This window comes from Balaenoptera acutorostrata, chromosome 8, assembly GCF_949987535.1.
Source record: "Balaenoptera acutorostrata chromosome 8, mBalAcu1.1, whole genome shotgun sequence".
In the NCBI taxonomy this organism is placed as follows: Eukaryota; Metazoa; Chordata; class Mammalia; order Artiodactyla; family Balaenopteridae; genus Balaenoptera; species Balaenoptera acutorostrata.
The window spans coordinates 31,540,069-31,828,426 of NC_080071.1; the positions used below are offsets into that span (position 1 = coordinate 31,540,069).

General features: G+C 40.3%; 1 protein-coding gene and 1 non-coding gene across 2 annotated transcripts; both read left to right on the plus strand.

The window, feature by feature from the left end:
• Positions 1-58,985: 58,985 nt before the first annotated feature.
• On the plus strand, positions 58,986-167,792 carry MYO3B (myosin IIIB). Its single transcript, XM_057550943.1, has 23 exons — positions 58,986-59,072; positions 60,050-60,166; positions 63,164-63,247; positions 64,081-64,283; positions 69,133-69,247; positions 76,147-76,273; positions 77,072-77,282; positions 78,089-78,236; positions 79,619-79,736; positions 80,996-81,084; positions 82,831-82,960; positions 112,572-112,651; positions 120,192-120,269; positions 122,410-122,587; positions 124,421-124,595; positions 144,722-144,833; positions 145,764-145,926; positions 147,268-147,348; positions 149,908-150,095; positions 160,182-160,366; positions 161,915-161,967; positions 164,526-164,628; positions 167,651-167,792. Exons 1-23 carry the CDS (start codon positions 58,986-58,988, stop codon positions 167,790-167,792), a joined length of 2,967 nt encoding a protein of 988 aa, XP_057406926.1.
• A 23,736-nt stretch (positions 167,793-191,528) lies between these two features.
• On the plus strand, positions 191,529-191,635 carry LOC114238060 (U6 spliceosomal RNA). The gene has a single exon (XR_003623488.1). It is a non-coding gene; the product is annotated as a U6 spliceosomal RNA (small nuclear RNA).
• Positions 191,636-288,358: the final 96,723 nt, after the last annotated feature.

The following is a 288,358-nucleotide window of genomic DNA, read 5'->3' on the forward strand; positions in this document are numbered from 1 at the left end:
TTGGACCGCCAGTACTTAGTTATATTAGGTGTCTGTCCTCCTTGCTACCCAGGATCTTCTTGGGGTCTGAAACTTGTCTTAGTGGTTTTGCTTTCTCCAGTACCTATTGCAGAGGTTGACATATAGAAAAGAGTTAAAAATGTGACCAGTGAATTTATAAGTATACTTTAATTGCATCACATAATTAATTCAAATGGTAGTATAATGATCTGAAAATCCTGTAAAATTAAAAGTCTATTTCTCTCAAGCCCTAGCACTCGGTTTATAGCTTTCTTATGGCGCTAATAATACTCAGCTCTCAGTTATAGTGGCTGTGTGCTTGCCTCACCCTTCATTACAGTGTCTGCTCCTTGAGGAATGTTGTTGATCTGTGTAACCCTCAGAGGTCCCGCGGAAAGCCGTGGACATGGTTGGCCTTCAGTCAATGGAAATGAGCCACTAAATGAATAGGGGCTGGCACTTTGTAATTTACCACTGGTGAATGACTCTCACCCAGGAAGAAATAAGAGTAGATTTTATCAGAGCTATTTAGAACAATATCAGTAAAGGCAAGTTGATATTTTGCTTTTAACGGAACCCTTTCTTTGTAAGAAAAAAATTGCTTTTATTTTTCAGAAATCCTCCACCTACTTTACTTCATCCGGAAAAATGGTGTGAGGAATTCAACCACTTCATTTCACAGTGAGTATTTCTTCCACTGAAAATTGCTCATCCAGCAAGTCCTTGGACAGTGATTGGAGAAGTCCAAGGTGTGGAATTGACTTGGCGCTAGAAGTTGTTATGCCTTCTAGCGCATTATGACACAAAATTTGTTCCAGTAAATGATAGAAGATGCCCCTGCAGGATTTGAGAAATAAGGAGTTCCATTTGACTCTTGGTTATAATCAGTTCTTCTGATCATATGTGTTACATTTATCTGACTCTGCTCTGTCCTGGGGCAAATATTGCCAGTGGGTCTTGTTTAATAAGGGAGGAGACTCCATCTAAAAATCTGACACCCACACTTGGGCCAGAGAGGAGACAGAAGGTGGCAGCGTTCAGTAGAGGTTTTGCAGCTTGGAAGTTGGGCTTTGCTTTAGGATCTGTGCTTTGGGAGCAGGGCTCCAGTTCCCAAGATGATTGAGGGGCCAGAGTAAGATCTCAGGCCTGAGGCTCCAAGGTGAGGAGCCCCAGCCAGGGCTCAGAGTGTGGAGAACAAGACGAAAACCCAACTGATGGGTGATGTTCCTGCTGGGAGCTCTGTTACCAGGAACTAGGCAGTATTGCATGGGACTAAGACAGGAACAGAACCAACAGCAGCACCAACAGGGTGATGACTGAGTGCTGGGAACATGAGCTTTTGGCCTGTCCCCTGGCAGAGAACCACACTGGTCCTGACTCTGGGGAAGATGCTCAGTATGTTGGAGGGGGCTATAATGACCCCAAGCAAGGGTCCTGGTGAACTGCGGGGGCAGGAATCTAGACAAGGCCGTTACAAGCCATATCCCAGCTAGGAGCTGGGAAGAGGTGCTCTCAGTGTCTGTTGTATCAAACACGGGGTTCAGAGGTCATGGGAGGAGAAAAGAAGTGACCAAAACAGCTGATAAACAGGAAGTAGGGAAGGGTCAACACAAATTTCTCTAAATTATACCTATGTGCATACTTAGCTTCCACCAAGATGCAGAGCAATGAAGCAGACTGGGTCTCTTGATCGCCTTCCTTAAACACAATACAATCCCTTGTTCGCAATTCCAAAATCCAAAGAGCTCTGAAAAATGGAAGTTTTTTTTGTACTTGAGTCATTTAGCTGCAAGCCCTGACCTTATGTGAACTGATTTGGTGGCAACACATGACCTAAACTGAATTGAGGTTATTTATAGCCATTATTTATCCTACTCAGTGTGAATATTCATGTGAATTGCTGCAGATATATTAATGTGTTTGATTACAGTGTGCTGCCCCAGATCCTGCTGAGGATGTTACATAAAATACAGTAAATGCACGGGTTTACTTTTCTAGAATTTGATAAAATTCTGAATTCCAAAACATATTTGGCCCCAAGGGTTTTGTATAAAGAGCTGTGAACCTGTGTTTCATTTTCATTTCAATGCAACATAGTTCAAGGTCCCTGAACTATGGGTCCCTCCCTTTCCCTGTTTGATTGTCCAGTCAATCCCTCCTAGCTTTTTGCCATCTTCCTCAGGAGAGAGGAGGGGTAAAGAACGCCAAGAATTCTACTATGCAAGGCTGTGTCGGAATGTGACCATGAAGTTCAAGGCCAGGGATGGAGGACATTTCCTTGTCCCTTCAGTCCCCACTCTGATGTTTCTGCAGTGACTGCAGAATGCAGAAGCAGCCCCAAATCAATGGTGGTGACAGTGGGCAGTGTTGAGAGGAACAACAGATAACAGCAGGAGGGATGATGCTCCCGTAGGAGCAGAGGAAGAGCCACTTCCTGATATTTGGAAGCCAAAGGAGGAGGTGGAAGGCCCTGGAGAGCTAAAGACATCCTGGTAGCTGGGAACACATTTCAGATCACCCCAGGGAAAGGAATCAGGGACTAGGGTTCCAGTGAGTTTGCTGACAAAGGCTGGAGCCAAAGAGTTTTCCTTTTCATTCCATTGCTGCACACAGATGCCCTTGACTGACCTTCTCTAAGCTGCTGGCCTGGAAAACCACATTACATATTCACAGATACGCTTTCCTATACCAAGCTCTCGTGATGCCTCTAAAATGTGACTTGACCCACTCACCAAAGTTTGGTTTCTGTATACTTCTTCAAGAGTATGTTTGTGTTCTTAAACTGAGCACAGTATTGCTTGGATAGATTTGGGAATAAAGGTACATAATTGACGATAGGGTTGGGACTTTCAGGGTTAAATACAGTATAGAAATCCCTCTCTACTGTTGATTTTTCTTTATGGCAAATCCTGTTATATGCCATTTAAATCTGCTTATGTCTTCCCCAATTCTGAGAATTCCAAATGCGCTCATTCTGAGTTGCTTTAGACTTAGAATAAGTGTTGATACTAGAATGGAGGACTCAGCATAGAAAACAATGCCTTTAGTATGCATACATCAAGGGCAAAGCAAAAGCATCTTGTTGAAACTACAGAGTAGAGTGTCTGAAGAGGTTCTAATGAACCAAGGAAGGTAAATAGAAATTAAGTGATTGTGTGCTTTATTACTAATTTAAGATATGGAAAAATGTCATCAGTCTTCTATTTATTTAATGACTTGTCCTTATTGGTTTTATTAATGAAAATATTATATATTTTAGGTGTTCATAGATTCTTTCCTGACCTCAGCCCCCCAGTTCTGTTTTCCCCATAACATCTGAGATTCTTCAATCATGAGTTTTCCTTTTACAAGATTTTTAGGAATGTAACTATCAAGATTAGGAAATAATTATTATATTTTATATTTTTAGGTAGAAAACTACCCCCTATTCCCAAATAATGTCCTTTGGTTTCATAAAGGAGCCAGACTACCAAATGTAATTTTAATTTTCTATTTCATTCTATTTATTCAAATCTCTAATTAAATGTAAACAAAGACACTCACTGGGTTAGAAATGTCTATTTAAAGAGAGAGCCTTGGTTTACTTTTATACTTACCTTGCTCATATTGGGAGGGAAAGGGAAAAAGGATGAAGGATTAAGACCTCCAGATTATAAAATTTTCATTGTTGCTGGGACTGAGGTGGGAAGATGATTATCTGGTAATTTAGGAAAAGTTTTTTAGCCTGAATTATCCAGAAAATTTCTTCAATTCCCATTGTAAATGGGGCCACAGAGCATTGTATTAGAGTAAACTAAACTGGTTCTTTCTAAAGAACAAACAGGACAAGAAAATTTTTAACATCTTTAAAACCTTTAATACCCTGTCCCCATGTGACTGCTGAACCATAGCAGAGTCAATTCAGTAATTTCAGTCTTTCTTGGTCCATGATGGTCACCACTCACCAGAGGACCTTATGGCTTCTCATTGTTGCTGTGGGGGTCTGAAGGGATTGACCAGGCTGCAGCCCATTGATCACAGCTGTGTAGACAGGGGACAGTGTGTGTGTGTGTGTGTGTGTGTCTGTGTGTGTGTGTCTGTGTGTGTGTGTCTGTGTGTGTGTGTCTGTGTGTGTGTGTGAGAGAGAGAAGAGAAATAAGTACATGGGTGAGAGCAGAGGCAGGATGTAAGTACCAGGCTATGGCTTAGTGTTTTTCAGACGTGTTTCCAGCCTTCTTAATTTAGAGACAGGAGGAGAGATTTTAAGGTCCAAAATCCTATTAGTAAACCTATTTTGAGGGTTAAAAAAAAAAGAAAGGAAACATCAGCCTTTTTGGTTTTGAACCTTTGGTCGTTAGTGATAATTGACTCATTTATATGTGTTAGTTATGCAATTGTCAAAGCATGACTCCTGACAGCCTAGTTATGATAAATTAAACATGATGCTCACATAAATTCTGCACTGCTTTTTATCCACATAGTAGGACGCTGCTTGATGTTTTTTGTCACCTCTGTAATGTGTGGTTGGCTTTGTGGCAATTTCATTATCAGCCCTTTCCCCTTTGGCTAAAGCTATTTGCATAACAAGTTTATCTGGTTCAAGTCCCAGCCAGACTTCTGTATCGTCAGGAGGCTCCATTCAGAAGTAGCCTTTTGATAAGATAACAATTTTCCTTTGGCAGCTTCAGCTTGGTCCTAAAGGATGTCACTTCTTTTTTCAGTTCAAACTAATTTCAGGTCTTTGGACTAAAAAACAAAAATAGTTTCCCAACCTTTGGCCAAAAGGTATCTGTGAACTATGCTTTTTCATTTTGCCTCTAAAACTTTTGGGGTTTTATTAAGAATTAGATTTAGGACTTCATCAATGGCTCTTGAGCTGACTAGTGAGACAATAAAGATGGATTTCTCTTCGTCAAGGGCAAATCCACCAAGAGCACTATGGCTGCTCAGCTTTGGACTCAGTGATGACTTGAGCTATATGGTTGCCCACGTACACACTGCTTTCCAGGGTTGGCTGGCTTGAGCAGCTAAGTGTGCAGGTATGTCTGCTTCCTAGGGTGAGCATCATGGTTGAGCCCTGCCATTTAGTCATGAAATGTTGACGCGACCTTTCCTATCCCTGCAAATGACATTAGAATGGCTATAAGCAGTTGCACTGAATGTTAACAAGGTGAGATCACTCTAGCTACTAAAGTACTAAAACAAATGGGCGTTTGCATAAATTTATTCCTTAAAAATTGAAACTCAGACCTGGAACATCTGCTTTTCTCTAGGCCTGAATGTTTATAAAGGTGATCATTTTGGGGTGGTTGATTCCTTGACATTGAGTGTATTCCCTTCAAGGCAACAATTCTCAGTCCTTTGCCATTCTCCATTTTGTGTTTCAAGGCAGCTTAATTCCACATAGGTTTATAATGTCAATGAACAACACGCTTGGAATGATAAATATTCTAACTCAGAAATTGATAAGATTCCACAGATATTCTTGGCTTTTTAAGTCCTCATAGATTCTCAGATGGCCATGCACAGTGTTAATACTTCCTGAGTGGAAGGATACAGTAACCTTTATTTATATTACTTCACAAATTGGTAATTTTAATTAAAATGAACAGTAGTATCTCCAGTGACAGACTCTCTCCATTTTAGATTTATTTAGCCAATGATTAGCTATTACGGTTTCTTGAATTAATTAGCATCTCTTGAGCTATAGGGAATTGGTGAATTAATAAAAACTCATGGAGAAGCTAAAAAAAAATTCTAATTTAAAACCCAATTCTCCTCTCACCTCTAAACATACATTGATCAATATACTTATAAATGCAACCCAACTTCTTTCTCATTTTGAAAAATTGGGATTTTTTTTTTCTTTATGAGGAGAACAAATAAAGCTGTGTGTTTCAAGGTTATATCTCCCTGAAGAGCATCTACTTTAGATTACCTAATAGATCATCTAAAGACACCGAGGGCCTGATTAGATCTCACTTGTACTCCACTTATAAACTCAGCTGGTAAAATCTGCTTCTCTCATGGTATAAACCAAGAAGTGACTCAGTGTGACTTGAGGTTTGAGTGCAGTATCCACACATACCTGGAATATACTGTTGTCCTGGGAACCGTGGCAATGACAGGTTTAGCCTCATCCAAAATAAGCAAAATGCATAATAAAGTAGGTGCTCCAGACTCTAGCCAGCATATTCTGTTTATTTCCCACCAAATGCTGAGTTTAGATCTTGTAAGAAATCAAGTCTGTAGCATATGTCATAGATTTCATATTAGTCCTTGTGGCACATTATGTTAGGTGACTTTTATTATTTTTTAATAATTTTTATTGGAGTGTAGTTGCTTTACAATGTTGTGTTAGCTTCTGCTATACAGCAAAGTGAATTAGTTATACATATATATATATATATCCCTTCTTTTTTCAGATTCCCTTCCCATTTAGTTCACCACAGAGCACTGAGTAGAGTTCCCTGTGCTATACAGTAGATTCTCATTAGTTATCCATTTTATATAAGGTAGTGTGTATATGTCAATCCCAATCTCCCAGTTCATCCCATTCCCCCCTTCCCCCTTTGGTAACCACAAGTTTATTTTCTACATCTGTGACTCTATTTCTGCTTTGCAAATAAGTTCATCTGTACCATTTTTCTAGATTCCACATATAAGTGATATGATATTTGTCTTTCTCTTTCTGACTTACTTCACTCTGTATGACAATCTCTAGGTCCATCCATGTTGCTGCAAATGGCATTATTTTGTTCCTTTTTATGGCTGAGTAATATTCCATTGTATATTTGTACCACATCTTCTTTATCCATTCCTTTGTTGATGGACATTTAGGTTGCTACCATGTCCTGGCTATTGTAAATAGCACTGCAGTGAACATCGGGGTGCATTCATCCTTTCAAATTATGGTTTTCTCCAGATATATGCCCAGGAGTGGGATTGCTGGGTCATATAGTGGCTCTATTTTTAGTTTTTTAAGGAACCTCCATACTGTTCTCCATAGTGGCTGTACCAATTTACATTCCCCTTGACAGTGTTGGAGGGTTCCCTTTACTCTACACCCTCTCCAGCATTCATTGTTTGTAGATTTTTTGATGTTAGGTGACTTTTAGATAAGGTTAGAATGTACTGTCTGTACCATTTATTCCATAATGGCTTTTCTTTCTTTCTTCTTTAAAAAAAAATCTTACTTGAATTTCATAATGTAAATCAAAAAGAATCTGCAGTTGAAATAAGCGAGTGGTGGTGAGCTCTGCGCTGTCTGTATATCCATGCACCTGGTGTGTGTGGGCTGGGGGTGGGGAGATGGGGGTGTGGCTCACACATCCTTCACAGCCTGTTCCCCCTCAACCCCTCCCCGCGTGCTGCCTGGCTCATCATCAAGAAGAGGCAGCTGTGGAAGAGCAGTGTGTGCGATCCAGCTGTGTCACTTAATAGCTCTGTAACCTGGGGGGAAGTATTTAACCTCTGTGACCTTTGCTTTTTAATTGTTAAATTGGGGCTGAGAATACCTGTCTCAGAGGGTTACTCTAAAGATTAAATTATATAATGTGTATGTAGAACCTGGCAGATAATAATAACTAACATATGTAACTCTTACTCGTGCCAGGCTCTGTTCTCTGCATGTCATACAATTTGCTTAATCCTCACAATCCTATGAGGTAGTTCTAATATTATCCCCACTTTACAGAAATTGAGGTTGAAAGAGTCCAAGAGTCCCAAGAGCACAGCTATTAAGGACTGGAGCTGGGATTTGAACACCAGAAGACTTGCTTCGTATATATTCACGCTCAGCCAACAGTAGCTGTTATTTTTATCATCCTTTGCATTTGGCCATACCACTATTCTGAAACTGCTTTTTTGAAAGTGTCACTGGCTCCCTCCCTTTCCCTGCCATCGTGGGGTATGCGGTTGACTCTGTTCTTCTCACAAGACTTTCAGGATCAAGCAGTTCCTGGCCAAGAAACAAAGGCAGAATTGTCCCATTCCATCCCCTAGTGGATTCACATGGAAAAACTGGTCTTAAAGTCAGGGATAACTCTCAGAGGAGACATTGGAGAGGAACCAAGCTGGCTCTGTAAGGAATCACACGTGAGATGGCACACATGGTGATGCTAAGGCCACTGACGTCTTACCCCATCAAGCTGAAAACATCACCGCTATCTGGACAGTTGGACATTTGTGAGGAGGCTATTATTTTTCTCTTTGTTTCTTTGCCTTTGCACTAGTAGGTTCAGTAATAAAGTGTGAGACCTTTTGTTTGGAAAAAAAAGAAAGTGTCAATGACCTCCTCATCTTTGACACCTCTGGAATATTTCAATCTGCTGTCCAGCTTCTCTTTATTTAGACTTCAGCTCACTGACTTTCACAGCTCAGGACACACACACACACACACACACACTCCTCGGCTCCCTTCTCAAGGGCAACAGCAGAGCCCCTCAAGCTCAGCCTGAGAGACCAGCCCCAGCAGGAGTCAAACAGAAGCACAGACAGCCCTAGCTCTCCCCGCATCCCAGCGCACACCTTGTCTAGGCTGAGGCCTCTATCTCTGCTGTCTGCTGGCCACACCTTTCTTGGTAAGGAGGGAGCAGTGGGGCAGGAAATGGCTGCCAAGACCCTGGGAAGCAGAACCCACAGAGCATGGCAGCTAACTATGGGAGGAGACAGGTGCTACAGAGAGGGAAGAGTTAAACATGACTCCACTGTCTTCAGCATGGGAAAAGGTCTTTTCAGAGAATACATGTTGGGGAGATTAAGAGCACAGGATCTGAAGTCAGATTGTATTCTAGCACTGCCACCGACATTTTTCACCTTGAACAAGTTATTTAACCTCTCTGAGCCTCAGTCTGTAAAATGGAAGTACTAATTCTTAACCACTTGGGATTAAGATCAAGTCTGCTGTGATAGAAAATCCCAAATAACAGTGGCTTAAACAGGGTAGATTTTTATTTCCTCTCACATGAAGTAAGCTGGGAGTCAAACCATGCATGTACTGCTGGTCTGACAGGGTATGTGGCAACCACCCAGACTCCTGCCCTCGTGCTGCCCCGTTAAGTGTTGTTTCCATTCCCAAGGGCACCTCATGGGCCAAGATGGCTGCTGTAGCTCCAACATTTATGGGCAGATGGAAGGAGAGGAAAATGAAAGTTTCCTTTCTCTAAGAAGATTTTCTGGCAGTTTCATACAATATATTGTTAGCTGCAATTTATCACGTGGCCACACCTAGCTACAAAAGAAGCTGAGAAATGCAGTGTTTGGACAGGGCAGCCGCGGGCCCAGGTCGGTACCAGAGCTCTGTCCCTATGGCAAGTGGAGAGTGTGTAGACAGGTAGCAGTCTGGAATCATGCTCCTTTATAGAGTGTTGTAAGAATTCAGTGAGATACAGACTGAGAGCTCAGCAAATGTGAGTGATCATGATGAATATTATAACTTAGAATAGTGGTGACGTCAAGAGATGAGGGAGTCAGGAAGCAGAGCCAGGGGGTTCTATGGGGTGATGAGTCAAAACAGAGGTGGATCTGGAGGAAGGGCAGTCATGATCCCCCACCAAGGCTGACCTGTGGCCTGGGAGAGATGAGGAAATTAAGGACAAGTTGTGAGCATGGAGTGGCCAGGTTCACACACCTCCTGGGACTTCTCCCAAGGGCTGTGATGTTCTTTTGGTTTGATGGTAAGCCCCAGATTCCTGCCTGCTCCTCCATTTCCAGGCCACAGTAGTTTCCACTGTGGAGTTTCCACAGACTCTGGTGAAAAAGCACATCTGGCTCAGAGTCAGTAAGAATTTTAATTAAAAATGGAAATGAAAGCTCATGTCATAGTACTACATTCTTCCAACCCACTGATAATTTCTGGCAGGGTTAAAAATAACAGACATCACCCTTTGGCACTAAGGAGGAAAAGGCTGCTTTTTATTTATTTTTTTTTTTGAATTTTTGAATGTTATTTTTAATGCAGAAGGTTCTTATTAGTTATCTACTTTATACATATTAGTGTATATATATTAATCCCAATCTCCCAATTCATCCCACCACCACCCTCCCACCACTTTCCCCCGCTTGGTGTACATATGTTTGTTCTCTACATCTGTGTCTCTTTTTCTGCTTTGCAAACCCGTTCATCTGTACCGTTTTTCTAGATTCCACATATATGTGTTAATATATGATATTTGTTTTTCTCTTTCTGACTTACTTCACTCTGTATGACAGTCTCTAGATCCATCCACGTCTCAACAAATGACTCAATTTCGTTCCTTTTTATGGCTGAGTAATATTCCATTGTATATATGTACCACGACTTCTTTATCCATTCGTCTGTCGATGGGCATTTAAGTTGCCTCCATGACCTGGCTATTGTAAATAGTGCTGCATTGAACAATGGAGTGCATGTGTCTTTTTGAACTATGGTTTTCTCTAGGTATATGCCCAGTAGTGGGACTGCTGGATCATATGGTAATTCTATTTTTAGTTTTTTAAGGAACCTCCATACTGTTCTCCATAGTGGCTGTATCAATTTATATTCCCACCACAGTGCAAGAGGGTTCCCTTTTCTCCACACCCTCTCCAGCATTTGTTGTTTGTAGATTTTCTGATGATGCCCATTCTAACTGGTGTGAGGTGATACCTCACTGTAGTTTTGATTTGCGTTTCTCTAATAATTAATGATGTTGAGCAGCTTTTCATGTACTTCTTGGCCATCTGTATGCCTTCTTTGGAGAAATGTCTATTTAGGTTTTCTGCCCATTTTTTGATTGGGTTGTTTGTTTTTTTAATATTGAGCTGCATGAGCTGTTTATGTATTTTGGAGATTAGTCTTTGTCCCTTGATTCGTTTGCAAATATTTTCTCCCATTCTGAGGGTTGTCTTTTCATCTTGTTTGTAGTTTCCTTTGCTGTGCAAAAGCTTTGAAGTTTCATTAGGTCCCATTTGTATATTTTTGTTTTTATTTCCATTACTCTAGGAGGTGGGTCAAAAAAGATCTTGCTGTGATTTATGTCAAAGAGTGTTCTTCCTATGTTTTCCTCTAAGAGTTTTATAGTGTTCGGTCTTACATTTAGGTCTCTGATCCATTTTGAATTTATTTTTGTGTATGGTGTTAGGGACTGTTCTAATTTCATTCTTTTACATGTAGCTGTCCAGGTTTCCCAGCACCACTTATTAATGAGACTGTCTTTTCTCCATTGTATGTCCTTGCCTCCTTTGTCATAGATTAGTTACCCATAGGTATATGGGTTTATCTCTGGTCTTTCTATCCTGTTCCATTGATCTATATTTCTGTTTTTCTGCCAGTACCATATTGTCTTGATGACTGTAGCTTTGTAGTATAGTCTGAAGTCAGGGAGTCTGATTCCTCCAGCTCCTTTTTTTTTCCCTCAAGACCACTTTGGCTATTTGGGGTCTTTTGTGTCTCCATAAAAATTTTAAGATTTTTTGTCCTAGTTCTGTAAAAAATGCCACTGGTAGTTTGATAGGGATTGCACTGAATCTGTGGATTGCTTTGGGTAGTATAGTCATTTTCACAATATTGATTCTTCCAATCCAAGAACATGGTATATCTCTCCATCTGTTAGTGTTATCTTTGATTTCTTTCATCAGTGTCTTATAGTTTTCTGAGTACAGTTCTTTTACCTCCTTAGGTAGGTTTATTTCAAGGTATTTTATTCTTTTTGTTACAGTGGTGAATGGGAGTGTTTCCTTAATTTCTCTTTCTGATCTTTCGTTGTTAGTGTATAGGAATGCAAGAGATTTCTGTGCATTAATTTTGTATCCTGCAAATTTACCAAATTCATTGATTAGCTCTAGTAGTTTTCTGGTGGCATCTTTAGGATTCTTTATGTACAGTATCATGTCATCTGCAAACAGTGACAGTTTTACTTCTTCTTTTCCAGTTTGTATTCCTTTAATTTCTTTTTCTTCTCTGATTGCCGTGGCCAGGACTTCCAAAACTATGTTGAATAATAGTGGCAAGAGTGGACATCCTTGTCTTGTTCCTGATCTTAGAGGAAATGCTTTCAGTTTTTCACCATTGAGAATGATGTTGGTTGTGGGCTTGTCATATATGGCCTTTATTATGTTGAGGTAGGTTCCCTCTATGCCCACTTTCTGGAGAGTTTTTATCATAATTGGGTGTTGAATTTTGTCAAAAACTTTTTCTGCATCTATTGAGATGATCATATGGTTTTTATTCTTCAGTTTGTTAATATGGTGTATCACATTGATTGTTTTGCATAGAGTGAAGAATGCTTGCATCCCTGGGATGAATCCCACTTGATCATGGTGTATGATCCTTGTAATGTGTTGTTGGATTCTGTTTGCTAGTATTTTGTTGAGGATTTTTGCATCTATGTTCATCAGTGATACTGGTCTGTAATTTTCTTTTTTTGTAGTATCTCTGTCTAGTTTTGGTATCAGGGTGATGGTGGCCTCGTAGAATGAGTTTGGGAGTGTTCCTTCCTCTGCAATTTTTTGGAAGAGTTTGAGAAGGATGGGTGTTAGTTCTTCTCTAAATGTTTGATAGAATTCACCTGTGACGCCATCTGGTCCTGGACTTTTGTTTGTTGGAAGATTTTTAATAACAGTTTCAATTTCATTACTTGTGATTGGTCTGTTCATATTTTCTATTTTTTCCTGGTTCAGTCTTGGAAGGTTATACCTTTCTAAGAATTTGTCCATTTCTTCCAGGTTGTCCATTTTATTGGCATAGAGTTGCTTGTAGTAGTCTCTTATGATGCTTTGTATTTCTGTAGTGTCCATTGTAAGTTCTCCTTTTTCATTTCTAATTTTATTGATTTGAGTCCTCTCCCTCTTTTTCCTGATGAATCTGGCTAAAGTTTTATCAATTTTGTTTATCTTCTCCAAGAACCAGCTTTTAGTTTTATTGATCTTTGGTATTGTTTTCTTTGTTTCTATTTCATTTATTTTTGCTCTGATCTTTATCATTTCTTTCCTTCTACTAACTTTGGGTTTTGTTTGTTCTTCTTTCTGTAATTTCTTTAGGTGTATGGTTAGATTGTTTATTTGAGATTTTTCTTGTTTCTTGAGGTAAGATTGTATTGCTATAAACTTCCCTCTTAGAACTGCTTTTGCTGCATCCCATAGGTTTTGGATCATCGTGTTTTCATTGTCATTTGTCTCTAGGTATTTTTTGATTTCTTCAGTAATCTGTTGGTTATTTAGTAACATATTGTTTAGCCTCCATGTGTTTGTGTTTTTTTACGTTTTTTTCCCCTGTAATTGATTTCTAATCTCATAGCACTGTGGTCGGAAAAGATACTTGAAATGATTTCAATATTCTTAAATTTACTGAGGCTTTATTTGTGACCCACGATGTGGTCTGTCCTGGAGAATGTTCCGTGTGCACTTGAGAAGAAAGTGTAATCTGCTGTCTTTGGATGGAATGTCCTATAAATATCAATTAAATCTCTCTGGTCTATTGTGTCATTTAAAGCTTGTGTTTCCTTATTAATTTTCTGTCTGATGATCTGTCCATTGGTGTAAGTGAAGTGTTAAAATCCCCCAATATTGTTTTGTTACTGTCGATTTCCTCTTTTATAGCTGTTAGCAGTTGCCTTATGTATTGAGGTGCTCCTATGTTTGGTGCATATATATTTATAATTGTTATATCTTCTTGGATTGATCCCTTGATCATTATGTAGTGTCCTTCCTTGTCTCTCATAGCAGTCTTTGTTTTAAAGTTCATTTTATCTGATGAGTATTGCTATTCCAGCTTTCTTTTGATTTCCATTTGCATGGAATATCTTTTTCCATGCCCTCACTTTCAGTCTGTATGTGTCCCTAGGTCTGAAGTGGGTCTCTTGTAGACAACATATATATGGGTCTTGTTTTTGTATCCTTTCAGTGAGCCTGTGTCTTTTGGTTGGAGCATTTAATTCATTCACGTTTAAGGTAATTATCGATATGTATGTTCCTATTACCATTGTCTTAATTGTTATGGGTTTGTTTTTGTAGGTCCTTTTCTTCTCTTGTGTTTCCCAGTTAGAGAAGTTCCTTTAACATTTGTCATAGAGCTGGTTTGGTGTGCTGAATTCTCTTAGCTTTTGCTTGTCTGTAAATCTTTTGATTTCTCCGTGGAATCTGAATGAGATCCTTGCTGGGTAGAGTAATCTTGGTTGTAGATTCTTCCCTTTAATCACTTTAAATATATTGTGCCACTCCCTTCTGGCCTGTAGAGTTTCTGCTGAGAAATCAGCTGTTAACCTTATGGGAGTTCCCTTGTATGTTTTTTGTCATTTTTCCCTTGTTGCTTTCAATAATTTTTCTTTGTCTTTAATTTTTGTCAATTTGATTACTGTGTGTCTCAGTGTGTTTCTCCTTGGGTTTATCCTGCCTGGGACTCTCTGCGCTTCCTGGGCTTAGGTGGCTATTTCCTTTCCCAGGTTAGGGAAGTTTTTTGACTATAATCTCTTCAAATATTTTCTCTGGTCCTTTCTCTCTCTCTTCTCCTTCTGGGACCCCTATAATGCGAATGTTGGTGCATTTAATATTGTCCCAGAGGTCTCTTAGTCTGTCTTCGTTTCTTTTCATTCTTTTTTCTTTGTTCTGTTCTGCAGCAGTGAATTCCACCATTCTGTCTTTCAGGTCTCTTATCCCTTCTTCTGCCTCAGTTATTCTGCTATTGATTCCTTCTAGTGTATTTTTCATTTCAGTTCTTGTAATGTTCATCTCTGTTTGTTCTTTAATTCTTCTAGGTCTTTGTTAAACATTTCTTACGTCTTCTCGATCTTTGCCTCCATTCTTTTTCTGAGGTCCTGGATCATCGTCACTATCATTATTCTGAATTCTTTTTCTGGAAGGTTTCTCCACTTCATTTAGTTGTTTTTCTGGGGTTTTATCTTGTTCCTTCATCTGATACATAGTCCTCTCCCTTTTCATTTTGTCTGTCTTTCTGTGAATGTGGTTTTCCTTCCACAGGCTGGAGAATTGTAGTTCTTCTTGCTTCTGCTGTCTGCCCCTCTGGTGGATGAGGCTATCTAAGAGGCTTGTGCAAGCCTCCTGATGGGAGGGACTCTTTTTTTTAAGTGGATTCAAAATGTATAACAGTGTTTTCAAATATAATAAATCATTATAGATTCTCTTGGTCTTTCATCTCCTTTCGGGTGTGTGTGTGGCTTCTGGTCACCTCTCAGTATTTTAATCTGGAACCTCCTAAGATCATCAGGTGTATGTTATAGCTATCATACCGGGTTAATGAGTGGGGGAAAAAATCCTGTAAGTGATTTTTGATGTGAAGGACTATTGGATGTTTTTTTGAAAGAAAAATTTTATTTAAAAGGCTATATTTTAGTGAATAGTGAGACTTCTTGCCTTTAAGGGAGACCCAAAACTTAAACCCTTAGGCTCAAGCGGTGCTCCTCACACATGTACAGAAAGTCTGGCCTTGATCACCCCATGATATGGGTTGAATCGTACCCCTAAAACTTCATATGTTGAAGTCCCAAGCCTCAGTATCTCAGAATGTGACCTTATTTGGAAATAGGGCCATTGCACCTATAATTAGTTAAGATGAGATCATGCTGCAGTAGGGTGGACCCCTAATCCAGTATAACTGGTGTCTTTATAAAAAGAGGAAATTTGGATACAGACACACCCAGAGAGAACATCATGTGAAGATTGGAGTTATGCCATCACAAGCCAAGGAACTACTAGAAGGTAGGAAAGAGGCCTGAATAGATCCTTCTCTAGCACCTTCAGAGGGAACATGGCTCTACTCATCTTAAGTCTTGATCTCAGACTTCCAGTCTCCAGAGCTGTGAGAGAATAAATATCAGTTTGTGGTGCTTAGTTACAATAGCCCTATGAAACTAATGTAGCCCATGACTTGGTGGTTACATGACCTTAAGTCATTTGATCTCTCCAGGCCTCTGATTCCTAAGCTGTGGGTTAGCAATGTCTGCCAGTGAGGATAAATGTAAAATCCTTTAATACATACAGTTTCGTCACAACCTCAAGTATTAGTATTACACCATAAAGCCATAGTGTATTTTCATTCTTCCTTTTCTTTCTTTCCTTCCTTCCTTTCTTCCCTTTCCCCTTTTTTCTGTTGTTTCTGTTTTTGTTTTTTTAATATGTCTCAAATGTTAAGGGTTTATGTTAAATTCCTCCTCCCAAGCCTACTGCCCAATAGTAAAAGAGGGATACTTCTGTAATATCAATGATTTGCTGGCCTTTATTGAGGACTTCAAGAACCAAATACACTTTCTGCACTAAGATTTCATGGTCACATGTACTTCTCTGAGAGGAAGCAATTACAATAGAAAGAGGTGGCAGATTGGTGTCATCTTGCATCCCACCACTAATCACCTGATCACCTTCCTAGAATACTGTGTTAGAAGGATTCTGAGGCCACCTCCAGGACAGAGGATTATGATCACTTAGTGATATTTGCTGTGAGCCTGAACTGGGGTAACTGTAGCTTATAGAGTACAGACTACAGACTTAGAGTTCACATTTCTTTTTAATTATGACCATGTTCTCTGCTATGTGAAAATCTCTGTTCTTGGCAAAACTTATTCCACCAAGGAAAGCAAAGAAGGCTTACACTCAACTAAATCAGGTGTATCCTAAAAGGTACTTGAGAGTTAAAATAAAAGTAGTTGAATAAATTTGGGGTTGTATGTGTGAAGAGTACAGACATTAATCTTAAGGATTTATTTAAAGCTTGTCATGTGTCACAGTGAAATGGACTTGACATGTGTTGTTTCAGTGACTCCTCACTGCTGCCATATGAGGCAGGTTACTACTCAAACGGGGAGCTGAGCATCTTAGGAGTTAAGTGACCAGCCTGAGCTCTCACAGCTGGACCTGCTAGAAACTGGCAGAGCTAAGAGTCAAACCCAGGTCAACATCATAGTCCAATATCTGTTCTGAGGCTCATGACGCTGCAGTGCGTGTGTGTGTGTGTGTGTGTGTGTGTGTGTGTGTGTGTGTGTTTAATTGAAGTGAAATTCACATAACATAATATTAACCATTTTAAAGTGAACAATTCAGTGGCATCCACAGCGTTGTGCAACCACCACTTCTATCTAGTTCCAAAACATTTTAATCATTCCAAAGGAAGCTCTATACCCATTAAGCAATTACTCTCTGTTTCCACCTCTCCTCCAGCCCCTGGCAGACACTAATCTGCTTTCTGCCTCTTCTTTCTTTATGGATTTACCTAGTCTGGGTATTTCATATAAATGGAATCATATAATAGATGACCTTTTGTGTTTGTCTCCTTTCACTTAGCGTGTTTTTGAAGTTCATTCCTGTTGTAGCGTATATCAGTATGTCATTGCTTTTTATGGCTGAATGATACTGTATGTATGTTTTTGAGGCAGAATGTCAGCAGCCACCCCACCACCTTCCTCCACTTGGAGATATGAAGAGGACCCATGTCTAGCTGCTCAGATACCTCCTCCAGTTACCCCCCGTCAGTCCGTGCATAATGCCAAGGATGACCAGACTGTTGAAATACCAGGCATTCGCCCTTCTTCTTCCCCTGTACCCATATAAAGTAGGAATGTTTGGACATGGTCTTCTGTCCCCCTGGATGTCCCAAAGAACCCAGAGGCTCTAGAAGTGGGAACATTGACTATAGCCTAGGGTAAGTGGTTTCCCCTATTCGCTCCCAATTTAGGGTCATAGTTTTGCTATCTGGCTTCTTTTGGGTGCCTAGATATTCCATCATACAGGACTCAGCTCTGTGCTGTAACTAGGGCAACAGCTTTTATGTTATTCTCCTTGGTTCTACAACTACAATCATTGCAAACCATCCTACCTAAGATCTTTCTGAAAAGATCATGATCAGCACGATCTTTCTGAAACCTCAAACTGTTCAAGTCATGCCCTCCTCACAATCATGCTGTGGCTCCCCATTGCTCAAAGCATGCCTCAGAACTCTTCAACACACAAGGCCATTCAGGATAGACTCTATATGTCTATGCGATAGCATTCTCTCCTCCATACTCCCTGCACATTCTAGCAAAGTCGAATAAGTGGGGCATCCCCTGACTTCCTAAGTTGAATAAGGTCCCTTTCCCTTATGCTTTCATGTCAGCATGGTGCCTTTTACAGACCTTCAAATAAGGAGGGGAGAGAAGCAGGTCAAGCCATTCTGAAATTACTTGTTTGTGCATCTATCTCCCCACTCAAACTTTGAGTACCTTGGGAGCCGAGAATGTCTTTTCTGCTTTGTATCCCCAATATCTGGCACAATTTCTGGCACATTGCAGGAGCTCAGTAAGCACCAGTTCCTTTTGAAGAGCCAAGGATCCTAGAGAGGAGGTGATATCTTCAAAATTATACACAGCATATGATGCACCTGGTTAGAAGTTGGATGTTATGACTCATGATCTTTGGACAATCTCTTCTAGACACAAACATAATATTAAGGAAGAGTGTGAGGGGTGGAAAGGTGGTCAAATGTACCCCCCCAAAACACATACACTTTCTCAAAGCAAAAATAAAATTGCAACTGTCAGAAACATGATAGGATTGTTAAAAGTGAATGATGACAGCTACATGGTTAGCTGTCGATTCTTTTTTTGGTTGCTTTGGATATATGGAAATGACATCAAAACAAATCCTCTCCCTGGCACTCTTAGTGGTTATTCCTCTCCAATAACCTCTGCCCATTCCTCTCCATTTCTCCCATCTTCTTTCCCCTGACCCCAATCCACTTCTATTATTTCCCCCCATCATATCCTTTATCACCTGGTTCAGAAGTCCAGGGAAAGGTTGAAGAGGAGCCATTTCTGAACACAGGATTAAGAGAAAAAGCTATGTTCTCATAGCCCATGATGTTTCAGGACCACAGTCAGTGACATGACATTCTACAGAGCTGGCAATTTCCACCCCCCCCCCTTTTTTTTAAATTGAAGTATAGTTGATTTACAATATTATATTAGTTTCAGGTGTACAACATAGTGATTCAATTTTTTATAGATTATACTGCATTTAAAGTTATTACAAAATAATGGCTATATTTCCCTGTACTGTACAATATATCCTTGTTGGTTATTTATTTTATACAGAGTAGATTGTATCTCTCAATTCCACACCCCTATTTTGCCAATGCCCCCTTTCCTCTTCCCACTGGTAATCACTAATTTGTTCTCTATATCTGTGAGTCTGTTTCTCTTTTGTTATATACGTTCATTTTATTTATTAGATTCCACACGTAAGTGATAATATAGAGTATTTTTCTTTCTCTGTCTTATTTCACTAAGCATAATACCCTCTAGGTCCATCCACATTGTTGCAAATAGCAGAATTTAATCCTTTGTTTATGGCTTAGTAATATTCCATTGTATATCTATATATACCACATCTTCTTTATCCATAATCAGTTGATGAACATGTAGGTTGCTTCCATATCTTGGCTATTATAAATTATGCTGCTCTGAATTTTGGAATGCATCTATCTTTTTAAATTAGTGTTTTCATTTTCTTCAGATATATACTCAGGAGTGGAATTGCCTGATCATATCAAATGGTGGTCCTATTTTTAGGTTTTTGAGGAATTACCATACTGTTTTCCATGGTGGCTGCACCAAATTACATTCCCACCAATAGTGTACTATGGTTTCCTTTACATCTTCACCATTTGTTGTTTGTAGACTTTTTGATGATAGCCATTTTGACAGGTGTGAGGTGATATCTCATCGTGGTATTGGTTTGCATTTCTCTGATGATTAGCGATGTTGAACATCTTTTTTTGTGCCTGTTGGCCATCTGTGTATCCTCTTTGGAAAACTGTCTATTCAAGTCTTCTGCCCATTTTTTAATTGGGGCCTTTTAAAAAATTGAGTTATATGAGCTGTTTATATATTTTGAATATTAATCCCTTATTTGTCATATCATTTGCAAACATTTTCTACCATTCCATAGGTTGTCTTTTCATTTTGTTGATAATTTCCTTTACTGTGCAAAAGATTTTAACTTTAATTAGGTCCCATTTCTTTATTTTTGCTTTTGTTTCTTTTGCCTTGGGAGGCAGATCCAAAATAATAATGCTACAGTTTATGTCAAAGAGTGTTCTGCCTTTGTTCTCTTCTAGGAGTCTTATGGTTTCTAGTTTTACATTTAGGTCTTGAATCCAATTTGAGTTTATTTTTGTATATGGTGTGAGAAAATGTTCTAATTTCATTCTTTTACTTGTAACTGTCCAGTTTTCCCAGCACCACTTATTGACGAGACTGTCTTCTCCATTGTATATTCTTGCCTCCTTTGAAATAGATTAGTTGACCATATATGTGTGGGTTTATTTCTGGCCTCTCTATTCTGCTCTGTTGATCTATGAGTCTTTTTTTGTGCCAGTACCATGCTGTTTTGATTACTATAACTTTGTAGTATAGTCTGAAGTCAGGGAGGGTGATGCCTCCAGCTTTGTTAGTTTTTCTCAAGATTACTTTGGCAATACAGGGTCTTTGGGGATTCCATATAAATTTTAGGATTATTTGTTCTAGTTCTGTGAAGAATGCCATGGGTATTTTGATAGGGGTTGCATTAAATCTGTAGACTGCTTTGGGTAGTATGGACATTTTAACAATATTAATTCTCCAACCCAAGAACATGGGATGTCTTTCCATTTCTTTGTATCATCTTCAGTTTCCTTTATCAATGTTTTATGGTTTTCAGAGTACAGGTCTTTCACCTCCTTGGTTAATTTTATTAGTGGATGTTTTATTCTTTTTGATGTGATTTTAAATGGGACTGTTTTCTTGCTTTCTCTTTCTAATAATTCATTAGTAGTAGAGGACTAATTTCATTTTTAGGATTTTCTATATGTAGTATCATGTCATCTGCAAATAGTGACAGTTCTACTTCTTACCTTCCAATTTGGATGCCTTTTATTTATTTTATTTTTTCTCTGATTGTTGTGGCTAGGACTTCCAATACTGTGTTAAATAATGGTGGCAAGAATGGGCATCCTTGTCTTGTTCCTGATTTTAGAGGAATGACTTTCAGCTTTTCACCATTGAGTATAATGTTAGCTGTGGGTTTGTTATAAATGGCCTTTATTATGTTGACATATGTTCCTTCTATACCAACTTTGATGAGGGTTTTTATCATGAATGGATGTTGAGGTTTTTTGTTTTTAGTTTTTTTATAAATTTGTTTATTTATTTATTTATTTTTGGCTGCATTGGGTCTTTGTTGCTGCACGCAGGCTTTCTCTAGTTGTGGCGAGCGGGGGCTACCCTTCGTTGTGATTCATGGGCTTCTCATTGCGGTGGCTTCTCTTGTTGTGGAGCACGGGCTCTAGGCATGCAGGCTTCAGTAGTTATGGCTTGTGGGCTCTAGAGCGCAGGCTCAGTAGTTGTGGTGCACGGGCTTAGTTGCTCCACGGCATGTGGGATCTTCCCAGACCAGGGCTCGGACCCGTGTCCCCTGCATTGGCAGGCAGATTCTTAACCATTGCACCACCAGGGAAGTCCTGGATGTTGAGTTTTGTCAAATGCTTTTTCTGTGTCTGTTGAGATGATCATGTGATTTTTATCCGTCCTTCTGTTCATGTGGTGTATCCCATTAATTGATTTGTGAATATTGAACCACCCTTGCATCCCTGGAATAAATCACCTGATCATGGTGCAGGGCTCTTTTTATTTATTGTTGATTTTGATTTGCTAAGATTTTTTTTTCTTTTTTTTTTTTTTTTTTAATTTATTTTTATTTATTTATGGCTGTGTTGGGTCTTCATTTCTGTGCGAGGGCTTTCTCTAGTTGTGGCAAGCGGGGGCCACTCTTCATTGCGGTGCGCGGGCCTCTCACTATCGCGGCCTCTCTTGTTGCGGAGCACAGGCTCCAGACGCGCAGGCTCAGTAGTTGCGGCTCACGGGCCTAGTTGCTCTGCGGCATGTGGGATCTTCCCAGACCAGGGCTCGAACCCGTGTCCCCTGCATTGGCAGGCAGATTCTCAACCACTGCGCCACCAGGGAAGCCCTGATTTGCTAAGATTTTGTCGAGGATTTTTGATCAGAGATATTGGCCTATAATTTTCTTTTTTTGTAGTATCTTTGTCTGGTTTTGGTATCAGGGTAATGGTGGCCTCATAGAATGAATTTGGGGGGTGTTCCATCTCCTTCAGTTTTTTGGAATTGTTTGAGAAGTATAGGTATTAGCTGTTCTTTATATTTTTGGTAGAATTCCCCTTTGAAACTATTTGGTTCTGGACTTTTGTTTGCTGGGATTTTTTAAATTACAAATTCAATTTCACTACTAGTGTTCAGTCTGTTCAGATTGTCTATTTCTTTCTGATTCAGTCTTGGAAAATTTTATGTTTCTAGAAATGTGTCCATTTCTTCTAGGTTGTTCAATGTGTTGGCATATAACTGTTTGTAGTATTCACTTATGATTTTTTTTGTATCTCTGTGATATCAGTTATTTTTCATCTTTCATTTCTTATTTGTTTTTGAGTCCTCTCTTTTTTTTCCTCAGTGAGTCTGGCCAAAGGTTTATCAATTTTGTTTATCTTTTCATAAAACCAACTTTTGGTTTCATTGATCTTTTCTATTGTTTTTGGTATCTATTTTATTTATTTACTCTCTGATCTTTATTATTCTTTCCTTCTGCTGACTTGGGGCTTTGCTTGTTCTTCTTTTTCTTATTTCATTAGATGGTTTTTTAGGATTTTTATTCAAGATTTTTCTTGTTTCTTGAGGTAGGCCTGTATTGCTATAAAATTCCCTCTTCCCACTAGAATTGCTTTTGCTGCATCCCATAGATTTCGGAAATTTCCTTCTAGTGTATACATTGCCTCGCCAAGGCTGCTTAGGGGAATACACATGTGTGATGGATGAAAATGAAAGTGTGGGGGAGTTTGTGGCCTGTGACCTAAACTTTGCTTCCTCCCTATAAAATAAAAGCAGGGGCACGTCTCATAGGTATTCATCCTGGCCACATATGTTAATAGCTTAATACATTTGTCACATCCATAGGTGTTACTAAAAAAATAATTTAGGATAGTGTTAAGAAGAAGAAATTACTCCATAAATTTGATATTTAAGGATTTTTTTAAATTAATTAATTAATTAATTTATGGCTGTGTTGGGTCTTCATTTCTATGCGAGGGCTTTCTCTAGCTGCGGCGAGCGGGGGCCACTCTTCATTGCGGTGCGCGGGCCTCTCACTGTCGCGGCCTCTCTTGTTGCGGAGCATGGGCTGCAGACGCGCAGGCTCAGTAGTTGTGGTGCACGGGCTTAGTTGCTCCGTGGCATGTGGGATCTTCCCGGACCAGGGCTCGAACCCGTGTCCCCTGCATTGGCAGGCAGATTCTTAACCACTGCGCCACCAGGGAAGCCCAAGGATTTTTTGCCTTTAGATGTAAGAGATTTTCTGTCAAGGGGGCTTTTCAAGTTTACACTTTTCCAAAAACACAACGACAGGCCACATGTAAAAAGAAAAGGCCAAAAACATACCACTATGGAGGGAAGGAAGGAATCTAAATATTGTGACAGATCAGAATGGGACAGAACCAGAAGGTGCTCAGCCGGGCTGGAGTCATAGTCTGCTGGGATCAGAAGCAAGCAGTGGTGGCTGGGAGTTTGGCTCCTGTGAATAAAAGGATTAAGAGGACTTTAAGCAGTTCAGTTGGACTCTGGCTTGAAGCAGTGTCTGGGGTGGTTCTCCAGGGCTGATAAAAAGAGGCTGGGAAAAGAATGGGATAGGGGAGGGGTCATATGATCCTGTGTTCTGACTATGGCAGTTTCTTCCATGTTGTTCTCCATCACTTGAGGTAGTGCTGACCGTCACCTGGCACTATGGCTTTTAGCCAGCTCTGACTCAAGGTGGTAGAAGGATATATAAGCAGCTGGGCCTTCTGCTACAGGGATGGGCTCTTCCATATACCTAATAGAACTACGGAGCCAGGTGCACAGAACGCCATTCTAAAACCTGGCTCTGGGCTAGAGACCCAGAGAGCTAAGAAGATACAACCCTAAAATTATTAGACTAGGAGGGTGAACACAGAGGAAGTGAAAAGGAAAACAGAATCCTCCTCCTCACAGTGAGCCTGCCAACTGATATTTCACAACACATGAAGAAATCTAAGGCTAAGCAAAACAACCCACCAAAACAACAAATGAAGCATAAATACATTTGAAATGAAATTAAGTTCATGGAACAATCTGAAGGAGTGAAATAAGTAACTATTAACTATAAGAAGGAAAACTATTTGGGATAAAACATGTAAAAACTAAAGAATCAAAAATGGGGGGGGCAGTGTTTACTGCATGGTTATGGCATGCATAGATTCTTGGGCTCAAAACAAGGATAGAACTACTGAAAAATTTATAATTAAGCAAATATGTTAAACATGTATGGTAATTACCAATAAAGTACAGAAAAATAATGTCTAGTTTCTAAACCAACAGAAGGAAAAAAGGATTTATAGAAAACTTTATTAATCCAACAGAAGACAGGAAATGAGAAAAAAGAATTAGAGGGAAAAGGTGGTAAAAAGAGATTTCTATGCATATGAATTATTGAATTATCAGACAGTCAGTTTTTCCCAGGATCTCTACTCAGTTATGTTTAACAACTGACTGGGTGGGGATGGGGGGCTGATTTGTATTGTTTATTGATTTTACTGATTTCTGTGAGGTAAATACTCCTACCATGGCCAATTTCAAGCTACCAATGTAACATCAATCCATTCACAAAATTCTTGGAAATGTAACAGTAATATGTAGGGAGCTTGTATTTGCTGGCTCCAGCATACTGCTGTTTGTTTGGGATAGACAGGCTTTTCTCCATGGTCTTCATACTATATATAATTTTGACAATAAAATAAAAATTTTAAAACCCCAGATTCTATGCATTTTACTTCTCTAACTGAAACCATATGGAAATTTATTGGGAAACCAGGAGTTGGTGGCATTCTGTTATTAGAGTATTTATCATATGGTTATGGAAGGCTAGTAATTTATGATCCTTGCTAGAAAAGCCAGATCAATACAGAGATAAATGTCCTCAGCAGAATAGAATTTATATCATCCACATGATAATTGACCACTGTGTCATACATTCAATCATTCGTCTCATTATCTGATAAAAAGAGCCAGAAGTCTAATATGTATGTGATTTATTAATGCACACTAGTGTGAAACCCATGACCTATATCTAACCTGTTACCTGTCCTTGGCAACATAGTATACAGTTATCTACCGCCAGTAATAGGATCCTACAAAGAGGATCAACAGCTTTTTAAATGCTAGACATCTTTTGTTGAATTAGATCAGAGAAATGCTTGAGCTATAACTCCCTCTCTTCCTTTCACTTCTCCCTTCCCCCCAGTCGTGGGTTCCTACTCTTTTTACTCTTTTTTTTTTTTTTTTTTTTTTTTAGCACAAGTAGTTTGTCCTAGAGCAGGGTGGATGGGTAAATGGTCCTGAAATAGCCTTTCATGTCACTGATTTGCTTCTATGAGTATATTTAGCGACACAGTCATTCCACATCACCTGTCTATGCATGTCACAATTACAGTGGCTTGAAGCTCAGGACACAGCACAGTACCAAAGCAGGGAAGTGGCATGTTCCCTGGAGAGAGAGAGAATAGGGAAAATGAAAAAGGAAAACAGAAAGCTAACCATTTAGAAATCTATGCACAGAGTTAGTTCACTAACAGTGGGAGTAGGAGCTATCCACTCACCCCCACTTTCTTTCTCAAGCCCCAGGAATATTTGTTCCCTGCAGCGTCTATGCGCCTATGCTTTGCTTTGCAAGGGTTAATCAGAGGGCCCATTATTCATCAAATTAAAGGCTTGGCTGCCTGAGAGTTCCTTTACGAAAGGATTAGGGTCTCTGATGAGGTTTTGATGTAATAGATGGAGCTGTTCTCCTCCTTCATGTTCATGGAGGGGCTTTGAGGACTCCCCAGGCTGTCTTTGGCAGTTGGTCTCCCTTGCCTAAAAAAGAAAAATATTTTGTCTTACAGAAATTTAGTGCTTAAACAAGGCTCCATATTGGTGTCCTTGCTGTGGGCGGGAGGGGGTGAAGCGTTCATTTCTTGGTCTAAAACCACAGAGACTCAGCACTAACTGGCTTCCTTGGGTGGCCACTTCCTCAGGAAGAACTGTCTCTCCACAGAGCAAGAGAAGTAATCAATTTGGCCTTGTGATTCTTCGCCCTTGGAAGGTTTTTTTGTCAGAAGCTGGGCAGAGGGATGGCAGGTGACAGGCGTGGTAGTGGTTTGTGTCCTCAGGAACATGAACCAAGGCAGCCAATAGCTGTGCAAAATCCTGATTTGCATAAGACATTTACAACTACTTATTATCTGACAGTATTTTCTCCAGGTTTTTCAGTGGTGGTTAGGTTGTTAATGAAAACCTGGCTTAGTTTATTTTCCCCAATTTGATCTCACACCATTAATAATATTCATATAATTGGCAATCAGCCAGAGAAGTGTTTAGTCAATTTAAATATTTACCAAAAGAACACAGGTTAAAGGCAGGGTGCTAGGGCTTCCCTGGTGGCGCAGTGGTTGAGAATCTGCCTGCTAATGCAGGAGACACGGGTTCGAGCCCTGGTCTGGGAAAATCCCACATGCCACGGAGCAGCTGGGCCCGTGAGCCACAACTACTGAGCCTGCGCGTCTGGAGCCTGTGCCCCGCAACGGGAGGGGCCGCGATAGTGAAAGGCCCGCGCACCGCGATGAAGAGTGGCCCCCACTTGCCGCAACTAGAGAAAGCCCTCGCACGAACCGAAGACCCAACACAGCCAAAAATAAAAATAAATAAATAAATAAAGGCAGGGTGCTGAATGTGGGCAGACACAATGCCAGCAAGACTATTGAACTAGGCCATTATCTTTCCTCTTTCCTCCACCTTCACTATATACTATGGCCTGAAATTTTATTTGGAACCATTATTGTCATCATTTAAGAGGCAAATGTGACTGTCCTATTGTTTCCCTGCCCACTTACGTGATGCTCCAGTCCTCTTCCCACCCTCTCCCAACCTCCCCTCCCCCTTTTTGAGTTGCTTTTGATTCATGGACTAAACTTTTAAAGCTATCTCCTTTCCATTCTTTGCAATGAACAGCACATGGTAGCTTGGCACCCTGCCTTTCTTTTCCTTGATGGATGCCAGCATCTGGGCACTGCGTTCAGGAATCAAGGGACTTAACTGTACAAAAATTCACCAAGTTGCTGGTAGATATATAGCCCTGGATTAAGATCAGAGAGCTCTGTGTTTCCTTGAATTGGCCACCCAGGGAGAATTTTTTTACTAGATGGTTCTTTGAAAGAAGATCTCAGTCGGGATTAAAGGGTGTTATAAGAAACAACCCTATGAAACCCATGGCCTTGTTAACTAGAGGGAAATAATATTTATTACAGTATATGAAGTCATTTCTGTGAAAACCCAGGAAGGACATGTATCTCTAGTCTCCTTACCAGTCAACAAATACATCATCATCATCATCATCATCATCATCATATTCTTCAAGCAGCTGGTCTATTTTTATATAATGAATTTTAAGAAATAGAGAACAGACTGCATTTTCCCTTTCACACTGGCTGCTTGAGAGCTGAGCCAAATTTGTGGCCACCTCTAACAAAGTAGTTATTTGGTATTCTAATGCCTATTTTTGTTCCCTAATTTCCCCTTTGTTTCACTTTTCTGCTTTTAATTATTTTTATCTTGCCTTATTACACATACCTTTATTTAAGCACATGTTGTTGTGAGATGCCTTAAATTATTTCTAGAACAAGATGAAGTATTAAAAATCAATTGCACCTGATGGTAGGAATTTAAAATGATGCAGACACTTTGAAAAATAGTCTAGTAGTTCCTCAAAAGTTTAAACATAAAGTTATCATATGATCCAGGAATTCCACTCCTAGGTATATACACCCAGAAGAAACATATGTCCACATAAAAACTTGTACACAAATGTTCGTAGAAGCATTATTCATAATAGCCAAAAAGTAGAAACAACCCAAATGATGAATGGATAAACAAGATGTGGTATATCCATACAATGGAGCATTATTTAGCAATAAAAAGGAATGAAGTATTGATATATTCTACAACATGGATGAGCTTTGAAAATATTTTGCTAAGTGAATGAATCCAGTCACAAAAGACCACATATATTATATGAAACGTCCAGATGAGGCAAATCCATAGAAACAGAAAGTAGATTGGTAGTCTCCTGGGTCTGAGGAGGTTGAAGGGAAGTTGGGAGTGATTGCTAAAGGATACAGAGTTCCTTTTGGGGGTGATGAAAATGTTCTAAAAATTGATTATGGTAATGGTTGTAAAACTGTATGAATATGCTAAAACTTTGAATTGCATACTTTAAATGAGTAAACTATATGGTATGTTAATTATATCTCATTAAAGCTGTTATAAAAGTCATTTGCAGCAATCAACTGTAAATTTTCTGAAGTAGTTTTTGTTGCTTTTCTTACACTTTTAATTTTCACTTTTTGCTAGACATGCACACTCTAGTTAAATCCACTTATTTTCTGCAGGATCTGCAGACTTGTTTGGGATTGTGAGTCTCCAAGAGTAGGGATAGCCTTCTCCATAGGATGCAGATTCTCTCTGTATTATTTAGTTTGGGTCATTTGATCCACCAGGCAAAGCTTGTGGTTGTTCAGTGGCAAATTCCAAGCCTGTGGGCATAAAGGCTGTTGTTCTACTTCCACTCTTCCTTGATTTGCAGACCCTGTCTCCTCTATCTTGTCATCTTACTCTAGCTGGTAGTGAAAATAAACGAGCAAGAGTGGTCAGAGAAGTAATAGAATAACTAAAAGATGTAGCATCACTACAGACAAGGAAAGAGAATATTTCTGGGGCAGGTCAACAATGACCGTCAGTGAACACAGAGGTTGAGTAGAATGAGAAGAGACCATTGAATTGGTAACTTAAAGGCCTTTGGTTTCAAACATCAAGAGAGATTGCAGTTGGATACTGAAGGTAAAAAAGTAGATTGTTATGTTCATGGAGATTTAGCTACAGGTCCATCCTTAAATTTAAGTTGGCCCAAGAGTCCACTGGTGGTCCCTTCTTTTTTCTTTATATATTCTTGATCTGTCTTCAAGTTCCACAGCTACAACCATCATTTTCCCCTTCCCATTTTCTTAATTCAGACTGTATGCTTCCAAAATGGATCCCCTCCATGCCTACTTCCCTCCAACTTACTCTCTAATATGGTGCCAGTTGATTTTTTTTAACATCTTTATTGGAGTATAATTGCTTTACAATGGTGTGTTAGTTTCTGCTGTGTAACAAAGTGAATCAGCTACATGTATACATATATCCCCATATCCCCTCCCTCTTGCCCTCCCTCCCACCCTCCCTATCCCACCCCTCTAGGTGGTCACAAAGCACCGAGTTGATCTCCCTGTGCTATGCAGCTGCTTCCCACTAGCTATCTATTTTACATTTGGTAGTGTATATATATATCAGTGCTACTCTCTCCCTTCATCCCAGCTTACCCTTCCCCCTCCCCGTGTCCTCAAGTCCATTCTCTGCGTCTGCATCTTTATTCCTGTCCTACCCCTAGGTTCTTCAGAACCATTTATTTTTTTTAGATTCCATATATATGTGTTAGCATACGATATTTGTTTATGCTCTTTCTGACTTACCTCACTCTGTATGACAGACTCTAGGTTCATCCACCTCACTATAAATAACTCAGTTTTGTTTCTTTTTATGGCTAATATTCCACTGTATATATGTGCCACATCTTCTTTACCCATTCATCTGTTGATGGACACTTAGGTTGTTTCCATGTCCTGGCTATTGTAAATAGTGCTGCAATGAACATTGGGGTGCATGTGTCTTTTTGAATTATGGTTTTCTCAGGGTATATGCCCAGTAGTGGGATTGCTGGGTCATATGGTAGTTCTGTTTTTAGTTTTTTAAGGACCCTTCATACTGTTCTCCATAGTGGCTGTATCAATTTACATTCCCACCAACAGTGCAAGACGGTTCCTTTTTCTCCACACCCTCTCCAGCATTTATTGTTTGTAGATTTTTTGATGATGGCCATCCTGACCGGTGTGAGGTGATACCTCATTGTGATTTTGATTTGTGTTTCTCTAATGGTTAGTGATGTTGAGCATCCTTTCATGTGTTTGTTGGCAATCTGTATATCTTCTTTGGAGAAATGTCTGTTTAGGTCTTTTGCCCATTTTTGGATTTGGTTCTTTGTTTTTTTGATATTGAGCTGCATGAGCTGCTTGTATATTTTGGAGATTAATCCTTTGTCAGTTGCTTCGTTTGCAAATACTTTCTCCCATTCTGAGGGTTGGCTTTTCGTCTTGTTTATGGTTTCCTTTGCTGTGCAAAGGCTTTTAAGTTTCATTAGGTCCCATTTGTTTATTTTTGTTTCTATTTCTATTTCTCTAGGAGGTGGGTCAAAAAGGATCTTGCTGTGATGTATGTTATAGAGTGTTCTGCCTATGTTTTCCTCTAAGAGTTTGATAGTGTCTGGCCTTACATTTAGGTCTTTAATCCATTTTGAGTTTATTTTTGTGTATGGTGTTAGGAAGTGTTCTAATTTCATTCTTTTACATGTGGCTGTCCAGTTTTCCCAGCACCACTTATTGAAGAGGCTGTCTTTTCTCCATTGTATATTCTTGCCTTATTTATCAAAGGTAAGGTGACCATATGTGTATGGGTTTATCTCTAGGCTTTCTATCCTGTTCCATTGATCTATATTTCTGTGTTTGTGGCAGTACCATACTGTCTTGATTACTGTAGCTTTGTAGTATAGTCTGAAGTCAGGGAGCCTGATTCCTCCAGCTCTGTTTTTCTTTCTCAGGATTGCTTTGGGCATTCGGGGTCTTTTGTGTTTCCATACAAATTGTGAAATTTTTTGTTCTAGTTCTGTGAAAAATGCCATTGGTAGTTTGATAGGGATTGCATTGAATCTGTAGATTGCTTTGGGTAGTATAGTCATTTTCACAATGTTGATTCTACCAATCCAAGAACATGGTATATCTCTCCATCTATTTGTATCATCTTTAATTTCCTTCATCAGTGTCTTATAGTTTTCTGCATACAGGTCTTTTGTCTCCTTAGGTAGGTTTATTCCTAGGTATTTTATTCATTTTGTTGCAGTGGTAAATGGGAGTGTTTCCTTAATTTCTCTTTCAGATTTGTCATCATTAGCATATAGGAATGCAAGAGATTTCTGTGCATTAATTTTGTATCCTACTACTTTACCAAATTCATTGATTAGCTCTAGTAGTTTTCTGGTAGCATCTTTAGGATTCTCTATGTAAAGCATCATGTCGTCTGCAAACAGTGACAGTTTTACTTCTTCTTTCCTGATTTGGATTCCTTTTATTTCTTTTTCTTCTCTGATTGCTGTGGCTAAAACTTCCAAAACTATGTTGAATAATATTGGTGAGAGTGGGCAACCTTGTCTTGTTCCTGATCTTAGAGAAAATGGTTTCAGTTTTTCACCATTGAGAATGATGTTGGCTGTGGGTTTGTCATATATGGCCTTTATTATGTTGAGGTAGGTTTCCTGTATGCCTACTTTCTGGAGAGTTTTTATCATAGATGGGTGTAGAATTTTGTTGAAAGCTTTTTCTGCATCTATTGAGATGATCATATGGTTTTTCTCCTTCAGTTTGTTAATATGGTGTATCACATTGATTGATTTGCATATATTGAAGAATCCTTGTATGCCTGGCATAAACACCACTTGATCATGGTGTATGATCCTTTTATTGTGCTGTTGGATTCTGTTTGCTAGTATTTTGTTGAGGATTTTTGCATCTATGTTCATCAGTGATATTGGCCTGTAGTTTTCTTTTTTTGTGACATCTTTGTCTGGTTTTTGTATCAGGGTGATGGTGGCCTTGTAGAATGAGTTTAGGAGTGTTCCTCCCTCTGCTATATTTTGGAAGAGTTTGAGAAGGATAGGTGTTAGTTCTTCTCTAAATGTGTGATAGAATTCGCCTGTGAAGACATCTGGTCCTGGGCTTTTGTTTGTTGGAAGATTTTTAATCACAGTTTCAGTTTCAGTGCTTGTGATGTGATTGGTCTGTATATATTTTCTATTTCTTCCTTGTTCAGTCTTGGAAGGTTATACCTTTCTAAGCATGTGTCCATTTCTTCCAGGTTGTCCATTTTATTGGCATATGGTTGCTTTTAGTAAGCTCTCATGATCTTTTGTATTTTTGCATTGTCAGTTGTTACTTTTCCTTTTTCATTTCTAATTCTGTTGATTTGAGTCTTCTCCCTTTTTTTCTTGATGTGTCTGGCTAATGGTTTATCAATTTTGTTTATCTTCTCAAAGAACCATCTTTTAGTTTTATTGATCTTTGCTATTGTTTCCTTTGTTTCTTTTTCATTTGTTTTTGCTCTGATCTTTATGATTTCTTTCCTTCTACTAACTTTGGGTTTTGTTTGTTCTTCTTTCTCTAGTTTCTTTAGGTTTAAGGCTAGATTGTTTATTTGAGATTTTTCTTGTTTCTTGAGGTAGGATTGTATTGCTATAGACATCCCACTTCAAACTGCTTTTGCTGCATCCCATAGGTTTTGGGTCATTGTGTGTTCATTGTCGTTTGTTTCTAGGTATTTTTCGATTTCCTCTTTGATTTCTTCAGTGATCTCTTGGTTATTAAGTAGTGTATTGTTTAGCCTCCATGTGTTTGTATTTTTTACAGTTTTTTTCCTGTAATTGATATCTAGTCTCATAACGTTGTTGTTGGAAAAGATACTTGATACGATTTCAATTTTCTTAAATTTACCAAGGCTTGATTTGTGACCCAAGATATGATCTATCCTGGAGAATGTTCCATGAGCACTTGAGAAGAAAGTGTTTTTTGTTGTTTTTGGATGGAATGTCCTATAAATATCAATTAAGTCCATCTTGTCTAATGTGTCATTTAAAGCTTGTGTTTCCTTATTTATTTTCATTTTGGATGATCTGTCCATTGGTGAAAGTGGGGTGTTAAAGTCCCCTACTATTATTGTGTTACTGTCAATTTCCCCTTTTATGGCTGTTATTAGCATTTGCCTTATGTGTTGAGGTGCTCTTATGTTGGGTGCATAAATATTTACAGTTGTTATATCTTCTTGTTGGATTGATCCCTTGATCATTATGTAGTGTCCTTCTTTGTCTGTTGTAGTAGTCTTTATTTTAAAGTCTATTTTGTCTGCTATGAGAATTGCTACTCCAGCTTTCTTTTGATTTCCATTTGCATGGAATATCTTTTTCCATCCCCTCACTTTCAGTCTGTATGTGTCCCTAGGTCTGAAGTGGGTCTCTTGTAGACAGCATATATATGGGTCTTGTTTTTGTATCCATTCAGCCAGTCTATGTCTTTTGGTTGGAGCATTTAATCCATTTACATTTAAGGTAGTTATCAATATGTATGTGCCTATTACCATTGTCTTAATTGTTTTGGTTTTGTTATTGTAGGTCTTTTCCTTCTCTTGTGTTTCCTGCCTAGAGAAGTTCCTTTAGCATTTGTTGTAAAGCTGGTTTGGTGGTGCTGAATTCTCTTAGCTTTTGTTTGTCTGTAAAGATTTTTATTTCTCCATCAAATCTGAATGAGATCCTTGCTGGGTAGAGTAATCTTGGTTGCAGTTTTTTCCCTTTCATCACTTTAAATATGTCCTGCCACTCCCTTCTGGCTTGCAGAGTTTCTGCTGAAAGATCAGCTGTTAACCTTATGGGGATTCCCCTGTATGTTATTTGTTGCCTTTCCCTTGCTGCTTTAAATATTTTTTATTTGCATTTATTTTTTTTTAATAAATTTATTTATTTATTTATTTTTGGCTGCGTTGGGTCTTCATTGCTGCGTGCGAGCTTTCTCTAGTTGCAGTGAGCGGGGGCTGCTCTTCATTGCAGTGCGCAGGCTTCTCATTGCGGTGGCTTCTCTTGTTGTGGAGCATGGGCTCTAGGCGCACAGGCTTCAGTAGTTGTGGCACACGGGCTCAGTAGTTGTGGCTCATGGGCTCTAGAGTGCAGGCTCAGTAGTTGTGGCACAGGGGCTTAGTTGCTCCATGGCATGTGGGATCTTCCTGGGCCAGGGCTCAAACCCGTGTCCCCTGCAGCGGCAGGCGGATTCTTAACCACTGTGCCACCAGGGAAGTCCCTCTTTGTATTTAATTTTTGATAGTTTGATTAGTATGTGTCTTGGCATGTTTCTCCTTGGATTTATTCTTTATGGGATTCTCTGTGCTTCCTGGACTTGATTGACTATTTCCTTTCCCATGTTAGGGAAGTTTTCAGCTCTAATCTCTTCATATATTTTCTCAGGCCCTTTCTTTTTCTCTTCTTCTGGAACCCCTATAATTCGAATGTTTGTGTTTTTAATATTGTCCCAGAGGTCTCTGAGACTGTCCTCAATTCTTTTCATTCTTTTTTCTTTATTCTGCTCTGCAGCAGTTATTTCCATTATTTTATCTTCCAGGTCACTTGTCTGTTCTTTTGCCTCAGTTATTCTGCTATTGATTCCTTCTAGAGAATTTTTAATTTCATTTATTGTGTTGTTCATCATTGTTTGTTTGCTCTGTAGTTCTTCTAGGTCCATGTTAAACGTTTCTTGTATTTTCTCCATTCTATTTCCAAGATTTTGGATCATCTTTACTGTCGTTATTCTGATTTCTTTTTCAGGTGGACTGCCTATTTCCTCTTCATTTGTTTGGTCTGGTGGCTTTTTACCTTGCTCCTTCATCTGCTGCATATTTCTCTGTCTTCTCATTTTGTTTAACTTACTGTGTTTGGGATCTCCTTTTTTCAGGCTGCAGGTTTGTAGTTCCTGTTGTTTTTGGTGTCTGTCGCTAGTGGGTGAGGTTAGTTCAGTGGCTTGTGTAGGCTTCCTGGTGGAGGGGACTGGTGCCTGTGTTCTGGTGGGTGGGGTGGATCTTTTCTTTCTGGTTGGCAGGGCCACGTCCAGTGGTGTGTTTTGGGGTGAACTTAGTATGATTTTAGGCAGCCTCTCTGCCAATGGATGGGGTTGTGTTTCTATCTTGCTAGTTGTTTGGCATGCAGCATCCAGCCCTGGGGCTTGCTGGCCATTGGGTGGAGCTTGGTCCACCCAGCAGAGACAGAGATCTCTGGGAGAGCTTTCACCCATTGATATTGCTTGGGTCCGGGAGGTCTCTAGTGGTCCAATATCCTGGACTCGGCTCTCCCACCCCAAAGGCTCAGGCCTGATACCCGGCCGGAGCACCAAGACCCTGTCAGCCACACGGCTTACTCTTGTTTCCAACAGACCCTGCAGGCAGAGATCCAGGAGACTGACTGATCCCAGTTCATTTTCTAGAGTAACGATCTAATTGTTTTATCTCCCTGTTCAAAAACGCCAGTTCACTGTGACTAAGAAAGAAAACCCAAACTCACTGGCATGGCCTTCTAGGTTCTGAATAAGATGTTTGTGGTCAGATTTTCACTGCATCTATTACAATTGCATTATTCTGTTCCACTGTGTTCCCCATATGAGCCATGCATTTTACCAATGGGCTTCCATTCCTACTGTACTCTCTGCTTAGAATGCTCCTCCCCTGTACTTCTGTCAATATCCCTTTCATCCTTAAAGACCCAAGTGTCATCTCTCATGTGAAACACTTGTTCTCCTAACTAGGATTGTTTACTTCATCTGAGCCACTCTAGTGCTTACACTTTTTAGCCTTGAATTATTTTTATTTATGTCTATATCTATTCTACTACTTGTCTGTAAATTCCATGAAAGCTAACATCTCACTCCAGGCATCTTTCCTTCCAAGCACTTGATGCAGTGCCATTCACAGTAAATACCTAGTTAGTGTTTGAATGAATCAGTGCATTGAATCCCACCTGGGTCTATAAATATTTCATATGTGTAAGTTTGGTATTATCCCAGAATTTAAATTTTTTATGGAGGCATATATCTTTTGTTTGTTTTGTACTCTCCTATCCCCCATCCCAGTCCTGGAGTAGTCCTGAGCATGTAATGGTCATGCACTATGGAACTGGTTGTTCATTTCTCATAGGGTACTGGGTACTAGCTGGGTACTGTCCATTGTAGGGAAAAAAATGCATACAAATGAGAATTATGGATTTAATTCTGGACAGCATGGCAAGTAGGATTAAGGGAAAGATTAGAATTCATATATTCCCTGGCACTTATGCCTGGACTAAGAAGCAGACCATAACTGTCTTGTCAAAATAGAAACTGATTTTCGAATCAAAGAAATTAGCCAGACATTCAAAAACAGGAGTGCCCAGAGGCCTGAACTTGAAAATGCCAAAGTTCTTTGCTTTTGCTAAGTTGTCAGACCCTAAAAGTCCCCATTCTCCCTGAACTTTGAAACTTCTGATCAGGACATCTATCAAATAGAAATTTTGTACTGAGTCGTGGGAATCACACTGAGAAAAAGTATCTAATTAATGGGCACACTGTTATTCAAGTCTGGCTCAAGGACCCTTTGCACATTAACATTTCTTTTTATAGCACTCATCCTGCTTGGAATTGGGTATGCTATGGCTGTCTTCCTCCAATGAGCTGACTGTAACCCCACCGTCTAGTACAGTGGTTGGCCCACATAGCTGGCATTTATTGAGTGCTTACTATGTACCAGGTACTGTACGTGGATTATCTCATTTACTGCTGACAATGACATTATTACCATTTTATAGAAGAAGAAACTGTGGCCCAGAGAATTAAATTAACTTGCATATCATCACATACCTATAAGAAGTAGAGTTAGGTTTGACCCTAACCCCTGCCTTTTAACCTTTATATATTACTGCCCCAATGATAGGCACCAAACATTTTTAAAAATGAGTGAGTACGTGCGTCATGCTTGGGCGAATAATAGTGATTAAGTATACTGTTTTAAAATAAGTCAGACTGTTTTCAATATTTGAGATTAATAATAATTTAAATATAATAATATAATATACATTATATATGTTACATGAATCTATATTGTATCAATTAATAATTAACATAAAGATTAATATCTTTAACAACTGGACTTGCCAACATTTAGGTTATTTTGCCCTGACTTACCCACATTTTATATACGCATTTCCTTCTGAGTTCAGCCATCGCTTGCCTCTGCTCCTCATCTTCCTGAGCTGCTTCAAGCAAATATTTCCTTAATTTCCACCTGAAGCCAAGACCTCTAACAGAAGACAGGGCCCACATCTGTTTTCCTGGCTGAGTCTAGGGCTGACCTGTGGCCAACCTCAGCCCCTTGCAGAAGCCTCAAAAGGCAGCAACAGCCAATACCCAGATCCTTGGGAAGCGATAGCACTGCAACCTGAGAGATGGAGCCATCACAGGATTCCCATCTCCCAGGGGCCATGCCTTCCCCAGCTCTTTGAACCAGAGGGTGGGATTTGAACGCAGATTTAATTGTCCAGTAAACTAGTTGCTGGGGCTGTGCAATGAAGTGATGGCTCATTTTTTTTCAGCACCCTGACTGAACTGTGTGGCTAGAGTTGCCTGGAGAAACATGTTTAGTTGCAAAGTATTGATACTTTTCCCAAATAAGGAAGAAAGAAACAACGAAAACAAAGAGGAGTGAGAAGGTGGTGACTTGGGGCCACTGGTTACAGCCCTTTAGACAGCCTTAGTCCTAAGACATGGACATCAGGATCTTCCTTGGCTACAGCATGTCCAGTGGAGGGTGTGCTCATCCCCAGTCTTTGCAACTTGGAAAGCACAGATGAAACTGAAGAGGGAAGTGGCAGTAACAACAATAAGACTGCACCTCTGCCACCATGCCCTCCACTGGCTTCTCCTTGAACAGCTTCTGTGTCCCCTGAGCCCCATCTTGTCTTGTTCCTCAGTTCTGGCCTGGTTCCTCTTGACCTTTCTCCTCACTTTGCCTCCTGGCTTGGCATTTTTACTCCTTTTTCCTTGTTATAGTAAACTCTTCTTCCCTCGGCCCCTCCTGGCCGTGGCCCCCAGGTTGTCCTCAAGACAAGCCGCGCTGGAGGATCTAGAATTTCTGTTACCATATCTCCTTCCCTAAGAATACAATGAGTTAGTCTGGACTTTTCTAATTATTCACTATTGATCACGGGATCAAAGACATAAAGGTAACATGAGGAGGTAGTTGTGTTCACAGGTGTCATGCAGGCCACGACCCCGGGTCATTCTGGGTTACGTGCGGTGGCTCTCTGCCCTAGGACCGCCCTCCAGTCCTGGACCCTCTTTTTGCATTGAGACTCTCTCCAGCTACCATGGTGCACACTCCTTAACTCTGGAGGGAGATTCTGTCCTACCTGTTCTTAGAGTTTATCTTTCGGCTTGAAACCACCCTACTCTTTTCCTCCAGTCATCTTCTTCACCTTCTGAGAGTCTTCTCTGGGTGACAGAAGTTGACTCTTCTCTCTCCCCAGCCTCATGCTTCTGGAAATGCCATGTTCTTCCACTTCTGTTTCCTTCCTGTGTTCCCTTGAGCTCACTCTGGACCTTCAGTGCTGATGGCTTTGTCTAAAGGTAGGGCTGACTTGCTGATCTTTCTAACCCTGTACCTGCCTTCTCCTCACCCTAGTGACCTCAGGCAAGATGCCAGCTGCCCTGTGGTCCTGCTGCCCTGTAGCCTCTCTTCCACTTTGCCACACAGGATCTGCTCCCATTACCCACCTCATAAAAAGAACTGAGCTTCCTGTTCTAAAACCCTCCATCCTACCCTTTGAGGCCTTTTTTCTTTCGGTGAATCCTGACTGTTTTTCTCTGATTGATAACCCTAGATCTGCCTCGCTGAGACGTATGCTCCTGGTTCTCACTTCTCTGTTTCAGGTTAGGACCCCACTTCCCCACGCTACGTGTGAAGTTAGTGTACAGTTTCAATTCTCACCAGTGAGACTTTAAAACGCCACCATGTGCAATATTTGCAAACTTCATGAAAACTGAAATGGAGTTAAGTATTCCACCAAACGGGAAGGTTTGGTTTTGCTGAAATAACATATGCAATGTCAAGTTTCTCAGCCTGCCTTCTTTTGAGGCATTAGTCATCTTGAGAAAATGTTTTTGTCATAGTCCTGTCTTCCAAAATGGAAATTTCCTTCCAAGACAGAGCACCATGGGCTCTGATATTTAACCTGTAATTAGTGTACCCTCTGGAGGATTTCTCCTCTTGATGCAGAGGCCTCTTTGTCACTCAGGCTTCTGTCTGCTGATGATAGGAAGTGCAGATGCAGTGCATCACAGGGCAGGGAAATGCTTGCTCAAATCAGAAACGTTTAGATATTTGGTGCCAGTGGAAACACTTAATAATCTAAGCAGCAAACCCACAAGAAAACAGCAGTAAGTATAAAAGACAGAATGTTAAAAAAGAAATGAGAAGAGACGTAAGTCTCAAATTTTCATCTAGTTTTGCCCCAATGTGTGGAATAAGATTGCTCACCCTCCTGCTTTTCTCACCAAGTTCACCAGTATTTTTAGTTTTTGACTTGATCAGCTTCTCTTTATCAAGTGTAGTTTAGTCATCAGTAAACATCCGTTCGTGACTCTTGATAAATAGCTCCCCCTTGCAGGCGTCTGATTCTTTGGTTATGAAATGACAGTTTACAGTGGCAAGGCAGCCGTGTCTCGACAGCATGATCCTCTGGGAGTGAACGGAAAGAGCACAAGCACTGCCAGCTCCAGAGCCCAACGCAGGAGACCGACCTTGTTTCTTGTTAAGAAATGCCTCCTGGACTTCCCTGGTGGCACAGTGGTTAAGAATCCGCCTGCCAATGCAGGGGACACGGGTTTGATCCCTGGTCCAGGAAGATCCCGCATACCACAGAGCAGCTAAGCCCGTGAGCCACGACTACTGAGCCCATGAGCCCAGAGCCCATGCTTCTCAACAAGAGAAGCCACCACAGTGAGAAGCCCACGCACCGCAACAAAGAGTAGCCCCCGCTCACCACACATAGAGAAAGCCCACGCGCAGCAATGAAGACCCAACGCAGCCAAAAATAAATAAATAAATAAATAAATTAATTAATTAATTAATTTTTTAAAAAAGAAATGCCTCCTTTTTGCCTGTTTCTGGCAGAGGCCAGGCTGGGAGATCCCAGCAAATGGCTGCAACAACCTGTGTTTAATGTGGTGACACTAATGAATTCTGAGAATTAATCTTCAGCCAAGAATGCATGATGGAAGGTACTAGAATTTCAAATTAGGTAATGGATTAAATTTCCTTCAGGGCTGAAATTTGCTTCCTTTTTCTTCTCGTGGACTTTTCTATCATATTCAAACCACCTTCCATGGCCTTGTAAATCCAGGTAATACATCTCATGGTAGTTTTAATTTTTTTATTCTTTTGTTTTGTATCTTAGCACAGAGATAACCACAACTAAATCCAGATTTTAAAAAATGACTTTTTAAAAGTCTGGGGCTGAAAGAATTACTTATAATTTTGGAAAAAAAGCAGCATTCCCTAAATTTAGTCCTTGTTCAGTTTCTTTTTTCCAGAGTAAAAGATTCTGGGAAGAACTGAGCTTGGTGAATGTATTTCCCCAATTTGAGACAGTCTTCTGCAGAAACTGCAGCCTACAGGTGTCTCAAACATGCTGGTGACAATTAGGGGCTCTGAGTGTCTCCCCTCAATCAGCTGAGATAAAGACTCAGCCGCCAATTTCAAGAGCCTAGTACTGATTTCTCACAACAGAGCTTCCAAGGATGTCATTTGCAGGGCCCTGGTTCCGGTGATACAAAAAAGGATCTGTGGCTGAGTAAGTTTGGAAACATGGATTTAAACAAAATTAAGCTGTTTTCTTTACCTCCATACTTCTAAGAACATTTAATATGCTCACACGCACTGTGAAACTCCAGATTTACTTGGTTTAGCGAATCACCAATGTTTCCCAAACCTTTTTGACCAGAAGACTGGTTTCATTTTTCAGTGGAATGTCTCATGTGTCTAGTGTTTCACCCAACTTACCTCACACTGGCTGGCCCCGATTTTCCCATACAGAAGTCAACGTTTTATTTTCTTGTAAAAACGGCTCAGTCCCCTGCTGGGGGAAAATATTCTGCATCTGGAATTTGCAATTCCTGGTTTAAGAAGCAATCTGAAAATGAATAAGCATATTATAACTTCCTTAATTTTCCATGTTTGTTCTCCAAATCAAGTTAGAGGATTTAATCATGCTTATAAAAGGACATGGAGGCTGTCAGGAGTTCTTACCGATCCCGGCTGTCAATTCTATCTTAATCCACTAAATCCCTGCCTGAAAGAAGAATAAGACAGAAATGGCAAGCTGACAAACATAATAGTATGAGTTTGGGGTACAAAACTGCAACATCTTAAGCAATAAAGAATATGCCCTAGTTAAAGTTGGTAAAAGGACTAAAGCATTGTTCTTAGACGTTCAAAGGAGGCAGCTTAGGAGGTGAAGGTCAACGTTCTGGTGACCTCCTGAGTTCCTGGCTACACAGCTTGCCTAGGCTGGCTTCTTTCATTGCTGATCCAGTTTCCCAACCTTGAAATGCCTTCTACATCTTCTCCACATATTGAGTTCAATTTAGTTCCAAAAATTCCCTCCAAACTCAGCTCAGTCCTCACTCTTTCCATTAAGCCTTCTCTGGCTGCCCCGCACCCACTGCTGCCTAGTATTGTTTTGCACGTTGTACCTGTGCCATTTTAACAACACATTGCAGAGTAGGAGGGGTTCTCTCATGGGAGCCAGGGAATTGACCTCATCACTATCAGGACTTGACCTCAACTTCCTCACCTCGTAAAAGAAGGGTTAGAATAGAAAATCTTGGTCCCCTAGCTCCAAAACCTTATGCTTTCGTGTGACTATTTCTTATTCTAAATATAAAAGCAAACACTGGCTTCTGCCGTTTCCTGTGTTTCTCTTGTCCTTCCATCTTTATAATAAGATTGTTGATCTTTGAGGAAAATGGTCATAATTTTTTATGAATTCATCTGTTTTGACTAATTCCAGCTGTGTAATAAATGTTTGCTGAACAAATGAAATGATATGATTCCAATGACCTGGTATCTAGTAACGCTTGACTTTCTCCATATCTGCTCCTAACATAGAACTTTCCTCTATCAGTAAAATAATAAGTCCATTTCATTCTGGCTCTTTGCTCCCCATGAGAAAAAAGTATGCAAGAGTGTTTTAGAATAAGGCTCTACCCTCAAGGTCTTCCTGCCCTTCTCCTTAAGATCCGCCAATGCAGTTGGATATGTCACAGCTCTGCTTAGCATTCTTCCCATATACACTCGGTTTCAGTTTTGCTGATCCGCTGGTATGACATTCAGCCCACTTGGGCTTTACTGAGAGAACTAACAAATAAATCCTCTTGATCATGCCTTCAGAGAGTAGAACACCTACCATCTTTATTTTTTGGATCTCCAGGAGACAACAGATTCACTGTTGTTTCTCCCTTGTCTGATTATCTCACTTCATTATTTGGTCCTCATTTCTCTTACTCCTTCTGTGATCTAGAGAGAGATCCCCTCCAAAATACCAAATGATCTTGCAACCTTGTTTGCAACCTTGCTCTCCCACTGGATGCTAAAATTATGAAACAAGATATAGCACCTTTAATTGCACCCCCAGAATCTAGCAGACACCTATTTTCGTAAGGCTGGAGTATGGGTTTCCTGGCTTCTCTCAAACCCTATCTAAGGAGCTTTAATTACCGGGAGTACTGTTCCAAGGCACCTATCCTGAGGGAGAAGGCAGAGGCAGCGCCTGCTCACTTTCCCATTCACCTGCTCTGAATTTCCTATTAATTGTTACACCTCCCACTTTCAGCCCCCTCGAGTTTACTCATCTGAAGTTTTGACACTAGTCAACAAGCAGTTGAGAGTTGCCCAGAAAGCAAAAAAAAAAAAAAAGGTGGGGAGACCGATTAAGAAATCCATCTCCCTGTGTTTGGGGATATACTTGGGTACAGGAAGTATGTCTATTTGGTGATGAGAGACAGATGTAATGTGACCTGCGCCAGATCCCTGGACAGGCTTCGCTGGGGGTCCCAGCAGTTCCTGGTCTCCCATCCTACCCATGCCCTCTGGGGGGGCGGGGGTATGTGCAAAGCCACCATGTCCATCTTCAGTAGGAATTCTCAGAAGACACAGACTTTATTTGGGGAGTTTTTATACACCATCTCTCAAGCTAGGAGGATGAGGCATACACCTGTATTACTGACCGTATAAACTAAGCAAGAGGTTCCTTTTTTCCAGGTGCTTAGGGAAACGTTAGCATGTATTTTCCTTTGGTAGTCACATAATTATATATGGATTAATATACATGGAATCTAGGGAACATTGCTGATGTAAAAACATGAACGGAGTATTTTTTTTAAGCATGTGCACTGATTTTTTTATTTTTAGTAGGAAATATAATAGATTAATACAAAAGGCCCCTGGACCCATAAAAGTCAAATGATTGATTTCTCCCCATAGCGAGACAGAGGTGGTATTTATAGTCGTGCAGGCAGCAGAATGGAGATAATCTAGGTTCTTTTGGCTTTTCTAGCTGAAAGCTCCAGTTCCAGTAGATAGGAAATCCCTGAATCAATTCTAAAACGGGGTGACTGGGAAATTTACTGTATCTTTCAGGACTAGAAGTCGAGCGATGCGAAAGTGGTTTGAAACGCAAAGATTAAGGCCCTTTTGTAAAACCAACAGTTGAGGATTGTTCTAGGAACTCTGCTTAAATGTTTTGAAAGGATGCTCAGCGTGAGGCTGAACATTTTACCATTTGTCAGTGCGTTTCATCATTTTAAATATGTTGTGTTTTACATGTTGCCGGCACGTCACCATTGGGAAAACTGGAAACATTTATTTCATGGAGTGGGTAGAATGGCATCTAGTATTTATCCTAAGCCTTCCAACGTGAGCTAAATAAAAACTGATAACTTAAAAGGGCGGATGTTGAAATTTCTTCCTCCCGTCAAGGGCAGCTACTCAGAATGGAAATGCAATGGTAATTGGAGGGGTATTCATCAGATTCAATTTCACTAGAGATTTCCTGTGTCAAAATCATCTTTAATAACATACATCACACAGCAAAATGTACTGAATCATTGTTTTCTTTGAAAAGGGCATTGAACCTGAAACAGAAAGTGGTTATACCGGTGCGGTTTTAACCAATTAACCACAGAGGAGTTTAAATGCAACCCAATTTTTACCATTTTGTATGGACTTTTTGTTCCCTGTTTGAATAATTCCATTCCAATTCATCTGAACTATATTGTAGTCACTTCCTGTTCTGAGGTTTTTCTGCTTCTTCAGAAGATACTAGAAATCAAGGGGTTGAATTTTCTCTGTGAAAGTTTCTTTATGATTCGTTTCTATCCTTGCAAACTCCTAAATGCATTTTCCCCACCACCAAATAGTGGACATTTCATATACTTCTAAAATAAAGTATATAGACTAATCAGCTTGGCTGCATTGTAAACATTTTTCTGTAATGAAAATTCAGACAGAAAATTCAGTCTGGCCAGTCTATTTTTCAGTGTTTTGAATATTTCAAATTAAATTGATTGTGTTTTCAATGTATATTTAAAGCAAACTAAAATAGATTTCTGATGTTTTGATCAATTCAACTATAGAGAATGTTTTTTCTGTTCTGGTACCTATGAATAAAGAAAGAGCTGTGTAAGGTTAGTGATCAGGTTTTATAAATGAGCTTTTTCTCCTCCTCTCTCCCGTATTTACAGGGGAGCCAGGTTTCTAACATTGTACTTCACTTGTTTGTTGATTTTTGTAAACAGGTGTCTTATTAAGGATTTTGAAAAGCGGCCTTCCGTCACACATCTCCTCGACCACCCATTTATTAAGGGAGTCCACGGGAAGGTTTTGTTTCTGCAAAAAGAGCTGGCCAAGGTCCTTCAAGACCAGAAGCATCTAAATCCTGTTGTTAAAACCAGGTAGGGTCCTCGGCGTCTTCCTGCTTCCTCTCTCTGGTTATTTATGAAAAAAACGGCATGTCATGTGTTTTGATTTGCCCAGCATTATTACCGGTAATTATCACATCCGTGCATTTTTAAGTTTCATTTACATGACATTAAGTACTCCACGCCCGGTGGATGAGAGCAGGAGAGCTTCAGAAACAAGCTGCCCATTTGTGCTCTTATGGCTAATTTCTCTTAACTGTGGCTGAAATCTCACTCCACCCTCATGTTCTAGTTAAAAACCAATGCATATATATTTATATTTAATATACATGTAGGTTTTAAAAAATTCCACCAATAAAGAAAACTGCATGAAAGCAGCCACGGCTGAGATTGTGTGAGAAATCTTTACTTGGCTATTGCAGGCTAGAGAGTAGAAGTATAAGGTGGTTTTTGAAAGATTATACACTGGAGGCTTTTTCTCTAAAGTGCCTGAGCCCATTTTCTTAGTTAAAAATTCCTTAGAGGCAATTTAGTATTTTTAAATGATTTTTTCCCCCAGATATCATCTATGCTATCTAAAGCAACTGTGATTTTCCCCCTCTCCTATTTTTATAGAGTAGATTAAAAAAAAAATGTTTATTTTCAAGGGCAGTTGCTTAAAACAGTATTCTGTGGTGGTCTCTAAGAAATAGATCTTTGGTTACTGTCCAGAGGGTGGCAGAATTTCTCTTTAAAAAAAAAACTAAATGCAAATAAAGCTGCTTCCGCAGCTCAGCAATTATTTGGTTTTACAAAACTGGCCAGGATGCAGATAAGCTCTAATCCATTATTACTAAAAGAACATTCAAAGGACTGGAGGTGAAGAAACTAAAATATCACAAGTCACAAGTTCTGGAAATATTAGCGTATTCTGCAGAAAACTGTTTACAAATCAAAGAGCATCAGAACTCTAGGAGCTAGAGGCATAGTTTCAAGGTGACTATATCTTGCCGATTCCCACCCCCCCCTCCCCGCCCCCCACAACCCAGGTTCCCTTTTTGATAGCTCAAAACAAATTTTTTCCTACTCTTTTCCCTTTTCCACTGCAACTTCTCTTTCTATGGCTTGCCCGTGGGGTAGAGAAATGCAGAGAAATTCTTGTAACTTGCTGCCTTTTGAAGCAGTAGAATTTGTGTTTAAGCCCCAGGGAACTGAAATCTTTTCTTCCTCTGCTTTTGTTCCTATCCACCAGCCACCACCCCTCTACCACACACACGCACACACACACACACACACACACACACAGAGCACCGCCATCAAAAATGAAGATGAAATAAAGTACAAACCAAGCAAAAAAAACAAACTCAGAATTTAAATGCTCTCCGTTGAATCAGGTATCTTCTTGTTTCTTCTGATTTCCTGCAGAACAATTTCTGAAACTTAGTTGCAAAGTTATTCAGCTTTTCACTTTTGCCTGAATTTGCCTGTCCAGATGTGTGTCCTCTTTTTAAACACTTTTCTCCCTTTACCATAGAAAGCCAGGACTTCAGGCTCTCTCACCCTGTCTCTAATTTCTCTTTATCTTTGTTAACTCCTTTGATGTCAAGGGCCTCATACGTCAAAGACCCTTCTCTCAGGGTCTTTGTAATCTTCAGTTTCACTGAGAAGTTTGTGTTTCTTTGAAAAAGTCACTAAAAAAATACAACCTCACAAATAGGTATCAAAACTTTAACCAGCCACTTCTTTAGGAGAAAGGAAAATTCTAAAGGAAACACGATGCATGAAATTAACACATCTTACCACCTGTCCTACACTATTACTTCCTCTTAGCAAGTGGCAGGGAGTTGGCTACATGGGTGTTTTTTTTAAGCCCATCCGGAAAAATTCTCGAATATCATTTGATGCTGGTAATTCAATATATTTAAAGTTGTGAGTTTCCAAGTTAAGGTGGAATAAACAAAGAATAATTGATGTGAGCGCATAGATGAGTGAGGTGAATACCCAATTTACATTTTTCTGCACAATTATGGTCACACAGCAAGTGGTACAATGCAGTGGTTAAAAAACCCCTGACTCTGCCAGGTTTGAATCCCAGCTCAACCACTTATGGACAAGTTATTAAATTTTTCTGTTCCAAAATTTTTTCATCTATAAGATGGAGATTATTTTGAGGGTTGAGTCAATACATTAAAAAATACTTAATGTTGATAACAGAGTTAAACCTCAGTCAATGGTAGCAGTAGTTGTAGAAGTTGTATACGTTGTGGTCTGTTTAATTCAGTCCTCCGTTTCTTTTGGCCTTAATCTGTGCAAATTCATCTCTATTTACTTACCAAACAACATCATGAAAATAAACAGTACTGAGATACTAAATGTTAAAAATATAAATTTCTGTCTCTTTTTTAAAATCTCATTTATTCATTTATTCATTCCAGAGATATTTATATGTGCGTATGTGTCAAGCCCTCTGCCGAACAGAGGAAATCAGATACAGTTCCTGATAAAGAGCTAATAGTCCAGTGTGTGAAACAGACAAGAATCAGATGAGAAGAGCTCAGAATGAAAAGTACCTGGATAGAGGGTTGCCGGGAGTACCTCCCAGAGTACCTGGGAAGGGTAGACCCTGGAAACTGGTGGGAAGGTGATCCTTGAACTGTCCTGAAGAACGAATAAAAGATAGTTGGGGAAGGGGGGTTATTCCACGTGGAGGAAAGAATGAGCAAAGGGTAAAGGCACAGAGGCTGGAGAGAGCTTAGGGGATTTGGTGAACAATTAGTTGGCATTGCTGGAGCTTGGCATGGGACGTGGGGAGGGAGAAACAAGGCAGGCAGGGGCCAGGGCATGATGGGGTAAGGAGCTTGGATTTGTTCCTTAGACACTTGGGAACCACAGAAGGATTTCAAGCAGAGATGTACTTTAGGAAGATTGTTCTGATTGCAGTGTGAAGAATGAAATGGAGCTGGGCAAGGCTGGAGCTAGGGAGGCTAGTGAGAGCAGATTGTGGCAATTGTAAATAACAGAAGGTATTAAGGTAATGGTATTGTCAAGACTTAGTGGTGAATTGGATGAGAGATATTAGGGAAAGAGAGAAACGTCACAGGGTCTACCTGAATTGGCTGCCTCCCTACCCTGGTTCAGACTGTAATCAAACAGAAATTGCAAGACACTCAGAGACAGAGACCAGTAAAAAGACTTACTTTGCTTCTTCATATCCTATCAAATGCCATGCATAGCCTATGCAATGCCATGTACTTCCAGGTATTACACAAAGCTTCCAGCTTTCTGCCCAAAGAAGTGTTCTTCAATGGTCCAAACAGTCCTGAGACCCCCAACTGCAGAGACTTGTTTAGTTTTGAGAGCTAATGCAGAGAAATGAGAACTACAGCCTACAGGGGGAAATTTTTTTACTGTTTTTTTACTGTTTTACTGTTCCTGCAAAGGCAGGGAATGTTCTGTCCTCTTCAGTACTTTCTCCAGGGGCGAAAGAAGTTGGTATTTTCAGGCGGTTGCAGAGAAGAAGGCAGGTTCTTAAAGGATGGGGAAGAACTTGGATAGGTGAAGGGGAGGATCTTATATAGAGGGAGACATTGAAAATAGAGAGAAGGTAACAGAGGAAGCAAGAGGGAGGGAGATCAAGCACCTAAGAGGAAGATTGAACTTAGAAAGAATCTCTAGGTTGAGAAAGACACAGAAAGGTTAGACGAAGATATCCAGAAAATTTGAGAGGTGGGGAGCAAGAGGCAGAGGAGATACTATGAGGAAACTCATGTTGAATGGCCTTTAGCTTTCCAAAAAAAAGTAAGCAAAGTGGTCTCAAAGTTGGGAGTGAGCTGTGGACTCCAGGGAAGTGTTAAATCCTTGAAATAACTGCTATGAGGAATATGATAAAGGGTTCATTAAAGGTGGACATAACGATTGCTCAATAGCACAGAAAACCCAGGTGGAACTTAACTGAATAGCATTACATTGTAGTGAAGTTAGTCAGTGTTTAAGATAATGCATGTAGAGCATTCAGGAGAGCATTTGGCATTAGAACCTCTGAAAAATTGTACCATCAGCACCATCACCTTTTCCATCTATCATCTCTACCAATTCTTAGCCGCAGGAGTAGGAGTAGAGAAAGCAGATACTGTGGTCTTCTTCAGGCTGGAGACTGGCTTGGATGGACATTGATGGGTGGACACGGGGGCAAGAGAATCTGAGTAGGAGAGTATCCTTGAGGTCTTTTTGGAGATTTGGAAGAAAGTGAAGCCAGAGTGGCTTGTTGACTTTGAATGTGGGTCTGGGTCAGGGCAGTTACAATGGAGTTACATGTAACTGGCAGTTACAATGAAGACAAAAAGCAGATTCAGTGAGAGGATGGTGAGAAAAGAGATTGCAGAACTGAGTCCTCGGGAACTTTTTTTTTTTTTTTTATACTGCAGGTTCTTATTAGTCATCAGTTTTATACACATCAGTGTATACATGTCAATCCCAATCGCCCAATTCATCCCACCACCACCCCCCCGCCACTTTCCCCCGCTTGGTGTCCATACGTTTGTCCTCTACATCTGTTTCTCTTTTTCTGCTTGCAAACCCGTTCATCTGTACCGTTTTTCTAGATTCCACATATATGTGTTAATATACGATATTTGTTTTTCTCTTTCTGACTTACTTCACTCTGTATGACAGTCTCTAGATCCATCCACGTCTCTACAAATGACCCAATTTCATTCCTTTTTATGGCTGAGTAATATTCCATTGTATATATGTACCACGACTTCTTTATCCATTCATCTGTCGATGGGCATTTAGGTTGCTTCCATGACCTGGCTATTGTAAATAGTGCTGCATTGAACAATGGAGTGCACGTGTCTTTTTGAACTATGGTTTTCTCTGGGTATATGCCCAGTAGTGGGACTGCTGGATCATATGGTAATTCTATTTTTAGTTTTTTAAGGAACCTCCATACTGTTCTCCATAGTGGCTGTATCAATTTACATTCCCACTGACAGTGCAAGAGGGTTCCCTTTTCTCCACACCCTCTCCAGCATTTGTTTTTTGTAGATTTTCTGATGATGCCCATTCTAACTGGTGTGAGGTGATACCTCATTGTAGGTTTGATTTGCATTTCTCTAATAATTAGTGATGTTGAGCATCTTTTCATGTGCTTCGTGGCCATCTGTATGTCTTCTTTGGAGAAATGTCTATTTAGGTCTTCTGCCCATTTTTGGATTGGGGTATTTGTTTCTTTAATATTGAGCTGAATGAGCTGTTTATATATTTTGGAGATTAATCCTTTGTCCATTGATTCGTTTGCAAATATTTTCTCCCATTCTGAGGGTTGTCTTTTCGTCTTGTTTATGGTTTCCTTTGCTGTGCAAAAGCTTTGAAGTTTCATTAGGTCCCATTTGTTTATTTTTGTTTTTATTTCCATTACTCTAGGAGGTGGATCAAAAAAGATCTTGCTGTGATTTATGTCAAAGAGTGTTCTTCCTATGTTTTCCTCTAAGAGTTTTATAGTGTCCAGTCTTACATTTAGGTCTCTAATCCATTTTGAGTTTATTTTTGTGTATGATGTTAGGGAGTATTCTAATTTCATTCTTTTACATGTAGCTGTCCAGTTTTCCCAGCACCACTTATTGAAGAGACTGTCTTTTCTCCATTGTATATCCTTGCCTCCTTTGTCATAGATTAGTTGACCATAGGTGCGTGGGTTTATCTCTGAGCTTTCTATACTGTTCCATTGATCTGTGTTTCTGTTTTTGTGCCAGTATACCAAATTGTCTTGATTACTGTAGCTTTGTCGTGTAGTCTGAAATCAGGGAGTCTGATTCCTCCAGCTCCGTTTTTTTCCCTCAAGACTGCTTTGGCTATTCGGGGTCTTTTGTGTCTCCATACAAATTTTAAGATGATGTGTTCTAGCTCAGTAAAAATGCCATTGGTAATTTGATAGGGATTGCATTGAATCTGTAGATTGCTTTGGGTAGTATAGTCATTTTCACAATGTTGATTCTTCCAATCCAAGAACATGGTATATCTCTCCATCTGTTGGTATCATCTTTAATTTCTTTCATCAGTGTCTTATAGTTTTCTGCATACAGGTCTTTTGTCTCCCTAGGTAGGTTTATTCCTAGGTATTTTATTCTTTTTGTTGCAATGGTAAATGGGAGTGTTTCCATAATTTCTCTTTCAGATTTTTCATCACTAGTGTATAGGAATGCAAGAGATTTCTGTGCATTAATTTTGTATCCTGCAACTTTACCATATTCATTAATTAGCTCTAGCAGTTTTCTGGTGGCAGTTTTAGGATTCTCTATGTATAGTATCATATCATCTGCAAACAGTGACAGTTTTACTTCTTCTTTTCCAATTTGTATTCCTTTTATTTCTTTTTCTTCTCTGATTGCCGTGGCTAGGACTTCCAGAACTATGTTGAATAATAGTGGTGAGAGTGGACATCCTTGTCTCGTTCCTGGTCTTAGAGGAAATGCTTTCAGTTTTTCACCGTTGAGAATGATGTTGGCTGTGGGTTTGTCATATATGGCCTTTATTATGTTGAGGTAGGTTCCCTCTATGCCCACTTTCTGGAGAGTTTTTATCATAAATGGGTGTTGAATTTTGTCAAAAGCTTTTTCTGCATCTATTGAGATGATCATATGGTTTTTTTTTTTTTTAAGTTTTACTTGATTTTATTTATTTATTTATTTATTTATTTATTTATTTATTTATTTATTTATTTATTTTTGACTGTGTTGGGTCTTCGGTTCGTTCGAGGGCTTTCTCCAGTTGCGGCAAGCGGGGGCCACTCTTCATCGCGGTGCGGGGACCGCTCTTCATCGCGGTGCGCGGGCCTTTCTCTATCGCGGCCCCTCCCGTCGCGGGGCACAGGCTCCAGACGCGCAGGCTCAGCAATTGTGGCTCACGGGCCCAGCTGCTCCGCGGCATGTGGGATCTTCCCAGACCAGGGCTCGAACCCGTGTCCCCTGCATTAGCAGGCAGATTCTCAACCACTGCGCCACCAGGGAAGCCCAATCATATGGTTTTTATTCTTCAATTTGTTAATATGGTGTATCACATTGATTGATTTGCATATATTGAAGAATCCTTGCATCCCTGGGAGCAAGGGCATTTATCCTGGGATAAATCCCACTTGATCGTGGTGTATGATCCTTTTAATGTGTTGTTGGATTCTGTTTGCTAGTATTTTGTTGAGGATTTTTGCATCTATATTCATCTCCTTGGGAACTTTTGAGAGATTATTGGGAACTAGTCATAGCTGAACTTGTGGACAACTTCAGTGGAGGAGAAATAAAAGTTTTTAAAGAATTGACAAAGAGGAATCTTGAAATTAGAACGTGAGAAGAATTAACAAAGTGATTGGTAGGGTATGGGAAAACCAAAGACTGGAATTAGGGGAAGGAGTAGAGAGAAAGGAAAATGGGGGTCAGGTGCTGGAGAAGATGGTACGAGAGGGTGATATGAACTTTTTAAAAGAGAGAGATTGGTTAGGGAGAACAATGGATGGAAAAAGGCAGAGGGGAGCAAGGAGGGCACTCCTTTCCCCACCCCACCCCCCCACCACGAGTGGATGGAAGGTGGAAGGAGGCAGGAACATTATGAGGAAATGGTCCATTCCAGCTATGATAAGGAAATAGACACGTATTCAGGAATAAGGCTAGGAATCATGGAGAGCTCATTCACAATAGAGCAGAAGCTGTACTGTGTATTGTTGACTGAAAAAAAAATGCACAACCTAAAAGTTGAGAGTTACGTTTTATTTGGTGGACAAAACTGAGGGCTTAAGCCTGGGACACAGCATCTCAGGTAACTCTGGGAGACTGCTCTGAAGATGCAAGGCAGGGAGCCAGGATATGTAGGAGTTTTTTTGCAGCAAAGACCAGGTGGTTGATTGTTACTTAAAGAAAACCAGATATCTCAAGTTAAGGAATTTAGCACTTTTCTGTATATGGGACAATGCAAGAGTCTGGGCTCACTGGAATCATTCCTTCCATATGCACCTCAGCTATCTGGGGCCAGTATCCTGTGCTTTCACATCCTGAGTCTCCTCAAGGTGCACAGTTGCTGGATGGCTGCAGCAGTTGACTGCTAAATGATGGGCATCAGACATCCTGTTTCCATCCTCAGTTCCCTCAGAACTCATCTTTGTAGATGCCGTAATGTGATGGCTTGATGGCTGCACATCCTCTGTTCACTGATAAGGCAGCCAATATTTTTCATTCACAGTATAAAGAAGAGCTTGAGTGGTGAGGCCCCACCGCTCCTCTCCTGGTGTAAGTGTTCTAGCTCTTCTGATTGGTGCAGTTTCTTGGGACAGCCAGACTGTGATCCATTCCCATTGCACATTATGTATATGAGGCACCTATGGAGAAATGACACTGTACTATTTGAGATTTGATACCATTTCCTGATGCTGATTGAATGAGTGAAATCATTGGAATTTAAGTTTTTCCAGTAACTTATAATTTTTCTACAGCATATGTTCGACTCAGGAACAGTAGAGAGGTTATGCATCCAAGGCTGACTCTCAAAGGAAGTCACATAGCCCTAATATTCTGTGAGCAATAGTTTAGGGCTACATTTTTACTTAACCTGTCAGGGATGCTGTTAAACAATTTGGTCATTTCCTTTACATCAGCTCCCATTTCTTTGACTTTCAAAAGGAATTTTTCCCCAAATCACTTTTGCAAATCCCTGAATTCATCAATATTATCTGGTATATCATGTCACTATCAAAGTTAGAGACGTCGACATGAAAACATGCTTTTTAAAAAATCACTTCACAAGGGTTAGTGGGAAAAGAGCAAAACCTCTGTCTGCAATTAGAGTAGAGGCAGGAAAAGCGCTGGTTGGCTGTGCTGTGACTTGACCCACTCCCACCTTCCAACCTCCCATCATGGACTCAACTTCTAGCCTCAGGAAAATTGCAAAACCCAGCACATTGTTTGTTCCCCTGTGGGTGGTTTGGGACTAGCTGAAACCACAAATGTTAAACCCTCAAATGCCAAGGGTCTACTACCAAGTATTACTGGTAGAACAATTAAGTTGCTGACTGTTTCCCTGCTCTGTTTAATGGATTTTGATTCTACCCTTGCAATTTGCCTGAGGCTGGTTAAAACAGTGACCTCAGCTTTTCTGATTTCTTTTCAACCAACAGCAGTGGCCCTTAAAAACAGATTTGTCACTGCTTCACTGCTGAGCTTTCCCTAGTAAGTCTTGCTCACTCGCTTCCTCTTTTACCTGCAAACATGCACCCCCCACCACATATATACACATACATCACATTACATACACTGTTGGGTTCTTGGAATCCTGTGCAAATGAATGACTTTTGAATGATTACTTCATCAAGTGCTGAAGATGCTTGCCACATAGCAGGTTAAGGATTTTCCTGTTTTCCTAACAGACAAGAAATAAATCCATACCCTGATGTAATCTGCTATCTATCTCTGTCTATCTATAACTGAATGAGTGAATTAATATTTAATTTTCTGCTGGTGTCACTGATTCTTGCTGCCTAGAGAAGATAGCTATATCAAATACACTTAATATAATTGATAAGATGCTGATCTATTGAAATTCTGGTCAAAAACAATGCTTGGATGAAAAAACAGGGAGATACTATAGAGATTTCCACCCAAATAATTCTTGTATTTTTTAATCTATGTATTATAATGTTTGTTTGATAGATATAAGCTTAAATTTCAGATCAAGATCGAGCTCATGTAGTTAAAGTTATCTAGGTGGTAACTTTACTCATATTTGGATCTCAGTAGGATGGTGTTACACCTAGTTGCTTTGCCATTATTTTTCTCATGCTAGGTCCATGATTATGTGATTATAGTAAAAAGTTTCTCTTTCATCCACTCTGTTATCAAGAGGTATACTGAAATGGAAATAATGATTTGGAAGAAATATTCAACATCACTACCTTTGTTGGAGTAATAGTACTCTATCCCCAATTTTGAGTAACATTTTCCTTACTATATGAGATCCATTGAATGTGGTGATAAGGGAATGGTTCCTCTAATCTATCCAAATTGTCAACTTGTTCCTGAGCTTTGTACATGGCCTCAGAAGCCTTTGTCTTAGACTCTTGAGGACCACCACCTTTGAGCCTGGACCCTCTCCCTTACTCCTTTTCTTTACTCCTTTTTTCTCCACCCCCAAAAGATTTTACTTACTTATCTGGAATCCGGTGGGAGTGTTAGTCATTTTCCACTCCTTCCGGTTCCACTCTTGGATGGAGGAAAGGGCTCTGATCCTGAGTGTAGAGGAGTGGAGGTAGAGGTGGCCTTCCCAATGGTCCTCCTGCCATAGGACAACCGTCTAAAAGACTATCAGGCATTTTTCAGGGCAGAGTTTCACCTCTCAATAGCACATCCCCTGTCATTTTTAGACTAAAAGATTTTGTTTCAAATATCGTATATTAACACATATATGTGGAACCTAGAAAAATGGTACAGATGAACCGGTTTGCAAGGCAGAAATAGAGACACAGATGTAGATAACAAATGTATGGACACCAAGAGGGGGTGGGGTGGTGGTGTGATGAATTGGGCGATTGGGATTGACATGTATACACTGATGTGTATAAAATGGGCAACTAATAAGAACCAGCTGTTCTTACAAAATAAAGATTTTGTTTCCTTCCTACCCTTGAATTATAATTTAGAGGCCTTCCTTCTATTCTTTGTTCTTCAACATAGTTGGGCACGAAGGGAAGAATGCCTCCTGCCATACCTACGTGAAGCTCCTGCAGCCCGGTGTGGACCTGCCTACATGGATGTTACTCCTTCCACAGGCAAAGTTGACAGACAGGAACAGGCTAAGGGATTAAGGAATCACTTTTGGACAAAATATGTAATATTTTGTCAATATTATTCATAGGGCCAGCAGCTCAAACAAAGAAGTCTGCAGGCCCAGTGATGAGATATCAAAGAGAACTCCCAGAAATGGTTTTAACCATAATGCAGGTATAGAGATTAAATTATAGTGAAGCCAACAGCACTTTAGGACTTTATTCCCCCAGTGTCTGAACTAACCTGGTACGTTCTACAGCTTCTTTCCCCCCTCATGGGCTGGACCTAAGACATTCCAAAAATCCCCCATCCTCTGTCTCATTTGTGCCCACTGTTGTTTTAGGGGAGCTCCCAGTCTCCACCTCTGGCTCTGTCTCACCCACTCCTCAGATCCAGTTCTTATTCTCCGCCCATTGCCTTAGACCTGATGTTTCAGAATTGCCCTCATTCCCACCTTACTTGAACTGGGGACTCAGACACCAGTTTCCCCTTTTCCTGATCCCTGAATCCTTAGGTCAACCCTTCTCACCACTACCTGCCCCACACCACACCAAAACCAAACTCCAAGAACCAGCCTAAGCCAGGGCTTTGAGTCTCATCCTCTCTAAGCTTTAACCCCCAAACTCCATTTGTCTGGGAAGCCAGGCTTGGCAGACAACATACTTAGGGCTTCATGAAAACAAATAGAAAATCTAGCAAAAAGCAGTATAGACTTTGTTGGGATTTGAAAATATCTTCTAAATCATCAAAACTATAATACCTTACCATATACTCTTAATTTAATAGAATGCCTTTTGCTTTATCCAGCCATTTACCTATCTCTCCATTCCTCTAAGCTTTGGAATACTCAATCCAAAGTTTTTAGTTGGAAATCTGTAATTTTCACATTAAACAAGGAATTCTTCAGCAAAAATTGATAATAGATGCTATTCTCAAGTAAGGCAGTAGGTGGAGCATGTGAACTTAAAGGAAATTTAAGTTGATGGTTACTGGTGACAACAAATTATTTAACTCAAGAAAACTAAAAAAATTTAAACCAAATTTCTTTTGATTAATTTTAACTAAAAATAGACAAATATAAAACAATGTAACACTTTTAATAAATATATGTACTCTAGGATAATGTAAATTAAAAAAGATAAAAATTGGAATAAATAATTTTTTTCTCTTCATTCTCTCCAAACACTATAGCCAAAGCAGGAAAATGAAGCAGGTAGCAGTTTCAGAAGAACACTAGTTGGGGAATACTGAGATAGGGCTGGAATATATTTTTTTCCCTGAGTGAGAAAATGAAGTGGTCTGTATCAGAGTGGAAATACCTTGCAAGCTCAGATTTGCGGACAGCATCTGCATGATTCCTGGAGGTTAAATCTGTGAGACAGATATACAGATAAGCTCTTCAGGGTTCAGAAGATGACAGTTTCGATCCTGGTGGTATTGCATTGTACATGTTCACAGTTATAGTCACGACTTTCTACTAGAGTTTATTTATTTGTGATATTGCAAGTGAGGTTTGTCAATGCTTCCATTTTTAGTTGGCTGTAAAAATGTCATCCAGCGTGCAGTTTGACATCCCTATATACAGTTCAGGCTGACTTCAAGTCCAGGTCAGGAGTTACTGGAAGAAAAAAAAAAAAATCTCAGGAAACTCACCATTGACTCAGTGATATTTTGAATTCTGATTCCCCCGGTCAACCTGTTACCATATACTTCTCAGAGTACCATGCATTCTGTCCAAGGTATTTAATTGCATTCAATGTGGAGACAGAATGGAGAGTACTTACTTCATCTTGACCCGAACCAGAGCTGTGGATTTTTTAAAAATTCCTGACTTTCTTTGTCAAAAGATGCTTGAAATAAACTCTAACATAGACTATTTCATACGATTGCAAGATATAAATTTAGGAAGGAGATAAACTAGCCGAATTTAATATGATGAGAATTTAATTTATTAAAAATATGTTGCAATATTTTGTTTTATGGTGAACTTCAAAGGAAAAAAATGCTTGGGTTTTATGTGAAGAGGATTTGGCCAGAAATGTGTACCCTCCTGTTGTTTTATTTGGCAAAGTGGCTAGATAGAAGCAGCTCTGAGTTTTTTAAAAAAGCTGTTTTTCAAACAGATATGATTTTTCTTTGACATCACTAATATGTTAGAATACAGATGAATAAACTGTTCTGTCTAATAATAATTTTAAAGTGCTTAGGTTATAAATTTGACGTTATTAAGTAAAATTAAGTTTCAGCTCTTTGGACTTCTATATGAATTAGCAGCAAAATTGGTTCTAGCACTGGAGATGACTAATACCATGCTTAAAATACTCCTTCTTCAAATCTATCAATAATAGGGATTAGGAAGTAACTTTTAATTTAATAGGCAGGAAGTTTTTTAAATGGTGAGTACACTCCCAAGAGAAAATCTCACATATGTACACAAGGAGATGCACATAAAGATACTGAGTGCTGCTTTGTTTTTGATAGCAAAAAGTTGGAATCAGCCTAAATGTTGATCAAGACTGGGTAAAGAAATTGGTACATATTTATATGATGTAATATTACCCAGTGATTAAAGTGACAGTCACTTGCTCACTCACTCTCATTCTCTCTTTCTCTCCCTCGTTCCCTGTCTTTCTCTCTATGTATGTATGTGTGTGTGTCTACCCCGTCACCTTTTATGCCCAGTATCATCACAGGTCCATATATATATATATATATATATATATATGGAAAGAGAGAGAGAGATGGGAGAAGGGGTGGGTGGGGAATCATGATGTTGAATGGAAAAAAGTAAATTTGCAAAATGAAACCACCAGTATGATATCATTTTTATAATTTAACATACAAAATCTATGTATTATGGGTACAAATATGTGTATGACCAATAATTTTAAATTGGAAGGATACCCACGAAATAGTGGTCACTCAGGAAAGGGGAGTGGGATGGAACATGGGTCCCAAAGGGCTTTAAAATAAACAAGATAAAATGTAAGCATTTATTGATTCGTTGGTATCTGCTATATTATTCTCTGAAGTTTTCTGTAGTTTTAAAAATTTCTCAAGACACGTGGGGTGGTGCTGGTGGACAGCAGGAGGGGACCTCAAGGGAAGTACCCTAGTGAGAATTACATGCCTGACACTGAACAGAAAACAATGCAAGGAAGTGCTGTGGTTGGCACATAAGAAAAGCAGATATAAGTGTTAGATGGGCCCACTTGGCTGTGCTCCTTATGGCAGCGGAAGGCTTGAGCTCTGGAGCTCCCCTTACCCCTGGGAGCCCTGCAGTGATGGGGAGAGAGCTGGGGACCTGGACTGGACTTGCTCGTCCTGTCCCTTCTCTGAAGTCTCTGAACACGTTGTGTGGTAAGACTGTGGCTGCGTTGTTCTTGTGGCCTACTGTTTGCTGTATTTTTTACTGCCTTAGTGCTAATATTCTCTGGATAAACTCTAGGCATGAAAGGATGCATACCAGAAGACCCTATCATGTGGAAGATGCAGAAAAATACTGCCTTGAGGATGATTTGGTCAATCTCGAGGTTCTGGATGAGGTACTAAATATTTAGTAGACAATTTTCACCAATGACATTTGTTTCACATGAGTGGTGTGACCTTTCTGTTGTAGATGATATTCTCCTAAGGTCACTTGAAACTTTAATTGTTTGTATAGCCTTGGGGTGAAGCTCAGGAACGTTTGGTTGCTGTGACTATGATCCGGTGTTGTGTGCATTTATAGTCCCCCAAATGTCCTAAATGATGAAGAGAAAAGGATTTGGATTTTTCCCGTAAAGGCCTTTATATGGTAGGCTTAAATGAGGTACTAGATCAGCTGAAATTATTTTCTGTTTATAGAAAAGTGCACCTTAACCCTTAAATTAAGATAGTTGTTTGTTCTTCATAAAGAGGAGCTTCATTTAGGGAAATAGTGAAGCTAATATAGCTTGAATTCTAAATTTGGAAACTGTGATAATCCCCATTTAAAATATGCATGTTTAATAGAGCTGTTAATTGCACTGGAGCTGCTTCTGCTGATTCTAACTCTGGGGACCCTTAACTGCAAAGCATGAATCACTAAAGTGTGATATAAAAGTGTTCAATTCTGCATTCCCACCACATAAATTTTAAGTGTAATACTTTGAGAAATGAAGTTACGGTTTGTCTGTACTTTATTAATAGGAATGGCCTATTAAATCAAATTCTAAATAGAACATTTTGGTTGGGTGAGACATGTTTTTCATAATAACAAACAAAATCTTTGTTGCATATGTCAGAGTCTTTTAGCAAGTCCTAAGTGGGCGAATTCTTTTAGCATATTCCTAATTTTTTCTTTTTTCAAGGCAAATATCTGCATTTAGGATCATTAGGGTCCTAATGATTAGGATCCTAATCAATAGGGTATGACTTAAATGGACTATTTTAATGTTTTAGAGAAAAATATTCTTGTAAGAATACATTTGTTGTTATTTTTAGGATCTCTCCCTTGACTGGAAATAATGTTTACTCTCAGTACTATTTATCCTCTTCTTAGGATACAATTATTCATCAGTTGCAGAAGCGTTATGTGGACTTACTGATTTACACATATGTTGGAGACATCTTAATTGCCTTAAACCCCTTCCAGAATCTAAACATATACTCTCCACAGGTAAGGGATCCTTTATGAGCATGTGGCTCCTTCATGGGAAATGTGAAATCTCAAGGGAAAATGAAAAGGGAGAAGAAATGAGAACAAAATTATGTCATCCTGGGGGTGTACATACCCCAAACTGAAGATAATAATGCAACACAGATGGAATTGTTACAGTTTGGGGGTAACTTTAAGTTAATATGTAACAAAACAGCTAACCATACACCAGGCATTGGGTTACCTTGTTTATCTCTCACGAACCTGTGTGACAGGTAATATTATTAAGCCTATTTGGCAGATGAGGACATAGTGAAGTTAATGCCCTTCCACAAGCTTAGGAAGCCAGTAAGTGAAGAACTGGGATTTGAAGTCAGCTCTATAGACTCCAGAGCCTCAGCTCTACAGCCTCCCTGATGCCACAATTCCCCTAATAAGTGACGAAGCCTTGGTTTTGTGGGCAAAAGGTACTGGGACATTAGAAGAGTTCTTTAAGTTAATGTTTTTCAGTTTTCCAGACTTTATCATGGAGTGAAACGTGCCTCAAATCCCCCCCACATATTTGCATCAGCAGATGCTGCTTACCAATGCATGGTTACTTTCAACAAAGACCAGGTAAGAACTTACTGCCCTTCCCCACCAAGTCCCACACTAGGATGTGTTCTGTCCTCCTCTGCAGCTCTTAAATCTTCCTAAAAACTTTCCATTCTGGTTGCTGGTGCTGAGTCAAGGAAATAGGCAGTAAAATAGTAGCTCAGTGGAACAGGAACAGTGATAAAGCCAGAGTAGCAGGAAAATGTGAAAACGCTTTTCAAGAAATGTGAAACGTCCTTATCAAGGGCACTCATTTCCCCTGGTAAAATATAATAAGGATAATTCTAATATGAATATAAGAACATAGAGCTAACACAAACCTGATGACATGGCAATGACTGTCATAAAAATGGGATGGAGAGTGATGGACATGAAGTTCTTTCCAATGAAGGTCTCAGAAATTTCATGGTCCAGTCCTTTTTGTATGAAATACTGCACACAGGTTGATAGTGGTTCTGCACCACACTGTTTAGCTGCCTAGAAATTGTGATGAATTGGGTAAAGACTGAACAAATCTTAAACTCAGTGCTAGTTAAACACAAAGCTCACCCATACGTTTTAACTTTCTGGACCTCTGATTCACAGCAGTGGCATATCCAACCTTTGACCCTTCCTTTACTTTCAATATGTGTGTTTTCCCTTCTGTCTTTATTCTGTTTGAAATAGAAACAATCTAATGTGGTGGGAAAATTTTATGAGAGAAGCACAGTGTGTATATTTCCTGAGACCTGTGAAGTCCCAGCTTTGGATTTGCTAAGGAGCTGATTGAAATTATAATACTGCCAGTTACGAAATGGAGTACCTGGATTCACTATGTGTTAGAAACTTGGCTTCTCCACATTCTTACCTTTCCCAGAGACTTGTGAAATGTCCATAGAATTCATAGAAAGGAAGGAAATGAAGAGCGATATATGTGTTTCTCAAGTTAAAAAGTTACCCCACTGTGTTATCTTTTTTCTGATACTAAATGTGTGTCTTACCAACACCAGCCAGTTCTCCAATTCCCTGACACCAACTGGATGTCTAACAATTCAGTTGCATTCAATTCTGATACGAACTATCCGTATTTAGCACAGACCTCACAGGTTCAGGAGTCAGTCCACAAGACTGCCCCTACTTCAGACACCAGCTGCGAATGTGGTACCCAGGCTACCTACACTTCCTCCCGGCTGACTGCAAATTCAGGGATTCCCACAGCCCCCCACAGGTTTGATAATTCACTAGAACGACTCACAGAACTCAGGAAAACACTTTACTTAGGTTTACTGGGTTTTTATAAAGGATACAACTCAGGAGCAGCCAAATGGAAGAGATGCATAGGACAAGATACAGGGAGGAAAGTGGAGTAAAGCTTCCACACATTATCCTCCCAGGCCTGCGACATATTCACACCGGAAGCTCTCTGAATCTTGTTGTTCAAGAGTTTTTATGACTCAGTCAATCTCTGGCCCTTCTCTCCTCCCCAGAAGTTGGGGTGGTGGGAGTGAAATTTCCCACCCTCTAAATCATGTGTTTAGTCTCTTTAGTAACCAGCCCCCATCCTGAAGCTATCTTGGGCTCCACCTTGAACCACTTGTTGAGCAGTTAGGTTTGGTTGAAAGGGACTTGTCTGTGAATAACAAAGGATGCTCTCATCACTCTGTCATTCAGGACATTCCAAGGGTTTTAGGAGCTCAGTGCCAGGAACCAGAGACAAAGACCAAATATATGTTTTTTTATTATACCACACCCACTAATCTCCTTTATATATACATAAAGAGCTCCTAGAAACAAATGATAAAAGACCAATAATATATTTTTAAAAAAAGGCAAAATATGGACTGGTCACAAAAAAAGGAAAATATGAATGACCTTAAACTTACGAAAGGATGCCCAATCTCACTCATAATAAAAGAAGTGCAAATTAAAACTGTACCGAGATATAATGTTTTGCCTATCAGACTGGCAAAAATCCAACATAGCCAGTTGGTGAGGGTGCAGGAGAACAGACACTTTCATATACTGATACAGTCCTTAGGAAAGCAATTTGGTATTATCTATCAAACTTATAAATGTGTTTACCTTTTGGTACAACAACCCTATTTCTGGGAATTTATTCTACAAATGAACCCGCATGTAAATATAATGACCTACGTATCGGGTTATTCATTGCAGTATTGTTTGTAATAACATCGGGAAAAACTCAAGTATCCATCAACATGGGATGGGTTAAATAGACTATGGTACATCTGTATAAGGGAGCGACAAACGACTGAAAAGGTTGAGGAAGCTCTCGGTGTACTGAAATAGAAAGATTCCTAAGATATATTGCTCAGTGAAGATTTAAGGTGTACAGTGGTGGATGTTATATGAAAACCATAGCTGAACACACAGGGCGTTTACTGTGCTTTGAATTCTTCACCAACGCTTCATTTTCTGTGTTAGTGCATTGTCATCAGTGGAGAAAGTGGCTCTGGGAAGACGGAAAGCGCCCACCTGATAGTTCAGCATTTGACTTTCTTGGGAAAGGTATTGACGACCCGCTTTCTGTATCGTGGTTAGAAGACTGCGTATTTTCTAAATGATGGAAATACTGGTTTTTATTAGGGGTTATATAGAAACATTCCATCTTTATTATGTTCACCTCCTGATCGCTAGGCCTCTTAAGATGTCAGCATGTCCTCCACCTTTCACATAGTGAAGAAAATAATGCCAGCACCAATTTACTAGATTATCGGCAATTAATTTTTCATGTTTTCAATGTAATACAAACATTCAGCCATTAAGTAGTAAAAGTGGTTAAACATTAGGAGCAGGAGCAGGGAGAGCCACTAAGGTGATTAAAGGATTGGAAAATGGAACTCTCTGAACACAAGTTGAGGGAAATGGAAATTTTCAGCTTGGTGAAATGGACATCAAACGTATAGCTTTAAAAATACCCTAGCAGTTGCTTATACTCAGAATTAGTGTATTATGAGACTAAGAACAAATTTAAGAGTATTTTTTACAGATGAGGTTTATTGAATATTATAGTGAATAACTGAGAAAAGTGATGGGATCTCTCTATTTAAAATTCTTTCTAAGCTCTTCAGGCATTTTATCTGTCAAGAACTTTAAGAGAAGTGTAGCTGGTTGTAAAAACTAATGGCCTAATCTAGCCTCATCTGATGCTTATACACCTGGGGAAATGCTCATCTGAGAAAACAATGCTGGTGATTGATGCTAATTTCCCCAAATGGAGTTTTTCCCCCAGAGGATAAATGTGAGATCTGCGGGCTGGGTGGTGTGGGTGGACCTTGTGTGGCAGCTCTATTGGAGTAATGTTTCTGGAGGCTCCTCCTGACTGTTCTTGTTTGGCACAGGCAAGTAATCAGACCTTGAGAGAGAAAATTCTGCAAGTCAACTCTCTGGTGGAAGCCTTTGGAAATGCATGCACTGCCATCAATGACAATTCCAGCCGTTTTGGAAAATATCTGGAAATGATGTTTACACCAACTGGAGCTGTGATGGGGGCAAGAATCTCTGAATATCTCCTTGAAAAATCCAGAGTTATAAAACAGGCAGCGTAGGTGCACTATTTTCTCGCTCTGGCTTTGCGCTGCAGTATAGACCGGGCGGCTTTGGGAATTTTCATGGCTCCATTCACCCTTGTTCTTATCATCCCTGCCCCCCAGCCCCACCCCCAGCCTGCCCAAGAGCAAGGAATTATTTAAGCAAAGGATAAGTGGTGACTTCTAACCTAAAAGATGTTTACAAGCAGAGTAGAAAGGGCTGGGTGGGATTACGTTGGGATAGGTATGCCCGTTCCTCCTGAGTTTGTTATACCAGGTAGAATTTAACAATATGCAGTTACTTTTAAAAATCATTAGGTCCCTTAAAGTTGAGCTTGTCTATCGAAAAAAAAGCACTGAGAATATTCCACATGTTCATTTTTTCCCTAGATTGAGAGAGGAAAAAAACTTTTGTTTTAAGAAGAGCAGTATAGCAATAGTCCAATGGCATGGACTGCCCCTGGTTCAAGTGCTGGCTCTGACCTTGACTGTGTGACCTTGGGTATGTCCCCTAACCTCTCTGTGCCTCATCTGTGAAATGGAGATGCTACTAGAGCCTACCTCATGGGTTTGTTGTGAAAATCAGTGAGCTTGTTTATATAAAATGACTTTAAAAAGTATGTGGGTTGGTATATGTGATCAGAGAGTTAGCCACTGTTATTACTGTTGCAGGACACCAGACTTCATCAGGGGCATGGCTCCCTTCATGCATTAATCAGAAATTATCTGTTGAATTCCTGCTGTGTGCCAGTGCTGTGCTCTCCGTTGGAGTTGCAAGAGTGAACAAAATAGACAAGGTCCCAGTGTTCATGGGGCTTGGAGTGGATAGGGGGTGGAAGAGGGGTGGGTGGCCAGGGACAGGGGTGAGGGGGTGGCAGGGGAATCACAGGCATTAAGCACAAAAAACCATAAATGCAGACCAAGTGTGTTAAGTACCAGGAAGCAAAGTAAGGTGCTCTGAATGTAAAACAGGAGAAAGGGCAATGACCTAGTCCAGGAAGAGAGGGCTCCCTGTGTAAGAGATGTTGAATCTGAGGATCACTAGGAGTGAGCCAACGAGATGAGATGGGGACAGGAGTGGGGAGGAGGGAGAGAGGAGCAAAGACAAGACTGAGGCCAGATCATGCAGGGCTTGGGAACCAGGCTGAGGAACCTTATTATAAAGGCAATTCTTCTGAACCTTATTCTAAAGGTAATAGGAAGCCATTTAACATTTTCAAGAAGGGGAGTCTCAAAAACCAACTTGCATTTTGATGTGATGAAATAATGGCTCTGGCTTCAGTGTGGCAAATGGAGTGGAGGAGATGCAAGAAGTACAGTTGTGACATTGAGACCACTAGGAGGCTGGTTTCAAATCCATGTGAGAGGGAATGTTAGCCTGCGCTGAGGTGGTAGCGGTGGAGATGGGGAGGCAGGGGAGCCGATGCATCTGAGAGATACTGTGCAAGTAGAACCCACAGGACTTGTTTTAGGTTCAGAACCCCAGCATCTTCTTTTATCATATACCTGCAGTTTCCTCACAAAATAGGGACTGACATGAAAATTAAACAAATGTACAGAAGGCTAGAGTCAGTCATTTTAGCTTCCCTGTGGTGTCTTGATTAATTTTTATGAGGTCCCTACTTGTTTCTTCCCAAATTAGGTTGATTTTAAAGTTTAGGGAGCTACCTCTGAGAGAATGGAAATTACAGTTTTCTGTGTTCAAATGTAAAGTGGTCTTTTATAAGGAAAATGTGAGGAGGGTTCCAGTCACAGCTGTGTCACTTATTAATATAAGTATCCTTATACCTTACTTTCCTCATATGCAAAAAGGGCATGATAAAGCCAACCTCACAGGGCTGTTATGAGAATTAAATGAGATGATATGTGATTTTTACCAAATATAGAATCTGAAACATAATTGGTACCTAATAAACCATAACTTATTATTAAATTTAGTCAATATGATAGCACTAATGGATAAAATAGACTGAAGACATCGGATGAGGACAAGATGGGACCTGTGCGAGTTCTGTTTGTCTGACCTTTCTGGTTCTGTCCTCCTCCAGCACATAGTAGGATTCTCCTTCTTGGAACCCTGTGGCTGGATATGGTCATAGGACTAGTTCTGGCAAATGAGCGTTTAATGGAAAGACCCTCCAGAGTGCTGGCAAAGTGCAAGATGGTGGCCGCTCCATCAGCCCGGGCCCAGTGACCCTGATGAGCAGCCCCCCCACCCCCTGCACCGTGACCCTCAGTAGACAAGTGCTCTGAGCAAGAAGTAAGACTTTGTTGAGCTAAGCCACTAAGATCTTGGGATGTTTGTTACTGCAACAACAGATGGATGTCGGTAGGCAAAGCTTGGAGGAATTGAGTACTGGAAGTATCTGCAAAAATCTGTAGGAAGGTAGGACCATGATGGGTCAGCCAATGCGCACGCTTTTACCAGAGGCTGAAGAACAAATGGCATCCATGCGGGGCATACCGGTTCATGAAGCCCTGTGAAGGCCTTCCCGTCTCAGTGAATGGTGCCACCGTCACCAGATACTCAAGGTAGAAAACTGGGAGGCAGCCTGCAGGTCCCTTTCCCTCACCACCCTCACTCATTCTATCCGGACAGTCTTTTAGTTGTTTTTCCAAAACGTATCTTTAAGCTTACCCTTGTTCTCCATCATCCCTGCCATTACCCTGTCCAAGTCACTCACTGTCTCACCACATCCTCCTAATCGGTCTCCTTGCATCCATCTTAACTTCTTACAGTCTAGTCACACACTTACCGTTTAAAACACTTCAAAGAATTCTAATTGCATAATCAACAGAATCCTCATTCTGGCCTGACAAGGCCTTGTGTGGGCTGACCCTGCCCGCCTGCCCACCCGCTTCTCACCAGCATTCTTTTGTTCTACATGGGTATCACGCTCAGAGCCTTTTCGTGTACGCTGCACGCTCTCTTCGGAGCGCTTTCCCCCTTCTCTCTGTAGCTCCCTCCAGTCCCTTCTCATGCGTCCAAGTTTGATTTTAGTGTTATTTCCTTCCAGAGTCCTTCCCTTGACTTGACACAAGTGGCCCTCATCCCCCAGCGTTGTTCATCTCAGTCCCTTGTTTGTTTCTTTCAAAGCCCTCATCACCAGTTTCCCCATTGATTCATCTGACTCCATCGCTAGAAGGAAGCTCCAGAGGGCATGAATCCTCTGAGCCCTGTATCCCTGGCACCCAGTGCAGTGCCTGCCATGCTTGGCACTCAATAAGCTTATTAGTTGAGTGAACAAATGGGTGAGAAATGGTAAGTAGAGACATCTAGAACACAGGGCAGAGCTAAGAATGTATCAGAAGAGCTTGGACAGGATAAACAACCAGAGGAAGACTAGGATATCCAGGAGATGCTGAAGAAAAGCGTGGGGCCCTTGTCACAGACAGGGACAAGGAGTAGAGGAAGACAAGATTTCTTCCACAGAGCTACGTTGGCCAAGGTGAGGATTTGAGAACATCCTGGGGCATCAACAGAAGAGAATGACCTCCTCCAAAGGAGAGAAAGGGATGTAGAGCAGGGCTTTTCAAACTTATCTTTGCTGAAAGACTAGCTTTTTCAAAAAATATTGGGTTGGCCCAAAATTTTGTTTGAGTTTTCCTTAAGATGTTACGGAAAAATCCGAACGAACTTTTGGGCCAACCCGATGGTAATTCACAATCTATTGTGAACCAATACTTTTGTAAAATGAAATTGAAATGTATTATCAGAAAAATTATCATACTCTTAGATGTCATAGCAATATCACTTGCTATAAAATGTCTAGACATAGACTATCTAGTTCCTTGTCTTATCATAAGCTGACAGTAATCCACAGACCACGCTGAGAGCAGCACACATCCGAAAGAACCCTGGCCAGGGTGGCCTAAAAGAGGGTGCATAGCAGGAGACCAGGGGACGGATGCATGCCATTTTGAATCATATTTGAAAGAATACAAGTTTGAGAGAGTAGTCACCTCTGTTCTGCAACCAATTCCCCTCCCTAACTTGCTGTACACCTGGCTAGCTGCTTCCTGTCTTGGGCTTCAGTAAAGTAGGGAGTTTGGCTGATCTCTCTAAGCTGGACATCACTGTCTCTGAAGTAACATGGGCTACAATCAGAAGACGAGTGGCACAGACGCGTAGTCATTTGTTCTGGAAAGATCTCTAAACATATGTAACCTGAGCTGTTACCTATAAATGTTCCATTCTCTAAAACCTCCTTCTGCATATAGTAAACATAAGTGTGTTTAATAGTGTGACATTGTGGCAATTACTATACTAATCCTATCACTATTGCTATTCTGTAATTGGGAAGTAGCATATTTAATTGCCTGTAAATGCAAATTTGCTACAGAATAATATTTTGCACAGAAAGGAAACTATATAAATTACTTGGAGTGGGGAAGCCCTGAATATGTTGTTAGTAATGTCCCTTTCCTTTTTTTTTTTTCCAGGGGAGAGAAAAATTTTCACATATTTTACTATATTTATGCTGGCCTTTACCACCAAAAGAAACTTTCTGAGTTCAGACTTCCTGAGGAAAAGCCTCCTAGGTAAGTGTCAGGGGTTTTAGTTGTTAATTTTTAATGAATATACAATTAGCAATGGACAAAACTTGAAAATAGAGCTGTTCTCCTAACTGGACACTCAGTCCCTTTAGCTGAAATGCCCACATGAGATGGCAGGAACTACATCTCCCTTTGCATTTTCTAGAAAGTTCAAAAACTCAATTGCAGCCATTTTACTCAGCATGTGCAGCATTATTTTATCACTGTAAGGAAATGCCCTTGCAAAGAAGGAGCCCAGTGATGCCCTGGTATTTGGGGTGCCATTTCCAAGTCAGTGCTCATTCTGTTTGGTCATACTCTCTGTAGGTACATAGCTGATGAAACCGGAAGGGTGATGCACGACATAACTTCCAAGGAGTCTTACAGAAGACAGTTTGAAGCAATTCAGCATTGCTTCAGGATTATAGGGTTCACTGACAAGGTGAGTGATTGTCAGCAGAGAAAGAATCTCAAGTGTTAATATTCTTGGGTGAATGTGAGTGAAGATGTGAATGTTCTAACTTGGGGCTGGACACTTGCTTTTCAAATGCCATGCTGGTCATGTTATAAGGTCTTGCTACTCGAAAGTGTGATGCGCGGATGAGAAACATTGTCATGACACAAGACTTGTTAGAAACGCAGACTCTCAGATCCAATTAAGAACAGCAGAATCAGAATCTCCATTTTAATAAGATGCGAGGCGAACATTAAAATATAAGTACCCCTGTAAGTGCCACGTGCCTGTGAATTGTTGTCACTGTCATCAGTTCACGCCAGCTGTGATAACAAACCCCTAGACAGTGCTGCCCTTTTCTGAGTTGGGGTTGTTCCAGCCATTAGAGTGAATTGTGTCATAGGAGTATAGGAATATGTAGGTTACCCCCAAGCCACAGGAGTATATTTATGCAAGTAGTTCCTTGCGCCCCCAAACAAATTAATTTAAACCTTTTCAACTTTCTTGCAGTCACTTCCTTCTCCGTAGTTCCTTGTACCCCCAAACAAATTAATTTAAACCTTTTCAACTTTCTTGCAGTCACTTGCTTCTCCGTAGTTCCTTGTACCCCCAAACAAATTAATTTAAACCTTTTCAACTTTCTTGCAGTCACTTGCTTCTCCGTAGTTCCTTGTACCCCCAAACAAATTAATTTAAACCTTTTCAACTTTCTTGCAGTCACTTGCTTCTCCGTGGCACGCAGTTGCACATTATTAGCCATAGCTCTAAGTACTGAACTACCCTTATCATACTAGATACAGGCTGTCTCTATTAAATGTATGCCAGAGGTGACAGAAAATATTTATTACCCTAGGCTCAAATATTACTCTGTGGTACATTTATGTCATAGTGTCTGGGCTTCTTGCCATCAATTTTGTAAAATATACAGATTCTTTTGCTTTTCCAACAAAGGAGGTGAATGATTAGGAGGTAAGTGAGAGTGTTTAAATCTTCAGGGATTAGATTACAAGACACTTGAGTTACCCTGGGACAACCACTCTGGATAAAGGATTGCTTTTGTAATCTATTGAGTTTGGCCAGCCCTTTCCTCCCCAGCATGGTTGATTTTAGTCATAAAAATACTTTTCTTCTTTCTAGCCAGCTGTTAATTTTCTCTGTCAGCCTCCCACAGACTTTAAACTGACAGACAGTGGAAAATCCCAAAAGTCAGATACAAATAGAAATATATTTCCCTTGGCTCCTTAGAGGAGAGCAACTAAACAGGTTCCAGCATTGTTAAAGGACCTTTGTGGTTATTAATTTATAGAGCTGGTTGTTATCAAAGGTGCATCACCAGAAAAGTCAAAGTTCAGTGGAGATGGCAGTAGAGCCATTTAAAGTCACCTGGGTCATGCCAAAGTGTTTAGGGACATACTTTCTTGAAAGGGTACAGGAACAGTAGAGAAGTCAGTCATAGGGTTAATAATATTTTGCATTCCATAAGTACAATGATGGTTGCAGAATACTGTGGAGAGATTGGTACTAGCTCTAAAGGAAAGGCTATAATATCAGCCCTGTCCAGTGATAGAAATGTGCTGCAAATAATAATAAAACAGATGCTGTTTTAAGATAACAAAATTAAAAATGTTAAGTATGTATCCTTGAAGTAAGCCATCCCTAACCCCTATGGGAAAAAAAGTCTAGTAGAAATGAATGAATGGCTGCATAAATAGATATGAAAATAAAGAAACATAAAAGATGGTAAACATTTTTAATTTGTGCCTGGTCTGGACTGTTAAATGAATAACCAGACTGGAATTATATGTATATGTGTAAATATTCACCATGTCCACTGTTAATTCATACTGGAAATAAACACAATTTATGTCAGTTAGCAGCCCTGGAAATGGAAGGAAGAGTCTAGATCTTATCTTTCTTATCCTTAATTCTTTGGTTATATCTCCGTCTGTATCTCTATAGACAAATCATTTTGCTGAATCGACTCAGTTTGCTTTATGTTTGTAAACTCAAAGTAGTTTGACTAAATTCAGAAAGATTCAGTTGACTGTAGTCAGGCAGTAGATGCTAAATAGCTGATGTAACAGAATTTCTCTTAAGTTTTTCTGAGGGACATTTCTAGACAGAGCTTGAATGAGCTGGTCAATTTAATAAAAATTATGGATGGTCCGTATCCTTTCTTATAATGTCACTAATTCGGATGCCCTTCAGTTTTTCCCAAACCCTTAGAGCTCCTGGACTCAGGAGCATGAATTAAATTCTGGAACACCAGCCAAAAGTATCTGAAAGAACCATTGACCCTATGTTTATTGTAAAGAAACTTCACTGGTGGAAGGAATCTTCCAATAACAATGAAGTTCCTCATGGGGGCGGGGGTCATACTTAAAACCCTATGATAAAGATCAGTGCTTTTCTACTCTTAGTTTGTTTGTTTGGGTTTTTGTTTGTTTTTTCCTTAACATCTTTATTGGAGTATAATTGCTTTACAATGTTGTGTTAGTTTCTGCTGTATAACAAAGTGAATCAGCTATACGTATACATATATCCTCATATCCCCTCCCTCTTGCATCTCCCTCCCACCCTCCCTATTCCATCTACTCTTATTTTTGGATTAAACTATACTATTTTTGTTTAATATTATGCTTGTCTTGCTGGTATATGAATGATCATAACATATTAAATAAATTGAGTTTTAGGTATGTTTATGTTTAATACTACATGAAGAGTTTTTGGCAGGTTATCTGTGATGGTCAAGATTGGACATTTACTGCAGATCACTTGATGAAGAGGTTAGGGGGATGGCTTTGCGATTAGGGCAAATTTTTTTCCTTTTCTTCAAAACAGATTATGAATTGGGAGAGTACTGCTGAGGATAGACTGAGGGTTATATGTTAAAATGTTAATTGGGGGTGTTGAGGATTTCAAGTGTCTTAAAGACAATAGGACTTACCATTGACTTTAAAAAAAAAAACCTTTATTGATGTATGATTGACATGCCAAAAAAATTTTTTTAAACCAACTACTGACTTGCAAGTTACAAATGTTGTGAGCCTCTGAAAAGGGAACTGAGTAAAGGCATTGGAATAGAGCCTGTAAGGGAGAAGGCCCTTCAGCTGGGCCTAATGCAGTGCTTTGGGCAAAACTGGTGAAAAACTCAAGACATTACAAAAGAAGCACGGTAAAGAGAGACTGAGAGGGCAAGTAAATTCCTAGGGAGAAACCAGAGACACAACTGCTGTGAGATGCCCATGAACCCAGCCAGAGGTAATTTGCTTAAATCAGCTCCAGGCTAACAGAGAAAACCAGGATTCTTCTCAACTTTCCACTTAGCCTCAACTCTATGGAGAGAATACCTATCTCAGTGAAAGAAGTATCTTCTGAGAAAAAGAGAGAAGAAGCCAAGACCATACATCCTGCGTGGGGCCTTGGTGGAGAAATGCTTCCCCACTTTTGCTGATTGGTGGTGAAACTGAATTCACACTCATCAACAGTGAACTGGGAAACCTAATTGGAGGAGTTGTTAGTCTTCTTAATGAATTTTCCTGTCCTGAGTGAAGTGATTCCATTTTATCATATAGAAAGTTGGAAATTGGTAAGAAATAAAAAGAGAGCAGCTTAGCAAGATTCTACAGGAAAGGCAGGGTTACCAGGAAAGGCTTCATAGCTGGCTATGAGGCAAGAGAAAATGAGCAAGGTAAGGAAGGTGAAAAATCCTTCCCAGGCTGGCTATGTGGGGAAGAGAAGAGACATTGGATTAAGTATTAGGGAGTGAGGAATAATCCCACAGATGGACATACTACTGATTGAACTCTACCCTTATATGAATAATGTTTTGACCTGAACACAGGAGTGGATGTAGGTTCCTACGCCAGAAAGGAAGAACTAATTAGCCCAAGAATGGGACTAAAGAGTCAAGTGGAATAGCCTGGAAATGGAGCAGGGGAGCACGGTAAGGTGAATACCTCCATAATGAGGTGATGAGCGTTGGTCACGCCTTCTGGAGTTCCCTTCTCTGAACCAAGGAAGGAGACCCAATCTGCTGTTAACTTCAGTCTTTTGCACAGTGCTTGAACCCCAAAATTTTTGCTGAAGGCTATAGGTAGTTCTCCTCTTTGAAAGAGGAAATCTGAGCATTATGCTGAAAAGAATACTGTCAAAGACACAAAAGGTGAGGGTGTGGTCTTTGACTGTCATTTCCTTTGGGGATGGTCATCCCAGTGGTGAAATGCCTGGAAGCCTTATTTTGGGAGGTTTCATAGCTTGTATAGTTATACATGGTGTGTGTGTGTGTATGTTTTAATTAGAAGAAATACTTTTTTCCCTAAGTATATTGAGAGTTTTAGATAAGCTCTTTTTTTTAATGCATTCTTTTTTTTTTTATTAATTTATTTATTTTTGGCTGTGTTGGGTGTTCGTTGCTATGTGCGGGCTTTCTCTAGTTCCGGCGAGCGGGGGCTACACTTCGTTGTGGTGCACGGGCTTCTCTTGTTGTGGAGCACGCGCTCTAGGCACGTGGGCTTCAGTAGTTGTGGCTCACAGGCTCTAGAGCGCAGGCTCAGTAGTTGTGGTGCATGGGCTTAGTTGCTCCGCGGCATGTGGGATCTTCCCAGACCAGGGCCCAAACCTGTGTCCCCTTAATTGGCAGACGGATACTTAACCACTGCGCCACCTGGGAAGCCCTAGATAAGCTCTTGAGATAACTGTGTATCGAAATGACAGATATAGAACTCACTGCTGTGGAGTCTCTGTTTTACTGTCTGGGATCTGCTTCTGTGGGGAGTTGCTGGATGCATTCTGTAAGCCTCACACTGTGTTGATCAAGGTAATGAGGTGCTGTCATGTTAAATCCATGCTAGTCCCAGAAAACCTGTTTGGTAGGTGTTCTCCTTAGCCACTTTTAAGTTGTGTGATTAAAACAGTGATTCTTGAAGTCAGGAACATGACATCTTGCCTTTGATTTAGGAGTTTGAAGAACAGTATTTTTCTATAGTGGAAGCCCAGTTTAAAATTCTCATTTGTCTTTGTAGCATTGTCATGTATCCAGCAGATGTCACTGTTACAGTCCGTGTTCAGCTTTTTGGCTTTACTGAGCATTGTTTGCAGGAAGGCTCGATTTGGGGGCAATGCTTTATCAATGGTCTAAGGGCAGTTCCTATTAGTTTGCTGCTATGTATAGTACTAAATCAAGTTCCCTGCCCAAGTATTTTTTGTGGAAGTACTTTTCTCTATCTATAAGCATAATACACAGAAATTTCCTGGCTATATATTTCATTTCTCACCTGCAGGAAATGCAAATATTTAAATAAATAATTGTACTTTCTTTCTTTCTTTCTTTATTTTATCATTAATGATACTTATGTATTCCACTTTCAGTATAAAAGAGGACTTAGAGCAGCTGAACTGTTTTTACCCACATCACTTCTGTTTTTACCAAATGTGTGGAGTTTTCTTCCCCACGGCAACCAATTCTCCTACAATTCAATTCAGTTCTGACACTGTCTAACCTTGAGTTAGCTTCTGATTGCACAAGTTAGGGGCTTTGTCCCACAAGACTGCCCCCACTTCAGGTACCAGTTGCAATTCCCATGTTCTCTTATTTCTGATGGACTGGCTATAAATTGGGAGTTCCCAAGACCTCCCCCTCCTCAGGTTCAATAATTTGATAGAAGGACTCACAGAACTCAGGAAAATGGTTTACTTACTATTACTGGTTTATTATAAAGGATACAACTCAGGAACAGACAAATGGAAGAGATGCATAGGGCAAAGTATTGGGAGAGGGGACACCACCTCCTTTTACCACCTTCCTGTGTTTGCCAACCCGGAAGTGCTCCAAGCCTCATCAATTAGGGATTTTAGTGGAGGCTCCATTACATACGCATGACTGATCAAGCCATTGCCTACTGATGATTAACTCCATCTCCAGCCAGTATCCCCTCCTTGAGGTGCAGGCTTCCACTAAAAGTTCCAACCCTTGAATCACTTCGTTGGTGCCTCTGGCAACCAGCCCTTCCCCCACCTATCCTCCAAGAGTCACCTCATTAGCACAGACTCAAGTGTGGTTGAAAGGGGCTTATCGTGAATAACAAAGAACACCCTTCTCACCCCTATCACTCAGAAAATTCCTGGAGTTTTAGAAACTCTTGTGCCAGAAATGGGTATGAAGACCAAATATATATTGGGCTGGCCGAAAAGTTCATAAACCCGAATGAACTTTTTGGCCAACCCAATATTATTATATTAAAACACCACAGATCGTGTCTAGTGAGTCTTTCAAAAGATTTTCTGACCTCATTCATGACTATATACTCCATAATTTAACTTCGAATGTTCTAGTGAAACATCAGTGAATGCCCTGCCAACTGTTTCATAAAAGCTATATTCAAAAGAGGTTAAGGAAACATATCCACTCTTGTTTTGAAGAAAGAACCATACCTGAATTTGGGAGCTGGTATTAGTTAGGGTGAAAGGCTAAAAGTGGCTGAAAGAACAAAGGAGATCAGTTCTCTCTAATGTAAGCATTCCAAGGCAAGAGTTTCAGGTTGTACAACATCTCTGTTCCATCAGGTCATTGGTCTCAGGCATCCTAATCAGTGGTATGGTTGAGGCTGGGTTGCTGGGAGTTCCATCCAGCAATAACGGCAAAAATGCTTGGAGGAGGCATGCTCCATTCTGTAAGGCGGGCCTGGAAATGGCCCACATTGTTCTGCTTGCTCCTTTCTTAAGAATTTAGTTACATGGCCTAACTGCAAGGGAGGCTTGGAAAATTTTTTGTGTGCCCAGGAGAAGGGGGAGGATGGACATTGGTGGGCAACTAGCAGTTTGCACCACAGCACTAGTGATTTAATTGACTGGCAGTGACCAAACATGGTTCTTGATGTCCTTTTCAGGAGGTGCACTCAGTGTACAGAATTTTGGCTGGGATTTTGAATATTGGAAACATTGAGTTTGCAGCTATTTCCTCTCAACATCAAACTGATAAAAGTGAGGTGCCCAATGCAGAAGCCTTGGAAAATGGTAATTATTTGACGCCTGTGCACTGTGTAGCTGAAGTACACGTTTCTTTTACTTTCGGAGTTTTTCAAGACTGAAATACGGTGTTTTGTTGCTGGTCGTTCAACTGGCTCTGGGCGTTTTCACTAACCAGTATTTCCCAGAGGCTGTCTTGTAGAACATCAGTGTTCTTTTCATAAGTGGCAAATAGATGTTCTTCAGAAAAGAATTCCATGCCAGGTAACTCTGCGCAGTGATTCTCACCAGTGTCTGCTTTTGAAAATCATCTACAAATTTTTGAAAAAAATAGGAGAGGTTGGACCTCACTCTAAATTCACTGAATCAGCATCTGCAGGGGACAAAGCTGGCACCTATTTATTTTTAAAGTTCCACAGGTAATAATAGTGGCACAAGGAATAAGAATCCTGAGTTAGAAAAAAACGGATTTAAATAAACACCTTTTGTGTTAAACTGTAGCACTTTTTGTGGTCTTTAATATACTAATGTGCTTCGTGATTCTCTAAGAGCAGACTATACTCTCCAGCAACTGCTCCAACTTATTTGACCAAAGACCACCTCCTTCCGCATTTTCTTCATCTAACATGTGTGAAGAGCTTTCAGAACAGTTTGGGAGGTATTGCCCCAGTCTGGGTGCTTCTTGGGGTTAAGGAGCCGGCTTGTTTATCCTTGGCCCTGAAGTGCTGAGGATGAGCCTGGCATGTAGCTGGTGCTGAGTAAATACTGGCTAGATGAATGGATGGATGGGTGGATGGATAGATGGATGTCTGCATTCTCCGGCATCATCCTTACCCTCTCTTCTAGCTGCCTCGGTTCTCTGTATCAGCCCTGAAGAGCTCCAGGAGGCCCTCACCTCACACTGCGTGGTCACCCGGGGTGAGACCATCATCCGTGCCAACACCGTCGACAGGGCCTCGGATGTCCGAGATGCCATGTCCAAAGCCCTGTATGGGAGGCTTTTCAGCTGGATCGTAAATCGCATCAATACACTCCTCCAGCCAGACAAAAACTTACGGCAAGTTCCCCCGGAGAGCAGAGGCCTTGGGGAGAGTTGTCATTGACCCCAGTGTCTCTTAGAGATTGCAAGAGGAGGCATTTGGTTCTCTCTTGAGTTTTCTTTAGTGAAGATCTCAGGCCATCTCCTTTAAAAGATGCAGTGTTTATACCCAAGAGGCTCATGATTGACGGAACCATTACAGTGCAGTGTTTAAGAGAACAGTCTTGGCTGGGAGCTGGGAAAACTGGGTTTGCATCCAAGCTTCACAGCTTCATCAGTGCATGTTCTAGGTCGTAGTTTTCTCATCTGTAAAATGAGTATAATATCCTCATCATAGTGTTGCTTTTAGAATCAACTGAGACATTTCGTGAAAAGTGTTTAAAGCACAGTATCTCACAGTATTATTACTACTACAGCTTTTTCTTTGCTAAGCATTAGTGGTTTCTAGATTGTGGAAGAATTGACAACATCAAACTCTAGAGTCTTCTTCCAACTAAGCTTTGTGTGTGAGAAAGTAGAAGAATAAATGAGCAGCAGCTCCAGCCCCTTCAAACAGAGTGGTTCCTCTTTAATCTCTTTATAAATGGAGCTTCTGAGGAAGGTTTGAAAGGATTCTACTGCTTTAAAACAAGAAGTTGGAAGTACTGTTGAAAAACTCAAGGAGCCAATGGTTTAACACACAGACAGTTTCTCCCCCGAAGGTGGCAGGATGCCGATTTCCCTGAGTGGCTGCATGTGTTGACAAAATGCAGGCATGTATATTCTCACTGTCCTGAGATGGCTGTTTCCTCCCCTAAAAGGTTTTATTCTTCTCTCTCACGCAGTACTTCAGACGATGGTATGAACGTGGGGATCTTGGATATTTTTGGATTCGAGAACTTTCAGAGAAATTCATTTGAGCAGCTCTGCATAAACATCGCCAATGAGCAAATCCAGTACTATTTCAATCAGCACGTTTTTGCTCTTGAGGAGGTAACAGTGAACTCTGAAGGCACTAGAGCTGGTGGGAAAGGTGCCTGCAGGCTGCTCAGGGTTTGAAGCAGAAACCCTGTTAGGTTAACAAGCCAAAGACTCCAAAGAAAAACCACTGTTGACTCAGCTTGGTGCTTTGTGACCATCTAGAGGGGTGGGAAGGAGGCGCAAGAGGGAGAGGATATGGGGATATACATGTGCATATAGCTGATTCACTTTGTTATACAGCAGAAACTAAAACAACATTGTAAAGCAATTATACTCCAATAAAGGTGTAAAAAAAAAAAAAAAAAAACCACTGGTGAGGCAGTCCTGTCAAAATAACTCAACAGTCTAAATTTAGTCTGGAAAAAAAGAGGTCTCGATTTCTGTGGAAAGGTACATTTCCTCCCTTGAGTGAAGCTGGTGACAAGCCAATTATTTAAATGTTGCTTCCAAACTGATTCATGTGCATTGCTCAGAATGCTACATTCTCTTCTGCTTCATTTAACTAAAAATATCTATGATCGTGACCAAAATGACACAGGATGATCTTGAACTCAGGACACAGGTTCTTGTTCTTAACTCCCAAACTGGCCATCCCCATCCCCCCTCTTGCACACCAGACCCCACAAGAAGTGGTTGGGTATCTTCAGGGAGGTATAAGAGATGTTCTTGGTTTTCTCAAAATGGAAATCTTTCCCCTGTTTAACGGTAAATAAAATAGGATGTGAAGCTAGTGGCCCCAAAGGCTAGGGGCCGTTCTCCTCCACCACAGCCTGTACTTCAACCCCAAGACTCTCCTGTATGAAGAGAGAGTATGTAGTTGCACAAACTAAACGTTCTGACCAAGCTCCTTGTTTTAATACAGGAGCGAGGACACAGAAACTACTATGATTAGATAAACACAAAGACATGGACTAAAAATACCAGTATTGGTTTTATCACTGGAACTGGATAAATCCGTATCGCACTCTTCTCCCCACTCGCTTGTACAAAACTAGACTTTATTTCAGTCCAGCTTCCTTCCATTTATCTTCCTGGGATATCTGGAGTTTTTCTAGTTTTTTAGTCTGAGATGATTCCTTTGCAGAATCCTTTGCAGAAGATAGAAATCTGCTTTCTTCCTGGTTTAAACCTTACTTGTCACTAAAATAAAAAATTTTCAGCTTCCCTTCCTTTCTACATCAGTTTCTCAATTCTGAGTCCCCAGGTCAGTGTTTGGGAGACAGAGAGCCATCCCTTCTCTTGCCACCTTCACCTGCCTACTGCAGAAGAGCCCTGTCCTACTCACATAATAAAATACACCCTGTTCAGCGTTGCCAGACACAAAAAGTGCAGGCAAACTGGTGGTACCTAGGCCAGTTTTGGGCTGGAGAGATTCACAATCTGTTTCCTTCCAGATGGAGTATCAGAATGAAGGCATTGACATGACACCCGTGGAGTATGAGGACAATCGCCCCCTCTTGGATATGTTCCTCCAGAAACCTCTGGGACTGCTTGCACTTTTGGATGAGGAAAGTAGGTTTCCCCAAGCAACGGACCAGACCCTGGTTGGTAGGTACCTTTTGGAAAAGGCATATACGTGCAGAAGAGAACTTGGCTACTGGGCTCACGTCATCAAATGAATGTGGTTTAAGGAATCTTTCCTGTGTATTTTGGCTACTCAGTGATTGTAAAAATATAGACCCTGCTCTTAATGAATTGAAATGTTCAGAACATGTCCTGGTAGAATTTGTGTGTTAAAGCAAACCCGTCACCATCTTTCAGACCTTGCTCACTTTCCTATTTCTGCAAATGGAAATACCTTTACCCTATGTCAATATCACTTTTTTCCACCTTCTGCTCCCTTATTTCCCATAACCAGTACTTGATTCCCCTCCTTTTTCATGTCCTTCTCTCGTATCTCCACATGGACGCCCAGCCATCTCTAGTCCAAGTTTGTACAGAAGCCCCTCCTGGTCTCCTGGGTTCCAGGCTCATATTCTCCCCCTCTACCCTGGACATCCCAGCTAATTTAGTCTTCCTAAAGCTGCCTTTTCATTAGGTTACCATTATCTATGAAGTGATGGTAAAACACCTCCTTCTGGCATTCAAGGCCCTCTGTGCTTTACCCCTATACCTACTGACCTACTCCTCCTTCTTTGTGAATCTTCAGTGTTGCACATGGTCCTGTCTCTCACTTACATTGTGAAATCCTTGGGCAACAAAGCCCCAACCCTTGCATCCCTTTACTAGTTAGCACAGTTCCTCACACAGAGTAGGTCGTCAGTCACAACAAAAGCAAAACTATTTGTAGAGGGAGGAACACGAAGTTTCAAGCCTTTTTCCCAGATGGAAACTTGATCTGTGGGAGAGATTCACTTCTAGGAGTTGAGATGGTCACCCTCAAGTGACTTCCTTTTATCTATAAAATTGTCACAAGTTGCCAAGAGGAGTATAAACCAGGGTTATTTGCCTTCCATGGAATATCTTCATAGTTCTAAAGCTAATTAGCTGGTCTCCTGGTGGCATCAGTGTTCATTCTAGGAGTTCTCAGAGCAGAGCATGATATCGTAGGGAACAGCCTGACACTAAAGACAACATGAAACAAGTAAATGAGAACTCAGTTGTAAATGCCCATCACATGGGGGAATCTTCCTCCATCACTGAACATACAAGAATAATATCATGCTACTCTGAAATTCCTTATTCTGGGTCATCATGGTTCGAGGAGCACACTTTTGTCTGAAGGACCAAATAGTTCACGTTGTAACTTTTAAACATGAAAATCCACACAGATAAATTTGAAGATAATCTCCGATGCAAATACGTCTGGAGGCCCAAAGGAATGGAGCTGTGCTTTGGCATTCAGCACTATGCTGGAAAGGTGAGACACGTCAGTTATTAAACCTGAACTTGACAAGGGGTAAGTGTCGACTGTACCCTGTTTGTGGCCCTTGCGAAATTGCTTGCAGATTCCTTTCTCCTTTTAATTCTTCGTGAATACCTGATCATAATTCCCAAACTTTCTCAGTGGTGGTGCTCACAGAAAGTAGCCCCTGGCAAAGAAGCACTTTCTCGCTGGGGTGACCCACAGAGCTGCCATCTGCTACTCACCTGAGGTTTGGCTTAGAAGTGACAGCTCTCCAGAGAGAAAACATATTATAGCTTTTGCAGCGTTTAGTGGTGAATGTTCACATTCAAAAGTCATTTAGAGATGTGTAGGTAATGGAGGAGGGTTAATATCACAGTGGGGCTCAATTTTTAGCACTTTGTAGCCCAAGTGTGTGTCTACAGGGCACCAAAAATGTCTAGATGAAAAGGAAAAAAAAAAAAACAACTCACTTCATCATCCAGATGTTAAGCTTTTACAACATTAACTGAAATTTCCATTTTTCACCCATTATGCCTAAGTCTCAATTTCAAGTTCCTGAAGCAAATTAGTGAGTGATTGGGGAAATTCTTTCCCCCTGTAGCCAACAATTCATTGTGCACGTTACTCTCAAAGGAGCGGCGTGAATTATGGCTAATTGGTTCCCGCAGGGTCTGCTGAGGCCCTGGGTCCAGAAAATGGATAGGAGTTCAATAAAAGGTATTTCTGATTATTTTGTTGATTTGAGACTTATTGAAATTATTTTTCACATTCACATCATGGCATGGAAATTAATTTTGCCTGACTGGAGGTTGGTTAAAAGGCAGTCTAATACAAGTGAAGAGGTGGTTTTTCCCTCCACATAATACATCATGGTATCTATTTTGGATCTTTGCTAGAAATTGCAATCCAGTTTTCGCTCTTAAAAACTTAATTTACCTTAGCATTGAAACCTGACTGCGTATGACATCTACCCTGATCCCCGTGTCCCCATTCTTCTCTGCTCTTCTGCCTTCCATTCCTGTCCCTTTTCTCACACCTCTCTTCCCATCTCTCTGTCCTTTGTCACCTATTTCCTACCCACCCCTCTTCTTCCCTCTTTCTCCCTCTTGTCCTTTCTTGACTTTAAAGGAAAAATAGGATCCTTTTCCTTCTGGGCTCTGTGTCTTTTCCTGAATTCATTTGTCACTCAACACTTATTTCATTGGAACATCCCTTAAAATTGCACTGACCTGGATCCCCTCTGTCCTGAGAACTGAGAACTGCTCAGAATCCCTGAGCCATCACTCAGGTGCCACGAGAACCTTGGGAAGAGTGAGGGTGCAGTGGTTGTGAGCGTGGAGCCAAACTGCCCAGGTTGGGATACCTGCCCACTGCTGGTGACACGTGTGACCGTGGGCACATTATTCAGCCTCTCTCTAAGCCTCTGTTTGCCCACAGTAAAACAGAGATAATAACAGTATGAACCTCATAGGATGGATGCTTCCCATATTGTGAGTGCCCGATACAATTATTCTGATGTGATATATCTTTGACAGGACTCTTCTTCAAAGAATAATTGAACAAGAGGTTAAGATAAACTGGCCTCTCAAAAATTACAATTCCCCCCCCCCTTATATGGTGGTCTGGGTTTAAAAGCATGGCTGTGTCAAGATGAATTCTATACAGAGGCTGATTAATTACTGACCTCGGACAATGTGCCCGTGTCGCCAGTGATGGGGATGGTATTGGCTCACTTGTGATTTACTATTCGTGTTGCAGGTATTATATGATGCTTCTGGGGTTCTTGAGAAAAACAGAGACACTCTCCCTGCCGATGTGGTTGTCATACTGAGGACATCGGAAAACCAGCTTCTTCAGCAACTCTTCTCAATCCCTTTGACCAAAACAGGTACTTGGAACCTCCCTGACAGCCCTGGGTCTGATGCTTTTACAAGCCCTGCTGGGGTTTTCCATTTCATGTCTAAATCCTGCCAGGGCTGCACTACTAACATTTTGAACTTTGAGCAGGTGTAAAGGTCTATTCAGCTAAGTTCAAGAAGAGGAAAGTGATTTTCTTTTGCATCTAATTGCACAGCATCAGCGTATATATATATATGTGTGTACACACACACACACACACACACACACACACACACTTTCTATAACATCACCTCTTAGACTTCTCATTTTCCCTGCCTGCTTCCTTCATTCTTCCATTTATAAAAATGTATGTTGGGAATTCCCTGGCAGTCCCGTGGTTAGAACTCCACACTTCCACTGCAGAGGGCACAGGTTCGGTCCCAGGTCAGGGAACTAAGATCCTGCAAGACACACAGTGCGTCCAATACAAAAATAAAATAAAATAAAATAAATAAAGCAGATGTTATTATCAATTTATGCTAAACACTCTAGGATGGTCTCAGTTTACCTAGAATTATTGGGAAGATTATTTCTATTTATGTATGATTTCAAGTAATGGGACTGGGACCAATCAAAGTCATCCAATCATGGGGTCCTCAGAGGTCACCTGGTCCAACTTCCCACCTAGTCATCGACCCCAGCCCACTGCTCTCCTAACCAACTTGGAACAGGTCTGTCACTGGCCTATGTACACAGCCTTTGTCTACTTACAGTCGGCCTCTGTGTAGTTGCTCGGTCGGTCCTCACGCAGGAGCAGGAAGCTGGAGCCAAAAACTGGAGCATCCTGGTCTTTGCTGTGCCACCAAGTAGATTCTAACTGGGTCAAGCTCCTTTGATTTATCTGGGATTCTTCTGCCTTTGGCTGGGCAGCAGACTCTATCTTCCCATAGCTCTCCTCTCAAGGGCTTTATGTTTTTGAGGCTATGCCTGGAAAGAGCTGCAAATATGCTTTTAAGAAAGGAGGCAGAGGAACCTCTTTATCATTGTTCATAATTTCTTTTTCTTTCCACATCCCTCGTGAAATTATTGGCAGTGTGTCTGGCATGGGGCCTCTGCGAGCTAAAAGAGTGTGGTTGCCAGGCCTGAATTTTAGCAGCGTGCAGAGGAATGAAAAGCTTGCTTAAGAAAAAAGTCATAATCTACAACGTTTTTTTCATCTTTACTTTGAAACCATGTTCTTAACTTTTTTCAGACACGCTCCTTTAAATGAAAATAGTAGAGTACCCATCAGAAGGCTGCCCTCCAGCTTCTTCTCCAGACCTCCACTGGGCACAGCCAGGACTTGATTCATTATCAGCTTCTGGGGGAGTGGGCAGCCGTGGGCACAGCCGTGGCTCCCTCACCAGACACTCAGGTGTATCGACTCACCAGCTAACTTGTGCGGAAGCAAAGACGGCCGTTTTTGACAGGAGATGTCCTCTTTGAAATAAAATATATCCAAGTGACTTGTTAGCTAGCATTTATACCCTCCCACAAATATGAGTAATGACTTGTCAAATCTGTTCACAACTTCGGAATTTCTAAATTTTCAACCTTTGGCAAAATAAAAACAACTTCACAGTCTAGGCCACTGGGTGGCGCTGTGCAAGAAGTCGGGCTCTGCAGCCAGCCTGCTGTTGCCCTTGATCACCTAAAAGCCGGGGAGGAAGAAGAACAAAGAGGTAGCCTCCCCTTCTTATTTTTGCTTTTCTCTGAAAGACCTTTCCTCCTGTCTTATAACTCTTTCTGCATCTTGCCTTAAAACTGCACCCCACATGACCTGGAGGAAACAAAAATGAAAACTAAGACTAGAACAAACATGTTTTCCGGACAAGCTTCCTTGTATTCCTGAGTTGTATATTATACATAATAATTTATTTTGAGATCCTTAACTTTCTCTTCTCCACTATACTTTTGAGTATAATTAAGAAGCCACAAATACACATCAAAACTAGTAAGCATGATTCTGTTTTCTTTTTCTGAAATTATTCATGGAAAAATACCTTCAATTAACAAACATTTATAGAAGAGCTGCTAATAATAAAGCACTGTATAGGCAGTAAAGGGGAATATAGACACAAAGATAATGTGGCTTTGCCCTAAAAGCAACTGGAACTTTTTTTTTTTTAAATACTTAATTTAATTTTATTTATTTTTTATACAGCAGGTTCTTATTAGTCATCAATTTTATACACATCAGTGTATACATGTCAATCCCAATCGCCCAATTCAGCACACCACCACCCCCACGCCCCCACGGCTTTCCCCCCTTGGTGTCCATACGTTTGTTCTCTACGTCTGTGTCTCAACTTCTGCCCTGCAAACTGGTTCATCTGTACCATTTTTCTAGGTTCCACATACATGTGTTAATATACGATATTTGGTTTTCTCTTTCTGACTTACTTCACTCTGTATGACACTCTCTAGATCCATCCACCTCTCAACAAATGACCCAATTTCGTTCCTTTTTATGGCTGAGTAACATTCCATTCTATATATGTACCACAACTTCTTTATCCATTCGTCTGTCGATGGGCATTTAGGTTGCTTCCATGACCTGGCTATTGTAAATAGTGCTGCAATGAACATTGGGGTGCATGTGTCTTTTTGAATTATGGTTTTCTCTGGGTATGTGCCCAGTAGTGGGATTGGTGGATCATATGGTAATTCTATTCTTAATTTTTAAGGAACCTCCATACTGTTCTCCATAGTGGCTGTATCAATTTACATTCCCACCAACAGTGCAAGAGAGTTCCCTTTTCTCCACACCCTCTCCAGCATTTGTAGTTTGTAGATTTTCTGATGATGCCCATACTAACTGGTGTGAGGTGATACCTCGCTGTAGTTTTGATTTGCATTTCTCTAATAATTAGTGATGTTGAGCAGCTTTTCATGTGCCTCTTGGCCATCTGTATGTCTTCTTTGGAGAAATGTCTATTTAGGTCTTCTGCCCATTTTTGGATTGGGTTGTTTGTTTTTTTAATATTAAGCTGCATGAGCTGTTTATATATTTTGGAGATTAATCCTTTGTCCGTTGATTCGTTTGCAAATATTTTCTCCCATTCTGAGGGTTGTCTTTTCGTCTTGTTTATGGTTTCCTTTGCTGTGCAAAAGCTTTGAAGTTTCATTAGGTCCCATTTGTTTATTTTGTTTTTATTTCCATTACTCTAGGAGGTGGATCAAAAAAGATCTTGCTGTGATTTATGTCAAAGAGTGTTCTTCCTATGTTTTCCTCTAAGAGTTTCCAGTGTCCAGTCTTACATTTAGGTCTCAAATCCATTTTGAGTTTATTTTTGTGTATGGTGTTAGGGAGTGTTCTAATTTAACTCTTTTACATGTAGCTGTCCAGTTTTCCCAGCACCACTTATTGAAGAGACTGTCTTTTCTCCATTGTATGTCCTTGCCTCCTTTGTCATAGATTAGTTGACCATAGGTGCTTGGGTTTATCTCTGGGCTTTCTATCTTGTTCCATTGCTGTATGTTTCTGTTTTTGTGCCAGTACCATATTGTCTTGATGACTGTAGCTTTGCAGTATAGTCTGAAGTCAGGGAGTCTGATTCCTCCAACTCTGTTTTTTTCCCTCAAGGCTGCTTTGGCTATTCGGGGTCTTTTGTGTCTCCATACAAATTTTAAGATTTTTTGTTCTAGTTCGTAAAAAATGCCATTGGTACTTTGATGGGGATTGCATTGAATCTGTAGATTGCTTTGGGTAGTATAGTCATTTTCACAATGTTGATTCTTCCAATCCAAGAACATGGTCTATCTCTCCATCTGTTGGTATCATCTGTAATTTCTTTCATCAGTGTCTTATAGTTTTCTGCATACAGGTCTTTTGTCTCCCTAGGTATGTTTATTCCTAGGTATTTGATTCATTTTGTTGCAGTGGTAAATGGGAGTGTTTCCTTAATTTCTCTTTCAGATTTTTCATCATTAGTGTATAGGAATGCAAGAGATTTCTGTGCATTAATTTTGTATGCTGCAACTTTACCAAATTCATTGATTAGCTCTAGTAGTTTTCTGGTAGCATCTTTAGGATTCTCTATGTATAGTATCATGTCATCTGCAAACAGTGACAGTTTTACTTCTTCTTTTCGGATTTGTATTCCTTTTATTTCTTTTTCTTCTCTGATTGCCATGGCTAAGACTTCCAAAACTATGTTGAATAATAGTGGTGAGAGTGGACATCCTTGTCTTGTTCCTGATCTTAAAGGAAATGCTTTCAGTTTTTCACCATTGAGAATGATGTTTGCTGTGGGTTTGTCGTATATGGCCTTTATTATGTTGAGGTAGGTTCCCTCTATGCCCACTTTCTGGAGAGTTTTTATCATAAATGGGTGTTGAATTTTGTCAAAAGCTTTTTCTGCATCTATTGAGATGATCATATGGTTTTTATTCTTCAATTTGTTAATATAGTGTATCACATTGATTGATTTGTGTATATTGAAGAATCCTTGCATCCCTGGGATGAATTCCACTTGATCATGGTGTATGATCCTTTTAATGTGTTGTTGGATTCTGTTTGCTACTATTTTGTTGAGGATTTTTGCATCTATATTCATCAGTGATATTGGCCTGTAATTTTCTTTTTTTGTAGTATCTTTGTCTGGTTTTGGTATCAGGGTGATGGTAGCCTCATAGAATGAGTTTGGGAGTGTTCCTTCCTCTGCAGTTTTTTGGAAGAGTTTGAGAAGGATGGGTGTTAGCTCTTCTCTAAATGTTTGATAGAATTCACCTGTGAAGCCATCTGGTCCTGGACTTTTGTTTGTTGGAAAATTTTTAATCACAGTTTCAATTTCAATACTTGTGATTGGTCTGTTCATATTTTCTACTTCTTCCTGGTTCAGTCTTGGAAGGTTATACCTTTCTAAGTATTTGTCCTTTTCTTCCAGGTTGTCCATTTTACTGGCATAGAGTTGCTTGTAGTAGTCTCTTAGGATGCTTTGTATTTCTGCGGTGTCTGTTGTAATTTCTCCTTTTTCATTTCTAATTTTATTGATTTGAGTCCTCTCCCTCTTTTTCTTGATGAGTCTGGCTAATGGTTTATCAATTTTGTTTATCTTCTCAAAGAACCAGCTTTTAGTTTTATTGATCTTTGCTATTGCTTTCTTTGTTTCTATTTCATTTATTTCTTCGCTGACCTTTATGATTTCTTTCCTTCTGCTAACTTTGTGTTTTGTTTGTTCTTCTTTCTCTAGTTCCTTTAGGTGTAAGGTTAGATTGTTTTTCTGAGATTTTTCTTGTTTCTTGAAGTAGGCTTGTATAGCTATAAGCTTCCTTCTTAGAATGGCTTTTGCTGCATCCCATAGGTTTTGGATCGCCGTGTTTTCATTGTCATTTGTCTCAAGGTATTTTTTGATTTCCTCTTTGATTTCTTCAGTGATCTCTTGGTTTTTTAGTAACGTATTGTTTAGCCTCCACGTGTTTGTGTTTTTTACGTTCTTTTCCCTGTAATTCATTTCTAATCTCATAGCGTTGTTGTCAGAAAAGATGCTTGATATGATTTCAGTTTTCTTAAATTTGCCGAGGCTTGATTTTGTGACCCAAGATGTGATTTATCCTGGAGAATGTTCCATGCACACTTGAGAAGAAAGTGTAATCTGCTGTTTTTGGATGGAATGTCCTATAAATATCAATTAAATCTATCTGGTCTATTGTGTCATTTAAAGCTTCTGTTTCCTTATTTATTTTCATTTTGGATGATCTGTCCATTGGTGTAAGTGAGGTGTTAAAGTCCCCCACTATTATTGTGTTACTGTCGATTTCCACTTTTATAGCTGTTAGCAGTTGCCTTATGTATTGAGGTGCTCCTATGTTGGGTGCATATATATTTATAATTGTTATATCTTCTTCTTGGATTGATCCCTTGATCATTATGTAGTGTCCTTCCTTGTCTCTTGTAACATTCTTTATTTTAAAGTCTGTTTTATCTGATATGAGTATTGCTACTCCAGCTTTCTTTTGATTTCCATTTGCATGGAATATCTTTTTCCATGCCCTCACTTTCAGTCTGTATGTGTCCCTAGGTCTGAAGTGGGTCTCTTGTAGACAGAATATATATGGGTTTTGGTTTTGTATCCATTCAGCAATGGATGGATCTGTGTCTTTTGGTTGGAGCATTTAATTCATTCACGTTTAAGGTAATTATCGATATGTATGTTCCTGTGACCATTGTCTTAATTGTTTTGGGTTTGTTTTTGTAGATCCTTTTCTTCCCTTGTGTTTCCCACTTAGAGAAATTCCTTTAGCATTTGTTGTAGAGCTGCTTTGGTGGTGCTGAATTCTCTTAGCTTTTGCTTGTCTGTAAAGCTTTTGATTTCTCCATCAAATCTGAATGAGATCCTTGCTGGGTAGAGTAATATTGGTTGTAGGTTCTTTCCTTTCATCACTTTAAGTATGTCATGCCACTCTGTTCTGGCTTGTAGAGTTTCTGCTGAAACATCAGCTGTTAACCTTATGGGAGTTCCCTTGCATGTTATTTGTCATTTTTCCCTTGCTGCTTTCAATAATTTTTCTTTGTCTTTAATTCTTGCCAATTTGATTACTATGTGTCTCGGTGTGATTCTCCTTGGGTTTATCCTGTATGGGACTCTCTGCACTTCCTGGACTTGGGTGGCTATTTCCTTTCCCATGTTAGGGAAGTTTTCGACTATAATCTCTTCAAATATTTTCTCTGGTCCTTTCTCTCTCTCTCGTCTCCTTCTGGGACCCCTATAATGTGAATGTTGTTGCGTTTAATGTTGTCCCAGAGGTCTCTTAGGCTGTCTTCATTTCTTTTCATTCTGTTTTTCTTTATTCTGTTCTGCAGCAGTGAATTCCACCATTCTGTCTTCCAGGTCACTTATCCGTTCTTCTGCCTCAGTTATTCTGCTATTGATTCCTTCTAGTGTAGTTTTCATTTCAGTTATTGTATTGTTCATCTCTGTTTGTTTGTTCTTTAATTCTTCTAGGTCTTTGTTAAACATTTCTTGCATCTTCTTGATCTTTGTCTCCATTCTTTTTCCAAGGTCCTGGATCATCTTCACTATCATTATTCTGAATTCTTTTTCTGGAAGGTTGCCTATCTCCCCTTCATTTAGTTGTTTTTCTGGGGTTTTATCTTGTTCCTTCATCTGGTACATAGCCCTCTGCCTTTCATCTTGTCTGTCTTTCTGTGAATGTGGTTTTTGTTCCACAGGCTGCAGGATTGTAGTTCTTCTTGCTTCTGCTGTCTGCCCTCTGGTGGATGCGGCTATCTAAGATGCTTGTCCAACTGGAACTTTCTTTTACCATCACTTTCCATTTAGAATTGGGCACTAATTTATCTCCTTATGCCGATATTTGCCTTCAGACTTCAGTTTTAAAAGAGACTGTGTGTCCTATGTTGAAGGTCAGAATATTAATTAAGCTTCTAAAGGTTAAAATTTCCACATTCTATATTTTTTGGTTTTATTATATTATAACCTTTTTAAATTATTATTAATTAATTTATTTATTTTTGACTGCGTTGGGTCTTCATTGTTGTGCATGGGCTTTCTCTAGTTGCGATGAGCAGGGACTACTCTTCATTGCTGTGTGCAGGCTTCTCATTGTGGTGGCTTCTCTTTGTTGCGGAGCACGGGCTCTAGGCGTGCAGGCTTCAGTAGTTGTGGTGCACGGGCTTAGTTGCTCCGTGGCATGTGGGATCGATCTTCCTGGACCAGGGCTCAAACCCGTGACCCTTGCATTGGCAGGCAGATTCTTAACTGCTGCGCCACCAGGGAAGTCCCTGTATTACAGCCTTTGAAAGTGGGAAAGCCTGGACAGAAATAGGTTGTATTGTTTTTGCTAAAAATGCAAATACTTGTTTCCAGCACATACCCTTTAGGAAGGGCAGTGTAGCTGTCCATCTCAGCATTGTGGTTGGAAGCAAGGTCCCACGCATCCTAGCATTTTGGAAAAGAATATGCTAATATTTTCAGCGCATGGGAAACAATTTTCTTGGTTATTTAAATTTTTATTTATCCTGCTTCAAACCCTTAAATACTTAAACAGGGCACTAGTTCAGTGAGCATACATATTATGGACAATTACTTTACAAATTTCTTTTAGGGGATGAACTACAGAGAGGAAGGAGAAAGGTCAAAGTTGGGAAACCTTGGAGGCTATTAACCCCCAACTTTAAAAAGAGGTCCAGTGTTGGGCTCCTCGATTTCGAGAGGAGAGGCCCCTAAGGGATGTTGGCAATGCTCTGGCTCCTGGTCTTGGTGGTGGCTGCATAGATTTTGCTCTGTAATATTCATTGTGCTGTACATTTATATTTTGTACACTTTATACACATGCAATCTATTTCACAATAATACTTCTTTTCCCCGAAGGATAGAGAAGAATCTTAAAACGCAAAGAAGAACTTTAAATTTCTTTATCTAAGGTGTCCTGTCCAGTTAAGTTCAAGTGTCCTGGTAGCCAGACTCCTGCTCTCCTTTGCTTTCAAACACAGGCATCAGGGAGCCTCCGGCTGACATTCCTTGAAAAAAGTCAGCCTCCTCTCGTGGACTGCTGGGTGGGTGACAATCCCTTCCTTGGTGGATATCAAATAGAAGTATTGTCCCTTGGTTTAATCTCTTATCAAGGTTAAGAGGATTAACCTCTGAATATGTTTGTGTAAAACTGTAATATAAAATCAGAGAGAGTAATCCAGTTGGCATTTTCAAGTTTCCTGTTCCCACCTTCCTGTTCACGTTCTACATCCCCAAACACTGAAAAGGGTGAAAAACGTGGAGCATGAGCTCTTGGGTCCAGGGTGGTCAGCTTCTCCCAGGGTGCTGCAGCTCCCTTCCCAGCAGCCGTTTCTGCTGGCGCCCAGCTGTGCCTGGTGGTGGAAACACCTCTCTCTGCCTGAAGGGTGTGTCCTCGTTCTGAGATGCCCAGTGACCATCAGGGAAACGGAGGCAGCTGCAGTCCGGACGGATCCTCTCTGTTCCCCTCTCTGCTTTTGCGACCACTCTTTGACCACTTCAGACACGTCAAAATTTTCTTTGTAATCCTTCCTATTAATAGGAGATTCTCTGAAGACTTTATATGTGAAAATTTGATGTGGCAGCAACACTGCCTTCCAACCCTTCAGCTGGGACTTTTCAAACTGAATGATGGAGGTAGAAAAACATTAAAAGGAAAGATGTTATAACAAGGTTTCATGACCTATTTTCCTGTTGGGGGAATGTTCCACTTGCTACAAGTAAACTAGAGAAGAGTTCAAAAGGATCAGGGGAGGAAAGAGAAGAGGAGGTTTCAAAAGGAGCTTGAAAAATCCATTTCTGTCTTTGAATCGTGAATTCTGACTTCCAAATAGGAGTGTGGGGTTTTAAAGGAGTTAGGAACTTGAGAGAAACTAGAGAAAACAAGAGTACCACGGAGGGGATATTCTCTGATCCTCAAAGTCCAGTTTTGCTTCAGAATCTGGAACTGAATTTTGTCTCTGTTGCCCTCTTCTGTCTGAGGACTCTCAGGTTTCTCCCTTGGAATTTGATTTGCAGTAAAAATCAACAGTAAACTTTCTCTGTCTTGACTTCCGTTGGTTCCCCTTTTTATTTAGATGGGGAGTGGAGGCAAGACGAGTCCCCACCCTGTAACTGCAAAGCTCTGTAACACCTTCACTGCCAAAATCCTTGCTGTGGATGGTCTGGTCCTGATTCTGTAACTCCCCAAATTAACGGCGAGGATGCCTTTTTGTAACCATCTCTAAGAGTTTTCATTTTCCACTGATGGCTGCGCCTGCATCCCGGCAGCTCAGCACACGAGTCTGGCAAGCTGAGCTGACTCTGAGTGATAGAGTTCCAGGTCACAGACACGGGCAGTGCTCCGCTCTTCCTGAGAGGGAGAGGGCGAGTGAGCCAACTCTGTCAGCGAGTCTGCGAGTCAGTGCCTCCTTGTACAGAGGCCTGCCTCTTTCTTCTAATTTGGGAGTGCATCTCAGTCAACAACCAATATGTATTTATCATCTTTCTAGATCTGGTGCCTTCTAGAAGGAATAAAAGAAAATCCCAGCCAGAATAGTCAGTGACAGATAAACAGAGCCAAATCCTAAAATGTTTAAGGGATGCACAACAGGCATGTGAATCAATAAATGGGGGCAATATAAGCACTGTATCTATACAAGTAAAAATATCAGTAGAAGGAAAAGTCATGGAAATATCATGGTTCAATGTGGAGAAAGTTTTTTTAACTAAGAAAGGTTTCTTGGAAGAGTTTTTTTTTTTTTTTTTAATAGGAGACTAGAGAAAAATTGAATGTAAAGCCTGGTGTAATGAGGCATTCTACGCCAGGGTCTACAGCCCTGGAAAGGAGAGGGACGTGGAAGTGGGATGAGTAAGTGAACAGGACAGGGAGGAAAGGACTCAGGGAAGAGGGAGGGAAGCAGGATGGATAAATGATGATGGGCTCCCGATGCTGATCCGAAATGCTAGGGGTGGTCAGCATGGGCTCCTGAAGGGAACAGCCTCAGGGTGAGAAAGAAAAACTTGAACAGGGTGTTAAAGACTAACTAGAGAGAACCAGGTCCTATCTCCAAATATGGTCACCTTCTTAGATACTGGGCATTAGGACTTCAACATATGAATTCGATTGGGGAGGGGGGGGACTACAGTTCAGCCCCTAACAGATCCCTAATTGCTGAGGGAGCTGTTCCATATGAGCCCCCTTACCAGGGGGGCATATGGGGCCACCGCCTTTCCCCATAAAGCCCAGGGACTGTTGTGTCCAGCCAGAGAGGGTTTGCAGCCTCACCCAGTCTGAGAAAGAGAGCTCGGCCCTCGCCTTTTTCCTTCCTCCCCCTCCCACGCCAGAGCAGCTAGCGCAGAGCAGAGGGGTGGGAGAGAAGACTGCTTCAGGCCATGATGGTATCAATCCAGCCTGGAGGGAAAGGAACAGTGGGAAAAAGAGCTTTGACTTGAGATGATATTAAAGGTTAAAAATAAGAAAGAATCTTCAAAACCAAAAGTAATCTTTAATAACAGAAAATATCTGAAAATCTGTGAAATGGGCTGAAACATAGTTAATGGAGCTGCCATCCTCACAGAAAGGTGAGGGGTCAGCAGGGGTGGGGAAGTTACAGGAAAAAGTGGAACTGTTTCTTGTTTATCCCGGGTGAACTGAGATGCCTCATTATGCTGATTTCATGCTCCAGGCACAGCAGAGAACCACAAAGCTTTCTGTAGGTGTGACCCTGGGAGGCTGGCAGATTCCATCACTAGCTGAGGATTCCTCCCTGCACCAGCCCAGAGTGGGTGAGAGTCAGATTCTTGTCTCAGGAACAGAGCAAATGACACCAAGGGTTACTCAGAAATAGTGGAAATAGCAAATGTTAATCACATGGGCTCCTCATCTCCAACAACCTACCATCAGAGCTGTGCAGTTCAGTACTTTGGGCTACCCAGCTGTGCAGTTGTGCCTCATGCAACCATCTTGTCTACTTGGGAAGACTGTAAGCTTCATGAGAACAAAGACCATGTCTTCTATTTCATTTATATACAGAAAATACAGTCACGACTGTTCACAGTACTTCACTGCTCCATGCCATTACACATGTTATTTATTTATTTTTTTTATAGCTACTTTATTTATTTATTTATTTATTTTTGGCTGTGTTGGGTCTTCGGTTCGTGCGAGGGCTTTCTCTAGTTGCGGCAAGCGGGGGCCACTCTTCATCGCGGTGCGGAGACCGCTCTTCATCGCGGTGCGCGGGCCTCTCACTATCACGGCCCCTCCCGTTGCGGGGCACAGGCTCCAGACGCGCAGGCTCAGTAGTTGTGGCTCACGGGCCCAGCCGCTCCGCGGCATGTGGGATCCTCCCAGACCAGGGCTCGAACCCGCGTCCCCTGCATTAGCAGGCAGATTCTCAACCACTGCGCCACCAGGGAAGCCCCATTACACATGTTAATTCTGCTCTGAGATTACTTCTGTCCGCTGCTCCCACCCTCATCACCACACCTTCCATCCCTGCCCCTTCCCTGCCTCCTAATCCTTTTTTCTTCCTCCAAAACTCAGCCCTAGCATCACCTCCTCCAGGAAGTTCTTGGTCTGGGTTGGATGAAATCCCTGGCGCCACTGGGGTGTAAGTTCCATGAGGACAGGATTTTGTCCATTCAGTAGGATCCTCTCTCTAGCTCCTGGAGAGGCGCCTGGCACATACGAGGTGCTCAGGAGAGTCTGTCTTTTCAGGCAGGGAGTGTACTTTGTGAACGGAATTTCCTTGTGGTCTTGAGAGCACTTGAAATGTATTTGGGTCATCCTGATTTATGGTGCTGGCTGGGAGCCCACCAGCATGAGAGATTTATTTCAACAAGTTGTGAAATCCAGAGCTCCACCTAGAACTCCATATTCTGAATCTGGAGAGACACGCGTGAAGCCCTATTAGGACTCAGATGCCAGAGAAGCGCAGATAGAATCGCAGCTACATCTCTAGCATTTGAGATTGATTGCCGGCCCCCTTCCTGGTGGATTGGACAGGGTGCGCTTTCCCAGAAGCAAACAGCACATGCACGTGCTGTAAGTACTTTGCTGGGAAGCACGAGATCCGTGTACTTGCTCAGAAACGTGGGGACCCTGGGGACTCTGGGTGCCCGTGTGGTCACACTCCCTTCTATTACTGCCACAGCCAACTGGGAGGACCAGCCAAGAGACCTCTGCTGCCTCTGTGAGGTTCCATGGGGAGCAGTGTCCCCCTTCTGCCCTTTGACAGGCTGGAGCGGAAGGCAGAGGGTCCTGGCAACTGCTGGACCGTCCGGGGAGAAACTGCACACCTTCCCGCATCTCCCTTTGTTAACGGTTTTCAGCCCTTGTCTAGAAGAATCTTTGATTTTCTTTGCTAGGCTTGTTGAGGACAAAGTGTATGTGTGGTGTGGTTGTGAGGCAAGAGATCATCTCTTGAAATTCTTGCTTTGATTTGTTTTTTCGAATCCCTGAATGCCTGTAGGTTTTGAGTTTGTATTCTCCAGGGGCTGGGTTTTTTTTTTGCTTATTTGTCTTTTGATTCAAATGTAAGAAGCTTAAATGTTTCTTTCCTTTTAAAATGTCTACCTGCAGTTTCTTCCACCCAGTCAACTGTGGCGGAATAAAGAGCCCTGGCCTATAAGTCAGGAGACAGGCTGAGTTTGACCTGGGTTGGTACTTTGCACCCAACGGGTTTAATTCCGTTTTCTGAACTAGCTTCCCATCTGCAAAGTGAGGGCTTTGCGTGAAGAAGAACCTCTCAAGTAGAAGGAAGCTTAAGGTCAAACAGACCAACCTCTAGTAATCCCTAGGCCAGACTTTCAGTCTGGATTTACTGTGGTTTGAAAGCTCTCACTGGCTCTCTGTCATTCATTGGTCTATTGCACCATGCTGTCCAGTGTGATATAAAATGTTCTATTCATCACATTTTCAAAAGTAAAAAGAAGCAGGTTGTCTTAGACCATTGGGCTGCTATAACACAATACCACAGACTGGATGGCAGTAAACAACAGAAATTTATTTCTCACCATTCTGGAGGCTGGGAAGTTCAAGATCAAGGCACCAACAGATTTGATGCCTGGTGAGGGACCATTTCCTGGTCCATAGTTGGCTGTCTTTTCACTGTGTCCTCAGATGGCAGAAGGGTCAAGGGAGCTCTCAGGGGTCTCTTTTATTAGGACACTAATCCCATTGATAAGGGCTCTGCCTTTATGAATCAATTAACTCCCAAAGGCCTTACCTCTGAATACCATCACATTGGGGGTTAGGATTTAGCATATGAATTTGTAGGGGGTGGGGAACACAAACATTTAGTCTACAGCACAGACAACATTAATTTTACTAATATATCTTTACTCAACATATCAAAAATATTATCATTCAACAAGTAATCAACATAAAAATTATTGAGATATCTTACCTTTTTTCTTTTTTTAAACTAAGTCTTTGAAATCTGGTGTGTATTTTTTACTTACAGCACATCTAGTTCGGACTAACCACATTTCATGTGTTCTGCAGCTACCACGTTGAATAACGCAGTGGCTACAGAGAATCGCTGCCCTAGCCACAGATGTGCCTCATTCCTGCTCTCAAAGAGAATTGCAGAAATGCCAAAGAGCCCTTCTTGCTGGTCCTTCCAAAAAAAATAAATTCTTGTTTCTTCATAAAATAATATTTTACTGCATTCAGACTTCAGCCTATTTCCCAGTATGTGAGAAAAGTCAGTGTTCTGGATTTGCAGAGTTCCAGCACAAGCTTGTTGAAAGTTCCCTTGGCTCTCTTTGCAGAGATAGAAAGGTCCCATATCATCAGTATCAAGAGCAATGTTTTCCCAAGTGTGTTTCATGAAGCTCTAGGTTTGTGCGATGTGATGAAGTGTGAGGTAAAGAAGAGATTTCCATGGTCAAAAAGCATGGGGAATACTAGGTATGAAATTCCATAAGCATCTTTACTGCAGAAATCAAGAGATGGCTCTCCTGTACAGGGCTTCTGAAACCAGTAAGATGCTTTTTTGCGAAAAGCATCTTGAGGGTCAAGAGTCAAGTGGGACTTACTGAGGCATTGCTGATCAGAACATTTTCTCCCTGAGTCTTTCTTTTCCAGGGCAGTCTTCCAGTATGGATCTTAAATCCATTTCCAAAAGTTCTTCATGCTTTCCTAGCTCTAGGGACCCTGTTGCTGCTGTGTCCTTGAAAGACAAAAACTAAAATAACCTTCACTAATGAGTTGTAATAATGGCTCTAATTTGGGAAAGTATCTGTTATGAATTAGATCCACTATCTTTCCTCAACACATTTTAATACTTTTTTCATAGCTCCTAAATGTGACAGTGAATGTACATTTTATTTTTAAGCGGCAGTACAGTTGAGGGCCATTTTATTTTATTTCTTTAATGATCTTGTCAAGTACAACAAATATGGCAGCTTTGATTTTTCAAATGGTCAGAAATGCAAGAAAAACAAATTCTGCTTCTCTCGCCAGAATCCTTCTTATTCATAGAGAAGAAATATGTTCCCATTTAAGATGAAAGGTTCTTTGCATTTATTTCATAGCTCATATTGAGGAAAAGTCTCAAGGCCATTTACGGTTTATTAATTCATCCCACTACAAAATCTCTTTATCATGGGGCTTTCAGGTCATCCTCCTCCCCTCCCCACCTTACTAAAAGGTAACTCCAGGCACTTCAAATAAAGTGAATTAGAAACAAAGCCATCATAATTATAATCTCTCTACTTAGAAATGGATCACAACTTAATGCTTTTTTCCCCAGGAATTTGGGTCATGTTAATAAAAACTATTTTTCTCTTTAGAACACAAGACCAGCTTCTAACAGTCTGGTCCATATGTTAGAAGCATATAAAAGTTAATCATTTTGCTCTGGTGCCAGCGTGTTGTGTGCGAAGAGAAGCTGTAAACCACAGCTGTGTGGAGTAACAATTGTGAACTTTACTGGCTCGCACATGTGAGATGTCAGTAAACTAAATAAAATGTCACTTAACTTTACTGGAGAGTTGGAAGTGGGAGAGGAGCGCTAAGATTTTATTAAGGTTTGCATTTAGTAGAGTGGGTCCATTCTTTACGTTTCACAAGGATAGTTCAAGTTACACAAAACCCAGATCAACTGTTTTCCAGATGATTAGGTTTGGCTTAGCCACAAGGATAGTGATTGCTGGGTAATCAATGGGAACTGTGTGCTGTTCACCTGGTTTGGTATGTAAATGACTAAAAAATTCAGACATCATCTAAAATCAGTTGGGTTCAATCAGTTTGATCAGGCAGCAGTCCCCTCAGTTACTCAGTGGTTTCCTTTGAATGTGGCCAGAAACCCTGAAACAACCACAGAATCTTTAATTAGGCCATCCTAGTTGATGGACCCTCTCAACATCACTGCTCAGTGCTCTGCACAGCAGATATCTGACCTTGGGCTGTAGGCTTGTGTACTCTTTGCCGCCATTTCCTTTCTTGGTGAACTGGGGACACGGCTCACAGTGTTGTATTAAATAATTCATTCTATACACAGCATAGTATCTACTACATTGTAAACATTCAATAAATGTTAGTATTTAAGTATTGTTAACTCTTTGCTGATCTGGAGCAGAGGGACAAATACAGGGCAAAATAAGTGGATTTCTACATGTATTTCCTTATCTCTGATGAATTGTTTTAAAAGACAGTAGATAATATTATACAGTACTGTGGGTTCTCCTCCCTCCCTCCTTTCTTCCTTCCTTCCTTCCTTCCTTCCTTCCTTCCTTCCTTCATCTCTTTCTTTTGAGAGTTTGTGATTTCTTTGTTTTAAAAATAGTACCTTAAGAATATAGACAGGAAAGAATAAATTACACCCTCAAACCTTAAATCTTCAGTTTATTTACTTTCTTTTCTAGTCATTCAACCCAACATTTAATGAGTTCTAGGCAATAGAAAATTGGATAGTCTATAAAACTCTGATTAACCGAAACCCCTAATTAATAACATTTTATAAATCTCAAAATACATGCTGAAGAGAAGGTCACTAACCTGAGTCAAGTGATTTAGCTTAAACTAAAACTCCGTGGCCAACTAGGACCTCTAGGGGCTCCACGTGGCTCTAATCAAATCCCCTAGACCAGCAACATCTACATCTCCACTCGCCACTGAAACTCTGTTAACTATAAATTTAACGGGAACACTTTATTCCCAAAACTCAATAAACATTCATCCAGCCTTCTGGATGATGAAACCCAGATACTTAGAAGGCAAGTAACTCATTCAAGCCCTCCTAACAAGTAAGTGACAGAGCTGAGACAAACCCCAGGTGGTTCGACCCTAGAACTCACAATCTTAACCACTTCACCTCTGCAATCCAGGCCTCAAATAGCTTGAGCAAAGATTCTGAAATATGAAGGGAGAGTGGTATGGCCAGAGACCAGCAAAAAGTTTAGGGTACGTGGAGGGAAGTGAGGTGAGCTGGGGCTTGCTCCTAGAAGGGCATTGGATGTCATGTTAAATAAAATTTAATGCCACACAATTTATTCCTTCACTCATTCATTCACGTATATTTATTGAGTGCCTACTATGTGCTAGGTTAATTATGCTAAACACTAGCTATAAAGTGGTAGATAGAATGGACTTAGTGTCTGCCCTAATGGAGCTTAGATTCCAGTGAAGAGTCACAGACACAGTGTTAATTAGCTTCATGGGTAGCTTTCAGTGTCACATCAAGGAACATCTAGGCATTCTCTAGAAATATTTAAATCCTAAATCTATTTCATTCAGGCTTATTACTCATCCATGGTGCTATTGAATACACTAACTCTGTAGAATGGTTCACAGTCAGTTGCTATTTCTTTGGAATAATGAGCAATAGTGTTCTTGGATGACTGAAAGAAGAATCTGTGATACTGAAGTTTTCCAAGAGATGGTAGATATGATCCATCTATAGAAGGCAAGGATCTACTGTATCTAAAATAGATAACTAATAAGGACCTACTGTATAGCACAGGGAATTCTACTCAATATTCTGTAATAACCTATATGGGAAAAGAATCAGAAAAAGAATGGAGATATATATATATATCTCCATTCTATATATATATATAACTGATTCACTTTGCTGTACATCTAAAACTAACACAACATTGTAAGTCAACTATACTCCAATAAAATTTTTTTTAAAAAAGAAGGCAAGGGTAGAAATCATCTTAAATGTTGTTCTGGTACATTGGAGCATCTTCAATAAACTTTTTTTTTTTTCAGCATCTACTATATGTAGGGCACTTCACAAATCTTCTAGCAGGTGCTAAAGAAATATTTTTTGAATTAATGAATGGGAATAGAAATTCTTAGTGCCTGACTTCAGAGACCATGTGACCTATATAAGGAAACAAAGCATTTCTAAAGATAAATACCAATAGAAGGTAAAATATTTGCATTGATTTAAAAGGACTCAAAAGGGCTCAGACACAAGTGCACTAAATAACTGCAGCCTCTAGAATTAGCACAGAATTGTGATGCTTGTAGAGTTCCTTCATCAGAGGAATCTTTTTTGTTGGCCTTTATTCTCAATAGGGTCTATTCTTTAGAAGAAAAATCAGTAATTAATTGCATCCCAAGTCTGCAGGATAAGACTTTAATTTAGGAAGATTTGGAAATCAAGCAGTTATTCTGGATGCTATGCCACAATTCTATAAAGCCAAGTTCTCAAAAAAGCAATGTCTATACTTACGAAATAAAACTTACATTAACTGCATCCTTCAACACCGTGACACATACCAGGTTCAGTAGAAGAATCTTTCTGGTCAATGCCATTTTATGAACTAGTAAAAACAAACAAATCTGAGAGAGAGAGAAAGAAGAGAAGAGAGAAAAGAGAGAAATATGTGGGTGTGTTTGTGTCCAAGAAAACCTGTGGCAGTGTAGCTCAGATGTGAGTCATGCTGGCCAGTTGCTTTGCTTCTTATAGAGTGTTGCATTTCTCAGTATGCCTGTCCTTTTTCTCTGGATCCTTAAGCTGCTACATTTTTCCTCAAAGATATACACCTGAATGTTCAGACTAGGTCCTTTAAAAAGGCGCTAGGTGATATGAAACAGTCATTCCTTGAAAGAAAGCAAAAGAATTGGTAAGTGGGAAAATTATACTTGGATACCTACAGATCAAAAGTTAACCTTGAATGCTTTCAGAGTCTCAATCAAAAAAAAGGTTTATATAAGTGATGATTGCATTCATATTAGCATCCAGCTTTTCAAAATGACTGATATTTGCTAATATGCAAACTGAAAGAATCGTAATTTTTTTACTAAGAGAATACATATTATGAAGATGTTGAAGGTGTTGGTGCATAAAGAATTCAGCAAGAGGCAGAGTGACAGGTAAGGAAGGAGTTTATTAGTATAGGACGCTTGTGAGAGATACGAGCAGGCAGGCAAGGGAGTGCCACCCCAAGAACTTAGTGGGCTACAGTTTTATAATCAAAGGAAAAGTGGGGAGTGGGAAAAGACCACCTTTTTTTTTTCATTCTTGAGTAGACTTCAGGCTTCCATCATCAGCTCTTCCTCCACGTCGGGCAGGGGAGTATTTTGTCCCTACATGGTCAGACTGGGACTGTCATGGCGCTATGGAAATGGCCCAGAAGTCACTAATATATACTGAAATATGGTAAATCATCTCAGGTTTTAGTATAATGTCATCTTTCCCTATAATTTTGTTTTTAGTGCATGCAGAGGAGCATGTCCTAGGAATCACTAACTTACCTCACTGGGCAGGATGTGGGTCTCACTCCTCCATTGTCATATTGTTTGGGGGCATGTCTCATGCTTCTGTTGCATGGTTTTGTTGCTAAGCAAGCCCGCTTGGTTTAGCTGTTTAGCAAGCCTGCTTTCTTGAGTGATCATTAACTTACAGGGGTCTCCTATACTTTTTTCTCTACTTACAATCCGCTAGTGGGATTAACTATTTAATCACCTACTTTGTTCCTTTACTCTGTCCCTATCACCTTGAATTACTTAATCTTAAAAACATTGTTGGTGGGGAGCAAAAAACTATACCTCTGTCCCCTCGCTCATGTGCTAAGGAAGAAGAGTGATATACAAATTAGAGATCTGAATAAGCTTACTTTAGTCACAATAGCAAGGGAAGGAGGAGAAGTAACTAGAAAGAGATGACAGAAACCGAGCCGTTGTTAGCTGCTCATGGCGAGCAGCTGTGAAGAGAACATTGGCAAATTAAGTATCCAGGCCTCCATCAAATCATTACTTAGGCTTCCTCCGTTTATCTAAGCCACATTGTCGTCACCGTCCTCCCCACTTCCGTTGCCTGCCAAAATGTGAAGAAATAACACATCATGCAGATTTTAGTTTTATCCTCTTTATTTTGTTCTTATTTTCTCCACCTCAGCAATCTCTTAAAATGTATTTCACAGCCTTAGATAGACCTTCAGACCTGAATGGAAACCCAACACTATTCAACCTTTTTTACTCCAGTTTGCATCCACAGATATTACTCTTACTCATGTGCTTGTTGGTCAGGTTGATGTTGCTTTTTTATTTAAAAAAAAAAAAAAAAAGACTCTAGGTTTTAGAACAGTTTTAGGTTCTCAGCAAAATTGAGAGGAAAGTACAGAGATTTCCCATATACGCTTTGCCACTACACTTGCACAGCCTCCCCCATTATTACCATCCCCCACCAGAGTGGTACATTTGTTACAGTTGATGAATCTACATTGACACATCATCATCACTCCAAATCCATTATGGTTTACATTATGGTTCACTCTTGGTGTTGTACGTTCTGTGGGATTGGACAAAGGTATAATGACATTCATCATTATAGAGTCATACAGAGTATTTTCACTATCCGTAAAATCTTCTGTGCCTTGCCTATTCATCTCTTCCCTGGATCCATGATCTTTTTATTATCTCCATTGTTTTGCCTTTTCCAGTTGGAATAATACAGTATGTAGCCTTTTCAGATGACTTTTTTCACTTAATAATATACATTTAAGGTTCTTCCATGTCTTTTCATGATTTCATAGCTCATTTTTTTAGCACTAAATAATCCATTGTCTGGATGTAACTCAATTTATTTATCTATTCACCTACTGACATCTTGGTTGCTTCCAATTTTTGGCAACAGGGATTTCTGTGTGGACATGTTTTCAACTCCTTTGGGTAAATACCAAGGAGCGTGATTGCTGGATCATATGTCAGAGTATGTTTATTTTTGTAAGAAACCACCAAACTGTCTTCCAAAGTGGCTGCACCATTTTGCACTCCCATCAGCAATGAATAAGAGTTCCTGTTGCTCCACATCCTTGGCAGCATTTGATGATGTCAGTGTTCTGGATGTTGGCTATTTTAATAGGTGTGTAATGGTATCTTGTTGTTTTAATTTGCATTTCTCTGATGATATAATGTGGAGCATCTTTTCATGTGGTTATTTGCCATCTGTGTATCTTCTTTGGTGAGGTGTCTGTTAAAGTATTTGGCCCATTTTAAAATCAGGTTGTTTGTTTTCTAACTGTTGAATTTCAAGAGTTCTTTGTGTATTTTGGATAATAGTCCATTATCAGATGTGCCTTTTGCAATTTTTTTCCCTGATGTTGCTTTTCATACAATATTGTTTACTACCCTGACCAGCTCTCTAATCTACAGCCTAGGTAAAGTTCTCACATGTCCTGGCCACAGATGCCACACAGTCTTTTTTTGGTACTAGGTCAACATTACACTCTTCCTTGTAGTTCCCTCTCGCAGGAGTCCACCCCTCTTACACTACATTGCCGGACATTGATCTAGATGCAGCTGCATAGCACAGAGGGTTTGTTTCATGGATGCCATGGCAAAATGCACATGAGTGGAGGACCACTAATCTACTCAAACTTCTCATTTGATGTGTAACACAGGTGAGTCATAGAGAGAAGTGATCTGAAGTAATGGCAGGCCTGGGATAAGAATTCAGGTTTCTCAACTTTAAGTCTAGTGTTCTTTTCATTGCTTCTAGGCTAAAGAGGGAGAACTAAAGAAGCACTTATAATTCCAAGCACTCAGTCATCATTCTGCAAAATGTGAAGTTAATAGCCTCTTATTTCTGAAACCCTGTGTGGCTTTCTCAGTCTTAATTGAAAACACAAGGAAACATATAATGTTACGCTTTACACAGGGAAATCTATAACTGACCCACCATGAATAGATAAGGTGTGTTGAGCAGAGCTTTTAGGAAGAGATTTTTTTATCTGTAGTAATCAGTTTATTCTCTCTTGCCTTGGCATTTTATTTAGGATTCTAGTCTTGGACTATGGAATGTGAGTTCCCTGTGTTGCAACAACCTGACCCATATGAGATTTTACTCAAGACTGTGGTCCCATTAACACTTGTAGTAACTAACAGGTATGAGTCCTCTAGCGGCTTGTATCCAAACCATTCACCTTTGGCCACACAGTTGGATGAGTATCTATCTAAAGGCCACTGGAAGAGCAAAATTAGCTACGCTTTTGTGCATGGTCCCACCAGTAGCTTATGATGTCTTAATAAAGCCTTCCTTTTCCATGTTTTTGCCCTCCAAAAATTTTTTACAAAAGGGTAATTTCTACTCAGTTTTCAGAGTTTCTCCTGTGACTGCTGTTTCTTAAAAATAATCAGCCTGAAATAATAATACTATCAAAGAGGTATATTTTGGGATGACAAATTCTGCTCCCCTTCATATGTAAACATTTCACCTGAGTGAAGTAATACATTTATCCATCCATGAAGAAATTAGATCAGGATTAGTTGTCAGAGAAGAATAGTAACCTGAAGGTTTGGAACATAGACAGGGAAAGTCTGCTGGGAAGATTTCCAGGGTAGGGCAAGGAAATAGGGAGAATTAGTTGTTGGGGGTACGGAAGAGACACAGCATTAAAGCCATGTTGCACCTTTGGAAGTGGGAATAGGAATGTGAAAAGCCGTGTGGGGGACCTTGAATATATCCTTTGCCTAAATTATAGTTTTGTCCAGGACTAGCCATGATTGGATTAGAAACTGCTCTGCTGTGTATGGATGTCGCTCTGAGACTGGAATAAGCAATCCTTACCTGTCAGTGATACGTGGGTGCTGGCAGATATGCGTGTGTGGATTTCATTTTTTTCTCAATGGGTTAAGTCTTCGTGGATAGATATCAACAGTCTAAGCTCCAGCACTTTTGTGAACACGTCATGTCACTTGGCAGCTGTGTTATTTCCAAGTAAACTCCAAGCAAAACATGAGGGGAAGGCAGACAATACCCAGGGCTTTTCAAAACTAGCTCTATCTTTATTAAGATAGGCTGAACTGGCAACTTCCACCAATGTGGCAATAAAATGCAGGAAGCAGAGAGCCTCAGCTCCACTATTGACTGGGTTAAGAAGGGGAAGCCTGATTGCCTCCTTGACACATTCTGATGATTTGGTACAGTTGTTTGCTGTATGACATCCTGTTTATGAGTTTTCAAGTTTTAAGAGCAAAAGAGTTATTATTTTTTCTTCAACTCTACAATTTTGAAATCTCTGGGCCACAAATCTTTAAAGATGTAGTTCCAATTTTAAATGAAAAAAAAAACAAATCAGTGAAAACCTTGGTTTGGCTTCCTTCAAACAGATAGTCTAGAGGTGTTCACTGTGCAGAAATTCCTTAAATTTCCAGACAAATATCAATTAAAAGTAGATACAGAAAAGAGGAAGAGGTTTCTTTTGGACATTGAATTTCCCATATACGTGGTAAAGGCTAGGTTGTGCATTCAGAAAAGAGCATTTGCTATATGTGCTTATCTTTCTTCATTAGAACAGCCTGGAGGACAGGCTGATCTCTTATTTCTTCCCTCCACAAAACTACAGCCCCTTCTATATATATAAAATTTATCCGTGTTCTTTTCTTGGGAAATTAAGTGGGCTGGGAGCTCTTCCACCTCCCCCCTGCCCATTTATTGATATTAACACTCAAAGCCATAGATAAATGCCAGGAGAGAAAGTGAAAACTGTAGAACAAAATCTAACATTACACTTTCTTTCTTGGCCTCCTACAGCTGTGTCATATTTTTTGTCACTATTTTAAGTTACCTCAATGTATCAAATCTAAAACAAGTCTTTGTTATATAGATTTAGTATAGATCAGTATCTAAGTGGTTTTTTTAAAACATACAAAATACTATAGTATGTTTTATACAACTACTAAATTTAACCCCTTGCATTTTAATTGGGTACAGTGTTATTAACTGAAATTAGAGCATTTCATTCACTGCAAGTATCACCCCATCATAGGTCTGTCCCAAGGTGACTCCCTAACCATCACTCACACTGCCTGTTGATTAGACAAAGTGGAGTTCATTGCTCACCGCATTAAGGGAGACCACCACCTCTCAAAGCTTTGGTAGTGTCTTGGAGAAGGAAAGGCAGGGTCAGAATTTGTTGAGAGATCAAGTTTGATTTAAGGCGGGTCTTTCTAAGTGAGAGGGCATGATTAGGATTGTGTAAAGATCACACACAATACAACCAGTCCATGATTGGTGGAAACAACAAGGTGAGGCTTTTAAAACAAGGGATTCATAGAATCATAGGGCTTAAACCGTCTTTGGACATTTTCCATTAAAGAGTTAATGGGTCTTGGGTCTTTTGGGCAGTTCTTGTAATGAACAGTCAAACCATGAACAGTCTAGACAGGAGACTCCTGGAAGAAGAAATTCATGCTAATGGAGACTGGAATAACATAAGGTCATTCTCATGTAGACAGGAAGGTGTGATTTTGGTGTTCAGTATCCAAGCTTACTGTAGGGTACAACATTCTAGTTCTCAGGTCTACTCAGATAATCTGGTAACAGAATCTCTGAAGCATTGGATGTTTTCTTTGCAGCTCCTTTTGAGTAGCATTTGACACAAGCCTTTTACTTTTCAGAGTTGCTTTGCAGTCGTTTATTAGCCTGTTTCTTGTGTTACAGAAAATTTCCCAATCAAATGCCCACCAGCAGTTACCACCAGAACCCTGCAACCAATCTTTTAATCCCAGAGGGGGCAGCAGAGGGAAGTCAAGTTCCAAGCATGATTATTTAAAACAGCAACCCATCATCTTGGGCAATTCTTAAGAGGCAACTGAAATCATGGGTGCTGGGTGCTTTCCAAGAGCTGAAAATCCTCTGAAGCAGGCAGGAAATTGCCATCTTTTAAAAGTTTCAGCTCTGTCTTCAGACCACTTGTCTCTTTCCCTTTAAGTTGGAAGCAGGGAAATTATGTGGGATCATTGCAAGCTCCTTTTTAGAGTTTCCTAACCCAGTTCCCACGTAGGATATAAATTCCATCCAAAGCCTCTGACTTCCGTTTTCGCTCCCCAGCACATGTCAGGCGGTCACAGGAGGGTGCTCTGGGGCAATGAGGCATCCTTAGCCAAAGAGTCTGTCTGGGGGGTGAAGCAACGAGGATGCTTAACATTTGAAAGAAGTGCGAACACTGTATTTACATTTAAATTAAAATGGAAACTTCTTATAGGTAATGTTTCTGAAAGGTGTGTGTGGCACATCTGCCGAGGTCTATTGTTTATTCATGCTGTAAATCCTTTGAAATGTGTTAAAATGCTTCCCACTCATTATAAAGCTCCTGCCACCCCTGGATTACGACTTTGATGTCACCAATCCTGCTTCAAAGGGTTCTTTCTGGGCTATTAATCACAGTTTAGCCTCTGAAGATATCGCCAGAGAAAACATTTGGACATCTTTGTGCTAGACTTGCTAAAAACTTTGAAATCTTGAGTGTCTTGCAAATGCACAAATTGCAGCATTTCCTTTCATTGACAACTTTTTATTTTGCTACAGGATCAAATGACATTTTCGGTAAAAATGCAAACAGATCTCTTGGTTTGGGAGGTTAGGGATGAGAGAGGAGATGAAGGGTGGGTGGTGAGGAAGGGAGATGGGAGTCTGAGCAGGCCATTCAGACCCTTCAAAGGCAAAACGTGGTAGGAATTAAAGTGGCCAAGACACGGAGGTTCAAAATGGAGTTGCCTTATCATTTTTTCTCATCTTTATTTTTTGACAAACCAGTGTTCACAGTAGCAAATTAGTGAGATTCTCTGTTCTTCTCTTACCTTCTACTCTCTGAGACCTATGTGAACTGTTCAAGCAAATCATCATCATCATCATCATCGATGCTAGTAACATGAAGTGAGCACTTACCTTGTACCAGCTGTGTGTTGACAGTGCTTTTCGTGAATTATTTCATCCAATGCCCATAAACAGCTCTGAGGATTAGGTAGTAAGTACTGTCTTCATGTTGTAGACAAAGAAACCAAAGCTCTGAGATGTTAATTAACTTGTTCAAGGTCAGCCCCTATGACTCAGAGGCTGTCCCCCGCTGCCTAACTAACTCTCTCTTCATCAGCTGTTTCAATGGGGGTGGTCAGGTTCCTCCCTTCAGGCTGAGGGACCCATACTGACAGATCTGCTCATCAGTCTGTACCTTAAATCCTGGCGGTAGTGTTCTCTATTGCCCACCTTCTCTTTCAGGAAAACTCCCAGCATCTTTTTTTCTTCCTTATTTGTCTCTTTCAGTGACTGGTAAGCCCTAATTGGAGACTTTTTGTGGTAAAAACTTATAACTTGAAATCTACCGTCTTAACAGACTTTTAAGTATACAGTATGATACTGTTTAGTGTGTGCACACTGATGTACAGCAGATCTCGAGGAATTTTTCGTCTTGTATGACTGAAACTCTGTACCCATTGAACAACAGCTCCCCATTTCCCTCTCCCCCCAGCCCCTGGCAACTACCTTCTCCTCCTTGCTTTTATGAGTTTGGCTGCTTTTGGTACCTCATATAAGAAGAATCTAACAGTATTTGTCCTTCTGTGACTGGCTTATTTCACTTTGCATAATGTCCTCCTGGTTCATCCGTGTTGCCCCAAATGGCATGATTTCCTTCTTTTTTTAAGGCTGAATAAATATTCCATTATATGTACATGCCACATTTTCTCTATCCATTCACCCTTTGATGAATATTTAGCTGTTTCCACTGCTTGGCTATTGTGAATAATGCTGCAGTGAACATGGGAATGCAAATATCTCTTCAAGATTCTGTTTTCAGTTCTTTTGGATAAGTACCCAGAGGTGGGGTCACTGGATCATATGGCAGTTCTAGTTTTAATTTTTTGAAGAACCTCCATACTATTTTCCGTAGCAGCTGTACCATTTTATATTCCCACCAACAGTGCACAAGGGTTCCAGTTTCTCCACATCCTCGCCAACACTTGTTATTTTTTGTTGCTGGTGGTGGTGTTTTTTATGTGGGGGAGGGAAAATAATTTTCCCTCTACACTTCTAGGTTCTTAGCTGAGACACCCCTGTAATAAAAAGACAGATTTAATGGGAGAAAAACAAACAGAAATTTAATAACATGTATACCTCCTGTATACATGGGAGATATCCAGGGAAAACTGACTAAACTCCCTGAAATGGCCCAAGCCACCAACTTAAACATTATATCTAGCTAAAGACAAAAGATGTTGGGGAGTGGGGAGGCTGGTTATGGGAGTTGACTAGGAAAAGCACAGTAAACAAGGGTAAGGTTGTTATGCAAATTTAAGTTGGTGCCTTCTCCATTGATAAGAGTTTCTAGAGGTTTAGAGTCATCTCTTTCTGGTACAGAGAGGGAGACACCTTTACATATGGAGATTCCCCTTGTAAATTTTTCTTACAAAAGGGTAATTTCTGCTCAGTTTTCAGAGCTTCACGTGTGTCTGCATTTTTAAAAAAATAACCAGCTTAGAGTAATCAGTATGTCAAAGGGGCGTATTTTGCTCCTCTTCCTTTATAATGGCCACCCTAACAAGTGTGAGGTGATATCTCATTGTGGCTTTGATTTGCATTTCCCTGACTGTTAGTGAAATTGAGCATCTTTTCATATACCTGTGGGCCATTTGTATGTCATCTCTGGAGAAATGTCTATTCAAGTTCTTTGCCCATTTTTTAATCAGCTTATTTTATTTTATTTTTTGCTGTTGAGTTGAGGAGTTCCTTATATATTTTGGAAATTAACCTCTTATCAAATATATGGTTTGCAAATATTTTCTCCCATCTCTGGGTTGTTTTTCCCCCCTGTTGATGGTATCCTTTGCTTTGCAGAAACTTTTAGTTTGATACAGTCCCAATTGTCTGTTTTTGCTTTTGTTGCCTGTGCTTTTGGTGTCCTATCCGAGAAATAATTGTCAAGACCAGTGTTAGGAAGATTTCCCCCTATGTTTTTTTTCTAGGAGTTTTATAGTTTCTGGTCTTACATTTAAGTCTTTAATCCAGTATGAGTTGATTTTCCAGTATGATGTAAGATAGGGTTTCAGTTTCATTCTTTGGAATGTAGATGTCCAGTATTCCCAACACCATTTATTGAAGAGATAATCCTTTCCCCATTGTGTAATCTTGGCACCCATGTCAAAGATTATTTGACCATATGTGCATGGGTCTATTTCTGGGCTCTCCATTCTGTTCCATTGGTCTGTATGTTTATCTTCAGGTCAGTACTGTTTTGCCATATTGTTTTGATTACTATAGCTTTATAATATATTTTGAAATCAGGAAATGTAAGGTCTTCAGCTTTTGCTTTCCTTCTCAAGATTGTCTTGGAGTCCTTTGTGGTTCTATATGAATTTTAGGATTGTTTTTTCTATTTCTCCAGAAATGCCATTGAGATTTTGATGGGGATTGCACTGAATCTGTAGATCTCTTTGGGTAGCATGGACATTCTAACAATATTAAGTCTTCTAATCAATGAACACAGTGAAGGGTAACAGAATATGCCACCCCAAAATATGCCACTTTGGCATTAAAATTATTTTAAGCTGAAGGCAACTGAGAAGAAGCAGATACAAGAAAAGCCTCTCTCCCTTCCCCCTATTTGCCCAAAAGAAGGGCATACATTTGTAAAAATATGCCCCCTCTCCTCTCTACCAGAAAGCACATAAATTAATCACCAGAGACAACTCTAGACGCTTATCAACTCAAAGACAGCACCAGAGGAATCTATATAACGAATTAGCCCTTATCTTCCATTAGCTTCCCAATATATTTACTTTCCCACAATTTCCCACCCCTAGAAACTCAAAGTTCTTTTCCTTTGTGTTGTCACTTCTTTATAAATTATTGTTCTTTTGTTAAGATGTTATGTAAGCCCAAGTTCTAACCACCCCTTTGAGTTACTCATCACTAAATACTTCTGTGTATATGTGTGATACATGCGTTAATAAACTTCTGATTGTTTTTCTCTTGTTACTCTGTCTTCTGTCAGTCTAATTTTTAGGGCCTCAGCCAGTGAACCTAAGATGAGTAAAGGAAAAGGATTTTTTTCCTCCCCCACAATGGAATTGCTTTCCTTTTACTTTTGTCTTCTTTAGTTTCTTTCAGGAATGTTTTATAGTTTTCAGTATACAAGTTTTCGCCTCCTTGGTTAAGTTTACTTCCTAGTATTTTATTCTTTTTGATGCTATTGTAAATGGAATTGTTTTCTTAACTTCCTTTTCAGATTTTCATTGTTAGTATATAGAAATGCAACTGATTCTTTTATCTGTTGATTTTATATCCTACAACTTTGTTGAATTCATTTGTTAGTTCTGTTAGGGGTGTGTGTGTGTGTGTGTGTGTGTGTGTGTGTGTGTGTGTGTGTGTGAGATCTTTAGGGTTTTCTACATATAAGGTAATGTCACCTATGAACAGAGATAATTTTACTTCTTCCTTTACAATTTGGATGCTTTTATTTCTATTTCTCGCCTAACTGATCTAGCTAGGACTGCCAGTACTGTGTTGAATAGAAGTGGTGAGAGTGGACATTCTTGCCTTGTTCCTAATCTTAGAGAAAAACTTTCAGTTTTTCACTGTTGAGTACATGATTTGTGGGCTTTTCATATATGGCCCTTTTATGTTGTAGTAATTTCCTTCTATTCCTAGTTTAAGTGAATTTGAGACCTTTTGTCCTTTCTTATTTGCTTATTAAACTAATATATATTCAAATTATATTACAAATTATTTATAACTTATAATTATTATAATTTACTTCCAATTTATATCATTGAAATTTCAAAATTCAAATTTTTCCAAATTTTTCAAATTCAGAGCAGATCATTTAGAACATTCTGAAAAATACAAGGGCACAAAAAGAAAAATTACTCATCATACTATTGTTTCACTTTTCCTTTGCCTTAACTTCTTTGTCTTTTTTGCTCAGGTAACTTGGCCCAGACAAGAGCCAGGATAACAGCAGCCTCAAGATCTTTGCCTCCGCATTTCAGTGCCGGGAGACCCAAGGTAAGTAGTATGTTTGCACTCAAAATACTGTGGACAGACAAGATGTTCCCACCCTAGGGATTATCCTAGGTGGGCAACATTAGTTTCCTTTATCTAGCCCACTACCTGGGCAGTCTGGAAGAGAGATTGAAGGGATTTAGGAATCAGGGGTTAGGAAATTTGAAACAACACCATGGAATCCTTTGCAATCCTGTGTCAGGGAAAAAAAACTTTTCCTCTACCCTTTTAAGTTCAGTATTTGGGGGAATGTGAATTAAACTGACATATTAGCAAGAGAAAAAAAAATGCTTTAATCATATACATACAGTAGTTCACCAAATAAGTGACTCAAAGGGCCAGTTAGATTTTGGGGATTATATACCATCTTAATAGGAGATGAAGAGAGGAAGAAGGACATTTCCGGGACAACAAATGACTTTTGGGCGAAATAAATGGTCCTTTAGGAGAATAGATGGGAGGTATAACAGTTTTATGACAATGTCTATTTAGGCAATTTCTTATCCCAGTGCTCACTTCTCATCTCTGGTGATAGGAGTCAGTCTTCTCTGATTGCAAAGCTCCCCTCTCAGAGGGGATTTGAGGCAGTTGAATTCTTTTGGGAGGCTTTGCTTTTAGGCAGATAAGGGGAGTTCCAAAAAGCTTCTTCTTGCAACTGTTGATTCTTACATGTCTTCAGTTCAAAATAATCCTTATGGCACTGTGGCATATCTAGACCCCTTCACCTGATTTTCAGAAATATCACTTAAGATACAGAACAATGACACTTGAAAATTGTTGACACTTGAAAATAAAGTCCATCTAGGAAGAGATAAAGCACTTTTCCTTGAAGCCATCACCATCCTACAGAGGAGGATAACAAAAGGAGTCAGCAGGGAGGAAAGAAACCAAACCCTTTCCTATTTCTCTGCTTTGCTCTCTGAAAAATGAGTGGTGCACTTGTCCATGCAAAAGGGGTGTTAGAAGGGTTCCTAAATATCCCGCTGTAAAATATTTTTATCTCTTCCATCCTTCCTGATAATGCTTAGCACAAATCTCAAGGACTGGCTGGTTAATGTTCATTGTATATACTAATACTAACACCAAGAAACAATAATCTTAAAGGTGATGGAGTAATAAACAGGTCACATCTCTGAATTTTCTTACCTTTCTGTTTACATTGCATATTAAATAATTCATTTAATAAAGAATGATCAATACAGCTGCACATAATACCATTGACTATTACCCCCAAATTGATAGAGAAGTACATATCTATACTTACTCCCTCTGGGAATAAAAGACCTGCACATAAAAAGGGATTCAGATCATCTTTGGTAACAATAATTTTACACCCACATTGTTAATACAATCTTGTGGAATATTCTGCTTTTCAACCTTATGAATTTGTGGCAAGATGTTAGGGCTATTTAACATGAGTTATATGGGCCCCTCAATGAGATTTACAGAGAAGTTTCAGTGGTTATGAGAGCCTCTTGATATTACATGTAAAATGTTGTTTGTGTTAAATACAGTTGATTCTCATTATTCACAAGACTTACGTTCTGTAAAGTTACTGTGAACACTGAATCAGCAAATCCTGAGCATTGCTCCCAGAGGAAATACACGGTTAGGTTCCTGCAAGCCTCTGGTTACAACACTTTTGTCAACTGATTAATACATAATCTTGTATTATGTGTGTTTCTATTTAAAGATACTTTATTTAATACAATTGACCCTTGAACAACATGGGGGTCGGGGCACCAACTCTCCACACAGTTGAAAACCCACATATAACTTTATAGAGGGCTGTCTGTATCCACGGTTGAACAGATGCAGATTCAACCAACTATGGATCGTGTAGTAGTGCTGTATTTACCATTGAAAAGTATATGTGTGTAAGTGCATCCATGCGGTTCGAACCTGTTTTGCTCAGGTCAACTAGATACTTCTTATAAATAATTAATTATATGTAGTATTGCTTTGTATAAAACAATATTTCAAGTACAGTATTTGTATCATTGAACTCAAGGCCAACGGCACTATAACTCATGCCTTGAACAAAGCTAATCTAACACACAAATGTTCTCCAACAGGCACATGACAGCCTCCTTACACTTAGGAACACTAGACAGCACTTCAGCACTATGATTAGGGGCTATTTTATTTTTATTTATTTATTTATTTATTATAAATTTATTTTTTATTTTTATTTTTGGCTGCTTTGGGTCTTTGTTGCTGTGCATGGGCTTTCTCTGCTTGTGGTGAGCGGGGGCTACTCTTCGTTGCAGTGCACGGGCTTCTCATTGTGGTGGCTTCTCTTGTTGTGGAGCAGGGGCTCTAGGCACATGGGCTTCAGTAGTTGTGGCACGCAGGCTCAGTAGTTGTGGCACGCGAGCTCTAGAGCGCAGGCTCAGTAGTTGTGGCGCACGGGCTTAGTTGCTCCGCGGCATGTGGGATCTTCCCGGGCCAGGGCTCGAACCCCTGTCCCCTGCGTTGGCAGGCAGATTCTTAACTGCTGCGCCACTGGGGAAGCCCCAGGCGCTATTTTAAACAATAAAATCACCAGCCAAAAGCACAAAAATGCGGCACAAAAATCATGGCACTTAAGTAGACCTTGAAAAAGACACTTGTTTACAGCATGAGAGCTGGAACCAGAAGACAGAGTGTCACCTTGTTCAACCTCAGCTGGAAGCATGCACATCAGGTGTCAAAGTTTCCACTGCTCTGCATGTCTGCAAATGACCGTGAAAGCGTGTGAGCACTGATTGATTTGGAGATTACAAATACATTTCAGCAAGTAGGCAAATTTACAAATACAGCATCCACAAATAATGAGGATCAACTGTATATGTTTTTTTGCAGTCATTGGCTTCCACCAGATTCTAAAAAGGATCGTGACACGTTCCTTTCAAAAAGATGAAAGACTCCTGTGTAATATTCTCTGTCAACTCATATTCCCCTCCTTTCCTCAACTTGATTTTTTGACTGCTGGACTCTGCCAGGACCTGTCCCCCTGCCTTCCACATTCGGTATCAGCACGTTGTTATCTCCCTCCCTGCCCTGCCTACATGAGAAGTGTGCCCTCGAGTGTGTGGAGTATATTTACATCACTATAATAAATATAGGGCTTCCCTGGTGGCGCAGTGGTTGAGAATCTGCCTGCTAATGCAGGGGACACGGGTTCGAGCCCTGGTCTGGGAAGATCCCACATGCCACGGAGCAGCTGGGCCCGTGAGCCACAATTGCTGAGCCTGCGCGTCTGGAGCCTGTGCCCCGCGATGGGAGGGGCCGCGATAGAGAAAGGCCCGCGCACCGCGATGAAGAGCGGTCCCCGCACCGCGATGAAGAGTGGCCCCCGCTTGCCGCAACTGGAGAAAGCCCTCGCACGAACCGAAGACCCAACACAGCCAAAAATAGATAAATAAATAAATAAATAAATAAATAAAAAAGAAAATCCTTTAAAAAAAAAAAAAATAAATATAGGTGAGATGAAAATGACTAGAGATTTATTGTCCCTAGGAAAGAATATGAGCTGAAAGTTCTAATTAAGGCATCAGAAAATATGAAGGGTAACAACAGCAATAAAAAACTCCATCAGTTCCTCTCTGCCTTCCCAAGATGAAATAGCAGAGGTGGCCTTGCAGAAAGCTGACCTCCACCACATTCAGCACCCTCACACTGGGCCGGTGTCAAGGCCAGCCTTGCTTCCTCATTCAGTGCTGTGGAGACTTTTGAGGGGAGTGATGCCGTAGGGACTGTTTCCTTGAGAGAGGGATGGATCACTTGATAGCAGTAAGAGTTCTTGACCAAAGGCCTTGTCAAGAACCTAAATATAAATACTTCTGAGGTTTTGGGATGCAGATAGTAGGTACTTACGGAGACCAAGGGGGAAAAGAAATCCTTCAGTTTTTCATTTATTGCTGAGATCTAGATGGTTTGTGAGACTTTTTGGAGTCTGTGTCTTTATCCTAAAGTAAATTTAGTTGACAGATGAGGCAAATCTTTTTAATAATACCATGCTTTCAGACCGATTCTATAAGTTGTAACAAACCATGTAGAAAGGCAGTATGTAATGTTTAAGGAGTAGGTTTTGGAATCAGAACTGGGTTCAGATCTAGGCATGGCCAGTTACTAGCTGCAGGACTCTGGGAAATTTACCTAAAATCTTTGAGCCTTAACTTCTTTATATGTAGAATAGGAGTGATAATAGTGTTTACCTCATAGGGTCCTTTTGAGAATTCATTGACATAGTGTAGGCAAAGTGTTTAGCATAGTGATTTCACACCGGAAACAGTAAATGTTTTATTACTCACATTTTGATAACCATCTAAAATTCCATGTGTGTAGTCCATATGTATACAGAAGCTTGCTCATTTCCTGTGGGCTTGGGGTCTGTACCACAATTTGTAAAGCTTACTCATGACTACTTTGAAGGCTAACCAGCACCGCTCACAAGGAATGGGGTAGGACATTTGTCACGTGGGCAAACAACAAGCTTGCTTAGCTCCATTTGGCTTACACTGTTGTAGCAATTGGTGGTTTAGAAGAAGGGTATACTGGGTTAGAAAGACAATGTTTTTATCCAAAATATCAGTTCTACTGATCATTTTGAAATTGTTTTCATTGGAAATATTTTCTCTGCCAATAAATAAAAAGATGTCCTTGCTGTGTTGCATGGGAGCTAGTACTCACCTTATTCCATGGAACAAAACCCTGCATCCTTAGTACTGATCACTAAGCTACGACTGAATCAAACACGGTAATGAAGGAAGGGGAACTGACTGGCCTCTTGTGTGTGTGCAAGGCAGTGGTTTTTAAATAACACAGGCTTTGGGAAGTTAACTAACAAGTCCAAGTCCATACAGCTATTAAGCAGAGGAGCCAGAATTTGAAGCAGGTGTGTCCAGTTCCAAACCCTGTGCCCTGTAGCACATACCCCCTGAGCCTAGGAAGCCTTTCCTGTCTCTTTTTCTCCGATCTGAGGTAAAAACTTATACGATGCTATGGAGAGGGCTGGTTTTTTGTTGTGAGATCCCCACCTTTGGAAAGAACTATTTGTTAGATGATGACCTCAATAGAACCTACTTTCTGGATTGTTTCTAAGAGACTTTTTTTTTTTAATTAAATGAGGCTACCATTAACTAAATTAGTTCAGAAAGACAAGCTCTTAGGTTAGACAACAACCTTCTCATCTCTCTTTTTTTTTTTTTTTTTTTTCGAGTTTTTTTGAATTCTGTGGAGTTCATGGCAGGCCCAGTGCAGACAGAGGTCTCCTACTTTGATAGGAAAAGAGAGGCAACTTCTGGTATGTCCCTTGTCCAAAGTGAAATTCCCTCTTTTAGATCTACTCCATGCACAGGAGAGCTTCATGACTATGCAAATATGCAAGAGACCCTTGACCAACCCAAGACCTTTCCAAATTCTTAAATTAGAAGGTACCCCAATAGTATATTATTTATTCTTTAAAATATAGTACTAAATATGTAGGTGATGAACTGTAGACAAACATTAACATTTCCAAGTTATATATAACACAGAATAGGTTTTTACTTACTTTACAAGAGTTACTCTGTATGTGAGTATAAGGACGGAACTAAAGTCGTGCTGGGTGGCTACAGGAGCCCACCAGCCCTATAACTTGGATTGCAAATTGGTGCTTCGTTCTGTATTTTTCCAATTTGCTGCAGGGGATGGGTACTGATCTTGAAAACAATACATATCACACTTTTTAAATTATGTCTTAGCAGAATTAATATACATCAAAGATTTTTCTGATCACTAAGCTGTTAAATTCTCAAATGCCAAGGGTCCACTGTATGTTCTGAGGAAGGGTAACAGGTAAATGCTACTAGTAAGAGAAATATGGATGAGCTTTTCAGCTGCCCTTTCACAGTGAATTAGAGCTTGAGAGGCTGGCACTCGCTGGCTAATTTGAATGAAAAGGGAGGGAAAGGAAGGAGGAAAAGCAGGGTTCAAAGCAAGCTGTGGTTCTTCAGGGAGGATCTCTGAATAAAAGAAATAGTTGGGAGTGCACATGAAGGTCAGGTGGGGAGAAAGAATGTTTAGGAAAACTCTCAGAATTTACAATTTGGCGAAGGCAGACCCTAGCCAAGATCTTTCTTTCTTCAGTCCTAACTAGCTTTCCCCAAACCTCACCAATGCTGAGCTCTGTCCTCCAAGTGGGGGTGAGATGGGGAAGAAACCTTCCATGTGGTCCCTGCAGATAACGCCATAGGACCTCTGCAGGTGGGGTGGTTGTGTTTGTGTTTTTCTCTTTTCTCTATGAGAGCAGCCTTCCTTCTCAACACAGAGCTTTCATTTCCTCCTTTCTCATTAAAAAAATTAAAAAGTCAGACCTACAGGCAGTTGTACCATTGCTTCAGCTGCATCCAGATGAAATGATGGCTTTGGGAACAGATCCAATCTGCAGCCTAGAGAATGCAAGCTGCCCCGCGCACCGCCCCCCGACCCCCGACCCCTGACATCACTTCTCTCAGAGTTACCCTTATATTCCTGCTCACTATTTAGGTTGCTTTTCTAGTTTTTGAAAACTTAGCTCCACATTTATTCCCCTTCTTAAACAGACCTGTTTTCTTTATCCAAGCCAGTTGAAGCCTTTTCTTCCATTTCGCACGCAGTCTCCTAAATGCCCCTCGAGGTAAGCCTCATTATTCAACCACCTCCCCATGGCCCCGTCCCTTCTAGCACCCACTTCTCACTGTTGTTGAACAAGGCTGCAGACATTCTCACCCCGTGGGGAGGTGGCTGCCTGGACAGCAGTCCACTGAGTGGAACACACGTGCTGACAGCAGCATCTTGCAGTTCAAATGTCTGTGCTTCATACCCTTGCCACCTGTTCCGAGCAGATGGGAGGCTGCCACAGAGGAGGCTGGTGCTGAAACGCTGCTCATGTGCTCTGCAAACCAAATAGCTTTGTGTGTGCGGGAGCAGGGATTTTATTGTTGAGATAAAATGATGGAACACAGGGTGCCACAACTGTTTGCTACAGTTGTTTTCATTCTAAATTCCTTCCAGTCGGCCCAGGTAGTTGGGACAGATGATTGGGAACAGGTGTATCCCAAGCTCTGGTCCGCAGTGAGCACGTGGTAACTGTGGGCGGCAGGAGGGGTGTGGCAGGGTTAGTGTCTGATGGCCGGAAGGCGAAAGGGCTCCCCTAGTGCCCTGTGGTGCAACCGGGGCTTTGTAATCGCCCAGCCTCATGGGTTTTGCCCAGTTTTCTTTTAAGAAATAATTTGGTCTCGTGTGACATTATTGGAGAACTTAATAGTGGCCCATTAGAGCATGGAGAAATACAGAAATAACACTGATGGGGGTTTGTACTGAGACCATATAGTATGTCACAGAGTGTGGTCATTGTCAAGAGAGTAGAACAGTGCAAATTCTGTTTTTCTTTTAGATGTCTTTAAACTCCTCCCCCATGGTATGTACAGTTGTGTCCTAAACATCAAGGGCCCTCAGATATTTGACCAAATAACATTTCAGATTTGGGGAAAATACATTGTCTATATCCTCAAACCACTCGCCTCTGCCTCTGTTCCAGGTGGACACTCTGGAGGTGATACGGCATCCGGAAGAAACCACCAACATGAAGGGGCAGACCATGGCTTCTTACTTCCGGGTATGGAGTCTTCTTGATCTCTATTCTGCCTGTTTCCAGAAAGGACTTGCCAACCCTTCCCACAAGAGGCCCAGATCCCACAGAGTCACTGAAATAAGATCAGAGCTCAAGAGTCAGTTAAGAAAGGTGGTGGTGTAGGGAGAGGAAAATTACAACGGGGCGCCCCCTCTGAGTACAGTGTTCTCTGATCTCAGAAAGACCAGATGAGCCCTCACGTGTCTACAGAGGCCCTCTCCGCCGCTGGCACATAGCCCTGTCCGTTGAATGTCCTGATCCTGTTAGCATTTCAGCTGCTTCTTGGCCTTAAAACTACTGGAGTCAGCCACTTTTCCAGCATATTTACTGAGAAGTAAAGTAGTTAATACAATTCCAGAAGGTGGTTTATCAAGTTCATGAGAGGCTATGTCTTAGCTTCGACTTTCTTTTCCTGGATTGAATTGACCCATTGCAAGACCCATTTGCCTGAGCCCAATTATTTCCCATCTCTGTTACCGCAATTCCTCATGTTTCATCTGGTGAAATGACGCCTTTGAGTAAAAACGTCGTCTCTAGAGGGACTCTGTCAAATGCACATTAGATAGGAAAGATAAGGCACTGTCACTTTGTACTAATTTGAACAGATCTGTTTATCTTCAAATTATGAAGCATTGGGGTTGGAAGCCCCTTTTAGATCATTGACTACTGGGAGCTGAGGTCCAGGCAGCTTCACGATGGACATGCTGTTAAGCCAAAGACGGAACTACTGAACTCAGGGACAACGAAATAAGGTTGTAAGGTGGGGTTGGCCCCAGGAAGGGGTTTGGCAGGAGTGGTAAGTCAGTGGATCATGAGCTGGAGTTGCCAGGCAGGCTGAAGGGTAGGGCCTGGGAGCCAGCACCATGCAAAGAAGGTTCCACCGAAAGCTAGCAGGTTCAAGAAAGATGTAAAGCTAAGAAGTCTGACTTATCCAGCTGTGCTTTAGAGGCAGACTAGAATTGGCCTCAGGGGATGGATTGTAAGGGCCTAGAGGACTTTGGGTCTAGCACTCCATCTGTGCAGTGATCCCTTCTCCAGCAGGTGGGTTTTCAGCCCCTGCTTCATCCCTCATGGTTGGACATTTCTAATTGCCACTTATTTCTTATCTGAGACCTACCCTGATCATGTCCCTTTAGTGGCTTGACTATATCCTCCTAGCGTGTGTGTGTGCATGTGTGTGTGTGTGTATCCCATGGGATTTGGAGGCTCTGATTGACTCTGTGAGGTCATCCTCAAGATCCTAGAGTCCCTCTTTCAGAAGAAGAAGCCTCTGGCTTCCAGTTTTCAGAAATATATCCATAACAGCCAGTTGGGTGTCCTCAAAACACTGGTCCCCAAATGCTAAAAAAAGGCATATTGCCAAGCTAGGTAACCATGTATTGGATTAGTAGGAGGTAGGATTATGCAATAATGGGACTGATGTTACGTGTGGCTTGTAATTGCCCCTGAAGGCATGTCCAAAAGAGGAGCAGCGAGCACCACTCAGCCTTTCCAGGTGCGCTCTCTCTGCGAGAGCCCCATGCCAGACACTCGGTGTATGTTAGTTCATCTTCATTATAATCTCTGTTTCCCCTCTGATTTTCTTGTTTTCTTTGCCCTCTTTATTTTTCTTGTTTTTCCTCTGCCTTATTAACAACGACATTGGTAAGAGTTGCTTAGACTTTCTGGTGATTGTTAGGTTGAAGAAGCAACTGACCCCTTCCCTGAAAGCTGGACATTTTATGAGACCAGTGCTCTAACCTCTGAGTTAGGGAGCCAAAGCTGGATATTTTAAATTATGGATACAGTTTATGAACATCACCTTGGCATACCAGAGACAAGCTAGTTCTGGTGATGGAGTTACGAGGTAACCTAAGCAAGTTCTTAGACGGCTGAGTTTCTGCCAAATGGGGTATTGCTTGGCACCAGGTGATGTTTAAAGAATACTTTTGAATCTGTGGGCAGTGATAAGTACTCGTCAGAACTTATGTTGTTATTTCTTTTTGCTGGATTCTTGTGTAGCCTCAAAGGTTCCATGAGTTGTTTACAAGCCAACAAACTGCCCTGGAGGCCCAGCAGGCCTGTGTCGTAATTATCTATTATGTTTGTGGTAACCTCATTTCATGTGTGTTTTTCTCCCTGGTAGTATTCTCTGATGGATCTGCTCTCCAAAATGGTGGTGGGACAGCCCCACTTTGTACGCTGCATCAAGCCCAACGATGACCGAGAGGCACTGAAGTTCACCCGAGACAGAGTGCGGGCCCAGCTCCGCTCCACAGGCATCCTAGAGACGGTCAGCATCCGCCAGCAGGGTTATTCCCACCGTATCCTCTTCGATGAGTTTGTGAAAAGGTCAGTCTGGTATGTTGGGAAATACATTATGTTAAACACAGCTCTGCCAAGGCCATTCTGTCCCCTGGGATCACTCCTCCTGCCCACTTGCCTCCAAACATGTAATTGGCTAGTTACCAGCTAGCATTTACTTGCTTAAATGTTGTGTTTCTCTTGTGCTCCAACTAAATTATACAGTCATCTGGAGGACAGGTTAAGCTCCCTCCTGATCACATTTGAAAAATAAAAATATCCGTAGATATTTATCTGTTATATACCCTTAGGTTTCAAAATCTCCAGGTATTTAATTGCTATGACAAAAGTATCCCTCCATAAATGGGTCAAGATTCTGGCAAATGTAAATGCACCCAGGCATCCACCCCTCTCCCAGCATCTGGCACGATATAATATGATAGCTAACATCTACATAGCACCTAAACTGTCCCAAATATATAATCTCCTTTGATCCATACAACCGCCCTGTAAGCTAGGCTTTATTATTATCCCCATTTTACAGTTGAGGAAATTGAAGCACAGAAGGAAATTAAGTGATTTTACCAAGATCCCATGCTAGTAAATGGTTGAGCCAAAATTTGAACCCAGGCAGTCTGGCTATAGCAGCCACACTTTTAATCTCCTCGGCCTACTGCATTCAATAAATGTTTATTGCAAAAATTGCTGTAGAGCTTTCTAAACCCAGAAACTGCCTTTACCTAAGAGTGAAATGCTGCTCTTTTCTGAACAGCTGCCATAGGTATGCCTTACACATGCATATGATTACAGGTAGAATTTTCACAAAACCTTCCGTGAAGAAATAAGGAACAAGAATAACAAAAAACCATCTCTGAGGAACACTACTGTCTGAGGCTATCCAGAGAGGGAAATTAATATTCATTATAAAATCTGTTTCTTTTTACCACCATTCTGAAACTTATGCCCAAGGTCATTTTTCCATTTTTTCCTCAGAGAAGAATGGATCCTAATATGGCAGGTCGCTTCATCAGGTCTTCCCAATGCCACTAAATTCCATGGAGACAAAAGGGCAAAAAAAAGTTATTTGCAATGAGAGCTTTTAAATTAAAAATAAGAACGAAATGGTTTTTTAAAATGAAGTGTCTTTGAGCCTCTTTTTCCCTCTTAAATTTGGAGGTAGAACAAACAAACAAAAAAAGATTATTTTAGCTCATGAATGTGACTAGTCAAATATTTTTAGCCACTAAGTGTTGAATACGTAAAAATATTTAAGAAAACAGGTCAGATGCTAAACAGATGGGCACTTCTTTGTTCGTAATCAGAAAGCCAGTAGGCAAGTATGAACAAGAGTTTCAAAATGTCAGTAAATCTGAGGGTATCAAAGATTTCTGAGCCAGCAAGTTAATTGGTATTTTGATCCTTTTGAGCAACTTAACAACAAAATGGATGAGTTAGCAGTTTCCCCCCTTGATGTTATTCAACAAATAGGTGCGCCTCTTATCTTCCTGTTCAGGAGTGCTGTTTTGTAAACTCTTAGCAGGAAATATGCAGACAAAACAATCAAAGGCAGGGCTTATCAGGTGGTGGTAAATAAAAGATAAAGACTTGTTTAATGTTACTCTTTACCTTTTTGTATTTTCTGGCACTCAGGACTGAAGCCTGACGTGCACACCTGAAAGGCAGTGTTTTGAGGATTATGTTGTCGGGTTCCCAAATGCAGAAGGACTTCCCCAAGTCACCCAAGTCTGCAGACATGGCCAAACCTAAAACATTTCTTTGCCCCATCATCCTTGAATTTTCTGGCAAAATGACTTAGAAGTGCCCTTCCTATTTTCCATTCATGGAGCCTTCAGAGAAAGGGTTACTTCCAACACCCTCTCATCAGTGGGGCCAGGTGGATTGGAAGCATGAGAAGGGCCACCTGACAGTGCTGGGCAGCTGGCTGAAACCTCCTGGAAGTCATGCTGTTGAGACATCACAGAAAATGACTATGAACACTCATTGGCTTTGTGGTCAATGGGCTCTGAAGTATGGTCCGGCAGAAGGTCTATACTGGCATACACACATATGAGTGCACATATTGGGATGTGTTCTGGCCAATGTCTAAAGGGTAGCACAGCACATTCAGTTCAAAGTCTTATGGTTTGTTTATTAAACTCTTGTAGTAAATAATATAATTTAGTGAGGAGATCGGAGTTCTTGTCTCCTCTTGGATGTAGTATTTGGCAAGTAACCTAATATTTCTGTAAAATGTGTTTCATCATCTGCATGATAAGAAGTCGGGAATACACAGAGCCCACATCCTAAAGATTTTCAGAGATTGCATGCAGATTCCGGGGCCTTAGCCTCTGAGTCTTCCACAAAGGCCCACCTCTCCCAGTTGAGCTCACAGGAGGGAGAACTGCATCTCCCAGGACCCAATTCATAACAGTTGTTAAATCAGTGTCTGTTGAACAAAGTGAAACTCTTAACCTCTTCTCCTTCATCAGCAACTTCCATTTCTTCTTATGATGGCATAAGAGCTATGTGCCCTGGTATCTCCTTCATCTCCTTCTCCCTTCTATTTCTCTACTTCCTCTCCTCCAGAAATCTAGGGTCACCTCTGTCTTCTCACTTTCTTCAAACAATTCATCAGAAGTCCTGCCAACTTTACCTGCTAAAGTTTCTCAAAAGGTTTCCCTTGGGAATTTCCTGATCCCTTCTCCCAAGGCTTTATTAATCCCCCATCCCTTCTCCCAAGGCCTTTTAATAATAACAACAACAATAATAATAGCAACAGCTTGAGATATAATTCATATATGATAAAAATCACCCTTTTAAAGTACACAGTTCTAAGGTTTTAGTATATTCACAAGTTGTGCAACAATAACCACTATCTAATCTGAACAGCTTTTTATGTGCTTATTGGTCATTTGTATTATTTCCTTTGAAGAAAGGTTTATTCAAATCCTTTACCCATTTAATTATTGATTTTTATATATTCTGGATACTAGCCCATTATCAGATATATGATTTGCAAATGTTCTCTCTTATTCTGTGGGTTGTCTTTTCAATTTCATGATGGTATCTTTTCATGAATGAAAGTTTAAAATTTTGATGAAGCCAAATTTTTCTGTGTTTTCTTTTGTTAGTAATGCTTTTGGTGTCATATCTAAGAAACCATGCTTAATCCAAGGTCATGAAGCTTTATTCCTATGTTTTCTTCTAAGACTTTTATAGTTTTAGGTCTTATATTTAGATCAGTGGTCCGTTTTGAATTATCTTTATGTATGGTGTGAAGTACAGGTCCAACTTAATTCATTTGTTCATAGATATCGAGCTTTTCCTAGCACTATTTGCTGAAAAGACTATTCTTTCCCCTGTTGGATTGTCTTGGCATCCTTGTTAAAAATCAGTTGACCATAAATTGGTCATAAGTTATTTCTGACTTCTCAATTCTATCCCATTGATCAATACCTATTCCAAACCTTTTGAGGCTCTTTTGTCCACCCTCTTGACTTAACTTCCTAAATGGACTTCATGCCTGTTCTGTTCTCCAAAGAGCCACAGAGTACAGTTTACCTAAAATTCCTATCCAATCATGTTGCTTCCTTGATTAAAATCCTTAATTGAAATGACCATCCAGACCTCACTGGGTGAGCGTCAACCCCTCTGCCTGATATGGGGAGTCTCCCTGTCTGGATCCTGCCCACCTTTCCAGTCTCTTCTTTCTTGTCTTCCCACCTCTCAGCTCACATTCCAGCAAAAACCAAACTACTTTAAAGATTTCTATGAACACCCCACGTCATTCCATGCTTCCCTGCTTTTGCTCATGTTGGGCTCATGCTTTGGTGCCTGAATCCCCTTCTCCAAGTTTTCAGTCAGCTGACTTAACCTGGCTAACCCCTGCTCATCCCTCAGGACTTTGAACAGGCATTTTCTTCCCTGCAACACCCTCCTTGGCTCTCCCAGGCTGAGTTAGGACCCTCTCTGATGCGCTTTATCAGTAGCACTTACTACATTGAGGTAGAAACTAGCTGCCGCTCTTACCTTGACATTAACCACCTGGGAGGCAGGGATATTTTCCAGCCAACTTTGTATCTGTACTGTCCAGCACTGTCCCTGATACGAATTAGGTGTTTAATAAATATTTATTGAATTGAATCAAACTCTTACTCCTTCCCCTTCATCACTATGTTCTTTTACCATCTCCTGACTGACTCTTTGGTCCTTGCAGTTTTGAAGTGCATGACAAGAATATGGAGCTGGCTTTGTTGAGGTTAAGTTTAATTTGCATTATAAAGTAGGATCTAGATTGTTAGAGCATAAGATTTCAGGTAAGTGATAAGTAGCTCTCTATCAAGAAAAGGTAAGAAACCATAATAAGTTAATAAAAAGTCTCTACCCAGCTTGAAAATGCTATTATTAGAGTTTGATACATTAAAAAGGTGACATTTAAACAAACTTTCCTTCCTTCTCTCTACAATACATGCTGATTTTTTTTTTTCTAGAAGAGACAAACTTCATAGGACAAGGGAGATTGTCTGCTCTGGCTCCTTTCTAGCCTCTTTTCTCATCTTCCCACCTCTTAGCTCACATTCCAGAAAAGAAGGAATCTTTTAGATTAGAGCTCCCTAACATAGCACAACATATGCCCTATTAAGGCAAGAGCCTCTAAAAGCAGGCTGCTTACTTGGTGTATTAGTCAGGAATCTTTTAATAGCAAGTGACTGAAACTGAAGTGAATTGAAGCAAAATTTAAAAGGGGATGATATATTGGCTTACATAACTAGGAAGTTCAAAGATATGTCTGGATACAGGACATCAAGCAATTTTACCAAGCCACTGTCTTCTTTTCAGCAGCTTTGCTTTCCCTCTTTTGAGTTTCTTGTCAGCTAGGCAGTTCTTCCTCACATGTTGGCAAAGATGGTCCCTGGAAGCTCCTGTAGGAAGCATCCTAAAGGCTTAGCAACATCAGCAACAAGCAAGTTCCTGAGAGTTCCCTTACAAGGAACTCTCTGGTTGTCCCAGCTTGGGTCATGTGCCGGTGCTTATACCAGTAACTGTGCCCAGGGGGATGATTGGCAGGGTCTTTGGTCAAGTGCCAGGGCATGGAGTCAGCCCCATGTGAACCATGGTCTGAGGGGCTCTGTTAAAGGAAGGAGAGGAAGAGAGTGGATAGGCTAAGACCATAGGGATTCATTACCCCTTATCTGACGAATACATACCCTGGAATCAACTGTAACAGTGCCAAAAGGTCTACCCCAACCCGGGTAGCTAGAGGAGATCTTTAATTTAGAATTTTCTAAGAAGAATAAAAGTTCTGTTGACAATAACAATGTTAACTCTGGAATGAGAACTATATACAGTTTACTAAGTTAACCTAAGCGTAGTTGGCTTTTTGTTTTTTGGGATCTTTGTCTTTTGAACCACCGCTCTACTATACAGCAGGTTTCTGAAAACAGTTTCCAGCTCTACTTCACCAAGGGATTAGAAAAAACTTATAATCTATTCTGGCCCAATTTGAATTCATCTTCTTGCATTTTTGACACTTTTCTCTTTATCAGTATGGGTCATGATAGCCTTGTCCTATCTAGGACTGTGTTGGATGTCACTTTTCTTTGTCAGGCCTCTATTTGGCCTCTATTTGTACTCTAAGAATAGTCTTCAGTAATTACTTTGCTCAAGAAGGCTGCTTCTTCCCTTTTATACTGCAGAATTCTTGCCATGATTTAATACTCCCTTAGCAAAGCCTTCTTTCTATTTCAATTTATACTCTAAGAGAGAAGACCCATAAAACTCCTCACTGAGGACATCTCCAGAGTTGACCAACTGACTTTCTTGGATTCTAGAGCAATCCTTTGAGATCCACATACTTTTGCCAGTGGATTGTCTGGAGCAACTCTAGACATCCAGACATTTTTGGAGTCGACCTTTGTTTTCAAGTCTTTCATATTTGGACTTTGACCGTTGACTTCTTACTTATTTTTGTATCTCTGGCATCTTGTATGGTATGGTGTCTGGCCCATGGTGTATGTTTAGTATTTCTCAAATGAGGGAATCTATCAATTAGGAATGCATTTAACTGTGAATAACAAACAATAAATATTTTTAGTGGCTTAACCCAGAGTTTCTCAGTCTCAGCACTGCTGACATTTTGGACCAGGTACTTCTTTGTTGTGGAAAGCTATCCCTGTGCCTTGTAGGATGTACAGCAGCATCCCTGGCTTCTACCTTTTAAGATGCGAATAGCAACATCCCCCCCACCTGAAATTGTGACAATAAATATTGTCTCCAGATATTGGCAAATGTCCCCTGGGGAGCAAAATTGCCCAAACTGAGGACCATTGCCAAATAGATTTGTTTGTTTGTTTGTTTCTCACAAAAAGAAATTGAGAGGTAAGCTATTTTTAATGTTATATTAGCTGTTCAATGATGTTATCAGGGGCCTGCGTATCTTCTGACCTCCTTTCATTTCTTTTTACCATCTTTAGTGTGTATGGGTTAGCTTATAGTCTCATGGTTACAAGGTCGCTGCTACCTCTCCAGGCATTATGTCTGCATTCAAGGCAGGAAGAAAGGGAAGGGGCAGGATGAATAGCTAAGTCAGCCACATTTGCCCAGCTTTTATTAGGAAAGAAAAGATTTTCCCAGAAACCATTTCACATAACCTCTCACTGGCCTGGACTGAGTCACATGACCATTCCTAGCTACAAAGAGGGGCTTAGAAAGTGGGGAACAGGTCTGGGGCTGGGTGCATTGTGACCCAAAGAAAAACTGGTGTTCAGTTAGCTAGGAAGAAGTGGGAATGGTAATGGGAGAGGCACTAATTATGCTTGTCACAGAAAAGAAATCTAATGTTTATTAATTGAATGAAGGAGTGACTGAACGACTAAGGGGCTGAATGAACTTGAATAAATACTTTCAGTTCCTCACAACCCACTCATTTCTTACTCCTTGCCAACAGCTTCTTCCTCAGGATTATAGTTTAAGAATTAAAAAGTGCAGAAGTGCCTGAGTGGAAGCAGGCAAGATATTGAGGACCCTTTAATCCCATTGCCGTGGAAAGATGTGTTTGCAGTTTTAAGCATGGAACAAATTCTTTTAGCTCTTGCAAAGTGAACTGAATGTCATCAGTTATCACTGCGAAAACTTTATCTATAAGGACGGGGTCCCTGATATTCTCTTACAGAGCCCCAGGGTTAGTACTGGCTCACAGAACAGGAGGTGAGAGAAAAATCAGCATCACAGAAGAATCCAGACATCTCAAGAAAGACTGAAATCCAAATTTCAATTTTCAAAAAATAAAGCTGCTACTTTCTTCTCTGGGTAGTGAGCAGTGAGTAAGGAAACACAAATCCTCCAGCAGCTAGGATGGTGATGCCATGCCTTATCTCTCCCAGGACATCCCTGGGTTTTTTTTCTTTTCACCTATAACCACACAGGTGAGAGCCTGACATAAAATAGATCTTAATGTGCTATTTAGATAAGTTACTATATCTGCAGCTAAGTGAACAGAGTCCTCAGTTCCCTGCAAATTGATTTACGTGGTTGCGAGAGACATGTAAGAGATAATACTTAGGGAGGTTAATGGACAGCTTCAGCATTGTGAGTAAAATATATTGCATGCTTATGTGAACAGTCTCTGCATTTAGCTTCTAGGGGCAGCAATTGAGTGGTGGCATTCTCTGGGAGGAATGTCTAACAACTGCTGTTCTTGTATACTGTCATTCCTACCCTTTTGTTGTTGTTGTTGTTTTGAGAGAGTGAGCTGCTCACCGCTCCCCAACTGTGTGTGCGTTGATGCCTTTTGTGTAGGTGAGACCTTGGATGACTTCTTTTCTCCCTTAACTCTTATATTACCACTGTTATAACTTTGGTTAGTGCAATAAACAAAAAGCATTCTAAAACTACCTTTTAAGATATCATTGAAAAACTCTAAGAGATGGCCTGGTCCAACTTTCCCATTTCACAGATGAGAAGACTGAGGCCAGAGGGATGATGTAGCTTTGCCAAGGTCCCATCTCTAAGGAGGTGACAGTATCAGTAACTCTCCAGGTTACTATGGACTGAAGAGAATTTCTGTGACCACCTCTCTCCATTCTTAGGGTGCAGTATGGATTCAACTTGGCCTGGCCTGACCTGAAGATCCCTCCCAACTTGCCTATAGATGATTCACAATCCCAAAACTTATTCTTTTAAGACCCTCCCTTTCTCACAGAGCCCACACTGCTGACAGCTGTTTCATATCTATTCAAGTATCAGAAAAATCATTTTTGTAGCTGATAGCTCTGCAGATTGAGACTGAAATCTATAGTGGTGATTTGAAAAGTGGATACAAGAGGTAATATCAATCACAGTACTCTCCAAAGATACTGAGCAGCAGCAGTAATAAGCCCAGGCTGTCTCTCCCAATTTCCTTAATGTCTGCTCTGTGGGCAGCCTCATGAGCTAATTCAGTTATAGGGAGGAATCCATGTAGTAAAGAAACAGGGAACAGTGGCCATGCTATGGAAACAGTATGTGAAGAAATAATAAAGGAAAACACGAAGAAAGATGCTATGAAGATGTTAGACAGTATCAGTGCAGTTGAGAAGACTGCCACCCTGGACTTTTGAATTGGCTGCCTGGCTTATTCTATGAAAATCAGTAGATGAATTAAAACTCTATATCCCTGCTTGGAGATTCCTTAAACAAATTTCAGTGGGACTAGCTTATGTTGGATAATAACAATGAAACAACAGAAAGAAGACAGAATGAAGAAAATAATGGACAAAAAAGAGAAAAGGTGGAAGAGGAGGAGAATGCGAGGAAACCTCCTGGCACAGAGACGGCAAATGGGCTCCACTTTGCTCTCCAGCCCCAGCTGCAGACCTTGCTCCTCAGTCAAGGCACATTTCCTCCAGAGCCCAGATGGGGCTTTGGAATTCCCTCCAATATGGTGCTCTAAGAAACCACTGCCCAGTCCATCAGCTGACCCACAGTTGACCTCTTAGTCATTCCTGTTCTAGCATGTTCCATTCACTTTACAGTACATATCTGCCCAACCCTGAAAACCATGGCTTAGGGATGACTCAGAGGAAAAATCACTAGCTGCTTTTTCATAGACGTTTGGGTTGGGGAAGAGAAAAATAAATTTTTGTCAAAGAAAGGAAGAGAAGAAAGGAGAGAGGAGCATTTATTGACCATCTGCTTAAGGCAGGCTTCTTGTTAGTGCTTTACATATACATCTCACTTACTACTGGTACTAGCCCCCCAAATAGATAAAATTATTCCACTTTTGCAAATGAGGAAACTGGTTAAAGTCACACAGGTAGTCTGTGGTAGAGTCAGGATATGAAATGAGAGTCAATCTGATTTCATAGCCCATCCTCAAAATACATAAATGACACAGTTGAACACATCCAAATATTCATTGCAAAATCAATCTGTAGAATTCAGGCAGAAAAAAATACATTCATAATTTTACTAGTTGTGAAATAGAATGATCAGTTTAAAGCTTAACTTTCTATTACAAATTAATTTGTGAATAAACTCAGCCTCAATCTCTAATTCTGTTTTTCTTCTTTAGAAAGTCTCCCATTTAGAGCATATGAGGAGGCAGCAACAGCATCAGAAACATTTATTAAGCGCCTATTGTGTGCGCCAAGTGCTGTAGTGAGCACTACGGAATTAGAATTTACAATCTCAGGACTTCCACAATCTAATAGCATAGATCAACGTGGCTTTTTATCCCAAGATCCAAATTTGAAGAGTCTTCTTAAGGATATAACGGATATAATGACTTTTTTTTTTTTTTTTGGTAGCAGATGGTGGCCAGCTGTTCTGTCTTTTTTAAAGGCCAAACATGAAGGGGAAAAAAATTAAAATAAAAGGCCCTATGGTAAATATGAGAAAGAACTTAGTAAACTAAATCTGGATTTTTATACACACTGAAGGGAAATGGGCAATTGGTGGTAATTATCAAATTATCCAAGCCAAAATAGCTCAGTTCCCTCCATTATCTACATAAGAGAAAATTATTTATATGGAGTTAATTGTTCAGGTAATTGTCCTGTATTTCGGGTGTCTGAGGAGACAATCTGGGTGGTCACTGATACAGATATAGGGTCCCTCAAGGGATATTTTAAAATAGGGAAAGGATTGCTGCTCTTCACCATATGATTGGGGATATTTCTACTTCGATGCAGGAGATATTAATCAAACTAGTATACAGGATTCTTTGACCAGGATTTGGGCCCGTCGTAATTTAACCATAACAATTTTTACTTAATGTTTGAAATTAATTTTCAAATTGCAAAAATAATGTATGAATACCATTTCCTCTAAAATTTTAAAATATTATATGTTAGGCTAAAGTCTTTCTTTCTGCTTCCCTAATTCCATTTCCCAGCATCCCCATCGTGGCCCCTCTCTAGAGTATCCACTATTATTTTTTGGGTAGTTTTATCCTTTCAGAGTACAGACACACACACACACAGGGAGAGAGAGAGAGAGAGAGAGAGAGAGAGATTGAGAAAGGGAAAAACCCCTAAATTTTCAGCTTGAATCACACATTTTATACCGTTTGGCAACTTGCTTTCCTATTTAACAATATGTATTAGAGATAAATCCATGTTGTTCCATAGCTGTAACAGATTCCTTTTAACTCCCTCATTGAAACCTGTGATATTTATTTAGCCATCCCTCTCCTGGTGGATATTTACATTGTGTCCAATTGTTTGCCAGCAAGGCTCAATCAACAATCCTAAATATTAAACATGTGTGAGAATTTCTTGAGGGTAGATTTTGAACAGTTGCCCTTTCCAAGGGAAAGTGATGTGCTCCAGAAAGTCATTTGGACCTAACAAAGAAAAAGGATGACAGAGAGACATGGGAGCCAGTTTCTTTCCTGAGATAGACTGGATCACTGTAGACAAGTCACTTCACTTCTGTGGGATTCTGTTTGTCTAAGACAGTGGTTTTTCAACTATCTCACACATGAGACTATCCTGGAGGGCTAATCTGTTCAAACACAGATTGCTGAGCCCTACCCTCAGAGTCTCTGATTCAGTAGGGAGGTGTCTGTGCAAGTTTCCAGGTGATGCTGCTGTAGGAGACTTCCAACTTACCCAAATGTAATAACAATCACCCAAGATTTGTGATAGTAACAGTACTGGGTTAATGATAAAAAACATCAGTTCTAAAATCACAGAAGTAATTATTTAGGCCAAGGGACATGTCAACATGGCATCTTTGTTGGAAGGAATCTTAAAGGGTCATCCAATTCAACTACCTAGCTAAAACTAGAATTTCTTTGGCAACATGCTTGACCTTGTCAGTCTGATTCCTACTGAATAGCTCTTAGTCTAAGAATTTACTCTCTGGCTCCTGAGGCAGCTCATTCCATGTTTCAGATGTTTGATCACAGCCAAGTCCTTACTAACCTTGACCAAAACCAACCTTCAGAAACTCCTATACATTCATCCCAGTTCTACCCTCTGGGCTTCAGACAACAAATCAGCTCCCTTCTCCACTTGATGGCAGTCAGCTATTATGTTCCCCTCAGTCAGTGGTTCTCAGACTCTACAGTGCATCAAAATCACCGTAGGAGCTTGTTAAAATATAGATTCTTCAGCCCTGACCACAGAGATTCTGATTCTGTATCTGGAGTGTGACCCAGGAATCCACATCTTTTATGAAATCTCCAGGTGGATCTGATGCAGGTGGTCTGCACATGACAGTTTAAGAGACTAACTATGTTCAGGACACACTACCCCAAAATATGACACCTTGGCATATTGAATATTTCAGACTGAAGGAATTTGAGAAATGACGTGTGTAGGAAGGACTTGCTGACCTTCCATGAAGCAGGCCATAAAACTGTCCTGTGTGAGATTTTTCTCTCACCACAGTTAGTCAGAGTTTGGATTTTTCTCACTCTTTCCCGGATCTATAGTTCTTCCTTGTTACTTTGTAGCAGTTTGAGAGTCTTAAGCATCACCTTCCCCTGGAACCCAAAGGAACTTCAAGCTGTGACTAGACTTCCAATGGACTCATCAGAGTTTAACCCAAACTGAACCCTGGAGTCTCCTCAGATGTCCATCGAAGAAAATTCCCAGGAAGTTCCAGCTGCCTCGCAACCTGTCTCTGAAGTGTTAATAAAGAACCTTCGTAACTTGACTCTCAACCCTAGTACCAAATCCCCTTCCCTTCTACCAGAATATCCACCTCAACAGGGTGGCCAGAGACTTGGTGAAGGCATACCCTATAGGAGGAGAGGAGTGAGGACATTGTTAACTGCTTGGGAAGAAAGGATAGAAAGGATGATTCAAGTTATTAAATACCACTGCGGCAACCAATTTCCTCTGACTCAAAGAGAACCTTGGCAGAAGGAAGTTGAGACTTAGTCAAACATGGAAAGATTTAGATGTAGCTGTCATTATTACCTGTATCATAGAGCTCCTTCTGAGGATACGATCACGGAAAATAATTATGACACAGAGTCGATTGAGCCATAAACTTTATTCTTGTACTGTTTTTTTCTTGCTAATAATTTTAGGATCATTATGAAGCAGCTTGGGAAAGCTACTCTACTCTAGGAGAGACTGTGTACCAATATTTTGATGACCTGTAAGTTCTGTGATGTGTTTTTTTCTTGCATCTCTTTTCTATCTTGATACAGGTAACTTATAAGGAATCTATGTATTGATAGTTTGCATTTGAATAACTTGAGTTCCTGGAATAATTTGAATATACTTGAGTTCCACTTCTTGATTTGACACAAAGAAGCACTAATAGGTCTCAAGTATTGCCTGTTTTAGCAGCCTTAAGTCAGTAAGATGAAACCCAATATCAAGAATTTGAAACAAATTAACTTGTGTGGAAGGAATGTAAAGAAAACATTGGGTAGTTTGGCTAGAGCATAATTAGAGCAAGGTGTATTAACTAAATTCTCTGGTTTTCAAAAATTTGAATTGTAATAAAAATTTTTGATGTGCTGTTTCAATTTTCAGTAGTAAATAAATGTATGTATGGAGGATCTTATTAAAATTTGAGACATATTTGATTACCTGTAAAAAAAAAAAACTGTCTTGTGAATGGTGCCCTCCGTACACCTAGAGGAAAGGAGCATCCTTATCTCTGAAGACAAAGGGACACAGAGAGGACAAACAGGCCTTGTTCAGTTTCCCCTAGTTTACTATACTTAGCTCAAACTCCTTGTTTATCACACATTTCCACAGCTCTCTACCCTTCATCACAACTAGTATAAAAACACTCAAGTTTAATCATTTCTTTGGGTCTTCATTTCCTTATGAAGGCTCCTGTGTCACATAAAACTTATATTGAATAAATTTATGTGCTTTTCTTCTGTAAATCTGTCTGTGAAAGTCTAATTCTCAGACCCAGACAGGGAAGGACCCTAAGAGAGTCAAAGAAAACTTTCCCATCCCGTACAAGACCCTGTTAAGTATTTTTGTCTCTTAAGTTCAATGACCCCAATGTCTTCACCAGTTCTCAGATAATGTGGCTTGAGTTCCCTCACCATCCCAGCTGCTAAAGGCTGCCTGCCAAAATACACCCCCAAATATACTCATTAACCCCCTCTACCCTGATCTGTTATTCTTCATAGCACTTGTCCCTACTCAACATGATGTCCTTTATGTACTTGTTTAACGTTTGTCTCCCCCACTAGAATGTAAGCTTTATGAGGGTGGGGAAATTGTCTGCCTTGCTCACTCATGCCATTCCAGCACTTCCATCAGTATCTGGCACATTAATAGGTCCTAAATGAAGTTTTATTTAATAAACAAATGAGTAGAGTGGGGATGAAAAGTCAATTTAATTTAGAAAGTGATGAATGGGAACAGCATGGTTATATCAGAGCCCTAAAACTGTACAGAATGAATGATCCATCCTAAAGGAAGTTATTTGCTTAAGGTTGTCTTTTTTTTTTTTTTTTAAAGGAAAATAAAAATGTATAATTAACCTTTTTTAAAAGTCTCACTATTGACTTAGGTCTGTGCGCATCTCCATTTAGAGGTATGTATGTTTTGCATGTGTTTGCGAAACTCAAACTGGAAGGATGAATCAAAGCAGAGCTCATTCATTATAGGTTGGGATTTCAAAAACATCTTTAAAGGAGGCAAATCCTTCCCAAACAACATAAAAATGCAGGAGGAGAATAACTATGATAAGAGGCACAAATTTAAAATGTCAGGCATTACAAAAATGTAAGCAATCTCCAATGCTAATACAATTTTTACCTAAAATAGACACCTCTTAGTTCTCTCTTTCTTCTTTTCCTTTCCCCTTCCAGGAGTATGGGTAATCATTAGGAAAAAATAGAGGAATTAAATTCATTGTACTGTATATTGTCCACTGTCAGAGGACGTCATTGTCAGAAGACTTTGCTGAAAACAAAAGGGAAGTTCAGCCACATCTAATTAAGGAAATGCAAATTAAAACCACAATTAAATACCATTTTACACCTATTTTGGCAGTAATCGGTGTGTCTGACAATTCCTAGGGTTGCCATGGATAGAGGGCAGCAGGACTCTCATACTCCACTGGTGAGGCTATAAATTGGTGTGATCACTTTGGAAAACAGCTTGACTTTCTTGGTAAACTCTGACATGAACATATTACACTAACCAATATTTCCACTTCAAAGGTTATAAGTAGAAGAGTGGCAGTATTTCTGAGCACACTAGACTTTTAGACTGCTTGGTAGCACCGGGTCTACCTAAGTGTGAGGACTTCCTGCTTCCACCTGCCCGTGTGTTTGTGCTCCTTTGGGTCAAACCTCCATAGCCTGAATTTTTCAATTTCTTTCTTTCTCTTGTTTAAAGATAATTTTCAGAAGAAGGTAAAATCATGACTTACATACAGATGTAAAGATGAATGTGTTTAAAGAATTTATTTTATTCACATGGTATGAGGGAACCAAGCAGATGTAATAATTGGTTCAAAGGAAAAGTCAAACTACCAGAGGCGTATATGAAGTAAAGGAATGTTGAGATGAATTGTGAATAGAGACAAAACTGATTTTTCCACAGTGGAGAGGAAGTCAATTAAAATCATCACCAGAATGGACAGAATTTATGTATCTATCAGTTACCTGCAATTTAGAAAGAGTTGCAAAATAGCTCAAAGAAGGTGAATGGGGCTAGAATCTCATAACCCTGGAGGATACGCTAAAGACAATGTCTGTTGTTTTCCATTGAAACACCAACACCTTACTGATACACTAGTGTAAGTAGAGTATTGTTTGGATCTCTCACACATGTGTCAAGGAGGGCCTGACAGCTGACGTTCAGATGTAGGAAATCAACACTTCTCCTAAGTCAAAAGCCCAATATTCCAGATCACTGTAGACACTCCAGTTAGCTGGAAATTGCTGGAGGATCAAAGGTACCTGTTAGAGAGTCAAAGATACTACCCAGTATATACAATACATCAGGTGTATACACTAAGAGCTAAGAGTAGACGTAGGTTTGATGCGTGTAAAGAGGCCTGAATTTGGGATTAGAAGACCTAGGGAAGTCTTAGCTCTTCTAACTAAGTTTGTGACCTTGAGCCAGTTGCTCTGGCTCTCTGGCTTTCTCTCAGGCTTTCTCCTCTAAACGAAGTAAGAATTTTTATTGATGACTCTAAATTCCCTTCAGGATCCAAATGTTTATTAGATGAGCCAGCTAATCCCCTGCACAGATGGCCCTGCAACAATGCCCAGGCACAGAGAGTTTTGACACAGGACAGGGAAGATCTGTTTGTGAAAACATGAGGAGGAACAGCTGGATTTGGATGTCCTAGACCCCCAGTGTACAGTACACAAACCCAACATCTGTGGGAAACTTGGGAAGTTCAGTGACAAAGGGAGAAGTGAGAGAGAGGAAAGGAAGTTATTAAAAAACAACCTTCTACCAACTCATGGTTTTGCACAAGACTTGCCTCTACCATTAGTGACATTGTAAGAAGTTTATCACCAGGGTTGGCTCTGTCTTTACTCTGTGCTTAAATAACAGCAAAAGGGAACTGGAACTGTATTAGGGTTCTCCAGAGAAATGGACCAATAGGATGTGTGTGTGTATTTATATATACAGATATAGGTATAGATGTAGATCTCTCTCTCTCTCTCTCTCTCTTTCGCTCTCTCTTGCTCTCAGAGAAATTGATTTATTTTAAGGAATTGGCTCATGTGATCGTGGAGGCTGGCAAGTCAGAAATCTGCAGGGCAGGCTGTGAGACTGGAAATTCCAGCAAGAGTTGATGTTGTAGTCTTGTGTCCAAAGGCAGTGTGGTGATAAAATTCCTTTCTTTTCAGGGACCGTAGACTTTTCTCTTAAGGCTTTCAACTGCTTGGTTGAAGCTCACTGCATTATGGAGGGTAACCTGCTATACTCAAATATTAACGACATTAATTCTTCTGACCCAGAAACGTAGTATCTCTCTCCATCTATTTAGGTCTTCTTTCATTTTTCTTAACCAATGTTTTATAATTTTCAGTGCACAGGTCTTGTGTATTTATTGTCAGATTTATCCCTATGTATTTCACATTTTTAAATGTTATAAATGAAATTGTTTTTTCAATTTCAGTTTTCAATTGTTTGTTGCTAGTATATAGAAATACAATAATTTTTGTATATTGATCTTTAACCTACAATACTACTAAATTCACTTATTCTGGTAGGGGTATTTTTTGTTTTGTAGATTTCATTGGCTTTTCTACGTAGACAATTGTGTCATCTTCAAATTAAGACAGTTCTACTTATTCCATTCTTATATAGATGCTTTTTATTTCTTTCTCTTGTTTGCACTGGCTAGTTCAATGTTGAATAGAAGTGGTGATAGTACGCCTACATGACTTGTTCCTAAGCTTAGGGGGATAGCATTCAGTCTTCCACCATTGAATATAGTGTTAGCTGTAGGTTCGTCATAGATAGTTTATTTTTTTCAGGTTAAGGAAATTCCCTTTTAGTATGAGCCTATTGAAAATTTTTGTTTTTTAAAAAATAGTGTTGGATATTGGATTTTGTCAAATCCTTTTCCTCATTTATTAAGATAATATGCTTTTTCTCTTCTAGCTTGTTAACATGGCATAAAGTTGTTTGTAATATTCCCTTATACTTTTAATATCCATAGAATCTATAGAATATCACTTATCTCATACCTTTGTTTTCTTTTCTTCCCTTCCTTTCCCTTCCCTTCCCTTCCCTTTCCTTTCCTTTCCTTTTCCTGATCTGTATGGCTAGAGGCTTATCAATTTTATTAACCTTCTCAAAGAACAGCTTTTAATTTCATTCATTGTCTCTTTTCTATTTCAATGATTTTTCACTATGATCTTTATTATTTCCTTTCTTCTGCTTACTTTGGGTTTAATTTGCTCTTTTTTTCCTAATTTATGGTGGAGGTTGAGATCATGTATTTGAGACCATTCTTTTTTTCTATTATAGGTGTTTCATGGTATACATTTCTAAGTACTACTTTAGTTAGCAATCTCCCACAAATTTTGACAGGTTGTGTTTTCATTTTCATTCGATTAAATTTAATTTCTCTTTTGATTTCTTCTTTGTTACATTTCTAAGTACTACTTTAGTTAGCAATCTCCCACAAATTTTGACAGGTTGTGTTTTCATTTTCATTCGATTAAATTTAATTTCTCTTTTGATTTCTTCTTTGTTATATGGGTTATTTAGAAGTCTGTTCATAGATATTTGGGAATTTTCCAGATACCTTCTTGTTAATTTCTAATCTAATTCCACTCTGGTCAGAGAACATACCTTGCGTGACTTGAATATTTTTAATTTATTAAGTCATGTTTTATGTCCCAGAATATGGCCTATTGTGGTAAATGTTTTGTATGTAATTGAAAAGAATATGTATTCTATTATTATTGCCTGGAATTTTCTATAAATGTCCATTAGGTTAAGTTGGTTGTTCATACCTTCTATATCCTTGATGATTTTTTTTTTTTTTTTGCCTACTTGTTCTATCAATTATTGGAAGAGGGTATTGAATTCTCTGACTATAATTGTGTATTTGTTTATTTCTCTTTGCAGTATTAACACCTTTAGGTTCATGTATTTTCAAGCTTTGTTTTTAAGTGCAAAAATGCTTCAAATTTTTAGGTTCTTCTGATGAATTGACCTCTTTATCACTATGAAATAAACTTCTTTATCCCTGGTAATATATTTTTGCTCTGAAATCTACTTTGTTTGATTAATATAGCCAGTCCAGTTTTAATTTGACTGGTGTTAGCATGGTATATCTTCTTCTTTTACTTTTAACTTATTTTATCTTTATATTGTGCATTTTTTGGTAAGACTTGATGATCTAGAGAGATTCTTTGTGGTGGTTTAAAGATATGTCCACAAATCACTTGATACTCCTCCCTTTAAGAGGTAGAACTTAAATTCTCTCTCATTATATGCAGTCTGGACTTAGTGACTTGCTTCTAACGAATAGAAGAATATGGAAGAAGTGATGATGTATCACTTCTAAGCCTCGGTCATAAATGGCATTACAAATTCCTTCTTGCTCTCTCTCTGGGATCCCTTGTTCTGGTGGAAGTCATGTTCTATGTTATGAAGATACTCAAACAGTCCTCTGGAGAGGCCCATGTGCCAAGGAACTGAGAGGCATCCTGACAATAGCCAGTAAGGAACTAAGGCTTTCTACCCTTAGCCTTGTGGCTGCACCATCTTGAAAATAGATCCTCCAGCCTTAGTCAAGCCTTTGGATGACTGCACCCTTGGCCGACATCTTGATTGTAATCTCATGAAAGACCCTGAGCCAGAATTGCCAGATAAGCTGCTCCTAAATTCCTGACCCTCACAAACTATGAGATGATAAATGTCTACTTTTTAGGCCATTAAATTTGTTATGTAGCAGTAGAAAACTAGTATATCCTAGGATCGTACAGATCCTTCCAGTTTATGATTCTAGCGTTTGAATGAAGAAGGATGTGTCTCTAGTTGCCCGTTGCTTTTACTAGCACTTTACAAACCACTTTGCCTGTTGTATTTTAAAACTCTTCCTTGAAAAGTCTGCATTCCATACAACAAGACATTTTAGGCAGAAAATTAAATAACATTTTGAATAGAGATATTTTTCAACTGGATATTTACTATTTTAATAGCTTATGTGATTTAATAAGATGAGGCCTTACCCAGTCAATGAATGATTACAAAATGAACACACTACCCACATCTACCACAAGATCAAGAACAGAAATGTGTTTTATTAATAAACAATAATGTGGGAATTCCCTGGCAGTCCAGTGGTTAGGACTGCACGCTTTCACTGCAGTGGGCCTGGGTTCAATCCCTGGTTGGGGAACTAAGATCCCACAAGCCACACAGCATGGCCAAAAAAATAATAGTAATAATAATAATTTTTAAAAAATAATTTTAAAAAAATGATGAGGCCTTGGGAAATTTAACACTTGCCATAGAGTTCTGAAGGAGAGAAGAGCTCTTAGGTCCTTGGAGGGCCAACAGGAGCTATGTGGACCCCTTGGCATTGTATGCAATGTGTTGTGTCAAGAGCATCTTCCTAAGAAAGGATGTGTATAGCTTTTACCAGATTTTCATAGATTCTTGCCCCCCACACCAAAAAAAAGAGTTAAGAACCACTTATTTGGTTCCCATTGCCACCTATGAGAATTCAAGTACAGAGAGGTAAGTGACTTAGCTACGGTTAGAAACAGAGACTTTCTCATTCTTAACTCAGGGCTCAAACTCCCATCTGAGAGATGAATTCTACCCAACAGAGACAGCTCAGAGCGGAACTGGTCTTTACAATGCTCTCAAGTGTCCAGACCCTCAAGACAAATCTTTACATGTATTATTTTGCTGTTGCATATCTCCTGTTTGTTTAACTCATCAAGCTGCTTCAAGAAGTGGGTGGAATGGATCTTCTCCAAAAGATGTCCCCTTGCTGGCAGATCTTTTATCTTGGTGCCGTTCAATTTTGCCCTTATATTGAAGCACACAGAAGCTCAGCCAAATTCCTCCCCACCCCACACCCCCCACCATGGTATCTGCTAGAATACAGAATTACTCTGTGGAGGAAACACTGTGTATTTCTCTGACCTGATTCCTGTAAGCATATCACTTACATGTTTCCTCAATATTTTTTGAAACCTTCACATCTTTGCAATAACTGTTATCCATCTCTTTCTGAACTAAGCCAGATATGAATGTTAGCATCATAATAAATTAAAAGATTTGGGTTGAAGAGTCAAAAATCAAAGTTAATTTCTAGTATTTATGTTAGTTCAAGATACATTCTGCTTATTTAGAAATTAGAAATTGCTAAGAAGCATCCATGGTTGCTCAAAAAACAAGTATAAATCCTTGAATGGAGAGCTAGAACATATCTTGCAATCTTCTTATATCTTGTGCAGTGCTGGTGATTCATTAGATTCTCTCTAAATACTTCATCACCAATAGTGTTGAGCAGTCATCCTGAGCAAGCCTGGCTGATTAAAGCCAAGGGAGCCCATGTTCTAAATGGCCAGGCCTAAAGGAAAGAGAGTAGGACGTCCTGGTGTTACCACTGACTTTTACATCTTAAGCTATCTATACTTCAGCTTTCCCAAGACATTCACCCCTATAGATTTGCCATCTATTCCCACCATCCCCATGCACTCTAGGACACAATCTTTTTGCTTTGGTCAAATCCAAATCCAAGAAGCCATGACTGAAACTACAGTCCTGGAGAAACTAGGCTGAAGAAACTAGGCTGAAGAATTGTGCTGATGCCACGAACTGCCCAGACCTAAGCCTGACTCCTGGCTGTCCCTCCTCCCGCTTAGCTCCAGAAGACAACTGCTGTGAGCAGGTTCCTGGGCTTGGCCAAATGACCTAGCATGGCCCTGGCCACCATTCAGGGGTTCTGAGAGAGCACTGCTCCTCCTCCTCAAAGGTGGAAACAGAGACCCAGAGCCTTGGAATCATTCCCAGCATCTCTGAATGCAAATGTTTTCAGCAAATTCAGCATTCAATCCTAACTTGTAAAACAGTCTTGTAGCACTAAGATAAATTTAAATGGCTCAAGTGTTAATCAGGTGTGTTTATTTTTCCATAAACAGAAAGACGTGGGAATATTTGGCAGGAGGAAAGGACATATTTTATGTTTTGGTGATTTTCTTAAAAAGTAAAAACAACTCTATATTTTAACTGGATATTTTATTCTAAATAGTCTAAAATAATAGAGTCAGTCTATTCTAAAATAACAGATCACCCTTTCTGAGGAATGACAGGAAAATCCTCTGACAAGGAAATTAAGTTTATTTTTAAACTTCCAAGCAGTTGAATTTAATTATAGATGGCAGCAAAGAGCAGAGGAAAGATCCTTAAAAGTTTTTAAAAGGAAAACTAAGGTAAAGTTTTCTAAAGGATACTGTATTCAACATTATATACATATATATGCATATACATAGACATAGACATATATATGGACATATACACACACACACATATATACACACACACACACACACACACATATATATATATATATATATATATATATATATTTATGGAGAAGAAAGAAGAAAGAAAAGGAGAGAAAAACCCTTTTGGTGGTCTTTGAATCTACCCAGAAACTCTTTCATCTGGAAGTATGGAAGTTCATTAAAATGAGTAATTTAGGAAGATAAATGTGGTTTTGGTGATTGTCTCAAGAAAACACACCAACTTTTTACCTTGAGAGAGACATGTAGCTTAACAGACAAAATTAATCATATTAGGCTATGATCATTTTTGCTATCTATATATTGCTTCAGATGGGATTTTCAAAGCAGAGTCAAATTTTATACAATAAGATGACAAATTATTTTTATAATAGTAATACTAACATTTAAAATGATGACTTTTACTAGGAGAGCTGTCTAAATTTCAGTTTTTTAAAGGATTAGATACTTTGATTTTGCATGCAAAAGATGCCAAGTATGTATTGAATATGAATTACAAAGCAATATTAAAAGGAAAATACACATAGCAGAAAATATGAAAGTAGGAAAGAGCCAATAAGCATGAATTATATATATTCCACTACCTAGTACACTATTATTGATGCTCAAGAAATATTTGATATTAAAAAACAAGATATGTCAATGGGCCCAGAGTAATTCTACTATACTGAATCAAATGGTGACTAAAAATGCTTTATTTTACTCTTTTATTTTGTAGGTATTATTATTTGGCATTCAGAGCACATCAAACACCTCTTGCTAGCAAAGAGAGCTGTGTCGCTATCTTGGAAAAGTCCAGATTAGATCACTGGCTGCTGGGAAAAACAAAGGTAGTTCTTTCTTTGTTGTTTAGATTGTCACTCGAGTTGCTCTGCTGTGAACCTTTGTCTCTTATCAGTGATTTGAATAGCTCTGTAAATTGTGTAGCTTAGCAGACAAGACCCCAAGCTAACAGTGATTTTTGCTGGTCTTGGGTCAGGAGTCCCAGGACCTCAGGGACCAGAGGAGGAGAGTTTGCCTCCTGTTCTGCATGTAGTGAGAACCATTTAGCATTTCTAGAATGAGATCTTTGAACTCATTTTTAAATGTCCCTTTTTCAATGCTGCTTATTCCAGCACCGCAGGCAAATACACAAATCATACGAATGACAATGAGTATCTTTTATAGTTTTGTCCGTTTTTAATAGACTCGTGATATTTCCTGCCCACTCTGATTAGCAGTCTCATCATGTCTAGCTTTTCATTCGGGGGAGCATCATGTCCCTGCAGGCTCCCAGGTTTTTATGGTTCGTTCTGAATTGGCCTACAAAGCCAGCCTTCGCCTGAGTGTGGATGGCGACACTGCTGCCCCTCGGCAGAAATAATTAGCTCACTGTGGGTCATCCAGGCCCCAGTCCCTCCGAACTTCTGCCGGCCGTGGGTCAGTTTTGTTGGTTAGCACCTCCATCAGAGCTGTGGAGAAGGAGATCAAGCTGAGAAAATGGAACTCATGGCAAAACTGAGGCTGGCCTGGAGAACATTTAGGATCTCCTAAAACCCTGTTAACTTCATCGTCTGTTTATATCAATAGTCCCACATAGGCTCGACCTTAGAAGGGGAATTGTATTTGCTTCCAAGACGTCAGTAATGTTAGCATAAATCAAGTCACTGTAAATCTTATTTAGATGATGCTTTTAATATTTACGTTAAGAATATGTTGGAGCAGAGTGAATTTCTGTTTGGGAGCCCACACGTAATGCTGAAACTGATGTCTCATTTCAGGTTTTTCTCAAGTATTACCATGTTGAGCAGTTAAATTTGCTACTGCGGGAAGTCATAGGCAGAGTGGCTGTGCTGCAGGCCTATGTCAAGGGGTGGCTTGGAGCCAGGAGATATAAAAGAGTCAGAGAGAAGAGAGAGAAGGGGGCCGTTGCCATCCAGTCAGGTAAACGGTCCTGAATCTTGGCATTTCATTAAGTAATTGAGGCCACTCTCCTATTGCTCTTCTCGGTGGTTCCTTCTCCTCCCTCCATTCCTTCCTTCTTCTTTCCTTTCTTCCTGGCTTCAGCAAATATTTATCGAGTATCTACTGCAGGCCAAGCCTTGTGCTAGGTCCTGGGGATATAGCCGTGAGCAAGACCACCATGGTCCCTAACCTCCAGGTAAGCAAACAAGCCATCCCTACCTGAGGCAAGATAGAGGTGGTAGCAGTGGATGGATGTCAAACCCAAATCACACAGACGTGTGCCTCAGCTCCCAGATGAACCACATCATATACACTTCAGGTCCATTACCAGGTTTTCAGCATCAGAATTGCTACTGCCGTGTCCAGGAGGCTTTTCTACCCCAGACAGAGCCTGTAAACCAAGGGAACAAATCACTAGACTCTGTCATACGCCCAGCCCAGTCAGTGCCTCTTTGCGCACACGTGTGTCATTTGTAGTACAAACAGCATTTGAGCTCCTGTGCTATCTCGAGTGGTTGCGAAAGCCCCAGGTCTTGAACACAGTAGATGACTTCCTTTGTATTCTCATAACCCAGCATCACTGGGTTATGTCCACTCCGGACTTCATGACCTCACTCAGCGACTGGAGAGCTGTGGTGCTCAGGGCGGGAACAAAAAGGAGAGCCCATCATGCTCCTGGTGGCGGCTCAGTGCCCTGGTTCTCTGTCTGAAGGACTTAACAGCCCGCCCCCTGCCCCAGGTCCCCTTTTTCTTTCTCTTCTTTTCTTCATCCATTTCCCTCCCGTGCCTTTTCCCTTCCTGTCACATGCATCCCCTCCCTGAGCACAGTTCTGCACATCGTCCACCCGCACCAGATGTAACTGTGATGCTACTAATCATTATTATTTATTTTTCTCTCCTTCAACTTTCATGTTTATTCCTTCCTCCCAGTAAAAAATATGGAGTGGGTTGGGCTATTGCAGTCCTCTCCCACCCCCCAAGTCCTGAAGACAGAGCTTCCTCCATGGATTCCAATGACAGGGACCCACCTCACCTGGATAGGGGTCCCGAGTGATTCATGAGTGGAGTCCAGAGGGTTCTGGAAACTCACTGCCTGAACCAAAATAACTCCTTATCAAGAAGCATCTCGGAGGCCAAGCTGAGAGTACAGAGAGGCCCCTCTTCCCCACCATCACTCACGTAGCTCTGCTTATTTTGTTCAGTGAGAAAGTAGGAGGGAGGAGGAGAGGGGTAATAGATTGGAGGGAAAACAGCTTATATCAATTCTCTGGCACATTCTTAAATTAATGTCATTCCTAGCACATGGTTTTATATTTTTAGCCTGGAGAGGATATGATGCTCGGAGGAAATTTAAGAAAATAAGCAACAGAAGGAGTGAGTCTGCTGTTCATATTCAAGCAGGTAATTAAAACATCATTTTCATAGTGTCCACTTGGAAATATTCTGTGATTAAGTTCATATGCGTTTCAAAAAGCTGAAATGTTAATAATTCAGGAGCACTGGAACAGGAGTCAAGAGTTGTAGTGAGGGAGGGTTCTAGTGCTTGTTCTGATGCACACCCCCCCATGTGATAATTGTGAGAACTGGCTGCATGCCATACTTGGCTAAGGAGGCTCCAAGTAGGTACCCTTGTATTCCAAATTTTATGGAATACAAGAGAGGGAAAATGAGGCACAGAGAAGTGAAGTAACTTGTCCATGATCATACAGCTAGTCAGTGGCAGAGCCAGAATTCGTTCACAGGCAGTTTGGGTAGATTCCACTTTGCATACTGCCAGCTGAACAAATCCGTTTCCCTCTTGGAGTCACCCGTCCCTCGTCTGTGAACAAGAGCATTGGCTAAAAAGGTCTAAAAGACGTCTTCCAACCTTGGAATTCTCTGATTATATGCTTGACCTGTCTCTTGGTATCACAGAGATAGGAACAGCTCAGGGACTTTCCGGGCTAACTGAGTTTCCCACACCCAGACCTGTATGTGGCTAAGGCAGTCCTTTGGGCCCTACAGGGTGAGGGCACTGTGGCTCAGCTTGTGGCTGCCTGAGCACCTCGAGCTCTGGTGCCTGGCTCCCAGGTCATTCTGCTCTTCTGCAAATGGCAGTACCCACGGCGGCTGCGAGGCCCGGCTCCCTCTGTCATTTGGAGTTGTATGTGCCTAAATGAGGCTCTGGAAGAAACAGGCCACAGAGCACACCAGGAGCTCCTAGAGCACAAGAAATCGGAGACAGAATGAGAGAGAAGTGGCCAGTCCAGTGGACTCAGCAGCAGGGAGAGGGACAGGCTTTCAGATTCTGCCACGCATGAAGCAAACGTTTAAATAAAACAGCTGCAACCTTTTCGAGGAGGTCCCTGCCCAGAGCCTGGCTCCAGGGACACTCCTCAGAACTCTCTGGCCCGGTAAAGACCTGGCGACTTCATTCAAAACCAAAATATCTGGGAGGAAGGGGTGTCATTTAAATCCAAATGTGTAACTTTTAACACCATCCCCTAGGAATTCTAAGCTCTGCAACTTCAAAGCATCAGGAAGAAGGATGCAATTCTAGTTGCAGCTTAAGAAAGACAACTCAAAGTGCATTTTTTTCTCTACCTCCCCACTGCCCAACACACACACACACACAGTACTCCCCACCCCTGCCCCCGCCATTAAGAGAGGTTGCTGGACTGATCTTGCCGTTTGGCCCAAAGCCCAACATACATTTTCAGATATAAACTTTGAGCTTATATATTGTTGAGCCACTGATCACAAATAAAGTATGTGGGATCATAAATCAAATTTTCTCTCTCTGAAAATCGTCTTTAGAGGGCTCCCTGTTTGCACTTTGTTATTGCCAAGTGAACACTGCATAAAAACAGACAAGTGGGCAGCTTCCTCACATCAGGACAGTCAGGATTGCATCTCTTCAGTGCAGCACCTATGGGCTAGGTACCATGGGAGGGTACTTTTGTTTCATGGGACCACAGAGAACACATTTCTTTAAGGAGCTTCCTCTTGTTGTTGTTTTTTTCTTTTAACCTTGCAAGCACCCCCCTTCTTAGCCTGGCAGCCATCGTTCCTGCTTATCAAGTGGCATCGGGAGCTTCCGAGTCTGCAGGGGCTTGGGCGGACATGTAGTCATTGAGGGTGGTACTCACGCCACCTTGCCCTCTTGGCAGGAGAGTGTGGCAGCCAGAGCAAAAGCAGGCAGCGTCATTTTGCCCTTCAGCCAACACCATGGACAGGAACTGAGGTGCTGGTTCGGTGTTAGTAGTAAAGTTACTTAGATAGGGTAACAACATTTGCAATTTTATGGGCAGTTTACTTTTACTTGAGAATGTTTTCCTTATCTTTAGAGTCAAAGGCAATGTGTTGATCTAAAAAGCAAAGCAACTCATTCCAAAGTCTCTGTTTCGGGGTGTGCTCTTCCCAAAGCATAAGCCTCTCATTCCAAGCTCTTCTACGTGCCACTGAGACATTTCAAGTAGAACAAGCCCCAAACATAGGGGTGCTCTTACTTTTGAAGCCTGCAGAAGCGGCTTAGGGATGTTATCATAATGCAACCGTTTCTGGATATTTTCTAAGGTTATTCTGTAATTTATTATTTTTTCAACAAATCATTCCATTTGAAATTTAGATTCTGTGCTATGTGTTTGTTTATATTTCAAGTTCTGGCCGATAGTCTTTTTTTTTTTTTTTCATCGTGTTGCTAAGCTATGTTATATAGTTTTAAAAGAACAGCCCTTGAAATTTAGGAAGCATTTGGCCTACATGTTGCTACAGAGCAGCACATATTGAAATTTGTTTTCCTTTCATCTCCTTCCCAATAAAAGCAGCCGCGCGGCTTATCCCTTTAGCTTCCTCAGAACTTCCTTTCAGAATTCCCGATCTATTACGGCACATTCACATACCAGAAACAAGATGCCTTTTCATGCTGTCAACCTTTTTCATCTGAAATGTAAATTAATTCTTGCTGGTATGCCTTGACAGAGATCAAAGTCGAGGTATTAACCTTCCCGGGCTTTCTTCAGGAATCCGTCCCCAGGACCGGGCTGCTGTTGTTAGGAGGCCGGTGTCCCTGTCACGGGGCCCTCCTCCAGGCAGTCCTCGGCCTAGGAGCTGCCATCTCAAAGGCCCAGGGTCCTTTTGGAAGTGACCTCATCAGTACTTTAAAGCAGGTGAGGAACGATCCGCCTGGCTAGTCTTGGGAGAGATGAGCCTCCTCATTTGAATTGTGGGCCCTCCGCTCAGATTCCTGGAGCTTGTTTAAGTGGTTCTGACAGCTGGTGATCTGGGTGTGATGCAGGGAGGGACAGGGCTCCGGATTGGAAACCTCTCCCTTTGCTCCGTGGGTCTTTTCTTGCCTGTCAGTCTTTGAGGTAGGCCACATTTGCATTTTCAAAATAAACAGATGCCTTTCAAATACATGAGCTGGTGGTCTCGAGCTCTCTGTGGGCCCCGAAACTGTTCACCAGCCAGGGAGCAAGGCTGGAAGAGAAAACAAACGGGAAAACACGCCCGGCACATGCGCACACGTTTCCTGTGTGCAGAACATTATGCCGGCAATAAAGGGCCTTTGTGAGGTGTGGGGTTGCAGGGAGAGAGCTCGCTGGGGATCTGGGCAAAAGTATCCTTTATCAGTTTCTTTTTTTGGCAGGGAGGGAAACCACTTTGAATGTCAGCTTGGTGAGAAGCGGCATGCTTTATTGTGTTTCTATTATTGATTAATGCTGATAATAGGCCCTTACCATAGGAAAACACACTCCTTTAAACACCAAAGAATTTTAAAAATGTACTTTTTTAATCAGAAAAATAATTGAGCACCTATTAGTGTTCAGATACATGGGGTATTCTAAGTAAAAACTAATAGTTGTATGTCATCCCATCGCTAATCTATATTTTTTTTGAGTTTCTAGTGTTTATTTTTTTAAATTTTTATTGGAGTACAGTTGATTTACAATGTTGTGTTAGTTTCAGGTGCACAGCAAAGTGAATCGGTTATACATGTACATATATCCACTCTTTTTTAGATTCTTTTCCCATATAGGTCATTCGAGAGTATTGAGTAGGGTTCTCTGTGCTATACAGTAGGTCCTTATTAGTCACCTAACTAATCTATTTTTTTTAAGTGAATTCTTAAGTTTCAGAAAGTGGATATAACTAGATTTTGTCAACATTTTAGTTGCATACCTTCCTCAGTAAATACTATCAAAACAAACAACCTGCAGGGAATTGTAAAAAATATCTACAGTGTCTCAGTCTTTTAAGTTTTTGAAAGCACGATTTTCAAAAATTGCTCCTCTAATTCAAAATCTTTTTTTAAGCGAGAGCAAAGTGCTGGGCTCCCCATGTCACAGGGGAAAAGCCTCAAGTAGGTGACACTGGAGCCCTAGAGGCTGGGAAGGAAGTGCAAAGAGTGTATCCAGGAGGAGCTGGCTCTTCCAGCCTCCCTTCCCGTCTCTCTCTGCAGCCACCCCTGGAGCAGGAAGAGCCCATTGGTTTATAGCACTTTTTCATCTAATTGCTTCAGTGCTGTGGAAATTGTCGTTTTCTCTTTCTCTCTGTCCTCTGATCAGCTTCCTACTTACTCCCCTCCTTGGTCCTCCGGGAGATAACAACACTAAAATCTATGGCCATTTCTCCCTCTGATGCCCTTTGCGGGGAGTGCTTTTTTGGAGCGGCAGCCTCAACCTTGCAGAGGCTGAGGGGGCCTCTTCCTTAAGCCTGTGAGCAGGCATTTTAAACCAGCTGCAGCTGGAACCTCTGGGCAGCGCATCATGTGACTCCAGCCAATGGGAGTTGCTTTGAATGCAGCTTCCAGAGAGGAAAGCAAGCAGAGAATCCAGACAGGCTCTACCCCTCCTCCAGGTTAACTTCTTTTAGAAACCCGACCCCTACATCATGTCGGAACCAAGTTTTTAGTGTTTAAAACTGCCTGAACTTTTAAATCTCTCTCAGGGTAAGACCTCCTCCTATTCTTTTCTAACTTTGAAGGGCTGGTTCCTTTAGCATTATCGGTGGGTTGACAATGACTAGGTGGCTACAATAATTTCCTAGAACGAGATTTCCAGAAATATCCCTAGGTGCACAGGACAACTATATTTTAAATTAGGAAATTTCTTTCTTTCATTCACTTATTCAACTACTGTTTAAGTACCTGCTTTATGTTGGAGCTACTACCAAGATGAACAATAGGATTTCGTTTGGGGCCTCAAATTTTCCATCTTCAATACAGAGGGCTAAAAAACATTCTCTCCCTCAAATGGATGCTGTTTGTATAATCAGGTCCTCTATATTATGTCAACATTCAATGGAAGGGAGTTCTGTAAAACTGCAAAGAGTCAAAATCATTATAAAATATAGCTGAGGATATACACTGAAAATGGCCCATGCTTCTTGAAGGTGAAAATAATTAGGTAGATATTTTTCAGTCTGTCGAATCTGTGCATAAGCAGGTTGTTGATCACAAGCCAAACAGTAGAGGAAAGTCAAGCGAATGTACCATCGAGAGAAAAGGTCCACTTTGAACAGACAGAAGGAAAACAAGCTGCCCTTTGTCACTCCTTTATGCATCTCTATTTGTCATTCTACCTCTATTCCAACGTTTCTTTACTCACTCCGTTTCTATCTCTTAGAAAGATTCCTGGTCATTTTGCACAAAAAAATATAACCCCTCAAGATGTGAGAGAAGACAGATTGCGAACTCTTCTTGGCAGGAGCCAGCTGCCTATCCTTTTCTGGTGTTTTAGGCCATTTCCACACAAGAGTAAAGCAGCATCTAGGGGAAAGAATTAACTGGAGCATCTGAGCTTGAGGTGAACTGTCAACTCACACTGGCTCCACTGTCTTCTAAAGCTCTGCTTAACCAAAGGCAGGGTGCCCTTCAGGCTTACACGAGGGTCCTGCTGAGTCCACTTGCACTGTCTGCCTTTCTCTAACTCTCTGTAGATAAAGGTCTGTGGCTGGTTTCTGACAACCACAGGCATAACGTTTTGGAGGGGGAAATGTTTGGGGGGACAAGCATTGTGATTTACTTTGGGAAAATGTGCCTTGTCTGTGAGCAGGGTCAGGACATACAGAGAGCCCCGGAAGCATGGCTTCATGAAAGTGGTTTATAGCGGAGAGGAGGCCTGGCCGTGGCTTCAAGGTTTCTGTCGAGAAATGGGCTCTGCCAAACCTCAAGGGGCACAGGCAGTAGAATTCTTGCCATGAAATAACTTGTGATGCAAAGGCATGTCCTTTGCTATGGAATCAAAGTATTGCCTATGTTAGAATTAAACACCCAGAGGGTAGGGTACTATTCACCTAATGCACAGAGAAGAAGCTGCAAAGCCAAAGTGGGTTTGAAGTCCACTGTGCCTGATATCATACTGACATGGCATGGAAATGCTCAAGGTGAAACTTTGGTGCAGCAGTTGGCACCCCAGGACTCAAGATTAAATTTCAGAGCAAGCCCATGGATAGAACCTCTTCAGTTTGGAATCGCTTCCTCCTTTATGGACCTCATGTAGAGCTCTAGAATCTGGCTGCAAAAAGGCAGTGCCCAAAATGGTATCCTTACCACCTCAGCATTGAGTGAAGCAACAACTTTATGATCAGTAATAATTGATTAATAATGGTGTCAAAAACACTCGAGTTGCCTTTATGTCAATGTTTTTTCACATAGAATCATAAAATGTGGTATCACGTTTTCTAACCCTTATTAGTTATTGGGCTCTATCCAAGTTACAGTAAAGAAACATTCAGGGGAAAAACTAACTGTGCCATGGCAAGAATTATCAGGCTTTTTTCCTCAAAAGACTCCTGTGTGTACAAAGGCAGATTTTGTTTCCCCCTAAACAGATGAAACAGAAGCACAGAGAGTCTACATAAGTTGTCTCCCCTTATGTGTTACATGAGCATAATGATTGGTATCAGAGCCCTCTTCTGAGTCTTTACCCAATGCTCTTTCTAGTAGAACATGCTCTACTAGATGGTTTCCATCTTGGATATGGCACATGGACATAGAGTACCAGTCCAAACTTTGGGGAGAATTTTATATACCATCCTAAGCATGTGGACTTCGGAGTCAGAACTACTGACTTCCAATCCTGGCTATACCACCATTTGTCATATGGTTTGGGGGGAGTTACTTAACTTCTGAGCCTTAGTTTCCTTAGCTATAAAGTGAGGCTCGTCAAGGTCTAATTCTCAGGACTGTTGTGAAGATGATAGCAGATAATATGCACAAAGCATCCTGCATGGGACCTGGCGCATGGCAGATATTCAGTAAGTGTTAGTTTCCTCTCTGTTCCCCCTTCCTAAGTATGAACTTAACTTGAGGGGGAAAAAAATTGTCTGTGAAATACTCTTCTATGATTAGAATAATAATGTTATAACTTCAAAAAGATGAAACTATTTCTCTCACTTTTGGAGAAAAAAAAAATAGTACCTGTCAAATCTCAAATACAATTACAATAAAGCATTTATAAAAGAGAGAATTTTCCACATTTTGACTTATGTCTTGCTTACCTGACAGAGAAAAATTAAAATACAACAATAGCATGTGAAAGATTTCAGGTGGTTTTGTTTTTATCAAGAGCTATTCTCCATCATGCTGAGAGCTTGGTTCATTTGTGTGGATACATTTTTCAGTGACCTCAAAATTGTTCCGACTTAGGTGGTGCGCTCCTGACATCATTTTTCCCACTCAGGGGTTTGAGGCCCTTTTGCAACTTGTTCTGTAAAATAGCAAGTCTCCTCCTCACCTCCTTCCAGAAGTCAGAAATTCTAAAATCCAGGAGTTAAATATCACCCAGATTTGCTGTCTGCTGGTGTGGAAAGCAAGTCGCCTTTCAGATGTCTGAAGAGTTGGAAGATGTTGGTGAGCCAATCACATTTAACCCACAGTGACGGGTGATTGGCAACGTACCAGCTGAGCGACAGCCATTTGGCCGAGAGTTCAAACCCCAACATGAAGAGCCATTGCAGGATCACGGCTTGATTTGCTGTGGCCATGAAGTCTGAATCACCCAGCACAGAGGCAGAGGCAGAGGTGACAGCTGGTAGCCATTCTCATCAATAAAGTTGTGACGGGTGAGATGTACAAGCGACCAGAGCCTGCTAATTTCATAGACTTTGAGCCAAGTGCTTAGTGTCAAAACCAGCTATGGTCAGTGATGCAAATGGTTGTGAAGGGTCCCTCGTCAACAGCAAGGCTTTGCTCACCAGACTCTCCTCCTAGTGGGTTAGAAGCAATTGCATCCTGCTGTCCAGGAACAATCCAGTTTGAGGATAAGGAGGACTTATCCTTTTATTTTTTTAAAATTCTGGTAACTTTTTGCAAGTCAGATTTATTGAGGTATAATTTATACAGAGTAAAACTCAGTTTGATAAAATTGGATGAACACATATAGTCAGGTAACCCCCTCCACAATCAAGAAAAGGAATGTTTCCAAAAGTTCTCTCATGCCCCTTCTGTCGTCCATCCCTTCCCCACCCCCAGCTTCTGGTGACCACTAATGGTTTTCCTGTCCCTGTAATTTTACATTTTCCCAAATGTCATATAAATGGAGTCATATAGTATGTAGATATTTGAGTCTGGCTTCTTTCACTTATCATAATGCTTTTGAGAGTCATCAGTGTTGTTACATTTATCAGTAGTTTGTTCTTTTTCATTGCTGAGCTGAATTCTGGTCTGTGGATGTACCACAGTTGTGTCCATTTGCCAGCTAAAGGACACTTGTTTCCAGTTCCTGTGATTATGAATAAAGCTACTGTAAACTTTCAGAACTTTGTCTTTTTAAGAAAAATTTAGAGGAAAGTAAATAACTTTGTTTTATAAGAAGCCAGAATGATCCTAGAGGTAAGAGTTGTTTCCTTCTTGATTAACCAATAGAAATGCTTACTTTTATAACATCTTATACTTTTTGCATGGCAATTTACAATTCATATATTCATGCAAAGGACTTCCACTAACCTTATTCCTGTAATTATCATAGTAACCCTGAGAGGTAGGTTAGGGATTTTATCCCATTTTACAGATTGTGGCTAAGAAACCTCCCGCAATTCAGACTGCCTGACTCCCGATCTGCTGTCCTTCCCCCCAAACATTCTGAACATCCTGTCTATACTCTGCTGGATGCTTTGGGGTTGGTCACAAAAACAACATAAAAATATTGGCTTTTTTTCCCTTAAAAAGAGAGGAAGGCAGTCTGATGCTCCACATCATATATCATCAGGGAAATACAAATTAAAACATCGGTGAGATACCACTATTTACCTGTTAGAATAGCCAAAATCTGGAACACCGACAGCACCAAATGCTGGTGAGAATGTGGAGCAATAGGAAGTCTCATTCATTGCTGGTGGGAATGCAAAATGGTGCAGCCACTTTGGAAGAGAGTATGGCGGCTTCTTATAAAGCTAAACATGCTCTTACTGTATGATCCAGTCATCGTTCTTCTTGGTATTTTCCCAAAGGAGTTGAAAACTTGTGTCCACACAAAAACCTGCACAGATTCAGGCAGCTTTACTCTTAAGTGCCAAAACTTGGAAGCGACCAAAACGTCCTTCTGTAGGTGAATGGATAAACCGTGGTACATCCACACAGCGGGATAGTTTTCGGCGCTGAAAAAAGGTGAGCTATCATGCCACAAAAGACATGAAGTAATCTTAAATGCGTGTTACTAAGTGAAAGAAGCCAACCTGAAAATGATACATACTGTGTGATCCCAACCGTATGACATTCCGGAAAAGGCAAAACTATGGAGACAGTAAAAAGATCAGTAGTTGTCAGGGGGTGAGGAGCTGTGGGAAGGGATGAATAGGCGGAACACAGAGGATTTTTAGGGCAGTGAAAATACTCTGTATGGTACCATCATGATGGATACATGTCATTATACTTTTGTCCAAACTCGTAGAATGTACAGCACCAGGAGCGAGCTGTAATGGAAACTATGCAATTTGGGTAATTATGGGAAATTATGATGTGTCAATGTAGGTTCATCGATCGTAGCAAATGTACACTTGATGGGGGATGTTGATGATGGGGAGACTGTGTATGTATGGGGGCAGAGGGTTAGAGGAGATCTCTGTACCTTCCCCTCAATTTTGCTGTGAACCTAAAACTGCTCTAAAAATACAGACTTTTTAACAAGGGGGGACAGTCTCAGATGGAACCAGGACCAACACACCTACCACAGGCTTGAGAGGAGTACTAAGCTAGAGCCAACTAACACAGCCACAAGGAACAAATGATCTATGAAGCTCCCCCCAGTCCTTTTTGGAAACAGGCAGGGCATAAATTATAAGAAATGAATCCAACCTGAGGCTGCTGGGAGTCGGGAGAGAAGAGAGCAGCAGTCCCTAGAAGCTGGAATGGAAGAGAAATTCCTCAGTGATGCTCCAGGATAGGCAAGAAACTGACCTCTAGGGTGAGGGAAAGCCTCCCTCCTTAGCCTCCAAGTTAGAGAAAGCAGTTATCAGACAAGACTGTCTCTGAACTCTGTCAAAGTTTGACCGGAATAATAACTGGAATTAAGTAGTGAAGAATCAAGGTGGAAAATGCTCTCATAGGCCTAAAATTACTAGGCTTGTTTTGTGTGGTGGAGATGGAGGCCAGGGTTTCTGATGGCAGCTGTAGGGAAAAAAAAGAAAGTGTCAATGAGATTCTATTCTTTAAGAATTCGACTTTGTGCTGCTTTTGGTGGCATTTGCCTGTTGGACCTCCAACAAGTTGGCCTCTTTAAATTCTGATAAGATGGCTGCTGACCAGCTGTCACTCCAGCCAGAAACCACAGGGTCCTCGCGCCATTGGCCCGCAGTGGTGAGGAGGGGAAGGCTGGGCTTCTGTGCCTCATCTTTATGCGCCCTCTCTGCCAGGTACAGTGGGCACCTTTGCCAGGTCCATGGTGAAGGCAGGAAAGCTTACCCAGCCTAGATCAGCAACCAGGAAACCTACCCAGTGTCCCTGCTGGAAATAATCCCTGGGTCTGTCCTCTGGGTGGGTCATCAAACACCAGGCCAGAGCCTCCTTCTGCAGCAGCTAATCTGTGGGACCCTTAAAGGCCCAGGCATGTAAATGAAATAGTCTGAATTTTATTTCCATTTGTAAATAAAAAAAATAGAACAGTGGGGGTTTATCATTTTTAAATATTTAAAATAACTGGGCTCTACCCTGTAATGTTTAGGAATTCAGACCTTAGGGCAAAACTGCTTAGGTTTGAACCCTGAGTCTGCCATTCTCCAGCTGTGTGTGACTTTCTTGGGAAAATCATTTAACCTCCCTGTGCCTCAGTTTCCTCAGCTGTAAAATGGGAATAATAGTGGTCTCTACCTTTTACAGTTCCTATGAGGATTAAATGAGTTAATTTTTATAAAGGGCTTAGGACAATGAATGGAACATCATAATTCATACATTTGTGTTTGTTAAATACAAATAATGGCCATTTTCCTAGCTCCTGTTCCTAGTTTTTCTCCCACCACCCCATCCCCACCTTGCTAGCCAATTCAAGCTAAATGCGCATACTTGATCTTTTTCTCCTCTTTCTTCTAGTTAAACCTTTAACATCCATCAGCTCCCCCTTCTCATATTATTGTAGTTTCCTAGGGCTACAAATGACCACAAACTTTGTAGTTTAAAACAACGGAAATTTATTCTCTCACAGTTCAGGAGACTAGAAACCCAGAATCAAGGTATCACTGAGGTTGGTTTCCACTAGAGGCTCTGAGGGAGAATCCTTTCCATACCCCTCTCCTAGCTCCTTCTGGGTCCTAGCAATCCTTGACATCCCTCGGCTTGTTAGACCCATCACTTCACTCTCAGCTTCTGTTGTCACATGCATTCATTCTCCCTGTGTCTTTCTGTGTCTTCACATGGCCTTCTTACAAGGATACTAATCGCTGGATTTAAGACCCACCTTAATCCAGTAGGACCTCGTTTTAAACTAATTACATCTGCATAGACCCTATTTCCAGGTAAGGTCACACATTCTGAGGTTCCAGGTAGATATCCCTTTTTATTCTCACTCTCTGTGTCAGAATGCAAGCTCCATGAGGGTAGGGACTGTGTGTGCCTCCTTAAGTATAGTGAGTTAGCCGGCATTAGTTAACACGGGAATGTTTACTGGGCCTCCTTAAAGGAATGGAGAGACATGGCTGGGTGGGAGAGCAATGCTTGAAGCAGGAGAGCCATCCAGAAAGAGGGAGAGGGACAGCATGAAGAAAACCACATCTGAGGAAATAAAAAAGGAGAAAGGTCAGAGGTCCCAAATATTCTAACATGGTATATCTAGAAGCACCGTCAGCAGAGCTGGAAACAGCCACTTAGGAGGAGGTGCAGACGAGAGAGGAAACAGGGTCTACATCACAGGCCAGGGAGAAGGGAGACAGGACAGAGTTAAGGTTGATGCCTAAGGGAGGAGCCCGAAGACGGTCTCCTCTGTGGAGAGGAGGCCCCGCTGGCAGGATGGTTTCTTCTAAAGCCAAGGGATCCAGTTGGAAAGGACCTGGTCTCTCCAGATACTTGAGGTGGTCTGAGATGTTGGGACATCTTCAACCCATTGTGACCTCGAGGGTCGTGGAGCATGGAAGAAGACGTGGGACAGCTGGGAACATCGCTTTAGCACCTTTACACCCAAGCCATCAGCTGTCTTGGTAGAGAAGTATTCAGGTGTTCATCAACACGAAGTAAGCTAACTGGATGATGAAAAGCTGCAGTGGTGACATTCCTCGACTAAGAATTGTGTGTAGCCTGTTTTTTCCATGGCAGAGTAATTGACCGTTGACCCACAAAGGTCAGTGAACAGGCCTGCATGACAAAAGAGGCCTGCCCTAGAGCAGACGTTTGGAGGGAAGTAGGAGACCTGTCTCTCTTTTTACTCTCAGGCGGAAACTGAAAGGCAACAGGAAAGCCATCCAGTTGTCAAACCAGGAGCCCTGGCCTGGTACATGCATGACCTCTGTTTGTCTCCCAGCTCCCTATTTGACTAACGCAATCAGTGAGACAGAGAGGTTACCCAACCTACCCAATGTCACCAAGCTAGTAGGGAGTCCAGCCAAGACAGTTACTAATTCTCCTGTTTCCTGTAGTTGTGCCCTTTCACAACCACACTGTATTAAATCTTCAAAACAACACCAAACCCATGGGTGAGATTCATCACCTCAGAGCCTCAAACGGTAAGAAAAGTGTGGGTTTCCCTAGCCACACTGTATCTCCCACTTTGGTAATTCGTCTAGGTGTAGGGCATAACCTAGAGAAGATTCTGTTTTGTTTCATTCCACAGGGAGCCCTTCAGGCCAAAGCTGTGATCTACACCCCACCGTTGCAGGGGGCACCAGGGGAACTGCCCAGGTTCAAGACTGCAGTGAGCCCGGCGACCACAAAGGTGAGGTCATTAGAGGTTTGGGATGGGTGTCCTGTATTTGTGGACACTCCAGAGAAGATTGCAGAGCTGGAAATGATCACCTGGTATGGACCCTGTGTCGGGCATTCTTTTTTGTCCTACAGGTGACAGCTGATTAAACTCAGGGACAGCCTTGCAGGGGACCCTGTGATTTCACAGAAGTGGGGAGAGTAGACGGAGATAAGCTCAAGCCCTCCCTCCGCAGCTGTCCTGGGTGCCCAGTTACCTGTTCACTGGGGAAACTGGTCTAGTTGCAGCTCTCTGTACCAGCTGTCTCCCTTCCACCCATCCTCTTAGAGCAGACGCTGACATGTTTCTCTCTGATTTACCTTAAGACCTTCTGAAAGTTTAGCTTCTCAGGAAGATCTTTCTATGGTCCTGACACTGGAACATATTGAGAACATTCATGGGGGAGAAGGAACACTGTGGACCAGAAGTTAAAACTTGGGTATCTGGTCTAAGCCTTCCCTTAATTACCATCATTGTAAAATGAGAGAATTGGACTAAATCAGTGGTTTTCAAACATTTCAAAAATATTAGAATCCTCCCATTTTTCAGTTTGAAGTTCCCTGGACTTCTGCTTGAAGAAGAAGCTACGATTTTTAAAAATATGACCTTTAACGCTAATGCTAGCATTGTATGGAAAGAGAAGCTGAGTTGCCCTGGATTTCACGGTAGAGTTTGTAGTTACAGTTTATCCGCCAGGCCCAGTAACGAGGCTCTGGGCGCTTCCAGCTCCTTTGGAATCTGCTGCCCAGCCTAGGTTTCAAGAAAATACACAACTGGAGCTTTACCTGGGGGCAAGGAGGTTAGGGTGTGGGAAAAAAAGGAAAGGGAGAGCCCCAGGAGCAGCAGTGTTTCTTGAACTTGAGGAGACGTGGAGGTGGAGACAGTGAGACACTTTTCATTTTCAAAAAAGGATGTCTAGCTGTTACAGACCTGCAGTCTAGACCCTTTCTCCCTAGCAGAAGTCAGAAATAGGAGTCTTCCTGTTGCAATCAGCATGCAGGTATGTTTTGTTTGGCCAGACACAGAGTTTTTGTTTTGTTTTTTTACAAAAACATTGAACCCGAATGTTTTCAGATGGGGTGTACATCCTCTGGCTCACTACAAACCCCACTACTCCCCACCCTCTGCCTGACACTGCACATATTCGTGTTACCTGAGTGACCCCAAAAGCATTTTGAGTTTGCAACACCGGCTATATCGTTTTCTTTCTTTCTTTTTTTTTCTTCTGATGGTCAAATGCTTTTTCATCTTATTTCAAAATGGTCCAGTGGAGAATTGGCTCAATTTTCCTGGGAAATATGAATGGCTCTAGAGTTCAGCCTGATTTTGGAAGGATTCAACTCCTCCAGAGAAGTCCCTCCCAGTATTTCTTTATTCCACTTAACCAGAATACTTAAGGATGCTTCCCTGAAGACAGGAGACCCATGTCTGGAGGAGCCTCTGTGGTCACACCTGCACATACCTCGTCTGATATTTTGTGAACGTTTCTGCTATTGAAGTTCATCATTTAGTTTTCTCAGCCATGTCACTGGTCTAATTCCTTTAACCTGATCTACTCACTCAGAATGAATCACCCTATTTTACTCTACTTTTTTTCTCCATAGCTCCATTTCTCCAATCTCCTTGTTTAACAATGAATTTGCCAGAGAGATGCCAGGTGATTCCAACTGTCACCAGACATATTTAACAATATTTGACAATTTAGGATTTTGCTTTGAACTCGATGGTTTGACAACCTCCTTCTTATTTTTTATTCATTAAAAGAAAAACTTTTAAAATTGAGGTGTAATTGACCTACAACATTATGTTTGTGTCAGGTGTACAACATAATGATTACTTCCTTCTTATTTAAGTTTAGCTCTTTACTCTGACCCAAATCCTTATCCCTGCTCTTCTGGCAGAGCTGGGAGATGGAGGAGCAGACTTCATCTAAGCTTTAATAAGAATATTCTGTAAGTTTCTGTTTGGTTTTTAAACTTCAAATAACTCTAAAAAATCAATATTTTGATGACTGAAGTGCAAATAAATAAGAAACAAGGAATGAGTTTTCCCTTTAATTACACAAATAGAAACTCTGTGGGTTTTTACTGGAAACCCAGGCAAAGTAACTGGGGGCATTTTGCTAAGCTCCAAATAAAGGTGTCACTGCCTTCTCTCTTCCTGGTAGTAGAAAGGGCACCTTCCTAAGGAGAGCCCCAAACCAAAAGGGGTTGGTGGTCTTTCCTAGCTTTGCTTCTGCTTCTTCTCCGAATTGCTCCTTTTCATACTGAGGATCTCAAATTAGGTGCAGACAATAGCAACCTCAACTTCCCACACGGGCAAGACCATCTAGGGTTTGATCAGTGAGTGGTAGCCCTTGGTGCTGCTGAACTGGGCCAGAGAACAAGGTTAAAAATGAGTTGTGTCGATTTTCCTTCTTAATAAGGAAACAGATATTTGTGCCCCTGAAGTGGGCTTCTCTTTTTTCTTTTTATGTCAGTTCTTGATTTTATGCTGCTTATCACAGTATTACAAGTGAGCTTGGGCCAAACAATGTTTTAGAATCTCCAGGAGAGGAAACCTGCCCGGTCCTCTAACCAGAGGAGTTCATCTATCAAGAGAAGGCAGGGAGGGGAGGGGAGGGGATCAGCTCATGAAATTCTAAAAGGCTATTTTTCTTGATTTCTCCTTTTTTTCCCCCTTCTTTTAATATTGTTGTTTCACTGTTTGGTCATAATGTTTGTGTGTGTGTGTGTAATAATAAAAATGTAATACTGTTCCATATAAAATGTTCTCTTTATCCTTTTGGTGTTTATAGCAATAGTAATAACAACAGATGGTCTTATCTACCACTGATAGTGAAAAGGCATTACATTTCTTCTACACAAGAGATAAATATGCCTAAGGAACCAAACCAATCATGTAGAATCAGAGCATACTCTTTCCAGAATAGACAACACAAAAAACAATTGATTTCCATATTTCTCTTTCTGTACTCCATTTTTGTCGTGTTATATGTTTCATCATTATAACGTCAACCTTTTATATTTTATGCACCTTCCACAATATGTCACAATTGGTAAATTTATAGATTATCTTCATAGGTTGTATTTTGGTTTGGATGTTTCTAGATGATCTGAAATAAGGATAGCAAATAGGTGTAGAGTCTCTTTACAACCCTAAAAGATTGGTAGTGACTACATGGAACTATGGTTCTCAGCCTTGGCCACACTTTAAAATTATCTAGAGAGCTTTTAAAAAATGATGCCAACCCCACACCAGATCAGTTTCAGAATCTCTGGGAGTTGGGTTCAGGCATATTTAAAATCTTCCTGGGTGATTCTAATGTACAGCTAGGATTAAGAATTGTTGATCTGGAGCAGTGTCTCCCAAACTTCAACATGGATCCTGATTACCTCAAGGGCTTGTTAAAAACACATATTGTCAGTCTCCACCCCCGGACTTTCTGGTTCACTTAGGTCAGGGCTGGGACCCAAGAATTTGCACGTCTAACAAGTCTCTAGGCGATGTTGATGCTTCATGAGATGTGTTCTCGATTAGCCGTCATGATGTGGGGTCCATACTTTGAGAACCACTGATGTGAAACGTTGTGTTAGAAAGGATCTTGAAGCGGAATGAAAGTTCAAGAGAGAGGGGCCATGATTAGTCAGTCATGGCTGCCATGGTCACAGGAAGGAGAAATTGTATTTGTGACCCCCGACTCTTGAGAAACTCACCAGTAAGCTGTCCTCAATCACAATACAGAACTGAGTTCCTCCTAGAATGATTCTCTAGTTACCATAATCCTAGCCATGTTGTGACAGTGTTTCTCGACCACTGTGCTCATCAGCGGCAGCCCTGCCCAGCCCAGCCGGAAATGGAGGCTGGTCTCCTAACTCCGTCTAGCACTGCACCATTCCAGCTACTGCGTGCTGCTGCCCTCACCATCTACCTCACCTTGGGGCTTCCAACCTGCCCACTCTTTATATCTGTTGTCAAAGAGAGGTAGCTTGTTTTCCTGTAGATGAGTCATTTTATCCAATTTGCTGGCTGGGACCGAGTACTGAGCAAGGCCTGTAATCACAGAACAGGTCAGTTTTGATGAGGTGTCCTAGACAAAGGCTACAGAAAGTCAGGGAGCAGCATGAGGGCGGGGAGAGAGGTGCGGCGGAGAGTAAACCCTGCCTACTTCTGAGTTTATCCTTAGTCTCTAAGTACTTATTTGCTTTCTCTCAGTTCTGAGGGGCTCTATCGATCGTAAAAGCAGTCCACACGCAGAATCCAGCAATGGCCATGCAGAGACTTCAAGCAACTCTCCTGCTATCGCTGAGAAAGATCGGTGAGTCTCATCCATAAGATTTCATTCCAATGGATAATGAAACAACAGTATTTCTTACACTGTGTTATTTTGGTGAGTTGGAGAGAGTGGAGCTAAAAAGTGTTGCCCATCAGATTCTTCCCTGTCAGAGGTCATTACTCTGTGAGCAAAAGTCTTTGTTCCACAGGGCAGCCTGACTACAACCCTCTCTTGTGGGTTCTCCTCGTGGTGAAACCTGTACTTGGCCTCATTAGGTTAAAGCAGTGGTTCTCAACTGGGGGCAGTTTTGCCCCTCTCCCCCTCTCCTTCTGGGGACATGTTTGGTTGTCACAACTTTTCGCACAGGGACTTGTGCTAAGGGCATCTAGTGGGTAGAGGCCAGGGATGCTGCTACACATCCTACAGTACACAGGACAGGCCTCCACAGCAAAGAATTGCCTAGCCTAAAAAGGCAATAGGCCTGAGGTTAAACAAAACTGTGGGCTTAAGCTAATGCAAAAAGAGTATATCATTTTTATTGCAAGTTTACTCCAGGATTTTGGAGAAATAAGCAGGCCATTAGAAAGTTCTTCGCATATTTTCACCTGGAAAAAGAGGTGGCCTTGATTTGTAACTTTTAAAAATAATTCTTAATTTTTTGAGACATCTTATTAATATTTTTGAAACTTGACAAATTAAATTCTCAGTCCTTCACTAGTGGTCTCAAATTGCTCGAGCTGCTTTCAAAGTAGACTAAAGTTGTCTCTCGGCAGCCGCGGGCATTGGTTCCAGGAGCCCCCACGGACACCAAAACTTGCAGATGCTCAAGTCCCTTATACATAAAATGTCACGGTAGAGTCTGCCCTCCATATCCATGGGTTCCCCAACCGCAAATTCAACCAACCTTGGATGTGCGTGAAACCCACGCATATGGAGGGCAGATTGTCCTTTCCTAAATAGTCAGAATAGCTTATTTAAGGGTCCTTGATGAAATAGTATAGACCTAACATCTCATATTAGAATAACAAAGTTTAGAATTTCCATTGCAACAGAAAGACCACTGAACTTGGCAGGTGGAAGACTTGGGTTCTGATCCTAAAGCTAGCATTTTCCAGCTCTTTGATCTTGGGCACGTCAGTGAACCAGTTTGGGAAATGGCTCCAGCCCCAGCCTGACTGCCGTCAACCTCAGCTGATGACTAACTTTACTCAGAATATCAGGACAGTGCTGTGAGCAACGTCCACTTCCCTTCCCTCCACCATAGAATCGCTCCTTCTATTCAGCTGTCCTTTCTTCCTTTGCTCCCATCTCAAAAGACCATAGGTTCCCTCCCTGGCTCACCCCTCCGTGGTGTCCCTGCCCTCCAGGCCCTGCCATCATCAGGCAGCCCAGCCCCTCCTGCCACATCTTCTCTTTCTGCTGCCTCTTCCCCTTTTGCTGATTCCTCTCCCCATTCTAACAAAAGCCTGCCCTTGGCCCTGTCGCTCCCTCTTCTTATTTGACCATCAGACTTCCTCAGACTGACATCCAGCTCAGTTGCCTCATTCCCTCACCAACCCCTCCCTCCCTAAACCTGAAATCTGATCTGTGCCCTCACCACATCCCTCAAACAATCCTTGGGAAGCTCAGCTCCCAGTCACAGGAGCCTCATATTCATCAGGCTCTACAGCTCTCAGTGCCATGTGCTGTGCTTTCCTTGGACCGCACTCTTCCGTGGGTTTCTACAGCACCGTGGTCCTCAGCTTCTTTCTCCAAGATGTACTCCGTCTTTATCCTCCTTCTCTTCCACCCACCTTGAAATGTCGACAGTTCTCCAAATCCTTGACTGTCTTCTTTCTCTACTTCTCCCCTGGGTGATATCCTCTCTCACTAGTGTATTCTGGTGCCACCTCTCAGATGGGTGAGTGTGATTATCAGATCTCTGTTCTGAGCTCCACACTCCTACACCCACCTCCTGTTGCCCATGGATTCCTGATCCACATACCAGAGCCTCAATAGAAAAGTCCACCAAGCACCTCCCCCGGCTCACCTGACCTTGCCACTTCTGTCAGTGCTCTCTTGTGACCTGGTCTTCAAACCTGGTGCTCATTTTTGATCCCTACCTCTCACTTAACCCCATTCCAATCACTTTCTTATCATCCTTCCCTGGCCCAGGCCTACGTCTATCTCTGTCTCTCTCTCCACTCGCTCCTCTTTACAGACCAGCTCTCATTTCTGACAGCTCTCATTTCTTATCAGTTGTCCTAAAGCATACTCTGACTTTTCAAAGAACATTAATGGCTTCCCATTTTAGACCAAAAGAGGTTCAGACTCCTCAGTCTGCTCTTGCAAGCCCCTCCCTGTCTCGCTCCAATTTGTCCTCCAGACTCACCTCCTGTATGACCCTATATGCACCCTCTGGCTACCTGGAGTCAGACTTCATATTGTTCCTACCAATGTACCTACTTCTGTCCTCTCTTCCCACTCCTTTCTCTTCAGTTCTTACCTATTTCATCAAGATACATCATCATATCCCTTTCTTCCACAGAGACCTTAATTCTCTCTAACACTCCGTGAACCGTCATAGTCCATTTATGACAGTACTACCCAACGTGCTGGTTCACAACAAAATAATGAGCTTGTGTCCAAATGTAAATCAATCCACTGCTTTCTTCATCAAGAAAGTTTTGTCACCAACACCCCCCCAAATACACACACACAAACATATACACACATACACACATATGTAATCTCAGCCAAATGAAACAAGATACTTGGTAATGAATTGAATTGATTTGCATTCTGATACTAGCCCTTACGACATTGTGAGTGGTAACATTCACAGACTGTGTCCTCAGACCACACTTTGGTGTATCACTGTCTGTGGCTTTTCCTGTTTTTGCCTGGTGTTGTGGTTGACCATGTGCTAGCAGGTCAGCTTCTCAAGGGTGAGGGCTGAGTCTTCATTCTTCTTATTTCCAGTACATGCAGCGGGTCTCAATAAGTTAATCAAGCTGACTTCCAAGACCACTCTTCAGAATTCAGATTTTTGTGAAAAAAATGTTCTTCCTCCTCAATCTTTAAGTGGTAGTGGCAACAACAGGATCCAGAATAATGCATCAGATAGTGTTTCAGGACGTCCCTGCCCCAGGGGGCTGGGGCTCATTTTTCCCACTGTGTTTGATAGTCACCTCAATGCCCTGTGGATGGATCAAGTCAGGGATTGAAAGGAAGGAAATCTTGGGGGGTGGGGGGTGGGCAGGCAGAGCATAATGAGAAGAGAACAGGGTCATGCCAATGGTGATGCTCTCAGTGGCAAGTAACAGAACTCAATAGGTTCAAGGATCCCTCAGGATAAGAGGTCCAAAGAGAGAAATTCCAGTGCTGGGTTGGCCACTCAGGGATGTGGACACAGGCTCCTTCCATCTCTTTGCTCTGCTATCTCAGCACGTCAGTGATACCCCCACTTATGGGCACAAGGTGGCTGAAGCAGTGTGCTAAGTATCACTTGTTCACATAGCATTGTCCAAAGCAGGAAAGAAGAGATGGATGGAAAGGGGCCTCTCCTCAGGAATCTCTCTCTGTTTGTCAGGAGGGAGACCTTTCCCAGAAGTCCCCAGGACATTCCCATCCCATCTCATCAGCCAGAATTTGCAGAGGTGGCTCCACAGGGGAGCTGCAAGGGAGGCTGGGAAAGTGAGCATTTTCAGCTTCTGCAAGAGAAAATACTCAAAGAATAAAGGGGTTGGAGAAGCAACCAGCAAAGTTTTCCAGAAGAGTCCTGAAAGGGTAGTGATAGGAGCAGATAAGTAATGGGGAATGATGGAGGGAAGGCAAAATCAGAGGAAGAGTTTATAAGGAAGACCCAGACATGACAAGAAATACTGTGAGGATAGTACGACAGGGACGTGTTGAGGTCACACAACATTTATGGCGATGGCAAGTCTTTCCCACAATTATCTCACATAACTCACACACGGGTCTTTTGAGTGGCGTTCTTGATGAGTAAACTGAACATGGGGAAGGCTAATCAAGTAGCTCCCAAATGCTGGACCAGAGATGAGTGCTGGGTTGGAGGCATCAGATTTACCTACTCCTGCCCCAGTCAGCTAGCATGGGGGTCACCCAGTGTCACAGAGAGTAAATGGCAGGTCTGGGGTTTGAATCCAGATCTTCTGTCTCCAACAATAATAACAACTAATATTTGATATTTGTTAACAACTTCCTGAGCACTACGCTAAGTGTTTCACATGCATGATTCTTTTTAATCCTCATAACAACCCTATGGGAGAAGTGCATATTATATTGGATTGGCCAAAAAGTTTGTTCAGGTTTTTCAGTAAGATGTTACCCAATATAATTTCTGACATTTAGAGAGTACAAGGAACTTGCCATTGTCACCTAGTCAGTAAAGTGACAGAGTCAAGATTTGAACACAGGTCTTCTAACTCCAGGGCCCACACTTATAACCAGTACATTCTGCTGCCTCTCTAGGGTTCCAAATGCCTAGCCCAGGGCTTTTTCTATTCTATGTTCTCTATAACTCATTGCAGCAAACCTTTTTTTTTTTTACTTTTATTTTTATTCTTTATTTTTTATACAGCAGGTTCTTATTGGTTATCTACTTTATACATATTAGTGTATACATGTCAATCCCAATCTCCCAATTCATCCCACCACAACCACCACCCCCCGCCCGCCACTTTCCCCCTTGGTGTCCATACGTTTGTTCCCTACATCTGTGTCTATTTCTGCCTTGCAAACCAGTTCATCTGTACATTTTTCTAGATTCCACATATATGCGTCAATATACGATATTTGTTTTTCTCTTTCTGACTTACTTCACTCTGTATGACTGTCTCTATGTTCATCCACATCTCTACAAATGACCCAATTTCGTTCCTTTTTATGGCTGAGTAGTATTCCATTGTATATATGTACCCATCTTAAATCACAGCCAGCTAAGGAGTGAACTCTGATCAGCATCAAAGTCTCATCCTGTGATTGGTGGAGAAGATTCCAGCACCAAATCTTGGGAGAAAGCCACTGGCCTCATGGGAAAGGTGTTCCCATGGGTGCATGGTGGGGTGGGGCTCACTTGGCTGGGGAGAAGGAAGCCTCACGTTGCAAGTCGAAGTCAGTGGTTGGCCTGGTGCTTCTCTGCTCCACTTCCTGTGTGAGCCCGTAACTGTGTACAGTGAATGACAGAATGGAAGTAGTCTTTTATGTCGGGGGGCTTTGTTCCCTTGATGGTAATCCTCCATTTTAATGCTGATAAGTACAATAGTGAGGATTACGCCCCTTAGCCCCTAATTTAATTTGGCCTGCGTATGGCAAGGCTCTCACAAGGCTTTTATTTGACATTCTTTAGCACAGCTAGCCTGTTGTTGTGTAAAAAGAAGCCCCTATGAGGGAGGCAGGAGATTGATCGTACTGGTGCAGATGTTTTTACCCAGCAGCTTGTAACACACCCCCAGAGAAGCTGCTTCATCCTGGGCCACTTCAATGAGCATTCAGACTCAGAGAGATCGGAACCTTCGTGACTGAGGCAGCTCAAGGGGAGCTGGCACCTCGCAAGAGGGGAAAATGAGCACATATTTCTCCCGTGTGTCATCCTTGCGGCCCCAGGGCTTGGAGCCAGTCGGGCTGACCTCAGAATTGATGAGCCAGAGAAACAGCCTCCCTGTTAGGGCCGACTGTGGGCCAGATTTTCCTGTGGGCTGTGAAGTACAGATTGCCACATATCTTGACAGACTGTGTGGTGGGTCATTGTAGAAATACGTGGCAGTGCTAAGAAGATTCAACAAAACAAAACTTTTCTTTCCATATCAGTATCCGGAGGAGGTTTCCTCTCCCACCCTTCAATTCCCATGCTAATTTTTCCTTCCACTTTCATTTCACTCCTTCAGGGAGCTAGTGCCTTCCAGCAAATTTCCCACCCCTGTGACCAAGTTAGTGCACTAAAGCATTAGAGGACCCCCTATGGCACCAGAGGGGAAAGGGCAGCAGGTGTAAGAGGAGGTAGGGGTGGGCCTTCTTTCATGAGATGCCTATGATGCTATGTGTTACCTTCTTCTGGTAGAAAATCAGGTGACAGACCTGGGTTTGAATCTTAGTTTAACTGTTTACAAATTATGAGTCTTGGGCAAGTTCCTTCATCTTTCTGACAGCAGTATCCTAGGCTGCAAAAAGGGAACAATTGTAAAGATTAGATATAATCTTACCTCAAGAAACAAGAAAAATCTCAAATAAACGACCTAACCTTACACCTAAAACAACTAGAGAAAGAAGAACAAACAAAACCCAGACTTAGTAGAAGGAAAGAAATCATAAAGATCAGAGCAGAAATAAATGAAACAGAGGCAAAGAACACAATAGCAAAGATCAATGAAACTAAAAGCTGGCTCTTTGAGAAGATAAACAAAATTGATAAACCTTTAGCCAGACTCATCAAGAAAAAAGGGAGAGGACTCAAATCAATAAAATTAGAAATGAAAAAGGAGAAGTTACAATGGACATCATAGAAATACAAAGGATCATAAGAGACTACTGCAAACAGTATTGGCCTATACGCCAATAAAATGGACAACCTAGAAGAAATGGACAAATTCCTAGAAAGGTACAACCTTCCAAGACTGAACCAGGAAGAAATAGAAAATATGAACAGACCGATCACAAGTACTGAAATTGAAAGTGTGATTTAAAAACTCCCAACAAACAAAAGTCCAGGACCAGATGGCTTCATAGGTGAGTTCTAGCAAACATTTAGAGAAGAGTTAACACCTACCCTTCTGAAACGCTTCCAAAAAATTGCAGAGGGAGGAATACTCCCAAGCTCATTCTATGAGGCCACCATCACTCTGATACCAAAATCAGAAAAAGATAGCACACAAAAAAGAAAATTACAGGCCAATATCACTGACGAACATAGACGCAAAAATCCTCAACAAAATACTAGCAAACTGAATCCAACAACACATTAAAAGGATCATACACCCTGATGAAGTGGGATTTATCCCAGAGATGCAAGGATTCTTCAATATATGCAAGTCAATCAATATGATACACCACATTAACAAATTGAAGAATAAAAACAGTATGATCATCTCAGTAGATGCAGAAAAAGCTTTTGACAAAATTCAACACCCATTTATGATAAAAACTCTCCAGAAAGTGGGCTTAGAGGGAACCTACCTCAACATAATAAAGGCCATATATGACAAACCTACAGCTAACATCATACTCAATGGGACAAGCTGAAAGCATTTCCTCTAAGATCAGAAACAAGGCAAGGATGTCCACTGCCACCACTTTTATTCAACATAGTTTTGGAAGTCCTAGCTGCAGCTATCAGAGAAGAAAAAGAAATAAAAGGAATACAAATTGGAAAAGAAAAAGTGCAACTGTCACTGTTTGCGGCTGACATGATACCATACATAGAAAATCCTAAAGATGCTACCAGAAAACTACTGGAGCTCATCAATGAATTTGGTAAAGTTGCAGGATACAAAATTAATACACAGAAATCTCTTGCATTCCTATACACTAACAATGAAAGATCAGAAAGAGAGATTAAGGAAACAATCCCATTTACCATCGCATCAGAAAGAATAAAATATCTAGGAATAAACCTACCTAAGGAAGCAAAAGACCTGTACTCAGAAAACTATAAGATATTGATGAAAGAAATTAAAGATGACACAAACAGAAGGAGAGGTATACCATGTTCTTGGATTGGAGGAATCAATATTGTGAAAATGACTGTACTACCCAAAGCAATCTACAGATTCAATGCAATCCCTATCAAATTACCAGTGGCATTCTTCACAGAATTAGAACAAAAATTTTTACAATTTGTATGGAAACACAAAAGACCCCAAATAGCCAAAGTAATCTTGAGAAAGAAGAATGGAGCTGGAGGAATCAGGCTCCCTGACTTCAGACTATACTACAAAGCTACAGTAATCAAGACAGTATGGTACTGGTACAAAAACAGAAATATAGATCAGTGGACCAGGATAGAAAGTTCAGAGATAAACCCACACACCTATGGTCACTTAATCTATGACAAAGGAGGCAAGAATATACAATGGAGAAAAGACAGTCTCTTCTGCAGGCCTAGAGAGTGGACTTAAGGACATGGGGAGGGGGAAGGGTAAGCTGGGACGAAGTGAGAGAGTGGCATTGACATATATACACTACCAAATGTAAAATAGATAGCTAGTGGGAAGCAGCCGCGTAGCGCAGGGAGATCAGCTTGGTGCTTTGTGACCACCTAGAAGGGTGGGATAGGGAGGGTGGGACGGAGATGCAAGAGGGAGGGGATATGGGGATATAAGTATACGTATAGCTGATTCACTTTGTTATACAGCAGAAACTACGAAACAATGTAAAGCAATTATACTCCAATAAAAATGTTAAAAAAAAAGTCTCTTTGATAAGTGGTGCTGGGAAAACTGGACAGCTACATGTAAAAGAATGAAATTAGAGCACTCCCTAACACCATACACTAAAATAAACTCAAAATGGATTAAAGACCTAAATGTAAGGCCAGACACTATAAAACTCTTAGAGGAAAACATAGGCAGAACACTCGTTGACATAAATCACAGTGATCTTTTTTGATCCGCCACCTAGAGTAATGAAAATAAAAAAAAAAACAAAACAAATGGGACCTAATGAAACTTAAAAGCTTTTGCACGACAAGGGAAACCATAAACAAAATGAAAAGACAGCCCTCAGAATGGGAGAAAATATTTGCAAATGAAACAACAGACAAAGGATTAATCTCCAAAATATACAAGCAGCTCATGCAGCTCAATATCAAAAAAACAAACACCCCAATCAATAAATGGGTGGAAGATCTAAATAGACATTTCTCCAAAGAAGCCATACATATGGCCAAAAAACACATGAAAAGATGCTCAACATCACTAACTACTAGAGAAATGCAAATCAAAACTACAATGAGGTATCACCTCACACAGGTCAGAATGGCCATCATCAAAAAATCTACAAACAGTAAATGCTAGAGAGGGTGTGGAGAAAAGGGAACCCTCTTACACTGTTGGTGGGAATGTAAATTGATACAGCCACTATGGAGAACAGTATGGAGGTTCCTTAAAAAACTAAAAACAGAACTACCATATGACCCAGCAATCCCACTACTGGGCATATACCCTGAGAAAACCATAATTCAAAAAGACACATGCACCCCAATGTTCATTGCAGCACTATTTACAATAGCCAGGACATGGAAGCAACCTAAATGTCCATCAGCAGAGGAATGGATAAAGAAAATGTGGTATTAAAAAAAAAAAAGAAGAAGAAGATGTGGTATATATATACAATGGAATATTACTCAGCCAAAAAAAGGATCAAAATAATGCCATTTGCAGTGACATGGATGGACCTAGAGATTGTCATACAGAGTGAAGTAAGTCAGAGAAAGACAAATATCATATATTATCACTTATATGTGGAATCTAGAAAAATGGTACAGATGAACTTATTTGCAAAGCAGAAATAGAGTCACAGATGTAGAAAACAAACGTATGGTTACCAAGGGGGGAAAGGTGGCGGTGGGATGAATTGGGAGATTGGGATTGACATATATACACTAGTATATATGAAATAGGTAACTAATGAGAACCTACTGTGTAACACAGGGAACTCTACTCAGTGCTCTGTGGTGACCTAGATGGGAAGGGAATCTAAGAAAGAGTGGATATATGTATAGCTGATTCACTTTGCTGTAAGCAGAAACTGACACAACATTGTAAAGCAACTATACTCCAATATCATTTAATTTTTAAAAAATGAGAAAAAGATTTTAAAAAATCAGTTATCTGAGATTAGAGCTTAAAAAAAGATTAGATATAATCTATGCAAAGGAACTAGCACAGTTCTAGACATAATAAATGCCCAATTAAAGATGATGGCAAGCTGTTTTTGGTCATGGTGATAGAAGTAGTAGTAATAATAGTAGCGATAGTAGTATTTAAAAGGTTCCTGTAAAGCTATCCTGATATAAAGAGTCAAGACCCCTCTAGTTTAGCTCTAGCGCTGTGGACTAAAATAAACATCGAGGATTCCAACACTTTAGAACAATGCTTACTCTCAGCTTTAAACTGAGAGCCAAATTTTATTTTCCTGTGTTCCTGGCTCTTATCTCAGGGATAAATCTGAGATTGACTTTGGGCCCAAGACTCACCCTTGTCAATATGGCCAGGTTTCACTGGCAACACCGTCAAATGATAACTTTCAGAGCTTCCTTGATTGTTAGAGCCTTCTTAGCGTTTAAAATATTAATTGGTCACTTTATTTTCAAAACCTTTTTGAAGCCAGAAACCTTATCACCAGCTGAAAGGAGCTTTAACGAAACATCTGTTTTGAATTATATTTTTCCTTGTGGATTTGCTTATAGCTATACATAAATATTTATCTGGACTATTTCAATAAACCTTAAATCATCAGTGATCCTTATGCAAAGGACTCTTTTAGAAGGACCGTGGATGTCCAGAATGTCAGAAATTAGAATTTTCTTTATAGGACCAGATTCCAAGGGCCAGAGGCCTTTTAAAATATTTGGAGGTGTTTGGTGGTTTTCAACATCTTTTGTTTTCCTATTTCTGTATATCTGTTAATGCTGTTCCTTCTAAATAGAAATCCCTTGCCAGTTCTTTCTTTACCTGTTGATATTTAACCATCTTTCAAGGTCTCACCCATGTGGCACCTCCTGCAGGGCCTTGAAGCAGACTAGTGCCAAAAGAAGAGCAGCGCAGGTGGCAGAGTAGAGTGGGCCCTGGCCCCGAGGCAGGATGTATGGGGTGGGGGGCATTCTGGGGAGGGTGAGATGGCCGGTGGGATAAAGACTGAGGATGGGGTGGGAGTGTTGTGATGCAGGGAGAGCTACTATAGGGAATAAGGCAGATGGGAGCCAGGATTTGGGAAGCCTTAAAAGCTGCATGAATATTTTGGACCTTATTCTGTAAGCCAAGAGATGCACACCCACAGTCGCTGGGTAGAGTATGGTCTGCAGACATTTAATTTGGCCTGACAATAGTTTTGAAATTCTCAATTAGTTTCCAACATGTAAAAATAGAAATATTTCATGTAACAATTCAGATTTCTGATGGCTCCTGAAAAGTTGGAGTATCTAGCAGTAATCTCTTAGAACTGAAGAGAGGCTGTTTTCCATTGATACCAACCCACTGGCCTGCTTAATCCATGGCCTGACCCCACCAGCATCTGAGTCTGATACCTGCCCTATGTGTACAGGGGCTCCATGCAGGTAGAGAAAACAGTTTAGGCTACAGACTCTGGAGCCAGATTGCTTCTTTTCTAGGCCCAGGTCTGTGTCCAACTAGCTAAATGACCTTGGGCAAGTTAAGCATATTTCTAACACTGGTATTTACCTTATATGGCGGTTGTGAGAATAAGCCATAGTAAAATTTTAGAGAACTATCTAGCATTATAGTAAGTACACAAAAAATGTTAGCTGTTTACTATATTCTACACAGCATAGTAAACTCCAGGGCTTAAACTGTCACATATTTCTGTATGACTCACCAAATCCAGAATCTAGAATCTTTGGCCATTATAGGCATAAAATGAAAGTAATTAATGAATGGATGAATGAATATGTGCTCTTGAATTTTTATTTCAGTTGGGTCCAAAACTAAATTTTATTACTTTGTCCTCAAGAAATGCTTCCTATTTATCTTGGGTTTGACTTGAACACAATAATTAATTTTTGATAAGGTGGGAAGCTGGCTTTCTCAAAAAGCCAACAGTGCTAACAAAATAAGTGAAGGGGGATGCTGTTAATACTGTGTAGTTTTTCTGTAATGGATCTGCTTTCCTAAGTCAAAAATAAGCCTGCCCCAAGTTTGGGAAGATGTTTAATTATGTATTTTCTTTAAAAGCTCAGTTATTAGCAGGTAGCTGTCTATGGTTAATTCCTTAACTTAAAGGTCAGTTGCCAGGAATCAGTACATAGTGAACTTAAGCAGAAATGATGTTAGAACGCATGTTTGACTTGGGTTCTCCAGCGACCTCCACCCCTACATGAGATCCCTACTTCAAGGCACTGATTTTGTGTCTGGTGCCTCAAAGATGGAGCGTGTCCAGACACAATTTGGACAGTCTGTCAGAACGGGTTTCCAGTATGTCCAACACATCTCATACATAGCTGAGGTTTCTATACCACTCCACCAAGGTCTTTAACGTGATCACCTGTGGACAGACTTTTGTGCTTATGTTAATCTGTCCCTAAACACGTTTGCTATCAGCAAATGATGACATCAGCAAATGATGGCTTGAGCTCTGTGAAGTTGACCTGCAGGGTTGGATTCACTTTCTCTCTGGAAAACTTGCACATTTACAGAGAACTTGGGTCCAGCAACATTTACTTTTATTTGGAGAAACATCATCTAAAACTGAATGATATCGTCTAAAAAACTGCTTTCTAATTTTATACTGTAAATGTCAAGCAGTTCTCTTATTTATAAAAAGTCAATTTTTTAGTATGCTAATGCCTCTGCTTTTTCTAAAGTAATCTCAACCTCTCTTTAGCTCTCTCCCTTTCCTTCTGTCTTTCTTTCCTTGCTTCTCTCTCTTTCTTCATCTCTCTCCTTATAGAATTAATACCTCTATCTCTAAAGTTCTGCTTTCCGATCTAAAGGACAATTTCCAGTAAAGACAAACTCTGACAAATTCTTCTGACCATTTCGCCATCCCTTGTTCCCTTCCTACATTACTCTTTTTGTGAGTATAGGGAATTCTAGAAATTCAACACATCTCTGGTATCTACTGTGCTTGTATCCTCATCAAGACCTTTGCTATATTCAAGCTCAGAATGAATTTTTGACAAAAATACCTTTTCATATTGAGGCTATTGTGAAAGGAAAGAAACTTGAGAAAAGAAAACTTGCTCAAGTTGAAAATATTGCAGGAAACAATATTTGTGTGAAAAATGAATTCTGTATGAAAGCACTTAATTATGAACACTTAAAGAAACTGAGACTATAATCCTTCAGGTTGAAAGAAGATTAACTTTGCACATGTCCACAGCCTCTTTAACTTTATTTCATTTTCTTCTCTGGGTTAGAAGGAAAAAATATTAGTGTTTCAGTTCCAAGTGTATTTTGTGAACTAAACAGCAGTTTGCTCCTACCTGTAGGACACAAATATGCCAGCATATTTCCCATTAGCATTGCTCCGGTCACTTTAAATTCAGAAGGAACCTGAATGAGTGTTTGCCACAGAAGCTGTTGACAGTGGTAATGCCACACTCTCTGTGTGCATCTTAGTAACTTCTCAGACTTGTCTCCTTGATGAGTAGACATAACAGGAGGAGAGTTGAGTTTTTTCTTTTCATCTGAATGGTGTAGGTCAGGGAGACAGAGAGGAATAGAGAGCTCTGGTGAAACAGAGCTCTAGCAACTGCTGTGATTGGGAAATTAGATAATAAACAGTCCCTGATACCAAGATTCTAACGGTCTAAGATCAACACAGTCTGGAGACGCAGGCAGGAGTGGCCTTCCACGCTCTGGCCCAGACCCTCCCTGGAGAGCTCTTTGTGTCAACAAGAACAGCCAGCGCTCCTGGCCGGCTCCCAGCACTCAGAATGGGGCTATCATTTTTGTTTGCTTTGCAAATATCTTAATGGGAAGTGGTTCAACACCACCTATGGGTTAATCTGAGGGGTTCTGCTTGGCAGCTGTCGGCTCTGAGAACCACATGGCCGTTCTCCGGTGGAGGGAGTCAGGCTGACTGTTAACTGCCCAGCGCCAGGTTGAGGCATCTTCTTTGCTTATTGGATTTAGTGACTGGCAGGAAGCACCTTGTTGTCTTTTATTTTTAGTTTTTTCCTCCTGGGAGGGTAAAGGTGTCATTATCAGATTCAGTTGTGCTTTTCCCTCTAGGGCAGGATAGTTGTTTGAATTAGTTTCACTAGCATGCACCATATTTCTTTCACCCAAGCTCATTCCCATAGAATCTGAAATGTGATAATAAAAGTGGTGGTGTGGTGGTGATGGAGGTTCTGGTATTGTTGCAGGAAGAAGGATCTAGTATGTTAGCCTGGGGGGCAGGGGGGAGGGCTCCACAGCACTGTCTTCACCTGGGAGCTCCGTAGTTGAATAGATACTTAATTTCTTAAGAATCCTTGCTCTACTGTTCCCTTAGTTTTCTCTTCTCTGCCTGAATCTGGCTTTCACTTGTCTTGACCCATGGGAATGCCTCCCTGGGTGACTTGGCCAACTCATGTCTTTCTCGAACTGTGTCAACTGACATTGGCACAAATGAGCACTTTATTTATGCTTTCCTCCCTGGATTTTAGGCAGGGTTGGATACTTTCCACAGTGCAGGTTAGGGAAGTTTCTAGACTAATGACAGACTTGTAGGCAGTTTGCAAATGCCCCATTTGTAAAAATGCATAAAGTTCAGATGACTCTATAGATCCTGGAACAAATGTCCAGCTACCCTCAGTAATAGTGCAGCCTTGCTTCTAAGACCTTTTCCTTTCCTGAAGGTTTCCACACCTATTTGTAGGGTTGCCTGGTGGTTGAGAGCAGGGGCCCTGGACTCCACTAGACCTGCTACTACTAAGGGTAAGATCTTGATGAACTTACTTATTTTCTCAGAGCCTCTGTTTCCTCATCTTTAAATGGAAGATAAAAATGGCATAATGACTACCTCACCAGGTCATGAAAGTTAAACGAGGGAACACATACAAAGCACACGGCATTTCATCTGACACACAAAAAGCACTCATGAATAGTAGTAATAGGGAGAGTTACTATTGTTCTTTCGGAGGCATTCACCTTTCTTTATGTAAACCCTAGTATTATACATTCCTTTCCAAAGTCCTCATTTTGAAGTCTGTTAATCCCAACCCTTTAAAATTAAGCCAGTGCCAAACTGAGGACAATTTCAGTATCAAAGTAAATAATGATAATAAAAGAGTATAATATATTGAATACAGTAAGAATTCATGAATCCACATTGATAGAAGGAAGGAGGAAATGAAGGAAAGAAGAAAGGAAGGAAGGGAGAGAGAGAGGAAGAAAGGGAAGTGGGGGAGGAAGGAAAAAAAAAACAGAGTAGGCTTTTCCTTGCAGTAAGATGTGAAATAATAAATGTAAAAGGAATGATGAAGGCATAAAATCACCGTTTGGCAGCTACCAAAATAATCATTGTTTCAGGCAGGAATCTTCAATGGATGCTAAAACTGGTAAGTGAAAGCTTAAGGAGTAACAAGCTATTTGCATAGTCTTAGAGTAAATCTCCATAAGATGCTTATTAATTACAAAAGGTCAGTGGGAGAAATCTGGCAGACACCACCTTAACCAAGTGATGGAAGTTAGCCTCACCAGTAATCAGACAAATTGACAGCATGTGCCTCCTGATAGGACGCACTGAGAAGAACACAACATCACTTCTGTGGATTTCCTGCCAAATATGCGTAACCTGAATTTAATCATGAGGAAACAGCAGATAAACCAAACAAAGGGACTTCTTCCAAAATGACTGACCTGTGGGCTTCAAAGTCAAATGCAAAGGGTGACTGAGGAACTGTTCCAGATGAAAGGAGATTAAAGGAACATGACAACTGAATGCAATGTATGATCCAGAATTTTCTTTTTCTGTAGAAGACATCATTGAGACAATAGGCAACATCTGAGTATAATCTACTCATTGGATAATAGCATTATAATAACATTAATTTCCTGTCTTTGATCATTGCACTATCGTCATATAGGCGAGTGCCCTTGCTTTTAAGAAACACACACTGAAGTATTTAGGGATAAAGGAATATCAGGTGCAACTGACTCTCAAATGGTTCAGAAAAAATTTTATGTATTTGTATGTGTGTATGGTTATCAGTATACATATACCAAAAGAAAGACAGAGAGAGGATAAAGCAAATGTATACATTGCTAATATTTGGAGAACCTGCTGAGGAATATACAGAATTCCTTATACTAGTCTTGCATCTTTTCTATAAATATGAAATTAGGTCAAAATAAAATGTTAAAATGAAAAAAGTAAGACAGTGCTACTTCCCTCCTTTAGACAGGGCAGTCCGTCAGCCACTTTCTCTTTAGAAACTGATCCCTCCCCATCCACACCTCCATGTCTGTCCACATCAGCATGGCACTGCTCAGGGTCTGTCCTCGAGCTTCTCCCCTGTGACCTCGCCGACTGGTCAGCACCTGCTGCACACAATCTTGTTCAGGCTTTTTCACTTCATTTTTTCAAAACTCCCTAAAGTGTTTCTCCTCTACCCTCACGCCCCCGCCCTCATCTGTCTTTGGGTCTTATCACTTAGTGCCACGCTCATCCTGCACTTATTTCAGGGCTTCTTGCTTCTCTTTCCCCGAAATGAACACTGCGTTCAGAATTAAAGGGGGAAAACTGGATTAAACATTATCTTTGGGGGCTGCGCTGGCGACAAGAGCATCATCCAAGAAATGTGGATGTTAGACCCATCTCTTCCTCTGACTCACCTGGACAAGTCCTATCACCCCTCTGGGCCTCAGTTTCCCTGCTTACAACATGAAAAAAATATACAGTAACCGGTCTCTGAACTTTCCTTTGCCTCCACAAGTCTATGCCTGGCCCAATCTACTCTTTAAAGTGCTAAAACTGTAAGTCAACCCACAAGTTACCTTGTGACCCCACCCAAAGGAGAGACAAAGGTTACAGAGTGGAAGCCACTCCAGATAACTGTCATTGTCATTCTCCACCCTGCCAAGCCTGAAGTGTCCAAGTTCAGGGATTTGTCTTTCAGAAGCGCAGTAAGTATAACACTTTGCTGAGTGTGCATTTTATTTCTAAATTCTGACCATTTATACCTCTCAATTTAATCCTCTTAAAATCCTGTTGTCTTATATTTTCATTTTATTCTGCCAGAAAGGACAAATTAATCTTTTTGCCCCAGTTTGGCAAGAGTTTTTATTCATATTTTGCCGATGAAGAAGCTGAGGTGCTGATTTGCCCAAGTTAGAGTTGCCATCTTTGGCAAATGAAGATGCAGGATACCCACAGAAATTTGAACTTTATATAAACAACAAATTTCTTTTTAGCATAAGTATGTCCCATGAAGTACTTGAAAATTTTTATGCTAAAAAAACTATTCACCTTGTACCTGGAATTCAAATTTAACTGGGTGTCCTGTATTTTATATGGCAACACTAGCCCAAGTGCTTGGGAACTAATATATCATGAATATGTATGTATATATCATGAATATATATATATCATAAAGTGTGTTGCTAAACTTTTACCAAGTGTTTACATCAGTCCTCTGACCTCTATGTGCCATAACATATGAAGTTTTTCACCCGTTAGGCGCTTTCAGTTGAAAACGTATTCAAAGACATCAATTCCCATTTATTTACTAAGGTCTTTACTCACATATCATCTACTGTACCCACTTCATCTAAAATTGCAGAGCCTGCCACCAGCACTTCCTATACCCCTTCCCTGCTTTAATTTTCTTCTTTGGCCCTTACTTCTATTGAACATGCTAACATATGTACTTATTTTTTCATTTATTATCTACCTTCCCCGCTAGAATGTAGGTTCTTATGAGCATAGGCATCTTAGATTTCCTGTTCACTGCTGTATCCTCCAAAACAGTAGGAGACAAATTAAAGGGGCTCAATAAATATTTGTGGAATGAATGAGTGATGTCTGGGAGGCTGTTGAGGACCCTGTATTGCACAATGTAATATCCGTTCTTATAATCATAGAGAATCTCAAGAAGGCTTGCCACCAAATTAGAGCCTTGAGTGTGGCACAGATGTGTATAATCTTAATATTAGTCCATAGACATAAGGTGAGTAAAAGGTCAGCAGGTCAGGGGTTAAGGATTACCTCCAGACCTAGTCTGGATTTAATTTAATCTGCCTCCTGGTAGGTTTTCTAGAGTTAAATGTTTGTCACCCCAGGTGTCATTTATTAAGATCCCAAATATGATTGAGTGAATATCTGGAAGAGTCCAGTAACGAAATGGCACTGGAGGCTGAGAGCACACGCTCTGTGTCCACAGGATCTGGGTTTGTATCTGCGTATCTGGGTACCTCCTGGGCAGGTTCCTCAAACAGCCCAAGCTTCAGCTGTGAGATGGAGACCCTGGTAGGATCTCCATTTCTAGTGTGGATGCGAGGATTGAATGGTCAGCTCTTCCGGCTGTGCTGTGGCCCTCAGCCCATGGCCATGCAGTCCTTTGGGTCACGTGCTCTTCCTTACTACTGCATCTTAATTGCATCCCCAGCCCTGAGGTCGGGTTTTCTCTTGGCTCCCTTGGTTGCTGGCAAAGAACTGAAGTAAGCTTTATGGGTTACTTTAAGTTTAGGTTACTTTAAGGGCTCTCCACTGAGTGTCCTTTTTTTCCAATAAGGCAAACATTCTCAACAGAATGAAGAAAAGCCTTCTGCTCTTACCTTAGACTTCACACAGTGACAGCTGCCTGCAATAAAATAATAAAGGAGAGAAAAAAAGAAATGAGGATACAAGAAGTGGGAAATTAAGGCTATATGGGCTCATGGTTGGGGAAAAACAATGAGGCAAACAAATGTGATCAAATTTAAAGGGCTCAGTGGGATTTGGGAAATTAGCATAAGTACATAAACTAGTAGTGCTAACTTACAGCAATGGCATTATGAAACATTTATCAGCCTTTTTGAGCCCTTTTGTTGAATTTCTCCTTGAGCCATGTTCTAAAACTTAGAATAATTGTGTCCAAGATCAAACAAATATCCATAAATTTAAGTATAACTTGCATTCAACTCATTCGGTAATGACACTGACTTGGGGTGAGATACAGGGTATGCACTCAAAACAGAAAAGTTACCAAGTAGCCAAACCCAATGAGAAAAAAATAATACAAAAGCTGTCGTCATTCCTTTTTGTTTCCCTTTTTTCCTACTGCGATGGTGATCTTATTTTGCATGATTATTGCTTTCATTTCTCCTATACTCTTTGTATTTCCTTCATACCATATATTAAAGCCCGGGAATAATGTTTTCCCTCTTTAGAAATCAAGAAATGCCAATTAAAATAATCATGAGTTACCACTTTTTTTTTTTTTTTTTTTTGGCTAGAGAGGTAAGCAAAGATTAAAAAGACTGATAATACCCAGTGTTGGTGATATGGCAAATGGGTCCTTTCATAGTTTTATGGTCATGAGTGTTCATTTTTGTTGCTTTTTAAAGGAGAATTTGATGATACAATTCAAAAGCTTTAAAACAGAAAATCTGTTCACCCTTTAACCTAATAGCCTTAAATTTAGATTTATCCTAGTCAAATTTGTATGGGTACTCATAACTATATGCACATATCTTTAATGACCCATTATTTATAATATCATAAAACTGGAAACAACTTAAAAATCCAAAAAAAGAGATTACTTAAATCATTTATGATAATCAACCAATGTAATATTGTACAACCATAAATATGACATATGTGCACACTTACATATGTTGTATTCCACACAAATGTATGGGAAGATGCTCATAATACAAAAGGTAAGTTAAAATGGCAAATATATCATGAGCCATTATTTTTTTAAATGTATATTATACATAGAAAAGCATCTGAAAATATACACAGAAAGATATTATATCTGGGCATAGAGATTCTCCCAGAATTTTATTTTCTTCTCCTTGAATATTTGTATTTTATACAGTATAACAGTGAATATATATTATTTTTTAATCAGAAAAAAACTTTAATCAGACAAAAAAAGGAAACATTTTACCACCAGTTCTTTTAGTCATTTACTTTGGGCAGAAAGTCAGATATTGCTACACTTTCATTGATTAGTGATTGGTGAATATTCAGACCTCTTGGGAGTTTAGAGCATTTTCATCAAATAAAAAATAGAGAAGAAAAGATAACACCGATGAGCACAGGAATAAGAAGAACTGTGATATCTCAAAAGCCAAGTGAATTATGGTACTTGCTCTTCGCTTTCCCTCCCTTGATCAAAATTTGATGAAGCTTGCCTTCGGTAGATGATTTGCACTTTTAATTGGTCAAGATGTGGTACCAGATGAGTCAGTTACAGAACCAAGTTTTCAGTATGGTTATGCTCGGTAGACTGTGGGAACACACCAAGGAGCCTCCAGCTCTGCCCCGAGTGGAAGAGGTGGCCGGGATGGGGATGGGACAGGAAAGGCTCTTCAGAGGAGCCGACCCCCTGAGCTAAAGGGTACGGATGCAGTGGCCAGGTGGGCAAGAGAGGAAATGACATTGCAGCTAAAAGCACAGAAGTATGAATACAACCCTGGGGGGATTTAGTGTGTGCTTTGCAAATACTTAGGTGGTGGTGGTGAATAGAAAACAACAAAGCATTCTAGAAATCCTAACTTTTCAGTTTTTGTAATAAAAGATGCATTAACTTATACACTTTGGGTGCCTTCGAACTTAACACAATAATCTGTGTTCTTAAAACATTATCTTCCAATCTCCTGTGCCTTCAAAGCTATTTAAATAAATATAAGCAGTAAGAAGAATATGCAATGACACCTAGCTGATATAAATCAGGAAAGAGTTGATACATAGTGACAGTGTGGGTATATTCAGATCTGGGTGTTGTTCCACGTTTATACCCTCAACCCTTAAAATATTCAGATTCCATATAAGAGCTAAATAAGTATGCTTGAGTTGCCAGTTCAACCTACGGCCAGTTCATATAGAAACCTTGTTAGCACTCAGGTTAGCACAGGATCTTTTACACAGGGCAGTGTCCTCTTCTCTGATGTCATCCCTTAAATGTCTTAATTTACCTTCAGAACTTGAACTTATTGAAACCATTTCTAAAGGTGTTTATGTTTTCTATTATCTTTCATGGTAATAACTTCCAGAAGGAAAGTTGTATGACTTATTTGTCTGAAACCTGCCTCCCTCAAGATTCATGGGCCTCCTACTGTGTTAAAATATCTTGGTCTGAGCATATCTTTTGCAGGGTGGATTGACTGCTGATTCTTGGGAAAAAGAAATGACCTCTTTGTATTAAAAACTCCATGTACAGATTTTTTTCAGAGCTGTTGAAGAGGCAGGAACAAATTTGCTTGGTTATGCTGATTAGCCTTTCTCCCAGGGCTACCAAGTAAGACATGAGTTTACAGTGAGAACTACTCCCAAATCTGGACACAGCGGGAAGCTAAGAAAAATCAATCCACAGTGAATAAGCTGCAACCTATCCTGTTTTGAAATTAGATTGTGCTTGCAAGTGAATGACTAATGGCTTTCATTTGTGGATGACTAATGGATTTCTCAGTTTGTCTAGAAGCCATTCTAAATTATAATTGATAAAAGATAACACACAATCTTGCCAGTTTTATCAAAGTTAATAAAAACTGTGCAAAGAAATTTAAATGAAGTTTAGAAAATGGAGAGTCAAAGGGTAGCGTGTCTCTATTCGTGTCCAAGAAAAAAGTTACTGATTCTAACCCTAAAGTTGAAAAAGGCCAGTTACAAGACCTGATTGGTCAGATCCTGGAAGAGCACCCTGCTTCCTTTGTTTTCATTCTTATGTGTAATTTGGTCTCCAGAGTGTATCAGCCAACTAGTGAGGGGGAAAGTATAGTCCAGATTATTGTATTCACTGTAAAATCACACACTGGCATTCTACTTTTCAAATATGACTCTTCTGAGTTTGGTTAGTACAACTCGGCTCTCGAAAAAATCATTACCCCTCAACGAACTGGCAAACTGACTTTTGGAGGCTGCAAAGCTGAGACCCAGTTTTGGAACAAGGTGACTTCACCTAGTGCTGCCAGCCCAGCATGACTAAGCCAGCTGGCCCCATGGATCTTTGCTGCACAAGAGAGATGCTGGGGCATTCTTGGCAGCCGTGTGCTCAGGAGCCAGCCTTCCCCCTGCCTCCCATCCGGTCGCACTGGGATTGGGGGTTAAGAAAAGGGAATTCAGTGTGACTTTCGTCTGGGGGGCTTTTCAGGCAGAGGCCCAGCAGAAGGGTTTTCAGTGGTGACGGAGAATTTTCGTCTCCCCAAGAACCCACAATTCAGTGACTGCAGTAAAGCAGCAGAGTGGCCAAGCCCTGGAGGTAATCTGCTTAAGACTTTAGTCATGACTTCTGAGAGGCTACAGGAGCCCTAGAAATATGCAGTGAATCATTTCTAGAGAGACAACTGCCTCCTATTCACCACCCTTTGATAACCAAATGTATTGCTTCTGTCATTTAGCATCAGATTCCTTACAGAGGCTGAGAACAGTGTTATTTCAAAAAATTTCTCCTGCAGGTTCAAAATAATAATACCATGCTTTAAAATGAATAATTCCTTAATATCATCTAATACCAATCAAAATTTCCCAGTTGTTCTAAGAATTGTCCTTTACACCTGTTTGTCCAAGCCAAGATCTAATCTAGGACATTACATCAACTTGTTATTTCCCTAAATCTCTATTAATATACAATACTCCTTTTTTCATGGCACTGACTTGTTAAGAGAATGAGCCAATTATTCCATAAAATAACTCACCTTCTGTATTTGTCTGCTTGATTCTTTGCAGTCCTAGCTTTTCCCCTCTATACCTTGTGTTTGGGGTAAACTGTAAGTTAGATCTAAAGCTTGGATTAGATTAAAGTTAAATGTTTTGACTAAAAGAAAAAATATAAATATCCTGGGTGATGTCAAATATTTCATATTGCCTCACATCACAAGACAATATTGTCTGGGCATTAGTGGTGCTAAGATTTGCACTGGATTGAGATGGTAACCTGATTTCTCCCATATGCAGTGACCTAAAGAAGGAATCTGTACGGTGGTACTTTGGCACCATATGAATGTCCTATTCACCATCAATCATTTGTCTAAGGTTTTATCAGTAACCTATAATTCATATCTGAATCAATAATTTCCCTTGGAGTCTCCTTTTCTATGTAGGCAGGTTTTATGCTGCACTATTTACTAGTTATGACATGAAACAAGTCATTAGCTTCTTGAGTCTGAATTTCCTCACCTGTAAAACGGGTATAAAAATAGAACCAATCCACATGGTTGTTGGAAGCATTAGATGAGATAAGCATGTATCCATGCTTTGACCATGGCCTGGTGGCATGTGTGCAGGCAATAAGCATTGGATATTTTTTCATTGCGCTTTTCCTTATTTTGGTGGTGACAGCTTGCAAAGCATTATCCATTTGTTGCCAGGCTCAAGTCCCTGAGGCAAATGACAACATATCTGATAAATTTGCTGCAAAGGAGTTGAGGCAGTTAGACTTTTGAAGAAAATTGACTTAACCCTTTTTTAAAAGGCAAATTGGAACTTGTTTCAAGTAAGGGCTGCTCAGGTTAGTGTTTTCTAAGGCATGTTATAAGAACCAGGGCCTCGGACGTGCTCCAGGGGAGGGTTCCATTGTTAGGGTAACATCTGGGGAATGCTGCCTGTTCTCTCCCACTCTTAAGGTTTCACTGTGCATATTATTAAGTTAAAGGTTCTGGAAATCCTCTTAGGAAAGAAACCTGCCTAACTTTGTTTAGTCAAGTATTTTCTCATCTATTTGCCTTTGGACACTACCCATCCTGCATCCGCCTTTTAAAACCATGTAACACATGTAAAAATTATATTGAGATGCCTTAGATTCTCCCAAAGGCTTGAATGAGAAGATAGTCAAACTGATGAGCTGACTGCCAGTGTATTGTTGGAGGGTATCTGCACTGACCTTGGGACCTGAAAAGCCATGCAAGCAAGAGGAGTTCTTAAGAGGTTTCATTTTCTTGTAGGTGCAGGAAAGGCATAAATTGGAGACCCCATGGTAATTCAACAGCTAAACTCTCTTCCTTAGATTTTCTCCAAAGCCCACCAGGACTCCTAGAAGAACTGAATCCACCTGTGCTATAGGTGTCCCACTGCCACTGAGACCTGCCTAAGCTGACAGGAATGAGTTCCTTGGGCCAATGCACAGAGACCCAAGGGCATTGGAGAGGGGGGTGTCATTGTTCAGAGGAAGAGCAGAGGATTTGGAGTCAAACTAACAGGGGTCAGTGTCTTAGCACTGCCAGGTACGTGCCATGATCCCTGGGCAGATCCGTTGCCCTGTCTGAACTACAGTTTCTTCAGCTATATAATAGGGACAGTTAAAGCACTTAGCTCAAATGGTTGTGAAATTCTTATTAGATATATAAAAGCATTTTTAAAAATATGAAGTGCTATATAAATGCTACTTAATTTAATTTTAATATAAAGGGTATTCTTCATGGCCCATATTTTGGGGGTCCCCTAGCCCTTTCATTCATTCAAGTTGTCAAATATTTATTGAGCACTTACAGTGTACCAGGCACAGGGTTAGGTGCTAATATAGAGTACAGAATAAAGCAGACCTAGTCCCCGCCTTCTTGGAACTTACGTTTCATAGTGGGAGACATATGATAAACAATTATACACACACAAATAAATACATATTTATATTCATCATAGTCTCCTCTCCCCAGGTACTGATGTGATATTTTTTAAATGGGTATATTGTTTATAATGTATATAGATGCATTTTGAAGGTAATACCAATGAACCATTCACAGAAATTCAAAACATGAAATTGTCAGTTTAAGTAAAGAATAAGATTTTAAATGTGGAACTAGAAGAGCCCTTAGGAATAACTTATTTCAATCCCTTAATTTTATAGATGAGGAAAACTAGAACCCAGAATACTACAGAAATTTACCCAATTGTGTGTGTGTGTGTGTGTGCACGCGCACGCATGCATGTGTGTGTATAAGAGAGACAGAGACAGAGACCAGAGAGGAAGATCAGGGATCTTGAGGCAGGAGTTAGAATCCAGACTTCCCTTCCCCTGGTCAGTGCTTTCCACATTCCTGGGTTCCATATGAAAGGAGTTGTAAGAGTCTGTTTATATAACAGTGAGTTATAATCATCACACTTTTATACAGTGTGTTCCAATTTCTGGAAATTGGGGCACAGCACAGTTGATTTTTCCAAACTTTGCTCCATGAAACATTACTAGATATTAATAGGTTATCACTTTTTAAATTTCTCGGTTACAGTAGTTAAGGAAACTGAATTCTGCCCCCATACACCCCACTTTAGAAACCCATAAATGCATATTGTGATTGTGAAAGATCATTCTGCAGTAAGGAAACCTCTTAAACTATGTACAGTTCAGCATTTCCCAAACTTATTTGACTACAGGATCTATTTTGAATTATTTAACAACGTGATTAATGTGCTGGGTGGGAAGTAGAGCCTTAGCATCAACTTGGTTGGCTACTTGGTAAAGTCTGTGAACGCCAATAGTAAACTGGATTGGATCACACAACTTTAAAAGGGGCAGTTTCTTGGGTCTTAGCATCTCAGGCTGACTGTGGGTGTATGAGCAGCACCTGGTAGGATGCATTTCCTTAAGTTGACCATATCCTTCTAACCAAAGACTGGAATGGAAAACAATGGGATCTTATTTAAAGAGTATTTTCTGATCCATTTTTGGAGGAAAGCAACCCTCTTTAAGTTTTTTTTTTTAATTATCATTTTTAGGCCTTCTAAAAATTATTATTATTTTTATTTTTAGGCATTCACAAGCCCAGAGTTCTTCAGAAGGGTGTGATGTCTTCGCAGGACATTTAAATAAGGTAGAAGGACATCTTGATTCTGAAGTAACTGTATCCTTATTACAGACTCATCCAAGTTCGTGGTCGTGGTGCCTGTCTATGGTGGCTTGGTCAGGCCATCCAAACATGAACTGTTAGTGATAGTTCGAAGGCTTTGAGACAAAAGCCCAGCTTGCTAAAGAATTTTGGTTCTGCAGAGAGACAGGGAGGTACAGTGAAGAGAGAATCAAAAGCCTGGGAGTTTGCTGCTGAGAATAAATGCTAGCTGCTCCCTGAGGTGATTTGTCTGTGCACTCCACTCTCTACAGATGTTAGAGCCTCTTTTTGAGTAAGGACCTGAGGTTCTTTGGTAGCACTTTGATATCCTGCTCGAATTCAATATGTGAAATGGAGGCGTCTCTCTGTGACTTGGAGCCCACAGCAGGCTTTGAAGTCTGATCCAATTTTTACTGCCTACTATTTGATGTTGAAAGGATGAAATGAAGAAAATGTACAGTTTTTGCCAGTAACTCTGCTGAGCATATGTAAGATTAAAAAAACAAAATCCTTTGGATGATATACTTAGAAATGTTAAGTAGATTAATACCTTCCTATAGGTTTTCTTTTTTCTTTCTTAGGGATAAAAATTAGTATAGGAGAAAATCAGCACATAGCTGTTTTCTACATGGACTATAATTAATTTAAGAGGGGGCTAGGTTGGCTTGTTCAGAGGAAGAAATAAATGGATGAAGCAAAAGGTGCTGAGACTTTGCAGCTAATTGCCCCAAGGAGAGGACCTCTACTCAATTCTACTGCAAGACACGTGCAACTAACCACATGACCCCAATACACTTAGATTTTTCCCTAGTACCATTGAGGTTAAGGGTCCCTTAGTTAAATGGAAGCCAAGTTCTAAGGCTGCCTCATCCGAGGATAAAAATAATGTTTCTCTTACTGGGTCTTTCTGAAGCACTCAGTTTCTGGGACCGAGTCTCTGTCTTCTCAGACATGCCATGCTGCTCCAGATCGCCCAGGACTGAGTCCCTCGTGGGGAGCCCCTGCAAAATCTGGTAAGAAGAACATTTTGAATTGCAAGCTGTTTCTACCATTTGCATGCTTTTGTACTTTTTAATGAGTTGTTTAGGCAGGACTGTGTAGAAGGCAGATAGTAGTATAACCTAATGTTAGCAGAAAGTTCAGGTTTGGGAAGCCATAAAGACTGGAAACAAAATTTGCATTAGAAGTAGTACTTTATCGCCCACCTGTGCCACTGAAGTTTACTTTTTTGAAGGAAGAAAATGAATATCAAAGGCCATACTTTTCCCTTTACTTGTAAGAACCTCAAATTAGGAAACTGCTTTAAAACTTTATTTTCTAGTGCTCGCTTCGGCAGCACGTATACTAAAATTGGAACGGTACAGAGAAGATTAGCATGGCCCCTGCGCAAGGATGACACGCAAATTTGTGAAGCGTTCCATATTTTTAAAAAAACTTTATTTTCTTAAAGGAAAGATAAACAATTGACCAGCTTTCAGTGGAGCAGATAGTTCAGGGTCAAAATCTAGGGCTTGGTAAAGACTATGGATTTAGAGAGAAGTTCTGCCGTTTTGGCAACACAGCTGTTCTTTCAGCAAGAATGTAGACATCTTGCCACACTCTTATGGAAAATAGAATTTTTGGCTCCTTTTCTAAATTATTCGCTACAGAATATGGTAAAAAGTCAGTTTGGGGCCATATGTATGGCTATAATCAATACTTCTGGAAGATAAAATAGAAGCATGATCATAAGAAATATTTATGAACCAGGAAATACTAAGCACAAGGTGGATCATTCCAAAGGAAAAAATCTTTTCGACTTAAAATACTAATATTACACTTACTATTGACCTCATTTATTTTTCTGAAATATGCAATAGTTTCTTAGGTTTCTCAAATTTTCTTCTTAGTCTGTTTTTCAGTGACAAAGTAGTAAAATATGAAGTGGGAAATGCGTAATAAATGTGTTAGGACCTTCAGTTCATACAAAGCAAACTCTTCAAGAGAGATGAGAGAGGATTAGTGTATTATAGCAGAACCTTTTAAATGAATATGCCAAAAATGATAAAACTGTCCAATGGACTAATTTCCCCACAGCCGGATAGTGTTTAGGAATAAGGCCACATGAGGTAGGGGTAGGAGTAGTGCAAAAAAGAAAATTGAGGAAAAAGATCGTGTGGTGGGACAGAATCCATTATGCGCGAATTTGGTTGGCATTTTTCTCTATCCAAACAGACCATTTCTACCTTTTAAATTGGGATATTTAGACCATTTACATCTAATGAGATTGTTGATATATTTTGGTTTATATCTATCATCTTGCTATTTGTTTTCCATGTGTCCCATCCGGTCTTTGTTCTCTTTTAGCATTCTACTTTAAAATACATGTAAAAAGAAAATTTTAAAGCATGGTTGAGTAGCCAAAGGCACAGATTCTGGAGTCAGACCTGCCTGTATTCAAATCTCTGCTTTCTGTGTAGTGTTAATAAAGCTATGTAACAACTCCTTGCCTCAATAACTATACATATAAAATAGGGAAATGGTAGTTCATAGCCAAAGGGTTGTACTGAGGATTAAATAAGCTAGTAGAAGTAAAGGGCACAGCATGGTGTCTGGTTCATAGTAAGGGTACATTATTGTGTCAGATGCTGCAGTGGTATTTACTGCTATTGATATTATATAAATGCAAATTAAGTATAAAAAATGGGTAGAGAAATAAAGTTCTTACTGTAAGGCATTAAGTTTTGGTGGTATAGTTTAGGAGGAGTAAAAATATATTGTATTTTAAATTAACTACTAAGGAGACTTGTTGGATTATAATCATCTTTCCCTTTCTTTAGAAAAGGATCCCCAAAAGTCAAACTTTTTAATAAGTTTCACATGTGATTTGCTGTAAATGGTTCATATGCACTTTCCTGTCACAGTTGCTCCTTCCTTCCAATCTAGATGGTTTTCTGTTGGGTCTGCCACCACTACCATGACTTCTCCTTAAACTCTTGTAAACAGTATCCTAAGTGGTCTTCCTGCTTCCATTCTTTTCCTCCTTCAACTTCCCTCATGCACGGATATCTGAGGAGCTTTTCTAAAGCATACCCTGATCATAACATTCTCTTCCACTATAATCTTCAGTGGCTCCCCATTGTTCCAACATCATCTCTAAGCTTCTTGGCATGACATACAAGGCTGTCTCTGTTCTGGTCCGAATCTTCCTTTCTAGCTCTATCGTCCGCTGATCCTCTCCCTTATTCTGTGCTTCGGAATATCCGAACTACTCTCTCTCCTCCACGCATGCCCAGTGTGTTCTTTCTCTCCTCTGTGATTTTGTTCGTGCTGCTCCCTTGCCCCACCTGTCCTCCTTTACTGTTCATTCTGAGTCCTCTCCGTTCTTCAGAGTCCACAATGGCTTCCTCTGAGCCCTTTGACTTTCCTTTAGTACTTATTGCATTCTGCCTTGTATTACAGTTATTTTCATGCATCTACTAGATTTTAAACTCTCTGGAGTCCTATCTTTTCTTTCTGAATTCTCTCCGTGCAACCTAGCCTAGGTTCCTAAATTGAATGAATTCTTGAGCATCCAAAGCTGTGATGAAATATAGTGGAAGCAAGAATGAAATGAAACTCTTGAGTAAATGCGTCAGAGAAAGTTTTAAACCGTATTTTTAATAATCCTGGAACAAAATAAAAGATCTCTTAGGCACCCCCAAATAGGTAGAGCATACCGGTGGAACAAGTTAAAAAGATCCAAGTCGTTTCATTTTCTTGCTGTTGTTGTTCTGAGCAGGGGGAGAGGGATGGAAGGCTTGGGCAGGAAAAAGCATTTATAAATCAGATTCCTCCTGACCTTAGAAGGCAACAAAGGTGGATTGAAGAACAAAAGTTTTCCAGTTTTGTTTACGTTTTCAAGGTGATAAGCTGCAAAACTAAGAGTATATTTATTCTGCAAGAGACATTTTAGCCAGTTGTACCTTTATGTTTAATTCTTTACCTTAAATGACCTGTTATTTCAATCCATGTTTCTGTGAAAGCCTGAGAATATTATGACCTTTTCAGTTTTAAGAAAACACCAACACCCAATGATTTTGCCTTCTACCTTGCCGTGAGTGCTAACTTCACTGTTTCATAAAGGGGTCTGGAGGATATGGGGGTAGGGGGAGGCAGGGAGTAAATCTAAAGTTGCTTAATTAGGCCATCTCTGCTTAGAGCAGGCAGGCGAAAGAGCGCAGATTTGGGGCTCGGACAAAGGCTGTCTTCTGCCCCTCAGTCAGAGAATCTCAGAAAGGCCCTTAACTGATCCATTTGAGATCGACTCATTCCTCACACGGGAGAGGAAAGCACAGTATACCCAGGAAGTTCATAGTACGGATCACTTTGCCACTGATCCAAGCAGAAATTATTTAATTGTACTGACAAGCATATATACAGACCCAATCTGGCTTTACTATGTAAAAATTTACTCTTTTTTTAAAAATTTATTTATTTATTTTATTTATTTATTTTTGGCTGCGTTGGGTCTTCCTTGCTACACGCGGGCTTTCTCTAGTCGCGGCGAGCGCGGGCTACTTTTCGTTGCGGTGCGCGGGCTTCTCATTGCGGTGGCTTCTCTTGTAGAGGACAGGCTTCTAGGCTTGCAGGCTCCAGTAGTTGTGGTTCGCGGGCACTAGAGCCCAGGCTCAGTAGTTGTGGCGGTGGGCTTAGCTGCTCCGCGGCATGTGGGATCTTCCCGGACCAGGGCTTGAACCCGTGTCCCCTGCATTGGCAGGCAGATTCTTAACCACTGCGCCACCAGGGAAGCCCCAAAATTTATTCGTTAACCATCTGTTCTTCTATTTATTTATTCAGCAAACATTTATTAACACTTACTAAGTGCCAGGAACTTTCCTGGGCCAGTGCCTCTCAAAACAGTTTCAAAAGACCAGTTTTGGGTTGGGTGTTTTAATATCCAATGTGCACAGTCTGATACTTATGTGAAATATAGTAAAAATGAATTACTAGGTAAATAATCACACATATAGGTGTGGTGTCTGTATCAAATTGATCTAAACTTTTCAAAATTTCTTGCTCTAACTTAAATTACTCTAAATTTCTTTAGTGATCTATTGATAGTTGGGACCAGTAGCAAGAGTCAGCCTGCAGACCACACTTCAGTAGCACTGTTCCGGGCATGTGTGATACATCAGGGAACAACACGGTCAAAAAGTCCTGTCCTCATGATGCTACATTCTAGCAGAGGGACAATAAACAATAAGCATATTCCATGAGTCAGTTGTATGGGATGTTATAAAGGCAAAGTGTTATAGGGGAGAAAATACAGCAAGAGATTGGGAGGACGGTTTACTTTTAAATAGGGTGGTCAGGGTGGGCTGCACTGAGAAGGCTTGAAGGTGGTGAGCTAATTAGCCATGTGGATATCTAGGAGAAGAGCATTACAGGCAAAGGAAACAGCCGAGGCAGATGCCCTGAGGAGAGAGCATGCGTGGAAAATGTGAAGAGTAGAAGGAAGCCTGGGTGATTGGAGCTGAGAGCAAGGAAGAGTATCATAGGAGGTGAGGAGCCAGCTGATGCAGGGCCTAACGAACACCCTGGGGATCTGGTTAAAATGAAGGTTCTGATTCAGCAGCTCTGGGTGGCTCCCGAGATTCCTCAGTGCTAAGGAGCTTCCAGGTGTTGCTGATATTGTCCACATTTTGAGTAGCAAGGGTATAAACTCAGTGAATTGGGAGCGACTGGGTTGAGGATAGACTATGGACACTATCAATGTATGAGATATTCTATGTAAGTTACAATTTCCAGACAGCTGAAACTTTCTAAAACCTACAACTCCCTTTCATATTAAGTGTTCTGGACAGTTCTCCTTATTCTCAGTGTCTCGGGACATGATTATTAACAACAGTTGTCACACTGGCTGTAACGCAGAGATCCTTTGAGACCATTGTGAAATGGGACAACCTACCCGTGCATTAAATGACCCTCAGTCATTATGATTTTTACTTAATGTGCCTAATTATTTGAACTTTCTTCTCTCTCAACATGAAGCTGGTGTTTCCTGCTATTGTTAATGTGCTCATTTTTTGTAACATACTTTCCTTCCACCTTCTCTCTTTTTCTCCTTGGTCGTGGCCTAAAAAAGAACAGGTTTTAAGCATTTTTTCCTGCATTTTATCAATAAAAAAGGGGATCTGAGTGGGGGATGTGAGGAAATCCCAATGAATGAAAGAAAGGGAACTGCCACAGATGTGGTAGGTATCGACTTTGGGCACATACTAGGTGCTTTACCTGTATTTTCTTAGTGTGAAGTATACAAGCTTAGTTTAAGTTTGTGACCTGCTTGTTCAAGGACCGTCATTGCCTGCCCCTGGGTTTCCTGTGATACCTCACCTACATGAGGTAGTAAGTTATCTTGGTTATCTTGGTTATCTTCCCGTCTACAGGTAGTATAAATTATTTGTATTCTTTTTGAAGGTCAAAAAGTCATTGCATTTGCTAAGAGTAACTTTAACTACATGGCTTTTTAAAGATGGAGGCCAGTACATTTTTAGGGAGCTGGGGAGCAGGTGGTATTGTACCAGCCTCCCAAGGGGGTCGCAGTGGCAGCGTGCAGTGTCAGGGTGTGGTGGAGCCCCCTGCCCCTGCCAGAGCGTCTAATTTTGGGCTTTAGTGATCTGGTTTCAGATCTTTCTTCAGATTTGCTGAACAAATCACACACCCTTTCTTTTACCCACTTCTCTAATGCCATCTACTTTGTTATTTGCCTTTGCCTTCCTCACTGCTCATCACTAAATTTTGTTGATGTTGGCAGAAGTTCAGCTATCAGAAAGCAAACGTGGGCTGTATTTTATCCTTGGAACTCTTAATCCTTAGGGTGGCCAAACATCTCAATTTTCCCAGGACTGAAGGTTTTCCAAGATGTGGATTTTCGGAACTCCCCAGGCAAACTGGGACAAGTTGGTCATCCTATAATAATACTGGAAGTTGAACTTGATTGGGCCGAGAACTAATTTTTTTAATTAGATCACGGTATCAGGCAAGACTGAGCCTTGGATCTGTGCTACAGAATCACCTCACACTGCCGCCTGTGTTTGGAAGGGGATACAAGCAGCTTGCCAAACCACAACCACTGTGATCATAAAGGGCTCAGATGTCGCCCATTTGACAAGGAGAGCGTGTTCCTACAACAGAGACTCAAAGGCAACATAATCCCTGTCGGGAAAGCACATGGAAGCCAGACCCTATGGAGGCAAGGCTACTGGGGCCTCCCTGTCCCGCACCCAGTGCCGTGGCAGAAAGCCACACACAAGGCTTAGAGGCCACTCTTGTGCCCTCACATATGGGTCGTCTCTGGTGTTTCGAATCCCTGCTCTTTTTGGCTCCCATATGGCTGATCCATCCTTTCTTCCTGCCTGGGTGCCACGGAATTCACCATAAACCCTCATCATGAAGCCTCGGTCTCAGGACTTTTCTCAGTGAGATGGTAAAGGAATTACGGGCCTAGAATTCTTACCTTTAGTGCGGGGGGTAGAATAACACACCTCTTTGTTAAAGGGTCTTTTTTAGGCCGGTGATTCTCAAACTTCAGGAATGTCAGTATCACCCAGAGCACTTGTGAAAACACAAGTTGCTGGCTCATTCCATAGTTTCCGATTTTGTGTGGGGTATGGGAGAGGGGGGATTTGTATTTTTATCATGTTCCCAGGTGATGCAGTGCTGCTCGTTGGGGGACTGCCCTTTGAGAACCACATCCCTTATCTCTATGATACTCTATTGAATCAGAAAAAGTGAACTTTATATATATGGTTTTCTATTCTTCACTTAACAGACACTTATCAAGCACCTACTGTATGCCAAACACAGCCCCGGCAGTGAACTAAGACACTTAAGAGACAAATGCAATTCTAATAGCTGGGTCTTTGCAGCTGTTATTTTCCGAAGCAAGTTTGGTAACATATTGCGTGTCCACATTTATCTCAAGTGGTCTCATTAAATTCTCAGGAAGTTGTCAAGAACAAAGTTTCATTTACTTGTAACTTTGCTATAGAGGAGGAAGAGGGGAGTGTTCCAGACTTTCAAAAGTGTCTCAATTTCTAAAATTATTAGAAATTACTCCCTTTAAAAGATATTTCTATTTTATAAACTCTACTGCCTCTGCTAGCCTCCTGCAAGGCAAAAATGCTCAAAACCCTACCAGGTCTGAATATTTGCTTGTATCTCTAATATGTATGTCATTGCCATAATGTTTGTGTCCTGGCTTTTTGCAAAAGAATTTAGGCAAGGCCAACATAAGGAATGCACGGTTTGAGGCTTGAAGGCATGAGGCAGAGGAATGGAAGGAGAAAGAGGAGAGACTATAGTTCTCCTAATCCCAAATTTAATTTCTAACATAGCCCCATTTATATTAATCACACACCTTCCCTATTCTGTTTAAAAGGCTTTCCTCATTTTACTAGATTTTGTCTGGGTCTTGCTTAATTTTGTAATTTTGGAGAATGCAGAGTGCTTGGGTCGTCAATTGCAGTCATGGCAGTTTACGCCAGCTGAGGCTCCTGTGCAAAATTGTGGCTTTCTACGGGAACCGTATACGGTACCTACCAAGAGGCAAAGATTCCTTTTGGCAAAGCATTCTCCCTGAAATTTGGGGGTGTGGAGGATAAGGAAGAAGGGATGCAGTCCACATAGGTCAGCACTGCATCCACCCCTCAGCCAGCTGAGTCGATGAGATTTGGGCTCCATTGGAGGAGCTGAGGCTGGAGGGGAAAGTGGCTGCCACTGTGAGGGCTGGTAGGTAGAAGCCATGAGGTCATTTGTCAGCCACAATTCTTAAGGTCACATACCTCAGGGACAGCCTTGTGACAGCCTGTTCTCATTCTTGCAGCTCATTAAAGCCTGTTACAAAGTTGGATAGTTTTGGGAGATTATTTCTGCTTAGATTGTTACTGCAAACATTTCTGAGGAGGGTTCAGCAGAAACTTTTACAGTGCTTTCCTGAGTGCATTAGGTCAGGATGCCCTCTTTGCTGATGCCAAGTTAGGTTTTGGCATTGACCCAGGATGTCAGGAGCGTAGCTGCCAAACAGCGCAGGGCAGGGGTGGGGGCATGTGTGAGTCAAGTTAGGGTGCTTGGCTTTCAGAATTGGACGTTGATGGCATGGCTGTAAAACGTGCCGAGAGGAATTTTGTTTTTACATTCTTTTCTTACTCGATGTATTTGAAACAGCACAAATTCACTGTTAACCTTGGCTGCCTCGTTTCTTTCATTTTAAAGGATTCTTTTCAACTTTAAAATGAAACATAGTTGTGTAGTAGGCGTGGAGTGATTTTTCTTTTTTACTTTTATTTGTTTTCCAAGATTGGGAGTAATAAATTTTTTGAGTTCCTTTTAAATTAATACTTTAATAGTTTTGGGTTTTTAGAAAAGCTGAGCGCAAAGTATTGAGTTCCCATATACTCCCTTACCTCTCCCTCTCCCCCCAGTTTCCCCTATTATTAACATCTTGCATTAGTGTGGCTTGTTTGTTCACAATGAGCCAATATTGATCTATTATTATTAACAAGGTCCATAATTCACATTAAGGTTCACTCTTTGTGTCGTACAGTCTGTGAGTTTTGACAAATATGTAATGACATGTATCCACCATTGCAGTGTCAAACAGAATAGTTTTATTTGCCTAACAATCCCCTGTGCTCCGCCTATTCATCCCTTCCTCTTTTTCCTTAGGCTCCTGGCAACCACTGATTTCTTTTTTTTTTTTTAACTGTCTTCATAGTTTTGCCATTTCCAGAATGTCATAAAGTTGGAATCACACATATTATACATCAGTATATAGCCTTTTCAGATTGACTTCTTTCCATTAGCAATATGCATTTAAGATTCCTCCATGTCTTTACATGGTTTGATAGTTTATTTCTTTTCATTGCTGAAAATAATCTATTATATGGACGTACCACAATTTGTTCACCCATTCATCTACTGAAGGACATCTTGGTTGCTTCCAAGTTTTGGCAATTATGAATAAAGCTGTTATAAACTTTTTTGTGTGGACATAAGTTTTCAGCTCCTTTGGGTAAATACCAAAACGTGTGATTGCTAGATAATGTGATAAGAGTACCTGTTTAGTTTTATAAGAAACTGCCAAACTGTCTTCCAAAATGACTACACCATTTTGCATTCCTACCAGCAATGAATGAGAGTTCCTGTTGTTCCTCATCCTCACCAGCATTTGGTGTTGTCAGTGTTCTGGCTTTTTGCCATTTTAATAGGTGTGCAGTGGTATCTCATTGTTGTTTTAATTTGTATTTCCCTGATGTGGAGCATCTTTTCATATGCTTATTTGCTATCTGTATAACTTCTTTGGTGAAGTGTCTGTTCACATCTTTTGCCCGTTTTTAAATTGTGTTGTTCGTTTTCTTATTTGGAGGGTTTAAGAGTTCTTTGCATATTTCGGATACCGGTCCTGTGTGAGATATGTGTTTTGCAAATATTTCTCCCAGTCTGGGGCTTGTCCTTTCACTCTCTTAACAGTGTGTTTTGTGGAGCAGTAATGAATTTTTTATGTATATAATCAGGGAGAAAAATGTTTTTAAATAAACCTGGCTCTCATCTTAGTATAGCACCCACTCCCTTTCCCAGAAAAGGAAACAGCCTGAGAGGAACAAGGTGATTGGTTGTTCAGTAATTGAATATGTGAGGACCGTGACATGAGTGTGTTCCCTAAATTAAATGTAATCAATTCTAAGTGTTATAGGGAGGCAGGAGAGACATAGTCCAAAATTAAATGAGGGGGAAAACACTGTGGTTATACAACTGTTTGCAGAACCATGGTAAGATTTTTCTCTGTTTTCATTTTTATTTGACTCTCTTTTAAGTAACTAGAACTTCTAGAATGACCAGAAAGATTCTGGGGTTGTCTGCTTCCAGTAAAAACTGTACTTAGCAAGAGAGAAATTGTCGGTTTAAGTTCAAAGAGGGCTGGGAGAGAGTGAAATGCACCTTTATTACTCTTTCATTCAGGTACTCTGTCAGCTGATGTTTACTGAGCAGTTATTAAGTGGCGGGTGCTATATTGGGTGCTGGTGGTATATAATGCAGCAAGATCCAGGCTTGCCCTGTGGGTTTACATTCCTAGGGAGAAATGGATAAGTAAACCTAAAATCAAATCTCCTTCGGCTAGGGTGTCAGTAAGATCGAGCCTTGGTGACCCCTGGAGTTGTTCTACGACAGGGATACCTTCGTGGTCTCATGGGAGCAGAGAAGGGTCAGTGGGCTGACACCAAAGCTGAGAACTGAAGGGGGATCAAGAACCAGCCAGGCAAAGAGTGAAAGATGTTTCTGGACCTCTGCCTGTTCCCTCTTCACACCAGGAAAAGCTCACACATGAGAGATATCAGATTGTGGTTGTTTTGTTTTTAACCTAGTTTTAAATTCTGAAATGTAACATGCTGACAGAAAAAAAAAAGGTTTAAAAAAGAGATGGACAGCATAATGAATTATTATAAAGTCCCTGCACAATTACAGCTGAGATCAGAAGAGAGAACTTGCAGCACCTCAGAAGCCTTCTGCTACCCTTTCCTGATGACTCTCCTCCTCCTCCCTTGAGGTCACCCCCTAAAGTATGCATCCTAAATATCATAGTTCCATTTTGCCTGCTTTTCAGCTTTGTATAACTGGAATCGCACAGTATATATTCTTTGGTTTCTAGCTTTTTCTTCTTCTTTTTTTCTTAACATAATATTTTAAGATTAACGTGTTTGTTTTCAATGCTGTACAATATCCCATTTTATGAATCCATTCTTGTGTCGCATCTGGTTGAGATCCTTTTGCTCAACCTTCTCATTTCACGGATGAGAAAACTGAGTCCCAGTTGGTCAACCCAGAGCTAGAACCCAACCCAGAGCTGTGTTCTAGGGAGAAATCAAGGAAGTGATGCCTCTGGACCAGCTCTCAGGGCCCAGGTCATTCTTGATGGCACTTTGGACAGCCATTTTAGCCTCTTAAATGTATTTTCCTCTTTGCTCTTCAGAGCAACAGAGAAAATAGAAACCTCAAGGGGATGAACACTTAGCTGTATGTTCAGTTGTAGACTCTGAAGTCTGCCGCATTACACTCAAGTTATTTGACTGTTTGTTCCTGGCCAGAGTTTAAGACTTCATGGGCTCTATCCTGATTAGGCTCAAAGGCAAGAAGGCAAAATAAGGGACATAAAGCCATGCCTGGGGGATTATTGGCATTAGGTGTAAGTGTTTTGTTTAGCTCAGACTGCTGCTGGATTTAGATTAAAATTACTTGTGATTTTAAAAAGGGAACAGATACATTTTTTATAAAACTGTGAATATGAAGTTGGGATAATGACAGGAGGGAGAAGTTCAAGATAAACAATTGAGTTTAAATGAGTCCACAGTTTTTCTCCCAACTCAGAACAGTCCACAGCGGTCTCCTGATCACCTGCAAGTCACTGTACTCTATCCTAAACCAAAGCCTTCCTGAGCTCTGCCCACCACCCCAAACCTGTCCACATTTTGCCCATTATTTCCACTGCTTTGCTAGTATTTAAGCCTTTTATTACACTGAACTTTCCTGCTCTGTGATCTGTGTTCCTAGGATGTGTGTGAGTGTGTGTGTGTGTGTGTGTGTGCACGCCTGTGAGTGTTGGAGATGCTCTGGCAGCTTTGAGGGAACTCTGGGTCAGAACTTTGTCCTTCAAAAATAAGATGCCAGATTATGGGCTTAATGCATGAGAATAGAGCCTGGCATATGTAAGGCACCTAATAAATGTTCAGCTGCTGCCGCTGCCATTTCTCCCTCCTGAAATGAGAATCACTTCTGAAAGCACTTAATTTTCAAGTTAACAACTCCTTCCTTCCTTCTATTCAAATTGTCAAGTCTTATGGAGTGTGCTAAGATTTCTACAAACTGCATTGGTTTTTTTCTCGATGCCACCACGAGTCTTAAGAGTTTATCACCTTGGAACTTTACCACATTTAAAAAGCGTGGGACTAATTTGTTGGTATTTTCTGTGTCTGGCAATTTGTATAATGGGAAGGAGTCATGTTTCAGTAATCCGCCTAAATGGTATAAGGACTATTTAGAGCTCCCACCGACTCAGAGCTCCGTTTCCTTTCTCTGCTGTGCAGAGGGTCTGTTAGGCTGCTTGGCGGTGGGTAGTTAGAACAGCCGGTATACCCAGACACTAGGCTGGGTTTGTCTGACCTAATATACACAAAGATCAGTGGTCCCAAAGGAACACTTCCTTTTTAAAGGAAGAAATTAATGATATCCCTTTTCATTACACTGGTGCCGGGAATTTTCTCTAAGCAGCCTCTTTTAAAGAACAAATTCAAACAGGCCCCAGAAACAAATGCAAGAGATCTACAAAGCTCTTAAGGGATGAGTTTACACACTATCCTAATTTCAAAGGAGAAGTTTTGATGCCAGGACACAATGGCTGGGTTCTCCCAGTGGGCACACACCAACTTTAAATGCCAAACTCTGCATTTGTGCAGAAATCAGATAAGTGCAAAGAGCTCTAAGCTTGTTTCAGCTCTTAACTGATATGTCCTCCAAAAGGACAGTTTGCATGCTAACTCATTACCCAGGGTCTGAATGTTTGGGGTATGGGTGGGGGACAGAGCATCCAAGGATCCACTCCAAATCTCCAAGGGTCAAATTACAAAGTGTCCGTTCTGTTTGCCCTTCACTGCTATATTTATCCACACCCAGGGCAGTTCAGCTCACAGCCTCACACTTGCACTCTGCCCTCTGATCTTCAACTTGGGTTGCCGTCTGGGGTCCAGGTTCTTCTCATGTGTTGTGGGCTGCCATTCTTTGTTCTAGACTGCATCCTCTTATTCAGTTTATTAATGGAGCCTCCACTTCATGTAGCAGTTTCTACCGAACACTGTGGGAAAGCATTGGAAAAAAGTACATCACATTATCTCTCCCCATAAAGGGGGAGTTAAAATAGATGCTCCCTCCAACCCACCACTCTGAGCAAATTATTTGATGAACAACCTGTAAATAATTGCTGAAGGATTAGAGGATTGAACACACACTGCATAAAAGTTTTGCTTATATTATCTGTAACCACTGAATTATAAATATTGACCTTAGAGTGATTATCTTCTCTCTAGCACTCCTGAAAAATGGTCATGCAGGCTGATTTCATGTGTTCTTTTGCAGACTTTTTTATATCCTGAGCCCCTTTGAGAAGCTGATGTAATCCACGCCCCCTAAGCCCAGAAAAATGAACAAATGCACAACTGCACCATTTTGCGCATAATGTCAAGAACTTCCTGAACATCTTCATGGTTCCATAAGGGTCTGCATCACACGTTAAGAATCTCTATACCAGTGAGAGTAGCTGACTAATTTTGAAGGCTATCAATTTTATGGTTAGAAAGCTTGATAGAAGGACTTTTCTTCTTGCTTCGCAGTAACAGGACAATAAAAAAAATGGCTACTTCCTTTTCCACGTGGCAGTTCTTCAAATATTTGTAGATCGTTATAGGTTTCTCAGTGAGACTTCTCTTTGGGGCCTTTGACACTATAATTCATCAAATAACCCTTAAAAGCTATGGCCACATTAGGAAATTTTTGTGCCAGGATCTAAGGCCTTGGGGCTAGAAGACATGCATGCAATCCAAAAAAGATAGGGGTGTAGTTCTCAAAAATGCCAAGGTAGGTTGCTATAGTATTTTCCTTCTTCATTAAAATAAAACAGAACAAAACAAAGCAACTGATCCCTTTTAAAAAAAAAAATTAAAAACCTCAGAATTCTCTAAAAGACTAAAACATTGAGCTCTGTTTATTTCTCCATCACCTTAACTCTTTTTTTAATTAAAAAATATTACTTAGGGGACTTCCCTAGCAGTCCAGTGGTTAAGACTTTGCCTTCCAATGCAGGGGGTGCAGGTTCGATCCCTGGTGGGGGAGGTAAGATCCCACATGCCTCATGGCCAAAAAAACAAAACATGAAACAGAAGCAATATTGTAACAAATTCAATAAAGACTTTAAAAATGGTCCATATAAAAAAAAGTCTTTAAAAAAATATATTACTTAGCTATTGCTCAATTTTCCATACTTAATAGAGAGAGAAGGATAATTCTTAGTAGAATTCTAGACTGAAAGATGGAACGTAAGATTTAGATAAAATCATTTTACATTTTACTTTGAGTTCCCTGCAAAGTGGGGCTAATATTTTCTGATCCACTTGTAAATGCTCAGATACTTTATGCACAACATACATTAGTATTTTTGCTCTCCTTGAAAGCAGTTACTTCCTGGTTCTCATTAATATCAGTCTGAACTTAGATGTTACTCTATTTTGACTTCTTAGGCCACTAATTTTATAAAAGTATTAACAGTCCCAGAAATCTCATATGTTGTATTTTAGAGTTTTAAAATTGCGCTTGGTTTTTTTCTTTCATTGAAGGCTGAATTATAACTAGATAGAATTTAGGAAGAATCAAGATACAGATAAAACAATAACAAAACCTCATAAAACCCCCAAATAACAAAAACAAACTTGACTGAATGTCTAGAGATGAGGTGTTTGACTTGGCTTTAGGCAGTCAGTTAGCCATCACTAAAAAATGAGTAGGTTGGACCAAGTCATGCCTGAATTCAAGAATTCATAGTTACAAGGTTCTATGTAACTAAGTTCAAGAAATGTATCAGACAATCCCAGGAGGAAATAGATTGCACACTCAAATTAGGATAGATTGGGGATTGCTTAATAAAGGGATTATTTTAAAAGTTTATGGGCAGGATATAAGGAAACTATAAAGGATAGTAAGGATAGTAGGGTACCCTGGGGGCTAATGAGAGTGGAGCTGTGAGTACATACACCTAAAAGACAAGGAAAGGTCATGGCATCTGGAACCCGGAAGGAAAGATCCATGTGAGTAGAAGGGTCTTGAGAAGAGAGATGACCTTCAGTCAAGAACACAGTCAACACAAGACAACCACACAGGAAGGAAGCTGCGAAATAAGAGAGAGTATTTTATCTCTCTTTCCTCACTTTCTTCCTTCCTTCTGATGTCCTGCTAGGGCTCTTCATTGGCCAATGGAAGAAATGCTACACCATTTAAAAGGATCCAATATAACTTCAGTTCCTAATAAAAAATTCACAGTCTCCTTCACGGAGATGAAAAATACTTCTTTGGAATATATTTTTTAAAATAGTGCCTTAGTAAGGAATTGTTCTCTGCTTAAATAAGAGACACTGGAATACAGTGACTTCAGTAGATAAATGTTCATTTTCCTCATGCCACCAGAACTCCAGAGGGTAGGCAGTTTTTGGTATTGATTCAGGATATCAAGAATGTCAGGCAAGGCCAAGCCCCTGCAATTCTCTTGGCTTTTTTTTTTCATGGTCTCAAGATGGCTGCTGGAGCTCCAGCCATCGTGGCTGCGTTCTTTGTGAAAGGACAAAAAGGATTTTCCTAGAGGCCCTATGCAGTGCCTTCTGTTTACATCTCATGGCCCTCCTTTATCTACAGGAGAACCTAAAAAAATATTTAAGTTGATCATGTAGTTGCCCCTATGATATAAGCATTCTATTGGGAAAGAAGCAAGAAATAATGAATGTTGAGTAGAAAACTAATATTGTCTACCCAAGATAGAATTTATTCATCTCAGGTGCATATGCTAAGGACATAGTTTCATGCTGGTTTCTGATCTGGGGAATTTTCGAGTCATATGAATCAAATGTTCCCTCCTGAATGACCAGATTTAGCCTCCGATCTTTCTTCATGGAATACCAAGGCCTGCAGTAAAGAGAAAGGCCACTTAAAAGAGATGGCTATAAAATTCTAAGGCAGATTTTCAAGTGTGTCTTTGAAACAGTTTGTCCAAACAAAATGAAACTATTTCTGGTAGAGTCTAGAAATGGGAGAAATGCAAAAGACACAGCATGCTGGTGGAAGTATAAAGGAACAGTTTTTGTGCAGAAATATTTTGCAGTGTATATTGAGGGACTTTTAAAAATGGTCAGATCCTTTATCCCAATAATTTACTCATAATCTGCCTTTTTAAAAAGTCTAGAAAAAGTTAAGAGAACAGCTAAATAAATTTGATACCGCTATATTGTGGAATAATATATAACTATTAAAATTATATTACATTACATAAATGCATTTATGATAGCATGGGAGAATTGGTTTTATTATCATATTAGCCTAAGGTTCTGCTGCAGTTTTTCTTGAGTATTTTAATTCTCTAGGTCTCCCTTTCCTTTAATATCCAACCGAAATGGCTGGAGCCCCCATCCTAGTATTAATAGTAGGATTTATACCCTCTACTCCATTGCTGCTCGTCAAACAAACAAACACCCCTTCAGAAAGAAATTGACCAAGAGCTTTAAAGGGACATTCATAAAAGGAAAAAATACAGATGACCTATGACTATATGCAAAAATGTTCAACCTCAAAATTTAATAGGAGAAATGAAAATTTCTCTCTTGCTTATCAAACAGCCTATGATGAAAAAAAGATAATACCTGGGCTGTCAGGAAAACGAGGAAACAAGGGCACTCATAGTAGTTTGTGGCAGGGCAGCAGCCTCTTTTAGGGCAAATCTGCCAATATATCATTTGGCCCAGCAATACCTGCTCCATAAACTTATCCTCTGTACATAATTGGATAAGCACATTGGAAGCAATATATACTATTCTGTGGCTAGTTGTATTGAAGTATAAAAAGAACCCAGTGATGTTAATTCTTGGTCACTCTGTGAATTTTGGTAGATAAGAAACAGGGAAGTGCTTGACATGGTACCTAGCACACAGTAGGTGCTTCATAAGTGTTTATCAAACGATAAGTTAATTCAGATGGGTAGACACTTTTGGGGAAATAGGTTTTGTCTCAAAGAGTATCTTGCATTTTAGTCTCGTGTTCTAAGTATTTCTGGTCAACATTTGTAGCTGTGGGACTAGGGCTTAGGGGATAGGGCACAGCCATCTGTCAACAACAGTGGGAGACTTTAAGGGATGAGATTTCTTTCTGTTTGTCTTTCTTGTCTTTTTTGTACAAATTAGCTATGAAAATGAATGTGGTCTCCAAACAAGACCGGAGAAAGAGATTAGTAGTGAGCCTTGGAAAAGTCTGTAGGGGGCAAGGAGACCAAATCAGGTTGCTCTGTGATTTATTTAGCTTATGCAGTGCTTTGGGTGAGAGAAAAATTAACTGGGTCATCTGATTGACAAGCATAATCATTTTAGATAAATTTGCAGTCTGGAGAGATGGTCTCAGGCCCTGCTGAAAGGAGGTGTAGCTTGCTTTCAAGTCTTTTCTCCTCCTCTGCTCAAACACTTTTCCCATAACACACCTGAAAAATCCCCCAACCTTTGTTGCAAAAGAATTTAGCTACAGTAATCAGTGAAGACAACTTGAAATATTGGACTTCATATCAGCAGGTTATAACACATTAAAATACGTTTGGATTTTAATGATGAAAATATGTCGAATTAGAAACTTCTGCAAGTTGCATTACTTTCTCAGCAATTCCCAACAGAGTATGTTTAAATCACTCAATGTAAGAAAGCATCTAAAATAGGTTAAGAGACTTGTTCTTAACTGTTTGTGTTACAAAGGGAAGGATGAAGTAACACCGCTCAGTTAGAAGGACTTTGGATAGAAAATTCAATTTAGGTATATAACATGGTGTCTAAGAAGAAAAATGAGTTTTAGAAAACGGCTATGGCATTATTTTTTTTTATTGATTGTAATGCCTGAGAATTTTTACCATGTGAATTGTATAGGCAATTAAAGAAAATAAAGCCTACATTTTAGTCTCATTTTGATTATGCATTACAGCTAGAATTCTATCATTTGAATTTTTCTAAGTTCTGCTTACCCCAGCAACTAAATATTATTATCCACTTTACAGAGAAAGTTATGAGTGGCTGGTAAGAAAATCCTAATTTTTTCCACAGCCATTTCCCCTGACTAATTTATTAACGTTATCTGCACCAAACTTATTCAAAGTATTGAAATCTATGGTGTTATCAGACCAGGCTGGCAAAAGAAAGCTCAGTTTTAAAGAAATTATACACCAAGTGTGAATAGAGTTGGCATTTTGAAGAGGGTCTCACTCTCAATAAGTAAATCTTCTCAGTATAATTCTGAAGCTCAAATGTTTCTGATTAGTGTCCTGCTGTCTTATTGGTACCTCCTGTAAGTCAGAAAGATTAGTAGAGTGCATGCGGTCCTCACATCTCGGCATGATTGAGTCCAGGTTTGAGAGGAGGGCAGTGACCTGATGAAGAAGTGCAGCCTTCTCTGCCCGAGTCAGAGACTCAAAGCTTTAGAACTCTGGCACGGGTATTTGTCAACCATCTAATCTTTAATATTGTCGTATTTTTAAACGAGACACTCAGCCTGGTGGCCTGTGGGAAACCGGTTATAGAATTTTTGCAAGCAGCCTTCAGTTAAAACAGTTTGAACTGCATTTATTGTCATGAGGAGGGTGTTGTCTTGTCTTCCCGGAGACTCCTTCTAAGAGCAAAAATAAAATGATGCAGTGCAGGAAGAAGAAGGAATGATTTCAGTTATAAACTTGATGTTTAGTTATAAGCTTATTATTATATATTTGTAATAATAATTAAAATATATTCTACTGAAACTGTCATTCTAATACTAAAATTATAACTAGATGAGTGTTAATGAAATCAATAAGAATTTCAATAAGATCTTTGTAAATTTCTTTAAGTTTCTCAACTGAAAATGTTAAATTTCTCCCCTACTGATGGATTTTAGGTGATGCTAGTGAAGATTGCAGGAGATTCAAAGAAAAGGACTTATAGAAATGTTTGAAGCTGTCTTTGGACCTGAAAGTATGACATTCCTTTGCTCATATAAAAAGTCACATAATGAAATGTTTAAGAAAGTTAACAGGGTACAGATCGAATCAGAGCCGCAAAGAACAAAATCACTGAGCTTCACTTCTGATCAGCGTAAGATGTTTTGTTTGGGTCCTTTGGCTAAAGTTGGAAAGGAATGACGTGCTGAGTGGCTCATCTCAGGATGCTGAGATGCCTCCAGGCAGAAAGTCCAATGGAAAAAACCAACTCTCAGCCAGACTCACAAAGTGAATGTCACCGTGAGGAAAGCCACATCTTTTATTGCTTCTTATGGGGAACAGAAAGAACTACAAGTGTTTGTAGAGTCTTAAGTAGTCTTAACACAGACCCAAACTGTGAAAAGCTCGATGAGATTGAGGAGTGGGGTGATGAAGAGTCATGCACATTTTTATGTGCTTTCAAGTAAAAATTTCATATTCCATTTAGGAACTTTTTAAAGAAGTGATAGTATTAACATCACCTAGAAGCAAATACATTTTCCAATAGGTCTTCGTGCTGTGCTGCAGTGCACTGGTGTGTTGTTGGGGAGTTATGCTTGTGCCAAGATATCGAAGCAGTCGGGCCAAACTGGGCAACCAGAGCACCTCTGTTGGCCTGGCTCGCCGGGTTGTGCCACACGAATAGTACCCTTTTTCTATGTGTGTCATGACCTGGCGGAGGCTAAAAACCTGCTTTGCGAAATTCCTGAAGTCTAAAAGAAGGGACATGTAAAATTATTTTATGAGTGAATAAACAGAGGCAGAAAGAGTACAGCATCCCCTAAAAGGACACATGACATGCGTGGTGATAACGGGCCTGGAGGGAGTCCAGGGGACTTCCCGTCGGGCTTTTTTGCTTTCTTCACTTGACCACACTGACACTCTAACAATAATACTCAAAAAAGTTCTAGCAAATGTTCAGGAGTGACGGCATATGGAGCGTTTGATTTTGTTTGTGTTTAAAATACGATTTCCAAACAGATGGCATTGGTTTAGCTGTTGTGCGCCTTTGTATCTTTTTGTTCTCAGTAAAGAGATGAGAACCATAGCTCTTTGAAACATCCAGCTCCCAGGTTTGTATTCCATAATCTGCCTCCCCACATTTGCAAAGTTACAGGCTTTTGTCCCTAAAATACGTTTGCTTGTCAGTGAGATTACAGTGACTCTCAACAGTGGTTTCAGCTGATCTTGGGTTAAGGCAACTGTTTCTCTGAAAAGTTGGATGGCCAGGGACAAGGCTTACAAAAATGAAGTCAGTGGCATATGTGTCCTATTAGATAAGTTGGTATTTAATATCCACATATATTTTTAAATATCCGGTCTGTCATTTTTCCCTTTCAACCTTGGTGGTGAGGGCAGTTGGAGGAGAGAAAAAAAACCAAAACTTAACATACTAGAAATTCATAAAATTGTGAATGTCACTTTATCATCATACCTGTACTTTCCCATTAGCTGGGACCTGAATATTATTCCAGGGAACGTTAGCATGCCAGTTTTGTTTCCCCTTGTCTGTATTTAGCTTCCCTTTTGTCTGTATTTAGCTTTTCCTGATAGCTCTTCACCCATCTTTCCAAAAGTTAGCTAAAGTCAGTGTTTCCCCACCAAAAAATGCAACTTCCAGCAATATTCAAGTAATATGTTCTTCTCCTTGCACTAACGTGGTTGATGTCTTAGGTTAAAACTGTTATATAAGAAGACGCGTGCTTAATCACCAACAGCCTCTGCAGGATATTTCACCGGAAGCTGTGAAGCTGCACTTGAATTGTAACCCATAAGCAGAGGAGTCATTTTCTTCCTGGGACCTTGAGAGAGAGAGACTCTGTAAAACCAAACTGGGTTATCTTCTCAAGCTTCAAGTTTTGAATTGTGGTCCATAGAAAACTGAGAATCATGGATATATTTTGCTCTTTTATTCCCTAAATTCTAGAATTCAGGATATTTTGCTAATTTTTTTTTCTGCAGGATCTGGCTCTTTTTAAGTGTCCTCATTATAAGGTGGTGTGGATTATTTGAAGACGAGAGTATTTGGTAAATGCTTCATCCGACTAAACCTAATTTAACTAATTTGGAAGAGGATTAAGGAGACTCAGACCCTGGTATGATCGGGGGGGAAGAGCCAAGAGTAATGTACTGAGCTGCCAGAACTATTGTTTCCGACGTTGTGAAATCAGATTTAGATCTCATACACAAGCTCTTGGCTGAAGAAGAAGAGTTTTCCAGTTTGGAGAGAAAACCAGCTTCTCCCAGCTGCTGTAACAGGAGCATGAAAATGGTGTTTAAAGGAAAGAAAACCTGCATGTAAAAAATTGGTTTGAAGGGTTGGAGTTCAGTTGGTTTTCTGTCTTCCTTTTTAATTTAGCTCCTTTTCTTAGGCTAGATAGCCTTAGGCTACTCTGGATAAAATTAATCTTTTTTATATTGGATCTTTGTGAACAAAGTAACAGAATATCCCCATTTCACAGATGAGGAGACTGCTGCTCCCAAAGGTTAGGTGCCTAGCGCACACTCACACAGCCAGGAGCCAGGATTCCACGTGGGTTCTTCTCACTGGAAAGCCTGGGCTATGGACCACTGTGCTCTGTCATCTTCCACAGCAAACTGATTATTCAACTCAGTGTCGTTGCACACTGTCTCAGTCTGTTCCAGCTGCTGTAACAAAAATACCACAGGCTAGGTGGCTTAAACAACAAACATTTATTTCTCGCAGTTCTGGAGGCTGAGAAGTCCATGATCACGGTGCTGGCAGATTCAGTATCTGGGGAGGGCCCTCTTCCTGGTTCATAGGCAAGGATCTTTTGGGTGTCCTCACGTGGCAGAAGTGGTAAGGGACCTCTCCCGGTTCTCTTTAATAAGAGCAGAAGCCCACTGAGGGCTCCTCATCACCTCCCAAAGGCTCTACCTCCAAATACTCTCACACTAGGGATTAGGATTTCAACGTATGAATTTGGGAGTGGGGGTGGGGAGATGGATACAGACTTCTAGTCTGTAGTAGACACCTAACCCTGCTTTTTGGTGGTTTTCCTTAATTATTGTTGTATGGCTGGCAGGGCTGATTTTATTTAGCAAGTGACCCTTCTGATTACTGGTCCTTAAGAAAATAATCATATGTGTTTTATTCTGACCTGGTTTTTAGATTCTTTATTTGCAGTTTTTCACTGTGGTTTTGCAGATCTCCGGACAGTTTCTCAATTATTGCAAATATCAGTATAAACATTTATTCTGCAAATTAGCAGCACCCCAGCAACCCATCTGTAAGTGATAGGCAGGAATTTGAAGTTCTCACAGCCTTCTCCTTAAGCCTCTCGCTATCATTGTTCCCGAATGTGGTGCTCGGAACACAGTCGGGACTCAATCTTTGTGAAATAAATGAGCCTATCTGATCATCCTGAAAGACTCACCAATAACATCTCCCTTGCTGATGTAGGATTACCTCCTAAAAGGCTGCTGTTTACATAACCGTATGTTTCTCAGGATAGTTAACACTTAGATTTAATTTATCAGACTAGCTGGCTTTCATCTAGCAATGAGTAATTTCTAAAGGAATTGGAGATGCTGCTGGATGTTTTTGAGCAAGAGCAACTAAAAGATTGGTTCATTTCTTGAATATACACTCATTTATCATTTGCTTTGATACAAGCCACAGAAATAGAAAGATGAATATGATTCTATACCTGCTGTCAGGTGGGATAATTGTTATTATGTTGTTATGTACAGGCTGAAATGGGACCCCAGTGTTAGGGCATTCAGCTTGCACTTAGGAGTAAGGGAAGGTTCCAAGAGAAGATGAGCCTGAGATGGTTCTTCAGGGCTAACAGATGGAATTTGTTGTTTTGGAGCATAGGCTGAGCTCTGAGGAGTAGTGGGAAATGAGCCGTAGAGGTAAGTAGGTATCAGATCAGGAAGGGCCTTGTGTGCTGAGCTGAAGAGTGCCGTCTCCTGAAAGTTATGGAAAACCACTGAAGATATTAAGCAGAGGAATGACATGCTCATTTTGAAAATTATCTCTGGCTACCATGTGGAGAATAGATAGGATGGGGTCAAAACTAGAGATGAGGTTAACAGAGAGGCAGGCACTGTAGTCCAGGCAAGAGTTGAGGAGGGCCTGCATTACAGCAGTGAGATAGATGGAATGCTTCCCATTTGGAGGCTAAAACTGGAAGGTACAGGGCCTGGTGACTGACGTATGGTAAGGAGAAGTGGAGAGGGGAACCTGGAATGAGATTCCTTTGTTTCTGCGCTTTTCCTGAACACACTGTAGAAAAGTGATGCCTTTTCAATAACTTTATAAGGCAATGAGTCTCAATGGCAGCTGCTAAGGTTATGATGAAATGATGCTAACGAAATAAGTGAGAAACAAGGGTTAGTCTTTCAATACACAATTGAAACATTGGTGATCAGTTGTAGAAAAGTGGAGGAGGCCGTAAAATGTTGGCATTTCCTCCACCCACCAATGGCACAGGCCCCACCCTCATGGTCAAGGTTAGCACCCACTTATGCAAGACACCCCCCGGTGCAATATGGCAGATGCTCCACTGCACCTTATGCTTCTTGAAATAATTTTGACAAAGATAAATATCTATAAACATATTTGGCTAAATTGGGGAAACAAATACACAATGTGATATGTGTTGTGAATCTACCCTTGGTTCTCATTTTTCCATGCCAATCTATTATGAGAAAGAATCTGTGTCACGAGTGGTTTTCCTCTAGATATTCCTTATCCCTTCAGTAATTTGTCATATAAACTCCCATCTTCCATACCTGATATTCAACTGTATGTACCTTGAAGTTGGTCTCAGTGTGTTACTAGTCAAGAATAGGGCTCCAAAAAAAAAGGCATATATATATATATATATATATATATATATATATATATATATATATATAGCTAGATTGTAAACTCTAAAGCAGAACCACTCTCTATAGAAGATACTTGTTATTCTGGAGATTAGACTGCTTCTAAGAGATATGATATGTATGTAGACTATGTTGTATCAGCAAAGTTTGACTGAATTGAGAATCAAACTGCATTACATAATAACTAGTAGGATGTAGGATGTTTGTCAGTTAAATTCCAAGAAAGTAGAGAGTGGCTATTTGGCAATTAATTCAAAATGAACACATGATTGCATTCTTCCAGAAAGAACTACATCCGGGCTTGAGAACATAAGCCCTCCTGCAAACCAAGGAGGGCTCTCAACTCCATTAGAAGTCTGGGAAACTTTATCTTCCAAAGTAAAAGGAATAGCTGACAAAAGGCAATTAACCTTATGAAATGAGCAATAATAATTTGTGACATTCAGTGGTGTGCAGGTTATGGACCTTTGATTGACACAGAATTCCCCTAAAAATATTTTATACCATTAATTGAATAAGCTCTAAGGTGAAGGAAAGACTATCCTGGCATCAGCTAGAAGGACATTTCAAGTTAAGAGGTGAAAAGATAATGCCAATATATGTTTCACAATACATTTTTTTTAAGAAAAGAAAAAAAAAGACCTTCTAAAAGACTGTGTAGTCATAAAAAGGATATATTAATGGTCTTGTTTAAGATTAATTTCCATCAGTCAACGATAGTTGCACTTTTTCCTCTCCAGTCCTTCTTGAGTTAATTAGTAACTATAGTCCTGGTAAAGTTTAAAGTTCCTTTACAATGTGTTAGATAACAGTCCTGCTATTACTTCTTATTAGTGCTTAGAGCTGGAATATGCCTTAGAATTCACCAGCCTAATCACCCCATTTTACAGAGGAAGAAACTAAGGACCAAGAAAGGTCCTTAATTTGACTTGCTACAGCTCAACACAAAGAAAAAGACTTTCACCCAGAACACTGAAGCACTTGATATAGCATGCATATCTTTGTTAATCAGAAAAGCTTTATTGTGCTCTGTTTACTGAAGTTAAGTAAATCACAAAGCCTTAACTAGTTTCTCCCTGAAATAAATGTGACCATCTTGATGTGCATGTGTGGTGGGCTCTCATTAACCTTTGTCAGGTTTAAGCAATATTTCGTTCTAATTGGCTTTATTTTCAGTTGGCCATTATTTAATCTATTGAGATTGACCAGTGTAATATATGGCTTTCAGGATTTCAACACAATTTGGGGATTTTTTTGCAATGCAGATATTTTCTTTTTGCCCAAGGCAATAATAGACAGGGATGCAAACACTGCTTTAAAGAGGGTGTCTGCTGATTTACATATTTTAAAAGTATTAAGATCAAAGGTAATGAGAATTTAATCCATATGGCATGCAGAAGATAAATAAGAATATTAATACTGTATCAAATACTAATTAAAAGAAACACATGGATCTAATTTTAAGAATGTAACACAGGGATAAAATACTCTTTGTAAAGACCCGATTCTTTCATAAAAAGGACAGTTATGGTTAGTTGCTTTTCCACCCTCGGGGTGAACTACTGGCTGGTTCATATATGTAGCTTTCATAGAGTCATGATAATAATTATGAGACAGTGATTGTGCTTTAACAGTTACGAAGTGCTTTCACATCTTTTTTGACCCTCAAAGCAAACCTTTTAGGTCCTAGAACTCTTACCAGTATATCATTGAAGAGGAAATATGCTCATAGAGGCAAATGAACCTGGACCTAATCTCAACCTGTCTTAACCTCCTCCTCCCTCCCTTTCTCTCTCTCCCCTTCGTCCTCTCCCTTCCTCTCCCCTCTCTCTCCTTTAATGATGGTTACTCAGATACAGAAAGATAAGCACTCTCACTCACTAAGAATAATGGATGTGTAAACAACATTTTTAGACTATAACTGTTCATATAGTTTATGCTAGTCATCTCCCTTCTAGCAATCTAATTTTGGAAATAATAAGAGATATTTGTGGCAATTATAAGTGAAAAATATTAATAAACCTAATGTCCAACAACATCTTAAATGATGTAATATTAGGAAGCTATTAAATCATGTTTACAAAGAATATTTAGTTACCATCAAGTGTTTGTATTTAAGTGTTAAGAGAAAAAAAGTAGAATATAAGATATATAATGTAATTTTTCATATATATTTACATATACCCACATATTTACATTTTATCTATATCAAGTGTTGGCAAATATTTTCTGTGTTGAACCAGAGAGTAAACATTTTAAGTTTGGTGGGCCATAATATCCGTTGTTGTAGGGTAAAAGCAGCATAGACAGTACATAAGCTAATCAACATGACTGTATTCCAATAAAACTTTATTTATGGACACCTAAATTTAAATTTCATATAATTTTCACAAGCCACAAAATATTATTACTCTTTTGATTTTTTTTCAAGTATTTAAAATGTAAAAACCATTCTTTGGTCACAGGCCATACAAAAATAGCAGTGGGCCTGAGGGTCAGAGTTTGCCAACCCCTGATTTACATCACTGAAAGAAACACCCTAAAATAGCTGATTACCTCTGTGTAGCAGAATTATGAGAGATCCTTATTTTTTTCCTTAATATACTTGCCTATATGTTCTATATTTTCTATAGTACATATACTTTAAAAATACAAAGAAAAAAATAAGCATTTTTTTTAAAAGAAAGAATTTGTCCAAGTTTAACAAACGGTAAGTGGCAGCGGCAGGTTTTGAACAGAGAACCCCTTTCTGCCATACCCAGTGCCCCCTAGAATTGCATGGCTGGAAGAGTCTTTAGAGATGTATTAATAGTACAACCCTTTATTTTACAAAAGGAAGTGAAGACTCCCAAAACTTAACAACATGCTCAAGATACATGGCAATCAGTGGCAGAGAGGCAATTTTATTACTGGTGCCTTTGCTCCTTACTAAAGAGTCAAAGGCCAGAGGCTGAGGCTTTGACAGTGTTTAAGAATGTTTAAGAAGGAAAGCAGGGAATTCCCTGGCGGTTCAGTGGTTAGGACTCCCAAGCTTCCACTGCAGGCGGCATGGGTTCAATCGCGGGGAACTAAGATCCTGCATGACGCGTGGCACAGCCAAAAAAAAAAAAAAAAGAAGGAGAGCAGAGGCAGGCCCTGAGAGAGCGTCAAGATCTCAGGTTTCTAGAAATAAGAGCAGGCTGCCCCTGGTCCTTTCCTCCCAATTGGCCCATCAACATGCCAGCATAAGGAGCGGAAAGCGAAGCTGTTGGAAGTTAAAGTAGTTTCTAGGTTGTGATTCATTTGAACTTGTATGTGTTCTAATGGCTCTGAATTCATATCCCCAGAATATTAGAAATACCAACCAAAAATTTAAAAATAAACAGGTTCCCATGTCCTGATGACCACAAAATAACAGACTCAGAAAAACTTTTCCTATTCAGATAAAGTTTTTGTTATTTTTAAGGTGCAGAGGGAAGACAGGTTATAAAGGATAACTCTAGTTGAAAGACCCAAACAAAGGTGAAGGACTTATTATTCTTCAATATTTACTGTACTCGCCTCATATGGGTTATATACCCTGTGAGTGCTTAATGCATGTATATAAAACTATATCATAATATAAGCCCACATGGTCCTTTATAGTCACACATATGTTTAATTACAAGATGACTTCGTTGTAAGGCTTTTGCTGGCAAGTAATTGCACACCTAACTCAAACTAGCTGAAACAGTAAAGAGGATTTATTGGCTCACTTAATTGAAATGTCCTGAGTACATGAGGCATGACTTGCTCAGGACTTCAGGCTCTGTTCTTTGCAATTCCCTTGACTCTGCCATCCTGCTTGGTTTAGCTTCACTCTTGGTTTGGTTTCTCTTAAGATGGCAAAATGGCTACAGCAGTTGTAGACTTTACATTTAAATAAAACCCTGTTCACATGGAGATAGACCTCCATGTCCCACACTTTGACTGGACTACCCCTAACCAATCCCTGTGGCTGTGAGCTCATTGGCTGAGGCCTGGGTTGTATGCACCAATTACTCTAAGGAAGGGAATGAAGTTGCCCCGACTTAGACCAATTAGAGCCTATCCCTGGGTCAGGGGCAGGATCAGTCTCTCCCAAATACAACTGCTAGGCATTGTAGAAGCGGTAGAAAGGATATTGGAGAGATAACAGTGTTCATTTTATCAGTCAAGGTCCAGTCAGGAGACAGAAACCACACCAGATATTTTAACTGAGAGAATTTAACTCTTTAGTTGGTAACCGATATTCGAGAACTGAAAAGGCAAAAGGGGAGACCCTGCAGTATCCTGGAGATAATAACTTTAGGAAGCAGCTACCACTCCTAAAGTTTGAGGACCAAAAGATGTGATTGTTAGAACTTAGGCTGGAATGAGGGGCCTCCCAGAGCTGAATTTCAGCCCTCTGAGAAGAGTCCAGCTGGTGCTGGTGGCTGAGGGGATGCGGTGAGGCTAGTTCTGGCGTGTGGGCACACTGCACATTGGAACTGTGACTGCTGGAGTCAACAGTGCTGCCAGGGTGAAGATTTGTGGCTGCAGTGATGCTGATTGGAACAAGGGGCAAACAGAAAGAAGCAAGTCCCACCTTCCCCTGCCTCACAGTCTCCCTCTAGCGCCCCCCGTTGGCAGAGCCTCATAGGAAGTCATATAGCAAAGGAGAAATGATTTGTCAGGTCCCATCCCTACCATCACAGAGTGTGGAACTGAGAGTAATAGTAATAGTATGAGGGCGAGAAGAAAAGAGAAAATAAATTAGTGTGCTTGTGCATACACACTCATGCATAAGAAAGTCAAGAAGATACATAGAGCTGCTATAGTCCTTGTTACTATAAATGAAATGGTCATAAAGCCATAGTTGATGCTTATAATTTCCTTATTCCTTAACCTGTGATCTCTCAGCCAAGAGGATCAGCTTGTTGAGGATCTCAGCTTGTTGAGGATCTTTACCTCATTCCTGAAGGGTCTGAATCTTCACTGGTTCTGCATATTTCTGCTTGCTTTAGTTTGCCATTAACTTTTACTGTTGGACATGGAAGTACTGAGAGGGCCAAAGAAGGTCCTGAGTTCCAGACAGAGTCCTCTTTGCCCCACTGTGTAGTCCCAGTTCCCTGACAATCAGGATCATTCCATTCAGTAATCCCTTTCTGTAACCTGTTGGTTCAGTGGCATAAGGAGCCCCAAATGCCAAGTGGCAGTCTCATCTTCCAATTCAGTGGAACCACTGTTATATCCCCAGGTGGAAGCATTCCTCTCTTGGGTACCAAGACCTTCAAATCAGGAGAAGTGAAAGTTGTGGGGATAAGAAGCAAAAATTCTATATCAAACTATTTTAATTATTTAGGAAGTAATAAAAGTTCTAGAATGGATCCATTATCTCTGATTTATTACTCCCTGGAAAAATATTTTTACCTTAGACTTTAATCTCCTGGAGGGCAAAGTCTCCAACTCGTTCTTTTTTGGACGCCTAGTAGGGCCTTTTATAACATCTACCTGAGAGGCAGTCAATAAATGCTGGTTGAATGTATTGGTAGATAGATAGCTAGATATGGGCTAACTGGGGTGTGTCAGAAGACTAAAATTTTTTTTGTTTTCACTTTAATGTCGCTAGCTCACACATGAAGGCTAGGTTTCTTCAGTCTGGACTTAACGAATAAGTTCTAGTAACCTATGACTCAGCACCCCATTTATCAGTATTGGGTTGAAGATTACTAGGATATGAATTCCTCAAACGAGATGGTGGGTCCCTACTTCCCTTCAGAGTGTCGTGGCTTTTGGATAGTGTTTTACATTACTGCGCACTTTAAAATGGAATATCTTAAATTTTAGAAGATTCATTTTCCTGTGACTTTAAATAGGGAAATACTTCAGTAGCTCCTCTTCCCAAATCCTGAGGAGCTACTGAAATGTGAACCAAAGCAGTCTTCCACTGCCTGGAGCTCCTTCACAACATCAAACACTTAATGAAAATGTTTTCCTCAAACCTCAAGCATTTCCAGATATTAAATGTGAAGAGGAAAGATTTTTCTCTAACTGCAAAGTGTTCTACAACTGCAGGGTATGTGAGAATGCCTCTGTGTGTATGTGTGTGTGTGTGTGTGTGTGTGTGTATTTCCCATTTAATACTTCTGAGATAAATTGAATATTATGCCCAAACCCTCTCTAAACAAAGTTGCATAAACAATACCTGTTTGGGGTATTCTCAAGGGTTCATTAGGAAGAAGTAGGAGGTATGTGTGCCCTCCCCCAAACACAGCAAGCTGTCATCCTGAGAGAAAGTGGGTTCTCATGCACACAAGGTTGCTGTGCTCTCTCAGGGCTATAATATCTGGTGACCCAACATGGTTTGTTTCAGGGGAAGAGGCAGGGGTGGACAAAAAGGTACCAAGCAGCTTAATTTTAATTAGATCTGTTTTGCTAAAGCATAATTTAAGGGCTAGCCTGGACTTTAAAAACAGAACAGCTGTTCTATATTTGAAGGTTCACCCTCTCCTGAGCTGCTATGAAGTACTTTGTTTTAAATAAATAATATCAAAAGTAGTTCCCTGTGAGAGGGTATTGGAAAGTTAATAAATATTTTCTGTTAAAGGATTTCAAAAGCATCCTAAGGTAAATACAGTGAACACTCTTAATTACTGTTAAAAATTTGCATTTTACATAATTTATACTTTGTTTAAAATATATTAAATATCCTAGGTTAGTAATATATTTGCTGTATTATCCACAATCTGCACTCATTTCTCTGAACTAACTGCTAAAATATTCACATTGTTCACTTGCAAAACTCGCTTTAAAAGAGTAGATATTATGGTCTAAGTGAACAGACCCCCCCCCCAGGAATTGTGTTGTCCCCAACTGATGGTGGCATTACATGGAGGGCCTGGAAAGCTTACTGAAGGCTTGGATCTTTAGCAGTAGCTCCAAAGAGCTTTGCACTTTCTTAGAGAAATGACTTTGTTACAGAAATTCTACATAGTATGGGGAACAAGTTATTATTTTTAAGAAATTCATATTCTAATTAGTCCCTAAATCCTGGGCAACAAAAAGTTTATGGATTGCATTTAATTACTCAGCATGTTTGTAGAGCTTGTCACTATAGAAGCAACTATTCATATAAAGGCAATAAAATATGCTTCTTGGTTGTGTAATAAAATGAGAAACTATGACCAGCAGAGAACTGGAGAATCAGCATCACCAAATTTAAAGATCCGTAATTTGTAAATAGTATTCTTTCTTTGGACAAGACCTTTTCAAGTCATTTGAGCACAGAGTGGGCACTGCCAGTTACAACCCCAATTGTCAGTGCTTTGGTTTTTATATACGTATATATAAAGTAATAAAATATTTTCAAACACCCAGAAAAGAAGAAAAATAGTACTAAAACACCCCCATAAGAGGTCTTAATATCCCACCCTGTTTGCATCAAGTTTTTTTTTTAATTTGAAATACTGTTGAGACCCCCCATCACCCTATCCCAATCCTATCCTTCCTCTCTTATCCCTACGGTAATCACTATTCTGAATTTTCATTTCATTCACTAACATGTTATTAACTTTTTGTTAAATGTGTAGTGACTTGGTTCAGGACACACTACCCCAAAATATGACACCATATTGAATATTTCAAGCTGAAAGAATTTGAGAAATGGCGTGTGCAGGAAGGACTTTCTGCCCTTCCCCTAAAGCACATCATGAAACTCTCATATAAGAGGTGTCCTCCCTATGCTTAGAGGAAAGGAGCGTCCTTGTCTCCCAAGAGAAGGGACACAGAGAGGAATCTGATCAAACACACCTTGCTAAGTTTCCCCCAGTTTACTACCCTTAGCTCACCTTTGTCCTAGCACATTTTTCTACTCTTCAACAAACCTAGCATAAAAACACTCAAGTTTATCCATTTCTTTGGGTCTTCATTTCCTTATGAAGGCTCCCGTGTCATGTAAAATTTATATTAAGTAAATTTGTTTTTCTCCTGTTAATCTGTCTTTGTCAGTCTAATTTTCAGACCCAGCCAGGGACCCTAAGAGGGTTGAAAAAAATAGGCAGAAGCCAATTTACCCTGAAACTAAAGAATTTTAGGCTCAGGAGCAGCCACTCCCACCACTTCCTCCAAGACCCAGAGGTTGTCAGGGTAGAAGTCTAGAGCACCACCCAAGGATGGGGGGGCCTCTCTGGGCCTGGAGTGGGGGCCCTGGGGCTGCCAGGATGACCTCTGCACCCTTCCAGCTCCCAGGAGCCAGAGATTTTCTGCCCCTGGTAGATCTCCCTGCACCTCTGATTCCCCTCAACCTGTGAGAAGAATCTGCTCCTTGCTCAGGGGCCATGCTCCAGGCTGCCTGGGGAGCCCTGCCCAGAAGGGTCATATGGCCATTCTGCTGTGCAAGAAGGACAGAAGTTACAGAGTTGTGATGCTTAAAGAATCTTTTCTAAAGGATCCTTTTTTTCTTATATTTGTTGTTCAGCCTTACTAGAAAAAAGATGGAATTGTCTTTTAACACTCTCTATAGAGAAATTTATTACAAAACTGAAGTCAAAGAGAGTGAAGCTAACAAATATAAGAAAAGATTGTATTATAAAGGTGTGCTGAATAGTTAATATTATGTTGTTTTTCTGGATTTTATTATTCGTGGTATTTGTCAGCTTTTTAAAATTTATGATTTGTTGTGTTTTTCTTATTCAAAATTAATATTCAATTTTGTACATAATTTTATATTCTGTTTGATATTTAAAATTTTTCTTAATGAGGCCGCCCCAAATTGTATAAGCTTCAGGTCCTATACAAGCTTCTATATACAAAAGCATAAATAGTATATTTTTTAAACTTTACAAATGCAGAATATATTTATCACTCTGAAAGCTTATTTTTTTCTTAAAATGTTTCCAATATTTATCCATGTTGATACATGTATTTTGTTAATTTCATGGAAACAACACAGCATCTATTTTGTTTTTCATTGGCATTTAGGTTGTTCATGAGTTTTCAGTGTTCAAAATGATGCCGCGATGGATGTTCTTGTGCATGTCTTCTTATATACAAGTACAAGGGTGTATCCCTTCCTAAATAGGAATTACTGGGTCACACGAGATGCACATCTACTGTTCAGAATACTGCTAAATTTCTCTCCAAAAATAAGGTACAAATTTGCACTCATACCAGAAGACTATTAGCCTTCCTTTTCTCCATATCCTCACCAACCCTAAGAATTTACAGATTAAAAAAAAAAACTTTCCAGTCAGAAACACAGTGATGTATGGCTTTCTTTGCTTGTCTCTGACTAATAATAAAGATAAGCACTTTCTCATATGTTAATGAGTATCTGAATTTCTTTTTTACGAACTGCCTATTCATGTCCTTCATTTATTTTTCTATTGGGTTGTCTTTCTTTCATTGATTTGGAAGAATTATTTCTATATTATGGATATTTTTTGTGCCTTAGATGCATTGCCGATATATTCTCCTAGTCTGTGTCTTGTTTTCTGTATTTATGTATAGTATCTTTTACTGAGCAGATGATTTTAATTTTAACATAGTTTTACTAATTTCTTCTTTATAGCTTGTGCTTTTTGTGCCTTGTTTAAGAAATCTTTCCTCTCCAAGCTCATAAAAATATTAAACTTTATGCCTCTTTAAAGTTTTACTATTTTGCTTTTCACATGTAGGTACTCACTCCACCTCAAATTTATTTTTGTATATAACATGAGAGAGGGAACTAATTTTCTTTTCTTCTATATGGATAACCAGTTGGTCCTGCTCCATTGGTGGAATAGTATGTTCTTTCCCTACTGACTTGTGACATAGATTATATTCATTTCCTATGGCTCCTGTAACAAATTACCACTAATTTGGTAGCTTAAAACAACACAAATTTATTATCTTACAATTCTTGAGGTCAGAAGTCCAAAATGGGTCCTGCTGGGCTGAAATCAAGGTGTAGGCAGAGCTTAATCCCTTCTAGAGGGGAGAATTCATTTCCTTGCCTTTCCAACTTCTGCATGGCTTCTGCATTGCTTCTGCATTCTGTGGCTCACGACCCCATTCCTCCATCTTAAAAATCAGCAATGCCAGGCCACGTCCTTCTCACAGTGCCATTTGTCTGACACTGACTCTTCTGCTTCCCACTTCCAGTTTAAAAGACTTTTGTGATTACATTGTGCTCAGGCAGATAAGCCAGGATAATCTCCCTATTCTAAAGTCAGGTCAGCTGATTAGCAACTGTAATTCCATCTGTACCCTTAATTCCCCTTTACTATGTAACCTAACATATTCACAAATTCTGAGAACTGGAATGTGTGCATCTTTTGGTGGGTGGGTGGGGTTGGGCATTATTCTGCCTATCACATCGATCAAGGTTCCAAGTCGGTTTCTGGGCCTTCTATTCTGTTCCATTGGTTTATTTGTCTATTCTTGTGCCAATACCATACCATCTTAATCACGACAGTTTTGTAATAAGTTTTGATAGCTGGTAGACAAGGCTTATCCCCCTCCACACACCTGGTGTTATTCTTCAAATTGTTTTTTAATATTCTTGCTCTTCTGATCATCCATGTAAATTTTAGGATTAGCTCATCAAGTTACATAGGAAGTAGGTTGGGATTTTGTCCAGAATGTGTAGTTTAAATTGGAAAGAATTTCTATCCTCAAGTAGAGAATATTGTATCTATTCAGTTTGTCTTTTATGTCTTTCAATAATGTTTTTTAAAATACTTTTTCTATAAGCCTTTCATATCTTTCCTTAGATTAGTTTTTTAAATTTTTGTTAAACTTATTTATCTATCGTTGCCTAATTACCCCAAAACTTAGTTACTTAGAACAACAAACATTTACTATCTCAACTTATTTACCTGTTTCTGAGGGTCAGAAATTCAGAAGAAGTTTAACTGTATGATTCTGGTTCAGGATTTTTCATGAGATTTAAGTCAGGATATCAGCCAGGGCTGCAGTCATCTGAAGGCTTGACTAGGGCTGGAGGAGGATCTGCTTCCAAGATGGCTATTGGAAGGAAGCCACAGTTCCTTTCTGGTTGTTGTCAAGAGGCTTCACTTCTTCACCACATGGGCCTCTCTTTAGGGCTGCTTTAGTGTCCTCATGACATGGTGACTGGCTTCCACCCACAAGGGATCCAAGAGAGAAGGGTTGAAGCCACAATATCTTATACAACTCAACCTTGGAAGTCACACATTGTTATTTCTGTGGTATCCTATTGATTACACAGGAATACCTGGAAGGCAGGGAATCGAGGGTCCATTGGGGGCCATCTTGGAGGTGGGCTACCACACTTATATTTTCTGTTACTATTATAAATGGGACTGAAACACTGTTGATTTTTGTATGTTGATTCTGAATATCAACTTGCTGGACACTTATTAGTTTCCATAGTTTATAGATTGTCTCAGGCTTCCTATATAGCCTATAACATTGCTACAAATAAGAAAAAAATTCTCTCTTCGTTTCCAGTGATACCCTTCTTTTTTTCATGCCTCATCATGTTGTCTAGAAGCTTCAGTACAATACTGGATATTAGCAGAACTCATGAGTATGACTATTTCCTGACCTTAATGAGAATGCCTCTAAAGTTTCACCACTAAGTATGATTTTTACTGTGTTGTAAATAAATTAATTTAATGAGATTAAGTATAGTATCTTCTATTCCTAGTTTGATAATACTTAAGAGTATATTTTGTCAAAAGCTATTTCTATATCTACTTAAATGAACCACAGAGGTAAAGTTCTTCTTTAATTTCTAAGTAGTATGCTATGTTGGTATTACACATTACTAAGACTAAAAATATTGAGCCATCCTTGAAATCCTGGAATTCTATTTGATCATAATGTAATTTTTTACACACCACTGAATTTTACTTGCTAATGCTTTATAGCATTCACTGTAGTTTTGTAGTCTTTCCTCAGAGCTTAGCACGGTTCTGTGGAGTCAGTGACTTAAGTAAATGTTTTGCAGAGGTTTATATGCAGAACCCTGACTGACAGAGTTCTTGGGTGCTCTCTTACTGTGGTGCTTTTGGTCTGCCAGAGCCCCTGTGCTGTCACCTCACTATTAGTCACAATACTCCAGACAACTTGCCTATGCGGGGAAAGCTAGGTAAAGACTGAACGCTGTGTTCCTGGAAAAAAAAAAATATATATATGTGTGTATATATATATATATATATATATATATATATATATATATATATATATTTTAGGCTTGAGCTGTAGAGGAACAAGATTTGGTACTCCAAGATTGAGTTCCTTTTACTCATTCTCATGGGCAGTGGCTGAATATTTGACACAGTAGCAATGACCATAGGTAGGAATTGAAACCCATGTGATATTACTCAGTATTAGGAGAAGCAGAAACTGGCAGGTCTTGGTTTGGAATTTTTTTCTTCATTGTTGCTGTTGCCAGGTTTTAATTGTATACTTAAATAGGCACACACACATGTGCTCTGGCATTTATCTACTTTTTTCCCCTCTCTTGTTATAGGAGTCCTGGTAGGCAGGGGACATTATATTCAATTAAATAATTCAATAAACATGAAGCAACTTGTGTGCTAGGCATGAAGTTTTAGGCTATTGGCACATAGTTATAAAGAAGACAGAGCGCTTTCCCCTCATGAAATTTACAGATGGGAAGAAAGACATTTAAGCAGTGATAAACATGAAAGGGATTATTTGAAAGGGGAAGTTCAGGAGGCTATGGGAGCAAATAGAAAATTAACAAAGCCTAGTCCCAAGGATCAGAGAAGACTATCCTAGAAAAGTTACAACTAAGCTTCGATTTAAAGGATGAGAAATAATTAGTCTCATACGAAATAGCGGGAAGTGTGTTCCAGGCAGATGGAATGATGAAAAAGCTGGGAGAAAAAAGAAAGCAGGGAACATTCACAGAACTTGAAGGACTGCAGGAAGTTCAGTCCACCTGGTGCATAGTGTACCATAAGCTTGGAGAGGGAGGCAAGGGGCAGGTCTTGTCAACAGGCTAAGGATTCAGGATGTTATACTAGGGACATTTTCCATGCACCTTAATAGGGCTCCTTGCTCACTGGCAGATATTAATTAATGTTTGTTAAATGATTTAATACAAAAGTCACTTGGATTTCCTTCTCTCTGTGCATCTCCTCAGTAAATAGGAAACTCCAAACACTGCTTCTCTGATAGCTATAGCCAGTGCTGGCTCCAGAATCCCCACAGGGGCAGATATTAGGGACCGCAACCTGGTTGGAGAGCTGCTAGAAGACTGGCTTTGAAGCTGTGTTTACACTGTAGTCCCATGGCTTCTTCTGAGACTGTGTGTTTATTGAGGTGGCTGTGGAAGGGCTGCAGGTGCGGATTATGGGGAGGGACCCCTAAAGCTGTGCCAGTCTCTCATTTGGCCTTCTGATGGGCTGCAGCCTTCTCTGCAAACTTGGGTCTTGCTGAACCCTCACAGTTACGGCTAAGCAACTTAACCTCTATCTGATTTATTACAAAAGCTAATATTTACTTTAGGTACAATAATAACATTATGGTTTTGATGATGGCGTATGTTAATGAGCTATCTTTTCACGCAAGAATCTTTTGTGGCAATTTTCATGAAGCTATTAAAAGATATGTAGTGTAAAGGAGCTGAAAGGTACATGTCATTATTAACAAGTGAAAACAACCTGAAAGTCAAGAATTATCTTAATCTAATGTAAGATATACCTCAAAGCTGGACAGGCCAACAATTGTAAGGCAGCCTGTTGATTTATAAACTACCTTCTAACCACTTTTCAGGAAGAAAAAAAAAAAACTTTTGCAGGGGCAAAGGAAAGGCTCTTTCATGTAACATAACTTTGTGAGGAAGAGGTTCTAGGACTGTAAGCAGATTGAAGTTGGTGATGGCTAGAGACACACCACCAGTAGGTCTGGAAAATTCCCAGGAAGCAAGGAACAGGAGCTCCTGGGATTTTATGTCACTCAGAGAAGCAGTTTGGGAAGGGTTGAGGGTGGAGATAGGAAGTTTGGTGGACAACCGCTGCTTCATTTCGTACACTCAGGAAAGAAAACAAAACAATATAGGCTTTGGGGCAAATGTGTGTGGGATGGAGTCAAGTCTTGGGGGAAGAGCACTGTTTTTGAGGAAAGATGCCCTCACCACCAATTCTCCAATTGCTGGGGCCATTGCTGGAGTTGCTGCATTTAACCACGTCCCCGGCTAGTCCCGCTCTAAATGGTACCCAGTGAGGACTCTCCAGTTTCCCACAGTTTCTTGCTTTTCCTCACAATTCTCCTTTCTCTTCTTTGCCCCCCTTTCCTTCCTCTACTTCACTCTCATCTTTTTCTTTAAAAAATACAGATCCCAGCAGGAGTTGTGACTTTAAGGTCCCCCCAGAAGAGTGAAATAAGTACTCAGCAACAGACATTCAATATTTACACCTTTTATTAAGAAAAACAATTGTCTTTGTGGCTTTTATCTCTTGGGGCCCTGGGGAGAGGAACAATGGGACTTTTTCTTTCACTCTCCCACAGAATGCCCTCCTGAGCTTGCTCTCTGGAGGTTGACAGACCCTTTTCTGCAACAGCTCACTTCAAAGGGTGAACGTTGCAGCTTGGCAAAGAGACACAACCCCTCTCCGCAGATGCAAAACTAGCCCTGGCCAGAGCACTGGGGACCCAACCTTGCCCCGGGCCCTCTGGCCAGTCCTGTCACTCCCACTGCCCCTGGACTGCTACCACACTGCAGAAACCACCCCCAGGTCCTGATGGAACTCAGTGGGCTTGAATTTTAGCATTTGATCATATTTGTGTGTATAGTTAACTCTGGTCTCCCCTACCAGATTGACAGATTCTTGAGAGCGGGGACCAAGTCTCCTTCCACCTCTGGTCTTCTCTGCATCCTGACCCGATGGAGGAGAGCTCAGCTTCCCTGTGGACAGAGGCCCTCGGTGAGCAAGCCGGGTCCTTTCTCGCTGAGCCTTCTCCACTGGCTGCTAGGAACATTGTATCCCTTCTAAATTTGCTTTCACCATTCCCTTGGCCACATCCAAGGTCTCCATGAGAAACAGGGATGACAGGTCAAGGCTGAAGGCATCACTTTTCTAAATTTTCATTTATTTTATGTAGAGTCATTGATCTGTATTTACATCTGAATCTAGGTCTTTGCTCTGAGGGATCCATTTCTGTAAGAATTGAGTTTCTCTGAGAAAAATCAAGATGGGTACTAGGCTTGTCTACCCATAGTAAGTAACAACAATAATAAATATTTCATGAGCATTTTCCCCTGTGCCCACACCAGGTTCAAATGTTTTTCACACATTAAATAAGACAACGTCTTTATAAGGAGGTACCATTATTCTTCCCTAATGGGGAAAGAGATTTAGTATCTTGCCCAAGGTCACACAGTGGGCAAGCAATACAGCCTGACCTCAGACTCAGGTCTCATGGTGAGGGGAAAAAAAGGCTTTCTCTCTGAAGATGTTATTTTCATATATAGCAGTAACCTTATAAGATAAAAAAAAAAAAAAAAAAAATTAAACCTCAGAAAGCAAGCTAATTTACAAAGTGTCTCCTTTGTTTTTAGTCTATCCTGGCAAAGATCTATTTTCATCCTCTCCTGTGCCTGTCTTGTTTTCTTTTCCTCTGTCTGTAGTTATGTTCATACAGTGACAAACAACTAGACCAAAACGAAAATGTGGTAACATCCAGATTTAGGATGTCTTGTGTACATGCTACCAGGCATCTGGCTAATCAAACAAATCTGAATTTTTCATTTGATTATAAACTTTTCATCCAGGACTGTGGTCACCCTGGTGGGACTCTATCTTTGTTGTATAATTCCCTCCAACGAACATGGAGGTATTATAAAATCGAAGTAGATGAGGTGTGGTTATCTCTACCAAAGCTACAACTAAAGCTTTTTTCTGTTTGTTTTGGTTTTTTTTTAAAGAAAAACAGAATCTGTAGACCCATCACCATTTTCATGAAGTATTTATTTACCAATTAGTCAGCACTGTGAACTGGTTGATTTAATGATCTCTCCTATGATTTATGCATAACTTTTATTAATTTAGCCTGTGGAGATGAAGGGTGGATATAAATTAATGTGGAAAATGTATCACTCGTCATTCCTTTAAGGAAATACAGTTCTCTTCAACAGTCTTTGCTGGGTTTTTTTTTTTCCCCCTTTAAGTGTTTCTTGAATTTTAGGTGGAGAGTTATGTCAGTACTGGGGAATACTCATAGGGTGTTGTTTTGGACCTTTCACACTTGTTAACACAGTGAACAAGACCTTTTATTGATCTGTAAGGTGATTCTTAATACTTGAAGTATTTCAAAGGGAGAAGGCAATAAGCTGAAGTTAAAAAGCAACTTAGAGCTTCCACAATTTTCATCAGCCAAACAAGCTGCTGATGAGTTATTTTTAGGCTGTCTGCCTTTGATTCTGACCCTTAAGAGGAAAACTGAAATAACTTTTCAGTAGACACTAGGTAGTTACCCTAGAAATCTGGGACGCTTTTAACAATTCAGCATAACTGACAGCATTTCCACCCTTCTCAGCTCCTGAGTCGGGGTCCATGCACCTGTCATTCCTCTAATACAGCACTTCTCAACCTTGGCTGCACATTGGAATCACCAGGGGAGCTTTAAAAAATATCGAGCTGCCTGGGTCCCACCCACCTCCAGAGATTCTGATATAATTGTTCCGGGGTGTGATCTGGCCGTCAAGATTATTTTCAAGTTCCTCAGATGACTCTAATGTGCAGCCAAGGCTGAAAATTACAGCTCCGGGGACATGCAGAGAGAGGAAACCTGATAAATAAGTCTTGAACATAAATTCCAGCATGTCCTCAGGTTGCAAATGTTTCTACTAGCCTGAATAATGCATCGCAGATGAATAATGTGTTACTCCTAGTGATTCTTTGTGTTCTGAGCCAAGAAAAGTTTCAAGAGTCACTTGAGTATGTCTTTCTTTTAAGGGGGGGCGCCAAAAAATAATCAGTTCTTATACCTCGCTCACCTCCGAAAGCTCCTCAGGACCAGCGAGAAGCAGCACAGTTGTGAGGTCTGCTCACCTTCCCCACCCCCCCAGCCCCTCCCCCCACCACACTGTAGAGCCTTGAGCTCTTGCAGAGCCGTCCCCACTTTTGCAAACCATTTCGTGGTTTTCCAGGAGTGGACACAGGGTCACATGGGGCACAGGCGTGCTCTCGGGTTTGCCCCCCAGTGACATTTGTGAGATGACCAGCCGGCATCAGGGGTACCATTTGTGGACAGCGGAACAGACCCAGGTGATCAGAAAACCTACAGCTTTGACTTCACTAGCAACAGTCTCTAAACAAGCAACTGAATAAGGAAATAAGCAAAGTCACAGCTCTTGGAGTTGGAAATCACTTCAAGAAGTCACACCGTGTTGGTACAGGGAGAGGTTTTATTATCCTCATTTGGGAAAGCAGCGCCGTTGGTGAAGTGAATTTACTAAGCAGTGGAATGAAAAGTAGAAACTAGAATGCAGGTCTCCTTCTAGCTCAGACTCTATTATAAGCCAGTAGTAGATCTCCGTGCTGCTTTGGGTTTGGTCTTTGACTTCGTGCTCTGTAGCTATTTGTTTTAGTTGCCTTTACCTTGTGACCTAAAGTTCACAGGCCCAGTGGATTTTTGGTTCCTTGTACTAGACTCAACAGAAATACGAGGCTGAGAGCCATCATTTTCACAGCAGGCTGGGCCTCACCAAAGTGATTTATGTGTTTTTACTTGCAGGCTATATTTTAATGCCGAGATTTTTCTGATTATCTTTTTGTGTGCACCCGCTCACCACATGGGTTCTTAATTTAGAAAATATTCAGCAATTACATGTGGAATTGATACTTTACATAAAAGCAAAAATGGTGCCTGTTATATATGTTACTGAAAAATTCGATGTCTTTTATTTTTCTGGCAACAGAGATACGTGACCCAAAGAAATTGCTCATTATTTTTCATTTTCTGTGAGATGAAAAGTTCTTAATTTAAAAGTAGAGCTGCCCCTGAATAAAGGTCACATGGTGGAAGTTTCGGTTTCAGTGGCCCTGAAGACTTTGCCAGGCACCAGAGATTCTGCTGTGTGCTCATAAAATTTAATTATTGATGGCTCCGAATCAAGTCTAAATTTGATTTAAACTAAATCTAAAATTCTGTGAAATTAATTTTGATGTCAAAATCAGATACTTTGGCAGCTTCATGGAAAATAATTCTTCCAGGAACTGCTACTTTGACAGTTGATTATCCAAATATTTAACAGTTTGTATAAACAACACTTAAGTAAAAGCTTTGGAACTCAATTCAGATTTTTTTAAATAAACGGGTATGTTAGTTTTCAGCTTTGCCAACTCTGCCCAGTGCCAACAAAGTAAGAATTTCAGCACTTTTCGGAAGGGGCATTTTGCGATAAAGGAAAGTCAACCGACTGTAGCAGAAAAGGCTTAGATAACTTTTCACACCTGCCTGTGCAACAGTGCATGACATGGGTTTTTGTTTTGCTGAAGTCACATGAACACAGGTAAAGGAAAGAAAACAACAATTCCCAAACACAAAACCACAGAGCATTTACAATGTCTGTATTAGTTTGGTCAAAATATGCCTCAAACTTGTTTTACTTCCTGTAGTTAATATTCTTTATCACAACCACTGTCCAAATTATAGTGAGCTCAGAGACAAGAGTGTTTGTTATATATATACATATATATATAGACACACTCTATACATATACACATATGTATATATTATATATTATTTCCATTATAGATATACATATTATATATACATATAAATAATGTATACATAAATATGTAAGTATACATATATACAAATATATATATGTTTATGTATATATAGGAAATTACTTTCCAGTACAGAATTCTTGGTACAGTTACTTTCTCTGAAAACAACCAAAAGGCACAGGAGAGTGAATGCTTCCTATGAATAAAAGGACAAAGGTTGAAAAATTGAGGGTTTTTTTCCTCAAAAGTTCTATCCTAACTTTTCTCCTTTGAGAATAAGAGTTGGCACCCTAAGCTGTTTGAAAACAAATGGAATTACTCCTCCATATTTTGCTTTTACCTCTAATGAAACTCCTCATTACGGCCCCACCCCTACATTAACGTATTTTATTCTTAATCCACCTGTAATGAGTGAGCCAGGCACCGAGTAGACCAGGAACCAAATGCTCCTCTCCTTGCACCAGCTAAGACTACTGTCTTCAAACTTCTTTTTCAAACATTTTCCTTTCCATTATCAGAAGTGATGCACTAAATAGTTTTTTGTCTGTTTGTTTTTTCTTTTTGTTTTGTTTTGTTTGCCTGAAATCTCTCTGAATCTACAAAATCCAATTACCTGAAAGACCTTCCTCATCTGCATATTTATCTCTGTGAAGGACAAGACAGAGAACTGAGCTAAGAAAATCTAGCTGAATTTGGAGGGAAAAACATGGTCCACTGTTCTCTCTTAAACCCAGGAAGAAAGGGTGGGAGGGGCGGTGCTACACTTTGATACCAAATTTAGAATCTCCTGAGATGGGGGCTGGAGTATTCAAATGGCTTCTCTCCATCAGGGCCTCTAGGGTGCTCCTGGGAAAAACACTCGGCTGAACCACTGTCTTCACACTTGCCATCCCTCACACTTTTGATTTTGTTGCGGGATCCTTGAGTAAATTAACTTGACTATGGCCCAATATTCAGAGGCCACAGAGTCCTGCCACAAGGGGCTGATAGAAGAAAAAGGTCATAATACCACTTTTGCTCTCAGCATTTAAAAATGAACATCATCAAGCTGGGCCTTTGGATATTTTACTACCTCTTCTCCCTGCTTGGAACTTTTTTTCCAATAGCCTCAGGCATGCTAATTTTTTTCTTTCCTTAGCAAAATCTATTGACACAATTACTAATTTAGGTTTTTGATTGCTCTCCTTTGAGCACCAGCGGATTCCTGTGGATTTAAGAGCTTGTACAGTGTCAATATGTGCCTGCAATTTTAGACCTTCACAAACACTAACCTCATTCCTAGGAGGCCTACAACTCTTGCCTCTCTGTGTTAAAGGTACATAGGGCCTCTATTGTTTCCATGATCTTGCTAAGTGAGTTCAAACCACTTTCTCTGAGATCAATATTAAAAATCAAAGATATGATGGGGTTGTAAACCACACCTTTTCACATTTCACTGGACAAAACGGGCTTTCTATGAAAATGTGAGGTTAATGACAAAAGAGGTTGGTGGTAACACAGGACAGCTAACAGTCATCAGTCAGCAGGTCCAGTGTGGGAAGAGAGAGTGAGGTAGAGTAGAATGAAAGATATTTTTTCCTTTTTTGCAAATTCCTTCACAGACTTTTAGCAAAGCCTGGAATCCTAGAACTTTAGAATTTATAAGGATATTCGAGGTCACCTAGTCCAGCCCTCTTGTTTCATAGATGAGCATCACACTTCCTAGTTAACCTTCTTAATGTCTCTTCCCCCAGCCTTCTGCTAAAAAAATAATGTATTCACAGAATGCACAAATATTATGTACTAAACTCATTTAAAACACATTAAGCCTGATAATACAAATCTAGAACAAGCTCCAGGTGCTTTACTTTCCAGCAGGAGTTCCTTACATCTACCATTTTGCAATTAACATGCAGTCACTTTCTCAAGTCAAGGTAGTATATTCCATTTACTAATACACTCCACACCAGGCAACCCCCCATACATTATCTTGTTCAATCCTCACAATATCCCTGTTGAAGTAGTTTTTTTTTTTCTTCCCATTTACACATATGGAAAATGAGGCATGAATAGGTTAAATCGTTTGTCCGAAAATCCCATAATAGTGCTGAGATTCCAGCCAAATCTATCTGAATGAAAGCCCTTATCATAACCACACTGCCTCTTATGGGTATTGTAAAATCACTCTTATAGGTGCCTTTATGTTGATAGAGTTGCTTGCTGAGGCTGTTTTAGATGGGGTGAGGTAGAAGTATCTCTGCAAGCTTTACACTGGGGTCAGGTTGATGGTATAGGGGCCAGCTTGGCAACAATAATAAAGCTGCCCTTTAAAGACAGGATTCAAGTGATAGTCCCCAATGACATTCCCTTTAATAAGCCCATTCTCTGTGCCCTGGGTGAAGAGGAAAGAGAGCCAAAGATTCGCAGAATTTAAAAGCAAGATGAAACATCAGAAAATCTCTCCAAACCCTTCAATTAATCCCATGAGAAAATTGAGGCTCAGAGAAATTAAGAGATTTGCTACCATTTTTAGATTAAGACAGGATGAGTGAGTGGATTGGCAGGAAAAGGGAAGACAGTTCACACTTACTGAGCACTTACTGTGTACCAGGCTCTGTGCCAGGTGTCTTTTGAATATCATTTCCTTTCATTGGTCTCCTTCACTGATGGCAGGGATCCTGTCCGTGCTGTTTAGTGCTGTATCCTTGGTGCTCATCACACAGCCATGCTAGATGCTCAATAAACATCACTGTTTGAACATACTAATGAACGAATTCCTCACCAATTTTAATGAGAGTCTTACCACCTCCGTTTTACAAAGGAGAAAACTGAGGTTCAGTGACCCAACGTAGCTTACCGAGGTTCACAGAGTTTCCCTAAGTCCACTGACTCCAAAGCCCACGGCCCCTGGCACACATCAGCATAGAAAAGATACATCTCCAAGCAGATAAACAGATCTGAATATCAACTTCCACTGCCTCTCTCTCAATTCTTAGCAAAAGCTGGAGAACAGAGACCCGAGTGAGGTCTATTACTCCTACGACGTCATTATTCTCACAAAACATACTGGGATCCACTTACAGTATGCTGTGAGGTATCATAAATAATTAAAAGAGAACTGCACATCTTAAAATAAATGAGCTCCATATACTTGAACACGATGCAGCCTTGGCTTTCCACTGTTTTGTTTCCAATTCTCTCTGATGTGCACCCTGGTAGTCATTAGTCAGGAGCATCTGTAAGATTTTCCTATGTCATGAGACGTCTGCCCATTTTTCACAGAGTCCATATTATTTCATGGAGCTCTGATTGTGTACACTGTGATATTCATGATGCTGTAGGCAACAGCCGTTAGTGTGGTCAGCATTCCTTCTCCTCCACTTCTGATCATGTCACCTGCCTTCCTTTGGGAAATTGCTCCCCCCACACACACACTTCCTGTGGTTCTGATGAGACGCTCAGTCGAATTATGCCAACTCCTGGTCAAAACTCTGGGAATGAGACCCAGACCTGGTCTATCAGAATCCCTGATCGCCCCCGCCCCCGGCCGCTGTGATTGGTACAGAGTGGGAGAAATGCCTCAAGTTAGGCCCACCTGAGACTTTATGTATAGCTGCTTCTCTCCCCCAAATCACATCCTCCAGCACCGTCACTCTCCCACCTCCACCAGGTGGAGAGAGGCTGTATGAAGTAAAAGGGAGTGTGGTCGATGCCTAGGGAGGAGCAGGGCTTATGGACGGAAGAAATGTGAAGTCCTAATTAGCCTGTCTTTGATGCTGGCCGGGTTTGTTCGAATACTGAAAATAATCCAAGAAGCCCCATCACAACCATTCTGAGGGGCATCCCTACCTTAACCCCTCTCCCCCAAAAGAGCTGTGATTTCTGGTACCAGGCCTGAAAGAAAGCTGGCCCTTTAGCCCCTCACATCTCAGCTCCTAGGTGGTCCCTCTGTTGACTGGTCCCAGCCCCAGGGCCTCCCTCTGCCTCCCCTCATCCGAGCTCGCTTTTACCGAAGTTCAGCTGGGCCTCAGAGTACAACGTAAATCGTGCAGAACACTGTTTCTATCTGTTCCACAAACCTAAGCATTACCGCACATTCCTAATTGGCCTTAATTTGGCCATGAAGTTCCTTAATTCTGATTATATGTTTTCTCTTACCCATAACGTTCACAGGCGGAAGAACGACCCATTTTAAATAAGCATCTCTTCTTCTGTTCTTTTTTCCCCCGCCTCTGCCCCTCAACTACCACTATCCCACCCACCTCACTGCCTCCAGGGCGGAGAAGGCCCTTTAAGGCGATAAGAAATGATGCATTTTGTAGAAGGCAACCTCCCAGCTGAAGTAGGCCTAAGAAGCCATTGTTCTAAACACACATTCACCAGCCACAAGCCTGTGGAATAAGCTTCCATTCCTTCAGAAAGGAGTCTCTTTCACTTGCTAGTGCCTGCTTATTAGGTGCTGCATCCTACCTTTACCTCTTCTGTGACCCTCATAGAGTTGGTTTTCTATCCACACATTTTCCTGCTTAGGTCAGAAAACATGGCCTGAAAATGGAAATGGTCTCCATTTTAGGAGTGTGGTACCAGAATCTTTGGCTGCCTAGCATTGACCTTGCCTTGCTCTTAGCAACCCCATCTTCCTGGGGGAATTTCCTCACCATCCAGGTGGGAAGTACGGGCAACCCCAACTTCTACTACAGTGCAGCCACAGAGCAGCCCTTAAAAGAGGCCCTGCCGAACTGCTGCCCCCCAGACTCTTGAGCCAACCAGGCAAAGACGTGGGGAGGAGGTGGAGGCATCAGCAGAGCAGTGGCCATGCTTCTCTCCACTCCCTGGCTTTCCAGACTGACTGCCTCTGGATCCAACCTCTTGTCCAGGCTGGGTTGGCTACCTCCCCATCAGTTCTGTGAGTCCCTGACTTCCTTCCAGTGAATTCCCTTTTGTACTTAAGATGACCTCAGTTGGTTTCTGATGGCTGCAGCCAAGACCCATAGCTGATTCTGGTACCAACTGCATGGTGAAGGAGTCTTCTGACCACGTAGATATAACAGTATCTATTAGTGGTGGTTCTGCTGCCAATGTTTCCAGCTCTGGGGCTCTGCTGTTTATTGCTCATGTAACTAAAAAGCTTTGCATTCTAATATAATGAATTGGAATAAAATGGCTAAGAGAAAGATCAGGACAGTATTGGAGTAGGGAACAAACAATTGTAAAAAAGGTCTAGTTGTGCAACTTGTTTCTCAACATAGCATCTAAACGTAATCATAGCATTTGGGGACAGCTAAAGTGATTGATTTTGCAGAAAATATTTGTTGTTTAATTACAGGATCATATGGGTCTTTTGGCAACCAACAGAAGCCAAAACGGACTTTAAGCACCATCTTGAGAAACTTGTGATTTGCTTAGTGTGCTTTTAATTTAAAGCATATGGCTTCATATTCAACTGCAGTGTCCAAAATGAAGACATTAGTAATGAATCACCCTATTGGAGAAAACGCAGTGCTCCCAGACCAGGTCTTTGGTCTGTGTACTCAAATGGTTTTATTTAGAGGCATAAACATGAAGCAGCTCTCCCTGTTTTAGCTGGGTGTTCCTGGGATGCATGTGACATCAAAGGACCTCACAAACAAATTCCCCTTCGATGTACAGTGCTTGGCACCAGGGTCCGCCTCCATCTGAATAAACAGAGCGCAGTTTGGTCACTGGAAAATAGAAGGCCCACAAAGACCATTTCTTTTGTGGCAGCTTTTCCTTTTTTTAGCCTCACAGTCTCCTAGCCTAGCCTGATGCTTCATGGCACTTGGAGAATCCAGCCATCCTGTGTGGAAATTCAGAACTACAGCCCTTCTACCAAGAACCATGTTTGTGGCTACAGGCTGAGGACCTGGGTCCATTCAGACCACATGTGGTCTCCCTGCTAATGAGAGATGGCCAGTGAGGAAGTAGAGTATAGTGGTAAGAACATGGGCTCTGGAGTCAAATTTTAATCACCTGGCCATTTTCTAGTCATGTGAACCTGGGCAAAGCATTTCAGTTTCCTGAGTCTCAGTTTCTAAATCTGTTAAATAGGGGTAAGAGTACCAATCTTACAGGGGTTGTTATGAGAATTAAATGAAATCACCCATATCAGAGCTAAGCTAAGCATCTGGTACCTAGTAAGCCATAATCATATAATTAGCTATTATTGTAATTATTGTTAAAGGTAGGACCTACTTCATCTCTGCCTATTTGCCTCTAGTTATGTCATGCCCTTGCTTAAATTCAGTACACTTTTACTAAAGTGCCTACTGCAGGCTGGGTTCTATATTTTAGATGCTTTTACATTCTTCTCAGTATTGTGTTGCTTGAAAAATAGATTTAGTATTTCTCTGCTATCTTCTTCAGTGTTTCCACACATCCTGTCTTCATTTCACGCTACACGACCTTCTTCCCCACATCCGTGTCATGTTCTTAGTCATCCTCTGTTTCCTTACTAACCAGCAGAAAGGGCTGTATCAAACTAAGGTATATAATTCTGTTAACACTGGGAGCATCCATTTGGCCATACTCTGGGTAACTATGGCTGTCTTTCTATCAAAGGAGAGGCATTTCAGGTGTGTCCAGTCTGCTATATTCTCTGAAGAGAGAGAGAGCTTTGAGTACGAAATCTCTTCCTCTCAAAGATTTGTAATAGCTCTTTATACATTAGGCACAGTAATCTGTTGTTCAATATAGATGTTACAAATATTTTTACACTTTGTTCTTTGCCATTTATTTATTTATTTATTTTGCTGGTTTTGTTTGCACCTTTACTGTCAAAAGGTTGTTTTGTTTTGTTTTGTTTTTCTCATTTTAATGTAGTCAGCTCAATATATTTTTTTAGAGTATCTGTCCTTGGTCTCCTGCTTCCAGAGATTTTTCCCACCCCCTAATTATATATTCCCCCGTATCTTTTATCATTTTAAAAACTTTTTTAACATTTAGATTTAATATAAATATCCTTAAAATGTTTATTCTTAAGCTATCTAGAATTTACCTAGCACAGATGATTAAGTTCATGAATCAGCCATCATTGCTGACTATATCTTCCCTTCTTGGAGGTCTCGCCTCGCTACCTTATAGCAGTGATGGCTCATGGAAGGCACCAAAGAAGGCAAAAGCAGCCCATTCAATGTAAGCAACAGAACACTCTGAAGACACTCACTTCCTTGTTTATATTCATTTTAATGATTTGTTGTGACACACTTTAATGGTTTAGCCTTTTAATTGGGCTTTCTGCTGCATTCATAACAAAATTTTGAATGCAGAGTGAATCGCTGTTAATTAATGGGATCTGCCTCACTTCGCAAGGGTGTTGGGACAGAGAAAAAGGGTTAAGATTCACTCTTAGGTCCTTTTCACTTTTTGTTTCTGCTGTTCTCGCTCTAGCCTAGGTTTTCCTCACCTCAGCTTGGAATCCTGCGGTGTTCTTTTTGATTCTCCCTTTTGCCCCTCCTCTAATTCATTCTGCGTGCCACTGCCACTCACAGTCGGCCCTCCCCTCAGGATCTGCGCGTTGATTGAATCTGTGGGTGTGGAACCCACAGATACGGAGGGGCAACTGTACTACGCCATTTTATACCAGGGACTTCAGCGTCCACGGACTCTGGTGTCCACGGGGTTTCCTGGAACCAATCCCCCAGCAGACACTGAGGGACAACTGTACTGTGTCACGTTCCTGATCAGAAACCTCAGGTTTCTCCATAGTTCACAGGATAAAAGGCAAAATCTTTAAGACCGACTTCCAAACCTTCACAACCAAACTTTATGTGTTTCCAAACAGATCTCTACCTCCCTAACCCCTGAAACACACCTTCCTAATTAATGATGATACTAGGGGAAGGCATGTGAGCACTTGGCTTCCATAATACATTTATTAGGCCCATGAAAAATCTCCCCCAAATAAAAGCAGTATTTTTTTTCTTTTTTTCTTCTTGTTTATTAGATACAGTCTTCTAAAACATCTAACAAGATTTAACTTAAACATAAGCAGTATAAAATTTTTTCTTTCTTTTTAAAATTTTTATTTTATGTTGGAGTATAGTTGATTAACAATGTTGTATGAATTTCAGGTGTACAGCAAAGTGATTCAATTACACATTTACAAGTATCTATTCTTTTTCAAATTCTTTTCCCGTTTAGGTTATTACAGAATATTGAGCAGAGTTCCCTTTGCTGTACAACAGGTCCTTGTTGGTTATCTATTTTAAATATAGTACAGTGTACATGTCAATCCCAAACTCCCAATCTATCCCTCCCCCTGCAAAAGCAGTATTATTGTTTGAAATTGAAAATACTAATTGTCCATGTAATATAAAGTTTGAAAGAAAGCATCTTTAGAAAACTTCGCCATTTTGAAAAAATCTTGTAGCATATTAGCCAAGAAAAGAAAAAAAAAAAATACCATGTACTTGTTATATAAGCCATTTGATAGCCCATATACTATTTCTTTATTCTAAAGGATTGTTTTTCTAAATGTCTTAAAACTTTCATATTTGTTCTTTCCTTATTATTCCTATGACTTATGCTTATTATTCCTAAAGGCTAGGGTTGCTGTTATCCCCAGATGTCATAAATGAAAAAGTCACCAAAACACCAGCCATCTTTCTTATCACAGACTATAAAAATATCAGTTATTCCCAGTCTAACCTTCTTTGGGATTGGGAATAACAACTGTTTAATTAACGTTGGGCAAAAGTTTTGTGTATTCTTGGGCAACGGTCTTATGTAATCACTTAAAAACATTTTTTATCTTATGGGTTTTTTTTATTTTTTTATTTATTATTATTATTATTATTATTTTTTGGCTGTGTTGGGTCTTCGTTTCTGTGCGAGGGCTTTCTCTAATTGTGGCGAGCGGGGACCACTCCTCATCGCGGTGCGCGGGCCTCTCACTGTCGCGGCCTCTCTTGTTGCGGAGCACAGGCTCCAGACGCGCAGGCTCAGTAGCTGTGGCTCACGGGCCCAGCTGCTCCGTGGCATGTGGGATCTTCCCAGACCAGGGCTCGAACCCGTGTCCCCTGCATTGGCAGGCAGATTCTCAACCACTGCGCCACCAGGGAAGCCCCCCATCTTATGGTTTTAAGATGCTAATAAAAACCTACATCTTCATCAACAGAAAACTTATTAAATGATGGCACAACCATAAAAATGAAATACTAGGAAGCCACAAAAAAGAATGAGTTGTATCCATATGTATTCCTATGGAACAGCCTCCATATTATATTGGAATATGAGGAAAGCAAGGCACAGAGTGTAGAAATATGCCCACACCTGAGGGGCTTGGGGGTTTGGGTTTTGCTCTGACAACAGGAGCTATAGCTTTAGAATTGTATCTGCATGGACTATGTCACACAATACGGTAATGCCAGTGGTTTCCTCTGGAGCAAGGACTGGGGTTCTGGAGAGGACTTCTTATTCATTCTATAATCTTTTGTGCTATATTTGTCTTTTTCCTATACCTAAAGTGTGTACATTTTTCAATTAAAAATATTAATTAAACATTGTTTTTACTAAAATGTATAATGAAATTTTACTCTCGTTTAATAACCCTTAAGCTAAGAGGGAAGTGAACTGTACCAAGAGATACAGAAACCAGCTAGGTCAGCATTTTCCATAAATATAGGAAAAGAAAGTGGAACAGGAGACGATGCTTGAGGAACATAGTATTTCAGAAACCGGCCACAGCGTGCAGATGTGCAGGATTATAGCTGGTTAGCTAGCTCTCAAGCCTACATTTTTGCTGATGGAAGAAAACAATCTGGTAGCTTCCAGGTAAACTCAATCATTTCCAGGATTTTTCATAGTCTTTTTAAAATAAATACTGTTAATTCTGGGCTCTCCTCCCTTACCCTTCTTCACTTTTCTACTTCTTAGCCAATTTTCTTTTGCCGTTTTAGATTTTGCAAATGTACTTTTTTTAAAAAAATATATTTATTTATTTATTTTTGGCTGTGGTGGGTCTTCGTTTCTGTGCGAGGGCTTTCTCTAGTTGCGGCGAGCGGGGGGCCACTCTTCATCGCAGTGCGCGGGCCTCTCACTGTCATGGCCTCTCTTGTTGCGGAGCACAGGCTCCAGACGCGCAGGCTCAGCAGCTGTGGCTCATGGGCCCAGTTGCTCCGCGGCATATGGGATCTTCCCAGACCAGGGCTCGAACCCGTGTCCCCTGCATTGGCAGGCAGATTCTCAACCACTGCACCACCAGGGAAGCCCAAAATGTACTTTTTAAAAAAAAATTTTATTAGAGTATAGTTGATTTACAATGTTGTGTTAGTTTCAGGTGTACAACAAAGTGAATCAGTTATACATATACATATATCTACTCTTTTTTAGGTACTTTTCCCATGTAGGTCATTACAGAGTATTGAGTAGAGTTCCCTGTGCTATACAGCAGGTCCTTATTAGTTATCTATTTTATATATAGTAGTGTGTATGTGTCAATCCCAAATTTTAAAACATTTTTGACTGTACCTGTTGCCTGTATTTCCTCCCCTACAGAACTCCTTGGGCTCATCACTCTCCTGAAACACACTTCCAGGGTCGCTGGACACCTCCAGTTTGCTAGGTCCAGAAGACCTTCTCTGTCCTTTTCTTATTCCACCTCTCTCAGCCTTCATGAACCATTCCCTTTTCTTAGTGTCTGTGAGGACACACCCTCCTGGCTTTGCCCCAACCTCATGGCTACTCTTTGCTTCCTACTAAAACCTCTAAATGCTGGGGTTCCTCAGGCATCCAAGAACCTTCTTTCTTCTCCATCTACATTTATTCCCCAAACCTGAAACCCCACTGATGTGTTGATGACTCTTCAGTTCCTGTGTCCAGCCCAGATTGTTTCTCCGCATTGCAGACATGCTTCCCACTCGACATCTCCGCTCAGATGTTTCACAGGCATCCCATGCTTCACGTGTCCAAAACCAAACCCTTGATTTCCCCACAGCCTCAGAAACCTCCATCTTCCCTGGGTGTTCCCTATTTCAGTATATGGCATAGCACGCACTCAAGGACCCAAGCCAGAAGTCTGGAAGTCATTCTTGGTCGTGCCCTTTTCCTCACCTTCCACATCCAGCCCTTCAAGTTCTGTTTTTGTTTTGACTTACAACATATATCTTGATTTTGTCCCCATCTCTTCGTCTTCACCACTACAACCTGGTCTAGACAGCCATCACCTCTGACCTACAGTGGCCTCCTCACTGGTCTTCTTGCTTCCATACTTGTGCCTCCACGCGTATGGAACTCCAGCCAGAGAAAATGCTCTTCGTTAAAGAAATAAACTGTCTCGTGTCTTTTTTCTTCCCATCTCCTTCAGTAGCTTCCCATTGACTTAAAGTTCAAATTCCCTCCATGGCCATCGAAGCCCTGGATGATCTGTCCATGGCCTGTTTCTCCAACTTTATCTCACGTTATGGTCCTTTTCCTCACTACAGTCCAGCCACCCTGGTCAGACCTGATCTGCCTGGAGGACACAGTCACGGTGTCTGTATATGCTGTTCCCTCAGGCTGGAATGCTCCCCACCCCCACTTTTACCTTCTCTTCACGTGGCTGGCTCTTGTCCTTCTTTAGGCCTCATCTTAACTGTCACCTTTTCAGAGGGATCATCTCCTACCACCCTATCCTTTAGCTCCTTTTCCTATGTAACTGTGACTTAAAACAGCCTATTTGTTTTCTTGTTTGCACTTAAGATCACTTGCAATAATCTACCTGTTTAGAGTTGAACTCCATCACTAGAATGAATGAAATCCCCATGAAGGCAGGGATCATGCCTGTCTTGCTTACCAATGCATCCCTAGGAACTGACACATGGAAGACACTCAGTTGATCATTGATATTGCTATGGATTTAGGAATGAGTATTTAAATTGCTACCATTTTCTAACTCTGCTATGATGTTCCTTATAAAAGGAAACGAAAGGTAATAATTATGTTCTTCTCTTAATAAGCAATTACACCTTAGAAGGAAAAGCATTCATGAATACAAATTTGTATTCCAATTTTTCTCAATTATAATAATTTGAATCACATGAGATTGCTGCTATTAGATCATTTGTTACTACCAATGGCAATTTCATAAGGTGCCAGCTAATAAATAGTTAAATAAAGTGTCTATCTCTGGTTTAAGCTATTGTTTCAGGATAGATTAGATTATGCTGCAGAAACAAACACTCCCACACCTTAGTGGTTTACAACCGCAAAGGCTCATTTCTCACTCGTACTGCGCCACTATGGCTCGGCTGTGGCTCTGCTGTGTGTTATCTTCACTCCAGGGCCCAGGCTGGTGTAGTGGTTTCTGTCTAGATCATTGCCGGTAGTTGCGGCAGAGATGTGGTGAACCATATTCTAGCTTCTACCTAGAAATACACACATACTTTTGTGTGTTTCACTGGCCTAAAAAAGTCACACGACCACTCCTGAGTTCAACAGGGCGGGGATGTGAGTCTTTCTACTGGGAGATGCACTTTAGGGGTGGCAATAGAAATATTTGGTATAAAAGTAACACAGTCTATTACAGTAATCCTGAGCAATTACTGCTTTCACCTGATAGTAGGTACCTATACTTCAAGTGTATGTCCTAGTTGTAAAATGCTAGGTTTATGCCCTTTAGCCCATTTGTAAAAGCAATATTATATAGTAAAAATATCTACCTTAGTGTTCTGACTTGTATTTAGCATTTTATACATAATAATGTAAGTTTGTTGTATTTAATGACAAGCTCTAGGAGAAGGCACAAAGCTCATAGAAATCAGGAATTCTAAAGAGTCACAGAAATCTCTCTGCTTGCTGATTTGAAAGATTTGTTTAGTGAAGGGGAAATAATATCATTAGGGGTCACTGATTTTGACGTAATTTTTAAAACTCGTATACCTTTAAAACAACCTATAGACAAAATCCAGGGATGTTTAAGAAGTTGCCTGAATATTGGGAACAGGCGCATTTTTGGAGGTTTTCTATTCTGCTAAGTTAGTTTCGTGATATAGTTATAGGCATGGGGTTGGTATGCAACACGGTGTGGGGCTAATCCCATGTCTTACTTGCTATGTGCTTTTTCTTTCTAAAAGATATAAAAATTTATAGAGTGTAAGTTCCACAGACTTCTCAGTACAGTTCATGGGCTACAAAATAACTGATAATCAGTTAATAGACTTTGAAAGGATGGCACTTTGTAAGCATTGCTTTGACTTCCCAGTGGGATTATATAAGATGGAGGGATCCAAAACTCACAGAGAGAGGTGTCCATAAATGATAAATAGCATTTCTCACAGCCTCCTTACCTTCCCTTCTCCAGAGCCAGTACTGCAGGTTCTTATTAATGTCTAAATGTTCTTTACATAGAAGCTCTTGGGGGAAAAAAAAACACCATAACTTTTCTCATGGCCTCCATGTGCTCTGAGTGGCTCATTGGAGCCTGAAGTCCTTTCTCCCCCCTTCCCCCCTCTCCCCATGCTCCCAGCCTCTCTCTCATGAAATTAACCATTGATCTGTAAGTCAAGAGATGCAAATCCAGAGAAAACTGGAAGCATTCCAGGGCCCACAAATACAAAGTTAATTACCTAAGGAAAACTACAAGAAAGACTTTTGTTTTCCACCGAAATCTCCTCCCCAGGCTGTTAGTTATGTCGTACATGGACCCGATCGATATATGAGGGCTTGAGAACCAAAGTCCCTTGGAATAAGTTAATCTGTCAGGGAAAGAAATAAACAAAGAACAAATTAACATGTTTTAAGACATTGCTTAAATTTTCATAAATATAGACCTTGAGATGGGATGATGAGTTCCCAGGGGCCAGAGCTAATATTTGGTTGTAATTAAGAGTTGCTCTTTCATGTTTTGTCTGATGTAGGTGGGAAATTGGCCACGTGCTTGCTGAGTTCCTTGCTCATGCTTCCTCACAAATGCCTCTGTTTACTTCATTAATAAGAAATGGATGTCTCAAAAATTACACTGGCACACTTAGTTTGTTTCACTTCTAGCTAATATTAAAATCACGAAATGTTATACACACACACACACACACACACACACACACACACACACACACCATACAAGCATGATATTTTTTAGGAACTTCCATGTATTAACTTTTTAGTGGCTCAGAAGGACCTAATGACCTAATCTGTGATGGACTACACCCATCTGAGAAACTTAGGCGTTGCTGACAGTGGACCCTGGTGGGCTCCACGCCGGGTTTGGTGTGGAGTGTCAGTGCTGGTGATTAGCAGGGAGGGCAATAACTATGTAAGTTACTCGTCTATAAGGACAATACAGGAATTCATTTAGATCCAAGAACCAGAAATCCATCTCATACTAGCTTAGGCCATAATGCACTTTGTTAGGGTTTAGACAGTGTCCTTAGGCCCCTGTCTCTCCCTCTCTCTCTCAGTACTGCTTACCCTTTTGGGCTGCCACTTTCAATGTCGGTAAAATGGCCACTGCCAGCCCTGAGCCAATATCCACTACATAGAACTTGAGATCCCAAAGGACAAAGGGCTCTCTCTCCTCCAGTGTCCACACTCAGATCTCCTAGAGGAACTCTAGCCCTGTGGCTTGTGTGTCCACCCCTGAACTAGTCACCATGGGTGGGAAAGGGGGACTCTACCAGCCAGGCCTGGGCCACGTGTTCAGCCTGGTCTGGGGAAGAGGCAGAGGAGGGGAGGGCAGCCATATCCACATTCCTGGAAGGTGTTCCCCACAGGAAAGAGGAAGCTCTTTTACCAAAGCAGAGGGGAGGAGATATTAGGGCAAAACAACCAGTATCCACCTGGAAATTTTTATTCCCATCATATTCATCATGCTCAGTTGCTGAATGTAGCTAATTTTCAGAAGGGGAGGCCAAGGCAGAGATCTCTGTGATTACACAAGTCTAAGCTCTGTTGACAAAATTGACTACCCTCCATCAGGTTGTCGGTAGTTTTCTATCAAGTTCTAAACAAAAACTCCCTGTGGGTCTTGAATAGCAGAATTGAGGTACCTATGGATGTTCCTTTTACAGCTATAGTAGCTCTCTCAAATAAAGTCACTTTCTTTTTATTTCCCTATACGTGTTTAAGTATTATTCTAGTTCGTGGAACATATTTGCACTAAATATCCTAATACTATTACTAAATCATACCCAGGAGAAAGAAACAGGGTATAGTACTTTTTATCAGTTGAGAACTTTTAAAATACTTCTCTGTTTGAATAATTTCATAACTCAGCCCTCTTGAGGATTTTGTATTTGGGTAGTAGATAGAATCTGAATTGCATAGTTTGATGTGAAATGCCAGTTCTAATTATTGAGCAATTTATATATTGCGAACCTAGTATATATAATTCTCAGTACATGGAGACAAGATGGAAATATACTCTTCAAAGCTATGCTATCACAGAAAAGAGACTAAAATCTCTGGAGCAAGTAGTTGTAGATCTGGAAGGTCAGAAAGATTCACTGAATCTATTTTACTGCTTGGGAGGCAGGATAAGCATAGTTTGACTTTACTAACCTTCATGTAGGATTCACAGATCAACCCCAGCTAACAGCATAGCAAATTCATAAGCACTGCAAACAAACCATGTTCTGGAATGGATAGAATTAGCAGGTAAGCTCTGTTGGCAATTAGATGAGGCATCACCTAGATCCTCATGGAGCAGAGATTTGGCTGACCTAAAACACTGTGCCTTAAAATAACTTACATAACAGCACTTAGAAGCAGGACATTTAACCCATGATTGGGGAAACTTGTTTAAATAAAGATTCTATCAACAAGTCATATGTCTTGGGCTTCCCTGGTGGCGCAGTGGTTGAGAATCTGCCTGCCAATGCAGGGGACACGGGTTCGAGCCCTGGTCCGGGAAGATCCCACATGCCGCGGAGCAACTAGGCCCGTGAGCCACAACTACTGAGCCTGCGCATCTGGAGCCTGTGCCCTGCAACAAGAGAGGCCGCGACAGTGAAAGGCCCACGCACTGTGATGAAGAGTGGCCCCCACTCGCCACAACTAGAGAAAGCCCTCGCACAGAAACGAAGACCCAACACAGCCAAAAATAAATAAATTAGGAAAAAAAAAAAAAAAAGAGCTATAGGAAAAGAAAAAAAAAACCAAGTCATATGTCTTAAATGATTATGCTTTTTGGTTTATCCATTTAAATAGCAAGGGCCAGAGTCATTTGACAAAATGGAATGACCAACAACTAGCTCCTGGAATAATGTTTATTGCAACAAAACTTCACCATTTGGACAAAATGGGAGCGTCAAGCACAGTGGAGCCTAAGGGAACTCTACAGATTGGAAATGAAGTCAGGAGTAGTTCAGTATTTCCTCTCTGAGAAGTCCATTCCTGGAGATGGGAGAGGACAGGCATAAGAGCTCAAAACGCCTTCTGCTATTGCATTCAATAAAATAAATAAAAGATGGCACACTAAAGACACAACAGTAGTGATCAGTAGACAAATCTTTTGTGAAGTTTTAGTATAAGATTGGCAGCAAGTTTGCATCAAGGTTGGATATTTTTACCAAACAATTTATTTAGAAGAAACTTCTCATATCCATTCCCAGGAACCCATAACCCTAATCAGTGCTCAGTTTCCATTATTTAAAAGTCATGTTCACATAGTCACACTTACCTAAGAAAACTTCCCATGAGAACTGTCAAAATCAGCATGAGCCCAATTACAGAACTCTTTTTTTTCTCGCATCACAGGTTTTATAGCTACTTTATTTATTTATTTCTTTATTTTTGGCTGTGTTGGGTCTTCGGTTCGTGCGAGGGCCTTCTCCAGTTACGGCAAGTGGGGGCCACTCTTCATCGCGGTGCTCGGGCCTTTCACTATCACGGCCCCTCCCGTTGCGGGGCACAGGCTCCAGACGCGCAGGCTCAGTAGCTGTGGCTCACGGGCCCAGCCGCTCCGCGGCATGTGGGACCCTCCCAGACCAGGACTCGAACCCGTGTCCCCTGCATCATCAGGCAGACTCTCAACCACTGCGCCACCAGGGAAGCCCCACAGGTTTTTATTTTATCATTATTATTATTATTATTTACATTTGCATAGCCTCCTTGCCTGGCCCTTTTTTTCTTTTAATTAATTAATTAATTAATTATTTTTAACATCTTTATTGGAGTATAATTGCTTTACAATGATGTGTTAGTTTCTGCGCTGTAACAAAGTGAATCAGCTATATGTATACATACATCCCCATATCTCCTCCCTCTTGCATCTCCCTCCCGCCCTCCCTATCCCACCCCTCTAGGTGGTCACAAAGCACTGAGCTGATCTCCCTGTGCTATGTGGCTGCTTCCCACTAGCTATCTGTTTTACATTTGGTAGTGTATATATGTTCATGCCACTCTCTCACTTCATCCCAGCTTACATTTTCCCCTCCCCGTGTCCTCAAGTCCATTCTCTACGTATGCGTCTTTATTCCTGTCCTACCCCTAGGTTCTTCAGAAACTTTTTTTTTTTTTTAGATTCCATATATATGTGTTAGCATACAGTATTTGTTTTTCTCTTTCTGACTTACTTCACTCTGTATGACAGTCTCTAGGTCCATCCACCTCACTACAAATAACTCAATTTCGTTTCTTTTTATGGCTGAGTAATATTCCATTGTATATATGTGCCACATCTTCTTTATCCATTCATCTGTCGATGGACACTTAGGTTGCTTCCATGTCCTGGCTATTGTAAATAGTGCTGCAGTGAACATTGTGGTACATGACTCTTTTTGAATTATGGTTTTCTCAGGGTATATGCCCAGTCCAACTACAGAAGTTTAAGGATAAGATTCCTCCACGCATTATATCCACAATGTTCTATCTCTGGGTATTTGCATGTCTCTTTTTAAACAAGCTCTGTTCTGTGTGACTGGACCTTTAATTAAAACACGATTTCTGACAGGCTAGCCAATAATGGATGTAAATTTGTCCAAAGTTTACTCAAAATTATCCAACTCCCAACTCTCAGAATCTTGTGTTTCTACTGGTCTGCTAACCACCTTGATTTCTTTTCCAAATGATGTCTATTGCCTGGGTCAGCAGACAATGTCACCTGACCCTCCACTCCACTCTGGTGACCCTGAATCTGAGAGACCACAGTGTCTTAGATCTTCCTTGTTACTTTTTCCCTTTCCCAGGCATCTGTAAACTTGCCAAAAGCTCCATGAGGATAATTTTAGCTACTATTCATTCTTAACAATACCAGAAGAGTTCATCTACCATGTAAAAACAAATACAACCCTGAGTCCTTTTCCTTGCACTGGCTGCTTTGTTATCAGAACTTAAAGGTATACTAAAGACCAGTGTTAGAATCATACAATAATGAGCTGGAATGCAAATTCCTCTGCAAATTCAACTATAATATTAATGATTCTTACAAAGAGATTAGCAGCTTGTTCTAAATTAATATTGTAATATATCTTAAAGATCATGTTATGAGGCTTCTTTATTCTATAAGCCTACAATCTATGACCAAAAGAAATAAAATTCTGTATTTTAAACATTTTTTCTTTCTTATTTATAGATAAGGTGAAGGGGGAGGGGGACCCAAAAGTCTAAAAAGAAAAAGAAGAGAAAAGCAACTTAATGAATAATGTGAACTGAGTCAGTGACCAGGTGGATGCAATTGTGACATCTGTGACTGCCTGTATCTGCCACCTCTTTGTACAGATTGCCTTAGAATGACCTTAGGAAGTGAGCCATGACTTGTTTTTAAATTTTTATTGTGTCAAAAATTACAGCTTGAATGATCAACTTGTGCATATCCTAAGTAAATTTTTATTGTGTCAAAAATTACAGCTTGAATGATCAACTTGTGCATATCCTAAGTAAAGGTTTTCTCTTTTTCATCACAGATTGGATATAATGCACAGACTACAGTTAAATGTGTTATTTGCTATGAACTCTGCCCCACACTTCAGGCTTCACAATGCTGGTACCTCATTATCCAGCATGGGTGTTCTGATCACTAGCCACTAGCAAACCATTAGTCAGAGTTTCTTGGGCTGGTCCCACCTCAGGTGCCAGTGATTGGTCCATTATGGCCAGGGATTGACCTGGAAATGTGGCTACCTGGCCCTACTCTCAAAAAGGAAGCACCCACTTGGAAAACGACATCACTGTTCATGTTTGTATCTCCAAGAAAGGGGTCTCCATGAAGTCCTTTTTTTAAAAAAATCCAGCTTTGACAGCCTCTGTCCTTCCAGATGGTGCACAGAGCCAAGCCTGTCAGAGACCCTTAGTCTCCTGCTGCCTTTTAATGATGGTTCTTGATTGCTAATGACCCCCAGCTGGACTGGCTCCTCAACCCATTTAACCCCTCCCTGCTGGGTCCCCATCTCACGCAGGGTGAGAGGCAGTGAGAGCTGGAAGTGGGAAGGTGCCAAGCCATCCAGGAGCTCCCGCCTTTCCAGAGCTGGTGGCATGTTTCCCGGCGCCATCACGCATGTGCAAGGTTGCTCCAGTGGAGAGCTCCTGTTAACATGATTTTCACTCTATTGTCAGACAAATGCTACCAGCCTTCAGATTGTTAAAATTTCGTTTGACTAAGCCAGGAAACACTGAAAGAGCATTTCCTGTAGGGTTCAAGAGTTGAGGACTACTGATTTGAATCCCCTGAAATATGTTAGTTTGGAAACTTAAAACTAAATTGCACTGGAACTGTCTTTTAGTCTGGTCGAACTTAGTGATCAGAGCAGATCATATGTGTCAGTGTACAAAGTCACTACAAAGAAGCCTGAGTGAAGGTGATAATTTCCTTCTCTAGGCCTAAATCACTGTATAACACAGGAGATACCCATTTCAGGTATGTGGATAATAGCTGTATTTACTTTGGTTAAGCTTGGCTTGTTTTTTTGCAACATGCTGGACTGTATTTTTTGCAACGTACTGGTCAGATGACTCAGAGAAGGGGGATTTAAAAGGGAAGAAAGCTGATGACATTAATTTGTTGAAAGATCTTGAATCCAGTGGAGAAACTCAAACTCAGATCTCTCAGGACCTGCTCATGACAAAATAACCTTCCATGAGAATAAAGGGAAGTGGAGAGCTTGAGAGGTCATTATTCTGTGTATGGTTTCATAAAGAGTTTTCATTAACCTCATATCAAATTGTAAGAAAACAAGGCAAAGAAATTAAATAATTCTATATGACCCTAAAGAACCGAAGTCTAAACTCTTGATCTGAGCAGAGAACTGGGAGCTTTGTGTCTCACTATTTTTTATAAATCTTTAAATGTTTACTGGATAGTTGAACCAGATTTAATTTACAGCGTACTAAGGAATTTTTTTCCAACATGAAGCACAAGATAGGAAAATAACCCAAACGTAATTATTTTCTATTTAACTTTGTTTCCCCCAGACACTTCCTATTTTATTGGTTTTTTGGAGATTAAAACTGAAAGCACCAGAGCGATCTGCTTTTTCACCACTAATACTGCATTGATCTCACTTTTACATCTCATTAGTTTAATGCAAACAAAAGTCATACCTGTGATTTCATTTCGTCTGTTATTCACATTCTCTACTGTTTCCCACAGGAGCGCACACACACACCTGCCAGTCATTTGTGTGTATAATCGCCCCCGAACCAACTCATCCATACTAATGACTGCTCTCTCTACCTGTAAAAATATTTTAGAATTTATGAACCTTGGTGGGTGTTTGTACAGCTGTACGATATTAACCTGTACATTGCAGTTTTTTCTCACAGCTGGGGAAAGGCTAAGTAACTGGTTAAAATGTGGTCTTTTAGTCTATCAGTGACCAAATGATCCAGAAAGGGGTTCAGATAAGGCCACCTTGTGCAGCATTGCTTTTTTTTTTTTTAATGATGTATTTTTTAATTAATTAATTAATTTATTTATTTATGGCTGTGTTGGGTCTTCGTTCTTCTGCGAGGGCTTTCTCTAGTTGCGGCAAGCGGGGACCACTCTTCATCGCGGTGCGCGGGCCTCTCACTGTTGCGGCCTCTCCCATTGTGGAGCACAGGCTCCAGATGCGCAGGCTCAGTAGTCGTGGCTCACGGGCCTAGCCGCTCTGTGGCATGTGGGATCTTCCCAGACCAGGGCTCGAACCCACGTCCCCTGCACTGGCAGGCAGACTCTCAACCACTGCGCCACCAGGGAAGCCCAGCATTGCTTTTTTTTTTTTTTTTTTTTTTATGGAATTTTATAGCTACTTTATTTATTTATTTATTTTATTTTTTTGACTGTGTTGGGTCTTCGGTTCGTGCGAGGGCTTTCTCTAGTTGCGGCAAGTGGGGGCCACTGTTCATCGCGGTGCGGGGACCGCTCTTCATCGCGGTGCGCGGGCCTTTCACTATCGCGGCCCCTCCCGTTGCGGGGCACAGGCTCCAGATGCGCAGGCTCAGTAGCTGTGGCTCACGGGCCCAGTTGCTCCGCGGCATGTGGGATCTTCCCAGACCAGGGCTCGAACCCGTGTCCCCTGCATTAGCAGGCAGATTCTCAACCACTGCGCCACCAGGGAAGCCCCAGCATTGCTTTTTAAATGAGTGAATTGTGTTAGAATAAAGTTCTGGTGTAGTTATGGAGAATTTTCCTCCCTGAAGCCCTGAATGCGCTTTGTTTGGTCATCTTTAAATTCCAACAAGTCAGTAAGGTCAACAGCATTTATGTCCATTTTGCAGATGAGGTACTAAGAGGCCAAGTGGCAGGAAATCTGTAGCCGCAGCATCTTAAAGTTGACAGGGACCTTAAAGAGCCTCTCAACTAATGGTTCTCACCCTTTACCTGCTTTCACACTAGTTTCATGCAACAAACCTCCATCAGGTACATCTTTCACTTCACACAGTTGCTCACACATTGGGAAGGAGCATGACTCCTAGGAGAACAGCTGAGAATCTCCAGGCAAGAACAGCTGTAATGTCCCACATCACCACCCTCTTGAAAAAAATCACTATATCAGTCCAACCCCATTTCACAGATAAAACATGGCAGCCCAGGGGGCTAAGCAATTCACCCAAGGTCACATACCAGTAAGTTCCAAAACTTGAACTATGCCCAGGCCTTCTGACCCCAAGTCCAGTGCTGGTGTCACTACAGCTGAACAGCCCTTTGCACGCTAACAGCAGGTACCGGAACCAGGTCCCCAATTTAGAGAGCCAGGCAGAGCTGGGGATGAACACCCCAGAATCCCCTGCCACAAGGAATCAAAGATGCATTCACAATTAGTATAGTAAAAACCAGCACTATCTGGTGTCCCATATCCTCAGGCATTTAAAATGTCTTTCCAATCTTCAAAGACATTCTTCCGTTCCCTTTTTATCTGCTTTTACCTAGGACATTGTTTCCCAGCTCCCAAGTAGTTCACTAGGTGATTTGCATCTCATTAGGAGCTCCAGAAATGACATCTCCCAGCCTGCTGCCTGGCGCTGTGGGTCCACTAAGCATCAGATCCAGGTCTTAGATTTTTTTTTTTTCATGTTGACATTTTTGAAAAAGCTGAATTAATGCTGTTTTCCCACTGGGCACAGTTTGGGTGGCCATTTTGGCCTTAATTCCTGCCCTGCCTACAGCACCAAAGTTAGAGAAGAGCCATTGTCAGGGAGGGTACAGAGGAAGTCAGTCATCCCACATGAAGACACCTGGCTGGAAAGGAATATTGTGAGACATCAAAATAAGCAGTTAGAAAACTCCTAAAAGCAGAGAGATGGGACATGATACAAACAATCTGACCACTATGCAAAGTAAAACAAAAAGAAAATGAACAGCAACCCATTAGAATCTGTATAACTGATTCTAAGCTTGCACATTTTAAACATTTTTGACTAGTTTCAAATCTCCTGACACCTGAGTTTTATGTTTTGCTTTAAAAGGAGTCTTACTAGGTCCAAATGGTTTTTCAGCTTTGTCATGCATGCATACTGAACCCTCCAGAAGAGCACTGAGCAGAATCACATCTCTGGAAACCAGACATAATGTTTCCATGATCAGCAAAACTGTTCTCTTGGAATAAGAGAAATTATTTTTCCAGTGTCCAGGGAAATTAATGTCTGCTTTCGGCTCAAGCCATTTGATGCAGCTTCCAGTGCAAAGAAAATGCTTGATGATGCCGGGAGCTCTATTGGAGATGCTTCCCCTTCCCAGAATTCCTTCTGCCATCTCAAAACCTCTCTGACCCTAGGCCAACTTTTCAAGATGCAGCTAGCTAATCTGCAAAATCAACCTAAGCTCTTAGGAAAGAGTTAAATCTCTGGTTTTTCCAACCCTGGCTACAAATTAAAATCATCTGAAAGGGGGAGGGTCATTTTTTAAACAATAAAAATGCCAGAGACCTAACCCTAACCAACTGAATTAGGATCTCCAGGGATAAGGCTGAGGTGTCAGTATTTTTCAAAAGGCCTTCAGGTGATACTAATGTACAACCAGGATGAAGAATCACTCTCATATAACAAGAATCACGACAACCCCTTAGGCTCTGCCTCGGGTGCCACGCTTTCTCTTTTCATACATTATCTGTCATCCTCACTACAGCCTTACTTGCGTGATCATCATCAGTGAGTTCAGACTTCTAACAAGTGCTAGAGATGGGATTCTTAGTCAGGTTCTTCTGACTTTTTTTTTCTTCTGTAACATTCAGGTTTCTCAAAGTATGGGACATGGACCTCTGGTGGTCTGCTAGTTGATTTTACATGGTGTGTGGATGTGACCTTAAATAACACTGAATTGTGTAGAAGAAAGTTACTCCTTTTACAGTCCTCAGTTTAAATTCTTCAGGTTAAGGAGAAAGGCATAGTGATATTAGTATGTCTTAAATTCCTCTCACATTTACTCACCTGTCCTTTTAACAAACCTTTAAGAAGCCCAGACTGTTCTCTGGGAAACAGAACCTAGCTCAGCTGTGAGAATATTGTTTTGTTCTTACTGTATTTACTTTACGGTTTACTTCTATTTATGGCAAATGACACGTGTTTTCCCTTTACAGTAGTAGTTTCATTTTTAAAGAAATGTATTTAAGAAGAAAAGAAATTGGCTGATTTTTAAAATATTAAATAAAGAATAGTACAGGTGTCTCGAATATAGCAAAAAATACTTAAGTGGCAGATGAATGCAGAAGTTTGAGAAATACTTTCCCACAACATGGTAATTTTGAAAAATGGGCATCTCTACACCTATTAGCCAATGGGACCTCTCATCCTTTCACACCAGACAGGCAACTAGTTCCATCCTTTTTAGGTTCAGCCGGGACATTTGAACTTTGCTGCTGCTTCCAACTCAAGAGGAATCCTGAAACATAAGGCTAATAACATGGGAAGGGGGAAAGGAAGGGCACTTACCCTCTCAAGTAATCAATGAAATGCAAATCAAAACAAATGACATGCCATTTTTTCACCTATTGAATTGTCAGGCTTTTTCTTAAAGATGCTGACCCATGCTGGTGAAGGCCTTCAAAAACAGGTAATCTCAGGTACAGGTGGTAGAAGTATACTTTGCTACCCACTTCCCAGAAGGCAGTTGGAAATAATTTGTAAGTTTTTAAAATATGTATAGTCTTCAGCCAGTAATTCCATTTCTAGGGATTTATCCTAAGAAAATAATGTGAATTATCAAAGATCAAACTATAAGTATGTTCCTCATAGCACTGCTTATTAGAGAAAAACATTGGAAACAACTTCCATGCCCAAAACAGGGAATTGTATAAGTTAATCACGGTTCATTCATAAAATGAAATAGCATGCAACTATTAGAAATGATGCCATTTAAACTAAACTGGAAGACAGATAAGAAACTTTTTCCATCATTTGCTACTATTATGGGAATGGGATTGGGTTTTTTTTTTTTTTCACTGCTTAACTTATTTGAACATCATGTTCATTCATTACTTTAAAAAATGTAACTCTAAAAGTATAATACTATTTTTAAAGTAGATTAAATCATGGGAAAACATTTATGACTTTATTGTTAAGTGTGGGGAAAAGTGGTAACAAATTAGATGAATGGACTAAGTTTTGGTTTTGGTTTTTTTGGCTAAAAAAGTGAATACATATTCCTAGAAAAAATATTGAAAGGATATTAAGAAAAAAATACTTAATGAACCTTGTTTTTAAAAGGCCAATTTCATCCCCCTCCTTGGTAGACTAGGGTTCCCCAGAGATGTCCCAGGATAAGAAAGTCCTTGGCAATAATATTCCAATTGACAGAAACAAAGAGTGGACCACAGAGATGCAACAGACCTTAACAAGAATGATGAATAGTAACCATTCATTCATTCATTCACTCATTCATTGTTTGTTGAGTGTGTGCCAGGACCTGAGCTGTGAAATCGTTTCAGCGGAAGTTACTACCACTTCCCTAACTAATAAGGGGAAAATTCCATATAGAAAATTTATAACCCCACCATCTTCCACAGGCACTAATTTAACTCGGGGATGTTTTCTTTGTAGCAATTTTGCAGTTTTGAAGAAGATTGTTCATGACATAACATGGCAACTGGGAAAATTTGTAGCTTTCCTTTCATCTTAGAAAGGAAGATCTGAATTACATGCACCCCAGGAGAAAATCTCTCTTTCTGGTTGTGTGTGTGTGTTTTACAAAAGCCTACTGAATTCCTTCGTCCCTCCTGAAGTTAGATGTGGTAAGGTGAAAACTTATAAGAATGTCTCATTTAAAGAAAAAGCATCGTAATAGAGGCCATGGCCTAGGCCTTGAGGTTTGAATCAAAAGACCTGAGTCCAAGGCTAGGCTCTGAGGGGAGACCAGCAGAGGGGCCTGAGCTCCCTGGGCTTCAGGCCCCTTAGATATAAAAGCAAGGAGCCTAACCACAGAGGGTATCATCCTCCATGTCATAACTTAAAATTGAAAACTTGCACTCCCAGACATAATTTCTCCCCTTCTACTCCCTGTCAAGGCTCTGCGCATCCCTGACATAGCCCGTGCCTCAGCAGATCAGGAGCAAATGCTTTGCAACACACTGGTTGTTTATCTGAAATTCAAATCTAGCTCGGTGTCCTTTTTTTTTTTTTCCTAAATCTGGCAACCCTAATTCCATAGATTTCATAATTCCATAATTTTCCAAAGACTGCATTTTTAAGGTAATGCAGATTATTGCAGACTTTCTGCCAGTGTGGTTCTTATAGGGAAGGGACGATTTAAGATGGTCTAGTACCGTGTCTCTCAGCCATGGCTGCACATTAGAACCACCTAAGGAGATAAAATATATGTTTTTTTAATATATATATATATATACACATATATATATATACACATATATATATGTATGTGTATATATATATATATATAATATATATATATATGTATATATATATATATATATATATATATATATATATATATATGGGATAGATAAATAGATAGATCTATCATGGTCCTGAACTGAGCACTGGTATTTTAAAAAGCTGAACATCTGCTGTAGTGTGAAGAAAATGACCCTAAGTAGGGTATATCTCGTAACTCTATGTAGGATTTGCCGTCTGTAAATCTAGAACGCTGAACACTCTGTTTGCCTCAAGGGCTCAAGAGGATGTTTTACTTGGCAAGTGACCTTGGGAATGCCTTATCCACAAAATGGCAATCAGATCAGCAGTCCTACTGCTCAGAAGGTATCCATGTCTGCAGAGGCCCTCAAGGACGGTACAAAGACTATGGCTCTCCCAGTATGCCCTCTCCCAAGAACCCTGCCCACTGCCTGTCCACTCCTCAGGGACCTGGAATCCATACTGTCCCACCTAGGACGGGGAGCATTTGGGCTGCATGTGCCATCCTGCCGTCCCTGTGGTTGTCCTTCCCCCGCTGCAAGCCCAGCTAGGAAATTGACCAGAACTGGCACATCTGTAATGGGTGATGGAAAGTGAAACTAAGTGTTAGGAGACAATGTTAGGCAAGAGCATTTGTGGCCAGAATAGCTGTAACTCAGCAAGTCAACTAGAGTAAAGGAAGTCATTTCCTTCTTCATCTCTGAGACCCTGGGAGAAAACAAAAAGCCTCATTTGTAACTTAAAATTGCGTTTGAATTAGGGTTGCCAGATTTAGGGGGAAAAAAGTACACCTGGCTAGATATGAATTTCAGATAAACAACCAATCACTTTTTAATGTAAGTGTGTTCTGAATATATACTTACACTCAGAAGGTATTGGTTGTTTATCGGAAATTCAAATTTAACTGGGTACCCTGTATTTGATCTGGCAACTCTAGTTTGGATATACCTGGATGTTCAATAAAGAAAATTGAAATATTAAATTTCCAAACCAGTTGTTTAAAGTTACGGAACAAAGCCATCAACTAAATTCAGCCATTTGTCTCTCACCAAGGACTTGGCTAATTGTGCCGCCACACAATGATCTGGAATTAGGGAATAAGGAGTATGCATTTCCTGGTGCTCTTGAAACTCTCTCCATATATCTCCAGTTTATTATAGAGTTCTGTGACAGCTCAGAAGAGAAGGGTGTGTTCAAGGTCTCAACTATGAAATCAAAAAGTGCAGGGGGAAAAGAAATGTACAGGGATTCCTGAAAGGAAAGAGAACCTATGTTAAGTTCAAACTGGTATTCATGATATGATATACTTTTAAAAAGCACAACAGGTAGGTAGCACCCAGAGTATTACAAACTGGAGAATTTGGCTTGGCTTACAAATATTTGTGTGAAACGGAAGTTGGCTACTTACAGAATATGAACATCATTGTCTTCAAAGTAATAACTCATATTCTAATGTATATCTTCAAACTTGAACTGCCCAGCTTATCTACATAAACTAGTCAAATGAACTAGGAAAGTGCCAGATAACCCTATTGTTTTGTATCTCCTATGAGCAAACTGACTGGTTCAAGAGCCAAAAGACAGGGGTTAAGCTTCCACTCTGCCACTTACAGATTTAGCCTTTGTTACCTATAGTTTCTTTATATATTGAAGGAAATCATAATTCTTGTCCTACATGCCTCATTAATTTTTTATTTTTAAATTTTTAAGGGAAAAAATCATGACAGACTTCTCAAAGTGCACACATATGTAGATTGAATCAGTGTGCCATATGCTATTTTGTATTTGCTTCTTTTGCTGAATTTTGAATTTTCATCTATCAGTATCATACCCATATTTATCCTCATTGGTGTCTTCATGGTATGACATCATATTTATATCTCAGAGTTAACTTGTCCCCAATTATCAAATATTTATCATGTTTCTAGCTTTTTTCTGTTAAAGAAAGTATTGCTTCTAGCTTTTTTCTGTTAAAGTATTATATCCATCTTTATACAAATGGTATTTTTTTCTCTTTTGGTGTACTTTGTTGGGACATGTTCCTTGGAACAAGTTGCTTAGCTTTTGCTATCTATTGTCAGGTAACTTCAGGAGAAGTGGAGCCTATGGACTCATCTGTGTACCTGGGGCCTCTCCCACATTGTCTTTTTACTTTTTGATTTATCCTAATTAATAGAAAGACAGTAGTAATTGTTTTAATTGAAGCTCTTTGTCAAGGTGGCTGAATGTTTTTCAATATCTCATTTCATAATTGTATTTCAACATGTATTAATATTTCTCCATCTTTCTCTTGCCTCAGCCTTTCCACATTATGGATAATAGACTTTTGTGTCTATATTTTTAAATTTGTTTTTATCTTTCTGTTGCACTTTCTTTCATCTTAAGGTTTTGTTACTGTCCATCATATAGAATATTTTACTTTAATATAATTGAACCCATCCTTGTCCCTAATATCTTCTTCCACATTTAAGATATATAGTCTATTTCATTTCCTTCTAAAGTTTTTATGGGAATGTTTAAAATGTTTAACTATATAGCTCATCTGGAATTTATTGTGGCTGGTGAGAATCAAGAAGTATATTGAGAAAAGTAAAAGATTTAGAATTAAAAAAAATTAATTTGAGTCCAACAGCAATAGCTATGGCCTTAGGCAAGTCACTTAACCTCTTAAGACTCAATGTCCTCTATTAGACTGAAGGCAGGGACCTTGTCTTTTTTCTTTTTGTCTTCCCTACAATACTGAGCAAAGTTCCTTACATATAGAATAAGTTTTGTTTTTTTTTTAAACCTCACATTTGTTTTATTTATTTTTATTTTTGGCCGTGTTGGGTCTTCGTTTCTGTGCGAGGGCTTTCTCTAGTTGCGGCAAGCGGGGGCCACTCTTCATCGCGGCCTCTCTTGTTGCGGAGCACGGGCTCCAGACACGCAGGCTCAGTAGTTGTGGCTCACGGGCCTAGTTGCTCCGCAGCATGTGGGATCTTCCCAGACCAGGGCTCGAACCCGTGTCCCCTGCATTAGCAGGCAGATTCTCAACCACTGTGCCACCAGGGAAGCCCTAGAATAAGTTTTATAAGGTCTATATTTAAGTTACATTTTTTGCATATTGCTATCCAGTTGTTCCAAGAGCAGTAATTGAATAATGATTCATTTCCCAATTATTTATTTGGTTGCTTGTGATCGATCATATATCAGTGATACTCAGATTTGTTCCAATGGCAAAGCACCTGGAAGTTGTGGCACTTCTTGCAAAACATCATGAAATATGGAGATATTAAAGTTAAAATAATGAAAATTAAAATTTGATGCTAAATCAGACACCAGTTTACATTAGATTCTAGTATGGTATAGATACCACCAGATACCAACAGTTTGTCTTAATTTATGGGAAATGTTAAAATAGGGAAAATTCAATCCAATAACTGAATTCTTTCTAAGAATCAGGAAAAGAACACCCACCTATGAAACAACAAGTTCATCAAGAGCAAAACTTGAGAACCACGTCTTATAGTAAGCATTCCCAGTTGAGAATATAAAATAAAAGCTTCTGATCAATTGTAAACTTTACATAAAGTCCAACTGAATGGGGCTGAACGTCAGCAGAACCCCAAAACTATTTAAGATCAGTCTTTTGAGTTGTCAAGTTTGGAATTCCTGTAATAGTAGAAAGTCTAAGAGGGAGTAGATGTCAGATCTCCATTGCATGCTCACACCAGCAACCTTAACTCTAGATGCTTCTGTTCATTAATCTATGAATCAGAGGAGATAACATAAAAGAACCTCACAACCTCATGTTCTACCATATTACAGAATATGAACTTCACAAAGCATATGGAGGTAGGTATGTTGGAACTATCAGAAAGTACCCTTATCAATTCTGGATTCCTTGTACTCTGAGGATGATGCCAGTACAAGAGTCTGGAATCCTGTTCTCTGCACAGTTCCTGAAGATGTGGACAGGGATGTCTGTTAAGGTTACTGGAACCTTCTGCAAGCACCATCACTTGGCTATGCTAATTAATATTTTTTCATGGAGCTTACTTTTACTTAAATTTGACTTTTTAAAACAATTTTTTTATTAAGAAAGACAATATGCTGTAGTTTTTTTTAACTGCTAGAACAGGAGGTAAGAGATCTAGGGTTGGGTCCCCACTCTGCCACTTGAACTGGGTTGTGTCATTCATTTTTTCCTTTTATGAAAAAATAGGTATTTAGAATGGATGGTTCCTAAAGTCCTGTATGGTTCTAATAGTCTTGTTCAAACATAGATATGTTCCAATTCAAAAAAAAAAGATGCAAAACTTCATACTTAGGAAATTGATAATTCACTATTCATTATGGTCCTTGCTGAGTCATTCTTCACTTAGAAAATTCCCCCAGAATTTCCTTGTGTAGTAGGAATCTCTAATGAAATCAAACTATGATTCCAAATACAAAGCTCCAACTCTTTTTTATAAATAATTAGTTTATGGTATACCCTTGATCCAAGAAAGTGATATGTCTTTTCCAAACCATGACATTCATGAGCAATATTTTATGGCAGCTGTGTATGCGTGCATGCAGGCACACGCGCGCGCGCGCGCGCGTGTGTGTGTTGGCAAGAAGTTAGAACTGCTGAATCCTGATTCAGATATAGTGCCAAAAGGACAGCAGATTTCACGAAAATCATCTGCTTGGAAGGGAAATAAATCATGACTTTGTTGGACCTGTGGTTTCTTAATTTCTAGTACACTCTTGGTCCAGAGTTCCAAAATCAGGACTAACACGGAGAGGCTGCTCCGTGAAATCGTGCAGTCATCCTTTCCCCTTCTCCTTTACACTACCTCCAGAGACTGCATGGATCAGTGGCATTGTTCAAAGCATTTCAGAAAATACTAGCTCAAGCCATTTGCCCTCCAAAATGTATCCCCCCAAAATGTATCCCACCAAAAGGTTTGCTTCTCATCTACCCAAGAGTGTGTGTGCTCCAGATGTCTTTGAACTCTCACTGTAGGATGTGGTGCAAACTGCCCCAGATTGCCTTCATTGCCTTAACTGAGTTATCTCACCAAGAGGGCATTCTCTACTCTACAAAGGCTGATGACCAACCTCTACTTCATCAGCATGGACAAACCAATTTGCTTTCTGTCACTCTTGACTGCTGACTCAGATAAGAAAGATGAAGGCAAAGTCCCGACAGCTGCCCTTGTTTACACTTAGCAGTCTCTGTGTGTGTGTGTGTGTGTGTGTGTGTGTGTGTGTGTGTGTGTTTAGCATGATATTTCTCCTAATATTAGCAAAGGTCTAACATGCCCGTTAAAACAGGACAGAGTTTCTGCTAAGTGCATTTATGCGATGAACAATTTTACACTCAATTTTCTCAAAACCTCAGATGCTTTACAGTAAAGTTTTGCTATCCTGTTGCAGATTCAGAAAATGGTCTTGCACAGAAGCAGCGAACACCTCACCGAAGATGTCAGCAGCCCAAAATGTTGAGTAGTCCTGAGGACACCATGTACTATAACCAGTTAAATGTGAGTTCAAAGTGGCCATAAAGCTGTTCCACTGGCTTTGTTTCCAGTTAATAATTCTGTTATTAATACCTGTTCCAGCCCCTCCAGCCCCGCCCCCACTCTCTTATACTCTCCTCTTGAACATGTGCTTAGGCCCTTTATCTGTTGCTTTCATGTCAGGATGTCTGCCTTCACGGTGAATAATTGATGTGGTTTATCAAAGACGAGCAAGATGCATGCTTCATCAGGCTCACTTGAGCCCTTTGATCAAAAAAATTATGCTGTGACTTCTGATATTATCAGCATCTGCTTGCATTCAACACAAAATCACTTTGAATTAAAAATTAACGACTTGCTGCTTTGCTTTGACTGTGTGTTCTTGGCCCTCTCCACAGGGAACTCTAGAATATCAAGGGAGCAAGAGGAAGCCAAGAAAACTTGGGTAAATATCTGTCTTCTTAGTTCTAAGCAACTGTAAACAGAAGGGGTCCTTTGTGATATTATAGAAAATGCAAAACTTTCCAGAGAGGCTTCTAAAAATATGCAGTGGGGATATCACCACTATTATTGACACTGGAAACTACTTTTCACAGTAGCAAGTATACAAAACTTGAATCTATTCTGTCTGAAAAGACTGAAATTCCCAGCAAAAGGCAAATGTTATTTTTCATAATTATCCTAGGAAATTGTACTGTCCTCATAATTTGAGACATGTATCAGGCTGTATAAATCAGGCTGTATAAATCCCACAAATCAGAGCACTCCATGCAGTGCAAATAGGCCCCTTCCCCCACATTCCCCTACCCGTGGACCTTAAAGGTGCACAAAGGAAAATTTCCCCCAGTGGTTAGCCAGGGACACTATGGAGTTTGTGGCTGATTTCCCTGTTAGAATCTCGATTAAGAATAGGAGTGAGACTGGTCAGAGTGGCCATCATCAAAAAGTCTACAAACAATAAATGCTGGAGAGGGTGTGGAGAAAAGGGAATCCTCTTGCACTGTTGGTGGGAATGTAAATTGATACAGCCACTATGGAGAACAGTATGGAGGTTCCTTAAAAAACTAAAAATAGAACTACCATACGGCCCAGCAATCCCACTACTGGGCGTATACCCTGAGAAAACCATAATTCAAAAAGAGTCATGTACCACAATGTTCATTGCAGCTCTATTTACAATAGCCAGGACATGGAAGCAACCTAAGTGTCCATCATCGGATGAATGGATAAAGAAGATGTGGCACATATATACAATGGAATATTACTCAGCCATAAAAAGAAACGAAATTGAGTTATTTGTAGTGAGGTGGATGGACCTAGAGTCTGTCATACAGAGTGAAGTAAGTCAGAAAGAGAAAAACAAATACAGTATGCTAACACATATATATGGAACCAAAAAAAAAATGGTCATGAGGAACCTAGGGGCAAGACGGGAATAAAGATGCAGACCTACTAGGGAATGGACTTGAGGATATGGGGAGGGGGAAGGGTAAGCTGGGACAAAGTGAGAGAGTGGCATGGACATATATACACTACCAAATGTAAAATAGATAGCTAGTGGGAAGCAGCCGCATAGCACAGGGAGATCAGCTCGTTGCTTTGTGACCACCTAGAGGGGTAGGATAGGGAGGGTGGGAGGGAGGGAGATGCAAGAGGGAAGAGATGTGGGGACATATGTATATGTATAACTGATTCACTTTGTTATACAGCAGAAGCTAACACACCATTGTAAAGCAATTATACTCCAATAAAGATGTTAAAAAAAAAAAGGTACAGATGTAAAAAAAAAAAAAAAAGAATAGGAATGAGGTAGGTAATTGGTACTAGTCTGAGAACTAAAGAAGGTCAGGAAGGGAACTTTCTCATCTAGAGGGAATCAGACGAGTTAATTCTCATAAATTAAGTTGTAATATGATTACAGTTTCCAGATACCACTAAATTGGGCCCATTATTAGTGTGTGACCTAGATGTGAAAGGCTTTGTGGATCAGACGCCAGTTCCTCCAGGCTGGGGGACCCTGAGCTACCATAAGCTGCCCCCCCAACTCAGTGTTGGGGCCCAACCCTGTTCCAAGTACTCACACAACTTAAGCTGCCCCATTGATGACTGCTGCACTTGTTTTCTTTTTCTGCTGAAACTCTTTCCTTTGTTGCAGCCAAATCAAAGTGCTTGATGGGGAAGATGACTATTACAAATCTCTGTCACCTGTGGGCTCTATCCCCGAGGAGGACAGCTCAGCCCACCCTCTCTTTTTTTCTTCATCCTCAAAGGGAGCATCTTCTGCTCAGCACTGAGCAGCACTGTACTTCCTGCCCCCCAAGTCTGTCAAGGGTAAGAACAATCACGGTTATTGACTGATTGTCATTTAATAAGAAAGTCGTGCAATGGGGTCAGCTTCTATGGACATGTGGTCTGTTCTGGAGCCTTACTGAACAATTTTCAGATTTCAAACCATTTTCTCCTACCTCTATCACCCTCCCCACATCCGCTGTGTAGCCGGACCTAGGCAACCTTTCCTTTCCTCATCCCATGGGTCCCTCTGGGACACTGAGCACACCTCCACTACAGCAATAACCATCATTCATGCCCCCAACATCTAAGAGGGTATCAGTCTCACGTGTGGACACTGATGGTATTTCTTTATTTTTCTCACCATGTCATTCCATGCAGAATCGGTCCCTGTGGGACACTGAGCACACCTCCACTACAGCAGTAACCATCATTGATCCCTCCAACATCTAAGAGGGTATCAGTCTCACTTGTGGACACTGATGGTATTTCTTTATTTTTCCCACCATATCATTCCATGCAGAATCCGCCCCTGTGAAAATCCAGGAGTCCCTTTCCTCCTCGCGTCTACACTGCATCCCCTTCCCCTTTGCTGGTCTTTTCTACCCCATCCTGCCTCTCCCCAGGGTCAGGGCTCCATTGCTGAGTGCCCCCATCCTTGAGGAGTACACTCAAGGTCTCTGAGGCCAGGATAACTTTTCATGCTCAGGGGAACCTGAATCTTTCAGGTTCTTCCTTTAAGACAAATGAACCCCTCTCTTGCTAATTATTATCCTGATAAAGCCTTTGCCTCTTTATTCTACCTTGCCAAGACACCCCCATCAACTTGGCAGTAAAAAGAAAGGAATGAGATGGAAAGAAAATCTGGACCTGTCAGAGTCCGTGTCACATCGTTTTGTAACTGTCCATTCTCTGGTTGGCTGTCTCCATGAGGCTGTGTGTGGCTGCAAGGGAAGCATTTTGTCTCGCCCGCCTTTCTGTGCACAGAGCCTAGCACGGTGCCTGGCACAGAGAGGACATCCAGTAAATGCCCACCCTTGAGTGAGTGGAGAGACTTAGTTACACAACATATCTGACAGGAAAGTTACTTTCAATTATATGTGATAGACTATTAATCACTTTTATACACCATAAGCTCTGATTTTTCAATGAAGTTTGGGCTAGTCCTATTGTAATGATGTTTTTACCATATATTACTCAGTGTGATTCAATACAACAAGCTTTTTGAGTAACTACTCTGTGCATAACAATATGTGAGAGATTGCTGTGTGATATGAAAACCTAACAAGACCCTTTCTCTAGAAAAGATGTTCTTAACATTCTTCTTGCGGGGTGCCTTCAAGATGGCAGAGGAGTAAGAAATGGAGATCAAATTCCTCCCCACAAATACATCAAAACTACATCTACATGTAGAACAACTGTTACAGAACACGTACTGAACGCTGGCAGAAGACCTCAGACTTCCCAAAAGGCACCCTCAGATAACCTACATGCAGAGGCGGGCCCAAATCCAAAGCTGAACCCCAGGAGCTGTGCGAACAAAGAAGAGAAAGGGAAATCTCTCCCAGCAGCCTCAGGAGCAGCGGATTAAATCTCCACAGTCAACTTGATGTACCCTGCATCTGTGGAATACCTGAATAGACAATGAATCATCCCAAAATTGAGGCAGTGGACTTTGGGAGCAACTGTAGACTTGGGGTTTGCTTTCTGCATCCAATTTGTTTCTGGTTTTATGTTTATCTTAGTTTAGTATTTAGAGCTTATTATCATTGGTAGATTTGTTTATTGATTTGGTTGCTCTCTTCCTTTTTTTTAATATATATTTATATTGTTTTTCTTTTTTCTCTTTTTGTGAGTGCGTATGTGTATGCTTCTTTGTGTGATTTTGTCTGTATAGCTTTTCTTTTGCCATTTGGCCTAGGGTTCTGACTGTCCTTTTTTTTTTTTTTTCTTTGTATAGTTTTTAGCACTTGTTATCATTGGTGGATTTGTTTTTTGGTTTGGTTGCTCTCTTCTTTCTCTCTTTTTTTTTTATTACTTTTTAATGTTTTTACTTTTAATAATTTTTTTCTATTTTAATAACTATTTTATTTATTTATTTGTTCTTTCTTTCTTTTATTTTTTCTACCTTTTCTTCTGAGCCGAGTGGCTTACAGGGTCTTGGTGCTCTAGCCGGGTGTCAGGCCTGAGCCTCTGAGGTGGGAGAGCCAAGTTCAGGACATTGGTCCACCAGAGACCTCCCAGCCCCATATAATAACAAACAGAGAATGCTCTTCCAGAGATTTCCATCTCAACGCTAAGACCCAGCTCCACTCAACGACCAGCAAGCTACAGTTCTAGACACCCTATGCCAAACAACTAGCAAGACAGGAACACAACCCCACCCATTAGCAGAGAGGCTGCCTAAAATCATAATAAGTTCACAGACACCCCAAAACACACCACTGGACGTGGCCCTGCCCACCAGAAAGAAAAGATCCACCCCACCCACCAGAACACAGGCACCAGTCCCCTCCACCAGGAAGCCTACACAACCCACTAAACCAACCTTACCCACTGGGAGCAAACACCAAAAACAACGGGAACTATGAGCCTGCAGCCTGCGAAAAGGAGACCCCAAACACAGTAAGTTAAGCAAAATGAGAAGACAGAGAAATACACAGCAGATGAAGGAGCAAGGTAAAAACCCACCAGACCAAACAAATGAAGAGGCAATAGGCCGTCTACCTGAAAAAGAATTCAGAGTAAAGACAGTAAAGATGATCAAAATCTTGGAAATAGAATGGAGAAAATACAAGAAACGTTTAACAAGGACCTAGAAGACCTAAAGAGCAAACAAACACAATAAATGAAATTTAAAAAATTTTAAAAGGAATCAATAGCAGAATAACTGAGGCAGAAGAACAGATAAGTGACCTGGAAGATAAAATAGTGGAAATAACTACTGCAGAGCAGAATAAAGAAAAGAATGAAAAGAATTGAGGACAATCTCAGAGACCTCTGGGACAACAAAAAACGCACCAACATTCGAATGATAGGGGTCCCAGAAGAAGAAGAGGAAAAAAAAAGGGACTGAGAAAATATTTGAAGAGATTATAGTTGAAAACTTCCCTAATATGGGTAAGGAAATAGTCAGTCAAGCCCAGAAAGTGCAGAGAGTCCCAGACAGGATAAATCCAAGGAGAAACATGCCAAGACAGATATTAATCAAACTATCAAAAATTAAATACAAAGAAAAAATATTCAAAGCAGCAAGGGAAAAGCAACAATTAACATACAAGGGAATCCCCATAAGGTTAACAGCTGATCTGTCAGCAGAAACTCTGCAAGCCAGAAGGGAGTGGCAGGACATATTTAAAGTGATGAAAGGGAAAAAAAACTACAACCAAGATTACTCTACCCAGCAATGATCTCATTAAGATTCAACGGAGAAATTAAAACCTTTACAGACAAGCAAAAGCTAAGAGAATTCAGCACCACCAGACCAGCTCTACAACAAATGCTAAAGGAACTTCTCTAAGTGGGAAATACAAGAGAAGAAAAGGACCTACAAAAACAAACCCAAAACAATTAAGAAAATGGTCATAGGAACATACATATCGATAACTACCTTAGATGTAAATGGATTAAATGCTCCAACCAAAAGACATAGACTGGCTGAATCGATACAAAAACAAGACCCATACATATGCTGTCTACAAGAGATCCACTTCAGACCTAGGGACACATACAGACTGAAAGTGAGGGGATGGAAAAAGATATTCCATGCAAATGGAAATCAAAAGAAAGCTGGAGTAGCAATTCTCATATCAGACAAATTGGACTTTAAAATAAAGATTATTACAAGAGACAAAGAAGGACACTACATAATGATCAAGGGATCAATCCAAGAAGAAGATATAACAATTGTAAATATTTATGCACCCAACATAGGAGCACCTCAATACATAAGGCAAATGCTAACAGCCATAAAACAGGAAATCGACAGTAACACAGTAATAGTAGGGGACTTTAACACCCCACTTTCACCAATGGACAGGTCATCCAAAATGAAAATAAATAAGGAAACACAAGCTTTAAATGATACATTAAACAAGATGGGCTTAATTGATATTTATAGGACATTCCATCCAGAAACAGCAGATTACACTTTCTTCTCAAGTGCTCATGGAACATTCTCCAGGATAGATCATATCTTCGGTCACAAATCAAGCCTTGGCAAATTTAAGAAAATAGAAATCATATCAAGTATCTTTTCCGACCACAATGCTGAGACTAGGTATCAATTACAGGAAAAAAATCTGTAAAAAATACGAACACATGGAGGCTAAACAATACACTGCTAAATAACCAAGAGATCACTGAAGAAATCAATGAGGAAATCAAAAAATTCCTAGAAACAAATGACAATGAAAACACGACGACCCAAAACCTATGGGATGCAGCAAAAGCAGTTCTAAGGGGGAGGTTTATAGCAATACAATCCTACCACAAGAAACAAGAAACATCTCAAATAAAAACCCGAACCTTACACCTAAATCAATTAGAGAAAGAAAAACAAACAAACCCCAAAGTTAGCAGAAGGAAAGAAATCATAAAGATCAGATCAGAAATACATAGAAAAGAAATGAAGGAAACAATAGCAAAGACCAATAAAACTAAAAGCTGGTTCTTTGAGAAGATAAACAAAATTGATAAACCATTAGCCAGACTCATCAAGAAAAAAAGGGAGACGACTCAAATCAATAGAATTAGAAATGAAAAAGGGGAAGTGATGACTGACACTGCCGAAATACAAAGGATCATGAGAGATTACTACAAGCAACTATATGCCAATAAAATGGACAGCCTGGAAGAAATGGACAAATTCTTAGAAAAGCACAACCTTCCGAGACTGAACCAGAAAGAAATAGAAAATATAAATAGACTGATCACAAGCTGAAATTGAAACTGTGATTAAAAATCTTCCAACAAACAAAAGCCCAGGACCAGATGGCTTCACAGGTGAATTCTATCACACATTTAGAGAAGAGCTAACACCAGACCTTCTCAAACTCTTCCAAAATATAGCAGAGGGAGGAACACTCCCCAACTCATTCTACGAGGCCACCGTCACCCTGATATGAAAACCAGACAAAGATGTCACAAAGAAAGAAAACTACAGGCCAATATCACTGATGAACATAGACGCAAAAATCCTCAACAAAATACTAGCAAAGAGAATCCAACAGCACATTAAAAGGATCATACACCATGATCAAGTGGGGTTTATCCCAGGGATGCAAGGATTCTTCAATATATGCAAATCAATCAGTATGATAAACCATACTAACAGACTGAAGGAGAAAAACCATATGATCATCTTAATAGATGCAGAAAAAGCTTTCTACAAAATTCAACACCCATTTATGATTAAAACCCTCCAGAAAGTAGGCATAGAGAGAACTTACCTCAAAATGATAAAGGCCATATATGACAAACCCACAGCCAACATCCTTCTCAATGGTGAAAAACTGAAACCATTTCCCCTAAGATCAGGAACAAGACAAGGTTGCCCACTCTCACCACTTATTCAACATAGTTTTGAAAGTGTTAGCCACAGCAATCAGAGAAGAAAAAGAAATAAAAGGAATACAAATCAGAAAAGAAGGAGTAAAACTGTCACTGTTTGCAGATGACATGATACCATACATAGAGAATCCTAAAGATGCTACCAGAAAACTACTAGAGCTAATCAATGAATTTGGTAAAGTAACAGGATACAAAATTAATGTGCAGAAATCTCTTGCATTCCTATACACTAATGATGAAAAATCTGAAAGAGAAATTAAGGAAACACTCCCTTTTACCACAGCAACAAAATGAATAAAAGACCTAGGAATAAACCTACCTAAGGAGGTAAAAGACCTGTACTCAGAAAACTATAAGACACTGATGAAAGAAATTGAAGATGATACCAACAGATGGAGAGATATACCATGTTCTTGGATTGGAAGAATCAACATTGTGAAAATGACTATACTACCCAAAGCAATCTACAGATTCAGTGCAATCCCTAGCAAATTACGAATGGCATTTTTTACAGAACTAGAACAAAAAATCTTAAAATTTGTATGGAGACACAAAAGACCCCGAATAACCAAAGCAATCTTGAGAAAGAAAAACGGAGCTGGAGGAATCAGGCTTCCAGACTTCCGACTATACTACAAAGCTACAGTAATCAAGACACTATGGTACTGGCAGAAAAACAGAAATATAGATCAATGGAACAGGATAGAAAGCCCAGAGATAAACCCACTCACATATGGTCACCTTATCTTTGATAAAGGAGGCAAGAATATACAATGGAGAAAAGACAGCCTCTTCAATAAGTGGTGCTGGGAAAACTGGACAGGTACATGTAAAAGAATGAAATTAGAACACTCCCTAACACCATACACAAAAATAAACTCAAAATGGATTAAAGACCTAAATGTAAGGCCAGACACTATAAAACTCTTAGAGGAAAACATAGGCAGAATACTCCATGACATAAATCACAGCAAGATCCTTTCTGACCCAGCTCCTAGAGAAATGGAAATTAAAATAAAAATAAACAAATGGGGGCTTCCCTGGTGGCGCAGTGGTTGAGAATCTGCCTGCTAATGCAGGGGACACGGGTTCGAGCCCTGGTCTGGGAAGATCCCACATGCCACGGAGCAGCTGGGCCCGTGAGCCACAATTGCTGAGCCTGCGCGTCTGGAGCCTGTGCCCCGCGACGGGAGGGGCCGCGATAGAGAAAGGCCCGCGCACCGCGATGAAGAGCGGTCCCCGCACCGCGAAGAAGAGTGGCCCCCGCTTGCCGCAACTGGAGAAAGCCCTCGCACGAACCGAAGACCCAACACAGCCAAAAATAAATAAATAAATAAATAAATAAATAAGAAAATCCTTTAAAAAAAAAATAAAATAAAATAAACAAATGGGACCTCATGAAACTTAAAAGCTTTTGCACAGCAAAGGAAACCATAAACAAGATGAAAAGACAACCCTCAGAATAGGAGAAAATATTTGCAAATGAAGCAGCTGACAAAGGATTAATCTCCAAAATATGCAAGCAGCTCATGCAGCTAAATATCAAAAAAGCAAACAACCCAATCCAAAAATGGGCAAAAGACCTAAATAGACATTTCTCCAAAGAAGATATACAGATTGCCAACAAACACATGAAAGGATGCTCAACATCACTAATCATTAGAGAAATGCAAATCAAAACTACAATGAGGTATCCCCTCACACCAATCAGAATGGCCATCATCAAAGTAGCTACAAACAGTAAATGCTGGAGAGGGTGTGGAGAAAAGGGAACCCTCTTGCACTTTTGGTGGGAGTGTAAATTGATACAGCCACTATGGAGAACAGTATGGAGGTTCCTTAAAAAACTAAAAACAGAACTACCATATGACCCAGCAATCCCACTACTGGGCATATACCCTGAGAAAACCATAATTCAAAAAGAGTCATGTACCACAATGTTCACTGCAGCTCTATTTACAATAGCCAGGACATGGAAGCAACCTAAGTGTCCATCAACAGATGAATGGATAAAGAAGATTTGGCACATATATACAATGGAATATTACTCAGCGATAAAAAGAAACGAAACTGAGCTATTTGTAGTGAGGTGGATGGACCTAGAGACTGTCATACAGAGTGAAGTAAGTCAGAAAGAGAAAAAGAAATACCATATGCTAACACATGTATATAGAATCTAAAAGAAAAAAAAAATTGGTACTGAAGAACCTAGGGGCCAGATAGGAATAAAGGTGCAGACATAGAGAATGGACCTGAGGACATGGGGAGGGGGAAAGGTAAGCTGAGACGAAGTGAGAGAGTGGCATGGACATATATACACTACCAAATGTAAAATAGATAGCTAGTGGGAAGCAGCCACATAGCACAGTGAGATCAGCTTGGTGCTTTGTGACCACCTAGAGGGGTAGGATAGGGAGGGTGGGAGGGAGGGAGATGCAAGAGGGAAGAGATATGGGGACATATATATATGTATAACTGATTCACTTTGTTATACAGCAGAAGCTAACACACCATTGTAAAGCAACTATACTCCAATAAAGATGTTTAATAAATAAATAAATAAAGCCCCCACCCCCAAAAAATTCTTCTTACTTTAAAATATTTGGCAGATAGTACACATGGGGGTACCCAGATTTTGAGAAAAATAAACTTGAGGACATAGAAAAAATAATTGTTACCAGAGTTTTCAAGGGGAGAGTTCTAATAAGCATCTTACAAACGTAATGAAATGAGGCATTTAAAGATCTCAGAAATTGTAATGTTACAAGAAAAAGAAATAGATAGAGCCAATTATTCAGTAGTTAAACTTTACTCTTTAAGAAATGAAACTTGATCTTTTTTCCAGATCTTCATCCCAAAGGTAATCTTCATAAGGTATGCAAGTAGAGCAGAAGAAACACAAATGAATTTTATTTTATTGTTTAAAATATAGTATCTAGAATATATAGATTTTTAAAGTTATTATTAATATGAGTGGTTTGGGGAATTTCACTTTCATCGATTCATGTACTTTTGATTTGATAATATTAGCTTTTCAAGCTGTTGAATATAAATGTTCATAACTTCCAACTTGTCAGTGTATAATTGTATACCTGCCTTGTTTCTAATTAAAGTATATCTATAAAGTTTAAAAGGAAATAGAAGCCATTATAAAATCATAATTCAGAAGCTCTATGATAACTGGTCATTGCCACAGTAATGCCATAGCTCCTAACAATACTTTAGAAACGGTGTTCATTATCAACTACAACACAGAGAAGACAGACTGTAGATATTATTCTTTGACAAGTCATAATGCCACAGACTCAAAGAGCAGTTCTTAAATCAGTAGGTTAGAATGATACAACCTGGAATCTCATAGATGTCTTACTAGATTTATCAAGGTAATATGAACATGGCAAAAACAAATCAAAAATCACATCATCCAGAGCAGTCTTCTTCTCTGTGCTCCTTAGTCCCTCTCCCAGAAGCAATCATTTTTTTAAATTATTTCTAATTCTTTTAATGGTTTCCATCATATCTCTGAATAATTTGCTTCTATGTTGTTGATTCATCATTTTAGACAATATCTCCTTTCCCCCTCTATGAAAGATGTGCATTTATCTCAATTTCTCCACCCCTCTGTCTTATTTCTTCCAGTGCTTGCAATTTTGTTTTTAAATTTTTGTCAATTACCTTTTAAACTTTGAATTATATAATTAAACACCTATTTTTTGTGCCACTGACTTTAGATAGTATCTCTATGAGGATAGCTGACATGAAGAAAACCAACAGGCTGAAGGGTAATGTCAAGGCTAATAGAATAATGGTCCCCAGACAAAATTAAAATAATTACGAGAATAGATCAATTTTTTAAAACTTCACTGCAACCATTGGTGTTCATGTTCTGAGCTGCTGTTTCCTCCTCCATTTTGGTTCATCTGCAGATATGCTTCCATCCACTTTTTAAACTTAAGTTTTTAATATAATACAAATACAGAAAAGTGCACAAATCATAAGTCTCAGCTCAGTAAGTTATCAGAAAGTGAGTATCTATGTAACCACTCCTACAGTCAAGAATAGAACATTGTCAACTGCCTCCTTCATGTCCCTTCCCAGTTGCTCCTACCCCTACCTGCCTCCTCAAAGATAAGCACTCTCATGATATTTATGGTGAACACTTCCTTGATTTCTTTATAGTTTTACCACTTACGTGTATCCTTAAACACTATAGTTAGGTTTTACCTCTTATAGGTAGGTTTGGGGAACTTTATATAAGTGGAATCATGTAGTTTGTAATTTGGGGGGTCATGTTCCTTTTATTCAATGTTATATTTGTGAGATTCATCTGTGTTGTGGGATGTAAATGTAGTTCATTTTCATGTCTGTGTAGTATTCCAGGATATGAACATGCCATAATTGATTTACCCATTCTGCTTTTGATAGACAAATATGACTTGTTTCCAATCTGGGGCTATTTTGCAAATTGCTACTACAACATTGTTGTATACGTCTCTTAGTATATATTTGCATGCATTTCTGTTGGCTATATACCTAGTATTAGAATTGCAGGGTCCTTAGGTACACATACCTTCACTTCAGTAGATAATGCCAAACTGTTTTCCTAAGTGATGTACCAATAGTCACTGCAGTGGTACAAGAGAGCTCCCACTGGTCTGCATTCTCACCGACTCTTGCTAGTATCAGTCTTCTTCATATAGGCACTCTGATGGGTATATAGTCTTGCTGTGATTATAGCTCACACATGGCTGACTAATAATGATATTGAGCACATTTGTATGTGTTTAATGACCATTTTAGAGATCTCCTTTTGTTACATGTCCATTTTTAACTGGTTAACTATTTTTCTTTTAATTTGAAGAAATGTATCATATATTGTTAGTTACATGTGTTGCAAATAATTCCTTGACTAGGTGGCTTGCTCTTAAAGTGACTTTTGCTTAAAAAAAAAAAAGTTTGTAATTTTAACATAATACAACTTATCAATCTTTTCCTTTTTGATTAGTGTTTTTTTATAGCCTATTAAGAATCTTGTACTCCAAGGTTATAAAGATATTTGCCTTTAGTATCTTCTGGAAGCATTATTGTTTTGCCTCTCACATTTAGACCTTCAACCCACACAGAACTGACTTTGTGAATGGTGGACAGTAAGGGTCAATTGTCAGGTTTTCTATAATAGATACTCAGTGTCTCAGCCCCATTTAATGAAAAGGCTATCCCTTTCCTACTGTTCTAAACTACAACCATTTACATAAATCAAGTGTTTATGGTCCTATTTCCAGAGTCTCTATTCTGTTCCATTGATCTATCTGTTATCCTTACCTTAAATACCATACCTTTATAATAGGCCTTAGTGTATAGCAGAGCAAATCTTCCAACATTGTTTCTCTTCTCCAAAACACCTGTGATTAGTTTGGGCCCTCTGCATACTGTAGAATTAAATAGTCAACTTCTAGAGGGGAAAAAAAAAACCTGTTGGGATTTCTTTGGAATCATCTTGAGTCTATAAGTCAATCTGGAAGGAATTATCATGTGTACAATACAATATTGGATTTTTCAATCCATGAACATGGTATATCCTTCTATTTATTTAGTTATTTCTTCTCTTCTCTCAATAATGGTTTATAATTTTCTGTGAGAAATCTTACACATATTTTGTTAGTTTTATTCCTATGCACCATATATAATTTGATGTTATTTTTTAAATTTCTAACTATCTGTTGCTTGCTATAGACGAAATGTCCATGTCCCCACAAAATTCGTATGCTGACTCCCTCTTGCAAGAGCACCAGAATCACAACTAACTTCTGAACAGTGGTCTACGGGAAGACACTGGAACTCACCAAAAAAGATACCCCGTATCCAAAGACAAAGGAGAAGCCACAATGAGACAGAAGGAGGGACACAATCACAATAAAATCAAATCCCAAAACCACTGGGTGGGTGACTTAAAAACTGGAGAACAATTATTCCACAGAATTCCACCCACTGGAGTGAAAGTTCTGAGCCCCACGTCAGGCTTCCCAACCTGGGGTCTGGCAATGGGAGAGGAAATTCCCAGAGAATCAGACTTTGATTCTGATTGAAATCAGGCTAGCAGTATTTGATTGCAGGACTTTGACAGCACTGGGGGAAACAGAGACTCCACTCTTGGAGGGCACACACAAAGTAGTGTGTGTATCAAGACCTGGGGGGAGGAGCAGTGACCCCATAGGAGATTGAACCAGACCTACCTGGTAGTGTTGGAGGGTCTCCTACAGAGGTGGGGGGTGGCTGTGGCTCACTGAGGGGACAAGGACACTGGCAGCAGAAGTTCTGTGAACTACTCCTTGGCATGAGCCCTCCATGAGTCCACCATTAGCCTCACCAAAAAGCCTGTAACCTCCAGTGCTGGGTCGCTTCCGGCCAAACAACCAACAGGGAGGGAACTCAGCTCCGCCCATCAGCAGACAAGCATATTAAACTTTTACTGAGCTCTGCCAACCAGAGCAACAGCCAGCTCTACCCACCACCAGTCCCTCCCATCAGGAAACTTGCACAAGCCTCTTAGATAGCCTCATCCACCAGAGGGCAGACAGCGGAAGCAAGAAGAGCTACAATCCTGCAGCCTGTGGAACGAAAACCACATTCACAGAAAGATAGACAAAATGAAAAGGCAGAGGACTATGTACCAGATGAAGGAACAAGATAAAACCCCAGAAACATAACTAAATGAACTGGAGATAGGCAACCTTCCAGAATAAGAATTCAGAATAATGATAATGAAGATGATCCAAGACCTTGGAAAAAGAATGGAGGCAAAGATCGAGAAGATGCAAGAAATGTTTAACAAACACCTAGAAGAATTAAAGAACAAACACCTAGAAGAATTAAAGAACAAACAAACAGATGAACAATACAATAACTGATATTAAAAATACACCAGAAGAAATCAATAGCAGAATAACTGAGGCAGAAGAATGGATAAGTGACCTGGAAGACAGAATGGTGGAATTCACTGCTGTGGAACAGAATAAAGAAAAAAGAATGAAAAGAAATGAAGACAGCCTAAGAGGCCTCTGGGACATTAAATGCACCAACATTTGCATTATAGGGGTCCCAGAAGAAGAAGAGAGAGAGAAAGGACCTGAGAAAATATTTGAAGAGATTATAGTCGAAAACTTCCCTAACATGGGAAAGGAAATAGCCACCCAAGTCCAGGAAGCGCAGAGTGTCCCAGGTAGGATAAACCCAAGGAGAAGCACACCAAGACACATGGTAATCAAACTGATACAAATTAAAGACAAATTATTAAAAGCAACAAGGGAAAAACAGCAAATAACATACAAGGGAACTCCCATAAGGTTAACAGCTGATTTCTCAGCAGAAACTCTACAAGCCAGAAGGGAGTGGCACGATATATTTAAAGTGATGAAAGGGAAGAACCTACAACCAATATTACTCTACCCGGCAAGGATCTCATTCAGATTCGATGGAGAAATCAAAAGCTTTACAGACAAGCAAAAGCTAAGAGAATTCAGCACCACCAAACCAGCTCTACAACAAATGCCAAAGGAACTTCTTTAAGTGGGAAACACAAGAGAAGAAAAGGACCTACAAAAACAAACCTAAAACAATTAAGAAAATGGTAATAGGAACATACATATTGACAATTACCTTAAATGTCAATGGATTAAATGCTACAACCAAAAGATACAGGATCACTGAATGGAAAAAAAACAATACCCATATATATGCTGTCTACAAGAGACCCCCTTCAGACCTAGGGACACATACAGACTGAAAGGGAGGGGATGGAAAAAGACATTCCATGCAAATGGAAATCAAAAGAAAGCTGGAGTAGCAATACTCATATCACATAAAATAGACTTTAAAATAAAGAATATTACAAGGAAGGTCACTACGTAATGATCAAGGGATCAATCCAAGAAGAAGATATAACATTTATAAATATATATGCACCCAACATAGGAGCACCTCAATCCATAAGGCAATTGCTAACAGCTATAAAGGAGGAAATCAACAGTAACACAATAATAGTGGGGGACTTTAACACCTCACTTACACCAATGGACAGATCATCCAGACAGAAAATTAATATGGAAACACTAGCTTTAAATGACACAATAGACCAGAGAGATTTAATTGATATTTATAGGACATTCCATCCAAAAACAGCAGATTACAGTTTCTTCTCAAGTGCACACGGAACATTCTCCAGGATAGATCACATCTTGGGTCACAAATCAGCCTCAGTAAATTTCAGAAAATTGAACTCATATCAACATCTTTTCTGACCACAGTGCTATGAGATTAGAAATCAATTACAGGGAAAAAAATGTAAAAAACACAAACACATGGAGACTAAACAATACATTACTAAATAACCAAGAGATCACTGAAGAAATCAAAGAGGAAATCAAAAAATACCTAGAGACAAATGACAACGAAAACACAACGATCCAAAACCTATGGGATGCAGCAAAAGCAGTTCTAAGAGGGAAGTTTATAGCAATGCAATCCTACCTCAAGAAACAAGAAAAATCTCAAACAATCTAACCTTACACCTAAAGAAACTAGAGAAAGAAGAACAAACAAAACCCAAAGTTAGTAGAAGGAAAGAAATCATAAGATCAGAGCAGAAATAAGTGAAAAAGAAATGAAAGAAATAATAGCAAAGATCAATAAAACTAAAAGCTGGTTCTTTGAGAACATAAACAAAATGGATAAATCTTTATCCAGACTCATCAAGAAAAAGAGGAAGAGGAATCAATAAAATCAGAAATGAAAAAGGAGAAGTTACAACGGACACTGCAGAAATACAAAGCATCCTAAGAGACTACTACAAGCAACTCTATGCCAATAAAATGGACAGCCTGGAAGAAATGGATAAATTCTTAGAAAGGTATAACCTTCCAAGACTAAACCAGGAAGAAATAGAAAATATGAACAGACCAATCACAAGTAATGAAATTGACACTGTGATTAAAAATCTCCCAAAAAACAAAAGCCCAGGATCAGATGGCTTCACGGGTGAATTCCATCAAACATTTAGAGAAGAGTTAACACCTAACCCCTCTGAAACTCTTCCAAAAAATTGCAGAGGAAGGAACACTCCCAAACTCATGCTATGAGGCCACCATCACGCTGATACCAAAACCAGACAAAGATACTACAAAAAAAGAAAATTATAGACCAATATCACTGATGAATATAGACGCAAAAATCCTCAACAAAATAGTAGCAAACAGAATCCAACAACACATTAAAAGGATCATACACCATGATCAAGTGGGATTTATTCCAGGGATGCAAGGATTCTTCAATATATGTAAATCAATCAATGTGATACACCATACTAACAAATTGAAGAATAAAAACCATATGATCATCTCAATAGATGCAAAAAAAGCTTTTGACAAAATTCAACACCCATTTGTGATAAAAATTCTCCAGAAAGTGGGCACAGAGGGAACCTACCTCAACATAATAAGGGCCATATATGACAAACCCACAGCCAACATCATTCTCAATGGTGAAAAACTGAAAGCATTTCCTCTCAGATCAGGAACAAGGCAAGGATGTCCACTTTCGCCACTCTTATTCAACATAGTTTTGGAAGTCCTAGCCACAGCAATCAGAGAAGAAAAAGAAAGAAAAGGAATACAAATTGGAAAAGAAAAAGTAAAACTGTCACTGTTTGCAGATGACATGATACTATACATAGAGAATCATAAAGATGCCACCAGAAAACTACTAGAGCTAATCAATGAATTTGGTAAAGTTGCAGGATACAAAATTAATGCACAGAAATCTCTTGCATTCCTATACACTAACAACAAAAGATCAGAAAGAGAAATTAAAGAAACAATCCCATTCACCATTGCAACAAAAAGAATAAAATACCTAGGAATAAACCTACCTAAGGAGGTAAAAGACCTGTACTCAGAAAACTGTAAGACACTGATGAAAAAAATCAAAATGACACAAACAGATGGAGAGATATGCCATGTTCTTGGATTGGAAGAATCAGTACTGTGAAAATGACTATACTACCCAAAGCAATCTACAGATTCAGTGCAATCCTCAAATTACCAATGGCATTTTTTACAGAACTAGAAGAAATACTCTTAAAATTTGTATGGAGACACAAAAGAACCCGAATGGCCAAAGCAGTCTTGAGGGAAAAAAACAGAGCTGGAGGAATCAGACTCCCTGACTTCAAACTATACTACACAGCTACAGTAATCAAGACAATATGTTACTGGTGCAAAAACAGAAATATAGATGAATGGAACAGGATAGGAAGCCCAGAGATAAACCCATATACCTATGGTCAACTAATCTATGACAAAGGAGGCAAGGATATACAATGGAGAAAAGACAGTCTCTTCAATAAGTGGTGCTGGGAAAATTGGACAGGTACATGTAAAAGAATGAAATTAGAACACTCCCTAACACCATACACAAAAATAAACTCAAAATGCATTAGAGACCTAAATGTAAGACTGGACACTATAAAACTCTTAGAGGAAAACATAGGAAGAACACCCTTTGACATAAATCACAGCAAGATCTTTTTTGACCCACCTCCTAGAGTAATGAAAAAAAAACAAAAATAAACAAATGGGACCTAATGAAACTTAAAAGCTTTTGCACAGCAAAGGAAACTATAAATAAAATGAAAAGGCAACCCTCAGAATGAGAGAAAATATTTGCCAATGAATCAACGGCAAAGGGTTAATCTCCAAAATATATAAACAGCTCATGCAGCTCAATGTTAAAAAAAACAAACAACCCAATCCAAAAATGGGCAAAAGACCTAAATAGACATTTCTCCAAAGAAGACATACAGATGGCCAAGAGGCACATGAAAAGCTGCTCAACATCACTAATTATTAGAGAAATGCAAATCAAAACTACAATGAGGTATCACCTCCCACTGGTCAGAAGGGGCATCATCAGAAAATCTACAAACAACAAATGCTGGAGAGGGTGTGGCGAAAAAGGAAACCCTCTTGCACTGTTGCTGGGAATGTAAATTGATACAGGCACTATGCAGAACAGTATGGAGGTTCCTTAAAAAACTAAAAATAGAATTACCATATGACCCAGTAATCTCACTACTCAGCATATACCCAGAGAAAACCATAATTCGAAAAGCCATATGCACCCCAATGTTCATTGCAGCACTATTTACAATAGCCAGGTCATGGAAGCAACCAAAATGCCCATCGACAGATGAATGGATAAAGAAGATGTGGTACATATATATGATGGAATATTACTTAGCCATAAAAAGGAACGAAATTGGGTCATTTGTAGAGAGACATGGATGGACCTACAGACTGTCATACAGAGTGAAGTAAGTCAGAAAGAGAAAAACAAATATCGTATATTAATGCATATATGTGGAATCTAGAAAAATGGTACAGATGTACCGGTCTGCAAGGCAGAAATAGAGACACAGATGTAGAGAACAAACGTATGGACACCAAGGGGGAAAATGGGGTGGTGGGGTGGTGGGATGAATTGGGAGATTGGGATTGACATATATACACTAATATGTATAAAATAGATAACTAATAAGAACCTGCTGTATTAAAAATAAAATAAATTTTTTAAAAAAAATTTGTATGCTGAAACCTAGGCCCCAGTGTAATGGTATTTGGTGGTGGTGCCTTTGAGAAGTGATTAGGTCATGAGGATGGAGCCCTCATGAATGGGATTAATGCCCTTGTAAAACATACCCCAGAGAGCTTGCTTGCCTCTTCTGCCTTGTAAGGACACAGTGAAAAGATGGCTGTCTATGAACCAGGAAGCAGGCTCTCACCAGACACCATATCTGCCAGCAACCTAATCTTGAATTTCTCAGCCTCCAGAACTGTGAGAGATAAATTTCTGTTGTTTAAGCCACCCAGTCTATGGTATTCTGTTATAGCAGACTGAACAGACTAAGACATCGTCCTTATATGGAAATGCAATTGATATTTTGCATTTGAGATCCATCAACTTTGCTAAATTTACTCATTAATTCCAATAATGTATCTGTAGATAATTTTGGATTTTCTACATACACAATGTCTGCAAATAACTATAGACTTTTTCTTCCTTTTCAATATTTATACTTTGTTTTTTCTTGACTTACTACCTGTTTCAGTTAGTTATTGCTGCACTATAAACCACCCGAATCAGCCACGTATTTCTCACAACTCCTATGGGTTGGCTGAGTGTGTCTGTTGATTTGAGAAACCTATGATTTTTCTCCTTTATTTTGTTAAATAGTAAGTTATACTGGTTTTCTAATGTGAATAAATCTTGCATTCTTACAATATATACAACTCTATCGTGTTGTAGTATCCTTTTACATATTGCTGCATTTGATTTGTTATTTTAAAAAAATGTTTATAGCTATGCTCATGATAAAATTAGCATGTAAAATTTTTATTCTCATAATATCCAATTTGTCTTTCTTAGGAAGAGTTGGTGTAAGAATGACATTAATGCCTTCTTAAAAATTTTTAAATTCACTAAGGGAGCTATTTGCGCCTGCAGTTTTTTTTGTTGTTGTTTTTGTTTATTTTAAATTTTTGGCCACAGCACGTGGCACGTGGGATCTAAGTTCCCGGACCAGGGATCCACAGAGTCTTAACCACTAGACCGCCAAGGAAGTGCATGCCTGCAGTTTTTTATAAAGGAAAATTTTAATGATGGATTAAATTTCCTTAATAACATGACTATTCATATTTTCTATTTCTTCATCTGTCAGTGTTGGTAAGTTTCATTTTTCAAGGAATTTGTCCATTTCTCCTACATTTTCAAATTTGTTTAGTATTGTACAAAATATATCTTAAGGTATTTTTAATATTGTAGAATTTATAGTAAGGTCCCCTTTTTCATTTGTGATGGTGATAATCTGTGTTCTCTCTCTTTTTCCTTGACTAGTCTTTTCAGGTTTATCAATTTTATTAGTCTTTTAAGGAAAAGAACTTTTGATTTTGTTCATCTTTTTTATTACCTATTTGATTTCTATTTCACTAATTTTTACTCCTTTACTTATTATATTTTTTCTTTGATATAATTTGCCATTATTTTTCCTAACTTCTTAGAATTTTAAGACTTCCTTTCTAATACATTCATTTAAGCTATCATTTCCCTCTAAGTATGAAATTAGCAGCAACATACAAGTATTTTTATTATTATTGGGCTCAAAACATGTTTCAAACATTCATTCCTTTTTTGACCTTTTTTTATGAGATTTTTGGAATTTTATTTATTAATTTCTAAACATACAGGCATTTTCTCTTCTTTTTGTTGTTGAGCCTAGCTTAATTGTGTTATGGCCAGAGAACTAATTCAGTATGATTTGTTGAGACTTTATGGCCCAGCATATGATTTTTTTGGATAAAACTTTTATAAATATTCCATATATGCTTTAAAATTAGGTGTATTCTGCAGCCTTCAATATATGCACAGTAGTTCAAGTTTGATAATTGTCATCTTCCCCATACTTACTGATTTTTTGACTGCTTCTTCTGTTAGTTATTAAGAGAAGTATGTAAAATCTCCCTCTATGATTATGAATTTGCCTATTTCTCCTTTTATTTTTGTATATTTTTTTCTTTATATATATATTTATTTTTTTTTAATTTATGTATTTATTTATTTATTTTTGGCTGTGTTGGGTCTTCACTGCTGTGCGAGGGCTTTCTCTAGTTGCGGCAAGCAGGGGCCACTCTTCATCGTGGTGCGCGGGCCTCTCACTGTCATGGCCTCTCTTGTTGCGGAGCACAGGCTCCAGACGCGCAGGCTCAGTAGTTGTGGCTCACGGGCCCAGTTGCTCCACGGCATGTGGGATCTTCCCAGACCAGGCTCGAACCCGTGTCCCCTGCATTGGCAGGCGGATTCTCAACCACTGCGCCACCAGGGAAGCCCCTCTTTATATATTTTGAAGCTATGTTACTAGGTATATACACACACTTTTTTTTTTTTTTTTTAATTTTTTATTATTTATTTATTTGTGGCTGTGTTGGGTCTTCGTTTCTGTGCGAGGGCTTTCTCTAGTTGTGGCAAGTGGGGGCCACTCTTCATCGCGGTGCGCGGGCCTCTCACCATCGCGGCCTCTCTTGTTGTGGAGCACAGGCTCCAGACGCGCAGGCTCAGTAATTGTGGCTCATGGGCCTAGTTGCTCCACGGCATGTGGGATCTTCCCAGACCAGGGTTCGAACCCGTATCCCCTGCATTGGCAGGCAGATTCTCAACCACTGAGCCACCAGGGAAGCCCCTATACACACACTTTTATCATTCTCTTGTGGCTACCCGAGAAATTACAATGTGTACCCTTGACTTATCAAAATCTAATATTACTTGTGCTACTTATACCCTCTTCTTAGATCACGCAAGAATCCAAGGACCTTAAAACACTATCTGTAGTTATCTATCTATCTATCTATCTACATTATATACATTCTTCCTTGATTATATTGCCACTGTTATGGTGTATCTCAATTTCATATATATTTTATGTCCCACAGGATGTTATTATTATTATTGTTTTCATTTCTCTTCATTTCTTCCCACATCTCTGACCTTCTATTCTAGACTCTGTTTCCTTCTGCCTAAATAGCACTCTTGAGTGTTTCCTTTAGTGTGAGTCTGCTGCTGTAAGTTTTTGTTTCACTGAAAATGTCATCATTTCACCTTAATTCTTGGAGGATATTTTTGATGAGTGTAGAATTCTATATTGGCAGTTATTTTCTCTTAGAACTTTAAAGGCAGCACTTTATCTTCTGGTCCTCATTGTATCTGTTGAAAGGTCAGCTGTAAGCCAAATTGTTGTTCCTTTGAAGGTAATCTGTCTTTTTCTGTGACCACTTTTAAGGTTTCCTCTCTCTGTGGTTTCCAGAAGTTTTACTATGATGTGGTTCTCATTCGTGTTTTCTTACTCTCTTGGTTATTATTTATTGCATGCTGGAAATTATATTTGCAAAATTATTTGTAAAGGTAATTTGAGGCCCAGGATAGTATTGTCTTCCTCCATAAAACAGTAATATTTGCTGGGGGCATGAACAAATCAGGACCACTTTATTCCAACTTCAGAGCCTGGGATGGTTGGAAACGGACCTGCAGTCCCTGTGAGAGCAGTCTGCATCTGGTTCCGTCTCTGCTAGAGGGGAGCTCTTTGCAATCCCAAGTCAGAGTATTTGTGTGTGTTGTGGGGGTAGGTGTTCAAGACTCTAGCTT

Coding starts and splice junctions, on each gene's coding strand:
- MYO3B (XM_057550943.1), top strand. CDS start 58,986: ATGCATACCAGAAGACCCTATCATGTGGAAGATGCAGAAAAATACTGC. Junction 124,596..144,721: donor TGTGGTCAATGGGCTCTGAA/GTATGGTCCGGC, acceptor TTTATTTTGTAG/GTATTATTATTTGGCATTCA. Junction 147,349..149,907: donor TGCTGTTCATATTCAAGCAG/GTAATTAAAACA, acceptor ATGCCTTGACAG/AGATCAAAGTCGAGGTATTA.